Source organism: Oncorhynchus kisutch, linkage group LG9 (assembly GCF_002021735.2).
Source record: "Oncorhynchus kisutch isolate 150728-3 linkage group LG9, Okis_V2, whole genome shotgun sequence".
Taxonomy (NCBI): Eukaryota; Metazoa; Chordata; class Actinopteri; order Salmoniformes; family Salmonidae; genus Oncorhynchus; species Oncorhynchus kisutch.
Genome location: NC_034182.2, coordinates 18,484,155 through 18,772,512, shown reverse-complemented (window position 1 = coordinate 18,772,512; position 288,358 = coordinate 18,484,155). Strand labels below are relative to the sequence as shown.

Here is a 288,358-nt window from a genome sequence, read left to right as displayed (position 1 = left end):
AGACATATAGTTTCCAGTTTACATAGAGTCCAGTGAAGTTCCTTGAGGGCCGTCTTGGTGTTCGCTTGAGGGGGGGTGGGGGGGGGTGTACACAGCTGTGACTATAACTGAGGAGAATTCTCTTGGTAGGTAGAATGATTGTAAGGAATTCTAAGTCGGGTGAGCAGAAGGACTTGAGTTCCTGTATGCTGTTATGATTACACCATGAGTTGTTAATCATAAATCATACACCCCCGCCTCACTTCCTCTTCCCAGAGGGCTGTTTATCTCTGTCGGCGGATGCTTGGAGAACCCCGGTGGCTGAACCGATTCCAACAACATATCCCGAGAGAGCCATGTTTCCGTAAAACAGATCATGTAACAATCTCCGATGTCTTTCTGGAAGGCAACCCTTGCTCGAATTTCCTCTACCTTGTTGTCAAGAGACTGGTGGACATTGGCAAGTAGTGTACTCAGGAGCGGTGGGCATGTGCCCATTTATGAAGCCTGACCAGAAGACCACTCCGTCTGCCCCTTCTGCATCTGCGTTATTTTCGGTCAGCTGCTGGGATTAGATCCATTGTCTTGGGTGGTGGTCCGAAGAGAGGATCCACTTCAGGAAAGTCAAATTCCTGGTCATAATGTTGGTAAGTTTAAGTTGCTCTTATATCCAATAGTTCTTCCCGGCTGTATGTAATAAGACTTAAGATTTCCTGGGTTAACAATGTAAGAAATAAAACATTAAAAAAACAAAATATTACATAATTTCCTCAGAACGCGAAGCCAGGCGACCATCTCTGTCGGCGTCATCTTTGAACGTTTTTTTTATTTTTTTAATCTCTGCATGTCCAGCCCACTCATTATCTCTGCCAATCATGGCTAGAGGGAAGGTTTGCTCCCTTTTTCTGTGGCTATAGGCTCGTAATTTAACAATTGTATTCATATTTACAGATGGCATACAATTCTGTTATTCTTTCGTGCATAAAGGCTCTCCTAACTGGTTTATGATTCATATTTTTTTAATCTACCAATTGGTGCTGAAACAGTGATGAATGATGCATGTTCTTTCATTGATCCCAAATATTCTGAACCCATTCTCTAAATAAATTCTAACTAAAAAGGTACACTGTATTTAAAGGGATGGCTTAAGATAAAATGTAATGAAAACCTTATTGAATGAAAACTCCATGAGAAAATATGTTGGCCATATGTTGGCCAGCAAGGAGGAGCAGGAGGAGCACTGCCAGAGCCCTGCAAAATGACCTCCAGCAGGCCACAAATGTGCATGTGTCTGCTCAAACGGTCAGAAACAGACTCCATGAGGGTGGTATGAGGGCCCGACGTCCACAGGTGGGGGTTGTGCTTACAGCCCAACACTGTGCAGGACGTTTTTCATTTGCCAGAGAACACCCAGATTGGCAAATTCGCCACTAGCGCCCTGTGCTCTTCACAGATGAAAGCAGGTTCACACTGAGCACATGTGACAGACGTGATAGTCTAGAGACGCCTGCAACATCCTCCAGCATGACCGGTTTGGCTGTCGGTCAGTCATGGTGTGGGGCCGCACAGCCATCCATGTGCTCGCCAGATGTAGCCTGACTGCCATTAGGTACCGAGATGAGATCCTCAGACCCCTTGTGAGACCATATGCTGGTGCGGTTGGCCCTGGGTTCCTCCTAATGCAAGACAATGCTAGACCTCATGTGGCTGGAGTGTGTCAGCAGTTCCTGCAAGAGGAAGGCATTGATGCTATGGACTGGCCCGCCCGTTCCCCAGACCTGAATCCAATTGATTCTGGGACATCATGTCTCGCTCCATCCACCAACGCCACGTTGCACCACAGACTGTCCAGGAGTTGGCAGATGCTTTAGTCCAGGTCTGGGAGGAGATCCCCCAGGAGACCATCCGCCACCTCATCAGGAGCATGCCCAGGCGTTGTAGGGAGGTCATACAGGCACGTGGAGGCCACACACACTACTGAGCCTCATTTTGACTTGTTTTAAGGACATTACATCAAAGTTGGATCAGCCTGTAGTGTGGTTTTCCACTTTAATTTTGAGTGTGACTCCAAATCCAGACCTCCATGGGTTGATATATTTGATTTCCATTGATAATTTTTGTGTGATTTTGTTGTCAGCACATTCAACTATGTAAAGAAACAAGTATTTGAATGAATATTTCATTGATTCAGATCTAGGATGTGTTATTTTAGTGTTCCCTTTATTTTTTTGAGCAGTGTATTTAACTATGCTAATGAGGGCTGTTCTACAATACATTTCTCCATAAACCTTAGGAATAGTAACTTATAAACCTTCTCTCAATTATATTTGAGTAGGGTGTAGAAGGTCCATGTATCCAATGATGTGATAATGGCAGTGATGATGTAGAACAGAGCAGCCTCATATAAATCAATCTCACTGAAAGACGTTCAAGGAAACTTTCGCACTGTGTGCGAGCGTGTCTCAGATGAATGGGAAGGTAGAAGCAACTATTTTGGACCTTGGTCCTGGTTGAGATCTGCATACCTTTTTTTCCCCAATACCTATTTTCCCCACTCCCTTGTTTACCTACATCCTTTCCTTGAGATTAACTTATTTATTTTATCAAATCACTGATTTTAACAAGTTCACTTTTTATTTTTATTAAGACCACCAGACATACCTGCAGTTTCACATTTTTATTCATCTTTTTGTATTGAAATTCGTACTTTGGGTCAAAATCCATTATATTCATGTAAATCCAACTGGCAGACAATTCCTATTGGTTGACCCAGGGTGCACGTGGCCTGTGGTTAGTCAACCCTCGCTCAAGTCCCACCCATTCATTTTAAAACTCCCCTAGACACTAATCTATCGTTTCCCCCCCACCGTAACAGTTAAGATTAGTGTGATTCATAAATGGTACCCAACTGCCTATGTAGTGCACCACTTTTAACCAGGACCCTTTGAGAGCTCATAGGGAGTGCTATGGGCCCTAGTTAAATAAAGGTTCAAAAAAAAAAAAAAAAAGGGCATAGGGTGCTATTTGGGGGACACATCCATTCCCGTTTTGACCACAAGCTACGGCAACCCAAGAGACAAACACCTTGTTCCTCTAAAAACAAGAGATCGATTAACAGATAGACCTGTTAATGTATTGATCAACATTATTGATCCAACAAAGTTCAACATGATGCTTCCATTCCTTCAATACTGCGAGAGGCAATGGCACCCTATTCCCCATTGAGTGCACTACTTTTGACCAGAGCACAGGTCAAAAGTAGTGCACTATAAAGGGAATAGGGTGCCATTTGAGACGCATCACAGGGAATGGCCTAGTTACAAACCAAACACCAATTCCCCATCACGTGACACCTGAAATGATGCACTTCTTTAGATTAGGACTCCGGGTTCTGATTAAAAGTAGGACTATATTGCAGCGTTTGTACAGGCAGCCCAATTCTGATATTCTTTTCACTAATTGGTCTTCTGACCAATCAGAACAGCTCTGAAAAAGATTTGATTGGAAAAGATTTGATGTGATTGGTCAAAAGACCAATTACTGGGAAAAAAATACCTGAATTCAGGTGACTGTGCAGCCTATGGGGAATAAAACTTCAACCTTTTCACCCACAAGGAGGGAGTGAACAATGGTGTAGGGCAGGGGTATTCAACTCTTACCATACGAGGGTCAGAGCCTGCTGGTTTCCTGTTCTACCTGATAATTAATTGCACTCACCTGGTGTCCCAGTTCTAAAATCAGTCCCTGATTAGAGGGAAAGATAAATAAAAAAAATGCAGCGGAACTGGCTTCGAGGTCAAGAGTTGAGTTTAAAGGGTGTAGGGGATAGGAAATATGAATAATTGGTTTGGAACCAGGCCCATGAGAAATAAAAACAGCTCTACACAGAGTGAGTCTGTATGATGATGATGTCATAACGGGAAATGAGACAGAAGAGTAATGTCATATTGTGACCAGAGGTACGTAGTTACAGAAATCTAGAACGGCCAACCGTGTCGTCCACGTTGGCTCCAGTCGTCGTTCGTTAACAATAATTACATTCGTAGTTGGATTCCAATTAGAATGGTAACGTTGTGGAACATTCTGGCGCCAACAAGGCCGCCATGAAACGTATAAATGCAGATCTCAAAATGGCACCCTATTTTTACTAGGTAGTGCACTCTATAGTGGAACAGGGTATCATTTGCAATTCGCTTGTTGTATTCACATGGAACTTTTAGGTGCCAACATGGCAACCATGACAAGTAAAAATAAAGTTGGAAAATCTCAAGAGCTTGCAATTTCTCTGTATATGTACGCCTTTATATGCATCCGAAAAAGCACCCGTTTTCTTATGGAGTGCACTACTTTAGATCAGGGCCCACAATGGTAGGGCCCTGGGCCAACAATGGTAGGGCCCTGGGCCAACAATGGTAGGGCCCTGGGACCAGATTCATAAAACCTTAAATATAGATTTAATAAGAAAAGTCTTAAGGAACAAAATGGTAGTTAAGAAGAAAGTTAAGCAAAGTTGCTATTCCTCAAAAAGGTTATTGGAAATGTTATTGCACATTTTCTCCCTAAGTAAAAAGTTCAAAATAAATTTCATTGGAAATGTTCTTAATTCCAAGATAGTAAAAAAAAAAATGTAAAAAAGCTATTATTTCACACAAACGTCATCTAAAAGTTTCAGTATTGATCATTTTAAACCCAAGTTTTAGAACAGTAATAAATATGCTAACATGATTGCCATTGCTTGCTAAATCGGTTGCCTAGCAACAAGCATCTTAAGAAGATTGAGAAGTTCATAAGAAAATCATTAAATCTTAAGATAATACACTTAAGAATAAAAACAGGCTAGTTCGTACGTTTTTGCATTTAGAAATGTTTTGTGAATCTGGGACCTGGTCAAAAGTAGTGTACTACATAGGGAATAGGGTACTATTTGGGATACATTCTCGAATGTAAATGCAGCAGCAGCGCCCTCTGTAGGGCTCTGTTGATACTGATACCCCGCCCCTGTCCTTTAGATTACAAGTTGAAACAAATAAAAATCTTAACGAAAATAAGTTCCAGCTTACAGGTTTCTACCTACACACCCTGGACCTGTGTGTGTTTTGCGGTCAAGGCCGCCAGAGTCTCTGCAAGGTTATGTGAGCGTGAATGTTCATGCTCCCTGGGGTTGAGGGGGACTCCTAGTATTTCACTCCCGGAACGAACTCCTTCGCATCAGGGTTCAAGTTGCTTTTCCTCTGCAGAGATAGATGGAGGGGGGGAGGAGATTGAGGGACGGAGGAGTGGAGTGATTAAGGAGAGAGAGAGAAAGTGTGAGAACCCTCAAATTGTACAAACTAATTTACATTTTACAATGAGAAGACCATTGTTGTACAGAATATGGTGTGTATAAGTGAATGGGTTTTCTCCAATGTGTGTGTGTTCCATGCAGAAGCATCACCACAATGCATAATATAGTAAAGAATTTGGTAGTATGTCCAACAGGCCTCACAACCACAGAGCGGTATGCTGATGTCAACGTTGTGAACAGAGTGCCCCATGGTGGCGGTGGGGTTATGGTATGGGCAAGCATAAGCTACGGACAACAAACACAATTGCATTTTATTGATGGCAATTTGAATGCAGAGATACCATGACGAGTTCTTGAGGCCCATTGTCGTGCCATTTATCCGCCGCGATCTCCTCATGTTTCAGCATGATAATGCATTGCTCCATGTCGCAAGGATCTGTACACAATTCCTGGAAGCTGAAAATGTCCCAGTTTTTCCATGGCCTGCATACTCAGACATGTCACCTATTAAACATGTTTGGGATGCTCAGAATCAACATGTACTACAGCGTGTTCCTGAGAGAGGAGTGGGACAACATTCCACAATCAACAGCCTGATCAACTATGCAAATATGTTGCACTGCATGAGGCAAATGGTGGTCACGTCAGATAAGTTCTCTGATCCACGCCCCTACCCTTTTTTTTGTAAAAGTTATCTGTATTCCCGGTTATATGAAATTCATAGATTTGGGCCTAATGAATATATTTCAATGGACTGATTTCCATTTATAAACCGTTACTCTTTGAAAATGTTGCATATATTTTTGCAAAAGTATACATTTGTTCATATGAGTGGGAAGCTGTATGTATACATACATACATACTTGAAGTCGGAAGTTTACATACACCTTAGCCAAATACATTTAAACTCAGTTTTTCACAATTCCTGACATTTAATCCTAATAAAAATTCCCTGTCTTAGGTCAGTTAGGATCACCACTTTATTTTAAGAATGTGAAATGTCAGAATAATAGTACAGAGAATTATTTATTTCCGCTTTTATTTCTGTCATCACATTCCCAGTGGGTCAGAAGTCTACATACACTCAATTAGTATTTGGTAGCATTGCCTTTAAATTGGGTCAAATGTTTCAGGTAGCCTTCCACAAGCTTTTGGCTTGCAAGCCTCAAACATAACGATGTCATTATGGCCAAACCGTTCTATTTTTGTTTCATCTGACCAGAGAACATTTCTCGAAAAAGTATCATCTTTGTCCCCATGTGGAGTTGCACATTTTTATGGCGGTTTTGTAGCAGTGGCTTTTTCCTTGCTGAGCGGCCTTTCAGGTTCTGTCGATATAGGACTCGTTTTACTGTGGATATAGATACTTTTCTACCTGTTTCCTCCAGCAACTTCAAGGTCCTTTGCTGTTGTTTTGAGATTGATTAGCACTTTTCGCACCAAAGTACATTCAATAAAGCAACCATACTTGGAGGTTTACAATTTTTTTTCTGAGGTTTTGTCTGATTTCTTTTGATTTTCCCATGATGTCAAACAAAGAGGCACTGAGTTTGAAGTAGGCCTTGAAAATATATCCACAGGTACACCTCCAATAGGATAATTGACATAATTTGTGTCAATCAGAGGCTTCTAAAGCCATGACATAATTTCTGGAATTTTCCAAGCAGTTTAAAGGCACAGTCAACTTAGTGTATGTAAACTTCTGGCCCACTGGAATTGTGATAGTGAAATAATCTGTCTGTAAACAATTGTTGAAAAAAAGTACATGTCATGCACAAAATAGATGTCCTAACCAACTTGCCAAAACTATAGTTTAACAAGAAATGTGTGGAGTAGTTGAAAAACGAGTTTTAATGACTCCAACCTAAGTATATGTAAACTTCTGACTTCAACTATATGTGTGTGTGTGTATATCCATATATACACTTCGGTTGGAGTCATTAAAACTCTTTTCAACAACTTTACACATTTCTTGTTAACTAACTATAGTTTTGGCAGGTCGTTTAGGAAATCTACTTTGTGCATGACACAAGTAATTTTTCCAACAATTGTTTACCATCAGATTATGTCACTTGTAATTCACTGTATCACTCTTTGCTTGACATCATGAGACATTCAAAAGAAATCAGCTAAAACCTCAGAAAAAAATGGTAGACCTCCACAAGTCTGGTTCATCCTTGGGGCAATTTCCAAATGCCTGAAGGTACCACGTTCGTCTCTACAAACAATAGTACGCAAGTATAAACACCATGGGACCACGCATCCGTCATACCGCTCAGGAAGGAGACGCAATTCTGTCTTTAAGAGATGAACGTACTTTGGTGAGAAAAGTGCAAATCAATCCCAGAACAACAGCAAAGGAGCTTGTGAAGATGCTGGAGGAAATGGTTACAAAAGTATCTATAGCCAGAATAAAACGTGTCCTATGTCGACATAACCTGAAAGGCTGCTCAGCAAGGAAGAAAACACTGTTCCAAAACCGCCAGACTACAGTTTGCAACTGCAAATGGGGACAAAGATCGTACTTTTTGGAGAAATGTCCTCTGGTCTGATGAAACAAAAACAGAACTGTTTGGCCATAACAACCATCGTTATGTTTGGAGGAAAAAGGGGGAGGCTTGCAAGCCGAAGAACACCATCCCAACCGTGAAGCAAGGGGGTGGCAACATCATGTTGTGGGGGTGCTTTGCTGCAGGAGGGACTGGTGCACTTCACAAAATACATTTGTATCATGAGGGAGGAAAATTGTGGATATATTGAAGCAACGTCTCAAGACATCAGTCAAAGCACCGGGTGCTTTGTGGTGCTCACCAGTCCACTACTATTGAGTAATAGAACCTAGTCATTAATTCTTAATTCTGCAAGTTAAAACTTGGTCGCAAATGAGTCTTCCAAATGGCATACTTCCAAAGTTGTGGCAAAATGGCAAAGTCGAGGTATTGGAGTGGCCAACAAAGCCCTGACCTCAATCCTATAGAAAGTTTGTTGGCAGACCTGAAAAAGCATGTGCGAGCAAGGAGGCCTCATTTACACCAGCTCTGTCAGGAGGAATGGGCCAGAATTCACCCAACTTATTGTGGGGAGCTTGTGGAAGGCTAACTGAAACGTTTGACCCAAGTTAAACAATTTAAAGGCAATGCTACTAATTGAGTGTATGTAAACTTCTGACCCACTGGGAATGTTATGAATGAAATAAAAGCTTAAATAAAGCATTCTCTACTATTATTCTGACATTTCACATTCTTAAAATAAAGTGGTGATCCTAACTGCCCTAAAACAGGGAATTTTTAGTAGGATTAAATGTCAGGAATTGTACAAATGTATTTGGCTAAGGTGTATGTAAACTTCCAACTTCAACTGTACATACACATACAAAATATCGATATGCATGTACATCTTACAGAAATTGGTTCAAATATCGCCAAAGTCAGAATATTGTAGCCTAGGCCTATATAAATATTTGCTCATAAGGGCAGACTTTTGTATATAAATTCATTCAGATGTTTATATAAAGGCTGAAGGCTAAAAACAGACGATACTATATCTATACTAAAGGAGGGGGTTGTATTGAATATTCCATCTGTAAACCAGTACTTAGTCGCACAGGGACGCTAAATTGCAAGTGGCTGTAAATATCTGAATTTTGTCTTGCTGGAGTAACAGCTCTCCGCTGTAGCCCTTATAGCTGTCAGGGATGACGAGTTCAGAAAGGGATGTAGGTACAGGTTGCCATGCCGGTTAGTTCTTTTGTAGATGCATCAACTTCATGTTTTTCCAGAGAGAGCATTTCTCCCCAAATAGACACAGGCCATCCATGTGTACCACGGTCCACAACTTGATTGGTTTCTTCCTGGGTTTCCAGGCTTTTCTCCTTCAGGACATTCACCTTTCGGATTTGAAGCCGAGCATTCTCTAGATAACCATCAGTGAGGATTAGGCAACTTTGGCATAGGAAAGCATCATACTCGGTGCACTTCCAAAACGACATGCATGTATATACACAAAAGTATGTGGATACCCCTTCAAAGTGGATTCTGCAATTTCAGCAATACCAGTTGCTGACAAATGTATAAAATCGAGCACACAGCCATGCAATCTCCATAGGTAAACAATTGGCAGTACAATGACCTTACTGAAGCGCTCAGGGACTTCAAAACGTGGCACAGTCATAAGATGCCACCTTTCCAAAAAGTCAGTTCATGTCAAATTTCTGCCCTGCTAGAGCTGCTCCGGTCAACTGTAAGTTCTGTTATTGTGTAGTGGAAACGTCAAGGAGCAACAACAGCTCAGATGCAAAGTGGTAGACCACACAAGCTCACAGAGGGCTGAAGTGCGTAAAAATAGTCTGTCCTCAGTCGCAACACTCACTGCCGAGTTCCAAACTTCCTCTGGAAGCAACGTCAGAGCAATAACTGTTTGTCTGTAGATTCATGAAAAATGGGTTTCCATGACCAATTAGCTGCACACAAGCCAAAGACTAAAATGCACAATGTCAAGCGTCGGCTGGAGTGGTGTAAAGCTCACCCCAATTGGACCCTAGAGCAGTGGAAACTCGTTCTCTGGAGTGATGAATCACGCTTCACCATCTGGCAGTCCGATGGACTAATCTGGGTTTGGCGGATGACAGGAGAACGCTACCTTCCCCAATGTATAGTGCCGAAAATAAAGTTTGGTGGAGGAGGAATGATGTGTGGGGCTGTTTTTCATGGTTCGGACTAGGCCCCTTAGCTCCCAGTGAAGGGAAATCTTTACGCTACAGCATACAATGACATTCTAGATGATTCTGTGCTTCCAACTTTGTGGCAACAGTCTGTGAAGAGCTCTTTCAGCATGACCATTCCCCCGTGCACAAAGCAAGGTCCATACAGAAATGGTTTGTCGAGATCGGTGTGGAAGAACTTGACTGGCCTGCACAGAGCCCTGATCCCCATCGAATACCTTTGGAACGCCGACTGCGAGCCAGGCCTACAGCCCACAATCAGTGCCCGACCTCCTTAAAGCTCTAGTATCAGAATAGAAAGTCCCACAGCAATGTTCTACTGGCTTCCCAGAAGAGTAGAGGCTGTTATAGCAGCAAAAGGGGGACTAACACCATATTTAATGCCCAGGATTTTGAAATGGGAATTGACGAGCAGGTGTCCACATTCTTTTGGTCATGTTTGTCGGTGTTCACCTTCATGCACCATCCATGCACAGAGGACAAATTCAGATTCCATTGCTTGTTCTGACCTCTTCTAAGAATAATGAATGCTGAGGGTAGTAGTGCAAGTTCTTTTTAAGCACACTATTTGGATTATTAACATATGAACAACTATGCAATTCAATTGCTGGACTATTCAAAGCCATCTATCCAACCCTTCTACTCAGATCCGGCAGTTCAGAGGATAGTTGGTAATCAACTAGGCCTAATTATTGTTCATTAGCAGCATACTTTAGTTTGTGTGCCTATTATTTAACATTTAAGTATGACCTAAAGAGAAACGTATTTTGGGTGTCATGGGAATGTAACACATTATTCCCCCCCAAAAATGTACTTGTCCAAAATCGTGTGCATTAAAATAAGTGTTCTTTGTATTAATGGCAGTGTTTGCCTAAAGCATTTAAAGCATAAATAAAAATAAATAAAGCATTTATTTTGTGAAATTAGACAATGAACTTGAACCCTGTTTCAACAAATAAAAGCTTTATTTCCTTGTAATTGTGAATCTCTCATGCATACCTTTTGATTGAAAATGGGATCAATTGGAGAGATTGACAAATACTGATTTCAAAACAAATGGACTACATTCTCATTACCAAGACATGAGGTAAGTATCAAAACATTTTTAAAAGATGCCCTTGCCTTCAAAGTTGAACCTCGGATAGATCTTTAGTATAATAGCCATTAAGGTCAACTCAATAAGGGATTCTGTTCTTTTGAAATAGCCTAGATTTTCCGTATCATAATGAAACGACATAGGCCATTACAAAATTCATTTGACCTATGGGTCATTCTTGGGCTGCGGTAATATATTTTAGAAATATACTTTTATTTGAAGAGAAAATTCATTTTCTGAACACCCCACAACATTAAGTACATATTAAACCTTCAAGAAGACATATTCCCCAACTCCGGCATTAAAGCCCTTTTATTGTCAATTTGTGTCTGATATGGACACCATTTATCTTCAACCCCGTCACAGATAATATGGACGTTGTCAGAATATGATAATAAAAATACTTGTTATAAAAGCAACATTTACCTAATGCTCATGTGTCCCCCAAACCAAGTATTACAATATACAATTCATGTAAAACCTCAAATTTACTATATTAAACCCTGAAATACACATCATCAGCAGGCTCATCATATAAATAAAATGCTTTCAATTCAGAAAGAACTAATCTTCTTGACATTGTGCTTAACATTTCAGACTGAGCTCAGAAAACATTAAATTCATATTCTTCTTTGCCATTTTATTTACCAAATATTGTCATTTGACAGGGTTGAGACTAGGGTTGAAAACTGTGAAAGGGTTAGAGAGACATCGGTTTCCATATAAATTAGTTCACTATCAAAATCCCTCCAAGATTTACCCCAAAACATTGCATTTCATTGTATGCAACCACGTAATAAGGACATTAGATATATTTAGAATAATCTGGGTTTTATTAACCAAACTGCAGTAAATATCTAAACAAACAAAAACATCACGCATTAGGGTAATTAACATTCAACAGGTTATCAGAAAAGTTCAACGTGTCATCAAACTGTAGGAACATTTTCCAAGGGCGTTTAGAATGCTAGAACAGCTAACTACAGCACTAGTGTCATCATGACTATACTTCTCTGGAGCACCATATTCATTCATTCTTGGTTTTCTTCCTGAGAGTCTGGCCCACACATCTCTCTCTTAACGAGGCGAGATGTCACACGCTGTGGGGGTGGAATCGTCGACACCGGTGCCACCGCTCATTGACTCTGTACCGGCAACCCCGGTGTTGTATATATATCCCCGCTATTGTTATTTACTGCTGCTCTCTTTTTCTCACCTCTTTCTTTTTTAGGGGGGGGGGGGCATTTTCTTAAACTGAATTGTTGGTTAAGGGCTTGTAAGTAAGCATTTCACTGTAAGGTCTACACTTGTTGTATTCGGCACATGTGACAAATTTGATCAAGTCCTTCATCCAACTGACACCAGTGAATGACGACTTGAGAAGGCCAGAAAAATCTTTGGTCCTACACGATGCATACATTTCACTTATACACTCATTCCATCCGTGCCGAGGATGATGCCTGCCTGAATACAGGTTATCGTATTCCACACCACTACCCAAGAAGACTTGGATTTCCCCACTGGATTTCGTCTAGAGGTTGTGGATTTTCCTCATTGGCTGGCTGTTCTGGAGCAGCCAGGACCTTCTGCCTGAAATTGAAGTGATGTGTGTTAAAGCATGTACAGTTTAGGTCCTTCTTTGTTGAACAAAGGCAGCTGACATCACGAGACATCAGCTCACCAGGAGCAAGGATGATGACCTGATGTATTCTCAAGGTGGAGGGCAATGCTGTCAATGGGGCTTGGCATCATCTCCATCGCACATGCTCATTTCCTCTCCTTGCTTCTTGTGTATGCTGTTCCACTGTTTAGACTGGTCTCTCTCACTTAAATCACTGATCTTTATCTTGTTCCCTGCCTCAACCTTTCTTTTCCATCTCTGACGCGCTCTCTCAAGGTATTGTTCGCTTTTTTCTGGGTCAGCATTTTGACGTGCTTGACACTGCCTTTGTCTTTCTGCTGCTGATGTGGGCGCCGTCATTCCCTAGACATTTCAATGAATAATGTTAAAGCAAAGATTCTTAGAATATATACACTATAATCCTTGAGTAATTTAGGATCTAGAGCGACTTAAAAAGAACAACCGAAGTCTTGCCCAACTCTCCTACCACCAGGCTACATGCTTTAAAATAAAATGCACATGGAACATTACAGCATGTTTCATAAGTGAATATAAACAATATGTATAATATTGAATAATTAATTTGTTTAGATGCGATATTCATAAATAACTCAACCCTGTCACTGGTTAACAACCCTGTTACAATGAAATGTGACAGGTTGAGTTTTTTTGGCCTCAAATGGCCTCTGCTCCTCATGTGGAGAAAAACAGGATACCACGTGGATTTATACTTTAACCCATGAAAATACACATTGATAAGTACTCGTTTTCCATCTTTATTTCATCTAACAGGGTTGAGTTGGTCAGCTCGACGATCCCCATCGGACTTTAAAAAAACAGATAACATAATGTGATTACTTGCCTGTTTCTGTACCATTCAGTTGAAAAATGTCACTTCCTGTTAATGATGGCACATAAGGGTGAACTGACCATTATTGATGGAGTTTGGTTGGCGTGACGGGGTTGAGTGTAGACTGAGGGACAGTGCTAAAATTGTGTGATTTTAAATCAATAATCATGCATTTATTTGATTAAAAAAATACTTTACACAAAACAAATGTTTGCATTAATGGCAAAAAAAAGTTAATTATGTGCACATTTTAATATTCATTTCCCAAGTAAAAATTAAGTGAACCGCCTAGGGGACATGACAATTCTTCATGTCAGTTAAAAAATATGATTTTAAATAAAAGTTTCAATTAATGCTATTTAGTTCAACTCATTATACTGGATATTTCAATTTATATATAAAAACTCGTAACATTTCATTTTGGTGACCCAAAATAAAATAAAAAGTCAGAGGGACTGAAATATTACCCGAGCCCAAGAATGTCCACTATATTAAATTGATTCAGACTTTAAAATGTAGGGGAAAAGGCAGACATTTTATATAAACATTGGATTTCTGTGGTCTGAATTTCATAATTTTTGTTTTCAATGTTTTCCGTTGGTAGGCCTACCAATGTCTTTCACCTCACTCTGAATGCCTGCTCACTGATGTCAATACCAAAGCTGATAATTGTGACTGATTGAACTGGAATGACGATGTCAGTGAGAACCCAGTATAGCCTCACCCTATAATCATAAGCTATTGTTACTTAGTCTCTAAAAATCTATGTTTCCATTTCTAGTCATGAAACATCCAAAGGTCAGCCTTTTCCAAGAAATGTTTCCAGCATGACTTTTTTCTTCAAAACTGATCAAAATGCAGTGTTATACACAGAGTGTACAACACATTAAGAACACCTGCTCTTTCAATGACAGCATTCACCTGGTCAGTCTGATCCATTATTGATGTCAATTGTTAAATCCACTTCCAAGCCGTGTAGATCAGTGATTCCCAAACAGTCCTCAGGAGCCCAGTGTGATAATTAGTTGATTATTTGAGTCAGCTGTGTAGTGATAGGGCAAAAAACTAAAACCTACACCCCTTGTGGTCCTGAGGACTGAGTTTGATGTAGCTGTAGGGGAGGAAAATGATTTTAAAAACCACAGTGTGTGTGCCAGAGGGTGAATGGGCAAGACAAAATATTAAAGTGCCTTTGAACAGGGTATTGTACAAGGTGCCATATGCGCACCAGTTTGAGTGTTTCAAAAACTGCAACGCTGATGGGTTTTTCCACAGTTACCTGTGTGTATCAAGAATGGTACACCACCCAAAGTACATTGAGCCAACTTGAGAACTGTGGGAAGCACAGTCAAAATGGGCGACTATGCCTGTGGAACGCTTTCGACACCTTGTAGGGTCCATGCCCCTAAGAAATTGAGGCTGTGCTGGGGGCAGAAGGTAGTGCATTAGGTGGTCCGAATGTTTAGATGTTTAAGCGTAGATAATATTCTGCCCATATGAATACGTTTATTTTAAGCAATATAAACAGCTATGCATGATTTAACGAAAAGCAGCAAACAGAAACATTGTTTAACATACTTTAATAAAAGACTTCGATAGAGACAGGATATAAAGCTGAGGTAACATTTTATAACGCTACAATGAAACTCAACACATCTTGGCGAAGTTGATTGCGTGAGGAGGATCTGTGCGCTGCGTAGTACCTTCCACAGAAAACATAACATGCCGTGTGTGTTTGACGCTGTGCGTGTGTTCAGCACTTCCCTTTACCGCCATATTGTCTGCGTTTCCCCCATTACCAACTGACAGGCCTTTAAGCTGTTGCTGGATCTGGCTAACTGACATACACATATATATTTGTTCCACGCTGTGTGTGTGTGTTCCATGCTCACCGCCATCTCCTCTGCGTTTCCTCTGTCACTGACTGACAAGCCGTTGAGCTGTTGATGGAGCTGCCCCATCCCTGAGGGGAGGTCTCTGGCCGGGATAAACCAATCCTGGTCCTCCTCATCTAACATCTCCTGGAAACAACGCTCCAAGAACTCCTGCTCCAACAATTCCTCTTCAACCTAACAGTGACAGAGGAGAGAGGGTTTAGTATCTACACTGGACAAAAATAAAAAACATGCAACAATAAGATTTTACAGAGTTTACAGTTCATAGAAAGGAAATCTGTCAATAATTGTTTTTGTTTTAAGCCCAAATATTTAGATTTCTAATTACTGAGAATACAGATATGCATCTGTTGGAGACAACCCTGATGAAAACAGCTTGTCTGTCAAAATGTTGGTTATTAGGTTAAATTATTGCATCTGAGCTCCTAGTGTGAAGCTCGCCTTTTCTTTTTCAATTGGTCACAGATCCAGTACTTAAAAAAATTATGTAACAAGGTAGGGGCGTAGATCAGAAAACCAGTCAGTATCTTGTGTGACCACCATTTGACTCATGCAGAGTGACACATCTCCTTCACATAGAGTTGATCAGGCTGTTGATTGAGGCCTGTGGAATGTTGTCCCACACCTCTTCAATGTCTGTGCAAAGTTGCTGGATATTGGCGGGAACTGGAACACGCTGCTGTACACGTTGAACCAGAGCATCAAAACATTATTCATGCATGACATGTCTGGTGAATATGCAGGCCATGGAAGGACTAGGACATTTTCAGCTTCCAAGAATTGTGTACAGATCATTATGCTGAAACATAAAGCGATGGCAGCAAATTAATGGCATGTCAATGGGCCTCAGGAACTCATCACAGTATCTCTGCGCATTCAAATTTCCATCGATATGCAATAGTGTTCGTTGTCAATCGCTTACGCATGCCCATGCCATAACCCCACCACCACAAGGAACTCTGATTTGCTGATGTCAACACTCACCCACACGACGCCATGCGCGTCTACCATGTGCCCGGTACAGTTGAAATGGGATTTGTCTGTGAAGAGCACTTCTGGGTTCTTTTATTTCAGCTCATGAAACCAACACTTTATATGTTGCATTTCTCTTCAATATACAGTGGGGAGAACAAGTATTTGATAACCTGCAAAATCGGCAGTGTTTCCTACTTACAAAGTATGTAGAGGTCTGTAATTTTTATCATAGGTACACTTCAACTGTGAGAGACGGAATCTAAAACAAAAATCCAGAAAGTCACGTATGATTTTTAAGTAATTAATTTGCATTTTATTGCATGACATAAGTATTTGATACATCAGAAAGGCAGAACTTAATATTTGGTACAGAAGCCTTTGTTTGCAATTATTTTCTATTGGGTTCAGGTCTGGAGACTGGCTAGGCCACTCCAGGACCTTGAGATGCTTCTTACGGAGGCCACTCCTTAGTTGCCCTGGCTGTGTGTTTTGGGTCGTTGTCATGCTGGAAGACCCAGCCATGACCGATCTTCAATGCTCTTACTGAGGGAAGGAGGTTGTTGACCAAGATCTCGTGATATATGGCCCCATCCATCCTCCTCTCAATACGGTGCAGTTGTCCTGTCCCCTTTGCAGAAAAGCATCCCCAAAGAATGTTTCCACCTCCATGCTTCACGGTTGGGATGTTCTTGGGGTTCTTGTTCTTGGGGTTGTACTCATCCTTCTTCCGCCAAACACAGCGAGTGGAGTTTAGACCAAAAAGCTCTATTTGTGTCTCATCAGACCACATGACCTTCTCCCATTCCTCCTCTGGAACATCCAGATGGTCATTGGCAAACTTCAGACGGGCCTGGACATGCGCTGGCTTGAGCAGGGGGACCTTGCATGCGCCGCAGGATTTTAATCCATGATGGCGTAGTGTGTTACTAATGGTTTTCTTTGAGACTGTGGTCCCAGCTCATTGACCAGGTCTTGCTGTGTAGTTCTGGGCTGATCCTTCACCTTCCTCATGATCATTGATGCCCCACAACGTGAGATCTTGCATGGAGCCCCAGACAGGGGGTGATTGACCGTCATCTTTGTGGGTTTCTGTACAGCACTTTGAGATATCAGCTGATGTACGAAGGGCTATATAAATAAATTTGATTTGATTTTGATCTTGAACATCTTCCATTTTCTAATAATTGCGCCAACAGTTGTTGCCTTCTCACCAAGCTGCTTGCCTACTGTCCTGTAGGCCATCACAGCCTTGTGCAGGTCTACAATTATATCCCTGATGTCCTTACATGGCTCCCTGGTCTTGCCCATTGTGGAGAGGTTGGAGTCTGTTTGATTGAGTGTGTGGACAGGTGTCTTTTATACAGGTAACGAGTTCAAACAGGTGCAGTTAATACAGGTAATGAGTGGAGAACAGGAGGGCTTCTTAAAACCTCTTGCAGCCCCCCCCCCCCCCCCCCCTACTTTGTGCAATTTCCACCTGAAGACATACCCAAATCTAGCAGCCTGTAGCTCAGGCACAGAACCAAGGATATGCATATTCTTGGTACCATTTGAAAGAACACTGAAGTTTGTGTAAATGTGAATTGAATGTAGGAGAATATAACACAATAGATCTGGTTTGGATAATACAATGAAAGAAAATACATTTTTATTTATTGCATCATCTTTAAAATGAACAAGACAAAACAAACATTCAGATAGGATGATGGGGACAATTTCAGTGAAAAATATAAGAGGGCAACAGTACTTGTGCGAAGTTTCAGAATGATAACTTCCAAAATGAGTGTGCTACATGACATTTTTCATGAAGTCACCCAGGTGTCCCACACATTTTGAAACAAATAACTATATACAAAATGGTATTCTAACACACCCACCCAATTTTTTTTTAAAGAAATATATATATACACACATACACAAAATAACATGGGTAACTATTTACACACTTTCAACATTTGGAAGACCCTCAGTCCTCTATCAAATCAATTTATATAGCCACCGTGCTTCTATACCTGCATTGCTTGCTGTTTGGGGTTTTAGGCTGGGGAGATATATATATATATATATATATCTCCCCAGCCTAAAACCCCAAACAGCAAGCAATGCAGGTATAGAAGCACGGTGGCTAGGAAAAATTCCCTAGAAAGGCAAAAACCTAGGAAGAAACCAGGCTATGAGGGGTGGCCAGTCCTCTTCTGGCTGTGCCGGGTGGAGATCAGTGGTTGTAGAGGGTGCAACAGGACAGCACCTCAAGAGTAAAAATGAACAGTTTAGGGTTTCATAGCCGAAGGCAAAACAGTTGAAACTGGAACAGCGGCAAGGTCAGATGGACTGGGGACAGGAGTCATCATGCCAGGTAGTCCTGACGCATGGTCCTAGGGCTCAGGTCCTCCGAGAGAGAGAAAGAGAGAATACTTAAATTCACACAGGACACCGGATAAGACTCCCATTCGGCGTCAGTGTCACTGTGAAAGAAAATGTTCAGTGAGAATTGTTTTACATATGAGCCCTGTATCAACAGGTATAAACACACACACACACACACGAGAGTTTAAGGTTGAATATATTATTATAACCTGCTAGATCTACTGTCTTTTTTATATTATGACAGACCAGCTGTGTCTACCATCTCCATTTCACTTTGGCCTTTGATGTGGTCCTGCCCTTTCCTCAACAGCCTCAAATAGGCTATTTCATGTGGGTTGGGGTGGGGCGGCAGACACACGCATCTCACATTTCATGACATTACATGTTTATAATATATTGCTTCTAATTTTTTTATATTCCAAATAATACTTTATTATTAATTTCAAACAAGGGCATTAGCATGATAAGAACTTACCAGTCCAAAACGATGTCCTCTCCCGTTCAAAAAAATATTCCTCCACAATCGCTAAATGAAGCGTCCTACAACAATCTGTCTCACCTTCCCAATCAATTTATTCTAAAATTGTGTGTACATCTGTATATCTAGACTTAGATTTAGTTTTCCCTGACTTAGTCGCCATAATTATAGATATATAAACAGCTGAATCTGCTCGTTCAAACAATGCAGTGTGTTATGCGTAGCTTCTTCCGGTAAGAAACTTCAATAGTGAACGACTCACTTTACGCTGAAGCTTACATGGGTTGGTCTTGCAACACAAACATGGCATATTGCCGTTTAGCCCAGATCATTGGCTATTTAATTTTTTTATATCTATTTTATTTTACCTTTATTTAACCAGGCAAGTCAGTTAAAACCTGTTAGGGCAAGGTGAGACGTCTGCGTCTCACATAGCCTACAGGAAATGGAAATGCGCAACGACAAATGCTAATAGTACTCGCTAAAACTCAAACTTTCATTAAAACACACATGCAGGGTACTCAATTAAAGCTACACTCGTGAATCGAGCCAACATGTCAGATTTTTAAAATGCTTTTCGGCGAAAGCATGAGAAGCTATTATCTGATAGCATGCACCCCCCGCAATACCGGAAAAAGATGTAAACAAAGGAATTAGCATAGCCGGCGCTACACAAAACGCAGGAATAAAATATAAAATATTCATTACCTTTGACGAGATTCTTTGTTGGCACTCCTATATGTCCCATAAACATCACAATTGGGTCTTTTTTTCGATTAAATCCATCCATGTATGCCCAAAATGTCCATTTATGAAGCGAGTCCGATCCAGGAAAAAGCAGCTTTACAAAAACGCTACGTCATTTTTTTTTTATTAAAAAAAGTTGCCGATAAACTTTGACAAAACACTTCAAACTACTTTTGTAAGCCAACTTTAGGTATTAGTACACATTAATAATCTATCAAATTGATCACGGGGCGATCTGTATTCAATAGCAGCAGTTCTTGAAATGAAGCTCCGTTTTCTCTCTCTCAAAAGTCCAAGATGTGTACTTGATGACAGGAAGTGCCCATTTCTCATCTGACCAAGGATTAACTTCGAAGCAAATGACAGTACTGGCGACATCGTGTGGAAGCTGTATTGCAACCTCATCGCTATCTATTTTCCCTTCCCATTGACAATACAGGCAACTGGCGGAAGGATATCTTTTTTTTTTTTGTTAACAGTTTTCCTTGGGCTTTCGCTTGCCCCTCATGCTCTGTTATAGCCACAGACATGATTTAACTAGTTCTATAAACTTCAGACTGTTTTCTATCCACACATACTAATCATATGCATGTGCTATATTCCTGGCATGAGTAGCAGGACGTTGCTCTTAAGAGGATTTATTAACCTCTTAGGAGGTTAAGAACAAATTCTTATTTTCATTGACGGCCTAGGAACAGTGGGTTAACTGCCTGTTCAGGGGCAGAACGACAGATTTGTACCTTGTCAGCTCGGGGGTTTGAACTTGCAACCTTCCAGTTACTAGTCCAACGCTCTAACCACTAGGCTACCCTGCCGCCCCGGCTATCTACCCAGCTAGATTTCAAGACGATCAGTGGTCATTGGGTTAAAAGACAGTCAAGCAACAAAACAGCGGGCAAATCATTGGTGCACAATGATGTCATGACTTGTCGTCTTCAAATCGGTTTCTTTCAGTCAATACGTCCCGCAAAATGGCCCATCACGTTTGATTGTGTTACAAACAAACCAGTTGATTGCAGTGAAACCAAACATGACTGGAAAAGTCACGTTCTGTGTGGGTTATTTACCTGGAATGTGTCGTCGAAAATGGAACGAGACGGAATTCACGACACAAGCGGTTCACAAAATGTTTCGTTAGGCTAAAAACGGATTTTATCAAACAAAAGATAATTCATTGTGTAACAATGAGCATTGGAATTGCAAACAGGCGAAGATCGTCAAAGGTAAACAATTTATTTTAATGCAGTTTGTGATTGTTACACCTGTGCTGGTTAATAAATATATATATATATATTAAAATGGGGCTCTATGGTCAGATAAATCGCATCGCATTCTTTCGCAGTAAATCCTTTTTTAAATCTGACAACGCAGTTGGATTAGCAAGATTCTAGGCTTTCGATACATGTGAGACACTTGTATTTTCATGAATGTTTAATATGACTATCTATGTAGCGATCACCGTATGTCGTGGAATTTCGGCCCGCTAGCGGGTTCCGTGCGCAGAGAGGTTAAAGAATTCTTACTGGTTGGTAGGTGATCAAATACATATTAATTTGCATTTTAATTGCATGACATTACTTTAAAAAAAAAAATCATACAATGTGATTTTCTGGATTTTTGTTTTAGATTCCGTCTCTCACAGTTGAAGTGTACCTATGATAAAAACGACAGACGACATGCTTTGTAAGTAGGAAAACCTGGAAAATCGGCAGTGTATCAAATACTTGTTCTCCCCACTGTATATGGAGGGAGACTGAGAAGCAATGCTCTAGGAACCCCTGCTCTGAAAATTCCTCCAAGAGAGGAGGAAATAGTTAATATGCAGTCAGTGACCTGTTTATTGGGTAAGCCACCCTGTTCACGAAAATGGTTCGCTCCTACAGACAGTGAGTCACGTGGCCATGGATTGCTATATAAAGCAGGCATTCAGTTGCTGTTTGATTGAACGTCAGAATGGGCAAAACGAGTGACCAAAGAGACTGAGCGGTTGTCGATGCCAGGCGCGCTAGTTCCAGTATCTCAGAAAACGGGCGGCCTCCTGGGCTTTTCACACACACACGGTTTAGAGAATGGTGCGAAAAAAATACATATTTTAGAAGTTTGGTTGATTGACTTTATTTAACCAGGTAGGCCAGTTGAGAACAAGTTCTCATTTACAACTGCGACCTGGCCAAGATAAAGCAAAGCAGTGTGACAAAAACAGTTAAACAAACGTACAGTCATTAACACAATGGAAAAATCTGTATACAGTGTGTGCAAATGAAGTAAGGCAATAAATAGGCCATTGTGGCAAAGTAATTACAACTTAGCAATTAACACTGGAGTGATAGATGTGCAATTAAAAATACTGGTGTGCAAAAGAGCAGAAAAGGAAGACCCAGAGTCACCTCTGCTGCAGAGGATAAGTTCATTAGAGTTACCAGCCTCAGAAATTGCAGCCCAAATAAATGCTTCACAGAATTCAAGTAACAGACATCAATATCAACTGTTCAGAGGAGACTGTGTGAATCAGGCCTTCATGGTCAAATTACTGCAAAGAAACCACTACTACCAGGCTGTGTAAGGGCTATTTGACCAAGCAGGAGCTTGATAGAGTGCTGCATCAGATGACCTGGCCTCCACAATCACCCGACCTCTCCCCAACAGATGGTTTGGGATGAGTTGGACCGCAGAGGGAAGGAAAAGCAGCCAACAAGTGCTCAGCATATGTGGGAACTCTTTCAAGACGGTTGAAAAATAATTCCAGGTGAAGCTGTTTGAGAAAATGCCACGCATGTGCAAACCTGTCATCAAGGCAAAGGGTGGCTACTTTGAAGAAGCTCAAATATATTTTGATTTGTTTTACACTGTTAGTACATGATTGTGTTATTTCATAGTTTGACTTCACCATTATTCTACAATGTAGGAAATAGTAAAATATAAATGAGTAGGTGTCCAAACTTTTGACTAGTACTGTATGTAAATAAGGTATCAGTTTATTTAATACATTCAAACATTTCTAAAAATATATATTTTCGATTTGTCATTATGGGGTATTGTGTGAGGAATAATATTTATTTAAATACATTTTAGAAAAAGGCTGTAACTTAAATTGTGGAAAATGTCAGGGGGTCCGATTACTTTCCGAATGCACTGTGCGTATGTAATACACACACAAATATATGGGGGATTGGAAATGCAGACAATTACATTGATTGAAACCACAATATTGAAGCTGATCTAGCCACCCCCAAACAATGAGAAACAGTTTGTCTCATACCGCTGTCAGAAGCATTGGCCTAGCATTAATATTGTGTAATATTATAGTATTCACCTCCCCTTGGATTTCTTCACATTTTACAGTCCTAAACAGCTCAAGGTCCTAAACGATATCTTAACCGCCATCGATAAGAAACATTACTGTGCAGCCGTATTCATTGATCTGGCCAAGGCTTTCGACTGTCAATCACCACATCCTCATCGGCAGACTCGACAGCCTTGGTTTCTCAAATGATTGCCTCGCCTGGTTCACCAACTACTTCTCTGATAGAGTTCAGTGTGTCAAATCGGAGGGTCTGCTGTCCGGACCTCTGGCAGTCTCTATGGGGGTGCCACAGGGTTCAATTCTTGGACCGACTCTTCTCTGTATACATCAATGAGGTCGCTCTTGCTGCTGGTGAGTCCCTGATCCACCTCTACGCAGACGACACCATTCTGTATACTTCCGGCCCTTCTTTGGACACTGTGTTAACAACCCTCCAGGCAAGCTTCAATGCCATACAACTCTCCTTCCGTGGCCTCCAATTGCTCTTAAATACAAGTAAAACTAAATGCATGCTCTTCAACCGATCGCTACCTGCACCTACCCGCCTGTCCAACATCATTACTCTGGACGGCTCTGACTTAGAATACGTGGACAACTACAAATACTTAGGTGTCTGGTTAGACTGTAAACTCTCCTTCCAGACCCATATCAAACATCTCCAATCCAAAGTTAAATCTAGAATTGGCTTCCTATTTCGCAACAAAGCATCCTTCACTCATGCTGCCAAACATACCCTTGTAAAACTGACCATCCTACCAATCCTCGACTTTGGCGATGTCATTTACAAAATAGCCTCCAATACCCTACTCAACAAATTGGATGCAGTCTATCACAGTGCAATCCGTTTTATCACCAAAGCCCCATATACTACCCACCATTGCGACCTGTACGCTCTCGTTGGCTGGCCCTCGCTTCATACTCGTCGCCAAACCCACTGGCTCCGTGTCATCTACAAGACCCTGCTAGGTAAAGTCCCCCCTTATCTCAGCTCGCTGGTCACCATAGCATCTCCCACCTGTAGCACACGCTCCAGCAGGTATATCTCTCTAGTCACCCCCAAAACCAATTCTTTCTTTGGCCGCCTCTCCTTCCAGTTCTCTGCTGCCAATGACTGGAACGAACTACAAAAATCTGAAACTAGAAACACTTATCTCCCTCACTAGCTTTAAGCACCAACTGTCAGAGCAGCTCACAGATTACTGCACCTGTACATAGCCCACCTATAATTTAGCCCAAACTACCTCTTTCCCAACTGTATTTAATTTTTATTTATTTTGCTCCTTTGCACCCCATTATTTCTACTTTGCACATTCTTCCATTGCAAAACTACCATTCCAGTGTTTCACTTGCTATATTGTATTTACTTTGCCACCATGGCCTTTTTTGCCTTTACCTCCCTTCTCACTTCATTTGCTCACATTGTATATAGACTTGTTTATACTGTATTATTGACTGTATGTTTGTTTTACTCCATGTGTAACTCTGTGTCGTTGTATCTGTCGAACTGCTTTGCTTTATCTTGGCCAGGTCGCAATTGTAAATGAGAACTTGTTCTCAACTTGCCTACCTGGTTAAATAAAAGGTAAAATAAATTTAAAAAAAACAGTGTTACAAAGTGGGATTAAAATGCATTTGGCAAAAATCTACACAAAATACTAATGTCAAAGTATTGGGGGAAATCGACAATTTCTTTAAAAGTTATGAAAAATTAAAACACTAATACACCTGTATTAGAAAAATATTCACCCCCTAGTCAGGACATGTTAGAAACACCTTTGGCAGCAATATATTATATATATATATATATATATATAAAATATAGATTATCTATGGCTAGCCATAGATTCAAGCAATTTATGTCCAAACTAAACTTGGCCACTTAAAGCAGACTGAAGCAGGTTTTCCTCTAGGATTTTGCCTGTGCTTAGCTACATCCTGTTTATTCCGAAAAACTAATCTTTGACAATGTCAAGCATACCCAGACCATGATGCATGAGTCAGTTATGCGTCGTTTGCCCCAAACAGGCTTTGCATTTAGGCCAAAAAGTACATTCTTACAGTATAACAGTACCCTGTTGCATACATGCACGTTTTGGAATATTAGTATTATTCTTTACACTCATTATTATGGAGTAACTACAATGTTGATCCTTCCACAGCTCTCTCCCATCACAGCCATTTGACTGCGTAGCCGTTAAAAAAAATCCAATGGCCTCATGGTGACATTCCTGAGCAGTTTCCTTCCTGTCCTGCAGCTCAGTTCAGGAGGACGACAATAATCCACAGGATAATTATTAACTTGAGCATGCTTAACTTCTAAACCCTTGGTGTTAGGGGGCAGTAATTTTCATTTTTGAAAAAAAAAAACATTCCCGTTTTAAAACGGGATATTTTGCCAGGAAAAGATGCTAGAATATGCATATAATTGACAGATTTGGATAGAAAACACTAACGTTTCCAAAACTGTAAAGATATTGTCTGTGAGTATAACAGAACTGATGTTGCAGGCGAAAGCCCGAGAAAAATCCAATCCGGAAGTACCCCAGGTTTTGAAAGCGCTGCCTTCCAATGACTCCCTATATGGCTGTGAATGTACCATCAACGAGCTTGCGCTTTCTACGTATTCCCCAAGGTGTCTACAGCATTGTGACGTAGTTTTACGCATTTCGGTTGAAGAATAGCCGTATGGGGGCACATTGCGTAAGTGGTCACATGGTGGCTCCGAGAGAGAATCTCGCGTAAAGTGCAGAGGTACCCATTACTCCAATCGGTCCTAGAGAAAAAGGAATTGTCCCGACGGATATATTAATCGAATAGATATTAGAAAAACACCTTGAGGATGGATTCTAAACAACGTTTGCGATGTTTGTCGATATTTGAGCTAATTTGGAATATTATTCGGTGTTGTGGTCACCGCAATTTCCGGGCGATTTCTCAGCCAAACGTGAAGAACAAACGGAGCCATTTCACCTACAAAAATAATATTTTGGGGAAAAATTAACTTTGGCTGTCTACCTGGGAGTCTCGTGAGTGAAAACATCCGAAGTTCAAAGGTAAACGATTTAATTGGATTGCTTTTCTGATTGTGACAAGTTTGCCTGCTGCTAGCAAGGCATAATGCTATGCTATGATAAGCTTACACAAATGCTTGTCTAGCGTTGGCTGTAAAGCATATTTTGAAAATCTGAGATGACAGGGTGATTAACAAAAGGCTAAGCTGTGTTCCAATATATTTCACTTGTGATTTTCATGAATAGGAATATTTATGTCCGTAGCGCTATGCTAATTAGTGTCAGATGATGATAACGGTCCCGTTCACGGGCTGGGCGTCACTACAGGTTAAGGTATAGGGGGCAGCATTTTCACTTTTGGATAAATAGCGTGCCCAATTTCAACTTTCTGCTACTCATGCCAGGAATATAAGATATGCATATTAGTAGATTTGGATAGAAAACACTGAAGTTTCTAAAACTGTTTGAATCATGTCTGTGAGTATAACAGAACTTATGTAGCAGGCAAAACCCCGAGGACTAACAGTTCAGAATGTATTTATTTTTGGTCTCTCTGTTCACCGAGTTGTCATTGGCAAATTATATTTCTTAGGAACCTGTTTTCAGTTCCTACCGCTTCCACTGGATGTCACCAGTCTTTGGAATTTTGTTGAGGTTATTCATTTGTGCAATGAAGAAGTAAGTCATCTAGGAGCAACGTAACACTGTTGAGTGCGCAAGACGTGAAAAGTAGCATGGTTTGTTTTCTTCCTGTATTGAACACAGATAGACCCGTATACAATTTGATCGATTATTAACGTTTAAAAATACCTAAAGTTGTATTACAAAAAAAGTTTGAAATATTTTGGCAAAGTTTATAGGCAACTTTTAAATGTTTTGTAGTGACATTGCAGCTGTTTTTTTCTGGATCAAACAAATGGACATTTGGATATATATGGACGGAATTAAATCAAACAAAAAGGACCAATTGTGATGTTTATGGGACATATTGGAGTACCAACAAAAGAAGCTCGTCAAAGGTAATGCATGTTTTATATTTTATTTCTGTGTAGCGCCTGCAGGGTTGAAATATGCTACCTTCTTCGTTTACTATTGTGCTGTCATCAGATAATAGCTTCTTATGCTTTCGTCGAAAAGCCTTTTTAAAATCTGACACGTTGGCTGGATTCACAACGAGTGTAGCTTTAAATCGAGTATCTTACATGTGATTTCATGAAAGTTTGATTTTTATATCATTTTTTTTCTTCATTTGCCACGCTGCATTTTCCCAGTTTTTTGCCCAAGTGGGACGCAAGAGTCCCCTATACCTTAAGAAGTTAAAGGATATTACGTTACCCATCTACCAATCACTGCCCTTCTTTATGTGGCTTTCGAAAAGCTCCCTGGTCTTTGGAATTTTATCTGCCTTTCTGGCGCAGGGGTCCCGCTAGCGACCCACCTCGACAACATCCAGTGAAATTGCAGAGCGCCAAATTCAAAATACAGAAAACGTAATATTAAACCTTCATGATAATACAAGTGTCATACATGATTCTTTAGCTTAGAATCTTGGCAATCTAACCGCATAGTTGGATTTCAAAAAGGCTTTACGGCGAAAGCACAACATTCGATTATCTGAGGTCAGCGCCCCACAACAGCATATTATCCAAACAAGGGTCACAAAATCCCAAACAGCGATAGAATAAGTCACTTACCTTTGAAGATCTTCCTCTGATCGCAATCACAAGAATCCCAGGAACACAATGAATGGTCGTTTTGTTTGATAAATTCCTTCTTTATATCCCAAATAGTGCGTTTAGTGGGCGTCATTGAGTTCAGTAATCCACCCGTTCAGAATGCAGACATAGGCGTTCCAAAAGTTACCAGTAAAGTTTATCCAAACAACGTTTCTAATTCATTATTAGGTACTCCAATCTAAATAAACAATATTTCATACAGAGCAAACCATTTTCAATAGGAATGGAAAATAATGCAGTGCACGCCCTCGGTCACGTGCTCAATTAGACTAGTTTTGCCATAGGTCTTCCTGAGGATAAACAACTATTCCCCTTTGGTTTTTCAGAATACAAGCCTGAAACCATGTATAAAGACTGTGGACATATAGTGGAAGCCATAGGAACTGCAATTTGGGAGGCGGAAGTCTTTGGTTTCAATAACTTCAACTTGGTATTGGCTGGCAGGTCAACAGAAAAAAAAAATTTGTCCTTGGGTTTGCACCTGTCAAATCATTTCTCTTATACTCACAGACATAATTATAACAGTTTTAGAAACTTTAGTGTTTTCTACCCAATACTACCATGCATATGCAAATCCTAGCTTCTGGGCCTGAGTAACAGGTAGTTGACTTTGGACCTCAGTCATCCAAAATTCCAAATACTTCCCCCTCTCCCTAACAAGTTTCACACTCAATACTTGACAGAGGGAGATTACAGATGTCTATGGGGGACAGAGGAAGGGGAAGTCATTCATTTCAAACAGAGCGAGTCCATGTAACCTGTGATTTGTCACCACATTTTAATTTAGGATTGCCTAAAGGGGTGAATACTTATGCAACAATTATATTTTACTGTGTGTGTACCAACCTGTCTGTTGTACGCATCCTCGTTCTCCATCCACATGTACTCAGCGAAGGGATCGTCTCCTCCCTGTTCACCCTCTCCTGCATGGCCATTGGCTACAGCCTCCATGCCTTCCTTCCCCGGCGCCCTGCCCCCCGGCGTCTTCGCTACCTCGGGACCACTCATCTCCGACGGCTCTGATTGGGCGGGATAGATAGATTAATGTTTTTGTGTTTTTTTGCTGGCTACTCACTAGCATGTGGGCTTGTGCGTGAGAGATTGTTTATGACTTAACCTTTGCCTCCCCCATTGAAGAGTTGCAGCGGTGAGACAAGATCGTAATTTGGAGAAAGAAAAAAGGTCAAATACAAAAAAAATACATAAAAAATGATATACCCCTATGGGCTAGGCTACATGAGATGAAAAAGTTTTGCTTGCCAACAGTGGGCATCATTCACAAGTTAATATCGTCACCCATCCGACTACTCAAATTTAATATGGTCATTATATACTAAATAATATGTGTGAACCTAGTTTTGATTTAGAATGGACCGTTATCATGCACCTGTCTCGGAACAGGGGTGTAGGGGAAAACAATATGTAATCTATGCACTTAAATGGCGAACGGATGACGCTTTTCCCGTGGTTCATTTTCATGCAAGCCTGGTAGGCTATATTACTGTTGCAAATAACTTAATATTAGGAAGGTTAAGGAATAAGTAGGCCAAGCCTATAGAAAACTGATGGGATCTTCTTTTTAATAGGCGATCAAAACACTTCACACAAATCCATAGCCTATAGAAATGTTGCAGAACATGAGCTCATTAAGCGTTTGATTTGATTTTCAAAACATTGATGTCAGAGTGATTAGAGGGACAATAGTGCTGAGTACAAGGCAGTTAGCAAGTTTGGTAGTCCACTAATGACCATCGGCAGCATCAGAGCTCAGAGAAGCCTAATTACAGTGATTAAATGGTCGCATAGAATTCGACTGCGGCCATGACTCATTACCGCCACACAGGCGGTCACACGGTCACCGTAACAGCCCTGGGCATGACCTTTGCTTCGCTGCAGTTGATAACCACTGGAGTGGAGTCTTGTCAGTTTTTTCTTGTAGGCCTAGATGTTGGTTTGTGTGATAAAACAGCCAGGCCATCGGCGAAGCCAAGGTCTCGCCTGATCTTCTATTGTTCACCGGATGACCTAGTCTATTGCCAGGTTGAAGAGTAAGGCAGATAACACACAACCTTGACGAACTCCAGACTTCACAGCAAAGCTTGTGTTGTTTGTTCCCAGTGTGCATGAAAAGTTCATGTAGAACTGTTTTATGATTTTAACATGTCTGGATTCCATCTGCAACACAGATTTCATCAGCATTTTGAAAAGACTTAAGAAAGCTTACTCAACTCTCACACAATATTCTCCGACAGCAGCACTGTACTGTCTGATTTTGATATTACTACAAGTGTTGCATGTTGTGTGATCTCTCCCTCTGAAATTGTTGTTTGTGCTTCTTTCAGCCATGAGCTAGAAAAAAATCCAATTAAAATTGTTAAATGAAAATCGTGTGATGGAGATTCTCCCATTCACTGATTAAACATGGGTGCAAGGTGTGTGTAGCTTTGTTAATGTTGTTGTAAGAGTTCCATTAACCCCAATAATGACAAATTGAATACAATTCCATAAATGTATTTTGTTTAAGATCATTCCAATCATAAAGGGCTACACACAAGTCAAAAGAGGTGCACTAGCCTTTTAGCAGTTTACTAGTTTAGAGGGAGGTAACACCTGGCAAGGCCGGATTAAGACCCTAGAGCAGATGTCCGCGCCCCCGTGGAAATCTAACTACCATAATAAAACATCTCCATCAAACTGTCAGTTTAAAATACAGATCAGTTTTTTTTCTTTTTCACCTTTATTTAACCAGGTAGTCAAGTTGAGAACAAGTTCTCATTTACAATTGCGACCTGGCCAAGATAAAGCAAAGCAGTTCGACACATCCATTTTTCTCCACCACATCAGCTAATGTCGCACTTCTCCATCAAATCAAATTGTATTTGTCACATACACATGATTAGCAGATGTTATTTATTGCGGGTGTAGCGAAATGCTTGTGTTTCTAGCTCCAACAGTGCAGTAATAGCTAACAAATTGCACATATAGCCAATACACACAAATAAATCTAAGTAGGAATGAATTAAGACTATATACATATGGACGAGCGATGTTAGAGCAGAACGGACTAAGATACAGTAGAATAGTATAGAATACTGTATATACATATGAGATGAGTAATGCAAGATAACTATTAAGTGAATGAGAAACCGTTGCATAGTATAGAACAGTATATACAGATTAAATGCGGTGAAAGGTGACAGAGCAAGACGGAGATAGAGTGGTGTTTGTCATTGGTTGGACAATAAGACTTTGTACAGCTGTGTTGTCATCTAGTGGAGAAGTTTAGTACTGTAGCTTTACATTTTCTAACTCTTGGTGCAAAGCTATTTCCGTTCAGAACGACAGTCTCTTACTAGGCCTTGGTTAAAGATACGTCTAAGTACTTTGAGTTAATAGGACATGCGTTTGCTAATTCAAATTGTGTTTCTATAATTTATGTTATTTACATGTTTTCTATGTTCCGATTATGCTAAGCTAATTGCGCTAACTATCGTCCATTCACTTAACATTATGTGTTAGCATGCTAGCTAATGTTTTGTGACAGAATTGAGCTTCTTTGGGTTTTGGACGAAAATAATGTGTTCAGATTCCTCGTGACAGAGCTAAAGTATTAGTTATTCAGTTGTATGGACACTTAGTTTGTGTGTATATGTTGTGTATGTATATGTTTTGTGGCACCTTTCCTGTGACCTTTCCTGTGATGTAAATTGTTCTAATTTCTGTAGTCATGTTGGCTAACTAGGCTTATTTTCTTGTTGCTAGCTCATGATAGAAACGCTGTTCTTTATTTGTATGAATGTATATAGTGATTTTTCTAATACATTCTCCTTTCTGTATCTGTTAAAAACCAAATATATTTTACTAAAGATACTTAACGGTACCAGTGCCTCCCTGATTCTTTAATGGAAGAGTGTAAACTGTCTGCCAAGCTTTGTAGCCTACACATTGTGAGGGCAGAACAATGAGACATTAGGTCTTCCTTCTCACAAAATCGCCTGTAGAGTCCGAACAGTTTGGGCTACAAACTATTATGACCCCTCTGTGGAAAGGTGAGACTCTCATGAACCCCTGGGCCCAGGAGGCCAAGCATTCCAACCACAGGAACCCGCTCTCAATGTTCAAAATACACCAGAGAGCATAATGTAGCCACAGAGGATCAATAGTTTCCTTTGGCCTATTTTGCAAATGAGATGTGTTTTTCTCCCAGACAACTGGATGATGGGGAAAACTGTATTAATTAGGTTTAAAAATAATAATAAAAGGAAACTGCTAAAGGAAACTCTGGCGTTAATTAAGTGACATGGCCCAAGGAAAAACATCTGGTCTATGATGTTAACACAACACATGTAATGGTGCTTATGTAATTTTATTTGACCTTTATTTAACTAGGCAAGTCAGTTAAGAACACATTCTTATTTTCAATGACGGCCTAGGAACAGTGGATTAAGTGCCTTGTTCAGGGGCAGAACGACAGATTTTTACCGTGTCAGCTCGAGGGAGTCGGTCTTGCAACCTTCCAGTTACTAGTCCAATGTAGCTAGCTGGGACACACTTTTCACACCACCTCAATACAAAGTGATTTTCGTAGCAGGTTAGGAGAGAATTTCTCTAACCCTACCCTTAGTCTCCTAACCTGCTACAAAAAAAGTAACTTCGGTATCGAAGTGGCATGAAAAGGGTGTTCCCCATAGCTAGCCAGCTAGAGACTTGCATGGGAGTGTAGCAATCGCATAAGATTGCATTCAAATCAAAAGTATTGGTCACATACAGATGTTATTGCAGGTGTAGCGAAATGCCTGTGTTTCTAGCGACGACAGTGCAGTAATATCTATCAATTTCACAACATATACCCAATACACACAAATCTAAGTAAATGAAGCTGGTGTGATATATATATATATATATACTGCTCAAAAAAAATAAACACTTAAACACAATGTAAATCCAAGTCAATCACACTTCTGTGAAATCAAACTGTCCACTTAGGAAGCAACACTGATTGACAATAAATTTCACATGCTGTTGTGCAAATGGAATAGACAACAGGTGGAAATTATAGGCAATTAGCAAGACACCCCCAATAAAGGAGTGGTTCTGCAGGTGGTGACCACAGACCACTTCTCAGCTTCCTGGCTGATGTTTTGGTCACTTTTGAATGCTGGCGGTGCTTTCACTCTAGTGGCTCAGGTAGAGTAGCTCATCCAGGATGCCACATCAATGCGAGCTGTGGCAAGAAGGTTTCCTGTGTCTGTCAGCATAGTGTCCAGAGCATGGAGGCACTACCAGGAGACAGGCAGTACATCAGGAGACGTGGAGGAGGGGGCCGTAGGAGAGCAACAACCCAGCAGCAGGAGCGCTACCTCCACCTTTGTGCAAAGAGGAACACTGCCAGAGCCCTGCAAAATGACCCCCAGCAGGCCACAAATGTGCATGTGTCTGTATGTGGGTCCGACATCCACAGGTGGGGGTTGTGCTACAGCCCAACACCGTGCAGGACGTTTGGCTTTTGCCAGAGAACACCAAGATTGGCAAATTCGCCACTGGCGCCCTGTGCTCTTCACAGATGAAAGCAGGTTCACACTGAGCACATGTGACAGACGTGACAGAGACTGGAAACGCCGTGGAGAACGTTCTGCTGCCTGCAACATCCTCCAGCATGACCGGTTTGGCGGTGGGTCAGTCATGGTGTGGGGTGGCATTTCTTTGGGGGGCCGCACAGCCCTCCATGTGCTCGCCAGAGGTAGCCTGACTGCCATTAGGTACCGAGATGAGATCCTCAGACCCCTTGTGAGACCATATGCTGGTGCGGTTGGCCCTGGGTTCCTCCTAATGCAAGACCTCATGTGGCTGGAGTGTGTCAGCAGTTCCTGCAAGAGGAAGGCATTGATGCTATGGACTGGCCCGCCCGTTCCCCAGACCTAAATCCAATTGAGTACATCTGGGACATCATGTCTCGCTCCATCCACCACGTTGCACCACAGACTGTCCAGGAGTTGGCAGATGCTTTAGTCCAGGTCTGGGAGGAGATCCCTCAGGAGACCATCCGCCACCTCATCAGGAGCATGCCCAGGCGTTGTAGGGAGGTCATACAGGCACGTGGAGGCCACACACACTACTGAGCCTCATTTTGACTTGTTTTAAGGACATTACATCAAAGTTGGATCAGCCTTTAATTTTGAGTGTGACTCCAAATCCAGACCTCCATGGGTTGATATTTGATTTCCATTGATAATTTGTGTGTGATTTTGTTGTCAGCACATTCAACTATGTAAAGAAAAGTACTTAAGAATATTTCATTCATTCAGATCTAGGATGTGTTATTTTAGTGTTCCCTTTATTTTTGAGCAGTGTATATAAAAGAGGCAGTTGTAGCTATATAGAGATCTAGCGTGCTACAGTAGCTAGGCTACTCAGCTACAACACGGGCAAGTTTATATGCTAGTCATGACACCCACCCAACGTTTGCTTGGTCCTAACAAACGGTTACATTTTCTGTTCTCGTGACTTAGTAATATCATGCTAATGAAGTGTAGGACAATGAGCTAGAACTAGCTAACGTCACAAATGAAACCACGTGTTGTATTTATTTTACAATCCACAACGCCAGGATTACACCTGTAGGTTGCTACTGGCTTTCGATCTGATTATCCTTAATTTTTTTTTACTAGTCTGGTGTATTCATTAGGATAACAGTTTACGATTTAAGAACCAAAACTTCAGGTTTCTATTGGACAAATGTATTTAGACCCCTGCCCAATCGGCGGAATTAATACACCACGGGTTCTTCTCTGCCTTGTGAAATGCTTAATTCTCGACTAAGACTTTGGCTAAATCTTCTAAATTCGTGGTGGTGGATTAAATGCTAGTTTATAATAGACCAGTGTCACAGCTTGTCAAAAAGGCTAGTTAGCTAACATCAAGGTTGGTTACAACACACAGGACCTGCACATTAAGTTATAACATAACAATAGTTACATGACATTAGCGAACTGTTAGTTAAAATAGAGGATTTAGCTAGGTAATACTAACGGGCAACAAACACCATAACCATGCGACCACTACCACGGATGGGCCTACAAGGAAAACATAACGGAACGCTAGCTAAAGGAGTTAACTAGCTAGCTAAATTTCACAAAACATCGACAGTGAACATGTTTTGGAAAATGGAACAGCAATATTAAATTATATAACTGCACAAAGCAATGTAACAACGAGTCGGATTCCATTCACATGGCACAATGGATTGATGCGTCAGAGACGCAACTAATTAGGAAAACTAGCATGGCTAGTTAAGTGAATGGGATTTTAGAAAGGAATCCGTTCAAAACGCAAGACTCGGCGTTCAAGTGCGTGGCTGTGAAATCCATGTAATAACTGACCGTGGGTGTTCGAAAGTAGTACCTGGCATCTCGTGCTTTCGCGTTACTTCAAGCAGACAAATAACGTATTCCCAACCCAACAACACTTTCCTGGAGAGGCTAGCTAAACGACATTAGAAACAGTGGTCTGTATGCTTGAACAAACATCAAACACGCGCCCCCTCCAGTCTCTTTCACCAAAAACACACGCGCGTGTAGCGGAGTGTTAAGAAAAGGTAAGTCTATGGGCTTTATGTGTTGAATATTGGAATAGAAACAAAAGTATACCAGACTGTTACTAAACAGTTGTTGCTTGTGACACAGTGGATAGCTCTAGTTCAAAGCAATGCTAGTATTTAAAAAAAATGCACTGTTGGCTAGCAGAGTAAACAACGTTATGTTAGCTAGCTAACGGACAATGCAAAGTGTGTTTTCTGAAAATCACTAACGTTATATCCTTTATAGTTATCGACTTAGCTTTGTTTTTATATTCAACTGTCAAGCAATACGAGCATTCTGAATAAAAATAAACAGGCACAGCAATTAACTTAGCAATATAGCGACTTACCAATAACTACTCACCAACCAAATTGAGATGTGATAAACAAAACCCGTCCTAAAAACTAAACAACGGCGGCGTCTCCTATCTTCCCGGAAATGCGAAAGAACCACACCACAAAACAATAGAATACATCCGTTTAAGCCTCGTTAAATATGCGTCTTTGTCAGTTTTCTCCCATTATTGTCCATAGAGAGACTCGAAAATCACGATTTGTGCCACAAAGGCGAGCCAGGGAAACGGTCACGTGGTACCGATTGTCCAACTGTACACACAGAACCTTCGATAAGCCCCGCCTCCTTTGTGTTGCAACCTCAGACAAGTAGGGGGGAAGTGGGAAGTAGGGGTGCTGACAGTGTTGGGTTTGTTACTTTCTAAGTGTAATCCGTTACTCTTCTTCTAACCCAATTGCTTTCTACTACATATAATAATACGATTAAATTATATATGTACATTAGAAACCAAAGTCTATCAGAATTCCAGTCATTCCAATTCGTGTTATACCCCTTGATCTTCAAGAATAGGACTTGGAAATATGGAAGTCTAGATTAACCAAATTGTTTTACCTGAGCATGACCCAAAAACTAAGGATTTATTAGCCAGCCCTACTCTACTCAAATTGACTCATTGATTGAAGTTGAAAAATAAATGCTGCGCTCATTGAATGGCATGCTTTGAGCACTACTGAAAAGTGCTATTTACATGTGAAAAATGAATGCCATATGCTGCGTTTGCTACAGGCCTATTGTTTACCTTTTTGTTGGTGACACTTTGATGTCTTTCTAATATGCAGCTGTTTGAAGGGCAAATCCATGAAACAATAACAAAACGGTTGCCCAACAAGAAAGCAAAATCATTTTTTGATATGATGTTCTCTGTGATTCTTAATGTAAACATTTAGGGCAGTAGTGGATCTGTACAGGTACTCTGTACAGGCACTTTGGTAAAAAGCTGAGGGATGGGCCTGGAGAAATGTAACCACTCTCAGATTAATAGACAGCTATGGATGTAAGGACTGCCTCATAACATGGTTAACACAAAAAAAATTACATCCATGATATAAAAATTGTTGTGTTAACAATGTTATGAGGCTATACAGTGTTTGTTTACATTTACAATGTTTACAAACATTGGAGTAAAACAAGCTTATATTTTGGGTTCTCATGGAGTGTGACAGTTGAACTAAGTTCATGAGGCATTTCTAAGTTATATTCTTCAAGAATCAATCGATATATATATATATATATATATATATATGCTACCGTTCAAAAGATTGCGGTCAGATAGAAATGTCCTTGTTTTCAATGAAAACATACATGAACTGAGTTGCAAATTGAATAGGAAATATAGTCAAGACGTTGACAAGGTTATAAATATGGATTTTTAATTTAAATAATAATTTTGTCCTTCAAACTTTGCTTTCGTCAAAGAATCCTCCATTTGCAACAATTACAGCCTTGCAGACCTTTGGTATTCTAGTTGTCAATTTGTTAAAAGTAATCTTAAGAGATTTCACCCATGCTTCCGGAACCACCTCCCACAAATTGGATTGGCTTGATGGACACTTCTTACGTACCATACGGCCAAGCTGCCCCCACAAATCAAATAAATCAAATGTATTTATATAGCCCGTCTTACATCAGCTGATATCTCAAAGAAACCCAGCCTAAAACCCCAAACAGCAAGCAATGCAGGTGTAGAAGCATGGCTAGGAAAAACTCCCTAGAAAGGCCAAAACCTAGGAAGAAACCTAGAGAGGAACCAGGCTATGAGGGGTGGCCAGTCCTCTTCTGGCTGTGCCGGGTGGAGATTATAACAGAACATGCCAAGATGTTGAAATGTTCATAAATGACCAGCATGGTCAAATAATAATAATCACAGTAGTTGTCGAGGGTGCAGCAAGTCAGCAGCTTAGGAGTAAATGTCAGTTGGCTTTTCATAGCCGATTATTAAGAGTATCTCTACCGCTCCTGCTGTCTCTAGAGAGTTGAAAAAAGCAGGTCTGGGACAGGTAGCACATCCGGTGAACAGGTCGGGGTTCCATAGCCGCAGGCAGAACAGTTGAAACTGGAGCAGCAGCACGGCCAGGTGGACTGGGGACAGCAAGGAGTCATCAATGCCAGGGAGTCCTGAGGCATGGTCCTAGGGCTCAGGTCCACCGAGAGAGAGAATTAGAGAGAGTATACTTCAATTCATACAGGACACCGGATAAGACAGGAGAAGTACTCCAGATGTAACAAACTGACCCTAGCCCCCCGACACATACTGCAGCATAGATACTGGAGGCTGAGACAGGAGGGGTCAGGAGACACTGTGGTCCCATCCGAAGATGGGCCACAGCTCACAACAGCTCAATAGGCTTGAGATCCGGTGACTGTACTGGCCACTCCATTATAGACAGAATACCAGCTGATTAGTTCTTCCTTAAATAGTTATTGCATAGTTTGGTGCTGTGCTTTGGGTCATTGTCCTGTTTGTAGGAGGAAATTGGCTCCAATTAAGCGCTGTCCACAGGGTATGGTATGGTGTTGCAAAATGGAGTGATAGCTTTCCTTCTTCAAGATCCCTTTTACCATGTACAAATGTAGGAAAAAGGAAACCGCACACTACTCTTGGTAGTATCACTGATCTTTAATAAGCTTATGTATCGGCCTCACAGCCTTCATCAGAGCTTTTGATGAAGGCCGTGAGGCCGATACGTAAGCTTATTAAAGATCAGTGATACTACCAAGAGCAGTGTGCGGCTTCCGTTTTCCTTCATCGTGTTCAATTGTTGCCATGCACCTGCAAATAAGATGTGTGAGTGCCTTTTGGACCCTGTACAAATGTCCCACTTCACCACCACCAAAGCACCCCCAGACCATCACATTGCAACTACCATGCTTGACAGATGGTGTCAAGCACTCCTCCAGCATCTTTTCATTTTTTCTGCGTCTCACGAATGTTCTTCTTTGTGATCAGAACACCTCAAACTTAGATTTGTCTGTCCATAACACTTTTTTCTAATCTTCCTCTGTCCCATCTCGGTGTTCTTTTGCCCATCTTAATCTTTTCTTTTTATTGGCCAGTCTGAGATATGTCTTTTTCTTTGCAACTCTGCCTAGAAGGCCAGCATCCCGGAGTCGCCTCTTCACTGTTGACATTGAGACCTCTGTTTTGCAGGTACTATTTAATGAAGCTGCCAGTTGAGGACTTGTGGGGCATCTGTTTCTCAAACTAGACACTCTAATGTACTTGTACTCTTGCTCAGTTGTGCATCGGGGCCTCCCACTTCTCTTTCTATTCTGATTAGAGCCCGTTTGCGCTGCTCTGTGAAGGGAGTAGTACACAGCGGTGTACGAGATCTTAAGTTTCATGGCAATTTCTCGCACGGTTTCGCCTTCATTTAGAATAGACTGATGGGAGGCCGAGCAGTTGCCATACCAGGCAGGGATGCAACCTGTCAGGATGCTCTCAATGGTGCAGCTGTAAACCCTTTTGAGGATCTGAGGACCCGTGCCAAATCTTTTCAGTCTCCTGGGGGGGGGGGGGGGGGGTAGCTTTTGTCGTACCCTCTTCATGACTGTCTTGGTGTGCTTGGACCATGTTAGTTTGTTGGTGATGTGTACGCCAAGGAACTTGAAGCTCTCAACCAGCTTCACTACAGCCCCGTCGATGAGAATGGGGGCGTGCTCGGTTCTCCTTTTACTGTAGTTCACAATCATCTCCTTTGTCTTGATCACGTTGAGGGAGATGTTGTTGTCCTTGCACCACACGGTCAGGTCTCTGACCTCTCATTGTTGTTCGTGATCAGGCCTACCACTGTTGTGTCATCGGCAGACTTAATGATGGTGTTGGATTCGTGCCTGGCCGTGCAGTCATGAGTGAACAAGGAGTATAGGAGGGGACTGAGCACACACCCCTGAGGGGCCACAGTGTTGAGGATCAGCGTGGTGGATTGTTACCTACCCTTACCACCTGGGGGCGGCCCGTCAGGAAGACCAGGATCCAGTTGCAGAGGGAGGTGTTTAGTCCCAAGGTCTAAAGGTCAACCCAGAGGTTGAAAATGTCAGTGAAGACACTTGACAGTTGGTCAGCGCATGCTCGGAGTACAGGTCCTGGTAATCCGTCTGGCCCTGCGGCCCTGTAAATGTTGACTTGTTTAAAGGTCTTACTCGCATCGGCTGCGGAGAGCGTGATCACACAGTCGTCCGGAATAGTTGATGCTCTCATGCATGTTTCAGTGTTACTTGAATCGACGGCGAGCATAGAAGTTTTTTAGCTCGTCTGGTAGGCTCGTGTCACTGGGCAGCTCTCAGCTGTGCTTCCCTTTGTAGTCTTTGCCTGTTTTATGGTTCGTCGGATGGCATAGCGAGATTTCTTATAATCTTCCGCTCCTTGAAAGCGGCAGCTCTACCCTTCAGCTCAGTGTGAATGTTGCCTGTCATCCATGGCTTCTGGTTGGGGTATGTACGTACAGTCACTGTGGGGCCAACGTTATCGATGCACTTATTGATGAAGCCAGTGACTATTGTGGTGTACTCCTCAATGCCATCGTAAGATTCCCAAGAACAAACAGTCCTGTAGTTCAGCATCTGCTTCATATAACCACTTTTTTATAGACTGAGTCACTTGTGCTTCCTGCTTTAATTTTTGCCTGTAAGCAGGAATCAGGAGGATAGAATTATGGTCAGATTTGCCGAATGGAGGGCGAGGGAGAGCTTTGTACACGTCTCTGTGTGTGGAGTAAATGAAGAGTTTTTTCCCCCTTGTTGCACATTTAACACGCTGATAGAAATTAGGTAAAACGGATTTAAGTTTCCCTGTATTAAAGTCCCAGCCCACTTGGAGTGTTGCCTCTGGATGAGCATTTTCCTGTTTGCTTATGGTGGTATACAGCTCATTGAGTGCGGTTTTAGTTCCAGCATCAGTCTGTGGTGGTATGTAGACAGCTATGTAAAATACAGATGAAAACTCTCAAGATAGATAGTGTGGTCTACAGCGTATCATAAGATACTCTACCTCAGGCAAGCAAAACCTTGAGACTTCCTTAGGTATCATGCACCAGCTGTTGTTTACAAATATACATAGGCCCCCGCCCCATGTCTTACCAGAGGCTGCTGTTCTATCCTGCCGATAGAGTGTATAACCCACCAGCTGTATGTTATTAATGTCGTTGTTCAGCCACGACTCTGTGAAACATAAGATATTACAGTTTTTAATGTCCCGTTGGTAGTATATACGTGCTTTCAGTTCGTCCCATTTATTTTCCAGCTATTGAACGTTGGCTAACAGTACAGACGGCAAAGGCAGATTAGCCACTTGTCGTCTGAACCTCACGAAATCTCTGTTTCTTTCTCCAACGAATGACGGGGATGAGGGCCTGTTCGGGTGTTTGAAGTATATCCTTCCCGTCCAACTCATTAAAGAAAAATTATTCATCCAATTCGAGGTGAGTAATCGCTGTTCTGATGTCCAGAAGCTCTTTTCGGTCATAAGAGGTGGTAGCAGCAACATTATGTACAAAATAAGTTACAAACAATGCGAAGAAAAAAAAAAGAAAATAGCGCGGTTGGTTAAGAGCCAATAAAATGGCAGCCATCTTCTCCGGCGCCATCTTTCACATACTGTAGTTAAGAATGTAATACTAAGTGTATGGTGTGTAAAAAGCTTTTAGTAGCCCATGTGCCTCACCCTAATAATTTGGTCCTTTTCCCCCTCATAACTTAGTCTACCGTTCTAACTTGGTGGTGCACATGTAGCCTATAACTGATTTTAGATAAATGTCATCATCGAATATTGTAAGAGCCTTTATTGTCTGCTTATATGCCCCCTTTATTTATCCTAGTGTTCTGACGTGGTGTACAGGGAGAATACTGTAAGAACAGCCTATGTTCTGAATTCTGTTAATGTACATTTCAAAAGTGCTGAACAAATAGTTATATTAACTATGTCCGTCTTAGCTCGTTCATTAATGTCTTAATCAAAATTACTGGATTGCCTCTTATCTCTTATCCGCTAATCGTTCCCTTATTCCATAGTTTGTACATCTCAATTATCAGTAGAAACCATATTTACTTCTTATGGCTGGGGGGCAGTATAGAGTAGCTTGGATGAATAAGTTGCCCAAAGTAAACGGCCTGCACCTCAGTCTCAGTTGCTAATATATGCATATTATTATTGGTACTGGATAGAAAACACTCTAAAGTTTGAATGATGTATAGAGTATAACAGAACTCATATGGCAGGCAAATCCTGAGTTGAAATCAAAACAGGAAGTGAGGAATCTGAGCTTTGTATGTATTCACCAGAGTCCCCAATGCAATCCCCTTGAGATATTAATGATGTTGCACTGCCTAGGGGTTCTACTATATGTCAACCAATAATATACATTTGAATGAGACTTCTATGGTGTTGAATGAGAGCATGGGACTGTCATTTGTTTTTTCAACAGGACAATAACCCAACACACCTCCAGGCTGTGTAAGATATATTTTACCAAGAAGGAGAGTGATGAAGTGCTGCATCAGATGATCTGGCCTCCACAATCACCCGACCTTAACCCGATTGAGATGGTTTGGGATGAATTGGGCCGCAGAGTGAAGGAAAAGCATTCCAGGTTAAGCTGGTTGAGAGAGTGCCAACAGTGTGCAAAGCTGTCATCAAGGCAAAGGGTGGCTACTTTGAAGAATCTTAAATATGAAATATATTTTGATTTGTTAACACTTTTTTGATTACTACATGATTCCATATGTGTTATTTCATAGTTTTGATTTCTTCACTACAATGTAGAAAATAGTGAAAATAAAGAAAACCCCTGGAACGAGTAGGTGTGTCCAAACCTTTGACTGGTACTGTATATATATTTGCACATTCAGTAAGCTTAAAATTAAATGAGTCACTCAGAAAAACATCATGACTCTTGAGTCTGTAAAAAGAGTGATTTAAAAAGAACGAATCGTTCGCGAACTGCACATCACTACTGCATATTGAATGTTGAGATTACCGAAAGGCTAATCTTTTTGGCAAATGGAGTGGCAAGCAGTGGAATGTTATCTAAAACAACCAATCTGTACCGAGACTTTAGCAAAGGGTCACATTTTGCTGAAGACGCTTTCAGACAGTCGATATAATACAGTGGTTGATGCAGTGTGATAAGACAACTCCAACCGGAGAGACAGCTACCAAGCGTACATTGTAAAGAGCTTGTTGCTTGTTCACTGGGGCAGTTCTGTGTTGTTATGCAAATATATTTGAGACAAGTGTTTTGCAGTGAATTTTATTCATGACTTAAAACCCCCTAGAGTCGATTGACGCACCCATGCGTCACATGGTGATGTCATTTTGTATATTGAATATCTCCCTATGTGTTTATGCTAGAGACTTACCGTTGTGGCTGCAGCGTAATCTGCCAATATAAAGTTTGTGCCTTTTCCATAACATGGGGCTTGTGAAAGAGACCTTTTTGTACACATGAGAGGATCCGGACAACAAAGTCATCACGTAATCGTCTGTAAAACCGGAACTGTGTGAGCTACAAACTAATATCTCATCAATATTGAAAGGGGAGACTCTCACAATCCACACATGCTTTTTTTTTAATTTAAACTTTTATTTAACTAGGCGAGTCAGTTAAGAGTAAATTCTTATTTTCAATGATGGCCTAGGAACAGTGGGTTAACTGCCTGTTCAGGGGCAGAATGACAAATTTGTACCTTGTCAGCTCAGGGATTTGAACTTGCAACCTTTTGGTTACTAGTTCAACGCTCTAACCACTAGGCTACCCTGCTGCCCCTCTCCTGGTCCTGAAGGCCATCATTCTCCCCATTCTCCTGTACCTAAGCAGAGTGTTTCCCCCAGACTGAGCGACCAGCAAGAAGACAGAATGCATGATGTTTACGTTTGTCTGGGGGAGCCAGATGGAGCGACTCAAGCATAGCACCATGTAAAAAGCAGTTGAGAACAGGGGGAAGGGGGTCCCAGACATCCTTTTAACATCATTAGGGCAAAGGGACTATCCAACTTGGTCACCAACATCCACAAGACAGACAGGAAAGCCAGCTACTTCGAACGGTACTTTGCCACCCCCATCCTCAGAACCCTCAGACTCAGCACCATTGACCACACTGTGTCCTAACGGCTGGGCAGGTTGGGCAGGCATCCTGAAAGTACAAGGACATCATAGCCCACATCTGCTCCAAGAACACCATTGCCCACCTGAGAGCCAGATCAGCCGTACAACTAACAGCTATGGTTAAACGTCAAACACCACGGCATCACAAACAAACAGAAAGACGTCTCATGGATGGCTGTTCATGGTTGCCTCCCCACATAGCACGTACAGAAAGCTGCCCCCACGGATGCACTGACACTGAAAATATCTATCACCTGTTTTTTGAGTGCACCATGGCCAGGCGGGTCTGGGCCTTGTTTGTTCCCTCGTTTCCACCAAACAGGTTGCTAACCCTACCTTGCTTGACGGCAGAGAATATTCTCAACGGTCCTTCCGGCGGGTGTAGCACCACACAGCTCCGCCAGCAGTGGAGGATCATCGGCACTGTCAAGTAGGTCCTGTGGGAGACAAGGAACATCAGGGTCTTTCAACAACCAACCGTGGAACAAACCATGAGGAGGGATCACCCAGGGGGAACCAAACACCAGACCTGTGGGAGACAAGGAACATCAGGGTCTACCAACTCATGTTTGTTCGTTCCACGGTTGGTTGTTGGTAGACCCTGATGCGTACCACAGGGGAGTACCATCACTTGTGGACTAACTTGTGTGCCTGCTTGCTGCACAGGTTGTCCTTCTTCCCCTCTGCAGATGTGCCTTGTAAAAAGTTAGTGTGCAATTTCGTTCCTTATTAATGCATTTGATCCAAATCAGTTGTGTTGTGACAAGGTAGGGTTGGTGTACAGAAGATGGTCCTTTACCAAATAGGGCTAAGTTCATATTACGGTAAAAACAGCTCAAATAAGCAAAGAGAAACAAGAGTCCGTCGTCAGTCAATACGGACAATTTCAATAACTTTGAACATTTCACTGCAGTCGCAAAAATCTTCAAGCACTATAATGAAACTGGCTCTCATGAGGACCGCCACAGGAAAGAAAGACCCAGAGTTATCTCTGGTGCAGAGGATAAGTACATTAGAGTTACCAGCCTCAGAAATTGCAGCCCAAATAAATGATTCAGAGTTCAAGTAACAGACATCAACATCAACTGTTCAGAGGAGACTGCGTGAATCAGGCCTTCATGGTCGAATTGCTGCGAAGAAACCACTACTAAAGGACACTAATAATAAGAGTAGACTTGCTTGGGCCAAGAAACACGAGCAATGGACATTAGACCAGTCGAAACACGGAGGTTGGAACCATAAATCTCTATGCGAAGCCTTGGAAAACCTCCCTGGTCTTTGTAGTTGAATCTGTGTTTGAAATTCACTGCTCAACTGAGGGACCTTACAGATCATTGTATGTGTGGGGTACAGAGATGAGGTAGTCATAAAAATAATTATGTTAAACAAGACACACACAAACAGTATTTCAGCATCCTGAGAACGTGCGATGTCCACCAGGGTCTTGGCTGCAGGGTGAACCACATCCAGCATCTTCAGGATGGTCGCGCCATTGTTGGAGATGGTGGCTATGCCTAAGAGACACATTACATAAGAATTGTTTCAATTTTTGTTGTACAGAAACTTAAATTATTAATAATCCTCTGATCTTTGCCTTTTTACAAAGAAAAGGCCATCTGTTTTACTGCCGTGTCTTTTCTGGGTGGAGGGGGAGCAAGCACCCCTTGATCTATTCTGTTGACCACTGTCTGCCTTAAAAACTTGTTATGGCTGCAATCCCGATATCGGGATAAGTGTCATCAACAACCGCTGAATAGCATAGAGCTACATACAATACATATTACTATAAATATTTATATTCATGAAATCACAAGTGCAATACAAGAAAACACAGTTTAGCCTTTTGTTAATCCACCTGTCGTGTCAGATTTTGAAATTATGCTTTACAGCAAAAGCAATCCAAGCGTTTGTGTAAGTTTATCGATCACACGATAAAACATTAAGTACACTTAGCATCAGGTAGCGCAGTCACTAAAATCAGAAAAGCAATCAAATTAATCGTTTACCTTTGATGATCTTCGTATGTTTTCACTCACGAGACTCCCAGTTACACAACAAATGTTCCTTTTGTTCCATAAAGATTATTTTTAGATCCAAAATACGTTTGTTTGTCGCGTTATGTTCAGAAATCCACAGGAAAGAGCGGTCACGACTATGCAGACAAATTCCAAATAGTTTCCATAATGTCCACAGAAACATGTCAAACGTTTTTTATAATCAATCCTCAGGTTGTTTTTAAAATATATAATCAATAATATATCAACTGCAAATGTCTTTCACAGTAGGAGAGGGAAAAGCCATACCTATCCAAACTCTGTTGCGCAAGCAAAACTCATGTCCATGACCACTTGACGCGATTTTATCGTTCTTGTTCATTTTTCAAAATAAAAGCCTGAAACTATGTCTGAATACTGTTGACACCTTGAGGAAGCGATAGAAAAAGGAATCTGGTTCATATCCCTTTAAATCCAGCAAAGCGAGGCTATGGAACATGGAGTTTTCAAAATAGAAGCCACTTCCTGTTTTGATTTTCCTCAGGGTTTCGCCTGCAATATCAGTTCTGTTATACTCACAGACAATATTTTGACAGTTTTGGAAACTTTAGAGTGTTTTCTATCCAATACTAATAATAATATGAATATATTAGCAACTGAGACTGAGGAGCTGGCCGTTTACAATGGGCACCTTTTCATCCAAGCTACTCAATAGCGCCCCTGCAGCCATAAAAAGTTAATGTGCACTATAATGAATACAACCGCTCACTAAAAAACATCATCATAGGAGGATAGTATTAACCTCTGCCATCCACGCTGTTATTCTGCTCCTTTATCAGAATAACTGGTGTGGGCTGGAGGAAGAGATAGGGTGAGGGAGGGTAGAGAGACAGATTCATTAATGCAGGGTCAGCATTAAAAAATAAATAAAGATCTTCAGGGTTATTTTTATGCCATTTTATTCATTCAGGTAACCATATACATTTTGTCTGGAGAGACATTTACATGATATTTTTAACAGATGCTCTAATCCAGAGAAACTTGAAGTTAGTGCACAGGATGCACGGTCCACATGTGACAGCATTGGGTGCACCTGACTACACCACTGAACAGTAGTCCAGGTGCGTCAAAACTAGAACCTGTAAGACCTGCCTTGTTGATAGTGTTGTTAAGAAGGCAGAGCAGCACTTTATTATGGACAGACTTCTCCCCATGTTAGCTACTGTTTTATCAATATGTTTTGACCATGACAGTTTAAAATCCAGGGTTATTCCAAGCAGTTTAGTGTCCTCAACGTCCACATTATTCATTACAAGATTTAGTTGAGGTTTGCGGTTTAGTGAATGATGTCTCAAATACAATGCTTTTAGTTTTAGAAATAATTTTGGACTAACTTATTCTGCCACCCATTCTGAAACAAACTGCAGCTCTTTAAGTGTTGCAGTCATTTCAGTCGCTATAGTAGCTGACATGTATAGTGTTGAGTCATCTGCATACTTTACTCAAAGCCAGTGGCATGTTGTTAGTAAAGGTTGAATAAAGTAAGGAGCCTAGACAGCTGCCCTGGGGAATTCCTGATTCTACCTGGATTATGTTGGAGAGGCTTCCATTAAAGAACACCTTCTGATAACTCTTTATCCACAATATAGCAGGGGGTGTAAAGCCATAACGCAAGTTTTTCCATTTTCCATAATGCCAAACGCCGCACTGAAGTCTAACAGAACAGCTCCCACAATATTTTTATCAATTTCTCTCAGCCAATCATTAGTCATGTATTTGTGTAAGTGCTGTGCTTGTTGAATGCACGCTTCCTTCCCTAGAAGCGTGCTGAAAGTCTTCGCCATCCATCTGAGTGGTATTTGCGATTGTGTATATGTTTCGCCCAATGGCAATAAGTTGCCATTCATTTTTGTCCATTTCATGGGGGTCTTCGCTTACCTATAAGTGTGCAGAAAGTCTGTTGTCAGTTTGTTAATAGTAAAATACCATTGTATCTGGTTAAACAATTTTTCCCCAAAAAAGATTACTAAGGGTTGGTAACAGGCTGATTGGTCGGCTATATGAGCCAGTAAAGGGGCTTTACTATTCTTGGGTTGTGACTTCCCTCCAGGCGTGAGGGCACACGCTTTCTAGTAGGCAACAATACTTTTTTCACTTCTTCCACACTCACTTAACAGAATTCAGAATTACAATGCTTGTCTTTCATAATTTGATCCGTTATACTTGGATGTGTTGTGTCAGCGTTTGTTGTTGGCATGTCACGCCTAAGGTTTGTTAACCTTGCCAATTAAAAAATAATTAAAGTAATTGGCAATATCAGTGGGTTTTATGATGAATGAGCCATCTGATTCAATGAATGATTGAGCCGATATTACCTTTTTGTCCCACATTTTTATTTATGGTGCTCCAAAAGGTTTTTACTATCATTCATCTTTGTTTTATAGTATAGTTTCTTCTTTTTATTCAGTTTAGTCACATGATTTCTCAATTTGCAGTACGTTTGCCAATCGGTTGTGCAGCAAGACTTATTTAACATTCCTTTTGCATCATCCCTCTCAACCATTCAATTCCTCAATCCACAGGGATTTAACAGATTTTACAGTCATTTTATTAATGGGTGCATGCTTATTAGTAACTGGAATAAGCAATTTCATAAATGTGTCAAGTGCAGCGTCTGGTTGCTCCTCGTTACACACTAACAAATATTCTTTATATCAACATAGGAATCACTACAAAACGTATTGTATGACCTCTTATACACTATATTAGGCCTACACTATATTAGGCCAGCCTTTATAACATTGTTTGTCTAGATATGGCTACAATATTGTGATCACTACATCCAATGGATTTGGATACTGCTTTAAAGCAAATTTCTGCAGCATTAGTAATGTGATCAATACATGTTGATGATCTCATTCCTGTGGTGATGGTAACTACCCTGGTAGGTTGACTGATAACCTGAACCAGGTTGCAGGCAATAGTTACAGTTTAAAGCTTTCTCAAGTGGGCAGCCTGATGATAGCCAGTCACTATTTAAAAATCACCCAGAAAATATACCTCTGTTGATTTCACATACATTCACACATTATCTAGATACTGACTGTTCCTTAATTATTTTACCACAAGGAAAAGTTACAGCCATTCATGTTGCCTCTTCATTATTTCAGATAGTGTATGAGACAAAGAAAGGCTGATACTGGGCCCGTAGTAATCTTTACTATTGCACAGTGTTTACTATAAACAGTATATTACACTCTTGGATTAATTTTTTTCACACGGAAAAGGTACAGCCATTCATCTCTCTTCTCCTTCAGAAAGCATATGAGACTAAGGCTGATACTCTAGGTCCTATTCTATACTATCGTACAGTATTGTGCAGTGTATACTATAGCCACAGTAATATAACACTGTATGTGTCACGATCGCCATCGTCGTGGAAATTACCAGACCAAGGTGCAGCGTAGGGAGCGTACATTTCTCTTTATTATCAATGTTGCCAACAAAAAAAGAAACAACAAAAACTAACGTGAAGCTTACTAGGGCTATACAGGCAGCTAACAAAGACAACTACCCACAAAATACAAAAGGAAAAATGTAGAGAGAGACAACGATAGACAGCTGTCCCTGATTGAGAACCATACCCGGCCAAAACATAGAAACACAGAACATAGAGTTTCCCACCCGAGTCGCACCCTGATCAACCAACCATAGAGAATAAAAAGATCTCTACAGTCAGGGTGTGACCGTTGGCTTCATTTTCCAGTATTAGGCTGAGTTTATATTAGCCCAACAATAGTCAAATCAAATCCAATTTTATTTGTCACATACACATGGTTAGCAGATGTTAATGTGAGTGTAGCGAAATGCTTGTGCTTCTAGTTCCGACAATGCAGTAATAACCAACAATTAATCTAGCTAACAATTCCAAAACTACTACCTTATAGACACAAGTGTAAGGGGATAAAGAATATGTACATAAAGATATATGAGTGAGTGATGGTACAGAGCGGCATAGGCAAGATACAGTAGATGATATAGAGTACAGTATATACATATACATATGAGATGAATAATGTAGGGTATGTAAACATTATATTAGGTAGCATTGTTTAAAGTGGCTAGTGATATATTTTACATAATTTCCCATCAATTCCCATTATTAAAGTGGCTGGAGTTGAGTCAGTGTGTTGGCAGCAGCCACTCAATGTTAGTGGTGGCTGTTTAACTGTCTGATGGCCTTGAGATAGAAGCTGTTTTTCAGTCTCTCGGTCCCAGCTTTGATGCACCTGTACTGACCTCGCCTTCTGGATGATAGCGGGGTGAACAGGCAGTGGCTCAGGTGGTTGTTGTCCTTGATGATCTTTATGGCCTTCCTGTGACATCGGGTGGTGTAGGTGTGAGATTACACTGGTGTTTTTTCACAGGTGCTGGGTTGCGATAGTTTTTGTTACACTATTTTAGAGTACAGACAGTAACTATCATAGTTTCCCTTGGAAACTCACATCTCAGCTCTATTTCACTGATGGTTTCAGTGTATAGCTGTGTTTACTATAGTTCTGTTACACTACTTTACAGTACAGACAGTAACTATCCCTTAATTGGACACTGATTACAATGTAGTTTTTTTCACATAGTGTGCAGCTGGGTTTACTGTAGTTTTTCTGTTGCAGTACTTACAGTAGGCTACATACAGTAACTATGCTAGTGTCCAGTGACCATTCTAGTTTCCCTTTAAAACTCACTTTTCAGCTATTACGCTGTGGTCTTGCACATTGTGTAGCTGGGGTTACTAGTTTTCTGTTGTACTTACAGTTAAGACAGTAACTATCCTAGTTTCGCCTGGAAACTCACATCTCAGATCTATTACACTGAGGGTTTCAGTATATAGCTGGGTTTACTATAGTTTTGTTACATTAGTTTACAGTACAGACAGTAACTATCCTAGTTTCCTTAGAAACTCACATAACAGCTCGTCTTATGCATCGTGTAGCTGGAGTTGCAATCTTATTTTGTTATACGGCAGGGTATATACTACCCATCTCTTCTTCCCACGAAAATAAACAACCATTTCCAGTATGGCTTTTCACCTTGAGAAATGTGAGGTGTCTCTGCCCACAGGCAGCAGACTACGTCTAAGAAGGGTGGCAGTCTGCAGTCACCCTGAGGTGTTTGCCGTTGGCATTGGCAGGTTCTCACAGGCCCAAAGGCCAAACAGAGGGGCATGTGTAGTCCCCATGGGCACTGAATACAGTGAAGGCTACAAACAAAAAATTCCGATGCTGGCCACCGCTATAATTCTGGCGCCTCAAATGTCTCAGGGTCTTTTAGTGTTGAAACCCTGGTTGACTGAATGTTTCCGAATGAGTTCAGATGGAGTGTCAACCTATAGTAGTCGGCCTCATCCAGTGAACAGGCCACAACGGACATGAGGACCCTCTTTAACCACATTTGAGTTCTGGGCCTCACCGTTGTCTCTGATTGTGAATCATACTTAGGCAGCCTTTTTTCCTTTTGTATTTTGTGGGTAGTTGTCTTTGTTAGTGGCCTGTATAGCCCTAGTAAGCTTCACGTTCGTTTTTGTTGTTTCTTGTTTTGTTGGCGACATTGATAATAAAGAGAAATATACGCTCACTGTACCTTGGTCTGGTCATTTCTACGACGATGCGATCGTGACACCAACAGTGTTATATTACTGTGGCTATAGTATACACTGCACAATACTGTACGATAGTATAGAATAGGACCTACAGTATCAGCCTTAGTCTCATATACTATCTGAAGGAGAAGAGAGATGAATGGCTGCACCTTTTCCGTGTGAAAAAAAACAAGAAGAGTCATCTGACCCCCTCACGGAAGGTAATCTACCTCGGGATGTCCATAGACTCGACTCTCATGAGTGCAAGTCTCACTCAGGTGAAAGTAACAATATCCTATCCTACCTCAACTGTTTCCAGCTCGGACGAGCCATGTCGGTGTACCAACAGTTACTCGACCTACTGACGGTGGCTTCATTGTTGGTTCCGCTGGGCATTCTCCATCATCCAGCGATGGTTCAACTCCCCTGGCCAGCACCCAAAACACAGACACCTTCTAATGTTGGTGATGAGTGCATGTTTGAGGACCCTATCAAAGTGGCTATGACTTGCCAAACTGGAACATTGACGTGGTGCTGTCAGCACTCGCTAAGCTGCCCTCGAGCCCCTAGAGTCAATGACTTTGAAGCACTTATCCATGAAGGTGGCATTCCTGTTGGCTATTACTTCCACTAAAGAGGGTGAGTGAACTTCATGCCTTTTCGGTGAGCTCCTCATTCTTGCCATACATCCTGTTTTACAGATGTGAACCGGCCCTTTTGTCTGCATGTGCTCGTCCCGCAGCTGCTGGTGAGCTGGGTGTTTTTTCCCCCAAGTGTGCTCTGGCCAGGTCAGGGAAACTTACATTACAAAGACACAGACATTACGACAGTCTGATCGGCTAATCATTTGCTATGGCGAGAGTTCTGGGCCAGAGCCTATCGATACAAACACTCTCACATTGGATTATGGACACTATTCCTGCATCGTATCGGCTGGTCAGCCGGCATCTGCCATCTGCTGTAATGGTGCATTCTACTAGAGGAGTAGCTACATTGTGGGCACTGCCCCGAGGAGTTCCCCTCAATGACATTTGCGCCTCGGCCAGGTGGGCATCAACTATAACTTTTTTACTAGGTACTATCAAGCCATTGTTGTCCCCGCCAATGAGGTCAGAACTGCTGTGCTGGGTGTTGCCTCCGCTTCCCTGAGAGGGGACGGAGGGATATTGTAACTATGACTGCCCTGAGCTCAGTCCTACAGGACTTTGCTCTCTGTCTGGTCCTTATATAGTTCACCATTTAATCTGATATTGTGATACCATATTGAAGTGATCCAATATAGTGCAACATAATGAAGGTTATGTACAGTGGTTCTTCCTTTAAAAGTTAATATAATGGTCTTTCTATTAGAGGATGAACAAAAAAATTATATATCTGATAGACAGCGCTTGATTCAGTAACACTAAACAAGAATTGGATGGAGGCGGTGTCACGCCCTGGTCGAAGTATTTTGTGTTTATCTTTATTTATTTGGTCAGGCCAGGGTGTGGCATGGGTTTTTGTATGTGGTGTGTATGTATGGGGATTGTAGCTAGTGGGGTGTTCTAGTTAAGTCTATGGCTGTCTGAAGTGGTTCTCAATCAGAGGCAGGTGTTTATCGTTGTCTCTGATTGGGAACCATATTTAGGCAGCCATATTCTTTGAGTTTGTCGTGGGTGATTGTCCTTAGTGTCCTTGTTCCTGTCTTAGTTTACACTAGTATAGGCTGTTTCGGTTTTCGTTACGTTCTTTGTTTTGTAGTGTTTAATATTGATTAGTGCGTTACGTTTGTTCATTAAAACATGGATCGCAATCTACACGCTGCATTTTGGTCCGACTCTCCTTCACCACAAGAGAACCGTTACAGAATCACCCACCACAAAAGGACCAAGCAGCGTGTCAACAGGCAGGAGCCGCAGGAGAGGCAACAGAGGCAGCAGCAGCAGGAGCAGCAGCAGCTGCAGTGGGAGAGGCTACACTACTTGGAGAAATGGACATGGGAGGACGAACTGGATGGTAAAGGACCCTGGGCTCAGCCTGGAGAATATCGCCGCCCCAAGGATGAACTGGAGGCGGCGAAAGCTGAGAGGTGCAGGTATGAGGAAGCAGCACGGCGAAGCGGATGGAAGCCTGAGAGTCAGCCCCAAAAATGTATTGGGGGGGGGCTCACAGGGAGCTTGGCGACGCTAGGTAGGAGACCTACGCCAACTTCCTGTGGTTACCGGGGGGCTAGAGAGACCGGGCAGGCACCGTGTTATGCAGTGGTGCGCACGGTGTCCCCAGTGCGGGTGCATAGCCCGGTGCGGTATATTCCAGCTCCATGTATCGGCCGGGCTAGAGTGGGCATCGAGCCAGGTAAGGTTGGGCAGGCTCGGTGCTCAAGAGCTCCAGTGCGCCTGCACGGTCCGGTCAATCCAGTACCACTTCCACACACCAGCCCTCCGGTGGCAGCTCCCCGCACCAGGCTTCCTGTGCGTGTTCTCGGTCCAGTACTACCAGTGCCAGCACCACGCATCAGGCCTACAGTGCGCCTCGCCTCTCCAACGCTGTCGGAGTCTCCTGTCTATCTAGCGCTGTCAGAGCCTTCCTCATCTCCAGCGCTGCCGGAGTCTCCCGCTTGTTCAGCGCAGCCAGAGCCTTCCTCCTCTACAGCGCTGCTGGAGTCTCCTGCTTGTTCAGCGCAGCCAGAGCTACCAGCCTGCATGGAGCAGCCAGACCTGTCGGTCTGCATGGAGCAGCCAGAGCTGCCAGTCTACATGGAGCAGCCAGAGCTGTCAGTCTGTATGGAGCAGCCAGAGATGTCAGTCTGCATGGAGCAGCCAGAGATGTCAGTCTGCATGGAGCAGCCAGAGATGTCAGTCTGCATGGAGCAGCCAGAGATGTCAGTCTGCATGGAGCAGCCAGAGATGTCAGTCTGCATGGAGCAGACAGAGATGTCAGTCTGCATGGAGCAGCCAGAGCTGCCAGTCTGCAAGGAGCTGCCAGTCTGCAAGGAGCTGCCAGTCTGCAAGGAGCTGCCAGTCTGCAAGGAGCAGCCAGATCTTTCAGTCTGCCAGGATCCGCCAGTCAGCCAGACTCTTCCAGATCTGCCAGTCAACCAGACTCTTCCAGATCCGCCAGTCAACCAGACTCTTCCAGATCCGCCAGTCAACCAGACTCTTCCAGATCCGCCAGTCAGCCAGACTCTTCCAGATCCGCCAGTCAGCCAGACTCTTCCAGATCCGCCAGTCAGCCAGACTCTTCCAGATCCGCCAGTCAGCCAGACTCTTCCAGATCCGCCAGTCAGCCAGACTCTTCCAGATCCGCCAGTCAGCCAGACTCTTCCAGATCCGCCAGTCAGCCAGACTCTTCCAGATCCGCCAGTCAGCCAGACTCTTCCAGATCCGCCAGTCAGCCAGACTCTTCCAGATCTGCCAGTCAGCCAGACTCTTCCAGATCTGCCAGTCAGCCAGACTCTTCCAGATCTGCCAGTCAGCCAGACTCTTCCAGATCCGCCAGTCAGCCGGGATCTGCCAGATCCGCCAGTCAGCCGGGATCTGCCAGTCAGCCAGGATCTGCCAGTCAGCCAGGATCTGCCGAAACCACCTGCCTGAGCTTCCTCTCACTCCCGAGCTTCCTCTCACTCCCGAGCTTCCTCTCACTCCCGAGCTTCCTCTCACTCCCGAGCTTCCTCTCACTCCCGAGCTTCCTCTCACTCCCGAGCTTCCTCTCACTCCCGAGCTTCCTCTCACTCCCGAGCTTCCCCTCACTCCCGAGCTTCCCCTCACTCCCGAGCTTCCCCTCAGTCCAGTGGGGTTCTGGGTGAGGACTACTAGGCCATGGTCGGCGGCGAGGGTGGACTATCCAAGGACGCGAGTGGGGTCCACGTCCCGCGCCGGAGCCGCCACCATGGACAGACGCCCACCCGGTCCCTCCCTATTGTTTTGAGGTGCGTTCGGGAGTCCGCACCTTAGGGGGGGGGGGGTTCTGTCACGCCCTGGTCGAAGTATTTTGTGTTTATCTTTATTTATTTGGTCAGGCCAGGGTGTGGCGCATGGGTTTTTGTATGTGGTGTGTATGTATGGGGATTGTAGCTAGTGGGGTGTTCTAGTTAAGTCTATGGCTGTCTGAAGTGGTTCTCAATCAGAGGCAGGTGTTTATCGTTGTCTCTGATTGGGAACCATATTTAGGCAGCCATATTCTTTGAGTTTGTCGTGGGTGATTGTCCTTAGTGTCCTTGTTCCTGTCTTAGTTTACACTAGTATAGGCTGTTTCGGTTTTCGTTACGTTCTTTGTTTTGTAGTGTTTAATATTGATTTGTGTGTTACGTTTGTTCATTAAAACATGGATCGCAATCTACACGCTGCATTTTGGTCCGACTCTCCTTCACCACAAGAGAACCGTTACAGGTGGATGTTATAGGAAAATCCATAGCTGTATAGCTGAGAGAAAGGTGGGAAGTATCTGGCTAACTACAGTACATTTTTTATGTAGCGAGAAAATAGGAGAATAAGAAAGAACTTTTGTTAACATGGGGCTGTACAACGTGACCAGTAGCCTACTAAGTGACTGCGAGTGAAGAGCAAAATAATCCTAAATAATCCTAACAGCATGAAACAGTGCTGAAATAGTTTACCACAATTTGGGTGTTCCAGTAAGCAACAATTTGTTGCCTTCATTAGCCTACATTATTCTTAAAAGAACTCCAGCACAGAGGAGAGAAAGGAGCCTGAAATAATGAAACAATAAATTGATTGAATTCACAAATGCATTTGACTGTTTTTAATATTGGCCATCAACCAAAACACAGCATCTACTGTGGTAAAAAAATGTTTTTATCCAAATGTATATTTTAGGCGACTGTGCAGTCTGACAAGTGAACATAGCCTACAGTATATAGTAAACATGGTAAAGCCACACAAATGCACAAACGCACAAAATCTGCAGAAATACAATACACGCCTCACAAGTCCTCAACTGGCAGCTTCATTAAATAGTACCCGCAAAACACCAGTCTCCGCGTCAAAAGTGAAGAGGCGACTCCGGGATGCTGGCCTTCTAGGCAGAGTTCCTCTGTCCAGTGTCTGTGTTCTTTTGCCCATCTTAATCTTTTCTTTTTATTGGCCAGTCTGAGATATGGCTTTTTCTTTGCAACTCTGCCTAGAAGGTCAGCATCCCGGAGTCGCCTCTTCACTGTTGACGTTGAGACTGGTGTTTGCAGGTACTATTTAATAAAGCTGCCAGTTGAGGACTTGACACTAGACACTCTAATGTACTTGGAGCCTCCCATTCCTCGTTCTATTCTGGACAGAGCCAGTTTGCACTGTTCTGTGAAGGGAGTAGTACACAGCGTTGTACGAGATCTTCAGTTTCTTGGCAATTTCTCACATGGAATAGCCTTAATTTCTCAGAAAAAGAATAGACTGAAGAGTTTCAGAAGAAAGTACTTTGTTTCTGGCTATTTTGAACCTGTAGTCGAATGCTGATGATCCAGATACTCAACTAGTCTAATGAAGGCCAGTTTTATTGCTTCTTTAAAAGCATAACTGTTTTCAGCTGTGCTAACATACTTGCACAAGGGTTTTTCTAACGATCAATATGCCTTTTAAAATTATAAACTTGGATTAGCTAACAGAACGTCCCATTGGAACACATGAATGGTGGTTGCTGATAATGGGGCTCTGTATGCCTATGTAGATATTCCTTTAAAAAATCAGCCATTTCCAGCTACAATAGTCATTTACAACATTAACAATATCTACACTGCATTTCTGATCAATTTGTTGTTATTTTAATGGACAAAACAATTGCTTTTCTTTCAAAAACTAGTTCATTTCTAAGTGACCACAAACTTTTGAACAGTAGTGTACATACAGTGGCAAGAAAAAGTATGTGAACCCTTTGGAATTACCTGGATTTCGGTATAAATTGGCATAAAATTTGATCTGATCTTCATCTACGTCACAACAACAGACAAACATGGTGTGCTTAAACTAATAACACTCAAATTATTGTATTTTTCTTGTCTATATTGAATACATAATTTAAACATTCACAGTGTATGTTGTATGTGAACCCCGAGGCTAATAACTTCTCCAAAAGCTAACTGGAGACAGGAGTCAGCTAACCTGGAGTCCAATCAATGAGACAAGATTGGAGATGTCGGTTAGAGCTGCCTTGCCTTATAAAAAAACACTGAGTTTGCTATTCACGAGGCATTGCCTGACATGAACCATGCCTCAAACAAAGATCTCAGAAGACCAGCAAATAGCTGGAAAGGGTTACAAAAGTATCTCTAATAGCCTTGATGTTCATCAGTCCATGGTAAGACAAAATGTCTATAAATAGAGAAAGTTTAGCATTGTTGCTCCTCTCCCAAGGAGTGGCCGTCCTGCAAAGATGACTGCAAGAGCACAGTGCAGAATGCTGAATGGGGGTAAGAAGAATCATTGAGAGTCAGCTAAAGACTTGCAGAAATCTCTGGAACATGCTATCTCTGTTGACGAGTCTACGATACGTAAAACACTAAACTAGAACGGTGTTCATGGGAGGACACCACGGAAGAAGCCACTGCTGTCCAAAAAAACATTGCTGCACATCTGAAGTTTGCAAAGTGCACCTGGATGTTCTACTGGCAAAATATTATTTGGACAGATGAAACTACAGTTCAGTTGTTTGGAAGGAACACACAACACTGTGTGGAGAAAAAAAGCACAGCACAAAAGTAAAGTATGATGGAGGGAGCATCATGGTTTGGGGCTGCTTTGCTGCCTCAGTACCTGGACAGCTTGCTATCATCGACAGAAAAATGAATTCCCCAGTTTAGCCTAACATTCTCCTGCAAATGTCTTTATCTGTCCGCCAATTTGAAGCTCAACAGAAGTTGGGTGATGCAAAAGGATGACAACCCAAAACACAGAAGTAAATCAACAACAGAATGGCTTCAGCAGAAGAAAACATGCCTTTTGGAGTCCTGACCTCAACCCGATGTGTTCTTGGGCACCTTCAATTCTACAGACATTGTTTCGTACCCTTCCCCAGATCTGTGCCTCGAACAATCCTGTCTTGGAACTCTACGGACAATTCCTTTGACCTCATGGCTTGGTTTTTGCTCTGACCTACACTTGTCAACTGTGGGACCTTATAGACAGGTGTGTGCCTTTCCAAATCATGTCCAATCAATTGAATTTATCACAGGTGGACTCCAATCAAGTTGTAGATACATCTCAAGGATGATAAATGGAAACAGGATGCACTTGATCTCAATTTCGAGTCTCATAGCAAAGGGTCTGAATACTTATGTAAATAAGGTAGTTCTGTTTTTGTATTTTTATACATTTGCAAACATTTCTAAAAACCTGTTTTCGCTTTGTCATTATGGGGTATTGGGCTCGGATTTCAGAGATTTTTTATTATTTTATCCATTTTAGAATAACGCTGTAACGTAACGAAATGTGGAAAGAGTCAAGGGGTCTGAATACTTTCTGAAGGCACTATATACATTTATATTTTAGTAATTTAGCAGACACTCTTATCCAGAGTGACTTGCTCAACTAAGGTAGATGTCACACCCTGACCATAGTTTGCTTTGTATGTTTCTATGTTTTGGTTGGTCAGGGTGTGAGCTGAGTGGGCATTCTATGTTACATGTCTAGTTTGTCTAGTTCTATGTTTGGCCTGATATGGTTCTCAATCAGAGGCAGGTGTTCGTCATTGTCTCTGATTGGGAACCATATTTAGGTAGCCTGTTTGGTGTTGGGTTTTGTGGGTGATTGTCCTTGTTCCTGTCTCTGTGTTACTTTGCACCAGTATTAGGCTGTTTCGGTTTTCGTGTTACGTTTATTGTTTTTGTATTTGATTCGTGTTTACTTTGTTTCATTAAACATGGATCGCAATAGCCACGCCGCATTTTGGTCTGACTCTCCTTCACCTAAAGAAAACCGTGACGGTAGATAAACAATAACATGTCACAGTCATTTTTGTAACCGTTACTGAGAATGTTGTTGCTGTTTGGGCTGGCTACTTGCAAATGTATTTTGTAATGTATTTAATTAAAGTACTGTATATGTATATTATATTTTAACATGCAAAACACAATATTTTCAAGTTTATTTTGATACATTGATATTGATGGTATTTTGTATCTGTATTTGGTAATTGTATTTTGTGATTTTTGCCTATCCCTGCACCCATTGAAATCAGGCCAAGGGTCCACAACTGCAGTCGGAACAACAGCATGACCATGGGCTCAGGTCCTCCAGGAGGGAGACACAGACAGAGAAAGAGGGGAGGATTAGTGGGCTCTCTCTTAACAATGTAGCTAGCTATCTGGTAATATAACATAAAATGCTGTGTAAAATAGCTAAAAGTAACATTAACTGTAACGCTATCAGTCACTAGCTGAAACATTTACAACTGCAATTATGCTACGTTATCTTTTTAATGTATTTTACCTCAGAATATCTGGTAGTAAGGTTGCTAGCTAGCACTCCTAGCAGCTTATGCTAACTAGCTAGCTGGCTAGCATTTACTGCTAGTTGCTAGCTAGCAAGTTAGCATAAACTAGCGCTAACTGGACTCGTCATTGTCTAAATGACAGAAAGAAACAGAATTGCCCCAACCCACTCCAACATATTGCAGGAATGTCCACTAGAGCTGTTACCAGATAATTTTATGTTCATTTCTCTACCATAAACTGCCTCCAATGTCGTTTTAGAGAATTTGGCAGTATGTCCAACCAAACTCACGACCACAGATAACATGTAACCATGCCAGCCCAGGACCTCCACATCTGGCTTCTTCACCTGTAGGATCGTCTGAGACCAGCCACCTGGACAGCTGATGAAACTGTGGGTTTGCACAATTTAAGAATGTCTGCACAAACTGTCAGAGACCATCTCAGGGAATCTCATCTGCATGCTCTTCGTCCTCACTAAGGTCTTGACCTGACTGCAGTTCGGTGTCGTAACCGACTTCAGTGGGCAAATGCTCACCTTCGATGGCCACTGGCACACTGGAGAAGGGTGCTCTTCACAGATGAATCCCTGTTTCAACTGTACTGGGCAGATGGCACAGGATGTGTATGGCATTGTGTGGGAGAGTGGTTCGCTGATGTCAAACTTTGTGAACAGAGTGCCCCATGGTGTCGGTGAGGTTATGGTATGGGCAGGCATAAGCTACAAACGTGAAAAAAATAGAATTTTATCAATGGCAATTTGAATGCACAGAGATACCGTGACGAGAGCCTGAGGCCCATTGACGTGCCATTCATCTGCCGCCATCACCTTATGTTTCAGCATGATAATGCATGGCCCCATGTTGCAAGGATCTGTATACAATTCCTGGAAGCTGAAAATGTCCCAGTTCTTCCAAGGTCTGCATAGTCACCAGACATGCCACCCATTGAGCATGTTTGGGATTTTCTGGCTCGACGTGTACAACAGCGTGTTCCAGTTCCCGCCATTATCCAGCAACTTTGCACAGACATTGAAGAGGAGTGGGGTAACATTCCACAGGCCACAATCAACAGCCTGATCAACTCTATACAAATGAGATGTGTCGCGCTGCATGTAGCAAATGGTGGTCACACCAGATACTGACTGATTTTCTGATCCACGCCCCTACATTTTTTAAGGTATCTGTGATCAACAGATACAAATTTAGCTTTTTAAAGCAGAAATTTGCATCCTGTAGCACAAACTCAAAAAAGTTCTGGGACACTGTAAATTCCATGGAGAATAAGAGTACCTCCTCCCAGCTGCCCACTGCACGAAGCTAGGAAACACTGTCACCACCGATAAATCCACTATAATTGAGAATTTCAATGACATTTTTTTCTATGGCTGGCCATGCTTTCCACCTGGCTAATCCTACCCAAATCAACAGCCCTCCACCCCCCACAGCAACTCGTGCCTCCCCCATTTCTCCTTCACCCAAATCCAGATAGCTGATGTTCTGAAAGAGCTGCAAAATTATCTGCCAAAATTGTTGCAACCCCTATTACTAGCCTGTTCAACCTCTCTTTTGTATCGTCTGAGATTCCCAAAGATTGGAAAGTTACCACGGTCATCCCCCTGTTCAAAGGGGGAGACAGTCTAGACCCAAACTGCTACAGACCTATATCTATCCTACCCTGCCTTTCTATAATCCTCGAAAGCCAAGTTAACAAACAGAATACTAATAATTCCACCGTCCCTCCTCTGCTATGCAATCTGGTTTCAGAGCTGGTCATGGGTGCACCACAGCCACGCTCAAGGTCCTAAACAATATCATAACCGCCATCGGTAAGAGACATTACTACTGTGCAGCCGTATTCATTGACCTGGCCAAGGCTTTCGACTCTGTCAATCACTACATTCTTATCGGCAGACTCAACAGCCTTGGTTTCTCAAATGATTCCCTTGCCTGGTTCACCAACTACTTCTCTGATAGAGTTCAGTGTGTCAAATCGGAGGGCCTGTTGTCCAGACCTCTGGCAGTCTCTATGGGGGTGTCACAGGGTTCAAATCTCGGGCCGACTCTCTTCTCTGTATACATCAATGATGTCGCTCTTGCTGCTGGTGATTCTCTGATCCACCTCTACGCAGACGACACCATTCTGTATACCTCTGGCCCTTCTTTGGACACTGTGTTAACTAACCTCCAGACGAGCTTCAATGCCAAACAACTCTCCTTCCGTGGCCTCCAACTGCTCTTAAATGCAAGTAAAACTAAAAGCATGCTCCTCAACCGATCGCTGCCCACACCTGCCTGCCCGTCCAGCATCACTACTCTGAACAGTTCTGACTTAGAATATGTGGACAACTACAAATACCTAGGTGTCTGGTTAGACTGTAAACTCTCCTTCCAGACTCACATCTCCAATCCAAAATTAAATCAAGAATCAGCTTCCTATTTCGCAACAAAGCATCCTTCACTCATGCTGCCAAACATACTCTCGTAAAACTGACCATCCTACCGATCCTCGTCTTCGGCGATGTCATTTACAAAATAGCCTCCAACACTCTATTCAACAAATTGGATGCAGCCTATCACAGTGCCATCCGTTTTGTCGCCAAGGCCCCATATATTACCCAACACTGCGACCTGTATGCTCTTGTTGGCTGGCCCTTGCTTCATACTCGTCGCCAAACCCACTGGCTCCAGTTCATTTACAAGTCTCTGCTAGGTAAAGCTCTGCCGTATCTCAGCTCACTGGTCACCATAGCAGCACCCACCCGTAGCATGCGCTCCAGCAGGTGTATTTCACTGGTCACCCCCAAAGCCATTTCCTCCTTTGGCCGCCTTTCCTTCCAGTTCTCTGCTGCCAATGACTGGAACGAACTGCGAAAATCACTGAAGCTGGGGACTCATATCTCCCTCACTAGCTTTAAGCACCAGCTGTCAGAGCAGCTCACAGATCACTGCAACTGTACATAGCCCATCCAACTGCCTCATCCCCTACTGTATATATTTATTTATGTTGCTCCTTTGTGTAACAGTATAACTTTAGACCGTCCCCTCGCCCATACCCGAGCGCGAACCAGGGACCCTCTGCACACATCAACAACAGTCACCCACGAAGCATCGTTACCCATCGCTTCACAAAAGCCGAGGCCCTTGCAGAGCAAGGGGAACTACTACTTCAAGGTCTCAGAGCAAGTGACGTCACCGATTGAAACACTATTTAGCGCGCACCACTGCTAACTAAGCTAGCGTTTCACATCCGTTACATGTGCACCCCAGTATCTCTACTTGCACTTTCATCTTTTGCACATCTACCATTCCAGTGTTTAATTGCTATATTGCAATTACTTCCCTTATCCTACCTCATTTGCACATATTGTATATAGACTTTTTTTCTACTGTATTATTGACTGTATGTTTGTTTATTCCATGTGTAACTATGTGTTGTTGTATGTGTCGAACTGCTTTGCTCTATCTTGGCCAGGTCGCAGTTGCAAATGAGAACTTGTTCTCAATTAGCCTACCTGGTTAAATAAAGGTGAAATAAAATTAAAATATTTAAAAAATCTGTATTCCCAGTCATGTGAAATCCATAGATTAGGGCTTAATTAATTTATTTCAAATGACTGATTTTCTTATATGAACAATCTCAGTAAAATCTTTGAAATTGTTGCACGTTGCATTTATATTTGTGATCAATGTAGTATTGACATTATGCTGTGGCAGAGCCAGGGTGATGTAAGGGGTGCGTACTGGCGGCAGGGAAGTCAGGCGCAGACTGCCAAGATGGCTGCTTGAACAGACGCTTTTTTACCGAGCTCCGTACCAAACTTCAGAAAGATTGTGAAAATTGTTTTTTTTTCTTTAAAGTTTAGTCATTATTATTTTTATTTGTTCAAGATATAAGACCTTTCCTGTGACTGGAATGATAATTGAATAATTTATTTCAGCATGTCCATGCAAAGTCGTGACAAAAAAAGAAAGGAAAAAGTTAGCCGTTCTATTGCTAATCAACAAGAGAGAAACGTGCTTATAGACAACTGCCATAACTACACTTGGCCTATGGATAATATCATGCTTTCGAATGCTGAAGATGACGAATTCCCCTCTTTACCGGTTACTCCGTGCAAACCTCCACCCTCCAAAAAACCCAACATGAACTCTGACATCGTGGCTACCCTCTCCTTACTCATCAACTCCAGGTGTGACGCCATTGAGAAAATGGTAGGCGCGAACACCATGGTTATCGAAGGCTTGAAAAAGACTGTGGAGTTTGCATGTGGTGAAATTAATGATGTGAAAACGAGAGTGGCAAAAGTTGAAAAAAATGTGGAAAGGGTGGAAAAGAATAACAATGTCTACCATAGACGTCTCACTGATCTGGAACAATACACAAGAAAACGGAACCTGAGACTCTACGGCTTGCCAGAGGTGGAGAATGAAGATGTGCGAGGAGAGGCTATCCGTATCTGCCAAGAAGTTTTGCCTGCAGAGAAGAACAAAGTTGGTGATACCATCGACGTTGTACATCGCCTCGGCAAGAAGCAACAGCAAAGCGATTCAAGACCCAGGGGTATCATCATCCTATTCACTACCAGATTCTACAGGGATGCTGTCTGGAAAGCTGCTAGGAAGAACGCCTTCCTTCAGAGCCATGGTATGCGTTTCGCCGAGCATCTCAGCCCGGAAGACATAGAAAGAAGGAACAAGTTGTGGCCAACGATCAAGATAGCACGAAGTGAGGGGAAGGCTGCTTACTTCGTCGGAGGACGAGGTTTCATCAACGGTTCAGAAATCCATATTCCTCCCTAAAATCTCACCAGAAGGAACAGGTTGATGGTTTCAGCCATGGTATTCTCATTTTCCTTATGTGGTTTACCTAACAAGCATCAGGTGACTATTTTAAAGGAATACTCAGGTATTTCAATTCATTAATTTGTTCTTGTATGACCAGAAGTCCTATTTTGTTTATAAACTTACGAAGAAGATTGAAAGCTGAATTTATGTTTTATGTATACAGTAACTAAGATACTGTCCTAAATGGCATACAGGTCTGCTCTGACTTTACACGGTTATTGTTCTATTTAGTTATTAATACTTATTTCCAAAAAAGGTCTTAGGAACGTTTATATGTAAAACATTTTGTTATACAATTATTTTATGATCAGTTTTCATATGTACTTAAAATAGTAGGTACCCTTTTATTTAAATTATTATTTATTTTATTTCTCAAAATAGTTCCTGATTACACTAAAGAGGATTTTTAGTCTCTCTTACTACAAGAACCCTTGGTTTGGTCTTGAACATAATTTCCAGTTGAGTTGAATTTCAAAGGTTATGGAATAAGCTATTTTCACTTTAAATTGACTTAAATGGTGCAGATCTCGGTTCCTTATCGTTTACGTTCACTGCTCCTACGTCTTTGACTCATCCTACTACAGTTTATACTTTTATATAATCTTTGTTGTTTTGTCTTTGTCTATATTATCTCTTAATGCTAGGGGGTTACGAAACAGTGTGAAGCGCAAGGCCTTATTTCTATTTGCTAAACAATTTCGAACAGATTTTTGCTTTTTTCAAGAGTCTCACTCAATTTCTGCTGATGCCAACTTCTGGAGGTCACAGTGGGGCAACGATATTTGGCTTTCCCATGGATCTGAACGCTCTGCTGGTGTCACTACAATGAAAAATACCTTTGGTGGTAATATTCTACACTCGGAATGTGACCCCTTTGGTCACTTTATTTGTCTTGTGATCAGTTACAATGACATTACACTCATTACTGTAAACTTCTACGGGTACAACACCAAACATGAGAATGATGAGTTGCTTGAATCTATAGAGAAACATATACTTCATTGGTTATCTAAATTTCCCAATTCGTTATTATTGATAGGAGGGGACTTTAACATTACAATAGATAATTCAACTGATAGATGGCCCCCAGGTAGGCCAACCAATCAGAATTTGGGTTTAATACTTTTTATGGAAAAGTTTGATCTTACTGATATATGGAGAGAGAGGTTTCCGGCCAAAAGATCTTTCACTTGGAGTAACAAAACAGGCTCCAGACAATCCAGAATAGATTTTTGGCTTATATCCAAATGTATTGATAGTGAGTGTGTTACTACAAATATTTGTACTACTCCCCTCACAGACCATAAGGCTATTTACATTGATATCAAAATATTTACCCCTGATACGAACCTTGGTAGAACATCCTACTGGAAGCTAAATGGCTCATTATTAAATAATGATATCGTTACATTTGAGGTTAAAGATCTGCTCTCACACTTTTGGAAAAGGGCTTGTGAAGAAAAATCTTATTGCAAGAACTGGGAGCTCTTTAAATTTGAGGTGTCCAAATATCTTAGAAAATATGGTAGTAATCTTGCTAAGACCAGAAGAGCTGAGGAGGAAAAGGTGATCATTAAGATAACTTCCCTTTCTCAGAGGTCCCCAGCTGACCTCTTGGGGGAGGAGAAGATGGAACTAATTGAGTTACAAAATAAACTGGATAATATATATAAATTAAAAGCAGAAGGAGCCTTTATTAGATCTAGGAAAAAATTGATTGAGGAGGGAGAACAGAATTCATCCTATTTCTTTAGACTTGAGAAATTTCACTCTAAAAATAACACTATCCATAAGTTAAACATTGATGGTGTTATTACAGATGACCAAAAATTAATCGCTAAATACTGCAGCAATTTTTACAGAAAATTGTATAGCTCTACGTACTGTCAGGAATCCACAGATATGTTTTTTAACTCACTGAATAATGTTCACTCTATCAGTGATATAGAATCTAAACAGTGTGATGAACCCATCAAAGTTGAAGAGATTATAGAGTCTATCAAACATCTAAAGAACAATAAATCACCAGGTGTTGATGGAATTACATCAGAATTTTACAAATTATTTTCTGAACAAGTAGCTCCCTTCCTATTTGAAGTCTTTTTAGAGAGTATTAAAAACAATGTTCTCCCTCCTACAATGAGTCAGGGGTTAATAACACTGATACCTAAACCTAAAAAAGAAGTGCTGCTCATCGATAACTGGCGTCCAATTTGTCTTCTTAATAATGACTATAAGATATTAGCCTCACTACTTGCAAAAAGAATTAAAGAAGTTCTGGATGCAATTATTGATGAAACACAGTCTGGCTTCATGAGGAACAGACATATTTCTAACAATGTCAGACTAGTATTAGACGTATTTGACTACTCAGACCTAATAACTGAGGATAGCTTCATATTTAGATTTTTATAAAGCATTTGACACAGTAGAGCATCAGTTTCTCTTCCACTCCCTTGAGAGACTTGGCTTTGGGGATTTTTTCTGTAAGGCTATTAAGACTCTCTATGCAAATGGTAACAGCTCTATCAAATTGAAATATGGCACCTCACCTAGATTTGAGTTAAAGAGAGGAATTAGGCAAGGTTGTCCTATCTCTCCATACCTGTTTTTATTAATCACCCAACTTCTTGCAAATTCTTTAAATAATAGTCCTGTACAAGGTATTTCCATAGCTGGTAAAGAAATTATTATAAGCCAGCTGGCTGACGATACTACACTTTTTCTGAAAGACGCTAACCAAATTCCCATATCGATCAATGTGATACAATCCTTTTCCAAAGCGTCTGGTCTATATCTTAACATTAAGAAATGTGAACTCATGGCTGTCAAAGATTGTGTGACACCTTCATATTATGGTATTCCAGTAAAAGAAGAACTTACATATTTAGGCATAACCATTACAAAGGATCAGAAGTCTAGAGGCTTACTAAATTTTAACCCTCTTATTAAAAAAACCCAGAAGAAACTAAATCAATGGCTACAGAGGGACTTATCTTTAAAAGGTAGAGTCCTGATAACCAAGGCTGAAGGTATCTCTAGACTAACATATGGTGCTCTATCTTTATATCTTGACCGTAAAATAAGCAAGGAGATAGACCAGATGCTTTTCAACTTTCTTTGGAGAAACCGTACCCATTACATTAGGAAAACTGTTGTAATGAACACTTATGAGAATGGTGGACTGAATTTTCTGGATTTTACTACTTTAAATAATACTTTCAAGATCATTTGGATAAAACAATTCCTAAGAAGACCCACTTCTATCTGGAATTTTATTCCTCATCATGTCTTCTCTACTTTTGGTGGCCTTAACTTCATGTTGTTTTGCAATTATAATATTGACAAAGTTCCAGTGAAACTTTCTGCTTTTCATCGGCAGGTTTTCTTGTCATGGTCCTTAATTTATAAACACAATTTTTCTCCACACAGATATTATATATGGAATAATCGGGATATATTGTATAAAAATACCTCTCTGTTTTTAGAATATTGGTTCAGAAATAATATCCTATTGGTGAGCCAACTGGTAAATGCAGAGGGTTTTTTACTCAGTTATAAAGAATTCTTATCACTTTACAAGGTCCCTGTAACACCTAAAGATTTTGCAATTGTTTTAGATGCCATTCCCTCAGGTGTTGCTATGTTATTCAGGAACATGTCAAGACCTGACCCTCAGAGCCTACCTTCTATTGACCCTGTTGACTCATCAGTAGGAAAGATTTGTTTCTCTTTTGGTCCATTCAACAACAGAGCGATACGATCCTTGTTTCAGCAGGATGTTGTATCTATACCTTATGTCATGCCTTATTGGAATGGATTTATTGATAATATCTGTTGGAAAAAAGTTTGGATGTTGCCACAAACATACCTACTTGTTAACAAAATTAAGGAAATTTCCTTTAAAATTATTCATAAATATTATCCTGCCAACCACTATATGAAGAAGTTTAAGGAAAACATCAACTCAAATTGCTCCTTTTGTAATGACCACCCAGAAACAGTTGTGCATCTTTTTTGGCATTGTATGCATGTAAGAAAACTGTGGCAAGACATCAGTAGGTTTATAATTGAACACATTTATGAAGATTTTACACTATTGTGGAGAGATGTACTGTTTGGATTCTTTACATACAATAGAAATAAGCGGAATCATTTTTATGTAATTAATTTCATTATTCTTTTGGCCAAATTTCATATACACAAATGTAAATTTACAAACAGAAAACCACATTTTCGTACCCTACAAAAAGAAATTGAACTGTATTTTAAGACGGTTAAATGCTCTACTAACAAAAAAGCTGTTAGAATTGTAAGTATATGCATGTCCCTTAAGGTCCTTGTGTAATTGTAATGTGATATTGTACCCCCTAGCTCGATTGTCTATTATTTGTAATCTATGTATGCTTGTGTTCCCTCATGTGCTTTATGTATTGATTTGTTGTTAATAAAAATATATAAAAAATATTTAAAAAATAAAATAAAATAAAAAGTCAGGCGCAGGGAGCAAAACTGTTTTACAACGGCACAGTTTAATAAATAAAATCACCGTAAACAGAACAATTAATACAATGGGTGCGAAAGCCGTCGCACACCAGAAATACGTGCACACGCACTTACAATAAACAGTTCCGGACAAGGACATTGGGGGAACGGAGCGTGAAATACACAAGATGTCATTATGGAGTTGAAACCAGGTGTGTGGGAAGACAAGACAGATGGAAAATGAAAAGTGGATCGATGATGGCTTGAAGACCGGCGACGCCGACCGCCGCCGGAACAAGGACAGGAACCAACTTCGGCGGAAGTCGTGACAGGTGAAATGTCCCTTTAAGGGGAAACTCAGCAGCAAAACAAATCAACATGATGATGTGGCCAGTGACAATATCCAATAAGGTCCAATATCTGGAAGACCTGACTGCTGAAATGCAAAACATTTTTGGGACTGTATCAGATCGTACAAATGCCAACACACATTACAAGTCAAACTGTAACCCTTTACAACTAAAGCAAACAGGATAATTTAACAAAGGAAGTCATGCACGTCTTTTATCTCGATTAAAAGGTATTCTGATTTTCTTTTGCTGTTTGACTGAAAGTGTGTGAGGTTTCAGAAGCGCGCAAACACACACACACTTCTCTGTTCTGTATAGACTGAACCTAGAAGACATGCTACAGCACATAGCTAACGTTCTTTAATTAAAGGTGTTGTAGGAGGCTGCATGCATGAGAAAATAACTTTGCCCAACAACAAAAATGTGGGTTAGCTGGCAGTTTGAGAGCGTTACAAACTCCAACGTTCTTGTCACACTTCTACATTAAGTCCCCAATGCACAGAACATGCCCCTAGAAATACCAAATGGAATGACCGCGTCGAATGTCTGACTGAAAAGGAGAGAAGATAGAGAAGGAGAGAAGATAGAGAAGGATAGAAGAGAGAGAAGGATAGAAGAGAGAGAGAACACTCCCCGTCCGTTTTTCCCTATCTTCCTCCTCTCGCTCTGTCTGTCCTCTGCTCTCTCCCTTTCTAGAAAACATGAAGGAAGAAAGAGAAGATAAGAATCCGGGGGGGACGAGTGTGAACAAGAGAAAGTTCGAGGAAAGCAAGAGAGGGGGACATTAATAGGCGGATGGAGGAAGGAAGAAATTAAGTAAGGGATCTATCCAGCCATACAACGCGATTAAACGAGACATGAACAAACTATATATTGACCTATATTAAACGTAGCTACTCGACTCTTCTCAACTTGTGACGTTTACAACTATTTTAGGATAGTTGGATGCGCACACTTAGGCTATTAGGAACCAAGTTATCGTATTTTCTAATTCATACAGCAACTTCCAGCGTTGCAAGTCACAGCTCACCCCGGAAAAGGATTTAGCCCCAAGGACCAAGGGGCACCGACGAGGGCAGGTCACCGCAGCCGGAGTTTAGGCGTTGCCACACGGCTTTGACCCGGAGCCATGGCCGGGGCGAAGCCAGGAGTCCACGCTCTGCAGCTCAAACCGGTGTCGGTTCACGACATACTAAAACGGGGGAGCAAGTTTATCAAATGGGATGAGGTTAGTAATATAGCCTAGTGGCTCTAAACGTGTTTGTTTGTGAGTGAGTGAGTGCGAGAGAGTTATAGCCTACATTTAGTTTTCTCGTTTTCCCCCCACCACAAGTGTTCAAGTTGCATTCATTATAAAATAATAGTAGCATAGTTGATTTTATTGATAAATCCTTACTTTGTGGACTTTAGAGTTTACTATTATAGACACTGTAGGCCAGAGGCTGTAGGTAGGTATGTCCCTACAGGACTGGTATAGGCTACATGTCAACCCTATTCCCTGTACCAGGGATCAACTAGATTCAGCTGCAGGACTATTTTGTTGTTGTTGGGGGGGGGGGGGGGGGGGGGGGGGGGGGGGGTCAGGGTCAGGAGAATGGAACATAATTACAAGCAATTTGTAGACCGTCCAAACATAATATTTAATATTTGCCTAAAACAATCATTTCAAACCTTGCTTACATTTATATATGGTCACATATCTCTTGATGGGCCAAATAAAATCACCCGCAGACCGCAAGTTGGGGACCCCTGCCCTATACTTTTGACCTATCCCTATTGGCTCTGGTCAAAAGTAGTGCAGTATATAGGGAATGGGTTGCCATTTGGGATGTACCCATTGGACTGTCCTGCATACCTATACCTATCCTGCAATAGATCGGCCTAGCTCTGCTCTCCTTTGAATTCTTGTCAAGCAAGTTTTTCCACCACTCAGGTTTTTTAGACAACCCGACTGACTATCCACCAAAGCCATTTTTCTTTCACACTTTTGGCCTACTCTCTCTTTCTGTTCTAGCACCATTTTGTCACTGCTTTCCCAAGGGATTTCGATAGACAGTGGGAGTCAATGGAATGACACATGGCAAATTATAATTTTTATCTCAACATAGGAGAGACAGACTTTGTGAATTGAGTTTCTGAATGAACATTCCATAGGCCTACTCTTCCAAACCATGTCGACATGTAGCCTAGGCTGAAACACCCAGATTTGTATGTCCCTAACTCTAAGACATTTTAGGACTATTTTAGTACTTCCTGTTTCAGGTAGACGGTTGTTAATCTGGAAACAATATTTTTTAGTATTTTAATAAAGCAAGACAACCCAAATATGTTTTACGGGAAATTCAAAGATCTCCCCACTGGATTGGCCCTACTCTCTCTTCCATGTATTTTCACCCCTCCTTGCCTGGCAACCGTGGACTGTGTGTGAGAGAGAGATATATTACGTTTCATTGTCAGTATTTTAGAGGAGGGCGCCTGAAGCATTTTACTGCTTTAATGGTGTCAATAGGAAAACATATTTTTGCAAACAGACAGAAAGAATGAATAGACTACAAATGAAATAAAAATATATTTGTCACATGCACCGAAGGTGTAGACCTTACCGTGAAATGCTTACAAGCACTTAACCAACAATGTTCAAGAAATAGAGTTAAGAAAATATTTACTAAATAAACTAAAGTAAAAAGTAATACAATAAAATAACGAGGCTATATACAGGGGGTACCGGTACAGGTTAGTCGAGTTAATTTGTACATGTAGGTAGGGGTAAAATGATTATGCCTAGATAATAAACAGTGAGTAACATCAGTGTAAAAACAAAGGGGGGAGTTCAATGTAAATAGTCCATGAGGCCATTTGATTGTATGTTCATCCGTCTTATGGTTTGGGGGTAGAAGCTGTTAAGAAGCCTTTTGGACCTAGACTTGGCACACTGGTACCGCTTGCTGGAGAGAACATTCTATGACTAGGGTGGCTGGAGTCTTTGGCAATTCTTAGGGACTTCCTCTGACACCGCTTGGTATAGAGGTCCTGGATGGCATTTACATTCCTTCTCTCACTCTCCCACTCTCTTTCTTCTCTCTCTGTTTCTTTCTTCCTCCTCAGTCTCACTTCATCGATCTTTCTTACTTTCTCTCCTTTCTCTCTCATTAATTTAGATATTTCACTCTCTTCCTCTCTCTCTCTCTCTCTCTCTCTCTCTCTCTCTCTCTCTCTCTCTCTCTCTCTCTCTCTCTCTCTCTCTCTCTCTCTCTCCCCTCCCTCTTTCTCTCTTCCTCCTTTCTCTGAGGGAATTCCCAGGAAGTTGTTAGGTCTGTGATTAACTTTGCGAACTGCAAGGGACAATGTTCACATCTCTCTTTCTCCACTCCCTCTTTTGCCTCCTATATCCCTTCCTCATTTGCTTTCCCTCTGCAGAGAGAAACAGTACTGATATGAGGAGACTAACTTGTAGGAGAAGGAAAAAGAGAAAAAAAGTGTCAGAGAAAGAGGAGGAGTGTGGGAGAGGAAAGAGAGGGAATGCGAGAGAGCAACATTTCACGTTGTTCAGAACCCAAATAAGGACATCTGATTTGAGAAAATGGGAAAGAGCCGAGAATCTAGTCTCAAGTTAATACCAGGCACACACACACACACACACACACACACACACACACACTGTAGAAAGACATGCAGCATATTTCTCCACCTACAGTGAGTCAATGTGTGTGTGGTGTGTGTTTCACTCTGAATTACTTCCTGTCTCAGCTTGTTGTGCTCTCTGGAGCCAAAACTACTTTCCCAGCCCTCCCTACCTTCTCCCTCCATCCCACTTCCTCCCTCCCTCTTTCCCCCATCCCTCCCACCCTTCCTACACCCCCTTCCCTCTCTTTCCCTCCTCTCTCTCCCTCCTTCCCTCCCACCCTTCTTCCATCTCTCGCTCCTTCCCCTCTTCCTCAACCCTATCCATTCTGCTCCTCAATTTAGATAAATCACAGTTGAATTCAGTAAAAATGATTCTGTGTAACAGAGAGAGAGAGAGAACCTCTACATACTATTGCACCAAATACCTCTGTGAGTTCAACCCTGAACCCTTGTCTCTCGTCTCTCTCTGTCACACACACACACAGATCCTGGACAGTACAGTTTAGTGTACTCCGGACTCAAGAACCTCACTAGAATGCGAATCTGGTGGTACCATATACCATATTCTAGTGTTACGATACCAGAATTTTTACTTCGAAACCAAACCTTACCGTCATGATACTCGATACCATCACGATACTCGATACCAAAACGATACCATAGCAAAAAAAATAAGGCATATTAGCCAAGTCACAAAATGGCAATCGTTGGTCATCTTTTGAGTTCAATATCATTACATTTGAAATGTTTTATGTCTACATTTTTCAGAGACAGCTATGTGTGCATTCATTAATCAATTATGCAATCATACAATCAATTTGACTTTGTTTTTACCAATCTAACTACATTGAACAAAAAATATAAATGCAGCTACTTCAAAGATTTTACTGAATTACAGTTCTTATAAGGAAACCAGCCAATTAAAATGAATTAATTAGTCCATAATCTATGGATTTCACATGACTGGGAATATAGATATGCATATGTTGGTCACAGATACCTTAAAAAAATTGTGACATGAATCAGTCAGTGTCGGGTGTGACCACCATTTGCCTCATGCAGCCCGACACATCGCCTTCGCATAGAGTTGATCAGGCCGTTGATTGTGGCCTGTGGAATGTTGTCTCACTCCTCTTCAATGACTGTGTGAAGTTGCTGGATATTGGCAGGAACTGGAACGCGCTGTTGTACACGGTCAATCCAGAGCATCCCAAACATGCTGAATGGGTGACATGTCTAGTGAGTATGCAGGCCATGTAAAAACTGGGACATTTTCAAATTCCTGGAATTGTATACAGATCATTGCAACATGGGGCCGTGCATTATCATGCTGAAACATGAGGTGATGGCGTCAGATTAATGGCACAACAATGGGCCTCAGGATCTCGTCACGGTATCTCTGTGCATTCGAATTGACATCGGAAAAATTTAATTGTGTCTGCTTTCCGTAGCTTATGCCTGCCCATACCATAACCCCACTGCCACCAATGTTGTCATCAGCAAACCGCTCACCCACACAATGCCACACTCTGCCATCTGGCCGGTACAGTTGAATCCGGGATTCATCTGTGAAGAAGACACTTCCCCAGCATACCAGTGGCCATCGGAGGTGAGCATTAGCCCAATGAAGTTGCTCACGACGCCGAACCACAGTCAGGTCAAGATCCTGGTGAGGCTATACACAGCCAAAACAGAAAGATAAATGCGATCAAAGCAGCACCACCCCCTCAAGAGTCTGAGCCTGCCTGGCAGGGTTGGTCCAACAAAGTCAAAGCCCCCAAATGTTTGAGCATAATATACATGGAATTTCTCAATGCTGCTAATGAGAACCTTGAAGACCTTGTATGTATAGACGGTTGGAATTCCAATTCCACCTAGGTAGTGGCAGTGCTGGCAACACTAGCTGCAGTAACCCATGGGGAATCGGTCACACTCTGACAATCAATAATCAAAGTTATTGTGGCCCTGGTGGTACAAAATGATCAGATGGTCTGACTGCACAGAGATCTTTGGGAAAATGGTCACAGCGGGAGACCAGCATGTGTGTGTTTCAGGGGAAGGGTTTGTATCTGAGTTCCATCAGCTAGGACTTGACATTGGTTAATCAAATCTCCCCATTCTTGCTCAATTTTGCATGCCTTCTCAAACAGCTACAACTGTATATGCATTCGCACATCAAGTCTTCTCTTGAGTTGGGCTCGGAACAACTGTTGAACATCTGAGCTTGTGGTTGTTTGTGGGGGAAGGGTGGGGAGTGTGTATGAGTGTGTGTATGTATCCCACATCTGTTGCTATGGGTTAATGATGTTAGGGACAATATAGGATGAATCACAAGAATTGCTTGCCAAAATAATAATTGCTTGCCAAAAATGTAATTGTTGTAATGCCAATCCAGGTTATGCTGACATTGTTACACATATTCGTTAATTGTGGAAATAAATTAAGATATGCAAGATTTTTTAATTTACAGTACCAGTCAAAAGTTTGGACACCTTCTCATTTCCAGGATTTGTCTTTCTTTTGACTATTTTCTACATTGTAAAATATTAGTGAAGACAATCAAAACTACGAAATACCACATATGGAATCATGTAGTAACCAATTTTTTTTATACTTTAGATTCTTCAAATTAGCCACCCTTTGCCTTGATGACGGCTTTGCACACTTTTGGCATTCTCTCAACCAGCTTCATGAGGTATGCATTTCAATTAACAGGTGTGCCTAGTTAAAAGTTCAATTGTGGAATTTCTTTCCTTAATGCATTTGAGCCAATCAGCCCTATCTTGTCACAATACATCTATCTTCCGTATACAACCCCTATTTGGTAAAATACCATATTAGTCCATATTATGGGAAGAACAGCTCAAAATAAGCAAAGCGAAATGTCAGTCCATCATTACTTTAAGACATGGTCAGTCATCTGGAAAATTTCAAGAACTTTGAAAGTGTCTTAAAGTGCAGTCGCAAAAATCATCAAGCGCTATGATGAAACTGGCTCTCATGAGGACCGCCACAGGAAAGGTCAACCCAGAGTTACCTTTGCTGCAGAGGGCAAGTTCATTAGAGTTAATTGCACCTCAAATTTCAGCCCAAATAAATGCTTCACAGAGTTCAAGTAACAGACACATCTCAACATCAACTGTTCAGAGGAGACTGTGAATCTGGTATTCATCGTAAAATTGCTGCAAAGAAACCACTACTAAAGGACACCAATAAGAAAAAGACACTTGCTTGGGCCAAGAAACACGAGCAAATTTTAAGAAGTTTGGTTCCAACCACTGTGTCTTTGTGAGACCCAGAGCAGGTGAACAGATGATCTCTGTATGTGTGGTTCCCACATGGAGGAGGTGTGATGGTGTGGGGGTGCTTTGCTCATGACACTGTCAGTGATTTATTTAGAATTCAAGGCACACTTAACCAGCATTGCTACCACAGCATTCTGCAGTGATACGCCATCCCATCTGGTTTGTGCTTAGTGGGACTATCATTTGTTTTTCAACAGAACAATGACCCAAAACACACCTCCAGGCTGTGTAAGTGCTTTTTGACCAAGAAGGAGAGTGATGGACCTGGCCTCCACAATCACCCAACCTCAACCCAATTGAGAAGGATTGGGATGAGTTGGACTGCAGAGTGAAGGAAAAGCAGCCAACAAGTGCTCAGCATATGTGGGAACTCCTTCAAGTTCCCACATGGAAAAGCATTCCTCATGAAGCTGGTTTAGAGAATGCCAAGTGTGTGCAAAGCTGTCATCAAGGACCTGGTTGGCTACTTTGAAGAATCTAAAATCTAAAATCGATGTCTTCACTATTATTCTAAAATGTAGAAAATAGTACAAATAAAGAAAAACCTTGAATGAGTAGGTGTGTCCAAACTTTTAACTGGTACTGTAGTTTTATCAAAAAATGACAACTTTTTAAAAATGTTTCACTATTTTTATGAAATTCCCTGAGGAGGATGGTCCTCCCCATCCTCTGAGGAGCCTCCACTGCTCTAGAGACATTGCGCAATGTGGGCATTGAGTACGAACAAAATGGAATTCAAATAATTTAACGGATGTCTGACATTTAAAACCCCACGAAAAATAACCAACATTTTGGTTAATCTCTCAGCACTATTAACCAGTAATGACATTCATGAGACAAGGGTGGTGGAGCCCTATTCTCACACACAATCAGTTCGCTGAGGTAATAGATTATCTTTTGGAGAGACGTGAGTGAGTGACCGATTTTTAAGTGAAGTAATAATGTTTGGTGGCAATCAGCTTTAAAATCAGCTTATTTTGCGTTATGGTTTGCATATTATAACAAACAAAGTACTTGTGCAGTGAATTGATGTTAGATTCAGCTGTAAGCTGGCACGAAAAGTTAGCCTAAAGCTGAGAGAGGGGAGTAGAATAGCATAGGCCTGTCAGCCATCGAGGAAGCAGTCAGAACCGTGCACTAGGCATATCTATCGGCAATCAAAAGCTGTACCTCGCAATTCCTTGGCTTGCATTGTCTTGCAACTTCAGTAAATCAGGGCCTGTTATCAATGAATAGGCTAGGATATTGAGATGAGCGAGATGCAACACTTCGCACTCACACAGTATCTGCACAGGTTCGCTTTCAGTGATCACATCGTGGTAGCCAGGGCACCAAAACAGCAGAAAAGTTGAGCCTTGCTCTTCGATGCTCTTAGATGTTGCGGAAATTAACCCACTATGCTGTTTACTTCCTGCATCTGCGTCATCCATTTTTGGGTGGGACGTTAACAATCCAATTTTTGTTTAAACATTTAGACCCCTACTGTGCAATACTACCATATTCCCTCAATGGGCCTTGTTCAAATGTAGTCCACTGTAATGGGAATATTGTAGAATTTGGGATGCAGCTCTAATGGATTATCTGAAAGTGAAATGTCTATCATAGATAGATAGGCTTCTGAATGTTCTTTATGATTAAAGAGCTGAAGGGAGAGACAGAGGGACTGAAGGGAGGGAGAAAAGAGTTTGTTAAAGAGTTACACCACACAGTGAATCAAGCCATTAGTCTCACAGAGGGGTGAGAAATGTAGAGGAAGGGAGGGAGGAAATGGGAGAAACCTGCCACTGTTTGTCTAAGCGAGTCACACCACTTAGTGAAACACGGAGTTAACATGAGAGATGAATGGAGAAGGAAGAGTGGTTGAGCCAGAGGGGAAAAGAAAGAGAGAGAAAGGTTGTATGTCAAACTCAGATGTGAAGTGAAGCATTTTGGGATTGACATAAGTATTCTGCTTCTCACCACCCCTCTGTTCCCCCTCCTCCTCATCCCTCTCTTTCTCACACTCTTTCTTTAGTTTATTTAGTAAATATTTTCTTAACTCTATTTTCTTAACTCCATTGTTGGTAATGGGATTGTAAAGTAAGCATTTCACGGTAAGAATACCTGTTGTATTCAGCACGTGAAAAATAACATTTGATTTCCTGTACCCACTCTCTTTGTCCTTATTTGTGCTCTATATCTGTCTCTCCCTCCCTGTCTTTTTCTCTTTTCATTCTCTCTGTCTGTCATTTTCTCTCCTTCTCTGTGTCATTTCTTTCCCTACCCTTGTTGTTGTTATTCTCACGGTCTCTGTCTTCCTCTCCTCATTCCCTCTTGCTCTTTTTCTTTACCACTTTGACTCCTTTCCCTCTTCATCTCTCTTTCCCTCTCCTTATATTTCACTTAATTATTTTCCTGTCGTCCCTTCCCCTCTAACCCCTTTCCTCTCCTCTCCTCACCAGAGTCCAAAGGTTATTGACTGTCATCAACCTTTGTTGCCAAAGCAGCCACACACACACACACACAGTCTGGTTGTCCCTGTATAATGACTAGTTTATTAGAGGTGCTGAAAACCCAGACTTCACCTTTTATAGTGAACATAATGAAAACATTCTGCCCCTCTCTCCCCCGTCCCCTCCCCTCTTTTCCTCTCTCTACCGCTCTTCTCTCACCCTCTTTTTCTTTGGTAGTATTCTCACTGAATAGAGTTATCTATTCAATTTACATACACGTTTTAATTCCCATTAGCGACTAGAATATCACGAGCCGAAAGAGGGTTAGCTAGCTAGCTATTAGTTAAAGTTAAGCAAGAACTCTTCATGCAACTCTTCATGCATCTAACATATTATACACTTAATTATTGCAACAAAACCATATTACACTCTTGAATAATGCAACAATTCACAAGCATGTGCAGGGTTTATTTTCTCATCTGTACACTCATTACATTTTAGCTTCGCTGATTAAAGCACTGCGTTACTGCTAGTTAAAGCTAACGACAGGTCTTCATCAAGTAACGTTAGCCTATCAAAAATGAACGATTATCCTGCTAATATGAATATATAAATACAATAGGCCTACCTTACCACATGCTTAATTTTGATCAATATCATGGAAATCAGGCTACATGTGGTAAAAGCAAAAACGTGGGTATAATTCACTGAGGAGTTGAGCTATGGAAGCCCATTCCCGGCAAAAATAAAATACATATAAGTTATGTTTTTTCATTTCTCTTCATGTTGCAGAGATCAGCACAGCAGGGCTGCCTGCAAACGTGTGTGTGATCTGCCATTTGCCCAAGCACTTTTGGTTTGGTTTAATAAAATATATTGCATATTTATTCATTTTGACCTTTTATTTAACTAGCCAAGTCAGTTAAGAACAAATTCTTATTTTCAATGACGGCCTAGGAACAGTGGGTTAACTGCCTTGTTCAGGGGCAGAACGACAGATTTTTACCTTGTTAGCTCGGGGATTCAATCTTGCAACCTTTCGGTTACTAGTCCAACACTATAACCACTAGGCTACCTACCACCCCATGAAAAAAACAGTTGTTTCTACCGATTCGTCTCTTGATTTGTTTGACAGAATTTTATCCTCCTTAGGGCCAGGAGTTTTTCCAGGAGTTTATTATTTTGTTTTATCATATAACCTGATTTAGAAAAAATCTGGTCCCATCATAGCCCATATAAAACTTTTTTTTACAGCTGATTTATTACTATGTTATGCCCAGAGTTTTTCCTGGTTAGGTTAGTCTACCAGATCAGGAACTCTGGGCCCCTGGAAAACAATTTCCCCTCCACCACTCTGGGACCTGTGAAATCACCGCACAATGTTACAAATGAAAAAACGTATAGTAGATCATTCAAATACAATCTCAAAATGTTGACTGATGTTGTTTGACTTGCGTATGTCAATTTGTTTTAATAGTAATTGACATTAAAAAAAGATGACACAAGATGCTTCAAATGAAAAAATATTACTTATATGTATGATCTATATGTATTTTATTTTCGGTGGGAATGTGCTTCCATAGCCAGATGACAGTTACTGCTACAATTTCAGAATGTAACAGGCTGTTACTTCAATTTCAGGTAAAACCTCAATAAAACAATCTCAAATAAAAGGGATTTCAGGAGAATGTTTATACATTTCAGCTGTTTCAAAAACATTTCTCTGTTATTACCATTTACAGTGCCTTCAGAACGTATTCACACCTCTTGACTTTCTCCACATTTTATTGATACAGCCTATTAAAATGTATTAAATTGAGATTTTGTGTCACTGACCTACACACAGGGGCGGCAGGGTAGCCTAGTGGTTAGAGCATTGGACTAGTAACTGTAAGGTTGCAATTTCAAATCCCCGAGCTGACAAGGTACAAATCTGTCGTTCTGCCCCTGAACAGGCTGTTCCTAGGCCGTCATTGAAAATAAGAATTTGTTCTTAACTAACTTGCCTAGTTAAATAAAGGTAAAAAAAAAAAAAACTATGTCAGTGGAATTATGTTTTTGGACATTTTTACAAATTAATTAAAAATGAAAAGCTGAAATGTCTTGTGTCAATTAATATTCAGCCCCTTTGCTATGGCAAGCCTAAATAAGTTCACGTGTAAAAATGTGCTAAACTCACATAAATTGCATGCACTGTGTTTCAACATGGTGAATTTATCAATTACACTTTGGATGGTGTATCAATACACCAAGTCACGACAAAGATACAGGCGTCCTTCCTAGAGGTCGACCGATTAATCGGAATGACCTATTAATTAGGGCTGATTTAAAAAATATATTATAATAATTTCATAACAATCGGTAATCGGCATTTTTGGACGCCGATTACATTGCAATCCATGAGGAGACTGCATGGCAGGCTGACTACCTGTTATGCTAGTGCAGCAAGGAGCCAAGGTAAGGTGCTAGCTAGCATTAAATGTATCTTATAAAAAACAATCTATCTTAACATAATCACAAGTTAACTACACATGGTTGATGATATTTACTAGTTTATCTAGCTTGTCCTGCGTTGCATATAATCGATGTGGTGCCTGTTAATTTATCATTGAATCATACCCTACTTCACCAACCGGGTGATTTAACAAGCACATTTGCGAAAAAGCACTGTCGTTGCACCAATGTGTACCTAACCATAAACATCAACGCCTTTCTTAAAATCAATATGCAAGTATATATTTTTAAACCTGCATATTTAGTTAATATTGCCTGCTAACATGAATTTCTTTTAACTAGGAAAATTGTGTCACTTGTCTTGCGTATTGTGCAACAGAGTCAGGGTATATGCAGCAGTTTGGGCCGCCTGGTTCGTTGCGAACTGTGTGAAGACTATTTCTTCCTAACATAGACAGCCAACGTCGCCAAACGGGGGATGATTTAACAAAAGCGCATTTGCGAAAAAAGCACAATCGTTGCACGAATGTACCTAACCATAAACATCAATGCCTTTCTTAAAATCAATACTCAGAAGTATATTTTTTTTAAACCTGCATATTTAGCTAAAAGAAATCCAGGTTAGCAGGCAATATTAAACTAGGGAAATTGTGTCACTTCTCTTGCGTTCATTGTACGCAGAGTCAGGGTATATGCAACAGTTTGGGCCGCCTGGCTCGTTGCGAACTAATTTGCCAGAATTTTACGTAATTATGACATAACATTGAAGGTTGTGCAATGTAACAGGAATATTTAGACTTATGGATACCACCCGTTAGATAAAATACTGAACGGTTCCGTATTTCACTGAAAGAATAAACGTTTGTTTTCAAAATGATAGTTTCCAGATTTTACCATATTATTGACATAAGGCTCGTATTTCTGTGTGTTATTATGTTATAATTAAGTCTATGATTTCATAGAGTTGTCAGACTGAGCGGTAGTAGGCAGCAGCAGCCTCGTAAGCATTCATTCAAACAGCACTTTTGTGCATTTGCCAGCAGCTCTTCACTGTGCTTCAAGCGTTGAGCTGTTTATGACTTCCCGAGAAACACAGTTTCTACTGTGTTATTGACTTGTTAATTGTTTACTCCATGTGTAACTCTTTGTTGTATGCTCACACTGCTATGCTTTATCTTGGCCAGGTCGCAGTTGCAAATGAGAACTTGTTCTCAACTAGCCTACCTGGTTAAATAAAGGTGAAATTAGGCTGGTGTAACCGATGTGAAATGGCTAGCTAGTTAGCGGGGTGCACGCTAATAGCATTTCAATCAGTGACGTCACTCGCTCTGAGACCTTGGAAGTAGTTGCCGCGGCTTTTGTGGAGCGATTGGTAACAATGCTTCGAGGGTGGCTATTGTCGATGTGTTCCTGGTTCGAGCCCAGGTAGGGGCGAGGAGAGGGACGGAAGCTATACTGTTACACTGGCAATACTATAGTGCCTATAAGAACATCCAATAGTCAAAGGTATATGAAATGGTATAGAGAGAAATAGTCCTATAATTCCTATAATAACTACAACCTAAAACTTCTTACCGGGGAATATTGACGACTCATGTTAAAAGGAACCCCCAGCTTTCATGTGTTCTCATGTTCTGAGCAAGAAACTTAAACGTTAGCTTTTTTACATATATTACACATATTGCACTTTTACTTTCTTCTCCAAAACTTAGTTTTTGCATTATTTAAACCAAATTGAACATGTTTCATTATTTGAGGCTAAATTGATTATATTGATGTATTATATTAAGTTAAAATAAAAGTGTTCATTCAGTAATGTTGTAATTGTCATTGTTACAAAAAAATAGATACATAAATACAAAAAATGGCCGATTTAATCGGCATCGACTTTTTTTGTTGGTCCTCCTATTATCGGCGTTTGAAAAATCATAATCGGTCGATCTCTAGTTCTTCCGAACACAATTGGCAGAGAGGAAGGAAAACCACTCAGGGGTTTCATCATGAGGCCAATGGTGACTTTAAAACTTTGATAGGAGAAAACTGAGGATGGATCTACAGCATTGTAGTTATTATAAAGTACTAACCTAATTAACAGAGTGAAAAGAAGGAAGCCTGGACATAATAAAAATGTTCAAAAAATGCATTCTGTTTGCAGCAAGGCACTTTTTGTCCTCAATACAAAGCGTTATGTTGGGGCAAATCCCACACACATCACTGAGTACCACTTTTCATATTTTCAAGCATGGTGGTGGATGCATGTTATGAGTATGCTTGTCATCGGCAAGGACAAAGGAGTTTTTGGGGGGAGATAAAAATGAATGGAATAGAGTTAAGCACAGTCAAAATCCTAGAGGAAAACCTGGTTCAGTCTGCTTTCCAACAGACACTTGGAGCCAAATTCACCTTTCAGCAGGACAATAACCTAAAACACATGGCCAAATATACATACACTGGAGTTGCTTACCAAGACAAAATTTGAATGTTCTGGAGTGGCCTAGTTACAGTTTTTACTTAAATCAGCAAAATAATTTATCACCACCCATTTGACAGAGCTTAAATAATTTCTTTAAAGAATAATGTGCAAATATTGTACAATCCAGGTGTGCAAAGCTCTTAGAGAACGACTCACAGCTGTAATCGCTGCCAAAGGTGATTCTAACATGTATTGACTCAGGGCGTTGAATACTTAAGTTATCAAGATATATTAGTATTTTATGTTTCATAATCTTTTTGACAAATGTTAGAATTAGTTTTCCATTTTGACATTACAGAGAATTTTGTTTAGAACGTTGACAAAAAAATGACGATTAAACACATTTTTATCCCACAACAAAATGTGGAAAAAGTCAATGGGTGTGAATACTTTCTGAAGGCACTCAACGAGACAATTCTGTTCACAGTGCCCTGCTTGGAGGGGGCAATTGTGGTTAGACAGATGATCACCAACGAAGCGTTTAGGCAAAACACAACAGGCTGTTCTACATGCAAATTGTGTGTGTGTTTGTAAGATAGTGGAAAGTAAAACCTCCATTTACGGTAAATGGATACGGATGAGACAGAACGATAGAGAAAAAGAGATGGCTGAAGAGAGCGTGCTAGAGAGAAATGTGGTGGAGGGGAGGAGAAAGCACATCAAAATCACTTCAAAAAACGAAGGGAGAAATGAAAGCAAGGGATGGAAGAGAAAGATTAGGGTGGAGATTACTGATTTTTATTTGATGTTGTTTTTCCACAGTAGAGTATTCCTTAAATGTATAACAGAGTAGTTATCTCTAGACCTAAGGTCAGTTTTATGTTTGCCCCTAATCGTTACAGTTTTGTTTATGATAATGTTGAGCTGATCCTAGATCTGTGCCTATAGGTAACTCTGATTTAAGAATTATAAATTACTGGGAGCTCATATTTGATTACTTATCAAAAGCTTTTGATCGAGTTATAGCCCCAGATCCACTGATCTGTCTTTTTATGGAAATAACCTGGATGGGACGGCTGTCTCTCTCTGTACTCTGTTAGCCAAACGGCTCATATTGCAAATTTGGAAATTGGAAACTGCACATACCTTTTGAGATGTGGTTACAATGAAATGCCTATGGAAAAGTTTTGATACAATACTTTCAGTAGAAGTGTCCAAAATGTTACAAATATGTCAGCCGATACTTGATAAGTGGTTCAATAAGGACTAGTCCCCCTTCACGTTTGTGACAATGATATGTTGCTGTGCTGTGCTGTACTCTTATAATATGTACCACATAGTAGACATTTTTCTTAGCTTTTTTTGTGTACAGTGGGGAGAACAAGTATTTGATACACTGCCGATTTTGCAGGTTTTCCTACTTACAAAGCATGTAGAGGTCTGTAATTTTTATCATAGGTACACTTCAACTGTGAGAGACGGAATCTAAAACAAAAATCCAGAAAATCACATTGTATGATTTTTAAGTAATTAATTTGCATTTTATTGCATGACATATGTATTTGATCACCTACCAACCAGTAAGAATTCCGGCTCTCACAGACCTGTTCGTTTTTCTTTAAGAAGCCTTCCTGTTCTCCACTCATTACTTTTACTTTGCAGACAGAGTTCAGTGTGTCAAATCGGAGGGCATGCTGTCCGGTCCTCTGGCAGTCTCTATGGGGGTGCCACAGGGTTCAATTCTCGGGCCGACTCTTTTCTCTGTGTATATCAATGATGTTGCTCTTGCTGCGGGCGATTCCCTGATCCACCTCTACGCAGACGACACCATTCTATAGGTACCTAGGTGTCTGGCTAGACTGCAAACTCTCCTTCCAGACTCATATCAAACATCTCCAATCGAAAATCAAATCAAGAGTCGGCTTTCTATTCCGCAACAAAGCCTCCTTCACTCAAGCCGCCAAGCTTACCCTAGTAAAACTGACTATCCTACCGATCCTCGACTTCGGCGATGTCATCTACAAAATGGCTTCCAACACTCTACTCAGCAAACTGGATGCAGTCTATCACAGTGCCATCCGTTTTGTCACTAAAGCACCTTATACCACCCACCACTGCGACTTGTATGCTCTAGTCGGCTGGCCCTCGCTACATATTCGTCGCCAGACCCACTGGCTCCAGGTCATCTACAAGTCTATGCTAGGTAAAGCTCCGCCTTATCTCAGCTCACTGGTCACGATGGCAACACCCATCCGTAGCACGCGCTCCAGCAGGTGTATCTCACTGATCATCCCTAAAGCCAACACCTCATTTGGCCGCCTTTCGTTCCAGTACTCTGCTGCCTGTGACTGGAACGAATTGCAAAAATCGCTGAAGTTGGAGACTTTTATCTCCCTCACCAACTTCAAACATCAGCTATCTGAGCAGCTAACCGATCGCTGCAGCTGTACATAGTCTATTGGTAAATAGCCCACCCTTTTCACCTACCTCATCCCCATACTGTTTTTATTTATTTACTTTTCTGCTCTTCTGCACACCAATATCTCTACCTGTACATGACCATCTGATCTTTTATCACTCCAGTGTTAATCTGCAAAATTGTAATTATTTGCCTACCTCCTCATGCCTTTTGCACACATTGTATATAGACCCCCCCTTTGTTTTCTACTGTGTTATTGACTTGTTAATTGTTTACTCCATGTGTAACTCTTTGTTGTATGCTCATACTGCTATGCTTTATCTTGGCCAGGTCGCAGTTGCAAATGAGAACTTGTTCTCAACTAGCCTACCTGGTTAAATAAAGGTGAAATAAAAAAAAATATTAAGTATTAACTGCACCTGTTTGAACTCGTTACCTGTATAACAGACACCTGTCCACACACTCAATCAAACAGACTCCAACCTCTCCACTATGGCCAAGACCAGAGAGCTGTGTAAGGACATCAGGGATAAAATTGTAGACCTGCACAAGGCTGGAATGGGCTACAGGACAATAGGCAAGCAGCTTGGTGAGAAGGCAACAAGTGTTGGAGCAATTATTAGAAAATGGAAGAAGTTCAAGATGGCGGTCAATCACCCTCGATCTGGGGCTCCATGCAAGATCTCACCCAGTGGGGCATCACTGATCATGAGGAAGGTGAGGGATCAGCCCAGAACTACACGGCAGGACCTGGTCAATGACCTGAAGAGAGCTGGAGACCACAGTCTCAAAGAAAACCATTAGTAACACACTACTCAGTCATGGATTAAAATCCTGCAGCTCACGCAATGTCCCCCTGCTCAAGCCAGCGCATGTCCAGGCCCGTCTGAAATTTGCCAATGACCATCTGGATGATCCAGAGGAGGAATGGGGGAAGTTCATGTGGTCTGATGAGACAAAAATAGAGCTTTTTGGTCTAAACTCCACTCGCCGTGTTTGGAGGAAGATGAAGGATGAGTACAACCCCAAGAACACCATCCCAACTGTAAAGCATGGAGGTGGAAACATCATTCTTTGGGGATGCTTTTCTGCAAAGGGGACAGGACGGATGACTGCACCGTATTGAGGGGAGGATGGATGGGGCCATGTATCGCGAGATCTTGGCCAACAACCTCCTTCCCTCAGTAAGAGCATTGAAGATGGGTCGTGGCTGGGTCTTCCAGCATGACAACGACCCAAAACACACAGCCAGGGCAACTAAGGAGTGGCTCCGTAAGAAGCATCTCAAGGTCCTAGAGTGACCTAGCCAGTCTCTAGACCTGAACCCAATAGAAAATCTTTGGAGGGAGCTGAAAGTCCGTCTTGCCCAGCGACAGCCCCGAAACCTGAAGGATCTGGAGAAGGTCTGTATGGAGGAGTGGGCCAAAATCCCTGCTGCAGTGTGTGCAAACCTGGTCAAGAACTACAGGAAACGTATGATCTCTGTAACTGAAAACAAAGGTTTCTGTACCAAATATTAAGTTCTGCTTTTCTGATGTATCAAATACTTATGTCATGCAATAAAATGCAAATTAATTACTTAATCATACAATGTGATTTTCTGGATTTTTGTTTTAGATTCCGTCTCTCACAGTTGAAGTGTACCTATGATAAAAATTACAGACCACTACATGCTTTGTAAGTAGGAAACACTGCCAATTTTGCAGGTTATCAGATACTTGTTTTCCCCACTGTATGTGAGTAAAAGCTGGAATCCATACAGTGCCTTGCGAAAGTATTCGGCCCCCTTGAACTTTGCGACCTTATGCCACATTTCAGGCTTCAAACATAAAGATATAAAACTGTATTTTTTTGTGAAGAATCAACAACAAGTGGGACACAATCATGAAGTGGAACAACATTTATTGGATATTTCAAACTTTTTTAATATATCAAAAACAGAAAAATTGGGCGTGCAAAATTATTCAGCCCCTTTACTTTCAGTGAGGATCTCTGAATGATCCAATGTTGACCTAAATGACTAATGATGATAAATACAATCCACCTGTGTGTAATCAAGTCTCCGTATAAATGCACCTGCACTGTGATAGTCTCAGAGGTCCGTTAAAAGCGCAGAGAGCATCATGAAGAACAAGGAACACACCAGGCAGGTCCGAGATACTGTTTTGAAGAAGTTTAAAGCCGGATTTGGATACAAAAATATTTCCCAAGCTTTAAACATCCCAAGGAGCACTGTGCAAGCGATAATATTGAAATGGAAGGAATATCAGACCACTGCAAATCTACCAACACCTGGCCGTCCCTCTAAACTTTCAGCTCATACAAGGAGAAGACTGATCAGAGATGCAGCCAAGAGGCCCATGATCACTCTGGATGAACTGCAGAGATCTACAGCTGAGGTGGGAGACTCTGTCCATAGGACAACAATCAGTCGTATATTGCACAAATCTGGCCTTTATGGAAGAGTGGCAAGAAGAAAGCCATTTCTTAAAGATATCCATAAAAAGTGTCGTTTAAAGTTTGCCACAAGCCACCTGGGAGACACACCAAACATGTGGAAGAAGGTGCTCTGGTCAGATGAAACCAAAATTGAACTTTTTGGCAACAATGCAAAACGTTATGTTTGGCGTAAAAGCAACACAGCTCATCACGCTGAACACACCATCCCCACTGTCAAACATGGTGGTGGCAGCATCATGGTTTGGGCCTGCTTTTCTTCAGCAGGCACAGGGAAGATGGTTAAAATTGATGGTAAGATGGATGGAGCCAAATACAGGACCATTCTGGAAGAAAACCTGATGGAGTCTGCAAAAGACCTGAGACTGGGACGGAGATTTGTCTTCCAACAAGACAATGATCCAAAACATAAAGCAAAATCTACAATGGAATGGTTCAAAAATAAACATATCCAGGTGTTAGAATGGCCAAGTCAAAGTCCAGACCTGAATCCAATCGAGAATCTGTGGAAAGAACTGAAAACTGCTGTTCACAAATGCTCTCCATTTATTTTATTTATTTTAATTTTATTTCACCTTTATTTAACCAGGTAGGCTAGTTGAGAACAAGTTCTCATTTGCAACTGCGACCTGGCCAAGATAAAGCATAGCAGTGTGAGCAGACAACAAAGAGTTACACATGGAGTAAACAATTAACAAGTCAATAACACAGTAGAAAACAAAGGGGGAGTCTATATACAATGTGTGCAAAAGGCATGAGGAGGTAGGCAAATAATTACAATTTTGCAGATTAACACTGGAGTGATGAATGATCAGATGGTCATGTACAGGTAGGGATATTGGTGTGCAAAAGAGCAGAAAAGTAAATAAATAAAAACAGTATGGGGATGAGGTAGGTGAAAAAGGGTGGGCTATTTACCAATAGACTATGTACAGCTGCAGCGATCGGTTAGCTGCTCAGATAGCTGATGTTTGAAGTTGGTGAGGGAGATAAAAGTCTCCAACTTCAGCGTTTTTTTTTTTGCAAGGCAGCAGAGTACTGGAACGAAAGGCGGCCAAATGAGGTGTTGGCTTTAGGGATGATCAGTGAGATACACCTGCTGGAGCGCGTGCTACGGATGGGTGTTGCCATCGTGACCAGTGAGCTGAGATAAGGCGGAGCTTTACCTAGCATGGACTTGTAGATGACCTGGAGCCAGTGGGTCTGGCGACGAATATGTAGCGAGGGCCAGCCGACTAGAGCATACAAGTCGCAGTGGTGGGTGGTATAAGGTGCTTTAGTGACAAAACGGATGGCACTGTGATAGACTGCATCCAGTTTGCTGAGTAGAGTGTTGGAAGCCATTTTGTAGATTACATCGCCGAAGTCGAGGATCGGTAGGATAGTCAGTTTTACTAGGGTAAGCTTGGCGGCGTGAGTGAAGGAGGCTTTGTTGCGGAATAGAAAGCCGACTCTTGATTTGATTTTCGATTGGAGATGTTTGATATGAGTCTGGAAGGAGAGTTTGCAGTCTAGCCAGACACCTAGGTACTTATAGACGTCCACATATTCTAGATCGGAACCATCCAGGGTGGTGATGCTAGTCGGGCATGCGGGTGCAGGCAGCGACCGGTTGAAAAGCATGCATTTGGTTTTACTAGCGTTTAAGAGCAGTTGGAGGCCACGGAAGGAGTGTTGTATGGCATTGAAGCTTGTTTGGAGGTTAGATAGCACAGTGTCCAAAGACGGGCCGAAAGTATATAGAATGGTGTCGTCTGCGTAGAGGTGGATCAGGGAATCGCCCGCAGCAAGAGCAACATCATTGATATACACAGAGAAAAGAGTCGGCCCGAGAATTGAACCCTGTGGCACCCCCATAGAGACTGCCAGAGGACCAGACAGCATGCCCTCCGATTTGACGCACTGAACTCTGTCTGCAAAGTAATTGGTGAACCAGGCAAGGCAGTCATCCGAAAAACCGAGGCTCCTGAGTCTGCCGATAAGAATATGGTGATTGACAGAGTCGAAAGCCTTGGCAAGGTCGATGAAGACGGCTGCACAGTACTGTCTTTTATCGATGGCGGTTATGATATCGTTGAGTACCTTGAGTGTGGCTGAGGTGCACCCATGACCGGCTCGGAAACCAGATTGCACAGCGGAGAAGGTATGGTGGGATTCGAGATGGTCAGTGACCTGTTTGTTGACTTGGCTTTCGAAGACCTTAGATAGGCAGGGCAGGATGGATATAGGTCTGTAACAGTTTGGGTCCAGGGTGTCTCCCCCTTTGAAGAGGGGGATGACTGCGGCAGCTTTCCAATCCTTGGGGATCTCAGACGATATGAAAGAGAGGTTGAACAGGCTGGTAATAGGGGTTGCGACAATGGTGGCAGATAGTTTCAGAAATAGAGGGTCCAGATTGTCAAGCCCAGCTGATTTGTACGGGTCCAGGTTTTGCAGCTCTTTCAGAACATCTGCTATCTGGATTTGGTTAAAGGAGAACCTGGAGAGGCTTGGGCGAGGAGCTGCGGGGGGGGCGGAGCTGTTGGCCGAGGTTGAAGTAGCCAGGCGGAAGGCATGGCCAGCCGTTGAGAAATGCTTATTGAAGTTTTCGATAATCATGGATTTATCAGTGGTGACCGTGTTACCTAGCCTCAGTGCAGTGGGCAGCTGGGAGGAGGTGCTCTTGTTCTCCATGGACTTCACGGTGTCCCAGAACTTTTTGGAGTTGGAGCTACAGGATGCAAACTTCTGCCTGAAGAAGCTGGCCTTAGCTTTCCTGACTGACTGCGTGTATTGGTTCCGGACTTCCCTGAACAGTTGCATATCACGGGGACTATTCGATGCTATTGCAGTCCGCCACAGGATGTTTTTGTGCTGGTCGAGGGCAGTCAGGTCTGGGGTGAACCAAGGGCTGTATCTGTTCTTAGTTCTGCATTTTTTGAACGGAGCATGCTTATCTAAAATGGTGAGGAAGTTACTTTTAAAGAATGACCAGGCATCCTCAACTGACGGGATGAGGTCAATGTCCTTCCAGGATACCCGGGCCAGGTCGATTAGAAAGGCCTGCTCACAGAAGTGTTTTAGGGAGCGTTTGACAGTGATGAGGGGTGGTCGTTTGACTGCGGCTCCGTAGCGGATACAGGCAATGAGGCATTGATCGCTGAGATCCTGGTTGAAGACAGCGGAGGTGTATTTGGAGGGCCAGTTGGTCAGGATGACGTCTATGAGGGTGCCCTTGTTTACAGAGTTAGGGTTGTACCTGGTGGGTTCCTTGATGATTTGTGTGAGATTGAGGGCATCTAGCTTAGATTGTAGGACTGGCGGGGTGTTAAGCATATCCCAGTTTAGGTCACCTAACAGAACAAACTCTGAAGCTAGATGGGGGGCGATCAATTCACAAATGGTATCCAGGGCACAGCTGGGAGCTGAGGGGGTCGGTAGCAGGTGGCAACCGTGAGAGACTTATTTCTGGAGAGTAATTTTCAAAATTAGTAGTTCGTACTGTTTGGGTATGGACCTGGAAAGTATGACATTACTTTGCAGGCTATCTCTGCAGTAAACTGCAACTCCTCCCCCTTTGGCAGTTCTATCTTGACGGAAGATGTTATAGTTGGGTATGGAAATCTCTGAATTTTTGGTGGCCTTCCTGAGCCAGGATTCAGACACAGCAAGGACATCAGGGTTAGCAGAGTGTGCTAAAGCAGTGAGTAAAACAAACTTAGGGAGGAGGCTTCTGATGTTGACATGCATGAAACCAAGGCTTTTTCACAGAAGTCAACAAATGAGGGTGCCTGGGGACATGCAGGGCCTGGGTTTACCTCCACGTCACCCGCGGAACAGAGAAGGAGTAGTATGAGGGTGCGGCTAAAGGCTATCAAAACTGGTCGCCTAGAGCGTTGGGGACAGAGAATAAGAGGAGCAGGTTTCTGGGCATGGTAGAATATATTCAGGGCATAATGCGCAGACAGGGGTATGGTGGGGTGCGGGTACAGCGGAGGTAAGCCCAGGCACTGGGTGATGATGAGAGAGGTTGTATCTCTGGACATGCTGGTAGTAATGGGTGAGGTCACCGCATGTGTGGGAGGTGGGACAAAGGAGTTATCAGGGGCATGAAGAGTGGAACTAGGGGCTCCATTGTGAACTAAAACAATGATAACTAACCTGAACAACAGTATACAAGGCATATTGACATTTGAGAGAGACATACAGCGAGGCATACAGTAATCACAGGTGTTGAATTGGGAAAGCTAGCTAAAACAGTAGGTGAGACAACAGCTAATCAGCTAGCACAACAACAGCAGGTAAAATGGCGTAGACTAGGCAACGGGGCCAACAGATAAAACAAACAAGCAGAATGGAGTACCGTGATTAATGGACAGTCCAGCGTGCATCAGCTATGTAGCCAAGAGATCAGTGTCCAGGGGGCAGCGGTGGATGGGGCAGGGAAGCTGGACTGGCGAGTGTTATCCAGGTTAAAAAAACTAACAATGACTAAATAGCTTGTAGCTAGTTAGCTGGTTAGCTTCTGGAGGTTCTTGAGTGTGTTCTAAAAATACAAAAATAATAGCGATTTCGTATCACATTGGGTGAGGCAGGTTTCCGGAAGGTATAAACAAATTAAAAGTCAAAAGAGATAGAAAATAAATATGGGTCCGGTGAGTGTTTGGGACGCGGCGATTCAGGCGTTTAGCAGGCCTGTGCTAACAAGCTAACAGTTTGTAGGCCCGGGCTAGACAAGGTAGCAGTTAGCGGACCGGAGCTGGACAAGCTAGCAGTTAGCAGGCCGAATTAGCAAGCAGGGAGATAGCGAGGGCTAGAGAGTTAGCCTTTGGGGGACGTCGCGATGGGGTGAGTCTGTTTATTCCTCTTCATGCGATGACATCGATAGACCGGTCGTGGGCCCGGGTATTGTAGCTCAGGAGTATGCTACGGTGGTAGCACAGGTGCTACGGCCGGGCTAGCTTCAAGCTAAGTGGGTGGAAACGCTAGCCAGGAGTAATCCGGGGTTGCGGTTTAGCTAGATAGCTAGTTGCTGAAAAATCCAGCTGAAAGATGTTCCGTTTGCGGTGGGAATCCGGGGATGAATCCGGGGATGAAAAATAAATAGGTCCGTTATGCTCTGGTTAGAGTCGCGTTGTACGAACAAGCGAGAGCTTTCCGAACTACAGGTTAGCTGATGACTGGTTAGCTGAAGACCGCTAGCATACCCGCTGGTTAGCTGGCTAGCTTCAGTTGAGGGGTTCCGAAGTAAATATAAATACTTTAGGAAAAATAGCTACATTGGGTGAGTCGGGTTGCAGGAGAGTATTTGGAAGCTTAGGGTTTAGCAAAATGTTTTCAAAGAGATATGTGGAGAAAATATGTAAAAAACGAAAAAGAAACGATATATACAGGGATATATACAGGGACACGACAGGACAGGACGACTTACTGCTACGCCATCTTGGAATTACCACTGAGCTCGAGCTGTTTTGCAAGGAGGAATGGGAATAAATTTCAGTCTCTCGATGTGCAAAACTGATAGAGACATACCCCAAGCGACTTACAGCTGTAATCGCAGCAAAAGGTGGCGCTACAAAGTATGAACTTAAGGGGGCTGAATAATTTTGCACGCCCAATTTTTCAGTTTTTGATTTGTTCAAAAAGTTTGAAATATCCAATAAATGTCATTCCACTTCATGATTGTGTCCCACTTGTTGTTGATTCTTCACAAAAAAATACAGTTTTATTATTTTATTGTTATTATTATTATATTATTATTATATATTTTAAAGTTCTGATGGACATTCCTGCAGTCAGCATGCCAATTGCATGCTTCCTCAAAACTTGAGACATCTGTGGCACTGTGTTGTATGACAAAACTGCACAAAAACGGCATAAAAGTGGCTGGATTTCGATGGATTTTCTTGCCAAAAGAGATACTCACTAACAGGGATGTAAACAAATTTGTGCACAAAATTTGAGAGAAATAAGCTTTATCGGCATATGGAACATTTCTGGGATCTCTTACTTCAGGTAATGAAACATTGGATCAACACTTTACATGTTGCGTTTATGTTTTTGTTCAGTATATAACGAGAAACCTGCGCCAAATTGACAAAGCACAACGTTGTTGTGCATGCAGTCTTTTCAGTAATAGTTTAAAATGTATGCAGTGTTTATAAATATAACCGTATACCCTGGTATGGTACAGGAATGGTATGAATGTATGAAATCCTAAATACCGCCCAACCCTAATGTGGTTTAGGGCGAAGTTGCCCCTAGATGCTGGCTGATGTTGGGTCAGTCTTTCATTTCCCCACTAATGGTTAAGTTTAGGATTGGGGGAGGGAAACTGATCCTAGATCTGAACCTAGGGGAAACTTCACCCTGGAGTGTTCAATGCAACAAACAATAGAAAATGTCTGACAATACAGCATTTTGATGTTTTTTTCTCTCTCTTTACCCCTCTCATAGCCAGCATTGGACATAAGACTGAAGGTATGAGACTTGTGTCTGAGACCTGAAGACTTGCATTAGCTCCCCAGCTAATGCCTATGCTTTAGCTCATCAGGCTAACAAAGTCTTGTGGCATGCAGGAAACCCAGAGTCGATCCTCGGTTGGTCACATGTTGGTCAAACGTGCATTGCACAGTGTGTATATCTCGGTGTATTAACCTGTGTGTGTGTGTGTGTGTGTGTGTGTGTGTGTGTGTGTGTGTGTAGGAGCCCAACAGCAGCCACCCCACCCTGATTACTCTGAAGGTAGACCCAGATGGATTCTTCCTTTACTGGACTGGTGGGGCCAACATGGTAAGTCTATTCTTTTCTCTCTTTCTTACACAGTAGTTACTCACTCTCTACATTTACATTTTAGTAATTTATAGCAGACACTCTTATCCAGAGTGACTTGCATACATTTTTCATACTTTTTTGCCCTGGTCCCCATGGCTATGTAATTGAGATTTGGCACTTTGAAATGTTACTGAGAAGCCCAGCTGGGCACTTTCCTACATTTTACATTTGCGAGAAGTAGGCTAGGTAGGCCTACTTCTATGCGTGCCCAGACCCCCGTGCTCCATCAACATTAACAGAACAGAGAAACCAGACACGCTTATTGCTCACATGCAGTGAGTAAATTATGGTATGAAATAAACCAAAACTATGTTTCCACTCTGAGAATGAGAACGGTAAATATCTTTAATATATCTATTAACAGACATGTAACCAAGTGATAGGGATTAATGGTAAATTGCATGTTTTACAAACTGTAGGCTACCACATGGGCATTCATAAAAGTGCATTGTGGCTGACACTGTAGGCTACAGTGTAGGCTTCCATTATACTTTGCGGGGATAAGAGGTCAGCATTTTTTTTTTTACTCACCTAGGGCAGCATATCGGCCAGGACTGGGCTTGATCAGCATGGATTAGTCTATAAATTAAGAAAAGATTCCATATCAAATTACACAATGCCAGGTTGGAGAGGATTGGTGCATTGTCCATTTGACACAACATTAGCGCATTATAGGCCTCAGAGCCTGTATAAAAGAAAGTCCACACACCTTTTCAGTTCGCTGCAGCTAGCGACTGGAACGAGCTGCAAAAAACACTCCAACTGGACAATTATATCTCCATCTCTACATTCAGACTCAATCATGGACACTCTTACTGACACTTGTGGCTGCTTCGTGTGATGTATTGTAGAACTCTTCCTATTTGCCTTTTGTGCTGTTGTCTGTACCCAACAATGTTTGTACCATGTTTGTGCAACTACCATGTTGTGTTGCTACCATGTTGCTGCCATGCTGTGTTGTCTTAGGTCTCTCTTTATGTAGTGTTGTAGTGTCTCTCTTGTAATGATGTGTTTTGTCCTACCTTTTTTTAATCCCCCATCCCTGCAAGAGGCCATTTTCCTCTTGGTTGGCCGTCATTGTAAATAAGAATTTGTTCTTAACTGACTTGTCTAGTTAAATAAAGGTGAAATAAAAATAAAATAAAAAAACTCCCGCTGTTAGGTAAAGTTTATTTACATGAAAATAAAGTTAATGTTTTTACATTTTCAATCCTTAAATAAATGTAGGCGTTTTTAAAATGGCTTTGATGGTTGTTTTATTTTCATGACGGTCTTCATCCATAACCGTTAAGTTACATGATTACTCAGTTACCGTCACAGCCCTACCGACCGTATGGTTTGCAATACCATTTTTCCGGGGTTGGGGGTGCTAGGCCACTGCTTATAACTAACTATAGGTTCATTATAACTATAAGAAATCTAAGATGTAAATTCAAAAATATCAACTGGGTGGTTTGAGCCCTGAATGGTGATTGGCTGAAAGCCGTGGTATATCAGACCATGTACCATGGGTACACTTTTTTTTTTAAAGTGCCCCTTGTGTGCACATTCGCAAATACCATATACCCCGGTATGGTACAGAACCGGTATGATGGTATGAAAATCTGTTTTACCGCCCAGCCCTAGTGGGTCCTCTCTCTCTGTCTAACATGAGTCCTCTTGCTCGCTCTCTCTTTTACACACAGACAGTCGTGTACAACTAACCTTGCAGGGACACAAAATTAAGTCCCATTCAAAATCCTATTTGCCCTAACCCTAAACCTAAACCTATCTCCTAACCCTAAAACTAACCATGGCTCCTAACCCTAAACCTAATTCTAACACTAATTTGAACCTTAACCCTAAACCCCCTAGAAATAGCATTTGACCTTGTGGGGACTAACACAATGTTCCCAGTTGGTCAGATTTTTGTTTGTTTGCTATTCGTCCACACACACACCCACCCACTCGGTCAATTCCTGATGTTGTTGTCCTCCTCTCCTCACCTCATTAGTACAGCATCCCAAATTGCACCATATTCCCAATGTGGTGCACTACGTTTCACCAGAACAGTGCAGTAAAGTAGTGCACTATAAAGGGGACCATTTGGAACTGAGCCTTAGTCAGTTGGTCATTTGAATGAGGGCATGGATCGAATCAAATTTCAGGCCCCAAATTAAACACTTCCCTCTATCAATATCAATATCAATATCAATATCTCTGTCTCTTTCTCCCCCTCTCTCCCCCTTTATCTCTGTCTCCCTGCCACCCGTCTTTCTCTCTCTCTCCTTGTTCTCACTTTCTTTGCCTTTTTCACTCTTTTTCATCACACATTTTGTTGCGCTCCATCTCACAATTTCTGCCTCTACCCTTCCTCTCTGTCTGTCTCTCTCTCTCTCTGTCTGTCTTTTTCCGCTGTGTATTTCCTCTAAAGGCATTTATGGAATGGCGTGTTAATACTGTGCAGTTAGGGGTGTGTGCGTGTGTGTATTTGCGCATGTGAGCCCTATCTGTGTTTACTGTGTCTGTGTGTCTGTTCTCTAGTAGGACACTAGGCCAGCCCTAGCCCAAGGGCTGTCGTTGACACTGTTTAGTGACAGGGTTAGAATGCCCCAGGGAAGGAGAAATGGAGGCTGCATCCCAAATGGCACCTTATTCCATAGTTAGTGTACTACTTTTGACCAGGTCCCATAGGGAAATGAAGGCTCTGAGTACCAAATGGCACACTAATCCCTATATAGTGCATTACTTTTGAAACTATTGCACTTTATAGCGAATAGAGTGCCGTTTGGGATGAAGTCAGTCTAAAAGGACTTATGAGGATAGAACTGTGAAGCTATGAGTGGAATATGCTATTATTAAAATTCATTATTTTTTTTATTAATGAATTAATCTGCTATTATATCTAGATGACATGGCTATAATTGCTACATCCAATAATAATCTGAGTTTTACATATGTCTCTACAAAGCCATGACCAGAAGTACAGGAAGGTCAAATTACACGTCCATGAATTCTTTACTTCTCCCAACTATTGTTTAACCTCTCACCCTCTCTTCCCTCTCTCCTTTCTTCTTTTTACTCCTCAATATCGTCCCAGTAAGTCACCTTTCCTTTGTCTTCTCTCCATCTCTCCTCCCTCCCTTTCTCTTTTCTTGTTATTGAAAAACTCCCCCACCCTCTATTCTTCTTCTATCCCTCTATCAATCTCTTTCTTATTTTAGGGTATATTCTCATTGACAAGAATTAAGGAGAATTTTGAGATATTCTCGTGAGGTATTGATTTGAGAGACATTACTGTAATGTAAACTTGCGTTTTTCGCACATCTCTAACGCTACCTCTGGAGGTCTTCCATGACACTCACCTGACAGTTGCCTCCCTCTTAGCAGGGCAGTGAAAAATTGTTTAGTTGAGCCCAACATTGATACAGTAAAAATACTAAAACAGAGCAATGTTTTTGAAACAGCTGAAATGTATAGACATTTTCAATATATTTGAGACTTGTTTTATTGAGTATTCACCTGAAATTGCAGGACCAGCCTGTTACATTCTGAAATTGTCAGGGGGATTATAAACATTTCAATCGCAATTTTGCGCTTACCTCATATAATGACTTTCCAGATTTTGATCAAATGAAGCTAGGTTTGTTCTAAGGTAAACTTTAATACGCTAAAACTGTACTTTTATATTCCTATGAGAGGGGGAAAACGTTCATGTTTGATATGCTAACGTAAGCTGTGTTATTGTTTTGCAAGCTACATTTAGCTAGCTTGTGCATCTACGAACGATAAAATAAACAATTTAGTTGTCTGCACATGTGAATTAGAGGTCGACCGATTATGATTTTTCGATACCGATTTATTGGAGGACCAAAAAAGCCGATAGCGATTAATCGGCCGATTTTATTTTATTTTTTTACATTATTTTTTTGTTTGTAATAATGACAATTACAACAATGCTGAATGAACACTTAATTTAACTTAATATAATACATCAATGAAATCAATTTAGCCTCAAGTAAATAATGAAACATGTTCAATTTGGTTTAAATAATGCAAAAACAAAGTGTTGGAGAAGAAAGTAAAAGTGCAATATGTGCTATGTAAGAAAGCTAACGTATTACGTTCCTTGCTCAGAACATGAGAACATATGAAAGCTGGTGGTTCCTTTTAACATGAGTCTTCAATAATCCCAGGTAAGAAGTTTTAGGTTGTAGTTATTTTAGGAATTATAGGACTATTTCCCTCTATACCATTTGTATTTCACTAACCTTGGATGTTCTTATAGGCACTTTAGAATTGCCAGTATAACAGTATAGCTTCCGTCCCTCTCCTCGCTCCTCCCTGGGTTAACCCACCGTTCCTAGGCCATCATTGAAAATAAGAATGTGTTCTTAACTGACTTGCCTAGTTAAATAAAGGTATATAAAAATATATATATTTTTAAAAATCGGCAAATTGGCGCCCCAAAATACACAACTTGAAATCGGCCCTAATTAATCGGCCATTCCGATTAATCGGTCGACCTCTAATGTGAATTGTTGCATTATTCAAGAGTGTAATATGGTTTGGTTGCATTATTCAAGATTGTTGCTAGCTAATATGTTTTAGAGGGAAAGATGCTCACATTGCTGAATAGTTTGCAAGCTTACTGGCTAGTCAGGGGCTACTGTGATATGGTACATTTGGAGCTGCAGAGCAAGAATGTCACATTGCCAGCAACAATTAATGGTAAGGCAAGGATGTAATGTAAATTGAAAAGTTTATATACATATTCTGTAAATTGTTATCTCATCACGCTGTCTCTCCTTAAATGTTTGTCAGTGAGAATAGCCTCTTCGAGGTATAGGTTGAGTTAGGTGTTTCTATAGAAGAGAAAATTAGCAGGACTCTTTTTTATTATTTTCTTCCTCCATCTATCCATTCACCATTTTTCCTCCTCTCAATCTCCCTTTTTCCTCAGTCTTAGAGGTTGGCGTGGGGTGTTTCTGTCTCTTTATTCCCCCTCGGTCTCTCTTGTGCACACCTGTTCTCTCGCTCTCTCTCTTGCTCTCTCTCTTGCTCTCTCTTTCTCTTGATCCCTAAATCTCTCTCTCTTTTACTAATTTCCGACAGAAGATATGGTATATTACCTGTAAAAAAGAATAATGCAATGTTTGAGTCCCTTTAAAACAGCCCCTTATTTACCACTTTCTTGCAGGTATATCCCTTTTATATTCATGGGTAACTGGCACATTTGTGGGGGGTGTTAAACCATAGGAGCTGTTTGCATTACAAATTAAGATGTTAAATGATGGAAGTGTTCATGAATATACCTGCAAAAAAGCAGAGACCAATGTACTATATTTTCATTACAGGGTCTGAAAATGCAAGTATCATGACTAAGTCTTCAGGTGGCTTTAATTTTGGCATGTTCTTTACTCCGGGTAAATGGAAGTAGGCATGGCAAATTAGTGGGATCTTTGTCTGCATATGAAAGGTTGGATGTTACCACGGTTTACACAGGCATTGTGGGTAGGACACATGTAACAGATGTGATCGTACTTCGTAACTCTCTTGCATTGTGTTTTTAAAGAAAGGACTGTCCAGCCAGCGATCCCAGTTGATTGGTGTTTGTTCTGATGATAGACACAAAGAAGCATATTAGATATGCAGGACAACAGTATGTTGATGGCTGTAGATTCGTGATTAGCCTGTTTGTATTGAAATTACGGTGAAATAGCAGCGAGCTAATGCAACAATTACATGGGAGGTGCAACTCAATATTATAAAGTGTTCCTAATGTTTTGTATACGTGTGTGTGTGTGTATATATACTGAACAAAAATATCAATGTAAAGTGTTGGTCCCATGTTTCAAAAGTTGAAATAAAAGATCCCAGAAATGTTCCATATGCACAAAAAGCTTATTTCTCTCAAGTTTTGTGCACACATTTGTTTACATTCCTGTTAATGAGCATTTCTCCTTTGCCAATATAATCCATCCACCTGACGGGTGTGCCATATCAAGAAGCTGTTTAATAACTTCTTAGGGCTAGGCCCCTTTTTTCTCAATTTCCGCCTGACTGACGTGCCAAAAGTGAACTGAAGCCTGGATAAGCATATAATTGGTACCATTGGAAAGAAAACACTTTGAAGTTTGTAGAAATATTAAAATAATGCAGTAGACTATAACACAATAGAAAATCCAAATAGAAACTAACCAGATTTTTCTTTGTTGAGATACCATGGTCTTACAATGGAAAGTATAAGGGCATGCTGAATACTAGCACCCAGGATGTAATTCCTTTATTTTTATTTTTTATATAAAATCAAATCAAATGTTATTTGTCACATACACATGGTTAGCAGATGTTAATGCGTGTGTAGCAAAATGCTTGTGCTTCTAGTTCCGACAATGCAGTAGTAACCAACGAGTAATCTAACCTAACAATTTCACAACAGCTACCTTATACACACAAGTGTAAAGGGATGAAGAATATGTACATAAAGATATATGAATGAGTGATGGTACAGAATGGCATAGGCAAGATGCAGTAGATGGTATCGAGTACAGTATATACATATGAGATGAGATGAGTAATGTAGAGTATGTAAACATTATATTAACCAGTTGGATTTAGGGGGCGCTATTTACATTTTTGGATGAAAAACGTTCCCGTTTTAAACAAGATATTTTGGCACGACAAGATGCTCGACTATGCATATCATTGACAGCTTTGGAAAGAAGACACTCTGACGTTTCCAAAACTGCTAAGATATTGTCTGTGGGTGCCACAGAACGGATGTTACAGGCGAAACCCAGATAAAAATCCAACCAGGAAGTGCCGCATTTTTTTAAACCGCCTCATGCCAATGACTCCTCATATGGCTGTGAATGAGCTACGAATGAGCTTACGTTTTCCCCAAGGTGTCTACAGCATTGTGACGTCTTTTTATTTCCCTTGAAGAATGGCTGTAAGGGACCATATATGGCATGTGGTCACATGGTGTCTCCCATAGAAAACCTTGCGTAAAATACTGAGGTAGACATTTTTCCAATCGCTTCTTATGAGAAACCAACTGCCTCGACGGATATATTATCGAATATATTTGTTAAAAACACCTTGAGGATGGATCCTAAACAACGTTTGCCGTGTTTCTGTCAGTTCGAGTGGATTATTCAGTTTGGCGTTATAGTTTTAGCATTTTTCCGTCGATTTCTCAACCAAGCATGGTGAAGAAACGGGAGCTTTTTCGCCTACAAAAATAATCTTTTTGGAAAAAAGGAACATTTGCTATCTAACTTCACTCTCCTGAGTGAAAGCATCCGAAGTTCTTCAAAGGTAAATGATTTAATTTGGTTGCTTTTCTTATTTTGGTGAAAATGTTGCCTGCTGCCAGCAGAGCCTAGCATAGCATTATGCCATGATAAACTTAATGCTTGTCTAGCGTTGGCTGTAACGCATATTTTGAAAATCTGAGATGACAGTGTTGTTAACAAAAGGCTAAGCTTGTGTTTGAATATATTTATTTCATTTCATTTGCGATTTTCATAAATAGGAAACGTTTCTAGGGGATATTTATGTCCGTTGCGTTATGCTAATGCATTTGAGGCTATGATTACGCTCCCGGATACGGGTTTGCTCGTCGCAACTGGTTAAGTGGCATTGACATAGTTATCTAGGAACGCGAAGCGAGGCGGCCATCTCTGTCAGCGCTGGAAGTTCCATTCTATTCCTATGGATTCCACAGGGTGTCAGCAGTCTATGTTCAAGGTTTCAGGCTTGTAACTTCCAAAATTAATAAGAAATATCCGTTTTAGTACAGGGACAGTCTTGGAAATTCATGTTTGGGCGCACGATGAAGACAAGACTCACCTGCTCAAATGGGTTTCCTACATACTTCTTTCTGTAAGAAATATTATAGTTTGATTACATTTTAGGGTATCTGAGGAGTAAATAGGAACTTATTTTGACTTGTTGAAACAAAGTTTAGGATTAGATGTTTGTATTCTTTTCTCTGCATGTTGAACGAGTGGATTACTCAAATCGATGGTGCCAACTGAAGACTTTTTGGGATATAAAGAAGGATTTTATCTAACAAAACAACACTTCATGTTATAGTTGGGATGCTTTCGATGACCAATCAGAGGAAGATTTTCAAAAAGTAAATGAATATTTAATCGCTAGTTGTGAATTTAAGAAACCTGTGCCGGTGGAAAAATATTTTGATGTGGGGCGCCGTCCTCAAACAATCGCATGGCATGCTTTCGCTCTATTAGATACTGTAAGAAAGTGCAGTTAGATTAACAAGAAGTTAAGCTTTCAACCGATATAAGACACTTGTATGTACCAAAATGTTTAATATCCATAATTTATATGGTTATTTATTTGAATTGCGCGCCCTCCAGTTTCACCGGTAGTTGTCCCGCTAGCGGGACGCCTATCAATGTTAAACAGCATGATCATTACACATGTGCAGCTTGTGCTGTTGACAATAAAAGGCCACTTTAAATTTGCACACGACATAATGCCACATATGCCTCCAGTTTTGAGGGAGTGTGCTAGAATGCAAGAATGTCCAACAGAGCTGTTGCCTGATCATTTTATTTTATTTTAACTACCATAAGCCGCCTCCAACTTAATTTTTATCGAATTTGGCAGTACATCCAACCGGCCTCACAACCACAGATCATGTGTAAAACCATGCCAGCCCAGGACCTCCACATCTGGCTTCTTCACCTGCGGGATCAGTATTTTCTGTCTGTAATGAAGCCCTTTTGTAGGGAAAAACTAATTCTGATTTTCTGGGCCTAATGAATTTATTTCAATTAACTGATTTCCTTCTATGAACTGTAACTCAGTAAAATATTTGAAATTGTTGGGTGTTGCATTAATATTTTTGTTCTGTGTATGTATGTATGTATGTATACTGTATGTATATATTTTTATATCACTACCAGTCAAAGGTTTTAGAACACCTACTCAAGGGTTTTTATTTTTTACTATTTTCTACATTGTAGAATAATAGTGAAGACATCAACACTATGAAATAACTGTCACATTCTGACCATAGTTCTGTTATTTTATTCATCATGAATACTTACCACGCTGCGCTTTGGTCCCATCCTCCTTCCACCTCTGAATGCCGTTACAGAAACACCCACCACAAAAGGACCAAGCAGCGTGGTAATGGGCAGCAGCAGCAGCGATGTCAGGACTCCTGGACATTGGAGGACGTTTTGGACGGCAAGGGTTGCTACACATGGGAGGAGATCCTGGCTGGAAGGGATCGCCTCCCATAGGAACAGGTGGAGGCAGCTAGGAGAGCAAGGCAGCCGGAGAGAGGAGCAAGCGATACGAGGGAACACGGCTGGCAAGGAAGCCCGAGAGGCAGCCCCAAAAAAAGGCACACTGGGAGTGTGGCTAAGGCAGGTAGGAGACCTGCGCCAACTCCCCGTGCTTACCGGAGAGCGAGAGGGACCGGGCAGACACCGTGTTATGCGGTGGAGCGCACAGTGTCCCCGGTGCGTATGCATAGCCCGGTGAGGTACATTCCAGCTCCTCGTATCGGCCGGGCTAGAGTGGGCATCGAGCCAGGTGCTATGAAGCCGGCTCTACTCATCTGGTCTCCAGTGCGTCTCCTCGGGCCGGCGTTCATGGCACCAGCCTTACGCATGGTGTCCCCGCCAGCACAGCCCAGTGCGGGCTATTCCACCTTGCCGCACTGGCCTGGATACGGGGAGCATTCAACCAGGTAAGGTTGGGCAGGCTCGGTGTTCAAGAGCTCCAGTGCGCCTCCACGGTCCGGTCTATCCGGTGCCACTTCCACGCACCAGCCCTCCGGTGGAAGCACCCCGCACCAGGCTGTCTCTCTGTCTTCTCCCTACTTGTGCTCCCGCCTGTCCAGCGCCGCCAGAGCCTCCCTCCTACCCAGCGCCGCCAGAGCCTCCCGTCTGTCCTGAGCCGCCGGAGTCTCCCGTCTGTCCTGAGCCGCCAGAGTCTCCCGTCTGTCCGGCGCCGCCGGAGTCTCCCGTCCATTCGGGACCCATGGCTAGGGTCCCCAGTCAGAGGTCGGCGGCGAGGGTCGCCGCTCGTAAGAGTCCACGGGGGCGGTTGAGGAGGCGGACAAAAACTGTGGTGAAGTGTGGGGTCCACGTCCCGCTCCGGAGCCGCCACCGCGGACAGACGCCCACCCAGACCCTCCCCTATAGGTTCAGGTTTAGCAGCCGGAGTCCGCACCTTTGGGGGGTGGGGGGGGGTACTGTCACGTTCTGACCATAGTTCTGTTATTTTATTCTTTGTTTTAGTATATTCAGGGCGTGAGTTGGGGTGGGCAGTCTGTTTGTTTTTCTATGTTGGTTTTTGTGTGCCTAGTATGGTTCTCAATCAGAGGCAGGTGTCGTTAGTTGTCTTTGATTGAGAATCATACTTAGGGAGCCTGGGTTTCACTTTTGGTTTGTGGGTGTTTGTTTCCGTGTGAGTGTTTGGGCCACATGGTACTGTTTCGGTTTTCATTTTGTTCACATCGTTTATTGTTTTGTATTTCAGTGTTCAGTTCATTTCAATTAAATATCATCACAAACACTTACCACGCTGGGCTTTGGTCCGATCCTTCTTCCACCTCTAAATGCCTTTACAATAACACTTATGGAATCATGTAGTAACCAAAAAAGTGTTATAATTTTATAATAAAATATATTTCATTTGAGAGATTCTTCAAATAGCCACTCTTTGCCTTGATGACAGCTTTGCACACTCTTGGCATTCCCTCAACCAGCTTCACCTGAAATGCTTTCCCAACAGTCTTGAAGGAGCTCCCACATATGATGAGCACTTGTTGGCTGCTTTTCCTTCACTCTGCGTTCCGACTCATTCCAAAACATCTCAATTGGGTTGAGGTCTGGTGATTGTGGAGGCCAGGTCATCTGATGCAGCATTCCATCACTCACCTTCTTGGTAAAATATCCCTTACACAGCCTGGAGGTGTGTTAGGTCATTGTCCTGTTGAAAAACAAATGATAGTCCCACTAAGCACAAACCAGATGGGATGGCGTCTCACTGCAGAATGCTGTGGTAGCCATGCTGGTTAAGTGTGCCTTGAATTCAAAATAAATCAGTGTCACCAGCAAAGCACCCCCACACCATATCACCACCACCTCCAAGCTTTACGATGGGAAATACACATGCAGTGATCATCCGTTCACCCACACCACGTCTCTCAAAGACACAACGTTTAGAACCAAAAATGTCCAATTTGGACTCCAGACCGAAGGACACATTTCCACCGGTCTAATGTCCATTGCTCATGTTTCTTAGTCCAAACAAGTCTCTTCTTCTTATTGGTGTCATTTTAGTAGTGGTTTATTTGCCACGAAGGCCTGATTTACAGTCTCCTCTGCAAAGTTGATGTTGAGATGTGTCTGTTACTTGAACTCTGAAGCCGCAATTTCTGAGGCTGGTAACTCTAATAACTTATCCTCTGCAGCAGAGCTAACTCTGGGTCTTCCATTTCTGTGGCGGTCCTCATGAGAGCCAGTTTCATCAGATCGCTTGATGTTTTTTGCGACTGCACACACAGTTCTTTTTTTCCGTATTGACTGACCTTCATGTCTTAAAGTAATGATGGACTGTCGTTGCTGTTTGCTTAATTGAGCTGTTCTTTTCCATACTAGATCTATTTGGTAAAAGACCAAATCTATATATTCTGTTATACCCCCCACCTTGTCACAGCACAACTCATTGGATCAAAAGCATTAAGAAGGAAAGAAATTGTCACACCCTGATCTGTTTCACCTGTCTTTGTGCTTGTCTCCACCCCCCTCCAGGTGTCACCAGTCTTCCCCATTATCCCCAGTGTATTTATACCTGTGTTCTCTTGTTTGTGTGATGCCAGTTCGTTTTGTTTCGTAAAACCTACCAGCGGTTTTCCCTTTGCTCCTGTCTGTTCTACTTCCTGGTTTTTCCCGGTTTTGACCTTTCTGCCTGTTCTGACCCTGAGCCTGCCTGCCATTCTGTACCCTTGCCACACCACACTGGATTATTGACCCCTGCCTGCTCTGATCCTGAGACTGCCTGCTGTTCTGTACCTTTTGAACCCTATCTGGATTACTGAGCTCTGCCTGCCCTTGATCTGTCGTTTTGCCCTCCCCTGTATTAGTAATACACTTTGGTTACTCTGACACTGTCTGCATCTGGGTTTTGCCTGAAATGTGATAGAAACAAGGCACACTGTCACGCCCTGACCATAGTTTGCTTTGTATGTTTATGTTTTGTTTGGTCAGGGTATGATCTGAGTGGGCATTCTATGTTGGATGTCTAGTTTGTCTGTTTCTGTGTTTGGCCTGATATGGTTCTAAATCAGAGGCAGGTGTTAGTCATTGTCTCTGATTGGGAACCATATTTAGGTAGCCTATTTTGTGGGTTGTGGGTGATTGTCTATGTCTATGTTAGTTGCTTGTGTCAGCACAGTTATTATAGCTTCACGGTCGTTATTCGTTTATTGTTTTTGTATTCAGTGTTCAGTGCTTTCTTTAATTAAAATATCATCATGAACACATATCACGCTGCATTTTGGTCCCCTTCATACAATTAACAGGTGTGTGTCACACACACCTGTTAATTGAAATGCATTCCAGGTAACTACCTCATGAAGCTGGTTGAGAGATTGCTAAGATTGTGCAAAGCTGTCAAGGCAAAGTGGCTATTTGAAGAATCTCGAATCTAAAATATATTTAGTTTTGTTTAACACTTTTTTGGTTACTACATGATTCCATATGTGTTATTGTCATAGTTCTGATGTCTTCACTATTATTCTACCATGTAGAAAATAGTAAAAAATAAAAACCGTAGGTAGGTTTTCTAAAACTTTTGACCGGTAGTGTGTGTGTGTGTGTGTGTGTGTGTGTGTGTGTGTGTGTGTGTGTGTGTGTGTGTGTGTGTAGTGCATTCGGTAAGTATTCAGACCCAACGATTGGAGTCCACCGGTGGTAATTGCAATTGATTGGACATGATTTTGAAAGGCACACACCTGTCTATATAAGGTCCCACAGTTGACAGTGTATGTCAGAGCAAACACCAAGCCATGAGGTCAAAGGAATTGTCTGTAGAGCGCTGAGACAGGATTGTGTCGAGGCACAGATCTGGGGAAAGGTACCAACAATTTCTGCAGCATAGAAGGTCCCAAGAACACACTGGTCTCCTTCATTCCGTGCTTCTACACCTGCATTGCTTGCTGTTTGGGGTTTTAGGGTGGGTTTCTGTACAGCACTTTGTGACTTCAGCTGATGTAAGAAGGGCTTTATAAATACATTTAATTGAAATTTGATTGATTCTTAAATTGAAGAAGTTTGGAACTACTAAGACTCTTCCTAGATCTGGCCACCCGGCCAAACTGAGCAATCAAGGGAACAGGGTCTTGGTCAGGGAGGTGACCAAGAACCCGATGGTGACTCTGTCAGAGCTCTAGAGTTCCTTTGTATAAATGGGAGAACCTTTCAGAAAGACAACCATCTCTGCAGCACTCTACCAATCAGGCCTTTATGGTAGAGTGGCCAGACGGATGCCACTCCTTAGTAAAAAGCACATCACAGCCCTATTGGAGTTTGCCAAAAGGCACCTAAAGGACACTCACACCATGATAAACATTCTCTGGTCTGATAAAACCAAGATTGAACTCTTTGGCCTAAATGCCAAGTGTCTGGAGGAAACCTGGTACCATCCCTACGGTGAAACATGGTGGTGGCAGCATCATGGTGGTGGCAGCATCATGCTGTGGGATGTTTTTTAGCTGCAGGGACTGGTACACTAGTCAGGATCAGGGGAAAGATGAATGGAGCAAAGTACAGAGAGATCCTTGATAAAAACCTGCTTCATAGTGCTCAGGACCTCAGACTGGGACAAAGGTTCACTTATCATCAGGACAACGACCCTAAGCCCACAGCCAAGACAACACATGAGTGGCTTCGGGATAAGTCTCTGAATGTCCTTGAGTGTCCCAGCCAGAACCCGGAATTGAACCCGATCGAACATCTCTGGAGAGACTTCAAAATAGCTTTGAAGCAAAGCTCCCCATCCAACCTGACAGAGCTTGAAAGGATCTGCAGAGAAGAATGGGAGAAAGTCCCCAAATACAGGTATGCCAAGCTTGTAGCGTTATACCCAAGAAGACTTGAGGCTGTAATTGCTGGTTTTGCTTTGTCATTATAGGGTATTGTGTGTAGATGTTTTTTCCTTCCCATCTCATTTTTGATTTTTTTTATTTCACCTTTATTTAACCAGTTAGGCAAGTTGAGAACAAGTTCTCATTTACAATTGCGACCTGGAAAGATAAAGCAAAGCAGTTTGACACATACAACAACACAGAGTTACACATGGAGTAAAACAAACATACAGTCAATAATACAGTAGAGACAAGTCTATATACGATGTGAGCAAATGAGGTGAGATAAGGGAGGTAAAGGCAAAAAAAGGCCATGGTGACAAAGTAAATACAATATAGCAAGTAAAACACTGGAATGGTAGATTTTCAGTGGAAGAATGTGCAAAGTAGAAATAAAAATAATGGGGTGCAAAGGAGCAAAATAAATAAATAAAATAAATACAGTAGGGAAAGAGGTAGTTGTTTGGGCTTAATTATAGATGTGCTATGTACAGGTGCAGTAATCTGTGAGCTGCTCTGACAGCTGGTGCTTAAAGCTAAAGCTAGAGATTTTTGTAGTTCGTTCCAGTCATTGGCAGCAGAGAACTGGAAGGAGAGGCAGCCAAAGAAAGAATTGGTTTTGGGGGTGACCAGAGAGATATACCTGCTGGAGCGCGTGCTACAGGTGGGTGACGCTATGGTGGCCAGCGAGCTGAGATAAGGGGGGACTTTACCTAGCAGGGTCTTGTAGATGACCTGGTGCCAGTGGGTTTGGCGACGAGTATGAAGTGAGGGCCAGCCAACGAGAGCGTACAGGTCGCAATGGTGGGTAGTATATGGGGCTTTGGTGACAAAACGGATGGCACTGTGATAGACTGCATCCAATTTGTTGAGTAGGGTATTGGAGGCTATTTTGTAAATGACATCGCCGAAGTCGAGGATTGGTAGGATGGTCAGTTTTAGAAGGGTATGTTTGGCAGCATGAGTGAAGGATGCTTTGTTGCGAAATAGGAAGCCATTTCTAGATTTTACTTTGGATTGGAGATGTTTGGAAGGAGAGTTTACAGTCTATAATCAGACATCTAGGTATTTGTTGTTGTCCATGTATTCTAAGTCCTAGCCGTCCAAGTCTGAGTAGTGATGTTGGGCAGGTGCAGGCAGTGATTGGTTGAAGAGCATGCATTTAGTTTGACTTGTATTTAAGAGCAATTGGAGGCCACTGAAGGAGAGTTGTATGGCATTGAAGCTTGCCTGGAGGGTTGTTAACACAGTGTTCAAAGAATGGCCAGAGGTATACAGAATGGTGTCATCTGCGTAGAGGTGGATCAGAGACTCACCAGCAGCAAGAGCGACATCATTGATGTATACAGAGAAGAGAGTCGGTCCAACAATTGAACCCTGTGGCACCCCCATAGAGACTGCCAGAGGTCCGGACAACAGACCCTCCGATTTGACACACTGAACTCTATCAGAGAAGTAGTTGGTGAACCAGGCAAGGCAATCATTTGAGAAACCAAGGCTGTCGAGTCTGCCGATGAGGATGTGGTGATTGACAGAGTCGAAAGCCTTGGCCAGATCAATGAATGCGGCTGCACAGTAATGTTTCTTATCGATGGCGGTTAAGATATCGTTTAGGACCTTGAGCGTGGCTGAGGTGCACCCATGACCAGCTCTGAAACCAGATTGCATAGCAGAGAGGGTATGGTGAGATTTGAAAATGGTCGGTAATCTGTTTGTTGACTTGGCTTTCGAAGACCTTTAGAAAGGCACGGTAGGATAGATAATAGGGGTGGCAACCAATTTCAGCAGATCATTTTTAGAAAGAAAGGGTCCAGATTGTCCAGCCCGGCTGATTTCTAGGGGTCCAGATTTTGCAGCTCTTTCAGAACATCGGCTGACTGGATTTGGGAGAAGGAGAAATGGAGAAGGCTTGGGCGAGTTGCTGTGGGGGGTGCAGTGCTGCTGACGGGTAGGGGTAGCCAGGTGGAAAGCATGGCCAGCCGTAGAAAAATTCTCAATTATAGTGGATTTGTCAGTGGTGACAGTGTTTCCTATCTTCAGTGCAGTGGGCAGTTCGGAGGAGGTGTTCTTATTCTCAATGGACTTTACAGTGTCCCAGAACTTTTTTGAGTTAGTGTTGCAGGAAGCAAATTTCTGCTTGAAAATGCTAGCCTTGGCTTTTCTAACTGCCGGTGTATCATGGTTTCTAGCTTCCCTGAAAAGCTGCATATCACGGGGGCTGTTCGATGCTAATGCAGAACGCCGTAGGATGTTTTTGTGTTGGTTAAGGGCAGTCAGGTCTGGGGAGAACCAAGGGCTATATCTGTTCCTGGTTCTACATTTCTTGAATTGGGCATGCTTATTTAAGATGGTTAGGAAGGCATTAAAAAAATAACCAGGCATCCTCTACTGACGGGATGAGATCAATATTCTTCCAGGATACCTCGGCCAGGTCGATTAGAAAGGCCTGCTCGCTGAAGTGTTTCAGGGAGCGTTTGACAGTGATGAGTGGAGGTCGTTTTACCACTGACCCATTACGGATGCAGGCAATGAGGCAGTGATCGCTGAGATCTTGGTTGAAGACAGCAGAGGTGTATTTAGAGGGCAAGTTGGTTAGGATGATATCAATGAGGGTGCCAGTTTTTATGGCTTTGGGGAGGTTCCTGGTAGGTTCATTGATAATTTGTGTGAGATTGAGGGCATCAAGCTTAGATTGTAGGATGGCTGGGGTGTTAAGCATGTTCCAGTTTAGGTCGCCTAGCAGCACGAGATCTGAAGATAGATGGGGGGCAATCAGTTCACATATGGTGTCCAGAGCACAGCTGGGGGCAGAGTGTGGTCTATAGCAGGCGGCAACGGTGAGAGACTTGTTTTTAGAGAGGTGGATTTTTAAAAGTAGAAATTCAGACCTGGATAGTAGCCTGCAGAGTTCTGTCCTATCTTTGCAGTAGATTGCAAGAGGTTGCTAAAGCAGTGAATAAAACAAACTTAGGGAGGAGTCTTCTAATGTTAACATGCATGAAACCAAGGCTATTACAGTTACAGAAGTCATCAAAAGAGAGTGCCTGGGGAATAAGAGTGGAGCTAGGCACTGCAGGGCCTGGATTCACCTCTACATCACCAGAGGAAAAGAGGAGGAGTAGGATAAGGGTACGGCTAAAAGCAATGAGAATTGGTCGTCTAGAATGTCTGGAACAGAGAGTAAAAGGAGGTTTCTGGGGGCGATGAAATAGCTTCAAGGTATAATGTACAGACAAAGGTATGGTAGGATGTAAATACAGTGGAGGTAAACCTAGGTATTGAGTGATGATGAGAGAGATATTGTCTCTAGAAACATGAAACCAGGAGATGTCATCGCATGTGAGGGTGGTGGAACTAATAGGTTGGATATCAATTTAAGTGATTTTAGAATAAGGGTGTCATTAACAAAATGGAGAAAAAGTCAAGGGGTCTGAATACTTTCCGAATGCACTGTATTTCCAAAACATTTCTGCCATCAACAGCACACTTCACCATAGGGATGGTGTCAGATTTCCTCACACCCCTTGACTTTTTCCACATTTTCACACCGCCTTGACTTTTTTTCCAATGTGGAATTAAAATGGATTGAATTCTCATTTGTTTTCTAAGATCTACACAACATACTATAATTTCTAAGTGGAATAAAAATTCTAACTTTTGTAAATAATTATTTTAAAATAAAACGCATAACTTGATAAGTATTCAACGCCCTGAGTCAATACATGTTAGAATCACCTTTGGCAGCGATTACAGCTGTGAGTCTTTCTGGGTAAGTCTCTAAGAGCTTTGCACACCTGGATTGTACAATATTTGCACATTATTTTTATTTTTTATTATTCAAGCTCTGTCAAGTTGGTTGTTGATCAGTGTTAGACAGCCATTTTCAAGTCTTGCCATCAATTTTTTTTTTAATACAAATTCACAGTTTTCTTGGTAAGCTTCTCCAGTGTAGATTTGGGCTTAAGTTAGTAGGTGATTGTCCTGCTGAAAGATGAATTTGTCTCAGTGTCCGTTGGAAAGCAGATTCAACCAAGTTTTCCTGTAGGATTTTTCCTGTGCTTAGCTTTATTCCATTTATTTTTATGTAAAAAAAAAAAATAACTCCCTTGTCCTTGCCGATAACAAGCATACCCATAACATGATGAAGCTATTTTCTTTGCCACATTTTTTGCAGTATTACTTTTGTGCCTTGTTGCAAACAGGATGCATGTTTTGGAATATTTTTATTCTGTACAGGCTTCCTTCTTTTTACTCTGTCATTTAGGTTAGTATTGTGGAGTAACTGCAATGTTGTTGATCCATCCTCAGTTTTCTATCACAGCCATTAAACTCTGTAACCGTTTTAAAGTCAACTTTGGCCTCATGATGAAATCTCTGAGCGGTTTCCTTCCTCTCCGGCAACTGATTCAGCAAAACCGACTGTATCTTTGTAGTGACTGGGTGTAAATAATCCACCATCCAAAGTGTAATTAATAACTTCACCATGCTCAAATGGATAATCAATGTCTGCATTTTTTTTTTTTTACCCATCTACCAATAGGTGCTCTTCTTTGTGAGGCATTGGAAAACCTTCCTGGTCTTTGTGGTTGAATCTGAGTTTGAAATTCACTGCTCGACTGAGGGACCTTATATATGTGTGGAGTACAGAGATGAGGTAGTCATTCAAAAATCCTGTTAAACACTATTATTGCACACAGAATGATTCCATGCAACTTATTGTGTGATTTATTAAGCACTTTTACTGCTGAGCTTATTTGGGCTTGCCATAACAAAGGGATTGAATACTTATTGACTGATGACATTTCAGCTTTGCAGTTATAATTCATTTGTACAAATGTCTTAACATAATTCCACTTTGACATTATGGGATATTGTGTGTAGGCCAGTGTAACAACATTTCAATTGAATCATTTTTTAATTCAAGCTGTACTGAAGAACAAAAGTTTTGCTGTTACCGCCTGAACTTAAAATGGATTAAATGAAATTCCATAATGTCAAAGTGGAATAATGCTTTTCAAAATGTGTGCATATTCATTTGAAATGAAAAGCTGATATGTCTTGAGTCAGTAACTAATACATGTACTTTAATACAAAGTGTTATGTTTGGGTCAAATCCAACTCAACATCACTTAGTACCTAACCACTCATATTTTCAAGCATGGTGGTGGCTGCATCATGTTAGCAAATCAAATGTTATTGGTCACATGCAGATGTTATTGTGGGTTTAGCTAATTTCTTCTGTTCCTAGCTCCAAACAGTGCAGTGGTATCTAACAGGTATCTATCTAAAAATGATTCACAACAATACACACAAATCTAAAAGTAAAATAATGAATTAAGAAATATAAAATATTAGATTGAGCAATGTCAGTGGCATTGACTAAAATACAGTATATTATAATACAGTATAAACATATAAGATGAGTAAAGCAGTATGTAAACATTATTAAAGTGACTTGTGTTCCATTAGTGCAGTGGCCAGTGCAGGGTTGCGTAAACGGGTGGAAGCTGGAAAGGATAAAATCACAGGCAAAATTCTAGAGGAAAACTTGGTTCAGTCTGCTTTCCAATGGACACTGGGAGATAAATGCACCTTTCAGCAGGACAATAACCTAAAACAGCAAATACTCTTGAGTAATATTGAATGTTCCTGACTGGCCGAGTTAAAGTTTTGACTTCAATCGGCTTGAAAATCTATGACAATACTTAAAAATGGCTGTCTAGCAATGACGAACAACCAACTTGACAGGGCTTGAATGAATGTGAATGTTCTAGGTTGACTGTTGAAGAAGATTTTCCTGATTAGTTTATTCCAAAGTGGACTATCCCTTTTGACTGTAGTGAGCTTCATGCGGCCTAAGCTTAGTGGCTGCATGGCCTCATCCAGGTGGATGGTACATGTTTTTCAGAGGTCTTTGCCAAGGAGTCTACGACTGGGGATGGCGACTGGAGTTGACCTGACTTATGACTTGTTTCCCCACTGAATCATATGACCATCGTTTTCCCCCCTGCTCAACCCTTCATCTGGACCTCAGTCGAAAGAGGTGTGGAAGGTGCAGGTGAGAAAGGTGCACATGGAGTGTGGATCGGACACAGGATGTGATCTGTTGTACTTGCTCCTGTCTCTGTGGATGACGTTGGAAGATCTTCCACCCAGAACTGTTAAAAGGCTAACTGAAATGTAATTGTTTTCTATTATGAGAGCGTCTTTGAGATTCTTTCTTTTTAGTGGTTAGAGGTGCCTAGTTAAATAAAGGTGGAAAAGTGCTATACAAATTAAATCTATTATATATTATATATTATTACTTCCAAATTCCACGTCCAAATTATTAGTGCTGAGTGATTTGAACAAATTTTTTGTTTGTATTTTCTTGGTTATTAAACAACTAATTGACCGTAAGTCTGTTCGATTTACTTTAATTCCATTTCTTTCATTGTGAGCCCAACGAGCCATTTCTCTAGAGAGAAATCAAATAATTTAAGAGCAAAATGATGTCGAGAACTATATGGGACGATGGGCTGAAGAGAGTTAAATATTCAACCTAGTTCAGTGCCAAAACAGTTTTTTTCCGGCTCGGACACAGATGGATACACTTTTACTCCTGCAACAGTATATGCTGCTGAATGAGAGCGGAATGTAGACAACAGTGGCGGTTGGTGGCGTTTAAGATTAGGGAGGACAATTTTTTTATAAGCATGGCCTTATTTCTATTAAAGCATATTGGATGACTGTCATTCATATTCCAGCTCAATGTAACATTGATAGGTTTAGGCTACTATATGATATCTGAATTTTTGCTATACCCACCATGAGGTTGCTACAACCTAGCCTATGAATAAAAGATTACAACGTAGGTGCACAGGTCGAGAAACATTTTTGAGTAATTAAGGTGACAGACAGTGACCCATTCGATACCGCCTTGCACACTCTTGCCTGCATATAACTGATCTAGGGTGTAATCATTAGTCCAGCAGTTGCAAACAAGAGCTTATATTGGACAAATAAAGGTATGTTTTTCCAATTTAGTATTGTTTGCTTCCATTTAAGATTTTCTTTTCAACAGAATTGGAGGAATGAATACACCCCTGCAATAAAAGTTCACTTTCATAGCCACTACATACAAACAGCATGATCATTTTGCTCATTGTATAATTCCTTCTTGCATCTACCTGCTCTACTCCTCTCACATTTTCCCTTGCATGTGGACTTCAGTGCACAACATATCAGCTGTCTGTGACCAGGCTAAAAAATATTTCCAAGCCAAACATTCATATCATAACCGCTAACCGCTACATACAGCCTACATCGTTGTGACCATATTAGCTAACGGCATTGTCAACATAGCTACAATAACTAACGCATTAGTAAACCTGCTACAATCATGCAGTACAGTGTACAGCCAGCAAGCAGTTTATCAGTTACACCAATGGTCCCCGATGGCAATAAATTAGTAAAACCAAAAGCTTACCTCCTTAATTAAGGCAAGGTTTAAAAAAAGTATGTCGTTCTAACCCTGAACAAGGCAGTTAACCCACTGTTCCTAGACTATCATTGAACATAAGAATTTGTTCTTAACTGACTTGCCTAGTTAAATAAAGGTAAAATAAAAAATTATAAAAACATTTACTTGGAAGAGTTCCAGTGTTGTGTTGGATAGTCATAGCCAGCTAGCTAACATAGCATCCCTCTGTTTGAGCAGGTTGTTTTAGTAGGCTAAACTAGCTAGCTACATTTGCCTTCGAGGCAGAGTTGCAAAGAAAAAGCCATATCTCTGACTGGCCAATAAAAAGAAAAGATTAAGATGGGCAAAAGAGCAGAGATACTGGACAGAGGAACTCCTGGAGTCGCCTCTTCACTGTTGACGTTGAGACTGGTGTTTTGCGGGTATTATTTAACGAAGCTACCAGTTGAGGACTTGGGAGCCGTCTGTTTCTCAAACTCGACACTCTAATGTACTTGTCCTCTTGCTCAGTTGTGCATCGGGGCCTCCCACTCCTCTTTCTATTGTGGTTAGGGCCAGTTTGTGCTGTTCTGTGAAGGGAGTAGTACAAAGCGTTGTAAGAGGTCTTCAGTTTCTTGGCAGTTTCTCACATGGAATAGCCTTCATTTCTCAGTATAAGAATAGACTGACGATTTTCAGAAGAAGGGTGTTTGTTTCTGGCCATTTTGAGCCTGTAATCGAACCCACAAAATCAAATCAAATGTATTTGTCATATACACATGGTTAGCAGATGTTAATGCGAGTGTAGCGAAATGCTTGTGCTTCTAGTTCCGACAATGCAGTAATAACCCACGAGTAATCTAACCTAACAATTCTAAAACTACCACCTTATACACACAAGTGTAAAGGGATAAAGAATATGTACATAAAGATATATGAATGAGTGATGGTACAGAACGGCATAGGCAAGATGCAGTAGATGGTATCGAGTACAGTATATACATATGAGATGAGTAATGTAGGTTATGTAAACAAAGTGGCATAGTTTAAAGTGGCTAGTGATACATGTATTACATAAAGATGCAGTAGATGATATAGAGTACAGTATATACATAGACATATGAGATGAGTAATGTAGGGTATGTAAACATTATATTAAGTAGCATTGTTTAAAGTGGCTAGTGATATATTTTACATCAATTTCCATCCATTTCCATTATTCAAGTGGTTGGAGTTGAGTCAGTGTGTTGGCAGCAGCCACTCAATGTTAGTGGTGGCTGTTTAACAGTCTGATGGCCTTGAGATAGAAGCTGTTTTTCAGACTCTCGGCCCCAGCTTTGATGCACCTGTACTGACCTCGCCTTCTGGATGATAGCGGGTTGAACAGGCAGTGGCTTGGGTGGTTGTTGTCCTTGATGATCTTTATGGCCTTCCTGTGACATCGGGTGGTGTAGGTGTCCTGGAGGGCAGGTAGTTTGCCCCCGGTGATGCGTTGTGCAGACCTCACTACCCTCTGGAGAGCCTTACGGTTGTGGGCAGAGCAGTTGCCGTGCCAGGCAGTGATACAGCCCGACAGGATGCTCTCGATTGTATATCTGTAGAAGTTTGAGTGCTTTTGGTGACAAGCCGAATTTCTTCAGCCTCCTGAGGTTGAAGAGGCGCTGCTGCGCCTTCTTCACGACGCTGTCTGTGTGGGTGGACCAATTCAGTTTGTCCGTGATGTGTATGCCGAGGAACTTAAAACTTTCTACCCTCTCCACTACTGTCCCATCGATGTGGATAGGGGGGTGCTCCCTCTGCTGTTTCCTGAAGTCCACAATCATCTCCTATGTTTTGTTGACGTTGAGTGTGAGGTTATTTTCCTGACACCACACTCCGAGGGCCCTCACCTCCACCCTGTAGGCCGTCTCGTCATTGTTGGTAATCAAGCCTACCACTGTAGTGTTGTCCGCAAACTTGATGATTGAGTTGGAGGCGTGCATGGCCACGCAGTCGTGGGTGAACAGGGAGTACAGGAGAGGGCTCAGAACTCACCCTTGTGGGGCCCCAGTGTTGAGGATCAACGGGGTGGAGATGTTGTTACCTACTCTCACCACCTGGGGGAGGCCCGTCAGGAAGTCCAGTACCCAGTTGCACAGGGCGGGGTCGAGACCCAGGGTCTCGAGCTTGATGACGAGTTTGGAGGGGTACTATGGTGTTAAATGCTAAGCTGTATTCGATGAACAGCATTCTCACATAGGTATTCCTCTTGTTCAGATGGGTTAGGGCAGTGTGCAGTGTGGTTGAGATTGCATCGTCTGTGGACCTATTTGGGCGGTAAGCAAATTGGAGTGGGTCTAGGGTGTCGGGTAGGGTGGAGGTGATATGGTCCTTGACTAGTCTCTCAAAGCACTTCATGATGACGGAAGTGAGTGCTACGGTAGTCGTTTAGCTCAGTTACCTTAGCTTTCTTGGGAACAGGGACAATGGTGGCCCTCTTGAAGCATGTGGGAACATAAGGATTGATTGAATATGTCCGTAAACACATCAGCCAGGTGGTCTGCGCATGCTCTGAGGACGCGGCTAGGAATGCCGTCTGGGCCTGCAGCCTTGCGAGGGTTAACACGTTTAAATGTTTTACTCACGTCGGCTGCAGTGAAGGAGAGTCCGCAGGTTTTGGTTGTGGGCCGTGTCAGTGGCACTATATTGTCCTCAAAGCGGGCAAAAATGTTATTTAGTCTGCCTGGGAGCAAGACATCCTGGTTCGAGACGGGGCTGGTTTTCTTTTTGTAATCCGTGATTGACTGTAGACCCTGCCACATACCTCTTGTGTCTGAGCCGTTGAATTGTGACTCTACTTTGTCTCTATACTGACGCTTAGCTTGTTTGATTGCCTTGCGGAGGGAATAGCTACACTGTTTGTATTTGGTCATGTTTCCGGTCACCTTTCCCTGGTTAAAAGCAGTGGTTCGCGCTTTCAGTTTCACGCGAATGCTGCCATCAATCCACGGTTTCTGGTTTGGGAATGTTTTAATCGTTGCTATGGGAATGACATCTTCAATGCACTTTCTAATGAACTCGCTCACCGAATCAGCGTATTCATCAATGTTGTTGTTGGAAGCAATGCAGAACATATCCCAATCCACGTGATCGAAGCAGTCTTGAAGCGTGGAATCAGATTGGTCGGACCAGCGTTGAACAGACCTGAGCGCGGGAGCCTCTTGTTTTCGGTTCTGTCTGTAGGCAGGGAGCAACAAAATGGAGTCGTGGTCAGCTTTTCCGAAAGCAGGGCGGGGGAGGGCCTTATATGCGTCACGGAAGTTAGAATAGCAATGATCCAAGATTTTACCAGCCCTGGTTGCGCAATCGATATTCTGATACAATTTAGGGAGTCTTGTTTTCAGATTAGCCTTGTTAAAATCCCCAGCTACAATGTTTACAGTTTGCAAAGAGCCAAATAAAGTTTGTTCAGAGCCATCGATGTGTCTGCTTGGGGGGGAATATATACGGCTTGGGGGGAATATACATGGCAGACCAATCCAAACTCATTTCCCGACATGTCCAGCCCATTCATTATCTCAGCCAATCATGGCTAGTGGGAAGGTTCCTGTTGTTTTCTGTGGATAAACCATCTGGGCTCGTAATTTAAATGTTTTCTTCGTATTTACAGATGGCATACACATTTGTTTTTAAGGCACATAAAAGTTCACCCTCCAGAAGGCTTTCAGCAAAAAAATGCATTTTGATAGAAAATAAAATACACTAAAATACCTCTCCTGTGAAGTAGTAATGTGCGACATACGCCTTACTTCCTGAAATGTGTCACATATTCACAACTGAAATATTTTATAATTTACTAGTAATTTACTATTTTTCTATGTACATCTTTTCAATGGAATATCTTCAATATTTTAGGCTTCGGTGTTTCCATTCAAAATATCTAATCATTTGAATGTTATTATTTCATAATGCATTTCATGTTTAAATTTTTTATCAAAACCATGAAATGTTTTTATTAATCGAACCAAAACCAAACCAACCTCAAATTGCTAATCGCTTAGCACTAACAATTCTCTCTCTCTCTCTCTCTCCCTTCCTGTCTGCCTCTCTCCCTTCTTTTACTTCCCATTCCTCTCTCCCTCCCTCTCCCTCAGGGCCATCTGGTTGTCATTAGTAGAGGGGAGCAGGCAACAAACTTCTTCCTTTTCTATAAACTGACGGATGACTCTTCCCTCCCTCCCTCCCTCCCTCCCTCCCTCCCTCCCTCCCTCCCTCCCTCCCTCCCTCCCTCCCTCCCTCCCTCCCAGGGCTCATATGCAGAAGAGACCGTGGTCTCAGCATTACTCCCTGGCTAAATAAAGGTTAAACTAAATTTCCCCACTTTCTCTTTCCCTCATTCTGTTCCATTAACTGCTGCAGTTCAGCCTCCATTTCTCTCTCTTCCTCTATAACTCTCTTTCTGTATCTCTCTCTTCTTTCTCTCCCGTCTCTCCCCTCTTTCTCTCTCTCTTTCTAGCGTGGGAAACAGGGCAGGATGTTGTTCAGACAGAGAAGAGAGGAGGTTTGGGGATCTGGTGTGCCCAAATTCCTCCAACTCCCCTTTTCACTCTCAGCATATCCCCTTTTCATCTCTCTCTCTCTCTGCCTCCTTTCCCTGCTCCCCCTCTTTCCTCCCTCTCTCTCTCCTCTCATGTCCTCTTCCAGTGTTCTATCTCTGGCTGTCATGTTATCTCCAGGGTATTACTAAGTGTTAGTAGTAATATTTATGGAGAGGCTGATATTTGTGTGTCACTATAACCCGGAGGTGGGACCAAGTCATTGTTTTACAAGTCACAAGTAAGTCTCGAGTCTTAGCACTCAAGTCCCAAGTCATGTCCCAAGTCAAGACAGGCAAGTCCAAGTCAAGTCTCAAGTCCTAAACCAGTCGTAATGTGCTCTTCACCAAATTGAATACCATTTCATATTTTAACAAGAGTAATAGTTAGTATATTACATTTATGCAAATCATGAATGCTTTTACCCATGTATTTCCATGGAAATACATGGGTAGCCATGAGAAGCCATGAGAAAGACCCCCCCCCCCACCCCCCCAATAGTGATCGACTATCGAGGATGGCTATGGGGCGCAATCGGGTGATGTAAGCTTGTACACAATCGCCCAACCTTAACACACACACACACACAGTCTTTCTGTGTGGTTACAGTAGGCTAACGTATGTCAATGGTTTTAGGAACAGTAGTAACATCCATTAGGCAGGATTTAGGCTACCAACTCTCTAGCCAGTTGTAGCTCAATCTTGGGTGCAATGATCACATTCCCGCACTGACTGACTGTGTGGAGGCAGTATCATCTTTCCAAGGGCTCCATCTGAATTCACCCGCCGACGTTCCTCTGCAACTTTTTCTCAGCTTGCACAATTTGATTGGCTTCTGTCCAATTCAAACTGTAATCCGTTAAATGAAGAGTTGATGCGCTGCATACTTTTTTTAATAGCATAATTTTTTATATTTGGGCTTGGAGAGGGTATCAAGTCAGGTCGAGTCATAAGGTCCAAGTCAAGTCACAAGTCATTGGTGTTAAAGTCAAAGTCGAGTTGCAAGTCATCATATTTATGACTCGAGTCTGACTCGAGTCCAAGTCATGTGACTCTAGTCCACACCTCTGCTATAACCATATTGGCAGTGTCAGCAGTAATTAAGCCAGTTGAAGACTGAGGCTGCATCCCAGATGGCAACATTTTCACATGTTCCTTTGATGAGCCTTTGTGTCTGAAATTATAATCCATTGAGGATTTTGTAATCCATTGAGGATTCACACACACACACACACACACAAACACAAACAGATCTTTGCATGGTCACTCTGTGGGATACACACCCAGGAAGGAAGTGAGTGTGTTGGATGATAATGTGACAGTTTCCCCTTATTTTCTCTCTCTCCCTCTCTCAATTCCTTTCCTCATATGCTCTGTGTTCTCACACACTCTCTCTCTCTCTCACACACACACACACACACACACACACACACACACACACACACACACACACACACACACACACACACACACACACATTGTATATGTTGGCTGATACACCCACTGTGTGTGTGTATATATATACACACACACACAGTGGGGCAAAAACATATTTAGTCAGCCACCAATTGTGCAAGTTCTCCCACTTAAGATGAGGCCTGTAATTTTCATCATAGGTACACTTAAACTATGACAGACAAAATGAGGGGAAAAAATCCAGAAAATCACATTGTAGGATTTTTTATGAATTGCAAATTATGGTGGAAAATAAGTATTTGGTCAATAACAAAAGTTTATATCGATACTTTGTTATATACCCTTTGTTGGCAATGACAGAGGTCAAACGTTTTCTGTAAGTCTTCACAAGGTATTCACACACTGTTGCTGGTATTTTGGCCCATTCCTCCATGCAGATCTCCTCTAGAGCAGTGATGTTTTGGGGCTGTTGCTGGGCAACATGGACTTTCAACTCCCTCCAAAGATTTTCTATGGGGTTGAGATCTGGAGACGGGCTACTCCAGGACCTTGAAATGCTTCTTACGAAGCCACTCCTTCGTTGCCCGGGCGGTGTGTTTGGGATCATTGTTATGCTGAAAGACCCAGCCACGTTTCATATTCAATGCCCTTGCTGATGGAAGGAGGTTTTCACTCAAAATCTCACGATACATGGCCCCATTCATTCTTTCCTTTACACGGATCAGTCGTCCTGGTCCCTTTGCAGAAAAACAGCCCCAAAGCATGATGTTTCCACCCCCATGCTTCACAGTAGGTATGGTGTTCTTTGGATGCAACTCAGCATTCTTTGTCCTCCAAACACGACGAGTTGAGTTTTCACCAAAAAGTTATATTTTGGTTTCATCTGACCATATGACATTCTCCTAATCTTCTTCTGGATCATCCAAATGCTCTCTAGCAAACTTCAGACGGGCCTGGACATGTACTGGCTTAAGCAGGGGAACACGTCTGGCACTGCAGGATTTGAGTCCCTGGCGGCGTAGTGTGTTACTGATGGTGTTACATTCACTATGCCCCCCCCCCCCCCCCCCCCCCGTGTGGTTCTGGGATTTTTGCTGGTAGCACTCAATCATCTGAATCTCTACATTTAATTTTAGGTCAAAAAAATATTCAAAAGCAACAGCAGTGGTTTTATACAGTGATCATTTTGACCCCACGGGGTGAGATCCTGTGTGGAGCCCCAGATCGAGGGAGATTATCAGTGGTCTTGTACGTCTTCCATTTCCTAATAATTGCTCCCACAGTTGATTTCTTCAAACCAAGCTGCTTACCTATTGCAGATTCAGACTTCCCAGCCTGGTGCAGGTCTACAATTTTGTTTCTGGTGTCCTTTGACAGCTGTTTTGTCTTGGCCATAGTGTAGTTTGGAGTGTGACTGTTTGAGGTTGTGGACAGGTGTCTTTTATACTGATAACAAGTTCAAACAGGTGCCATTAATACAGGTAACGAGTGGAGGACAGAGGAGCCTCTTAATGAAGAAGTTACAGGTCTGTGAGAGCCAGAAATCTTGCTTGTTTGTATCAAATCAAATGTTATTTGTCACATACACATGGTTAGCAGATGTTAATGCGAGTGTAGTGAAATGCTTGTGTTTCTAGTTCCCGACAATGCAGTAATAACCAACAAGTAATCTAGCTAACAATTCCAAAACTACTACCTTATAGACACAAGTGTAAGGGGATAAAGAATATGTACATAAAGATATATGAATGAGTGATGGTACAGAGCGGCATAGGCAGATACAGTAGATGGTATTGAGTGCAGTAAGGTGACCAAATACTTATTTTCCACCATAATTTGCAAATAAATTCATAAAGAATCCTACAATGTGATTTTTCTGGAATTGTTTTTCTCATTTTGTCTGTCATAGTTGAAGTGTACCTATGATGTAAATTACAGGCCTCTCTCATCTTTTTAAGTGGGAGAACTTGCACAATTGGTGGCTGACTAAATACTTTTTTGCCCCACTGTGTATATATATCTTTTTAAAGACTTGAACATTTCAAAAGGCATGGATATCTGGACACTTTTGGATACAGAAAGCACCTTCTTCTCCACACAGCAAGGCTGCCCATGACCGCTGACATGGAGCAGTACCTCACTAGCTGATTTTCCTTTGTCTTATGCAGGCCTGCAATCTGAAGGTCACGTACTGTCAGTACCATAAGCTTGGACTGATAACTGAGGCTGTTCAGGCATGACACGAGGGGCTGGTATTTCAGTAACTTGTCAGCAAAAGTCTGGACCATGTAAGAGTCGAAACCCACTTCCAAAATGAGCACCTCCCTCTTGCCTCCCCCACAACAACAATATGTGTCTTATTTGGCATACAAGAAAACACATCATCAACATCAAACCAGACTCCTCTGATGAGAATGTTTGTGAATGTGTACTGTTGGTGAGACAAGGCGATCATGTCTAGGTGCTCATGTCTAGCTATGTACACAGTTGTGGCCAAAGGTTTTGAGAATGACACAAATATTAATTTCCACAAAATGTGCTGCCTCAGTGTCTTTAGATATTTTTTTCAGATGTTACTATGAGATACTGAAGTATAACTACAAGCGTCAAAGGCTTTTATTGACAATTACATGAATTACATTGACCCTTCTTTTTCAAGACCTCTGCAGTCCGCCCTGGCGTGCTGTCAATTAACTTCTGGGCCACATCCTGACTGATGGCAGCCCATTCTTGCATAATCAATGCTTGGATTTTGTCAGCATTTGTGGGTTTTTGTTTGTCTACCAGCCTCTTGAGGATTGACCACACGTTCTCAATGGGATTAATGTCTGGGGATTTTCCTGGCCATGGACCCAAAATATCAATGTTTTTTTCCTCAAGCCACTTAGTTATCACTTTTGCCTTATGGCAAGGTGCACCATCATGCTGGAAAAGGCATTGTTCGTCACCAAACTGTTCCTGAGTGGTTGGGAGAAGTTGCCTCTCGGAGCATGTGTTGGTACCATTATTTTATAATTTTTTTTATTTAGGCACAATTGTGAGTGAGCCCAGTCCCTTGGCTGAGAAGCAACCCCTCACATGAATGGTCTCAGGATGCTTTACTGTTGGCATGACACAGGACTGATGGTAGCGCTCACCTTTTCTTCTCCGGACAAGCTTTTTTCCGGATGCTTCAAACAATCGGAAAGGGGATTCATCAGAGAAAATGACCTAGTCCTCAGCAGTCCAATCCCTGTACCTTTTGAGGAATACCAGTCTGTCCCTGATGTTTTTCCTGGAGAGACGTGGCTTCTTTGCTCTCCTTCTTGACACCAGGCCATCCTCCAAAAGACTTCGCCTGACTGTGCGTGCAGGTGCACTCACACCTGCCTGCTGCCATTCCTGAGCAAGCTCTGTACTGCTGGTGCCACAATCCCACAGCTGAATCAACTTTAGGAGACGGTCCTGGCGCCTTCTTCACAACAATTGAACCGCTCTCCCTGAAGTTCTTGATGATCCGATAAATGGTTGATATAGGTGCAATCTTACTGGCAACAGTATCTGTCACGCCCTGGTCTTAGTATTTTGTGATTATATATTTATTTGGTCAGGCCAGGGTGTGACATGGGGTTATTTTGTGTTGTGTTGTGGTATTGGGGGTTTTAGTAGGTATTGGGATTGTGGCTAAGTAGGGGTGTCTAGCATAGTCTATGGCTGCCTGAGGCAGTTCTCAATCAGAGTCAGGTGATTCTCGTTGTCTCTGATTGGGAACCATATTTAGGTAGCCTGGGTTTCACTGTGTGTTTTGTGGGTGATTGTTCCTGTCTTTGTGTTTGCACCAGATAGGGCTGTTTCGGTTTTCATTATTTCATTTCGTTAGTTTTGTAGTTTCTGTATGTATAGGTTTTCCTTCATTAAAATATATCATGAATCATCATCATGCTGCATTTTGGTCCGACTCTCCTTCAACGGAAGAAAGCCGTAACAGTATCCTTGCATGTGAAGCCCTTTTTGTGCAAAGAAATGATGACAGCACGTGTTTCCTTGCAGGTAACCATGGATTACAGAGGAAAAACAATGATTCCAAGCACCACCCTCCTTTTGAAGCTTCCAGTCTGTTATTCGAACTCAATCAGCATGACAGCGTGATCTCCAGCCTTGTCCTCGTCAACACTCACACCTGTGTTAATGAGATAATCACTGACATGATGTCAGTTGGTCCTTTTGTAGCAGGCTGAAATGCAGTGAAAATGTTTTTGGGGATTCAGTTCATTTGCATGGCAAAGAGGGAGTTTGCAATTAATTGATTCATCTTCATAACATTCTGAAGTATATGCAAATTTCCATCATACAAACTGAGGCAGCAGACTTTGTGAAAATTCATATTTGTGTAATTCTCAACTTTTGGCCACGATTGTACAGGTCCTTGTATGAGTGGCAACCATTAACATGTGTAACAGACTCCATTACATTTGACTCGTGCGAGATACATAACGGATCATGTTTTGCAGGGTACCAAAGTGCTGTCGTCACAGACAGACACATGCGCACACAGGCACGCACACACATACAGCTTTCTCTTCCTCGGTTTAGTGAAACTATTGCGTCATGCAGATCAGGGAAAGTGCACATTATCAAATCCATTGTTTGAACGCTTCCCCCGAAGTGTGTGTGCGTGCATGTGTGTGTGGTATCCCACTGTCGAAATCTATGGTAAGACTTGAAAATTGCTGTCTAGCCATGACCCCCAACACATTGACAGAGCTTGAAGGATTATGAAAAGATTAATGGGCAAATATTGCACAATCCAGGTGTGCAAAGCTCTTAGAGAAGTACTCAAGAAGACTCACAGCTATAAATCTGTTACTACTAACCTTATCCATTAGTTACTTTAGTGGGAAAAGCATCAAAACAGCTTTGTTTAAATACAACTTGACCCACCTCCTCTATTCTTACAAGGAGGAAGTGATAGTTGCCACTGATTATTAGAGGAAGTTCTGTGTGTGTATGGTTATAGGTGAATAGTTTGTGTCTAGGGGAGGAGAAATAACTAGCTCCTACTTACCCTATCACTTTTCTTAGTGACGCCATGTGACATTTAGTAGCTGCACTGATTGGGGTATATTTGTCTTAGACAGAGAGACCTCAAATCCCAAGACACACACACACACACAGTGGTGTGAGAGGAAAGGTGTGGTCCCTCCATCATTGTTTTATTAGAAGGAGAAAGAACAAGGGAGGTATGGTTGGAGGAGAAAGAGATCAAGGGAGGAGGAAGAAGGTGAGGGCTGAACTTTCTGGACTTTTCTGTTTCCAATCTGTGCTTTGGATGTCCTCGAGACATTAAAAAACGTTTCCACACATGTCCCACATGTTGGCCACTCTGATTCTTCTTTCAGATATAAGGATATATGAATATCCCAGAAAATTAGACAGACACATGAGAGCAGGTCCTGTTTCAATGGTTCCACAGGAACCTCACAAATAGCAGACCTAAACACATGGAACTCCCACATGAGAAGCCACATTATAAAATTGATGGTTGCTGATTGGCTGATATTAAACCGTATACCACGGGTATGACAAAATATGTATTTTTACTGCTCTAATTACATTGGTAACCAGTTTATAATAGTAATAAGGCACCTCAGGAGTTGGTGGTATATAGCCAATATACCATGGCTAAGGGCTGTATTCAGAGACTCCGCATTGCGTCGTGCATAAGAACAGCCCTTAGCCATGGTATATTGGCCATATACCACACCCCCTCGTGCCTTATTGCTTAATTAGAATACAGCGATAACAATCCATTCAATTTGGAAAAGTTTAAAAATTCAACTATGTTATCTTTCTACCATCTGAAATATGTCTGTATCTTACAGGCCTACACATAGGCCTATTATTCCAGTGTGTGAACTATAGTAGAATGCTGTCACAAGGTAAAAATGCATTGAAAAATACAGTCTAGCTGCAATGACTTTCTCTCTGTCCCCCTCTCTATGTCGTTTTCTCCTTCTCTTTCCCTAAAATATAGTAGTAGTAATGATGGAAAAGGCTTACTATTACACACTGAGCCAACAACATGTACAGGCCAATATATACCTGGAATGTGTGCCTGGAACAAACAAACAGAGAGAGAGACCCTCTGTTACACAACAAGTCAGGACATTTGGAGGATATGTCAGCTTGCTGCATCACCGTGGAGTGTTTGTGGGCGGGTGTGTGTGTGACCTTGTGTGTGTGTGACCCAAGGGCCCTGGTATTTACATGGCCATTTAGATCTGTGATTAGTGGTCTCTCTAACACACATACTCCACATGTGGGATGGACTCTTGGCGGTTGGTTAGCTAGCAAGTCAGATTCCGTGGTCTCCAGGGAGTCGTCATGCCGATGTTGTAATGAAACCAAGGCCTCTGGGAGAGGTGTGTGTGTGTGTTTGCCTCAGGGAGAGAATATAAATGTCCTAACGACCCAGAAGCATTGTCCCCAGGAAGTAACATTTACGCACAGGCCAATCAGGAACGACCGGCTGCACCAGAAACAAATCCCATTGGTCTGCTTGTCCTGACCTCCAACCTTTCATGACCGCTTTCCATCCAGAAAGATGTCTGGATGGAAAGAGAGAGGGAGAGTGAGGGAGTCAGAGAAATACAGTCAGGACGACAGCTTAACAGCACAAATATTTAGTGTGGCCTCGACTCTGTTTATGGTGCCATTTACGAGGATGTTGCCCCCCTCTCTCTCCCTCCCTCTCCTTCTTTCTCTCCCTCCTTCCTCCTCTCCCTCCCCTTTTCTTCTTTCTTTTTCTCCTTTCTTCCGTCCATCCTTCTCTCCTTCTCCTTTCTCTCTCCCTCTCTTTCAATTCTTCCTTCCCTATTTCCTTCTCTGTCTCCTTCTATCCCTCTTTCCGCCTGGTGTCCAGTCTTTCTCAGACCTACAACCTAGCCCCCAGTCTTGTACACTGTTATGTTCAGTATCTGTCAGTGTGACTTTGAACAGCCATAGAAGGTGCCCGGAAACCTCAAAGCTTATAGCTGCTCCACTTCACATACTGTTTATGTCTGAGAGAGGGATGAAAGAAAGATGAGAGGTGGGAGGTGGATGAGAGGATAGAAAGAAAGGATCTGGGGTTGGAAGAAAGGGGAGGGGGAGAGAGGCTATACAAAAAGGTTGAGGGGATAGAGGAGGGATTGCATGAGGGACAGGAGGGGTTAGAAATAATGGATGAAGGGTCGGAGTAGTGATTGAGAAGTAATGGGGTGAAAAAGAAGGCTTAAGTTCTGTAGTAAAAAGTATTAAAAGCTTAATTTCTATTTCACTCCTCTTCCTTTTCTTGTTCTATTGCTCTATCATTCTCTGTCCTGCTTCTTCTTACTTGTCTCACTGTCTGTCTCTCTCACCATCTCTCTCTGTCTCTGTCTTGTCTGAAAAACTTTTTCAAGCAATATATGTGGGACTGACCACAATGACAAGTATTAACATGCTTTATCTGTATCCCTTTCTGTCTTTATTTCTCTCTCTCTCTCATTCTATAACTCCATATATCTCTCTTTTTCAGGAAGTGGAAATTCTTGACATTAGCCAGATAAGAGACACCAGAACGGGGAAGTTAGCCAAACTACCAAAGGTGGGTAACGTGTATGTGTGCTTTCATTTTCCGTTGCAAAATGTTTTGCTACATTTTGATATGGTTCTACTGTGTGCACTTTATGAATAAGGCCACAACGATGATCCTATTACAGCTGTGGATAGAGAATACGTCATGGGATACATTTGATTTACATTACATTTGACATTTTGGAGAGTTCGATGTGACCAATGATTATACATACACTCGATGACTGATAGGTGGCGCTGTGTTGAAACCACCGTGCCTCCATCTTGGCACTCCCCCACCATTGTAAACTATATTTTGGAAACTATAGAAATGCATTTATTAATGTCTGCATATATTTTTGCCACATTTATTCTATTACAGACACCTTAATACAGTGCCTTGCGAAAGTATTCGGCCCCACCTTTTGCCACATTTCAGGCTTCAAACATAAAGATATAAAACTGTATTTTTTGGTGAAGAATCAAAAGCAAGTGGGACACAATCAATCATCTTCCCATCAATTTTAACCATCTTCCCCTTCCCTGCTGAAGAAAAGCAGGCCCAAACCATGATGCTGCCACCACCATGTTTGACAGTGGGGATGGTGTGTTCAGGGTGATGAGCTGTGTTGCTTTTACGCCAAACATAACGTTTTGCATTGTTGCCAAAAAGTTCAATTTTGGTTTCATCTGACCAGAGCACCTTCTTCCACATGTTTGGTGTGTCTCCCAGGTGGCTTGTGGCAAACTTTAAACGACACTTTTTATGGATATCTTTAAGAAATGGCTTTCTTCTTGCCACTCTTCCATAAAGGCCAGATTTGTGCAATATACGACTGATTGATTGTCCTCCTCCATCCCAAGGAGCACTCTGTGAGACGCAGAGTAGGTGAATGGATGATCCCCGCATGTGTGGTTAGCACCGTGAAGCATGGAGGAGGAGGTGTGATGGTGCTTTGCTGGTGACACTGTCAGTTATTTATTTAGAATTCAAGGCACACTTAACCCACATGGCTACCACAGCATTCTGCAGTGATACACCATCCAATCTGGTTTGCGCTTAGTGGGACAATCTTTTTTTTTACAAACAGGACAATGACCCAAAACACACCTCCAGTATGTGTAAGGGCTATTTGACCAAGCAGGAGATTGATGGAGTGCTGCATCAGATGACCTGGCCTCCACAATCACCTGAATTCAACCAAATTGAGATGGTTTGGGATGAGTTGGACTGCAGAGTGAAGGAAAAGCAGCCAACAAGTGCTCAGAATATGTGGGAACTCCTTCAAGACTGTTGGAAAACCTGGTTGAGAGAATGTCAAGAGTTTGCAAAGCTGTCATCAAGGCAAAGGGTAGCTACTTTGAATAATCTAAAATATATTTTGATTTGTTTAGCATCTTTTTGGTTACATATGATTCCATATGTGTTATTTCATAGTTTTGATGTCTTCACTATTATTCTACAATGTAGAAAATATTCAAAAGATAGAAAAACCCTTGAATGAGTAGGTGTGCCCAAACTTTTAACTGGTATTGTATACTTTTAAATTATATTATGTGAGCTAAAAAATACATGAAAACATTTCCTTAAAGTATACTTTTTTGAGATTACTAATGTTACTTTCCCCACTGCAACAAAAAAATACTTAAATAAGAAAACAAATGTCCTCTCACTGTCAATTGCGTTTATTTTCAAACTTAACGTGTAAATATTTGTATGAACATAACAAGATTCAACAACTGAGACATAAACTGAACAAGTTCCTGAACAACATGTGACTAACAGAAATGGAATAATGTGTCCCTGAACAAAGGGGAGGTCAAAAGTAACAGTCAGTTTCTGGTGTGGCCACCAGCTGCATTGAGTACTGCAGTGCATCTCCTCATGGACTGCACCAGATTTGCCAGTTCTTGCTGTGAGATGTTATCCCACTCTTCCACCAAGGCACCTGCAAGTTCCCGGACATTTCTGGGGGGAATGGCCCTAGCCTTCACCCTCCGATCCAAAAGGTTCCAGACGTGCTCAATGGGATTGAGATCCAGGCTCTTCGCTTGCCATGGCAGAACACTGACATTCCTGAAATCACGCACAGAACTAGCAGCATGGCTGGTGGCATTGTCATGCTTGAGGGTCATGTCAGGATGAGCCTGCAGGAAAGGTACCTCATGAGGTATGAGGATGTCTTCCCTGTAACTCACAGCGTTGAGATTGCCTGCAATGACAATAAGCTCAGTCCGATGATGCTGTGACACACCGTCCCAGACCATGACGGACCCTCCACCTCCAAATCAATCCCGCTCCAGAGTACATGCCTTCGTGTAACGCTCATTCCTTCGATGATAAACGTGAATCCGACCATCACCCCTGGTGAGACAAAACCGCGACTCGTCAGTGAAGAGCACTTTTTGCCTGTCCTGTCTGGTCCAGCGATGGTGGGTTTGTGCCCATAGGCGACTTTGTTGCCGGTGATGTCTGGTGAGGACCTGCCTTTCAACAGGCCTACAATCCCTCAGTCCAGCCTCTCTCAGCCTATTGCGGACAATCTGAGCACTGATGGAGGGATTGTGTGTTCCTGTTGTAACTCGGGCAGTTGTTGTTGCCATCCTGTACCTTTCCTGCAGGTGTGACGTTCGGATATACCGATTCTGTGCAGGTGTTATTATACGTGGTCTGCCACTGCGAGTACGATCAGCTGTCAGCGCTGTCTTAGGTGTCTCACAGTACGGACATTGCAATTTACTGCCCTGGTCACATCTGCAGTCCTCAAGGCACGTTCACGCAGATGAACCCTGGGCATCTATATTTTGGTGTTTTTCAGAGTCGAAATGCCTCTTTACTGTCCTAAGTTTTCATAAGTGTGACCTTAATGGGGCGGCAGCGTAGCCTAGTGGTTAGAGCGTTGGACTAGTAACCGGAAGGTTGCAAGTTCAAACCCCCGAGCTGACAAGGTACAAATCTGTCGTTCTGCCCCTGAACAGGCAGTTAACCCACTGTTCCTAGGCTGTCATTGTAAATAAGAATTTGTTCTTAACTGACTTGCCTAGTAAAATAAAGGTTAAAAAAAAAAATTGCCTACCGAGTAAAGTTTCTATTAAACCTGGCGGTCAGACAGGGAAATGGTTTTACCATTCATGATGGCATGATGTTTTGATAACCGTGTAAATCTCTCAAGGACAAGGTGACTTTAATCAATATATTTGTCTGTATTTACCCTCCAAAAATTAAGCACTAATTAAGCTGCTAATTTGGCTATCATAAAGATCTACAAATGCCATGATGATCTGAACTAGACTGCCGAATCGAGAAAATGGTAAGACTATCTGGATTAACTATCTAATTTCAGCTAAGAAATAAAAATAAATACAAAATAAAATTGTAGTAATGTATAAATTGGCCACATTTCTTTGAATTGACAATTCCGTGAACTGTCTTGTGCAAGATTTTATTTGACACAATACCTATTAGCAAAGGTGTCAGCTAAAGATGATGTGCAGGAGCTTGCAGGGATTTGTAGTTTTGCATGTCTTCTTTTGATGATAATTAGCATTTTCTAATCTGAGTGTAATTAGAGCCAAATTTATTGATAAAAGTCACCTGTCCGAGAGAGATTTACATTGTTATCAAAACGCCATGCCAGGGTAAGCCTACACAAAACACAGCCATTAAGTGTTTCTAAAATCCCCAACGGGGAATATTAATGGTGGAAAAACGATTGGAACCATTTCCCTGTTTGACTGCTAGGTTTTATGGGTATTATGACACCTCCACTGTGGGGCTCTATGCAGGAGTGCCAATATGGCCGACCGGTGGCTTAAAAGCCTCTCAATGGCCAATACATAGCATCAGCAATCCAGGGTTTATATACATCATTGGATATGACACATCCTTGCTTCATACTGGTCCTCAGTGGCTTTATCAGTGACTGTACGTACATACCCCACCCAGAAGCCATGGATTACAGGCAACATTCACACTGAGCTAAAGGGTAGAGCTGCCGCTTTCAAGGGGTGGGACTCTAACCCAGAAGCTTATAAGAAATCCCGCTATGCCCTCCGACGAACCGTCAAATAGGAAAAGAGTCAATACAGGACTAAGAACTAATCGTACTATACCGGCTCCGATGCTTGTCTGATGTGGCAGGGCCTGCAAACTATTACAGACCACAAAGAGAAGCAGAGCCGAGAGCTGCCCAGTGACACGAGTCTACCAGATGAGCTAAATAACTTCTATGCTTGCTTCGAGGCAAGTAACCCTGAAACATACATGAGAGCATCAGCTGTTCTGGATGACTTTGTGATCACACTCTCCGCAGCCGATGTGAGTAAGAACTTTAAACAGGTCAACATTCAGATGGCCGCTGGGCCAGATGGATTCCCAGGACGTGTACTCCGGGCATGAGCTTACCAACTGGCATGAACTTACCAACTGGCAAGTGTCTTCACTGACATTTTCAACCTCTCCCTGTCTGAGTCTGTAATACCAACATGTTTCAAGCAGACCACCATATTCCATGTGCCCAAGAACGCCATGGTAACCTGCCTGAATGACTACCAACCCGTAGCACTCACGTCTGTAGCCATGAAATGCTTTGAAAGACTGGTCATGGCTCACATCAACACCATTATCCCAGAAACCCTAGACCCACTCCAATTTGCATACCGCACCAACAGATCCACAGATGATACCATCTCTATTGCACTCCACACTGCCCTTTCCCACCTGGACAAAAGGAACACCTACAGTTGAAGTTGGAGGTTTACATACACTTATGTTGGAGTCATTAAACTCATTTTTCAACCACTCCACACATTTCTTGTTAACAAACTATAGTTTTGGGAAGTCGGTTAGGACATCTACTTTTTCCAGCAATTGTTTACAGACAGATTATTTCACTTATAATTCACTGTATCACAATTCCAGTAGGTCAGACTGGAATTGTGCCTTTAAACAGCTTGGAAAATTCCAGAAAATTCCAGAAAATTGTCATGGCTTTAGAAGCTTATGATAGTCTGACATCATTTGAGTCAATTGGAGGTGTATCTGTGGATGTATTTCAAGGCCTACCTTCAAACTCAGTGCCTCTTTGCTTGACATAATGGGAAAATCAAAAGAAATCAGCCAAGACCTCAGAAAAAAATGTAGACCTCCACAAGTCTGGTTCATCCTCGGGAGCAATTTCCAAACGCCTGTAGGTGCCACGTTCATCTGTACAAACAATTGTACGCAAGTATAAACACCATAGGAACATGCTGCCGTCATACCGCTCAGGAAGGAGACGTGTTCTGTCTCCTAGAAATGAACGTACTTTGATGCGAAAAGTGCAAATCAATCCCAGAACAACAGCAAAGGACCTTGTGAAGATGGTGGAGGATACAGGTACAAAAGTATCTATATCCACAGTAAAACAAGTCTTATTTCGACATCCTGAACGGCCGCTCAGCAAGGAAGAAGCCACTGCTCCAAAACTACCATAAAAAAGACAGAATACGGTTTGCAACTGCACATGGGGACAAAGATCATACCTTTAGGAGAAATGTCCTCTGGTCTGATGAAACAGAAAATAGAACTGTTTGGCCATAATGACCATCGTTGTGTTTGGATGAAAAAGGGGGGTGCTTGCAAGCTGAGGAACACCATCCCAACCGTGAAGCACATGGGTGGCAACATCATGTTGTGGGGGTGCTTTGCTGCAGGAGGGATTGGTGCACTTCACAAAATGGATGGCATCAAGAGGAGGAAAATTATGTGGATATATTGAAGCAACATCTCAAGACATCAGTCAGGAAGTTAAAGCTTGGTCGCAAATGTGTCTTCCAAATGGACAATGACCCCAAGCATACTTCCAAAGTTGTGGCAAAATGGCTTATGGACAACAAGTCAAGGTATTGGAGTGGCCATCACAAAGCCCTGACCTCAATCCCATAGAGAATTTATAGGCAGAACTGAAAAAGCGTGTGCTAGCAGGGAGGCCTACAATCCTGAGTCAGTTGCACCAGCTCTGTCAGGAGGAATGGGCCAAAATTCACCCAACTTATTGTGGGAAGCTTTTGGAAGGCTATCTGAAATGTTTGACCCAAGTTAAACAATTTAGAGTCAATGCTACCAAATACTAATTGAGTTTATGTAAACTTCTGACCCACTGGGAATGTGATGAAAGAAATAAAAGCTATATTAAATGTATTAAATTTAAATAATTTATATTCTCTGTACTATTATTCTTACATTTCACATTCTTAAAATAAAGTGGTGATCCTAACTGACCTGAGACAGGGAATTTTTACTAGGATTATCTTTCATTAATTGTGAAATACTGAGTTTAAATGTATTTGGCTAAGGTGTGTGTAAACTTCTGACTTTGATTGTATATTATCTCCCCCCCACTTCTATAACCAAAGTTGCATCCCTGCATATGCATACAGTATAACGTTTATATTATAAACAGAAGTACAGAATGACAAGATCTTATAGAGCAGGACTACCCAACTGGTGGTCCGCGGGCCAAATATTTGGCCCCCCAAGTTTTCTAGAAACGAGATACACGTGATCTTATACAAATGTAAGCATGGTTTGAAATGACTATGTTTTAGTCAAATATTATACACTGCTCAAGAAAATAAAGGGAACACTAAAATAACACATCCTAGATCTGAATGAATGAAATATTCTTATTAAATACTTTTTTCTTTACATAGTTGAATGTGCTGACGACAAAATCACACAAAAATTATCAATGGAAATTAAATTTATCAACCCATGGAGGTCTGGATTTGGAGTCACACTCAAAATTAAAGTGGAAACCACACTACAGGCTGATCCAACTTTGATGTAATGTCCTTAAAACAAGTCAAAATGAGGCTCAGTAGTGTGTGTGGCCTCCAAGTGCCTGTATGACCTCCCTACAACGCCTGGGCATGCTCCTGATGAGGTGGCGGATGGTCTCCTGAGGGATCTCCTCCCAGACCTGGACTAAAGCATCCGCCAACTCCTGGACAGTCTGTGGTGCAACGTGGCGTTGGTGGATGGAGCGAGACATGATGTCCCAGATGTCCTCAATTGGATTCAGGTCTGGGGAACGGGCGGGCCAGTCCATAGCATCAATGCCTTCCTATTGCAGGAACTGCTGCCACATGAGGTCTAGCATTGTCTTGCATTAGGAGGAACCCAGGGCCAACCGCACCAGCATATGGTCTCACAAGGGGTCTGAGGATCTCATCTCGGTACCGGATGGCAGTCAGGCTACCTCTGGCGAGCACATGGAGGGCTGTGCGGCCCCCCAAAGAAATGCCACCCCACACTATGACTGACCCACCGCCAAACCGGTCATGCTGGAGGATGTTGCAGGCAGCAGAACGTTCTCCACAGCGTCTCCAGACTCTGTCACGTCTGTCACGTGCTCAGTGTGAATCTGCTTTCGTCTGTGAAGAGCACAGGGCGCCAGTGGCTAATTTGCTATCTTGGTGTTCTCTGGCAAATGCCAAACGTCCTGTACGGTGTTGGGCTGTAAGCACAACCCCCACCTGTGGACGTTGGGCCCTCATACCACCCTCGTGGAGTCTGTTTCTGACCGTGTGAGCAGACACTTGCATATTTGTGACTTGCTGGAGGTCATTTTGCAGGGCTCTGTTAGTGTTCCTCCTGCTCCTCCTTGCACAAATGCGGAGGTAGCGGTCCTGCTGCTGGGTTGTTGCCCTCCTACGGCCTCCTCCACGTCTCCTGATGTACTGGCCTGTCTCCTGGTAGCGCCTCCATGCTCTGGACACTACGCTGACAGACACAGCAAACCTTCTTGCCACAGCTCCCATTGATGTGCCATCCTGGATGAGCTGCACTACCTGAGCCACTTGTGTGGGTTGTAGACTCCGTCTCATGCTACCACTGGAGTGAAAGCACCACCAGCATTCAAAAGTGACCAAAACATCAGCCAGGAAGCATAGGAACTGAGAAGTCGTCTGTGGTCACCACCTGCAGAACCACTCATTTATTGGGGGTGTCTTGCTAATTGCCTATAATTTCCACCTGTTTGTCTATTCCATTTGCACAACAGCATGTGAAATGTATTGTCAATCAGTGTTGCTTCCTAAGTGGACAGTTTGATTTCACAGAAGTGTGAGTGACTTGGAGTTACATTGTGTTGTTTAAGTGTTAAGTGCAGTGTATATGTTTGGGCTTCTTGCGCAATCTACAAATGATTTGTTATTATGTTCCGCCCCCCTGACCATCCGCTCAATAAAGACTTTACTGAGTTAGAGCTCATCTAAGGAAATCAGTCAATTTAAATACATTCATTAGACCATAATCTATGGATGTCACATGACTACACAGGGGTGCCTCCATGGGTGGGCCTTGGAAGGCATAGGCTCACCAACTTGGCATTCAGGCCCAGCCAATCAGAATGTGTTTTTCCTGACTAAAGGGCTTTATTACAGTCAGAAATACTCCTCAGCACATCCTCCCACCCCGCCAGACGATCCCACAGTTGAAGAAGCCAGATGTGGAGGTCCTGGGCTGGCGTGGTTACTGTCAAATTCTCTATAATTTAAGTTGGAGGCACCTTATGGTAGAGAAATGAACATGCAATTCTCTGGCAGCAGCTCTGGTGTACATTCCTTCAGTCAGCATACAATTGCACGCTCCCTCAAAACATGAGACATCTCTGGCATTGTGTTGTGTGACAAAACTGCACATTTGGTTATTCTTTAAAAGTGCCATCCTCACCATCTTAAATAAGCATGCTTCAGTCAAAAAATGTAGAACCAGGAACAGATATAGCCCTTGGTTCACTCCAGACCTGTCTGCCCTTGACCAGCACAAAAACATCCTGTGGCGTACTGCATTAGCATCGAATAGCCCCCACGATATGCAACTTTTCGGGGAAGTTAGGAACCAATCAATATACACAGGCAGTTAGGAAAGCTAAGGCTAGCTTTTTCTAACAGAAATTTGGATCCTGTAGCACAAACTCAGAAAAGTTCTGGGATACTGTAAAGTCCATGGAGAATAAGAGCACCTCCTCCCAGCTGCCCACTGCACTGAGGCTAGGAAACACTGTCACCACTGATAAATCCGCTTTAATTGAGAATTTCAATAAGCTTTTTCTACAGCTGGCCATGCTTTCCACCTGGCTACTCCTACCCCGGTCAACTGACCGGCACCATCCACAGCAACTCGCTCAAGCCTCCACCATTTCTCCTTCACCCAAATCCAGATAGCTAATTTTCTGAAAGAGCTGCAAAATCTGGACCTCTACAAATCATCCGGGCTAGACAATCTGAACCCTCTCTTTCAATCTGAACCCTCTCTTTCTACTGAAATTGTTGCAACCCCTATTACTAGCCTGTTCAACCTCTCTTTCGTATCGTTTGAGATTCCCAAAGATTGGAGAGCTGCTGCGATCATCCCCCTTTTCAAAGGGGGAGACACTCTAGACCCAAACTACTACAGACCGATATCTATCCTACCATGCCTTTCTAAGGTCTTCGAAAGCCAAGTTAATAAACAGATCACCAACCATTTTTGAATCCCACCGTACCTTCTCAGCTATGCAATCTGGTTTCAGAGCTGGTCATGGATGCACCTCAGCCACGCTCAAGGTCCTAAACGATATCATAACCACCATCGATAAGAGACATTACTGTGCAGCTGTATTCAACAACCTGGCCAAGGCTTTCGACTCTGTCAATGACCACATTCTTATCGGCAGACTCTTCAGCCTTGGTTTCTAAAATGACTGCCCTGCCTGGTTCACCATCTACTTCTCTGATAGAGTTCAGTGTGTCAAATCGGAGGCCCTGTTGTCCGGACCTCTGGCAGTCTCTATGGGGTTGCCACAGGGTTCAATTCTCGGGCTGACTCTCTTCTCTACATCAATGATGTCGCTCTTGCTGCTGGTGATTCTCTGATCCACCTCTACGCAGACGACACCATTCTGTATACTTCTGACCCTTCTTTGGACACTGTGTTAACTAACCTCCAGATGAGCTTCAATGCCATACAACTCTCCTTCCGTGGCCTCCAACTGCTCTTAAATGCAAGTAAAACTAAATGCATGCTCTTAAACCGGTCGCTGCCCGCACCTGCCCGCCCGTCCAGCATCACTACTCTGGACGGACAACTACAAATACCTAAGTGTCTGGTTAGACTGTAAACTCTCCTTCCAGACTCACATTAAGCATCTCCAATCCAAAATTAAATCTAGAATCATCTTCCTATTTCGCAACAATGCATCCTTCACTCATGCTGACAAACATACCCTCGTAAAACTGACCATCCTACCTATCCTTGACTTCGGCGATGTCATTTACAAAATAGCCTCCAACACTCTACTCAACTAATTGGATGCAGTCTATCACAGTGCCATCCGTTTTGTCACCAAAGCCCCATATACTACTCACCACTGCGAGCTGTACGCTCTCGTTGGCTGGCCCTCGCTTCATACTCGTCGCCAAACCCACTTGCTCCAGGTCATCTACAAGTCTCTGCTAGGTAAAGCCCCGCCTTAGCTCAGCTCGCTGGTCACCATAGCAGCACCCACCCGTAGCACGCGCTCCAGCAGGTATATCTCACTAGTCACCCCCAAAGCCAATTCCTCCTTTGGCCACCTTTTCCTTACAGTTCTCTGCTGCCAAAGACTGGAACGAACTGCAAAAATCACTGAAGCTGGAGACTCGTATCTCCCTCACTAGCTTTAAGCACCAGCTATCAGAGCAGCTCACAGATCACTGCACCTTTACATAGCCATCTGCAAATAGCTCGTCCAACTACCTCATCCCCATCCTGTATTTTTTTTGTTGTCTTGCTCCTTTGCACCCCAGTATCTCTACTTGCACATTCGTCCTCTGCACAGCAATCACTCCAGTGTCTAATTGGTATATTGTAATTACTTCGCCACCATTGCCTATTTATTGCCTTACCTCTCTTATCTTACCTCATTTGCTCACACTGTATATAGATTTTCTTCAACTGTTTCGAACTGCTTTGCTTTATTCTTGGCCAGGTCGCAGTTGTAAATTAGAACTTGTTCTCACCTAGCCTACCTGGTAAAATAAAGGTGAAATTATTATTATCTTTTTTTTAAAGTGGCCTTTTATTGTCCTCAGCACAAGATGCACCTGTTATGATCATGCTGTTTAGTCAGCTTCTGGATATTCCACACCTGTCAGGTCTTGGCAAAGTGCTCACTAACAGGGATGTAAACAGATTTGTTAACAAAATTTGAGACAAATATGCTTTTTGTGCATATGGAACATTTCTGGGATATTTTATTTCAGCTCATTAAACATGGGACCAACACATTTTTGTTCAGTGTAGTTGATGATCCCTCTTATAGAGAATGAACAGTAAAGTATAGAAAAATGACCAAAGCTGGGAAGGACGATGGTAGTTGGTATGTTGTTAGTTTCTGTATATACTGTATGTTGAAGGACCGTGTGTTAGTGATGCGTTACTGATGTGTATTGTAGTTATGATGTAGTTAGTATGTTCTTAGCGTGTATTTAGCATATTGTATTTTACTAACGTGTTGTATGTTCTCTCCCTTAGGACCCAGTGTTAAGAGGTGCACTGGGTTCAGTAACAGAAGTGCTGCGGTTAACATGTTTATAATGTGTTGTTACATGTTTTTAGCGTGTAGTTATAGTGTTGTGTATTGTCTCTGGTAGGACCCACGTGTCAGAGAGGTTTTGGGGTTCGGTAAACCAGGCGAGGGGGGTGTTGCCGTGGAGGGGAAGCTGGTAACGGTTGTCCACGGCAATGACCTGGTCAACGTATCCTTCCTCAACTTCCAGGCCATGCAGGAAGACACTGCCAAGGTTACCATGGAAATAGCTTTCTCTCTCCTCCCCTCTTATCCATCACTACTCTCATCCCTCTATCACTCCTTCTTCATTCCCTCTGCCCCTTTCCTCTCTCTTCCCTCCTTCCTTTTATTACCATAGAAAGACCTCTCGTCTCATCCCTCTCACTCCTCCCTCTCATTCCCTCCTCTCCTCTCATCTCCTCTTACCCCTTTATCACTTTATTTTATCCTCTCCTATCATCCATCCCTCCTCTCACCCCTTTATCACTCTCTTCTCTCCTCTCACCTATTCTCTCCTCTCACCTCAGTCCCCTTCACTCTCTCTCCCTTCCTTCCTTGACTTACAATGGAAACACCTCTACTCAACTCTCAAATCCCTCTCACTTGCCTCTCTATATCGTTACCTTTGTCTCTTCATTCCATCTTTCCTCCTTCCTTGACTTGTAAATAAACAAATATAATCTCCATCTATCACTCTCTTCTCTCTGCTTATGTTTTTTTCTGTTTCTCTCTCTCTCTCTCTCCTCTCCACATCTAACACTGAGCTGCTCACCTGTTCCTGTTGTTTGTTCCCTCCTCCTTTCTCTCTTTTATGTTTGCATTCATCTCTCTCTTCCCTCCCTCCTTCCTTCCCCCTCCACTCTCTCTGTTATCCCCTTCTGTGTGTCCCCCAAATGACACCCTATTCCCTACAAAGTGCACTACTTTTCACCAGAGCCATATGGGCCTTAGTCAAAAGCAGTGCACTATATAGTGAATAGGGTGCCATTTTGGGACATGACCTGTGTCTCTCAGTCCCTGCACTGATTGTGTTCTTTGTGATATTGAGTCTGTGGTTTGTGTTTATGTAACTGTGGGTAGTATTACAGTTATGATTTTAAGTGCTGATCGTGTGTGTGTTTGTGTGTTTATCACTGTTCTTGATAATAATTGTTCGCTGTGTGTGTGTATGTTCAGGTGTGGACAGAGGAGCTGTTTAAACTGGCCACAAACATTCTGTCTCAGAATGCATCTCGCAACACTTTCCTCCTCAAAGCGTAAGTTGTGTGTGTGTGGTGTGCATCAAACTCATACTGAAATAGCATGTTTTTTGATGCTCTCTCGCTCTCTCTCTCTCTCTCTCTCTCTCTCTGTCTCTCTGTCTCTGTCTCTCTCTCTCTCTCTCTCTCTCTCTCTCTCTCTCTCTCTCTCTCTCTCTCTCTCTCTCTCTCTCTCTCTCTGTCTCTCTCTCTCTCTCTGTCTCTCTCTGTCACTCTCTGTCTCTCTCTCTCTCAGGTACACCAAGTTAAAGTTGCAGGTGAATCAGGATGGAAAGATTTCAGTGAAGAAGTGAGACGCACACATACACACTTCTGCCATTCCTGGCGTAGTTCTCAGACATGACTTTCCACTTCTCCTTTCTACCTCTTTTCTCAGTTTCACTTTCTCCCTCTGTTGTTCTCTACCTACTCTCTCTCTTTCTCTCCTTCTCGCTCGCTATCCCTCTCAACTAATTTTAATGAAACTGAAATCCAGCCATGTAACAGTTTGTTTTCAAACTAAATGCAAAGTTCTTAGGTGAACTTAATTATTACGTCCAATTTAGTAAGATGGATTCTAACAATAACACATGCTCTCCCCCTCCATCTCTCTCCATTTCAATTCAGTTGAAATGCTTTATTGGCGTGCCATTTCTTTTTTGTGTTGCCAAATCAGCAATGCTGAACAATTCTCTCGCTCTCTCTCCCCTCCCCTCCTCGTCTTCCTCCCTCTGTCTCCCTGCCTCGCTACGTCTCCCTCTCTCCCTCCCTACCCCTCTCCCTCTTTCTCTTCCTCCCTCTTTCTCGCTCAGTATTCTTAAGATGTTTTCTGATAAGAAGCGAGTGGAGACAGCGCTGGAGCAGTGTGGTTTGGTCACCAACAGGGTAATCTATCAATCACTCAATCAATTAATTAACTATCAATCTATAATCAATCACCTCTCTGTCATAGTTATCAGTAAAATTATTATTGATCCACAATCCTTCATTTATTCATGTGGTTGGAATAGTGTGGTCTGATCAGGGTAAATTCATGTGGTTGGAATAGTGTGGTCTGATCAGGGTAATCAATATCTTGATCTATAACCAATAACCTCATCTCTAACCTGTCTGGCACAGTTATCAGTTATCAGATTCATCCATAATCCTCCATTTTTTGTCTATCAGTAAATACGGTGTAGGATGAAGTTGCCCCTAGAGCTGATCAGCATATGTGAACTGCTGAAAGCATTGCAAAGTCAGGTTCAAAGGTCAAAGTTCAAACCCATTTCCTCCGTAATATCGTGGTGTCCCTTAAGGCGTCCGCATGCTTCCCATCTGAAATAGTTCAGAACAGTTTGTGCATATACTGTATTATAACAACATTTTGTGATGTTTTGGTTTTCAGCAAGGGTTTTATCGGCTATTCATGCACACAAATTCAAGTCTTTGCACCTTTGTCGGTCATTGGTCAACAGTAGGGATTCTTCAATGAAGTGTTTGTTGTCATTCAACTATAGATGACTCGTTTTCATGCACATTTTTTCACTTGATAAATACTGCACCAAACATCGTAGTTGGGTGTAAAATTGCATGCGGGAGGCTTTAGTCGAAGACTAAATGAATACACACATCCCTATGAATACACACACACACACACACACACACACACACACACACACACACACACACACACACACACACACACACACACACACACACACACACACACACACACACACACACACACACACACACACACACACACACACACACACACACACACACACACAACAGTGCCATGGCAACATACTGTGCTGCCCTGGTAACTGTTGTATGTAGCTGGTCATACCAGGCCTGTGTGTGTTATTATTGTCCCATTCTGCCCCCTGCTGATTCAATAACAGAAGGGCTGGTAAAACTGACTGTCAAGGCTTTTACACATCTATTAAACTAAAGCCAACCCAACCATCTACGGGACAGTTGTTGAGAGAATCTTGATGATGTGTAGCTGTAGCTGGACATAGTGGTTCATAGTTCCACCAGTTGGTGTTGCGGGGAAAACTACCCAACAGATCAATAGTTATCAAAAAGAAAGGAGGACCAAGGCACTCTTCACATAATTAATAAAAAATGCCTTTATTAGTATGGCATGTTCAATAGAAGGCAATGCAGCGTTTCAGGCTACATGGCCTTCGTCAGGGAGTACGGGAAAAAAATTATACAATATCCCCTCTTGAACAGCTTTTCCAATTAGCCCTAATTGGAAGAGGGAGTTGTGACAAAATTGATTAGACACACCTAGTAAACAATACTATACACATTAAAATGTGAAATACTGTAGCTAGGTTATCATAAAAATACAACTCCAAGCTAGAAGTATCAGAACACTTAGAAAGGTAGTTCTAACCATGGCAATCCTGCCTCCCTACAAGCTAGGGGTATTGATCATATTCCGGCCTCTATTAGAAAAGGGGACCGTCTTAAACAGTTAAACCAAAGGGAAAGTTTTTGGATTTACAAACTACAGGCCACAAAATACCCTGGTTTAAATGAAGATATGGATTTCTCACCCTTCCTGTAGGGTTGTGATAGGTCCATTTGCTGTCATCTAGTGGACATTTTGCTCAATTGCCCTCAGCTATTGTTGTTCATGTTTTGTTGTGTTCTAGTGTACTATGGAATATATTGATTTCTTATTCTTGATACTTCTCCCAGTCATTTTTAAGGTTAGAACTACCTTTCTAAGTGTTCTGATACTTCTAGCTTGGAGTTGTATTTTTATGATAACCTAGCTCCTTTCTTTTTGATGACCAATTTACCCCTTTTACCAAAGAGCACCTTCTATCAAAGAGCACCTTCTATCTATTTGATAGATGTGTAGAAGCCTTTCAACTGACACTTTTTTTTAAACCTTTATTTAACTAGGCAAATCAGTTAAGAACAAATTCTTATTTTCAATGATGGCCTAGGAACAGTGGGTTAACTGCCTCTTTCTCCCTGCCTCCCTCTCTCCACCTCCCTTCATCCCTCGCAACCTCTGTAGGTGGAGGGCATTAAGCCAGATGATTTTACATGGGAAATGTTCCAGAGCTTTCTACACAGTCTCTGTCTACGACCAGAGATAGAACGCATCTTTGTCGAGCTGTGAGTCACTCACACACGAATGCATGAACATGCGCACATACACACACACACACAAACAAGCAAGCTCACACATACATAAAAATAACATGTTATGATGCCAGATTCAAATCTCAACACTATTTTCTCTCGACCCCCCCCCCCCCCCCAGTGGTTCTCGGGGAAAGCCGTTCCTCTCATTGGATCAGCTGACAGACTTTATAAACCGTCGTCAGAGAGACTCTCGTCTCAACGAGGTCCTCTATCCTCCTCTGAAGAGAGAGCAGATCAGACAACTGATGGAGAAATACGAGAGCAACGCTAGCCAGCTGGAGAGAGGTAATGGGGGCAGAGAGAGACTGTGTTTGTGGTTGTTGTGTGTGTATATGTGTTTGCACAGACACCTGTATGTGTTTATTTTTGATCACTCACTTCTCTTCCCACTTTCACTCTCTCCTTCCCTTTCTCTCTCTCCCTCTCTCCAGACCAGATCAGTCTGATGGGGTTCAGTAAATATCTTGGAGGAGAGGAGAATACCATCGTCCCACCAGAGAGACTAGACATCATAGATGATATGAACCAGCCCCTGTCCCACTACTTTATCAACTCTTCACACAACACATACCTCACAGGTAGGTACACATACAGACACACACCCAGACACACACACAAATGCACACGCTCAAATGCATGCAAACACGTCATAAGTTCACACACACTGAGATATGCACACAGACAAGCCTCACAGCTACACACACACAGGTAGCCTAGCGGTTAAGTAACTGAAAGGTCGCTGGTTTGAATCCCTGAGCCGGGAAGATGGAAAAATCAACCGTTCTGCCCTTGAGCAAGGCAGTTAATCCACAAGAACAACTGCTCCCCAGGCGCCAATGACATGGACGTCGATTCAGATAGCCCCCCGCACCGCTCTGATTCAGAGGGGTTAAATGTGGAAGACACATTTCAGTTGAACGCATTCAGTTGTGCAACTGACTAGGTATCCTCTCACCCACCCACACACGCATACACACCGCACATGGATACACATGCCACACGCCCACACACAATGATACACTTGCTGCTCGCACACTCATCTCACTCATTCTTACCTCAACCCCCCCCACCACCACCACCACACAGTTGGTCAGTTGACAGGTCTGTCATCGGTGGAGATGTATCGCCAGGTGTTGCTGACCGGCTGTCGCTGTATAGAGCTGGACTGTTGGAAAGGACGGCCCCAGGATGAAGAACCTTACATCACGCACGGCTTTACCATGACCACTGAGATACCCTTCAAGGTGTGTGTGTGTGTGGTGGGGGGGTTCAGAATGTGTGTTTACTTCTTCACTGAACAAAAATATAAACGCAACATGTAAAGTATTTGTAAAGTGTTTCGTAAGTTGAAATGTTCCATATGCACAAAAAAGGTTATTTCTCTAAAATTTTGTGCACAAATTTGTTTACATCCCTCTTAGTGAGCATTTCTCCTTTGCCAAGATAATCCACCAATCTGGCAGGTGTGGCATATCAAGAATCTGATTTAACAGCATGATCATTACACAAATGCATCTTCTGCTGGGGACAATAAAAGGCCACTCTAAAATGTGCAGTTTTTGTCACACAACACAATGCCACAGATGTCTCAAGTTTTGAAGGAGCTTGCAATTGACATGCTGACTGCAGGAATGTCCAACGGAGCTGTTGCCAGAGAATTGGATGTTAATTTCTCTACCATAAGCTGCCTCCAGAGAATTTGGCAGTACGTCCAACCGGCCTCACAACTGCAGACCACGTGTATGGTGTTGTGTGGGCAAAGTGGTTTGCTGATGTCAATGTTGTGAACAGAGTGTCAGATGATGGCGGTGGGGTTATGGTATAGGCAGGCATAAGCTACAGACCACGTACACAATTGCATTTTATCAATGAATTTGAATGCACAGAGATACCGTGGCGAGATCCTGAGGCCCAATCTTCTGCCGCCATCACCTCATGTTTCAGGATGATATGGCACGGCCCCACGTTGCAAGGATTTGTACACAAGTCCTGGAAGCTGAAAATGTCTCAGTTCTTCCATGGTCTGGAAACTCAACAGACATGTCACCTATTGAGCATGTTTGGGATCCTCTGGACCGACCTGTACGACTGTGTTTCAGTTCCCTCCAGGTTTGGCCGGGGTAGGCCGTCATTGTAAATAAGAATTTGTTCTTAACTGACTTGCCTAGTTAAATAAAGGTTACATATCCAGCAACTTCACACAGCCATTGAAGAGGAGTGGGACAGCATTCCACAGGCCACAATCATCAGCCTGATCAACTCTATGCGAAGGAAATGTGTAGCGCATCATGAAGCAAATGGTCACACGCCCCTACTTTAAAAAAAAAAGGTATCTGTGACCAACAGATGCATAACTGTGTTCCCAGTCATGTGAAATCCATAGATTAGGGCCTGATTAATTTATTTCAATTGACTGGTTTCCTTATATGAACTGAAATTCAGTAAAATCTTTGAAAGTGTTTTATATTTCTGTTCAGTATGCATCACACAAGGCTTCACCATGTCCACGGAGATACCCTTTAAGGTTCTTAACCACACATATTATTGGATGTGTCTGAAATGGAATTCTATTTTTGACCTCTCTCTCTCACACTCTCTCTGTCTCTTCTCTGTCTCTCTCCTATAGGAGGTGATTGAGGCAATAGCAGAAAGTGCGTTTAAGACCTCTCCCTATCCCGTAATCCTCTCCTTTGAAAACCATGTTGACTCGTGAGTGATCATTCTGGGTAGTGATAAGGAGAATGGCTCATTGAAAGAAAAACTAAAAATCTAAAAAGTATCTCTCTCTTATTCCATTCATTTTTTTCTCTTTCTCTTTCTCTTTCTCTCGTCCCCCCCGTACCATCCCTCTCTCAGGGCGAAGCAGCAGGCCAAGATGGCGGAATATTGTAGGACTATTTTTGGCGACGCCCTCCTCATCGACCCTCTAGAGAAATACCCGGTAGGCCTGGCTAAGGGTTAGAGGTCAAGGGTTAGGGTGATTCTTAAGGGCGGGACACACCATAACAGACCTTGTGCGGTAGAGCACCTGCTGCACATGACCAACATTCATTTTGGTGTAAATAAAAGTGTACCCAAATGCGCTTCAGCCCAGCTTAAACACAAAAAGGGGAATCAGGTGCTCGACTGAGGTACTTGAAAAAAAAAAAAAAACAGTCCTTACCCCAGAATACTTTAAAGAAAAAGGAAGAAAAAATAGCACTCTGCACTCATGGAACTGCTACGTTGATTCACGGGACTTACAAAAAGGCTTATGTTTCATAATGGAGCCTCTACGTAATAAACATAATTATGTGAGGCTCTGATGAAGTGTCCTGGGGTAAGGAATGTTTTTTTGCTTCTTTTTAAAAAAACATTTTTTTACCTTTATTTAACTAGGCAAGTCAGTTAAGAACACATTCTTATTTTCAATGACGGCCTAGGAACAGTGGGTTAACTGCCTGTTCAGGGGCAGAACGAGATTTGTACCTTGTCAGCTCGGGGGTTTGAACTTGCAACCTTCCGGTTACTAGTCCAACGCTCTAACCACTAGGCTACCCTGCCTCCCCATTATGCTGTGTCCAATCCTTTAGGACAGTTTCAAATTATACTTAAAAAAAAATCTATTCCCACCCAAAGTAGAAAGACGTGACTGTATACAAATGTAAGCAAGGTTTGAAATGATAATTTTTTTGTCAAATATTATATATTATTTTTGTGGGTAATTTGCAGTCAACTAATTATTTGGAATTATTCTTAAGAAAATAAGAAACGAAAAAAAGAAAAACATTTTTTATTTGGAACTATGTTCTGGGCCCCACGACCAGCCACTCAAGATAAAATTGGCCCGCGGCTGAATCTAGTTGATGATCCCTGCTTTAGGAGCTGGTTCTAGATAAGAAGTTAAACTTTTTTACTAATGTATTATATTATCTCTCCATTCCTATAGCTGATCCCTGTTCAGCCCTTACCCTCGCCCCAGGAGCTGCTGGGTAAGATTCTGATAAAGAACAAGAAGAAGCACCACCACAGAGCGTCCAGCGGGGGCAACATGAGGAGGAGGACAGGAGAAATAGACGCTCTGGAGCAGGCTTCACCTGTTAACGGTATATACAATATAGTATTCAGACCCCTTGACTTTTTCCAACATTTTGTTACGTTACAGCCTTATTCTAAAATGTATTACTTAATTTTTCTTTCTCATCAAATCTACACAAAAGACCCCATAATGACAAGGCAAAAACATGTTTTTAGACATATTTGCAAATGTATATAAAAAGATAATGGAAATACCACATTTACACAAGTATTCAGAGCCTTTACATTGTTGAAGCACGTTCGACAGCGATTACAGCCTCAAGTCTTCTTGTATGAAGCTACACGTTTGGCACACCTGTATTTGGGGAGTTTCTCCCATTTTTCTCTGCAGATCCACTCAAGCTCTTTCAGGTTGAATGGGGCGCGTCGCTGCACAGCTATTATCAGGTATCTCCAGAGATGTTCGACCGGGTTCAAGTCCGGCTGGGCCACTCAAGGACATTCAGAGACTTGTCCAGAAGCCACTCTTGCGTTATCTTGGCTGTGTGCTTAGGGTTGTTGTCCCGTTGAAAGGGGAAACTTCGCCCCAGTCTGAGGTCCTGAGCGCTCTGAAGCAGGTTTTCATCAAGGATCTCTCTGTACTTTGCTCTGTTCATCTTTCCCTCGATCCTGACTAGTCTCCCAGTCCCTGCCGCTGACAAACATCCCCACAGCATGATGCTGCCACCGCCATGCTTACCCGTAGGGATGGTGCAAGGTTTCCTCCAGAAGTGACGCTTGGCATCAGTCCAAAGAGTTCAATCTTGTTTCTCATGTTCTGAGAGTCTTTAGGTGCCTTTTGGCGGTCTCCAAGCGGGCTGTCATGTGCCTTTTACTGAGGAGTGGCTTCCGTCTGGCCACTCTACCATAAAGGCCTGATTGGTGGTGTGCTGCAGAGATGGTTGTCCTTCTGGAAGGTTCTCCCATCTCCACAGAGGAACTCTAGAGCTCTGTCAGAGTGACCATCAGGTTCTTGATCACCTCCCCTACCAAGGCCCTTCTCCCCCGATTGCTCAGTTTGTCCAGGCGGCCAGCTCTAGGACGAGTCTTGGTGGTTCCAAACTTCTTCCATTTAAGAATGATGGAGGCCACTGTGTTCTTGTGGACCTTCAATACTGCAGAAATGTTTTGGTACCCTTCCCCAGATCTGTGCCTCGACACAATCCAGTCTATGAGCTTTACAGACATGTCCTTTGGCCTCATGGCTTGGTTTATGCTCTGACATGCACTGTCAACCTTATATAGACAGGTGTGTGCCTTTCCAAATCATGTCCAATCAATTGAATTTACCACAGGTGGACTACAATCAAGTTTTAAAAACATGTCAAGCATGATCAATGGAAACAGAATGCACCTGAGCTCAATTTTGAGTCTCAAAGCAAAGGCTCTGAATAAATAAGGTATTAATGTTGTTGTTTTTTCTCACACAATACCCACACACATTCACATACACATAACACAAATGCATACCGACACAGTACAAACACACACACACACACACACACACTACATTGTAGAATAATAGTGATGACATAAAAACTATGGAATAACACATATGGAATCATGTAGTAACCAAAAAAGTGTTAAACAAATCAAAATATATTTGAGATATTTTGGAGAATGAGTAGCCACCCATTGCCTTGATGAGAGCTTGGACACTCTTGGCATTCTCTCAACCAGCTTCACCTGGAATGCTTTTCCAACATATGCTGAGCACTTGTTGGCTGCTTTTCCTTCACTCTGCACTTCAGCTCATCCCAATCCTTCTCAATTGGCTTGAAATTGGGTGGTTGTGGAGGTCAGGTCATCTGATGCTGCACTCCATCACTCTCCATATTGGTCAAATACAGTGGGGAGAAGAAGTATTAGATACACTGCCGATTTTGCAGGTTTTCCTACTTACAAAGCATGTAGAGGTCTGTAATTTTTATCATAGGTACTCTTCAACTGTGAGAGACGGAAAAAAAAAAATCCAGAAAATCACATTGTATGATTTTTAAGTAATTCATTTGCAATTTATTGCATGACAAGTATTTGATCACCTACCAACCAGTAAGAATTCCGGCTCTCACAGACCTGTTAGTTTTTCTTTAAGAAGCCCTCCTGTTCTCCACTCATTACCTGTATTAACTGCACCTGTTTGAACTCGTTACCTGTATAAAAGACACCTGTCCACACACTCAATCAAACAGACTCCAACCTCTCCATAATGGCCAAGATCAGAGAGCTGTGTAAGGACATCAGGGATAAAATTGTAGACCTGCACAAGGCTGGGATGGGCTACAGGACAATAGGCAAGCAGCTTGGTGAGAAGGCAACAACCTTATGGCGCAATTATTAGAAAATGGAAGAAGTTCAAGATGATGGTCAATCTCCCTCGGTCTGGGGATCCATGCAAGATCTCACCTCGTGGGGCATCAATGATCATGAGGAAGGTGAGGGACCAGCCCAGAACTACACGGCAGGACCTGGACAATGACCTGAAGAGAGCTGGGACCACAGTCTCAAAGAAAACCATTAGTAACACACTACGCCGTCATGGATTAAAATCCTGCAGCGCACGCAAGGTCCCCCCGCTCAAGCCAGCGCATGTCCAGGCCCGTCTGAAGTTGGCCAATGAGCATCTGGATGATCCAGAGGAGGAATGGGAGAAGGTCATGTGGTCTGATGAGACAAAAATTGAGCTTTTTGGTCTAAACTCCACTCGCTGTGTTTGGAGGAAGAAGAAGGATGAGTACAACCCCAAGAACACCATCCCAACCGTGAAGCATGGAGGTGGAAACATCATTCTTTTGGGATGCTTTTCTGCAAAGGGGACAGGACGACTGCACCATATTGAGGGGAGGATGGATGGGGCCATGTATCGCGAGATCTTGGCCAACAACCTCCTTCCCTCAGTAAGAGCATTGAAGATGGGTTGTGGCAACGACCCGAAACACACAGTCAGGGCAACTAAGGAGTGGCTCTGTAAGAAGCATAGTGGTTAGAGCGTTGGAGTAGTAACCGGAAGGTTGCAAGTTCAAATCCCCGAGCTGACAAGGTACAAATCTGTCGTTCTGCCCCTGAACAGGCAGTTAACCCACTTCCTAGGCCGTCATTGAAAATAAGATTTTTTTCTTAACTGACTTGCCTAGTTAAATAAAGGTAAAAAAAAAAAGCATCTCAAGGTCCTGGAGTGGCCTAGCCAGTCTCCAGAGCTGAACCCAATAGAAAATCATTGGAGGGAGCTGAAAGTCCGTCTTGCCCAGCGACAGCCCCGAAACCTAAAGGATCTGGAAATGGTCTGTATGGAGGAGTCGGCCAAAATCCCTGCTGCAGTGTGTGCAAACCTGGTCAAGAACTACAGGAAATGTATGATCTCTGTAATTGCAAACAAAGGTTTCTGTACCAAATATTAAGGTCTGCTTTTCTGATGTATCAAATACTTACAGTGGGGCAAAAAAGTATTTAGTCAGCCACCAATTGTGCAAGTTCTCCCACTTAAAAAGATGAGAGAGGCCTGTAATTTTCATCATAGGTACACTTCAATTATGACAGACAAAATGAGACAAAAAAATCCTGCGGACGACTTTGTCAACCACTGAAAAAAAAGGTTGAAGACATCCACTACTCATTCACTCAGCCTATTGAGTCCACTAGTGTCACTCACACAGAACTACCCTATGCCTTGACCTCTTTCTCCCCACTCTCTCCAGATGAAATCCTGTGACTAGTGAGGTATGGCCGCCCGATAACCTGCCCGCTCGGCCCCATCCCTGCCTGCCTCCTCCAGACCATCTCTGGAGACCTTCTCCCATTCCTCACCTCCTTCATCAACTCAGTGGTCAGGGATGAGTCTGACATCAAAATGGCCCGAGTCGCTCCCCTCCTCAAGAAACCGACACTCATCTGACGTCAAAAACTATACACCTATATCCCTTCTCTGATGAACATTTTCGTTATCTCTCTCAGAATGATCTTCTTGACCCTAACCAGAGACTGCTCATCTCTGTGTCATGAAGGCTCTCCGCACTCCCAAAGCTGACTCTCTCTCCTCTGTTCTTATCTTCCTAGATCTATCCGCTCCCTCGACACCGTGAACCATCAGATCCTCTCCTCTATCCTCTTAGGGCTGTTCCTGTCAGGCACTGCACACTCTTGGATTGCATCCCACCTGGCAGGCCGCTCCTACCAGGTGACGTGGAGAGGATCTGTGTCTGCACCACGTACTCTCACTACTGGTGTCCCCCAGGGCTTAGTTCTAGGCCCTCTCCTCTTCTCTCTATACACCAAGTCACTCAGCTCTGTCATATCCTCACATGGTCTCTCCTATCATTGCTATGCGGATGGCACTCAACTAATTTTCTCCTTCCCCGCTTCTGACACCCACGTGGTGACATGGATCTCTGTGTGCCTGGCAGATATCTCAACTTGGATGTCAGCCCACCACCTCAAGCTCAACCTCGACAAGCGTTGCTCTTTCTCCCAGGAAAGGCCAGTTGACAACTTCACAGTGTCGCTCTCCTGGAGTGCAAAGAACCTTGGCGTGTCCCTGGAGACCACCCTGTTATTCTCTGTAAACATCAAAGCAGTGACTTGCTCCTGCAGGTTCATACTCTACAACATCCGTAAAGTACGACTCTACCTCACACAGGAAGCGGTGCGGGTCCTAATCCAGGCACTTGTCCTCTCCCATCTAGAGTACTGCTACTCGCCGTTGGCTGGACACCCCGCTTGTGTGATCAAACCCCTGCAACCTATTCAGAACGCTGCAGCCCCGCCTGGTTTTCAACCTTCCCAAGTTTGCGCTCCCGCTCAGCCCAGTTCAAGCTCTTCCCTGTCCTGGAACCAGCTTCCCCCTAAAGCTAGGACAGAGTCCCTGTCCTTTTTCTGAAAAAAGTATCTTAAATAATCCGCCTCACCTCACTTGTACTTGACCCCCCCCCCCCCCCCCCCCCCCTTCTAGCTCAGACTATAATGATAGCTACTTTATTGAGGAAATGTTTTACTTTCTATGCCTGTGATATGTGGTTGTCCCACGTAGCTATCTTAAGATGAATGCACTAAATGTCTGCTGATGTGTGTGTGTGTGTGTGTGTGTGTGTGTGTGTGTGTGTGTGTGTGTGTGTGTGTGTGTGTGTGTGTGTGTGTGTGTGTGTGTGTGTGTGTGTGTATAGACTTCCCATTCAGTGACAGCGAGGGGGGCCAGCTGCTGTCCAATGGGGAAGAGAAGCTGGCAGAGAGTCTGGTCAAGGACGGTGATCCTCGGAAGTCAATTGGTCAGTTCACATCTTGAATGAACATGCTGGGGAGGGAGGAAGGGGAGAGAAGGATGGATTGATGAATGGGTGGCTAGATAGATGGAGGATATTGGTAACAGTTGTTTGTGTATGTTTTCTAGGAGGGGAGGGAGAGAGTGATGAGGAGGAGGAAGATGAACCTGTGGCTGAACTGAAGAAACCAAACTCTGATGAGGTGAAACCTCTATTTATTGATTGACCTTCATTGATCCCCGAAGTCTTCTATCGATATGGGTCAGCCCAGTGATAATATGAACACATAACAATTCTCTCTCTGTCTCAGGGTACTGCCAGTAGTGAGGTAAATGCGACAGAGGAGATGTCTACTCTTGTCAACTACATAGAACCTGTCAAGTTCAAGAGCTTTGAGGTTGCAAACAGTGAGTGTGTGCGTCTGATGATAGCAAGCAAGTTGTGTATGTATGTGTGTGTGTGTCAATGATGTGCATCATTGGTGTGCGTGTGTATGTGTGATTGAGTGGATAGGTGTCATTACGCCTAATCACTCCTCTCATGTAGTGCATAAGGCTAGCTAAATTACTAATTCATAGTTCATTATTAGCCAAGAGACACACACTGACATATTGATTGATTTGAACTGATTTGTATATATTCTCTCTCTCTCACAGAGAGGAATAAGTATTTTGAGATGTCATCATTTGTGGAGACCAAGGGTATGGACACACTGAAGAGTGCACCCATCGAGTTTGTTGAGTACAATAAGAAGCAGCTGAGTCGTATCTATCCTAAAGGGACGAGAGTTGATAGTTCAAATTACATGCCCCAACTCTTCTGGAACGTAGGCTGTCAGATGGTGGCGCTAAACTTCCAGACACTCGGTATGTCGATCTTTCTTCCTTATACCTGAACTCTTCTTATCTTCTCATACCTTTCTTTATTATTTTCTCATCTCGCTCTCATCCCTCTCTCTTTCCCTCTGTTATGTCTTCTGTCCCCCTGCTTCACTTATTTCCATGACTGACAATCCCCCTCTCTCCCCCTCTCTCTCAGACCTGCCCATGCAGTTGAACATGGGTGTGTTTGAGTATAATGGACACAGTGGTTACCTGCTCAAACCAGAATTCATGAGAAGGACAGACAAACACTTTGACCCCTTCACTGAAAACATAGTGGACGGCATCGTAGCCAACACCGTCAAGATCAGGGTAAGTGGGTATGTGTGTCTCAGGACGGGTGGGGGTGGGGCGGTGGGGTTACGTGTGTGTGTGTATGTATGTATATGTCTGTAACTATCTCCTTCTCTCCATCCCTCCGTCTCCAGGTGATCTCGGGCCAGTTCCTGACCGATAAGAAAGTGGGTGTGTACGTGGAAGTGGACATATTTGGACTTCCTGCTGACACAAAGAGGAAGTACCGTACCAGAACTTCCAATGGTAACAGCCTGGACCCAGTCTGGGACGATGAGACTTTTGTCTTCAACAAGGTAACGTTATTACAGGCTGAAGAGACACACACACCATATTGATACACACACTCACACAGTGTGCAAAACATTAGGAACACCTGCTCTTTCCATGATACATGAGCAGGTGAATCCAACCTACATGTACTGTATATATTACCTCAGTCAGTCACTCCAACTACCTCATACCCCAGTACACTGACTCGGTACCAGTACTCCTTGTAAATAGGCCTCGTTATTTTATTGTGATACTATTTTCTTTTTAACCTTTTGTTAATTTTCTTACTTTTAAACTGTATTGTTGGGAAAGGGCTCGTAAGTAAGCATTTCACGGTAAAGTCTACACCTGTTTTTGGCGCATGTGAAAAATAACATTTGATTTAAATTGAGATATGGATTGGGTATGTGTGCCATTCAGAGGGTGAATGGGTAAGACAAAAGTTTAAGTTGCTTTGAACGGGGTATGGTAGTAGGTGCCAGGCACACCGGCTTGAGTGTGTCAAGAACTGCAACGCCGCTGGGTTTTTCACGCTCAAAAGTTTCCCAGTTATATCAAGAATGGTCCACCACCCTAAGGACATCCAGCTAACTTGACACAACTGTGGGAAGCATTGGATTCAACATTGGCCAGCATCCCTGTGGAATGCTTTCAACACCTTGTAGAGTCCATGCCCTAACGAATTGAGGCTGTTCTGAGGGCAAAAGGGGGTGCAACTCAATATTAGGAAGGTGTTCCTAATGTTTCATACACTCAATGTTTAACAATATACACACACAATGATGCAAACACAAGGTAACAGCATTCTGTGTGTAGGTGGTCCTGCCCACTCTGGCCTCTCTGAGGATAGCTGTGTTTGAGGAGAACGGGAAGTTCCTCGGACATCGGATCTGCCCTGTGTCAACTATCCGACCGGGTTAGTACTGTGTTTGTCTGCCTGGCTGCGTGCGTGCAGATCTTTTTGATCTTGTATCGTACAGTCTGTTCTTTCAATGCTGTCATCTTGTGTGTGTGTGTGTGTAGGTTACCACTATATCAGTCTGAAGAATGAGATGAACCAGCCTCTGTTGCTTCCCTCTCTATTGGTCTACACCGAGGCTCAAGACTACATTCCTAATGAACACCAGGGTAAGAAACTACACTATCCATAACCCCCTAGGACTATATTACCCATAACCCCCAATGACTACACTGCACATGTCCCCTTAGGACTATATTATCCATAACCTCTAGGACTACAGAACTGAGTTATCTGAAATTCCGACCAAGAAAACCTGTTAATTTCCACTTCGTTATCTTCTATGTCGTAATAACAAATCAGAAACTGGGGTATCATCCGTCTATCCTGAGTTTACAGACATGCTGAACTCTGACGTCGCCTACTAAGAAAATTACTTTGATGACAGCATTTTCTGCAGTTAAATTCCAAGAGCAACAAACATTACTAAGTGTGTGTATGTGTACTAGGTCTAGGCACATTGCTCACTTTTGTGTTGTGTGTTTATGTTAGAGTATGCTGAGGCTTTGACCAACCCCATCAAACATGTGAGTCTTTTGGACCAGAGAGAGAGACAGCTAGCTGCTCTGATGGAGGACAACGGCGAGGTGAGGAGACCACACATACACACACACACACACACGCATGTTATGTTCTTCTATCCTCATGGTGACCTAAAATGATTTTACCTAACCCCTAACCGTAAACCTTACCATAACCCTAAACCTAACTCCTAAATCTATCCACCAACCCCTTACCCTAATTTGAACCCAAACCTTAATTGTAACCCTAACCCTAAACCTAACCCCTTAGCTTAAAATAACCTCCCACGAGGGACAATTTTCCTTGTGTTACTATCCTTGTACTATCCTTTGGGGGATTTTAGATCCTCACAAGGATAGAAGAACAAGAACCCACCTACACACACACACACACACACACACACACACACACACACACACACACACACACATCACATGATATACTGAGGCGTGGTGAAAACCAATAGGGTTTCATCTGCATCGAATTCTTGAAAATAGAACCAAAGTTTAATTTCCTTGCGGAGCCATGCTGCTTACTACGCCCAGGGTTCATTGAAATGAGTGGGATGCCTCGCAATCTGCTGAAGTTACACATCCAATGTAGCAGGCCTTTAAGACTGATGTCAAAATTGTGAATTAAAGATTTACACAAGTTACAAGTTAAGAATCATCAACCTTCTCTCCACTGTGTGTAGCGTGTATTGGAGCAGCCGAAGGAGGGAGAGAGGGATCGGAAGGGCGACGCCACCCTGGGGAAGATCCCCTCCCCCCTCCACCCCGTCCCCGACCCCATTGATGACATCAGCGACCTCATCAGCTCACCTGGACCAGGTAGACCACACTGTAACACACACACACACACCTATCATTGTTTGGTGTATTATAGAGGAGGCTGGTGAGTGGAGCTATTGGAGGATGGAAAGGTATCAAACACATGACTTGCATAAGCGGAGGACACCGATCCATTTATTCCATTCCAGACATTATACTAAGCCCATCCTCCGATATCTCCGCCCACCAGCCACCCCTGGTGTGTTTTGTATTGTATTATATATCAGGCCTTATGGAGTTGGTGATGTGTGTGAGTATTGTGAGTGTTGTATTGTTAGTATTGTATATATATTTTTAACTAGGCAAGTCAGTTAAGAATAAATTATTCTTTACAATTACGGCATACCCGAGCCAAACCCTAACCCGAACGACGCTGGGCCTATTGTGGGCCGCCCTATGGGACTCCCAATCACGGCCGGTTGTCATACAGCCCAAGATTGAACCAAGTTCTGTAGTGACGCCTCTAGCACTGAGATGCAGTGCCTTAGACGGCTGCGCCACTCGGGAGCACGTATTTGTTGTTAGTTATCGTGTGTAGGCTTAACCAGATGCTCTATTCAATAACCTGGGAGAGCTATTGGTCGCGTTCCAGGCTGACTACATTTCAGATGCAGATCTCAGCATGTCTGCAATGTCGTCAGCCTGGAGCACAACCATTATGTGAGTATCATTGCTGAGTTCTGAAGTGAAAACATCACATCTACATTTCAACCTGTCCTGTCCTGTTCCTGTCTCCATGTGTCAGGCCAGAAAGAGGATCTTATTGCTACAGTCCTGGCAAGTAAGTCATCTCCTATCCACCCATCCAAATTACATTACACCACAGAACTCATTATCACCCTCATGTGGTGGGAGGCCAAACCAGTTAGATAATTTCTCCCTTTCTCTCTCAATCTCTCAGATCTCCAGGCTCAATCTACAGAAGAGTTGAAACAGCAGAAGTCGTATCTGAAGCTGTTGAAGAAACAATGTAAAGAACTCAAGGAGCTCCGCAAGAAACACCTCAAGAAGGTTAGACTGACACACACACAGCTTGTCCGTCTTTCTGCAAAATTTGAAATACTAACTTGTAAAGATGTTGTCAATAAACCACAGTGATATTTTTTATAGACAGCTTAAATCCATTACGAATACTGCTGTTTGTGTTTGCATCAGCACACTGTCTATTTGACATGTGTTGTGTGTGTGTGTGTCTGTGCACGGTTGTGCGTGTATACGTGCGTGTGTGTATTAAAAGGTGTGGGCCTTGAGTAAAGAGCAGAGGAGTCGCTGTAACCAGCTCCGCTCTGACACACAGAGACGACGCAGTCAGATGGAGAAACATCTCAAAAGCAGCATGAAGAAAAAGTAAGAGAGCGAGGGAGGGATGGATGGGGGGGTGATGAAGAGTTGGTAGGGGGTGATGAAAAGGAGAAAGAGATTCCAAATCAACCACTTGGTGGGGGAGACACAGTGGGGAATATTTGTGTATATTAATGTGTTTGTATGTATATAATAATATATTTGTAAGAAATATATATATATTTGTTTGTTTATGTGTGTGTGTGTGTCAGTGAGCCAGCAGAGCCGGTGCAGAGGCAGTTGACAGCATTGGAGATGGAGTTACAGAAACAGACGGTGCAGCTGAGAGAGTGGCAGATGCAAGAGCTCCTAAAACTACGGCAACAACAACACACACTGGAGAGAGAGAAGAAACACACACACCTACGAGAGGTATGCACGCACGCACCCAAGCACATACGCATGCGCACACGCACACACATGCACACACACCTACGAGAGGTACACGCACACACACACCTACGAGAAGTACACACACACACATACGAATCACATACAGATTCTCACCCCTCCTGCTGTGTGTTCCAGGCATTTCAGAAAATAAAGGAGACATCCCAGGAATGTCAGACGGCTCAGCTCAAAAAACTTAAGGAGATCTGTGAGAGGTAAGATACTGTTTCATGCTTTATAACGACAGTTTTACACCATTCCACAGGCCACAATCAACAGCCCGATCAAAACTATGCGAAGGTGATGTGTCGCGCTGCATGAGGCAAATGGTGGTCACACCAGATAATGATTGGTTTTCTGATCCATGCCCCTACCTTTTTTTAGGTTATCTGTGACCAACAGATGCATATCTGCATTCCCAGTCACGTGAAATCCATACTTTAGGGCCTAATGAATTTATTTCAATTGACTGATTTCCTTATATGAACTGTAACTCAGTAAAATCTTTGAAATTGTTGCATGTTGCATTTATATTTTTGTTCAGTGTAGATGGATTTATATAAAAACACCTTTTATAAGTAGAGTTAAGTGTTGGGGGTAAAGTGTAACAAAAGTAACACGTTACGTAATCAGCTTACTTTTATGAGTAGCGGACTAAAGTAACACGTTACTTTTTCAAATTGGGTAATATTTTTACAGTTACTTTCAGAACCATATCTCTACTGGGTGCGTGTTTCCATGATCGAACGGAGAAAGGCTGTTTGGAGAAATGTCATTAAAGCTGCTGTCCATAGAGATGTAGGGCTCTGATCTTTGACATTGATCGCTTCTGTGATATGATAGCCCATAGAGGGCTTTCCTGTCTAGCTGCAAGTGTGCCCTATATACATCTCTATGGGTCCATCATGTATGTGCGGTCTATAACCAGAACTTGCAGCTCGATTTTGAACAAAAAGATCTGTACAGATGTTTGGCTTCCAGTATATATGGCTAATTAAGCAGCCCATATGATAGTGAAGTATTTGTAGACTAGCACAGGAAAGAACGCCACTGATGAAAAGAGAAACTCCAAACCAGAGTTAGTAAGTAGCCTATACTTAGTAGAGCGCGCAGCTTGCTGTGATTTTTTTTCATGAAAATAAGTCTAAGTAATATAACTAGTAACACAAGTCATTCCTTTCCACACAAAGTACTTTTGTAAAGTAACGCGTTACTTTTGTTCTTTGTATTGATTTAAATGCAATGTATTACTTTTTCAAGTAACTAATCCAAACACTGGTAAGAGGTAAGATCATATTTTATGATCATTTATAATAATAATTGATTGGATTCATATAGTGCTTTCCCAGATGTTCAAAGCGCTGTAAATACTAAGGGGAACTCACTTCGTCCACCACCAACGTGAAGCTCATCACTTAGGTGGTGCACTGCAACCATTTGTGCCAGAACGGTCACCACGCATCAGCTATTATAGCTACTGTATTACTCCGAATGCAGATGGATTCATATCAAAACACCATTACCAGAAAGATAAGTTACAAGTTATTGTTTATTTGTTTTTGTTATTGTTTACAGAGAGAAGAAGGAGCTTCAAAAGATTCTAGACAGGAAGAGACAGCACAGCATTATCGAGGCCAAGAGCAGAGACAGAGACAAGGCTGAGTCGTATGTCACTCTGTGTGTGTGCGTGCGTGTGCGTGTTAGTGTTGCACGCTGTACCGAAACTTCTGAACTTTTTCGATACTAGAACATGAAAAATGTGTCGGTAGAAGAATTGTTTTTACTTTTGGTACTTCTGTCAAATGTGTCACACGTCATATACGGATTGAGAGGATTGAATCTGTCTAGTCACCCCTGAGCACTCACATCTATAGGCATGAAATTATTTGAAAGGCTGGTCATGGCTCACATCCACACCATCATCTCAGAAACACTGGCTCCACTCCAATTCGCATTCCGCTCCTACAGATCCAGTGATGATGCAATCTCTATTGCAGTCCGCACTGGACTAAAGGAATACCTATGTAAGAATCCTGTTCATTGATTACAGCTCAGCGTTCAACACCATAGTCCCGTCCAAGCTCATCACCAGGCTCAGGACCCTGGTACTGAACACCTCCCTCTGCAACTGGATCCTGGACTTCCTGATGGGCCGGCCCCAGGAGGTGAGGGTAGACAACAACACATCTGCCACGCTGACCATCAACACTGGGCTTAGTCCAGTCCTGTACTCCCTGTTCACCCATGATTGCATGGCCACGCAGGACTCCAACACCATCATCAAGTTTGCTAAAGACACAACGGTGGTAGGACTGATCAACGACGACGATAAGGCAGTCTAAAGGGAGGAGGTCAGAGACATCGCAGTGTGGTGCCAGGACAACAATCTCTCCCTCAATGTCAGCAAGACAAAGGAGCTGATTGTGAACTACAGGACACGGAAGGGCGAGCACGCCATCCACATCGTTGGGGCTGTAGTGGAGCGGGTCGAGAGCTTCAAGTTCCTCGGTGAGCACATCACTCACTAAGGACTTAACATGGTCCACACACACCCGCACAGTTGCGAAGGGGGCACGATACCACCTCTTCCTCCTTACTAGTCTGAAAAGATTTGGCATGGGCCTCTCAGATCCTCAAAAAGTTATACAGCTGCAACATTGAGAGCATCTTGACTGGCTGCATCACTGCTTGGTACGGCAGCTGCAAGGCACCCGACCACAAGGCGCTGCAGAGGGTGGTGAGAATGGCCCGGTACATCACTGGGGCCGAGCTTCCTGCCATCCAGGACCTCTATACAAGGCAGTGTCAGAAGAAGGGGCAAAAAATTGTCAGACTCCAGCCACCCAAGCCATAGACTATTCTCTCTACTACCGCATGGCAAGCGGTACCAGTGAATCAAGTGTGGAACCAACAGGACCCTGAACAGCTTCTACCCCCAAGCCATAAGACTGCTAAACAAGATTGCTAAATAGCTAATTTAATGTATACCATTTTTTGCACTAACTTTCCTGCACTGAGTCTATGCACACACGTTGGACTCACACATACGCACATACATCACACATACGCTGGACTCACACTCACACATACTTACACTGACACCCCAACATACCCACACACACACACACACACACCCACATACACACACTACATATGCCCCCCCACACACATAACATGCGCACACATGCAAACTGACGCCACACACACACATACATACTGACGCCACATACGCTGCTGCTACTCTCTATTATCTATCCTGTTGCTTAGTCACTTGATCCCTACCTATATATACATAGCTACCCCTGCACATTGACTCGGTACTGGTATTCCCTGTATATAGCCATTTTATTTTTACTCGAAGCATGTGACTATAATACAATTTGATTTTAATCATTTGTCTGAATCTTCTCAAAGGGGATGTAGTAAACTGGCCAGGTTACCTGACAGCGCAAGACACTTTTGAGAAGCAAGCGAGAGGAAAGAGAAATTGCAGACATGGCTTTTCTAACAAAAACATCATGGGAATACTTTGCTTACAGAGCAGTTATGACGGCCATCCCACGGAAACAACTAAGCAAAAGGTGTTACAAAGCGGTGCAGTGCAAGGGAGGTTTAGTTCCGAAACAACATAAAAAACTATTTTACACATGACATTTGCATTGTAACATTCTGCTAGCAACTTAATTTGATTTTTTTGGGGGGGACAATGACATGAACATATATTCAGCATGACATTCATGTGAACATTATAACATGATTTACAACCCAAAAGTAATGTGAAATGCACTCATAACTTAGCTATGAAAGCAATATATTTAGACTAACGTTACTTCGTGTTTGTCTGGGCTTGCTAGCAGTAGCCACCCTGGGAGTTGCAATGCACTCTGGGAATCGTAGTATGCGATGTAAAATCCATAGGATTTCTATGGTGTGTAAACTATTGCAATACAGAAACTTCAGAATGAAATGATTTCTATGGTGTGTAGACTATTGTAATATAGAAGCTTCAGAAATGAGCTTCAGTGTTTTTTTTAATGTCGTTTGGAACTCAACTATTGATTTAATATATTAAATGATTTAGGTACAATGAATAATGAATCATAGGTCTAATTAATGTAATGTGACCTGATATTATGGCCATAGATGAGCAAATGAACCCAGATATGTATCAAATTACATTTTAAAACAGTTAATGTAATGTAATTGTAATTTTATCTCAGCTATGGTTTTTCATTAGGAAAATCTAATAAATTATCATGGTATTTAATATGGTGGTATATCTTGGAAAGAAATTGAATATAGAATCAAATATATTATATTTGTTATTTTACCAGTTATCAACATATTGTTCAATGTAAAAACAATATACATGACCAACAAACAGTATGTGGACACCTGCTCATTGAACATCTCATTCCAAAACCATGGCCATTAATACGGAGTTGGTCCCCCCTTTGCTGCTATGACAGCCTCCACTCTACTGGGAAGGTTCTCCACAAGATGTTGGAACATTGCTGCGGGGACTTGCTTCCATTCAGCCACAAGAGTATTAGTGAGGTTGGGTACTGATGTTGGGAGATTAGGCCTGGCTCGCAGTTGACATTCCAATTCATCCCAAAGGTGTTCGATGGGGTTGAGGTCAGTTCTTCCACACCGATCTCAACAAACCAATTCTGTATGGACCTCGCTGTGTGCACGGGGGCATTGTCATGCTGAAACAGGAAAGGGCCTTACCCAAACTTTTGCCACAAAGTTGGAAGCACAGAATCGTCTAAAATGCCGTTGTATGCCGTAGCGTTAAGATTTCCCTTCACTGGAACGAAGGGGCCTAGCCCGAACCATGAAAAACAACCCCAGACCTTTATTCATCCTCCACCAAACTTTACATTTGGCAATATGCATTGGGGCAGGAAGCTTTCTCCTGGCGTTCGCCAAACCCAGAATCGTCCGTCGGACTGCCAGATGGTGAAGCGTGATTCATCCAGAGAATGTGTTTCCACTGCTCCAGAGTCCAATGGCGGCGAGCTTTACACCACTCTTGCCGACGCTTGGCATTACGCATGGTGATCTTAGGCTTGTGTGAGGCTGCTCGGCCATAGAAACCCATTTCATGAACCTCCCGATGAACAGTTATTGTGCTGATGTTGCTTCCAGAGGCTGATTGGAACTTGGTAGGAAGTGTTACAACTGAGAACAGATGATGTTTACACGCTATGTGCTTCAGCACTCGGTGGTCCCGTTCTGTGAGCTTCGTGGCTGAGCCTCTATGGAGATTGCATGGCTGTGTGCTCGGATTTTTACCCACCTGTCAATAACGTGGCTAAAATAGCTGAATCCACTAATTTGAAGGGGTGTCCACATACTTTTCTATATACAGTGCACTCGGAAAGTATTCAGACCCCTTGACTCTTTCCTCATTTTGTTACATTACAACCTTATTCTAAAATTGATTAAATTGGGTTTTTTCACCCTCATCAATCTACACTCAATACCCCATAATGACAAAGCAAAAACAAGTTTTTAGAAATGTTTGCAAATGTATTACAAATAAAAACCAGAAATATCACATTTACAGTATTCAGACCCTTTACAGCCTCGAGTCTTCTTGGGTATGACACTACAAGCTTGGCACACCTGTATTTGTTTTTTTCCCCCCATTCTTCTATGCTGATCCTCTCAAGCTCAGGTTGGATGGGGAGCGTCGCAGCTATTTTCACGTCTCTCCAGAGATGTTCAATCGGGTTCAAGTCCAGGCTCTGGCTGGGTCACTCAAGGACATTGAGAGACTTCTCCCGAAGCCACTACTGCATTGTCTTGGCTGTGTGCTTAGTGTCATTGTCCTGTTGGAAGGTGAATCTTTAGCCCCAGTCTGAGGTCCTGAATGCTCTGGAGCAGGTTTTTATTAAGGATCTCACTGTACTCTGTCCCGTTCATCTTTCCCTTGATCCTGACTAGTCTCCCAGTCCCTGCCGCTGAATAACATCCTGACAGCATGCTAAGCTATAAGAAGTTTGTTGATGGATATCTATACTTTGGATTTCTTTTTTATCATTTCCGTTTTACTTGATGTTATCACTGTTACAAACAATACACTGTTTAACACAATATGGATGGTGCTAGGTTTCCTCCAGATGTGACGCTTGTCATTCATCAGACCAAAGTCTTTAGGTGCCTTTTGGCAAACTCCAAGCAGGCTGTCATGTGCCGTTTACTGAGGAGTGGCTTCCGTCTGGCCACTCTACCATAAAGGTCTGATTGGTAGAGTTTTACAGAGATGGTTGTCTTTCTGGAAGGTTTCCCAACTCCACAGAGGAACTCTGGATCACTGTCAGAGTGACCATCGGATTCTTGGTTGAATCCCTGACCAAGGCCCTTCTCTTCTTCCATTTAGGAATGATGGAGGCCACTGTGGTCTTGGGGACCTTCAATGCTACAGACATTTTTTAGTACCCTTCCCCAGATCTGTGCCACAGAGCTCTACGGACAATTCCTTCGACCTCATAGCTTGGTTTTTCTATGACATGCACTGACAATGACCTTATAAAGACAAGTGTGCCTTTCCAAATCATGTCCAATCAATTGAATTATACCACAGTTGGACTTCAATCAAGACAATGAAGACATCAAAACTATGAAATAACACATATGGAATCATGCAGGAACCAAAAAAAAGTGTTAAACAAATCGAAATAGATTTTAGATTCTTCAAAGTGATGACGTCTTTGCACACACTTGGTATTCTCTCAACCAGCTTCACCTAGAATGCTTTTCAGGCAGTCTTGAAGGAGTTCCCACATACGCTTAGCACTTGTTGGATGCTTTTCCTTCACTCTGCGGTCCAGCTCATGCCAAACCATCTCAAATGGATTGAGATCGGGTCATCTGATGCAGCACTCCATCACTCTCCTTCTTGGTCAAAAAGCCCTTACACGGCCTGGAGTTGTGTTGGGTCATTGTTCTGTTTGTAAAAATAAAAAAGATAGTCTCACTAAGCGCAAACCAGATGGGATGGCCTATCGCTGCAGAATGCTATGGTAGCCATACTGGTTAAGTGTGCCTTGAATTCTAAATAAATCACTGACAGTGTCATCAGCAAATCATCATCACACCACCACCTCTTTGCGGAACCACACATGCAGAGATCATCCGTCCACCTACTCAGCATCTCACAGAGTCATGGCGGTTGGAACCAAAAATCTCATATTTGGAGTCATCAGACCAAAGGACAGATTTCCACTGGTCTAATGTCCATTGCTCGTGTTTCTTGGCCCAAGCATGTCTCTTCTTATTATTGGTGTCCTTTAGTAGCATTTTATTTTGACCATGAAGACCTGATTCACACGGTCTCCTCTGAACAGTTGATGTTGATGTGTCTGTTACTTGTACTCTGTGAAGCATGTATTTGGGCTGCAATTTCTGAGGCTGGTAACCCTAATGAACTTATCCTCTGCACCACAGGTAACTCTGGATCTTCCTTTCCTGTGGCGGTCCTCATGAGAGCCAGTTTCCTATAGCGCTTGATGTTTTTTTTGCGACTGCACTTGAAGAAACTTTCAAAGTTCTTGACATTTTCGATATTGACAGACCTTCATGTCTTATTAATGATGGAATGTCGTTTCTCATGGCTTATTTGAGCTGTTCTTGCCATAATATGGACTTGGTCTTTTACCAAATAGGCCTATCTTCTGTATACCACCCCTCAAAACACAACTGATTGTCTCAAACGAATTAAGAAGGAAAGAAATTCCACAAATTAACTTTTAACAAGGCACACCTGTTAATTGAAATGAATTCCAGGTGACTACCTCATGTTGAGAAAATGCCAAGAGTGTGCAAAGCTGTTGTCAAGGAAAAGAGTTGCTACTTTGAAGAATCTCAAATGTAAAATATATTTTGATTTGTTTAACATGATTACTACATGATTCCATATGTGTTATTTCATAGTTTCGATGTTGTCACTATTATTCTACAAAGAAAAACCCTGAAATTAGTAGGTGTATCCAAACTTTTGACTGGTACTGAATGTAAATAAGGTATTTCTGTTTTTATTTGTAGTACATTTGCAACAATTCGTTCATCTGTTTTCGCATTATGGGGTTATGTGTGTAGATTGATGAGGGGAAAAAAATATTTAATCAATTATAGAATAAGGCTGTAACGTAACAAAATGTGGGAAAAGTCAAGGGTTCTGAATACTTTCCGAATGCACTGAATAGTGTAAATTCAGCCCAGCTTTTATTCTTTGACTTTACTAATACGCTTGATCTTTTTTGCAGTGGTATCGAATACCGTGATACTGAACCTGGTATTGGTATCAAATTCAAAATTCTGGTATCAGGACAACACTAGTCTGTGTGTGTGTGTGTGTGTGTGTGTCTGTTTCTCATGGTCTCTCTTCACCTCTCTCTCTTTCTACCTCTCTCTGTAGGGAACTGAATGAGATCAACAGGAAGCATATCACAGACTCTGTCACGTTAATCCGCCGGGTAAGTGTGTGCAGGCCTCACACACACATACTTATCGCCTTACTCTTGAGTACATCTCTTTCATGCTTATGGCGGAATACATCTCTGTCAGCCATTGTGATGTCAATAACTCCCTCTTGCTCTTTGTTTTCTCCCTCCTCTCTTTCCCTCTTCTCTCTTTTCTTTCTCTCTCTCTCTCTTTCTCTCTCTCTCGCTCTCTCTCTCTCTCACCCTCCCCCTTCCTCCTGCTTTCTTTCCATTCCATGCCTTTCCTTTCCATTATCTCTGTCTCCTCACCTTGCCTAGTTGGATGAGGCCCAGTCAAGGCGTCAGGAGAAGTTGGTAATTGGTCAGAGAGAAGCCCAACGACACATAGAGGAGGAGCAACCATTGGTGAGACGCACACACACAGACACTGGTGAGACAGACACACATACTGTACCTTCAAATATGCTTTATTGGCATGGCTGTTAAAGTTGAATTAATCCTTCATCTAATCAATTAAAGTATATTTTTTCTCTCTCTCTCTCTTCCTCTGTCTCTATCTCTCCTTATCCCTCTCGCAATTCAACTTCAATTTAAGGAGCTTTATTGGCATGGGAAACATATGTTTACATTGCCAAAGCAAGTGAAATAGATAATAAACAAAAGTTAAATAAACCATTTAAAATGAACATTAAACATTACACTCACAAAAATTCCAAAATAATAAGGACATTTCAAAAGTCATATTATGGATGTGTTGTAATTATGTGCAAATAAAGTACAAAAGGTCAAATAAATATACAGTTGAAGTTGGAAGTTTACATACACTTAGGTTGGAGTCATTAAAACTCGTTTTTCAACCACTCCACATATTTCTTGTTAACAAACTATAGTTTTGACCAAGTCGGTTAGGACATCTACTTTGTGCATGACACAAGTAATTTTTCCAACAATTGTTTACAGACATTATTTCACTTATATTTCACTGCGTCACAATTCCAGTGGGTCAAAAGTTTACATACACTAAGTTGACTGTGCCTTTAAACAGCTTGGAAAATTCCAGAAAACGATGTCATGGCTTTAGAAGCTTCTGATTGGTGAATTGACATCATTTGAGTCAATTGGAGGTGTACCTGTGTATGTATTTCAAGGCCTACCTTCAAACTCAGTGCCTCTTTGCTTGACATCATCCAAAGAAATCAGCCAAAATTTGTAGACCTCCAAAAGTCTGGTTCATCCTTGGGAGCTATTTCCAAATGCCTGAAGGTACCACGTTCATCTGTACAAACACTAGTACGCAAGTATAAACACCATGGGACCACGCAGCCGTCATACCACTCAGGAAGGAGACGCGTTCTGTCTCCTAGAGATGAACATTCTTTGGTGCGAAAAGTGCAAATCAATCCCAGAACAACGGCAAAGGACCTTGTGAAGATGCTGGACGAAACAGGTACAAAAGTATCTATATCCACTGTAAAAATGAGTCCTATATCCACATAACCTAAATGGCCACTCAGCAAGGAAGAAGCCACTGCTCCAAAACTGCCATAAAAAAAGTCAGACTACGATTTGCAACTGCACATGGGGACAAAGATCGTACTTTTTGGAGAAATGTCCTCTGGTCTGATGAAACAGAAATAGAACTGTTTGACCATAATGACCATCGTTATGTTTGGATAAAAAAGAGGGAGGCTTACAAGCCGAAGAACACCATCCCAATTGTGAAGCACGGGGGTGGCAGCATCATGTTGTGGGGGTGCTTTGCTGCAGGAGGGACGGCATCATGAGGAGGAAAATTAGGTGGATATATTGAAGCAACATCTCAAGACACCAGTTAGGAAGTTGAAGCTTGGTCCCAAATGGATCTTCCAAATGGACAATGACCCCAAGCATACTTCCAAATTTGTGGCAAAATGGCTTAAGGACAACAAGTCAAGGTATTGGAGTGGCCATCACAAAGCCCTGACCTCAATCCCATAGAAAATGTGTGGGCAGAACTGAAAAAGCGTGTGCGAGCAAGGAGGCCTAGAAACCTGACTCAGTTACACCAGCTCTGTCAGGAGGAATGGGCCAAAATTCACGCAACTTATTGTGGGAAGCTTGTGGAAGGCTTCCTGAAACGTTTGACCCAAGTTAAACAATTTAAAGGCAATGCTACAAATACTAATTGAGTGTATGTAAACTTCTGACCCACTGGGAATGTGATGTAAGAAATAAAAGCTGAAATAAATCATACTATTATTCTGACATTTGACATTCTTCAAATAAAGTGACCTTAAAACAGGAGATTTCTACTAGGATTAAATGTCAGGAAATGTGAAAACATTAGTTTAAATGTATTTGGCAAAGGTGTGTGTAAAGCTCCGACTTCAACTGTATGTTGTTTTTACAATGGTGTTTGTTCGACACTGGTTGGCCTTTTCTTGTGGCAGCAGGTCACAAATCTTGTTGCTGTGAGTGAACACAGTGGTATTTCACCCAGTAAGATGGCGCCGACAGAGATGGTCGCCTCGCTTCGTGTTCTTAGGAAACTATGCAGTATTTTTATTTTTTTATGTATTATTTCTTACGTTGTTACCCCAGGAAGTCATAAATCTTACTACATTCAGCCAAGGAATACTGCTTTCCCGAAGCGGATCCTCTGTTCGGACCACCAACCAGGACAATGGGTCTGATCCCAGTAGGCGACCGAAAACAACGGCGCCGCAGACGGAGCGGTCTTCTGGTCAGGCTCCGTAGACGGGAACATTGCTCACCACTCCCGAGTATACTACTCGCCAATGTCCAGTCTCTTGACAACAAGGTAGATGAAATTCGAGCAAGGGTTGCCTTCCAGAGAGACATTAGTTTCACGGAAACATGGCTCACTCAGGATATGTTATCAGAGTCGGCATAGCCACCCGGTTTCTTCACGCATCGCGCCGACAGAAACAAACTTCTGTCTGGTAAGAATGGCTGGGGTGTATGCCTTATGACCAACGACTTGTGGTGTAATCATAACAACATACATGAGCTTAAATCCTTTTGTTCACCTGACCTAGAATTGCTTACAATCAAATGCCGACCAAAAGAAGTCTTTGATTATAGCCGTGTATTTCACCCCCCAAGCAGACACCCCGACGGCCCTGAAAGATCTTCACTGGACTCTATGTAAACTTGAAATCATATATCCTGAGGCTGCATTCATTGTAGCTGGGGATTTTAACAAAACTAATCTGAAAACAAGGCTCCCTAAATTTTATCAGCATATGGAATGCGCGACTCGAGCTGGCAGCATTCTGGATCATTGCTACTCTAACTTCTGTGACGCATACAAAACCCTGCCCCACCCTACTTTCAGCAAATCTGACCAGGACTCCATTTTGTTGCTCCAAGCCTATAGACATCAACTAAAACAGGAAAAGCCCGTACTCAGGTATGTTCAACGCTGGTCCGACCAATCAGATTCCACGCTTCAAGATTGCTTCGATCACGTGGACTGGGATATGTTCCGGATAGCCTCAGATAACAACATTGATGTATACGCTGACATGGTGAGCGAGTTTATTAGCAAGTGCATCGGTGATGTTGTACCCACGGTGAAAGCCCCGAACCACTGCTTTTAATCATGGCAAGGCGACCGGAAACATGACCGAATACAAACAGTGTAGCTATTCCCAAGGTAATCAAACAAGCTAAGCGTTAGTATGGAGACAAAGTAGGGTCGCAATTCAACGGCTCAAACCCGAGACATATATGACAGGGTCTACAGTCAATCACGGATTACAAAAAAAAAACAGCCCCTTCGCGGACATCGGCATCTTTCTCCCAGACAAATTAAACAACCTTTTTTGCTCGCCTTGAGGACAATACAGTGCCACTGACATGGCCCGCTACCAAAACCTGTGGGCTCTCCTTCACCGTGGCCAATGTGAGTAAAACATTTAAATGTGTTAACCCTCGCAAGGCTGCCAGCCCAGACGGCATCCCTAGCCCCGTCCTCCGAGCATGCGCAGACCAGCTGGCTGGTGTGTTTAGAGACATATTCAATCAATCCCTATCCCATTCTGCTGTGCGCACATGCGTAAATAGGGGCACCATTGCTCCTGTTCCCAAGAAAGCTAAGGTAACTGAGCTAAAAGACTATCACCCCGTAGCACTCACTTCTGTCATCATGAAATGCTTTGAGAGACTAGTCAAGGATCATATCACCTCCACCCTACCTGATACCCTAGACCTACTTCAATTTGCTTACCGCCCCAAAAGGTCTACAGACGCCACAATCGCAATCATACTGCACACTGCCCTAACCCATCTGGACAAGAGGAATACCTACAGTGGGGAGAACAAGTATTTGATACACTGGCGATTTTCAGGTTTTCCTACTTACAAAGCATGTAGAGATCTGTAATTTGTTATCATAGCTACACTTCAAATGTGAGAGACAGAATCTAAAACAAAAATCCAGAAAATCACATTGTATGATTTTTAAGTAATTAATTAGCATTTTATTGCATGACATAAGTATTTGATACATCAGAAAAGCAGACCTTAATATTTGGTACAGAAACCTTTGTTTGCAATTACAGAGATCATATGTTTCCTGTAGTTCTTGACCAGGTTTGCACACACTGCAGCAGGGATTTTGGCCCTCCTCCATACAGACCTTCTCCAGATCCTTCAGGTTACAGGGCTGTCGCTAGGCAATACGGACTTTCAGCTCCCTCCAAGGATTTTCTATTGGGTTCAGGTCTGGAGACTGGCTAGGCCACTCCAGGACCTTGAGATGCTTCTTACGGAGCCACTCCTTAGTTGCCCTGGCTGTGTGTTTCGGGTCGTTGTCATGCTGGAAGACCCAGCCACAACCCATCTTCAATGCTCTTACTGAGGGAAGGAGGTTGTTGGCCAAGATCTCGCGATACATGGCCCCATCCATCCTCCCCTCAATACGGTGCAGTCATCCTGTCCCCTTTGCAGAAAAGTATCCCCAAAGAATGATGTTTCCACCTCCATGCTTCACAGTTGGGATGGTGTTCTTGGGGTTGTACTCATCCTTCTTCTTCCTCCAAACACGGCGAGTGGAGTTTAGACCACAAAGCTCTATTTTTGTCTCATCAGACCACATGACCTTCACCCATTCCTCCTATGGATCATCCAGATGGTCATTGGCAAACTTCAAAAGGGCCTGGACATGCGCTGGCTTGAGCAGGGGGACCTTGCGTGCGCTGCAGGATTTTAATTCATGACGGCGTAGGATGTTACTAATGGTTTTCTTTGAGACTGTGGTCCCAGCTCTCTTCAGGTCATTGACCAGGTCCTGCTGTGTAGTTCTGGGCTGATCCCTCATCTTCCTCATGATCATTGAGGCCCCACGAGATCTTGCATGGAGCCCCAACCGAGGGTGATTGACCGTCATCTTGAACTTCTTCCATTTTCTAATAATTGCGCCAACAGTTGTTGCCTTCTCACCAAGCTGCTTGCCTATTGCCCTGTAGCCCATCCCAGCCTTGTGCAGGTCTACAATTTAACCCTGATGTCCTTCCACAGCTGTCTGGTCTTGGCCATTGTGGAGAGGTTGGAGTCTGTTTGATTGAGTGTGTGGACAGGTGTCTTTTATACTGTTAATGAGTTCAAACAGGGGCAGTTAATACGGGTAATGAGTGGAGAACAGGAGGGCTTCTTAAAGAAAAACTAACAGGTCTGTGAGAGCTGGAATTCTTACTGGTTGGTAGGTGATCAAATACTTATGTCATGCAATGAAATGCTAATTAATTACTTGAAAATCCTACAATGTGATTTTCTGGATTTTTGTTTTAGATTCCGTCTCTCACAGTTGAAGTGTACCTATGATAAATTTGACAAACCTCTACATGCTTTGTAAGTAGGAAAACCTGCAAAATCGACAGTGTATCAAATACTTGTTCTCCCCACTGTATGTAAGAATGCTGTTCATCGACTACAGCTCAGCATTTAACCCCATAGTACCCTCCAAACTCGTCATTAAGCTCGTGACCCTGGGTCTCGACCCCGCCCTCTGCAACTGGGTCCTGGACTTTCTGACGGCCGCCCTTAGGCGGTGAGGGTTAGAAACATCTCCACCCCGCTGATCCTCAACATGGGGGCCCCACAAGGGTGCATTCTCAGCGCTCTCCTCCCTGTTCACCCATGGCTGCGTGGTCATGCACGCCTCCAACTCAATCATCAAGTTTGCAGACGACACTAGAGTGGTACCCCCCTATCCACATCGACGGGACAGTAGTGGAGAAGTGGAGAAGGTGGAAAGTTTTAAGTTCCTCGGCGTACACATCACGGACAAACTGAAATGGTCCACCCACACAGACGGCATGGTGAAGAACCTGAAGAAATTTTGCTTGTCACCGAAAACACTCACAAACTTTTACAGGTGCACAATCGAGAGCATCCTGTCAGGCTGTATCACTGCCTGGTACGGCAACTGCTCCGCCCACAACCGTAAGGCTCTCCAGAGGGTAGTGCTCTCTGCACAACACATCACCGGGGGAAAACTACCTGCCCTCCAGGACATCTACATCACCCGATGTCACAGGAAGGCCAAAAAGATCATCAAGGACAACAACCACCCGAGCCACTGCCTGTTCACCCCACTATCATCCAGAAGGCAAGGTCAGTACAGATGCATCAAAGCTGGGACCGAGAGGCTGAAAAACAGCTTCTATCTCAAGGCCATCAGACTGTTAAACAGCCATTATTAACTTTGAGTGTCTGCTGCCAACATACAGACTCAAATCTCTAGCCACTTTAATAAGTAATAATTAGATGTAATAAATGTATCACTAGTCACTTTAAACAATGCCACTTTATATAGTGTTTACATACCCTACATTACTAATCTCATATGTATATACTGTACTCTATACCATCTATTGCATCTTGCCTATGCTGCACGGCCATCGCTCATCCATATATTTATATGTACATATTCTTATTCATCCCTTTACACTTGTGTGTGTATAATGTAGTTATTGTGAAATTGTTAGATTACTTGTTAGATATTACTGCACTGTCGGAACTAGAAGCACAAGCATTTTGCTACACTCGCATTAACATCTGCTAACCATGTGTATGTGACCAATAAAAATGTATTTGATTTGAATAGATGTGGTGGTTTATCAAAGTTGGATTTGTTTTCAAATTCTTTGTGGGTCTGTGTAATCTGAGGGAAATATGTGTCTCTAATATGGTCATACATTTGGCAGGAGTTTAGGAAGTGCAGCTCAGTTTCCACCTCATTTTGTGGCCAGTGTGCACATAGCCTGTCTTCTTTTGAGAGCCAGGTCTTCCTTCGGCGGCCTTTCTCAATAGCAAGGCTGTGCTCACTGAGCCTGTACATAGTCAAATATTTATTTCGTTTTGGGTCAGTCACAGTGGTCAGGTATTCTGCCACTGTGTACTCTCTGTTTAGGGCCAAATAGCACTGTAAATTATTTTATTTAAGTAATTGTCTTTTTGTTTTCTCATGATTTGGTTGGTTCTAATTGTGTTGCTGTCCTAGGGCACTGTGGGGTCTGTTTGTGTTTGTGAACAGCGCCCCAGGACCAGCTTGCTTAGGGGGCTCTTCTCCAGGTTAATGTCTCTGTAGGTGTTGGCTTTGTTATGGAAGATTTGGGAATCACTTCCTTTTAGGTGGTTGTAGAATTTACAGTTTTTTTCTGGATTTTGATAATTAGTAGGTATCGGCCAAATTCTGCTCTACATGCATTATTTGGTATTTTACGTTATACACGGGGGATATTTTTGTAGTATTCTGAATGCCGTCTCAATTTGGTGTATGTTCCATTTTGTGATTTCCAGCTACAGGCCCGATTGGAGCGAGACTTGGAGGCGGAGTTACAACGTCTACCAGAGGAGATCTGCCAATACCTGCAGGCGGAACTCGAGTCCAAAGGTCTCCGTAGCGACGCTCTCTTCTCCTTATCCAATCACAGCCCTAGCTCCAGCTCGGGTCCGCCCTCCAACTGTTCAACACCCACTTTTCCCTTAACACCCAATAGGAGCACTTGGAACAGGAGTCTGGACAATAGCATTGCCTCATTGGTGGACTCATCCTCTTCCTCTACCCCTGTCCTATCAGAAGCAGATATGTAAGCCATATGTACATTTATGTAAACCTAATGGCCCTGAGCTTCAGTTAGTTTTTTGTTAATGTTTTCATTAAAAAAAATTTTTTTTTTTCGTCTCACCAGGGTTAGATGAGAGATAGATGAGGTTACCAAAAGTTTTTGGTTGATTTTGACCTTCCCAGGAAAATGCCCTATGCGTGTTTTCACATGTTGGCCTGCGTCCCAAATGGCACCCTTTCCCCTATTTAGTACATTAGTTTTGACCAGAGCCCTATTGAGAATAGGGTACATTGGGACGCAGACATATTCTGTATGTGGACAGTGGACAAGAATATTCTGTGGATATATTATTATTATTAATCTGTGTAATGTAATATTGTTGTTTTACATGACCTGTACTACTGACTAAAGGTGTCTTTGGGGAGAAAGGAGGGATGAATGGAGAAGGGGAGGAGAAGTGATCGTGGTAGCGAACTATTTAGATTTTTGGGGGAGCGATGCTGATTTGCTCTGGAATAGAAAGACCTTTCTCTCCTCTGGAATAGAAAACCTTCCTCTCCTCACCAATCCTCCCCCACTGGTACTTGCTGCCTGTCTGTCTTGGTATATAATATTATAATATGCCTCTGTGTATATTCATAAAAATTATTTTACCACTTTTTTAATCTTTAATTTGTTTTTATATTTTTTTGTGATGGATGATCTATTTAATTTAGTCAGCTGAGCAAATGCAGAGATTCTTTTTTGGGTGGGGGGGTTAATGGTCGGGTTGCTATGGTAACCAGGGGAGACGACTTTGCTGTGTTATTTTAGCAATCATCGTACCCCTTCCCCCTCCCTTTTGGTTGTGAGGGTCTATTTAAAAGTTTGAACATTTTCATACACATTGTTGATTGAATGGTTCACACCATTGCTAGCAGGGAGAAGACCTCACACACGTCCAAAAAAATGTAAGTTCCAAGTACCGTGGTGTCAGGGTACTTCTAGTGGTTAAGACCATTGGGCCAGTAACTGAAAGGTTACTGGTTAGAATCCCTGAGCTAATTAGGTGAAAAATGTGTTGATGTACCCTTGAGCAAGGCACTTAACCCTAATTGCTCCAGTAAGTCGCTCTGGATAAAAGAGCGTCTGATAAATTACTAAAATGTATATGTACATTTAGGACCCCAAAAGTTGTTTTATTTTTACACTGATGTGGTTTCGGATCAGGGAACATGATTTGACAAAATCCCAATTTATATGTATTTATGTGCATTAGTTTGGGCTTACATTTATTTATTTTTTTGATCAGCACATGTACTTAGTGCTAAAGATGGTCTTTATGATTTTAGGAAACCCACCCTAGTATGTGTTTAACACACAGAACAACAGCTTTAACCAGTGTCTCTGTGTCTCGCTTTCCCTTACGAGAGTTTTTAAAAGCTGAATTTAAAGTTTTGAAACTTTTTTTGTTATTGCTCTTTTATCACACGGTTTTATTTGTTTTAAAACCTTTTATTCAAAGAAGTCATGACAACCATTTCTTAAATAGTTTATAGTGTCACCTTAGCTATTTGGTAGCCAGAGGCAGAGCCATATACAGTTGAAGTCGGAAGTTTACATACACCTTAGCCAAATACATTTAAACTCAGTTTTTCACAATTCCTGACATTTAATCCAAGTAAACATTCCCTGTTTTAGGTCAGTGATAATCACCACTTTGTTTTTAGAATGTGAAATGTCAGAATATGTTTCTTACATCACATTCCCAGTGGGTTAGAAGTTTACATACACTCAATTCGTATTTGGTAGCATTGCCTTTAAATTGTTTAACTTGGGTTTAACATTTCAGGTAGCCTTCCACAAGCTTCCCACAATAAGTTGGGTGAATTTTGGCCCATTCCCCCTAACAGAGTTGGTGTAACCGAGTCAGCTTTTTTCGCCTCCTTGCTCGCACATGCTTTTTCAGTTCTGCCCACAAATTTTCTATAGGATTGAGGTCAGGGCTTTGTGATGGCCACTCCAATACCTTGACTTTGGTGTCCTTAAGCCATTTTGCTACAACTTTGAAAGAATGCTTTAGGTCATTGTCCATTTGGAAGACCCATTTGCGACCTATTGAAGATGTTGCTTCAATATATCCACCTAATTTTCCTCCTCATGATGCCATCTATTTTGTGAAGTGCACCAGTCCCTCCTGCAGCAAATCACCCTCACATCGTGATGCTGCCACCCCCGTGCTTCACGGTTGGGATGTTGTTCTTTGGCTTGCAAGCCTCCCCCTTTTTCTTCCAAACACAACGATGGTCATTATGGCCAAACAGTTCTATTTTTGTTTCATCAGACCAGAGGACATTTCTCCAAAAAGTACCATCTTTGTCCCCCTTTTTTATGGCGGTTTTGGAGCAGTTGCTTCTCCTTGCTGAGCGGCCTATCAGGTTATGTCGATATATGACTCGTTTTACTATTGACAGATACTTCTGTACCTGTTTCATCCCAGCATCTTCACAAGGTCCTTTGCTGTTTTTCTGGATTTGATTTTCACTTGTCGCACCAAAGTACGTTAATCTCTAGGAGACAGAACGTGTCGCCTTCCTGAGCGGTATGAAGGCTGCTTGGTGCCATTGTGTTTATACTTGCGTACTATTGTTTGTACAGATGAACGTGGTATCTTCAAGTGTTGGTAAATTGCTCCCAAGGATGAACCAGACTTGTGGAGGTCTACAATTTCTTTTCTGAGGTCTTGGCTGATTTCTTTGGATGATGTCAAGCAAAGAGGCACTGAGTTTGAAGGTAGGCCTTGAAATACATCCATAGGTACACCTCCAATTGACTCAAATTGTCAATTCACCTATCAGAAGCTTCTAAAGGCATGACATAATTTTCTGGAATTTTCCAAGCTGTTTAAAGGCACAGTCAACTTAGTGTATGTAAACTTTTGACCCACTGGAATTTTGATACAGTAAATTATAAGTGAAATAATTTGTCTGTAAACAATTGTTTGAAAATTACTTGTGTCATGCACAAAGTCATGCACAAAGTAGATTGCCAAAACTATAATTTGTTAACAAGAAATTTGTGGAGTGGTTGAAAAACGAGTTTTTATGACTCCAACCTAAGTGTATGTAAACTTCCGACTTCCAACTGTATATAGAGAGAGTTCGGCCAATTTTTAGAATGGACACCATGTTGCTGCCATTGAGCATACCATTTATCCATTCATGACAAGTATTTGGATTTTAAATAAATTCAAGATGTTCAGTTACTTAGCATGTTTAAATTAAGAAAATTCTATAAACTGCTATTTGTCAATATTGCACATGGCTACCATATGGAATTATTTGATTGTCTGTGTCATGTAAATGCATCAATGCAGAAAACTCAATGTCTTAACTCTCTAAATGGCTCTAGATAGTATAGTCTTCTATGTTCTAGAATAAGGCAAGAGAATTTTACTGCAGAACACTAAGTTTTAGAATGCAGTGGTTCTATGTTACAAAGTTAGAGGCTCTTCATAGGCCTTCACGTTCACATGCTGAAGAGTTCCATTGAAGGTGTGTGTAATGCGTGCATGTGTGCATGCGGGTATCAAATAAGATCTAGATGAAACAGAAAGAGCCAGAAGATTGTGCTCCGTTCACTATTGTGGTTAGCCAGTTTCCTACCCTAGAGACTCAGCCTGGGGATTAATTCAGTTTAGCCTTGTGGGCTAGTTTCAACTCTATCTCCACACATATATACACACACACACACTTTTCAGCCCCACACTGTAAACCAGGGTCCATCAACTAGATTCAGCCGTGGGCCGGAGCATAATTACAAATCATTTGTAGACCGCAAATTGAACCGCAAAAAGCCCAAACAGATATATTTGACAAAAACCTAATAATTTCAAACAATGCTTACATTTGTATACGATTATGTGTCACTAGTGCGATTATGTGTGGGAATACTTTGGAACAGATTTTCTGAAGTAAAATAACTTGGAGCTGCTTTCCTGGTGTTTTTACAGATTATTATGTCCAACAATGAAAATGTTTTAAAAAATACAGTACCAGTCAAAAGTTACACACCTGCTCATTACTGTTTTAATTTGTTTGTTTAAAAATATATATTTTTTACATTGTAGAATAATAGTGAAGGCATCAAAACTATGAAATAACAGCTATGGAATCATGTAGTAAACCAAAAAGTGTAAAACAAATCTAAATATTTTTTATATATTTGACATTCTTCAAAGTAGCCACCCTTTGCCTTGATGACAGCTTTACACTCTCTCAACCAGCTTCATGAATTAGTCACCTGGAATGCATTTCAATTAACAGCTGTGCCCTGTTAAAAGTTCATTTGAGGAATTTCTTTCCTTCTTAATGCATTTGAGCCAATAAGTTTTGTTGTGACAAGGTAGGGGTGGTATACAGATGAAGCCCTATTTGGTACAAGACCAAGTCCATATTATGTGAAGAACAGATCAAATAAGCAAAGAGAAACAACAATCCATCATTACTTTAAGACATCAAGGTCAGTCAATCCGTAAAATTTCAAGAACTTGAAAGTTTCTTCAAGTGCAGTCGCAAAAACCATCAAGCACTATGATGAAACTGTCTCTCATGATGACCACCACAGGAAAGGTAGACCCAGAGTTACCTGCAGAGGATAATTTCATTAGAGTTACCAGCCTCAAACCTGTATAAATAAAGGTTTAAAAAATAAAAGGCATGTGGGTGACTCCCCAAAGAAGGTACTCTGGTCAGATGAGACTAAAATTGAGCTTTTTGGCCTTCAAGGATAATGCTATCTCTGGTGGAAACCCAACACCTCTCATCACCCCGAGAACAACATCCCCACAGTGAAGCATGGTGGTGGCAGCATCATGCTGTGGGAATGATTTGTATCGGCAGGGACTGGGAAACTGGTCAGAATGATGGAATGGCACTAAAAACAGGGAAATTCTTGATGGAAACCGGTTTCTGTATTCAAGAGATTTGAGACGGAGGTTCACCTTCCAGCAGGACAATGACCCTAAGCATACTGCTAAACCAACACTTGAGTGGTTTAAGGGGAAACATTTAAATGTCTTGGAATGGCCTAGTCAAAGCCCAGACCTCAATCGAATTGAGAATCTGTGGTATGACTTAAGAATTGCTGTACTCCAGCGGAACCCATCCAACTTGAAGGAACTGGAGCAGTTTTGCCTTGAAGAATGGGCAAAAATCCCAGTGGCTAGATGTGCGAAGCTTATAGAGACATACCCCAAAAGACATGCAGCTGTAATTGCTGCAAAAGGTGTCTCTTCAATGTATTGACTTTGGAATAGTTATGCACGCTCAAGTTTAGTTTTTTTGTCTTATGTCTTTATTTTTCACAATACTAAATATTTTGCATCTTCAAAGTGGTAGGCATGTTGTGTTAATCAAATGATACAACTTGGAATTAAAATAGATTTTTGTAAGGCAACAAAATAGGAAAAATGCCAAGGCGGGTGAATACTTTCGCACGCCATTGTAAATCCTTCACAGAGTTCAAGTAACAGACACATCTCAATATCAACTTTTCAGAGGAGACTGTGTGAATCAGGCCTTGAATCGTGAATCGGGCCAAGAAACACGAGCAATGGACATTAAACCGGTGAACATCTGTCCTTTGGTCTAATGAGTCCAAATTTGAGATTTTTGGTTTCAACTGCTGTGTCTTTGTGACATGCAGAGTAAGGTGAACGGATGGTCCTCCACATGTGTGGTTCCTACTGTGAAGCATAGAGGAGAAGGTGTGATGGTGTGGGAGTCCTTTGCTGGTGACACTGTTGGTGATTTTATTTAGAATTCAAGGTACACTTAACCAGCATGTCTACCATGGCATTTGGCAGTAATACATCATCCCATCTGGTTTGCGTTTAGTGGGAGTATCATTTGTTTTTCAACAGGACAATGACCCAACACACCTCCAGGCCTTGTAAGGGCTATTTGACCAAGAAGGAGAGTGATGGAGTACTACATCAGATGACCTGGCCTCCACAATCACCCGACCTCAACCCAATTGAGATGGTTTGGGATGAGTTGGACCGCAGTGTAAAGGAAAAGTAGCCAACAAGTACTCAGCATATGTGGGAACTCCTTCAAGACTTTTGGAAGCATTCCAGGTGAAGCTGGTTGAGAGAATGCCAAGAGTGTGCAAAGCTGTCCTCGAGGCAAAGGGTGGATATTTCGAAGATTTGTTTAACACTTTTTGGGGTACTACATGATTCCATATGTGTTATTTCATTAGTTTTGATGTCTTCACTATTATTTTACAATATAGAAAATAGTCTAAATAAAGAAAACCCCTTTAGTGAGTAGGTGTGTCCAAATTTTGCACTGGTTCTGTATATAAAAAATACATCGTTTTTTTGCTCAGAAAACTTGGTGGGGCAAATACAAATTCCCCAGTTGGGGAACCCTGCTGTAGACCATGTGTAAGGGCGTCAACTGTCATCCCTTCTTACATTCATCCTTCCCCTTACAAGACTTTCTCTTCCATCCCCAGGTCACTTATAGGTCCCGAAAAGTCATTCTGATTCCCATTTTAAAAAGCCCTTTGAGTGATGAAAATATCACTCATAATATTTGTTTTGGATAAAAATACGTTGTTTTTTTTTAAGTACTTTTTCTCTCATGGCTAACTACCAGGAAGTTTGAAAAGGCAGGCTGAGTGGGCGGGAAGCTTATATTCATGAGCTCGCCAAGACTGACAGCTCTTTGAAAAACTTATGTCAAGCAACTTGGATGCAGTGAGCAGCGGTGCAGTAAAACCATCCCAAGCTAATTTTCTGAAATTTTATCAATGATGTAAAAAATGTTTTAAAAAAATGTTTTTTACATCTCTTGTTTGTCATGTCTCTTGTGATGTGGTTCACAGCTGCACTGGCGGATGTGTTGACTTGACAGCTGCGTCTGAGTTTTGAACGACCCTTCCCCCTTGTTTGTTCCATGCTGGCTGAACACCTAGCTAGCCATTAACTAGCTAACACCAGACACGGATAAAGGGGAAACACAATAACCTTTGCCTTAGATGAAGAGGGTAAACCTTTAATAATATTTTCTGAAACCTTTCAGTAAAATTTTGGCCACCAGCGGAGTAGCTATCTATTTATGTAAACCGCGCCCTTCTGCAAACCCGCCTTCTCCATTGTTGGTTACAAGGCGGTACTTATTTAAATTAGGTTAGAGAATATCATGTTACCATTTATGTATTAAAATGCTAGAGTTAAGGAGCTATCCCCCTAATAATCCTGCCACCTGTATCCAAGTGTTTAACAGTGGTGAGAGGACCAAGTACTTTATTTTCAAACTTTATCAATGTAGATGCAACAGTTATTTTTCGTACTTTGGACATCATACTGGGTTCTGGTTTCATCCAAATATCATCCAATTTCATGAAAGACATCATTTTGACTGTTCATGATCTTTAGAACAGACTGAGAGATGGAGGAGAGGTATAGTTGGTTGACACTGTATGACTGCAATGCCTTCTTACATTCACCCTGTCTACCCCTCCATCCATCGTTCTCTCCCTCCTTCCCCTTACAAGAGTTTCTCTCCGAGCCCCCAGGTCACTTAATAGAGAGAGATAGAGAGGTATAGGTTTTGTCCCAAATTACACCCTATTCCCCATATAGTGCACTATGGGCCCTGGTCTATATCGGGAATAGGGTACCATTTGGGGCGCAGACAGAGTTTGTTGACGCTGTATGTAGAAATTATGAGTTTTTCTCTCTGCCCCAAGCCACTTAATATATATAGAGAGAGAAACATTTTTAAAAAGCAGGATGAAGAAGGAGAGTGAGAGATAGTTTGAAGACACTGTATATAGAAAGGACTGGTCCGCCATGTCAAAGGGAATAATACTATGATGCATCAAGATGTAATATGTTTTATTGTTTATCTGGAGATATAATATAAACTGTATAACTGTAAATTCAATAAATACTGAATTTTTGTCTAAAATCTCTGCTTTGTCTTGGTTGGTTGGTTGCACTGCTCCAGTCGGAGAGAACAGTACATAAGAATAAAACACAATAAAGACTGAAGGTTTGTTTTCATTGTGATCCTCGTCTCTTGTTTTTTTTGTTCTATTTATTTTCCTGAAAACTATATTTTCAAGAAGCAGTGCCAGCAGATTGCAATACTGTGTAATATTTCCTACAAACAATTTGTGAAAGAAGTTTAGCTATTATTGTGTTATATTGGCCAGGACTCAATCTGAAACATGCTTGACATTTAAAATTAATTTCCAATTGAGGAAACATCTACAGTGCTTACCTTGAATGCAATCTCTGCAAACACGGTAGCATTGCCTTTAAAAGGCGTGTTGAATCCTGGCCATTGGGTAAGTAAGCTAACCATTTTATTATGTGTGTGTAAAATATTACATTGTCTGGTGCAGCAAAAATTATTCCCGCACTTCAAACTTCTATATTGGTCCGCTAATACAGGACTAGTAAAGGTCCAGTGCACTACTTTTGTGAAAAAATGTAATGTATTTGAGCATTTCTTGAGTCTGATAATTATCTGTACAAAACAGTTAATCTGATCATATTTGTGGAATGTAAAAATGCTTGATATGTTTCCAGTTTCTTGAAAACTTTGCAAATGCAACTTATTTATATGTGAAAACAAAGTCTATTAATTAATTTTCCATTTTAGTAGACGCTCTTATCCAGAGCAACTTACAGTAGTGAGTGAATACATTTTAATTATTTTTCGTACTGGTCCCCCATGGGAATCGATCCCACAAGCCTTGCATTGCAAACTACCAACAGTGCCACATCATATCATCACAAACCTCTTGATGTCTCAATGTACTCAATTACTGTATTGTGTATAGTTTCTTTCATGGTGATGGAAATTCTATGGGTACAAACCAGGATGACCAGCCTACAGTATGTACAATACAGTAATGCAGATTTACATTAAGTGGTTTGTAAGGATGGTAAATTAATATTTAATACTGCACAGAAAGTGGTTGTTTTCCATGTTATTTGATCAATACAAATATTTAATTTGATGTGGATGTCTTTGCCCATAACTTTGCACCTTTTGATGTAAATGTTTGAGGAGAGGTCTTTCTGGATACCATTTAGAATGACAATCGCAGAGAAAGGGAAAGGGCAACAACTTTTACAATTTTACAATTGCAAGATACTGGTCTTATTTATACTACCTTTTTTGCCAAAGTGGAGATGCTGAAAAGGTTTTTTGCTCAGGCTACAGATGTCTATGTCGGTCTGCTAATAATAGTAAAGGCCCAGTGCACTACTTCTGTGAAAACCATATTGACATTCACCCAACTTGTACATCTAAGTCAGTGGAGGGGAGAAGAAGAAGGGTAGAATCATCCTCAGTGAATTTCATATATATATATATATATTTTACATTAAAGAAATGATCCTCTTTAGATAAAATGATACTACAGTGGTAAATCAAATCTCCCCATTTCTGCCCATTTTTTTGCTCAGTTTTGCAGGCCTTCTCATACAGCTGCCACTGTATACGCACTCGTAAATCAAGACCTTTCTTGATTTGGGCTCTGGAATGGTGCAACTGTTGAGAATCTGAGTCTATGGTTGTTGTGGGGGAAAGGGGTTGAGTGTGTATGAGTGTTTCTCTGTATGTGTGTGTGTCCCACAACTGTTGCGAGGGAGTAAAAGACGTTAGGGACATTATATCGGATGAATCACAATAATTGTTTGCCAAAATAATAGTTGCTTGCCGTAATGGCAATACTGGTAAGAGGAAACAATCCTTTGCATAAACTGCCTACATTACTACAAAAATGAATGGCTAATTATGGAAATTAAGAACCTGTATTTTCTAAATATATATATATTTTTTGATAGCTATATATAATACAATTCGAGGTGAGGGCGATGGAAATACTTTTGCCGGTTGACCTGCTTCTGTTTTGTGGGTGGCACTGTGTGCTCTTTTCGAAGGATGGGTCCCAGTCTCTCCAGGCCATGGGATCCAGGGGGTCGGTGGGGGTCTGCCGGGCATTGGGATGACAACCCAACTCGGGATGAGGAGGGGTTTTAGTGGTTGGAATAGTGGGGACCAATTGGAGGTTTACTTAGTAGTAATGCAAATATCATGGTATCGCTATTCATCATGTTACCTTTGTAATGGTATGTTTACAAACATATATTATGATAAATAGAATTGAAACTTGTGTCTCATTATGGTAATTGGTGAAATAAGTATAGCCAGTTATAATTGTGATTGCTTAGCAGATAATAAGAAAAGACTATATCAGTATTTACCTGGCTAAAAGAGAGGAATATAACATCTATTGTTTACAGGAAACTCATTCAACAATTTTTGATGAAGTTTTGTGGAAAAAGGACTGCGGGGGTGAAATATATTTCTCCCGTGGGTAAAGAAATTTAAAAGGGGTGATGATATTGTCCAAACAGATCCTCAAGGTAGATGGATGATTTTAAACATGTTATTTGACCATAAACCGATATGCCTATACCGTCTAAATAATGATGATCCAAGCTTCTTTGAAAATATATATTACGAATTGATCAACTCTACAAGCAACACTAGACTCTATTATTATGGGAGATTATAATATGGTTTGAAATACCTCTATGGACTGGAAAGGAAACTACAAACTATCACCCTCAGGCACTTAATGAAATCATGAATGTCATGGATACAGTGCCTTGCGAAAGTATTCGGCCCCCTTGAACTTTGCGACCTTTTGCCACATTTCAGGCTTCAAACATAAAGATATAAAACTGTATTTTTTTGTGAAGAATCAACAACAAGTGGGACACAATCATGAAGTGGAATGACATTTATTGGATATTTCAAACTTTTTTAACAAATCAAAAACTGAAAAATTGGGCGTGCAAAATTATTCAACCCCCTTAAGTTAATACTTTGTAGCGCCACCTTTTGCTGCGATTACAGCTGTAAGTCGCTTGGGGTATGTCTCTATCAGTTTTGCACATCGAGAGACTGGAATTTTTTCCCATTCCTCCTTGCAAAACAGCTCGAGCTCAGTGAGGTTGGATGGAGAGCATTTGTGAACAAAGCAGGTGCAAACCATGATGCTGCCACCACCATGTTTGACAGTGGGGATGGTGTGTTCAGGGTGATGAGCTGTGTTGCTTTTACGCCAAACATAACGTTTTGCATTGTTGCCAAAAAGTTCCATTTTGGTTTCAACTGACCAGAGCACCTTCTTCCACATGTTTGGTGTGTCTCCCAGGTGGCTTTGTGGCAAACTTTAAACAACACTTTTTATGGATATCTTTAAGAAATGGCTTTCTTCTTGCCACTCTTCCATAAAGGCCAGATTTGTGCAATATACGACTGATTGTTGTCCTATGGACAGAGTCTCCCACCTCAGCTGTAGATCTCTGCAGTTCATCCAGAGTGATCATGGGCCTCTTGGCTGCATCTCTGATCAGTCTTCTCCTTGTATGAGCTGAAAGTTTAGAGGGACGGCCAGGTCTTGGTAGATTTGCAGTGGTCTGATACTCCTTCCATTTCAATATTATCGCTTGCACAGTGCTCCTTGGGATGTTTAAAGCTTGGGAAATCTTTTGTATCCAAATCCGGCTTTAAACTTCTTCACAACAGTATCTCGGACCTGCCTGGTGTGTTCCTTGTTCTTCATGATGCTCTCTGCGCTTTTAACGGACCTCTGAGACTATCACAGTGCAGGTGCATTTATACGGAGACTTGATTACACACAGGTTGATTGTATTTATCATCATTAGTCATTTAGGTCAACATTGGATCATTCAGAGATCCTCACTGAACTTCTGGAGAGAGTTTGCTGCACTGAAAGTAAAGGGGCTGAATAATTTTGCACGCCCAATTTTTCAGTTTTTGATTTGTTAAAAAAGTTTGAAATATCCAATAAATGTTGTTCCACTTCATGATTGTGTCCCACTTGTTGTTGATTCTTCACAAAAAAATACAGTTTTATATCTTTATGTTTGAAGCCTGAAATGTGGCAAAAGGTCGCAAAGTTCAAGGGGGTCGAATACTTTCGCAAGGCACTGTATGTATCTAGTCCCCCCATTTGAAGGTGTCATAAGTATTTGAACAAATTCACTTATCAAATCAAATCACATTTATTTTACATAGCCCTTCGTACATCAGCTGATATCTCAAAGTGCTGTACAGAAACCCAGCCTAAAACCCCAAACAGCAAGCAATGCAGGTGTAGAAGCACGGTGGCTAGGAAAAACTCCCTAGAAAGGCCAAAACCTAGGAAGAAACCTAGAGAGGAATCAGGCTATGTGGGGTGGCCAGTCCTCTTCTGGCTGTGCCGGGTGGAGATTATAACAGAACATGGCCAAGATGTTCAAATGTTCATAAATGACCAGCATGGTCCAATAATAATAAGGCAGAACAGTTGAAACTGGAGCAGCAGCACGGCCAAGTGGACTGGGGACAGCAAGGACTCATCATTTACTTTACTTGGCTCATCGCACTCTCGCAACTCCTTGTGACGAGCCGGGCTCCTGCAGGTGGACCTTGTCGTCAGTTGAACGGTGTTTCCTCCGACACATTAGTGCGGCTTGCTTCCGGGTTAAGCGGGTGGGTGTTAAGGAGCACGGTTAGGCGGGGCATGTTTCGGAGGACGCATGACTTGACCTTCGCCACCCAAGCCCGTTGGAGAAATAAAACTTTGAAATGATGGGCAGAAACACCATTTCAGCTCGAATCAGATGGCTTATTCATCACAAAACCATTTTATGTTGCCAACTGTTTTAATAATTACTTCATTGGCAAAGTGGGCAAATTTAGGCAGGAAATGCCAACTACGAACATCGGAATCCTGGATGAAAAACAAATATTCAGAGAAAAGCATTGTAAAGTTAGAATTTTGTAAAGTTAGTGTGGAAGAGGTGGATTTTTTTGTTTGTTATCGATCAATAATGGCAAATCTTTTGGCATTGACAACTTAGATGGAAAGCTACTGAGGATGGTTCTGACTCTATAGCCACTTCTATCTCTCATATCTTTAATCTGAGCATAGAGGAAAGTGTTGTCCTCAACCAAAGTTATTCCACTACACAAGAATGGTAAAGCGGCCTTTACTGATTCTATCAACCAGCCTATCAGCTTGCTGCCAGCTCTCAGCAAACTGTTGAGAAAAATGGTGTTTAACCAAATAGCGAAGGACAATCAACATGTACTGCACTGACACAAATGACAGATAATTGGTTGAAAGACATTGATAATAAGAATATATTGGGAGCTGTAAAGTTAGATTTCAGTGAAGCCTTTGATGTTATTGACTATCATCTGTTGTTGAAAAAATGTATGTGTTATGGCTTTTCAACCTCTGCCATATCATGGAGCTATCTAATCTAATAGAAGACAAAGAGGTTTCTTTAATTGAAGCATCTCCAATGTTAACAGGTAAAGGCTGTTGTACTGCAGGGCAGCTTTCTTGGCCCTTTACTCTTTTTTGCCAATGACCTGTGTCGTACTTTACTTTTATTAATCTGATGAATGTATTTATTAGTTAACTAACTATGTTTAATTGTTACCCGATTAAATGAATCATGTAACAATTAACTCATTAGGATTTGGGGCACCACGGAAGAGGTTGTTTACTCATGATTTAGTACTATACCAATTGGTTTAATTATTTATTTACAAGCGAACTAACATACACACATACATGAGACAAAGGTCCTTAGCGGACTGACACAATATGGCTTTTTACACAACAACATGGAGAGGGAGAGAGAGAAAGACGGACAATTATCGTGGATACATTTTAGAAATATTCTCACATGAATCATATACATTGCACTTGAACCGACATCCATTTGGACTAAGAAATCATTCATGTATTTATGTTTGAGTGCCATTGTTCGGTGGGACCCAGCCCTCCTTAGGAAGGTTGTTGGCCTCTCAGCGGCAAGCTGTATGGCTTTGATTGTCCGAAAGGGGTCTCCCCTTTCCCGTCTTCTACTGTTGTTCACGCTGGAAGATAGCTAGCCAGCCATGTCGACGGTTCCCATTGGTGATGAGTGTAGTAGGATAGTCTAACTTAGATTCAGTTTTCTAGATATTTGACTCAAGACAGCTAATGAGCTGTCTCAGTAATTTTCTGGGAAGGGAGTTTGTTTCCCCCTTCATGTTGGTATTCAGGATTCGGACCACGAAGGACATGAGCTGCAGCTCACCGTCTCTCTGGTCTAAAGGAAGGTGAGTTTATTTCTACTCTGCGTCTCACAAAGACATGGCGGTTAGAACCAGACATCTCAAATTTGGACTCATCAGATCAAAGGACAAATTTCCAATGGTCTAATGTACATTGCTGGTGTTTCTTGGCCCAAGAAGGTCTCTTCTTCTAATTGGTGTCCTATAGTAATCATTTCTTTGCAGCAATTTGACCATGAAGGACTGACTCCTCCCCCTTTGGCAGTTCTATCTTGACGGAAAATTTTGAAGTTGGGTATGGAAATCTCAGAAATTTTGGTGGCCTTCCTAAACCAGGATTCAGACACGGCAAGGACATCAGGGTTGGCGGAGTGTGCTAAAGCAGTGAGTAAAACAAACTTAGGGAGGAGACTTCTGATGTTAACATGCATGAAACCAAGGCTTTTTCAATCACAGAAGTCAACAAATGAGGGTGCCTGGGGACACGCAGGGCCTGGGATTACCTCCACATCACCTGAGGAACAGAGGAGGAGTAGAATGAGGGTACGGCTAAAGGCTATCAAAACTGGTCGCCTAGAGCGTTGGGAACAAAGAATAGAAGGAGCAGATTTCTGGGCGTGGTAGAATAGATTCAGGGCATAATGTGCAGACAGGGGCATGGTGAGGTGTGGGTACAGAGGAGATAAGCCCAGGCACTGAGTGATGATAAGAGAGGTTGTATCTCTGGACATGCTGGTTATAAGTGGTGAGGTCACCATATGTGTGGGAGGTGGGACAAATGAGGTATCAGAGGTATGATGAGTGGAGCTAGGGGCTCCATTGTAAACTATTACCATGATAACTAACCTAAACAACAGTATACAAGGCATAATGACATTTGAGAGAGACATACAGTGAGGCATAAAGTAATCACAGGTGTTGATTGGGAGAGCTAGCTAAGACAACAACGGGTAAGACAACAACAGCTAACCAGCTAAAACAACAACAACAGGTAAAATGGCGATGAATGGGCAGAGAGGGTCGGTTAACTACACACAGAGCCTGAGTTCGCGGCTGGGGCCGACATAAACAAAAAATTAACAGATTGGAGTACCGTGATTAATGGACACTTCAGCAGGCATCAGCTATGTAGACAAGTGATCATAGGGTCCAGGGGGCAGCAATAGATGGAACAGGGAAGCCGCGGAGTAGTCGCTACTACGCTAGCACGCGGGCGAAACAGCGTTTAAAGTTAGTAGGGCTAGTAGAAGTGTCTGCTCCAACGTCCGACGGAGGCCGGTTGAAGGCACAGTGGATGGAGTATTCGTCGGCAGACCAGTCGTGGTGGTGCGGTGGGGTGCCGTGTCGACAAAGGATCCAAGTCAGATGGCAAAAGAGGTATTGTAGTTGTAGTAATTTAGTTTGCTAGCTGGGAGATGCGCCTGGCTCACGGCTAACTGGTGCTAGCTTCGGGGCAGGGGAGTTAGCCACTATAGCCACTCGGTAGCAGCAGTGATCTGGTGCCAAGGTCCAGAGCTTACGGAAAGGATCCGGTGGAGTAGTGGGTTCTAGCCGTGTTTGGATGGAGTCCGGGTGAACAACTGAGTAGGCCGGGAGGTGGGCCTCAGGGATAGCTTCGGTACTGGGTAACTCAGTGGAAATCGAAGTTGTGAAGTTCCTGGAAATTGAAATTGCTTCAGTTTTAAGTCTTTTGTAAGGAACATTTGTATGAACAATATTTTCCAGTTCTAGCTGTGAAGTTCAGGAGTAATGGTCCAGGGATTGCGGCAGGAATCCGGCATTGTAGTGGAGATACTGGTAGGCTGGCGAGTATTATCCAGGCAATTTTTCTTTTTAAAGGGCTGGTATCTGTGCAGAAGGTAAAGGCCGCTAGCAGTGGCTAACAATGACTAAATAGCTTGTAGCTAATTAGCTGGTTAGCTTCTGATGGCTAACTGATTCTTGCTATAAGGTCAGAGAGAGAATAAAGTAGACGGCACGGGTCAAAGTAATTGATTTATGACCCTGTGTCATGATGACGTACACATGTTCAAATATGGGCCTCCGGCCCGGCCATCCTGTTCCTGTGGTCACGTGTTAGAGGGTGTGTGTTATTTTATATCTATATTGCATCCTTTGAAGTAGTCATGGTGATTGATGTCTAGGGGCCTGGTTGAACTGGGGGGGTTGAGTGTTTGAACTTTTGGAACGTGTATGTCCCCCACCCCAGTTTTATTGCCCTTATGGTTGTTATCTGATGAAGCAGGAATGTCCTGGGTTATTGGCTGTGGCATATGCATTATAAATGTCCAGAACAAGCGATTTTTAAAATAAAAGCCCGAATATTAAACATAAAAAATATGTCTCCTAGGCCAATTCTCGGGGTGCTCTGCAGCTCATGTCATGAATCCAATGACAAAATCCTGGAGGATGTTTTGCGTAAGGCTCAAGAATGTTTTAAAGGATTTTTGTGTACAAGTGAGGGACATATGTCTTACATATTCCAACCTCTTTTCCCCCTTGAATGTCGTGGTAGAGATTTTGAAAATTGTCTAATAAATCTGGAGGGAGATGGTATTGATAGACGTGTCCGGGTTGTGTACCGGAATAAATTCAACAATACAGAGATTCGACAGTTTTTCAATTTCCTATGGGTGAATCAGAATCTTGACTATGCTGTGTTTTACGTAATGATAGTGGACACTGAACGATCTGTTAGAGACGGCAAGAGATTATGGCGAACCATGTGATGTCTTACAGTTGGAAATTTGTCGAGATAGCCTGCATAACACAGTATCTCTTATTTTACCCAATGGCGAAGCAGATCTTGAACAATTTATCGCGCTGCTAGAACGACTTGTTCAGTCAAATTTAGCTGTCATAGCAGATCGGACCCTCGAGCTTGTAGTGCAAATAATACGTCAACCCCAGGGTGGTGGTGGGCAGAGAAGGAAGCTTGATAGCCTAATGCAGTCAGAAATCATAAACAATAAAAGGGCCTACCTCATAAACGTTCACAATCCCGAGAAGTTCCAAAACACCCCCCAACCGCATCCTCAGATTCTGTACTTTTATGTGCAAAACAAACATTACTACGCCGTTACCAACATCACGGCGTTCATAGGGGGCCCATATGTGTGTCCATCCTGCCATACCGGCTACACCCGAAAGGGGGGGCACTCGTGCCGTTATAACTGTTCAGTATGTCAGGATGCAGAGTGCCCAATGCAACCCTTAAACTTGACACCCTGTGAGGATTGCCACCGCACATGTCGTTCGACCTACTGTTACGATAAACACAAAATTGAAACATGGCACCCTAAGGCATGTAAATCTGTAAGCATTTGTGCCATTAACAAGAAATGCCCAAAATGTCATTGCAATTACAACCTTAAAATAGATAGCCCTAAACCGCATGTGTGTGGAATCATACCTTGTCCAATCTGTAAAGGGCTTTTGAAAAGCAGAGACGCTGAAGTGGTTCAAGAAGTGCCACACGAGTGTTATATTCAGCCCTTGGCTGAAGATGAACATTCAGAGAAATATGTGTTCTATGATTTTGAGACAAATCAGCAATCGAGGGATCATTTGCCTATTTTTGTATCTACCACGACATTCAAGGGGGAAAAGTGGTCTGCAGAAGGATCCAATTGTGCACTACTCTTTCTAAAACATTTTAGAAAGCCACAGTACAGAAACTTCACGTTTATAGCCCACAATGCTAGAGCCTACGATTCTTACCTGCTTCTGAATCCATTGCAAGGCGTGGCACCCAGGGTCATAGCTCAAGATAGTAAAATCCTGTGTTTTGTAGACCCAGCCTTCAACCAGAGATACATTGACAGTTTAAGCTTCTTACCCATGCGATTGGCTCAAATGCCAGAGGCCTTGGGTTTTGAAAACTCTGTGAAAGGCTGGTTCCCCCACTTCTTCACATCTGAGGAGAATCTACATTATGTCGGATCATATCCCAGCCCAGAAATGTACGGTTGTGATCAAATGTCTCCCAAAGAGCGTGAGAGATTCATGACGTGGTACGAGACAGTAAGACATGGCACCTTTGATTTCCATAAAGAGATGGAATCATACTGTGACAATGATGTGGTTATACTTTGTGAAGGATGCCTCAGATTCAGAGAAGAGGTAATCAAAGATGCAGGCATTGACCCCTGGAGTTGTACAACTATTGCATCGGCATGCATGAAAACCTACCGTACACACTATCTGCCTACAGCCTCTATAGCTATCCCCTCGCCTAACAACTACCGACGCCAATTCAAGTCATACTCTAGTGGGTCCATTCAATGGTTAGAGTATATGGCCCAGGATAAAGACATTTTTATTCAACATGCTTTGAATCGAGGGGAGAAGGCATTTGGCTCTTACAATGTAGATGGCTACACCCAGATTGACGGGGTTGAGACCGTGTATGAGTACAACGGTTGTTTCTTCCACGGTTGCAAATCTTGCTTTGTGCCCCAGACCATGTGTGTCCTAACCCAAAATACTTTTGGGGAAATGTACCAAGAGTTTCAAGACAAATTGGATTCTTTACAGGCTACTTACGGTCTAAAAGTGGTGGTTTTGTGGGAGCACGAATGGACCGCCCTCAAAAAGTCTGATCCTCATGTTCAAGCCTTCCTTTCCAGCTATGACACCCCAGAACCCCTGGAACCCCGACAGGCCTTGTATGGCGGCCGTACCAATGCTTTGACATTGCGGTATGTGGCGCAACCCGACGAGACAATAGGCTATGTAGATTTTACATCCCTTTATCCTCATGTAATGAGTTCCTCATGCTATCCTATGAGGCATCCGGAAATTATTCATCGTGATTTTGACTTACCTCAAAACTATTTTGGTCTGATCAAAGCAACAGTCTACCCTCCTAGGGGTTTGTTTATACCAGTGTTGCCTTACAGGGGCCCTCAAGGAAAACTTTTCTTTCCCCTTTGTCGCACCTGCAGTGAAAACAAACAACAAACCCCATGTGATCACTCAGATCAAGAAAGAGCCCTGACCGGGGTGTGGGTCACAGTTGAATTCTCTTAGGCTTTAGAGATGGGGTATCGTGTGGCCAAAATCTTTGAAGTATGGAACTTTTCCAAGAAATCAGACACTCTTTTTAAAGAGTACATCAAGACCTTCTTGAGATGCAAGCAAATGGCTTCAGGCTATCCTGCATCGGTCACAGACCAAGAGAGCAAAGACAGGTACATTCAAGACTATCACGACAGAGAAGGCATACTTCTTGACCCTGACAGAATAGAGGTCAACAAAACCAAACGAAATGTGTCGAAATTGTACTTAAATTCGCTTTGGGGCAAATTATCGCAGAGATGTAATATGCTAACAACGTCGATTATTAAAGACCCCGAAGAATTTTTGGAATTTGTTTTTTCGGACTAATACGAAATTTCAAATTTTTCATTGCCCTGGTGCAATGGCGACGTAACAAGAAGTGGGTTCTACCCCCGGGTAATGTAAATGTGTTTCTTGCAGCATTTACCACGGCCTATGGCCGACTTGAACTGTACAAGCTCATGGAGCAGCTTCAGAGGCGGGTTCTTTACCACGACACAGACTCTGTGGTCTATGTAAGCAAACCGGGGGATTGGAGCCCCCCACTCAGCAACTATCTGGGTGGCTTAACGAGTGAACTCGCAGAGGGTGACCATATCACAGAATGGTCCTCCTGTGGTCCCAAAAGCTATGCTTTTAGGACTCAAAAGAATCACGTGGTGTTGAAAGCCAAAGGCGTGACTCAAAACTATGAAACTGCCCAGCGTGTAAACTTGGAATCAATCACACGCTTGGTCGAGGGGTTCCTAAATGACAGGAATAGTGACTTGGAGATTTTGAGCTCCTACAAAAAGATTGTTAGGTATAAAAAAGGGCTTCCATCTGAGGAAGGCCCCACTTACTAAAATATTCAGGGTTGTCTATGACAAGAGACTGCTTTTGCCTGACTGGACCACATTGTCCCTTTGGCTACTGACTTATGCTACAAGCTACAGTGTGTCTTAAAGCTTAAGATATAATGACTTCTGTAGAAGGTTTTGACCCCCGGTTGCAACTACCATTTTCGGCCTTAATCACAGGGCCTTCGAATAGTGGTAAAACTTGTTTTGTAAAAAGTATTTTAGAGAATTCTGAACATGTGTTATCTCAAAAGCCTGATAATGTTGTGTGGTGTTATTCTTGTTATCAACCTCTGTATGAAGAATTGTTGAAGACAATAAAATTCATGTTTGTTGAAGGAATACCTGAATCCCTGTCTGATGATTAACTTTTACCTCCTCATAAAAACAATCTGTTGGTTTTGGACGATATGCTATTTGCAGGTAGCGAACATCCGAAATTGCCCGAGCGTTTACCCATTATACTCATCATAGAAATCTGTCCGTGCTTTACTTGGTGCAGAATGTGTTTCACCAAGGTAAAAATAGCCGCACCATCAGTTTGAACGCCAATTACATGGTTTTCTTCAAAAATCCTAGAGACAAACTACAAATGAACACTCTAGCTCAGCAGATGTACCCGGGAAGGAAATCCTACTTCATGGAAAGCTACGAGGACGCTACCAAAGCGCCATTTTCTTATTTAATCGTGGATTTAAAAGCAAATACTCCAGAACACCTGAGGCTACGAACAGGTCTGTTCCCGTGGGAGTGGCCGGCTGCGTACATTCCTAAAGAGTTACCGCTATGTCTCTGCGTTTAAAAAGAAACCTGCCCCTCTTGAGAAGCCTAGTTGGGGCTACATCTAATGAATGGAAGGCAATCAGGGGTCACTGTTCTTCAGATCTCATATTATCCCTATGTGAGATTGGAATCTTCTCAAAGGACGCATTCCACTCACCCTGACACAATCGAAAAAATTGAAGAGACAAAAGACCGCGATCAAACTCTTTGCCAATAAAGGGGTCAGTCTTCAAAAGAAACGACATAGCATACAACAGTCTGGCGGTTTTATTCTACCTTTACTAAGTATAGCCGTGCCCTTCATCACCAGCCTTATTGCGGCCAGACGTGGTGGTTGAACACATAGGGTGATGGCCAATAAAATGTATCTGGTGCCACAACAAAAGTTGGATAGACTTAAAAAACAAGTGCAGGGTCCTGAAAATATCAGACAAACAGCGGAAAATGATTTGGATACGGCCATGATAAGGTCCAAAAATACACAAACCTCTTGCAAAGGTATTTGTCCTTGGTGAAACAAGGGGAGAGAGAGACAGGCCATTTAACTATTTCCCTACAGGACCCTTTAAAAGATGACGAGCCTAGCGAGAGCCAAGCCCCTGTAATGCCTGTACCTGTGAGCTTACCGTCTGAAGATCAAATGCCTGTTGAAGATAAAGTTATGCATGACTTGTTAACCCATGTTCCGGCACGTAACAGGAAAAATGTTAGCTACATTATGAACAAGATAAAAGACTCAAATGGGGCAGCTACTTAGAACGATAAAGGAGAGTTTATCCTTCAGGGTTCTGTTGTCAATGGTTCACATATGCTTGACTTGCTTAAAAGTACCACATCTGCCCACAAGGTTGCTGATGACAGAAGACCTCCAGGGTGGCTTCAGTTTCTTAAGGCCCTGGCCATCCTCAACATTCACCTCTAGGGTGTACCCAACTATAAGATTCGTCAACAGATTCACTCTTTAAAACACAAACCTTCAACGAGATACAGCACCCCTAAAGATGCCCCAAAACCATTGCATCCTTATGAAATGAATGACGATAACCCATTTACCCCCATGAACGCCTCCGGACCTTTCCCTAATCCCGATCTCTCTGGGTGGTTAGACTTTTGAATGACTTTTGAATGACTATGATTAAATTCAATACATTTTATTTGAAAAAAATAAGCAATTTAACATTTGTGGCATTCTTGAAACATTTGGCGTGAGCATACGCCTTGATTACACGTTCTTAAAGGATACACATTTGAACACTTTTGATATTTTCTAACAAAACAAGCTACAACGTTATCATTACTTCTTAAATCATCCTTATAAAGAGACATAACATCTTGAAAAGAAACTCCCCGGGCTCTTTGGCATAGGTAGAATACACAGTGTTGACCGCATGTAGTGGAAAGGTTATCTTGCACTTGTTTGATGTTGTAGTATATCTTTGAGCAGTTTTTGGTCAGAAATTCTTTAATAGATTTGGGGAAATGTGAAAAACATGGGGGAAAGCCATAGGAATCAAAAAAAGTTGAGATTTTTCTTCCTCCTTCCTCTTCTAATGTCACAGCTAGCCAATGTTCACCCGGCATGTGTTTAGGATGGGTATTGACAATAAACATGGCAGGCTGCACCATCCATTTCTCCATAGGTAATTCATCACAAGCCAACACTCCGCAAAATTGTTTTCCAATCAGTCATGAGCCCTTCCAACTCTTGGGTATTCATGTCTTTGCTCAACGATCCTTAATAACAATCTACTAAAACCTGTCTTCGGCTATTCACCTCCAAGATTGAATCAGAGCAGGCATAAACAATCATGCTAACGGTACAGGCTAAAGGTGTACGGAAACGCATTTCCAGCCTGAGGTTACCTTGGGACACAACCGAAAGATTTCCTGAGGTGTCATCATCAGGGGATAAATTGAAAGCATACATTGTGTAACCCTCTGCAAAAATCATTTCTGTCAATAGGTAAAGAGAGATATTTTAGATGCCTCCCGGTAGCCAGGAATAGATTGTAAAATTCTCGCACAGATATGTTGTTATTAAATTGCGGTTGGAAAGCCTTAGCAGGGACCTGACGTCCGTCCTGACACAGAGCTACATACTCTGCATTGAAGTGTTGAAAATTAAATGTTTTTTTATTCAAGCTGCCCGTATTGGAGGCGTGATCAACCAAACCTATAACCACGTATCGCGGGAAGGGCCTAGAAATAGGTTTTCTTGACTGCAGATTCTGCTGCCCACAGGTATGCTAAAGGTTTTCATGGTAATTCTTTGGAGAGGGTAAAGGGCATTTCCTTTCATCAGAGCCTGTGAGTGACCCAGACGAACTGCCGGAGATACAGACACTTTTTAATAAAAAGCGTGGCCCCCAACACTTTTAAACTAAAGTCCCCGTCCTGTGCAGACATTAGGCAAAACTCATCCTTGGCCCTGGTTAATTTTTGTCTTAAATCAACCGCATTTAAGAGTAAACGTTCTTGAAAGAAAATGTCAGAGTGTATAGGGCCTAGCATATTACGTATACAGACAATTCAGAATTCGTTGCAGGATACATGTCCCCGCTTTCTCAATGATCGCATCATGCAAAACCCTGTATATTTGGTTTAGATTAACAGGTTTGTTTCGCTGAATTTTTACAACACACACATCCGCTATAAAAGTATATAAACAACAAATATGATACATGTTACAATTAAATGGTGTTTCAAACAAATAAAGTCAAATCTTAGACAAGGTTGTTTCTAGTTCTTCAGAATCACCACCAAGCCGGGTTACCATTTGGGTCCATTGTAGACACTCGCCCGCATGTCGTACATTATTCATGATTTGTTCCATTTTCAACACACGCTCTACATTAGTCCCGGAATTGTGGGTTGTGTAGAACGATACATTGTTCACTTTATTTTCAATAATTTGATGCATAACACTTGTAAGTTCTCTCAAAATATTTTTTTTATTTATTCTCTCTAAGATCGTATACACATAGTTACCCATTGCTCTACATCTAAATAACAAAAATGTCACTCGGTCTCTTGGGGTTTATTGAGCCAGAAAGTCATCACATCAGCCACCACAGCCTCCCGGTATTTGTTATCGTCCACCAGGGTGTGTCGGATTTCTTTGAGTTTCTCGTGGATGTGGATCATCTCCTTCAGTTCATGTAGGAATGCCTCGGTTACCCCGTAAACTCTGGGGATAGACGGCACAAGACCCATAGACTCCAGGGCTCTGACCAGCGATGGTATAAACCTGCAGGACCAAAGTCTCTTCCCCAGCGCCTCAAAATTGTTGAAGAAGCAGTATCTTGGGGGGTCGTATAGGCATTGGATGCCTGCGCTGGCTGGGGTAATTAATCTCACAACCGATGCATTTTTCTCGTATATATTCTCCAATCACCACGTCTAAAAGCGTGGCTACAGAGGCCTTGATGGTGTCCACAAAAATAGTACTGACCACCCCATCAAACACGTCCTCAGGCTGTGTACATGTAGGGGGTGTCGCGCGTCTTGCCAGGGGGGAGTAGAATGTTGGGCTGCGCGGCATACAGTCCTTAGTGTCGGGCCCCCATGACGTTTCGGGGGGTTCTGGTATGCGGTAGGAATATCCATGGTTAATGCGTAAGTGAAGAACTGTAGGTTTTAAGGACCCTCCTTTTATTGTTGAACCAGCCCTCGGGGTATCTGGGCGTGGTTAACGCAGCCGGTTACTTAGTTTTCTTCGGGGGGTGACCCTTCTGACGATGTACCTTCTTGGGGGTCCTTTGAATCGTAATCCTCTGGATTCGTATATATTATGCACTTCTTTAGCCGAACAATGCTCTGGCGCTGTTGGCTCTGTACAAACAGAGCGTCCAACAACTCCAACATTTTCAACTCCATTAAATCCCAACTTTTAAAGGGGATAAGCATGCATACTTTGCATCAACGTGGAAAACGGATTTCATTGGCATAATCTCGTCGCTGTAGGGCATTTTTGTAAAAAAATAATAATTAAATTTAGAGATTTTTTTTATTTTTTATTTTTTTACAAAAATGCCCTACAGTGACGAGATTATGCCAATGAAATCCGTAATTTAATTTAGCCTAAAATCACCGACCAAACCGCCATCCCGGATGTTTTGGTTGCGGATTTCCTCGGTGCTGATATAGAACTCCACGCAGCCACAGGGAAGTCCATTCTTTCTCTGTATTTTCACCCGGTGAAATACTCTTCCTGAGGAGTCAGGGGTACCTTCCCAACGGGTCTCGTAGCCTGTGAACAAGCTGTACCCCTTGGTGATACGTCTCAGTTCGGGACACAAAACCTGGCGAAAAACCGTCCAGTCTTCAACCCCATAGGCCACTCCTAATGTCTGGTCGGTATATTCTTCTCCTTCGGCTACCGTATAGAGTTTCACTCTACAGGCCAAGTAATCAAACAGATACCCCCATTGCTGTCCATTAGACAGCACTTCATCTTTCAGCGCAGTTGCGGGCGGTATCTGGGTTCTATACACTCTTAGAAACCGCTTTTTTGGAGCATCGTATATTGCGGCAGTATACTTTGCCCTTTCTCTATGTTTCAGCCGCGGTCCTGCTTCAGTTGTTACAGTCATCACAGCTTTGCCACTGATCGCAAAATCCATGTTTAAAACCCGTGTTTACTGTTCTGGGTTTGCACGCATTTTTCTGGACATTTATAATGCATATGCCACAGCCAATACCCCAGGACATTCCTGCTTCATCAGATAACAACCATTAGGGCAATAAAACTGGGGGTGGGGGACTTACACGTTCCAAAAGTTCAAACACTCAACCTCCCCAGTTCAACCAGGCCCCTAGACATCAATCACCATGACTACTTCAAAGGATGCAATATATAACTCTAACACGTGACCACAGGAACAGGATGGCCATATTTAGACATGTGTACGTCATCATGACACAGGGTCATAAATCAATTACTTTGACCTGTGCCGTCTACTTTATTCTCTCTAAGGTCTAAAAATTTAAAATAATAGCGGCTCTGTATCACATTGGGTGAGGCAGGTTACCTGAAGGTATAATTGAATTAAAATGGAAAAGAGATTGAAAATCAAATTTTAAAAAAGACAAAAAAGACAAAAGCACATGAGATGATGAACAAAACACGCCTGCACTGCTACGCCATCTTGGACAGATGAGGGGGCTCCAGATTGTAGGTGATGGCTTTGTTATGGAAGGTTTGGGAATTGCTTCCTTTTAGGTTGCAGAATTTTGATAATTAGCAGATATCGGCCTAATTCTGCTCTTCATGCATTATTTGTTTTTTTTACGTTGTACATGGAAGATATTTTTGCAGAATTCTGCATGCAGTCTCAATTTGGTGTTTGTCCCATTTTGTAAATTCTTGGATGGTGAGCGGACCCCAGACCTCACATCCATAAAGAGCAATGGGTTCTATAACTGATTCAAGTATTTTTTGCCAGATCCTAATTGGTATGTCAAATGTTATGTTCCTTTTGATGGCATAGAAGGCCCTTCTTGCCTTTGTCTCTCCAGATCCTTTACAGCTTTGTGGAAGTTACCTGTGGTCCTGATGTTTAGGCCGAGGTATTTATATGTTTTTGTGTGCTCTAGCGCAACAGTGTCTAGATTAAACCTTTTTTGGAACACCATTATTTTTGTCTTACTGAGATTTACTGTCAGGGCCCACGTCTGACAGAATCTGTGCAGAAGATCTACTGTAGGTGCTGCTGTCGGCCTTTCTTTGTTGGGGACAAAAGTACCAGATCATCAGCAAACAGTAAACATTTGACTTCAGATTCTAGTAGGGTGAGGTTGAGTGCTGCACACTGTTCTAGTGCCCTCGCCAATTCTCTCTCGCTCTCGCTCTCTCTCGCTCTCTCTCTCGCTCTCTCGCCAGGTGTTTCCATTCTCCATGTTCTTCAGAGAGTGAAAATGGCTGTCATTACTCTGGACGACCAAACAACCAACCGACAGAGCTTCTGGGACCCTCTAGAACTTCTCTAAATCTGTATTCACTAAGCATCTCAGAGTAGCTGATCTAGGATCAGTTCTGCCTTTCAGATCATAATGGATATGATTATATGGTAAGATCCTAGATCAGCACTCCTTCTCTGAGATGCGTGGTGGATACGGGTCCTGATCTGAATCTAAAGTTCTGTTTTAGTTTCAGAATGTGGTTACTGTGTGTGAAACGTGAATGGTGAACGTGTAAAGAGAGAAAAAAAATGGAGTAAAATATACTCTCGTCTATTAAAACCTCTTTGTTCGGTGTGGTTATTTTTAACCAATAAGGGAGTATTAACTTTTGTCTTTCCTTTTTTTCTTTTGGGGTCAAATTATATATATTTAATCTTGGAAGGTTTTGGAGTTGGGTTTTGATACCTGTTGTAATAAATTATATGATCATAACTAATAGTTGAATGTGTTAATGTATGGGTGCTTTTGCATTCCTAGGTTTTATCCAAAGATTTGAGGACAGCCCTAATCTTAAACTGCATCTAATATCTTTACAGCAGACAATAGCTGACACCAGAGCCATATATTTAGAGATTTAGGCCAACTTTTAGAATTTTGAATATTGATCTTATTCTAGACATTCAAGTTTTAAAGTATTTAAAAAAATATTTCCATGTAATGTCAATGGGATCTTACATGGCTGCCATAGAATGCTGAAGTGTCATGAAAATGCATCATAATGTAGAAACCACATTGGCCCAACTCTCTAAATACATGGCTCTGCCTGACACTAGTAAACCTTTCCATTCTACCTGACACTCCAGTCTGAAATACTTAGAGTGTGTGTGTGTGTGTGTGTGTGTGGGGGGGGGGGGTCTGTGTGTGTGGTGGTGTGTGCGTATTTTCTGCTTTTGTCAAACTCGGGGAGGGGGGTATCTGTGTGTGTGTGTGGTGGTGGTGGTGTGTATGTTCAACTTCTGTCAAAAGCATGTCGAGGAAACTCCACTTTTCTCCTGTCAATCTCAGTTAGCCTGTAAGCTGTGTGTGTGTGTGTGTCCATAGTTGATGGATCACTTGTAGCTGAAGTGATCTCAATGCTTTAAGTGAATTGAGGGCTGTGACACACACACACACACACACACACACACACACACACACACACACACACACACACACACACACACACACTCACACGCACTGTCATTATTTGTCTTTGACTCTCAATGTCTCTCTACAGCCACTTACCATCTCTATCTCTCTCTCTCTCCCTTTCATTCTCTCTCCCTCTCACCCTCCTTCTCTTTCCCTATATCTTTCGCTCTCGCTCTCTCGCTCTCTCTCTCACACACACACATACACACACACAGACTATCTGACAATCACCACTCCATCTTGCCATTACAGACTTAACGACCGTGAGCCTCTCACACACCATGCCATGTCACAAAAGCTAATTCTGTGAGCATGAGTCAGCTCAGTGATTTGCGTTATTTGTACCCGGCATCCTGTGTCTTTGTTTGTATCTCCCTGTGTGTGTGTTTGTCTGGTGTTTCTACCCGCCAGTCTCAGTAACCCGGGAGATAGCGACGTCTTGAATAACGTTAATATCATTAATGTGTCCGCTTCCACTTGTTATTTTAGTGTGTGAGTGTGTGTTGTGTTCATTCAGTGCCATGACGGTAAGGAAAGGATTAGACTGTTTATTCCTTCCAACTAAACACGGTTTTAGTTGAGTTCACCTTGAACTAGAATCTGGGTTTACAGGAGACGTTGAATATGGTGGTTCTCCTTTAAGCCCAGGAAGCAGCCATTCAATTTACCATTCGACAGCTTGTTTAATAATAAGTTTAATAATGTCAAAATACATTTGGTACTTACCAAAGAATGGAGTTTCACTAAGCAACTATGTTCATTACTATCGTTACAGCTGGTAAATACTTCCAAAAAAGTTCTAAATAAAAAGTAACATCCCACTGGGCGAAAACTTCTAAAATTCTAGATCACCTGTACTCCACACACAGAGACACGTACAAAGCTCTCCCACACCCTCCATTTGGTAAATACGACCTGCTTACAAGCAAAAATTAAAGCAGGAAGCACCAGTGACTCGGTCTATAAAAACGTGGTCAGATGTTCCGGGATTCTTCCGATGACATTGAGGAGTACACATCAGTCACTGACTTTATCCCACAGTGACTGTGCGTACATACCCCAACCAGAAGCAATGGATTACAGGCAACATTCGCACTGAGCTAAAGGGTAGAACTGCCGCTTTCAAGGTGCGGGATTCTAACCCGGAAGCTTACAAGAAATCCTGCTATGCCCTGCGACGAACCATCAAACAGGCAAAGCGTCAATACAGGGCTAAGATTGAATCATACTACACCGGCTCCGACACTCGTCTTATGTGGCAGGGCTTGCAAACTATTACAGACTACAAAGGGAAGCACAGCCGCGAGCTGCCCACTGACACAAGCTTACCAGATGAGCTAAATCACTTCTATGCTCGCTTCGAGGCAAGCAACACTGAGGCATGCATGAGAGCATCAGCTGTTCTGGACGATTGTGTGATCACGCTCTCCGTAGCCAACGTGAGTAAGACATTTAAACAGGTCAACATACATACATACAAGGCTGCGGGTCATGGTGTCCACATCAACAACAAACTAGAATGGTCCAAACACACCAAGACAGTTGTGAAGAGGGCACGACAAAGCCTATTACCCTTCAGTACACTAAAAAGATTTGGCATGGGTCCTGAGATCCTCAGAAGTTTCTACAGCTGCAACATCGAGAGCATCTGGTTGCATCACTGCCTGGTACGGCAATTGCTCAGCCACTGACCGCAAGGCACTACAGAGGGTAGTGCGTACGGCCTAATACATCACTGGGGCTAAGCTGCCTGCCATCCAGGACCTCTACACCAGGCGGTGTCAGAGGAAGGCCCAAAAAATGGTCAAAGACCCCAGAACAGTCAGAGATTGTTCTCTCTACTACTGCATGGCAAGCGGTACCGCAGTGCCAAGTCTAGGACAAAAATGCTCTCAACAGTTTTTACCCCCAAGCCATAAGACTCCCGAACAGGTAATCAAAGGGCTACCCGTACTATTTGCATTGTGTGCCCCCCCAACCCCTCTTTATACGCTGCTGCTACTCTCTGTTTATCATATATGCATAGCCACTTTAACTATACATTCATGTACATACTACCTCAATTGGAATGACCAACCAGTGCTCCCGCACATTGGCTAACCGGGCTATCTGCATTGTGTCCCACCCACCACCCGCCAACCCCTCTTTTAAGCTACTGCTACTCTCTGTTCATCATATATGCATAGTCACTTTAACCATATCTACATGTCCATACTACCTCAATCAACCTGACTAACCGGTGGCTGTATGTAGCCTCGCTACTTTCATAGCCTGTGTATATAGCCTGTCTTTTTACTGTTGTTTTATTTCTTTATTTACCTATCTACCTATTGCTCACCAGTACTTTTTTTGCACTATTGGTTAGAGTAAGCTTAGAGTAAGTAAGCATTTCACTGTAAGGTCTACAGCTGTTGTATTCGGCGCACGTGACAAATACACTTTGATTCGATTTGATTTGAACTGGTTGAATCAACGTTGTTTCAACCAAAAACATGGAAAATTGATTGTCATCAATGTAAAGGAATTTTGTATTTTTTTTCACCTAACTTTTCACCTAAATCCAATGAAAGGGTGAAATATTTTGTTGATTTCACATTGAACTCAAGTTAGTTGACAACTCAACAAAATATAAATCAAAACTAGACACACGCTGAACTGACATCTATACCCAGTGCGATACATCTGAAAAAAATGCCTTGTTTGGAAAGAACCTAAGTATTTTGATTGTAACTTTTATTTTAGACCTTTTTTGGAAGTACATAGCAGCCATAACGGAAGTAGTTGCTCAGCAAAACTCCATTCTTTGGTAAGTACCGAACGTATTATGACATTATTAAGCTTGATAAGCTGGTGAAAGGCAAGTTGAATGGCTGCTTTCTGCATTCTTAAATGTAATTCTATTAGATTTTTTTTTTAAATTCAGTCTGGTATGAGAACAGTAGCCCCTATCTGCAAAATCTGGGTGTCCGTGGAAAGCTGAGCATCTTGGATATTGATTGGTGCCTTTTAAATCTTTCGTGTGATTTACTACCATATATGGGCATATAAATGTATAAGGGCAGGCCGAGCCGATGACCTCATTTCAAGATGGCTAATACCTACATTCCGGTTAGCGTTATGATGCATAAACAAAATAAACACGGAGTACGTTGATACACACCGAATGCTGGGACTCCACAGATATCTTATTTGTCTGCCTGTGACCAACCGTTTTTGATCACCAGCCCCTAGACTATATCTTTGCGCATCAAAAATATGATGTTGCCTGTTTACGCGCTGTAGGCATCCATTACACAGGGGATGGGCTACTATGGCACCTTGGCAGTCTTGTAGCCAATGAGATAAGCTTTCCAGGGATATGCAGTTGACCTGGGTGGGACAAAGAAAGGCCTAGAACCTTTTAATGGCTACTGCAAATTTTTGCTAACTGGTGCAGAGGCAAGGAAACACCTGACACCACTTACTAAGACGTCTGCGCATTTCGAGTTTTTTCTGATATTGTTCACATGTTGTGGAAGCCATCTGATATGTTTCCAGCTCTGGGAATCAATAATTCACTTATAGCTTGTCAATGAAAGATGGCTTAAAAATGTATAAAAATATGTTTTTTTGTGTGTGTGCTTGATCTTGTGTATTCTGACCTATGTAACTCCTATCTATCTCCAGATCATTTCCTCATAGTCTCACAGATGTCTTCATTCCAAATATACCAAGTTTAGGCAATTACACATGAATAGCAGTTACTTTTGGGTATGTCTATTTAGGTGGAAATCTACATTTTCCAATTATATTTAAGAGGTTTTAAAGGAGAATAGCCATATTCAACATCTCCTAGAAGCCCAGATTCTGGTTCAAGTTCACCCATGACCTCTTACCCCTGACCTCTGACCCCGTACCCCTCTCTACCACCGAAGATTATCTAGACAAGATAGTTGAGTGACTGCTCTAATAATGGAAATACATGTCTTCAAAGATGGGAGGCAAGGGGAGAAGGCGCGATCAGATGGGACCATTCTAACCATTGAGAATGCAGATACGCGTGTGAACAACTGGCACAACTCCGATATAAGTTGCTGAAATACCACGAGTCCACTTATTTCATTGCAATCATTACAACCTAACTATAAGACAACTTCTATTAGATTAAATAAGCCTCAAATAAGCAATTACATTTTTTGTTGACCAAATTTGATAGTCTGATTGACCAACTTCCTAATTTCTTATTTTCATGGACAGATTTCATTTTAAACCCTCTCCCAAGATCAACCATCTCAATAAGCAAAAGCTTGTTGAAAATACATATTTTCCAGATGTTGAAGAAAGGTCTATTTCAGGTTCTGAATGAAAGGTGAAAATACAAATTTTACGGACGTTTAAAATAGGTATTTTACGGACGTTGAAAATACGTAATTCCCGGGCATTGAAAATTCTGATTTTTGGGACGTTGAAAATTTGTATTTTCGGACGTGGAAATCAGATTAATTTTCGGTTCCGAATTAAATTTGAAAACATGTATTTTCTGGCTGTTGAATAGAAACATCAGGTTGATTTGAAGTTCTGAATGAAAGTTGGAATGATGTAATATACAGACACTGAAAATACTTGGTTTTTTTTCATAATTAATTCTATGGCCAAAGTTTAACTGCACATACATTCTCTATGAAGTAAGCATTATAATGTTTCTATTAATTTAATGTAGGAAAGAGGAGTCAACTGAACATTGCAACATAGAATATTTATTATTATAATTGAATATTTCTAGGATGGAGATCAGTTTTAATATTGCAGATGTAATTGTCTGCATCATTTCCAATACCCCATATATTTTTGTGTAAATATTGATATATATACAAATACATACAAACATTCAGAGACTTGTCTCGAAGTTACTCCTGAATTGTCTTGGCTTTGTCCCATTCTTAGGTCCTGAGTGCTCTGGAGCAGGTTTTCATCAAGGATCTCTCTGTACTTTGTTCTGTTCATTTTTCATTCAAACCTGACTAGTCTCCAAGTCCCTGCCACTGAAAAACATCCCCACAGCACAATGCTACCACCCCCATGCTTCACCGTAGGGATGGTGCAGGTTTCCTCCATATGTGAACTTGGCATTCAGCCCAAAGAGGTAAATGCTGGTTTCATCAGACCAGGGAATCTTGTTTCTTTGGGTGCCTTTGGGTGCCTTTTGGCAAACTCCAAGTGGGCTGTCATGAGCCGTTTACTGAGGAGTGGCTTCCGTCTGGCCACTCCACCATAAAGGCCTGATTGGTGGAGCTGCAGAGATGGTTGCTCTTCCGAAATGTTCTCCAGCCTCAACAAAGGAAATCTGGAGCTCTGTCAGAGTGACCATTGGGTTCTTGTTCACTTCTCTGACCAAGGCCCTTCTTCCCTGATTGCTCAGTTTGGCTGAGCGGCCAGCTCTAGGAAGAACCTTGGTGGTTCCAAAATTCTTCAATTTAAGAATGATGGCCACTGTGTTCTTGGGGACCTTCAATGCTGCAGACATTTTTGGTACCCATCCGCAGATCTGTGCCTTTCTGCTCTGACATGCACTGTCAACTGTGAGACCTTATATAGACAGGTGTGTGCCTTTCCAAATCATGCCCAATCAATTGAATTTACCAGAGGTGGACTCCAATGAAGTTTTAGAAACATCTCAATGATAATCAATGTAAACCGGATGCCCCTGAGCTCAATTTCGAGTCTCATAGCAAAGGGTCTGAATACTTATGTAAATAAAGTATTTCTGTTTTTGTTGTTTTATAAATTTACAAAAAAATCTAAAACCTGTTTTTGCTTAGTCATCATGCGTTGTAGTGTGTAGATTGTTAAAGAAATGTTTGGGGCTGTAACATAAGAAAATGTGGAAAAGTGAAGGGATCTGAATACTTTCCAAATGACTCTACATACACATTTGTATATATACACATACATTTTTACTATAGAACAGTAGTGAAGACATCAAAACTATAAAATAACACATACGGAATCATGTAGTATCCCAATTTTTTTTAAACAAATCAAAATCTATTTTATATTTCAGATTCTTCAAAGTAGCTAGCCTTTGACTTGATGACAGCTTTGCACACTCTTGGCATTCTCTCACCCAGCTTCATGAGGTAGTCACCTGGAATGCATTTCAATTAACAGGTGTGCCTTGTTTAAAGATAATTTGTGGAATGACCAAGTCCATATTATGTCAAGAACAGCTCAAATAAGCAAAGAGAAAAGACAGTCCATCATTACTTTAAGACATGAAGGTCAGTCAATCCGCAAAATTTCAAGAACTTTGAGGGGTTCTTCAAGTGCAGTCGCAAAAAAACAGAAATTGCTATGCTGAAATTAGCTCTCATGAGGACCGCCACAGGAAAGGAAGACCCAGATTTACCTCTCCTGCAGAGGATACGTTTATTAGAGTTAACTGCTCCTCAGATTGCACCCCAAATAAATGCTTCACAGAGTTCAAGTAACAGACACATCTCAACATCAACTGTTCAAAGGAGACTGCATGAATCAGGCCTTCATGGTTGAATTGCTGCAAAGAAACCACTACTAAAGGACACCAATAAGAAAAAGAGACTTGCTTGGGCCAAGAAATGGACATTAACCGGTGGAAATCTTTTTGGTGAACGGATGATCTCCACATGTGCATTTCCCACCGTAAAGCATGTAAGAGGAGGTGTTATGGTGTGGGGTTGCTTAGCTGGTTACACTGTCTGTGATTTGTTTAGAATTCAAGGATCACTTAATTAAAAACTTCTTAGGGCTAGGCCCTTTTTTTCTCCATTAGAAATGCAAGAGAAAGGTCATATTGTAAAATAGATGTACAATAGATGCCTGGATGGGTACCAAAAGGTTGTCAGCAGTCTACGTTCAAGGCTTGTAACTTCAAAAATGAATAAGAAATCATTTGTAAGAGGACACAGTCTTGGAAATCTGTGTTTTTGCACGCCATGACGAAGTTGGGTCCTGCTAAAATCGGTTTCCTATTGAACAATCTTCTTTCCGAAATAAATATTATAGTTTGATTATATTTTAGGGTGTCTGAGGAGTAAATAGAAACATATTTTGACTTGTTGAAACAAAGTTTAGGGGTAGATTTTGGGGTTCCTTTCTCTGCAAGTTGAACGAGTGGATTACTCAAATCGATGGCGTCAACTAAACAGACTTTTTGGGAAATGAAAAATGATTTTATCTAACAAAATGACATTACATGTTATAGCAGGGACCCTTTCGATGACAAATCAGAGGAAGATTTTCAATAAGTAAGTGAATATTTAATCTTTATATGTGAATGTATTAAACCTGTGGCAGTGGAAAACTATTCTGATGTGGGGCGCCGTCCTCAAACAATAGAATTGTCCCGCTAGCGAGACACCGATCCTTAAGAAGTTGCATGGCTACCACAGCATTCTGCAGCGATACGCCATCCCATCAGGTTTGCTCTTAGTGGGACTATCATTTGTTTTTCAACAGTACAATGACCCAACACAACTCCAGGCTATGTAAGAGCTATTTGACCAAGAAGGAGAGTGATGGAGTGCTGCATCACCTGGCCTCTACAATCACCCCACCTCAACCCAAATGAAATGGTTTGGGATGATTTGGACCGCAGGGTGAAGGAAAAGTAATCAACAAGTGCTCAGCATATGACCCTTTCTGGACCCTTTCTTTCTAAAATTATCTGCCGAAATTGTTGCCACCCCTATTACTAGCCTGTTCAACCTCTCTTTCGTGTCGTCTGAGATTCCCAAAGATTGGAAAGCAGCTGCGGTTATCCCCCTCTTCAAAGGGGGGGACACTCTTGACCCAAACTGCTACAGACCTATATCTATCCTACCCTGCCTTAGAAGGTCTTCGAAAGCCAAGTTAACAATCAGATCATCGACCATTTCGAATCCCACCGTACCTTCTTCGCTATGCAGTCTGGTTTCAGAGCTGGTCATGGGTGCAACTCAGCCACGCTCAAGGTCCTAAACGATATCTTAACCGCCATCGATAAGAAACAATACTGTGCAGCCGTATTCATTGACCTGGCCAAGGCTTTCAACTCTGTATATATCAATGATGTCGCTCTTGCTGCTGGTGAGTCTCTGATCCACCTCTATGCAGACGACACCATTCTGCTCTTGCTGCTGGTGAGTCTCCGATCCACCTCTATGCAGATGACACCATTCTGTATACTTCTGGCCCTTCTTTGTGTTAACAACCCTCCAGACGAGCTTCAATTCGATACAACTCTCCTTCCGTGGCCTCCAACTGCTCTTAAATACAAGTAAAACCAAATGCATGCTCTTCAACCGATTGCTGCCTGCACCTGCCAGCCTGTCCAGCATCACCACTCTGGACGGTTCTGACTTAGAATATGTGGACAACTAAAAATACCTAAGTGTCTGGTTAGACTGTAAACTCTCCTTCCAGACTCACATAAAACATCTCCAATCCAAAGTTATATCTAGAATTGGCTTCCTATTTCGCAACAAAGCATCCTTCACTCATGCTGACAAACATACCCTCGTAAAACTGACCATCTTACCGATCCTCAACTTTGGCGATGTCATTTACAAAATAGCATCCAATACCCTACTCAACAAGTTGGATGCAGTCTATCACAGTGCCATCCATTTTGTCACCAAAGCCCCATATTACTACCCACCACTGCGACCTGTATGCTCTTGTTGGCTCGTCGCCAGACCCACTGGCTCCAGGTCATCTACAAGACCCTGCTAGGTAAAGTCCCGCCTTATCTCTGCTCGCTGGTCACCATAGCAGCACCCACCTGTAGCAGGTGTTCCAGCAGGTATGTACCACTTGCCACCCCCAAAGCCAATTTCTCCTTTGGCCTCCTCTCCTTCCAGTTCTCTGCTGCCAATGACTGGAATGAACTAAAAAAATATCTGAAACTGGAAACACTTATCTCCCTCACTAGCTTTAAGCACCAGCTGTCAGAGCAGCTCACAGATTACTGCACCTGTACATAGCCCCTCTATAAATAGCCCAAACAGATAACTCTTCCCCTACTGTATTTATTTATTTATTTGCTCCTTTTCAACCCAGTATTTCTACTTTGCACAATCATCTACTGTCAAATCTACCATTCCAGTGTTTTAATTGCTATATTGTATTTACTTTGCCACCATGGCCTTTTTTTTGCATTTACCTCCCTTATCTCACCTCATTTTTTCACATTGTATATAGAATTATTTTTCTACTGTATTATTGACTGTATGTTTGTTTTACTCCATGTGTAACTCTGTGTTGTTATATGTGTTGTACTGCTTTGCTTTATCTTGGCCAGGTTGCAGTTGTAAATGAGAACGTGTTCTCAACTTGCCTACGTGGTTAAATAAAGGTGAAATAAAAAATAAAAAATGAAAGATAAAATCCTTTTTCATATCCTAAAAAGGTCCATATAGCATGCACGATCAATTTTGTATTTCCACTCGTTCAATTTGCAAAGAAAGTTATCTATGAAAATCTAATCTTAAACGTTGTTTCCAACCAGTCAAATCACGATTGTACGATTGTATTCCTCAGAGATCCTAGAACGTAACCAGACTTCACTATATCATTAGGGGTGTAGTATATCCCATAGGACACCAAATTTGGTCAGATAGCGACGCCTTCATGGCACACCGATGACGCGGACGGTCCTCAATTGATTGACTGTAACTTTGTCAAAAAAGCACCAATCGGGGTCAAACAAAGCTAGCTAGATAACCAATGACCTGGGCTTTACGAGAATTTCCGGAAACCCCGTATCTGTCACAACATGTAGCTGCTAACCTTGTGCGACAGCCAGCCTTTTACTTTGGGACAAAAATTACAAGAATATGGAGATTTATGAAGTTATGACATCTGGTTGTTTTGCAAATGTTGAACTTATAATATGGCTACTAATACTGGTAAAGCTAAATCAATGTCTAAGTATACAGATTTGATGATATTCTTGCAGAAAAAATGTAATATGAATGCAAATGCCTCCTTCACGATTTGCCCAAATGTACCTGGGTTACTTCACACTAAATGTCATGCAGTTTTCTCATACTTAGTTATCCATCTGAAAGTTTGCACATACACTGCTTCCATCTTGTAGACACCATCGGAATTGCAACCAGTGATGGCTAGAACTGGGACCGTTCTGTTGCATTTCAAAGATGGTGGTAGAAAAAAAAACTGTTTTTTTTTCTTTGTATTTTCTTTTACCAGATCTATTGTGTTATATTCTCCTACATTCAATTCACATTTCCACAAGCTTCAAAGTGTTTCCTTTCAAATGGTACCAAGAATATGCATATCCTTGCTTCAGTTCCTGAGCTACAGGCAGTACCAATGGATGTAGGGGTGCTCCAGGAGCAGCTTCTGTAGGGTGACAGGAACAACATAACAACCCTATTAACCCTGCAAATGATACAACATTGTTGTTGTATAAGGTGAGATATGGTTAGAACATGGTCAAAAGTATGTGGACACCCCTTCAAATTAGTGGATTTGGCTATTTCAGCCAGACCCGTTTCTGACAAGTGTCCATACAACAATGGTTTGATGAGATCGGTGTGGAAGAACTTGACTGACCCGTGCAGAGGTCTAATTGCCCAACATCCTTGACCGACCTCACTAATACTCTTGTGACTGAATGGAAGTAAATCCCTGCAGCAATGTTCCAACATCTAGTCGAAAGCCACCCCAGAAGAGTGGAGGCTGTTATAGCAGCAAAGGGGGGGGACCAACTCCATTTTAAAGCCCATGATTTTGGAATGAGATTGGAATCGAGCAGGTGTCTACATACTTTGGTCATGTAGTGTATGATGAGATGGCTAGACGTGGGAGGACCAATAGAGCACTATTGGACCAAGAAAAAATAAACACACACACACTTCTAGATGGGGAAGGCAAGGAGGAGTACTACAGCGGCTCAAGAAAGCTTGTTTCATGACAAGGAATTGTCCAGGTGTGTGTTGTCATGGTTAAAGAGAAAAAGAGAGAAAAAGAGAGAAAAAGAGAGAAAAAGAGAGAAAACGAGAGAGAGAAAAAGAGAGAGAAAAAGAGAGAGAGAGAGGCTAACAGTGAAGGTTAAGAAAAGGAGGGAAGGAGGGGTCCAGACACACTCGCACACACTCAAACACATTCTCACATTCACACACACACACTTCGAGAGAGAAAAAGAGGTTGCTCTGGGTGTGACTTCTGCCGTTTACCTGAGGGGCTACATATAGCCATGTGTGAGGTAGAAAACACACACTCACACACACCTGTCGACGCTGCTGCCCTGCCGATTCACCTTGACTCCCCTGGGTTGAAGAAAACATATACCACAACTTAACAGGTAACACCAGCACCTCACACACACACACTTGCGCACACACACACACCTTGATCATTGTTGTTCTCACTGTTAATTGTCTCAATTTTGTATTTTGTATTTTCTTTACATATTCAGGCTTTTGGATAAATTCTTGTGTTGGCGAGATTTTGTGTATAAATTCTTGAGTGTTTGTGTGTGTCAGTGGATGTTTGTCTGTCTCTGCCAATATAAGTTGCATGAAAGTTTTAATGAGCCACATCTCACTAAGAAAAATGCAATAACTTAAGTTCTGCAATTATTGTATACAGTATGCAATAAATACTGTTTGTTTTGGCCACAAAATAGTGGATTGGTGTGTTTCAGATAAATCTGATCTTGTAGGGATTTACTTAGTCTACACATTAATCTTACATTTATACTAAGGGTTTTGCCAAGTGATTCAGTAACATATTTAGTTTTGTCATACGTATAAGTGTATTTAGGCCTGCAGAATATGATGGATAAACTTGAGTTCCACGTTGGGCACTTGGGGCTGAATCCTGACGTTATATCTGTCCTCATAACATAACTTAAGACTTTTTGCATTTTGCTTTCATATCAAATGAGTAATGATTAACACACACACACACACACACACACACACACACACACACACACACACACACACACACACACACACACACACACACACACACACACACACACACACACACACACACACACACACACACCTCCCATCTCCTCAATCGCTAACAATCACCTAAACACACTGACTGAGACTAAACAGTGCAAATGACCACACACAGACACACACTTAGAGACATGGAAACTCCAACTTATATTAATCCTTCTCTCTGTTTGTTCTGTTTGTCCCATGCAGGCCACTGTCCTGGTCATCATGTCTCAGTGTATGCCCTCTAACCTATGTGTGCTAATGCTGCTGCTGACCCTGCTGCTGCTGTCACCATTCAACTTCAGCTACGAGGGGCTCAGCACAGGACCTGGCTGCCATCTATACCGTCAGTCTAACACACACAGACATATACAGATACACACACATAATGTGCAAATATATACTCTGACACACACACACACACACACGCACGCACACACACACACACACACGCACGCACGCACGCACGCACACACACACACACACACACACACACACACACACACACAGACACACACACACACACACACACACACACACACACACACACACACACACACACACACACACACACACACACACACACACACACACACACACACAAACACACACACGATGTTCAGATACACGCAAACACACACAATGTACTGTTACACACACACTCTTTACAGATAAATACACTCGTGCTGAGTGATTATTGCTTTTTGAGGTGGTTTTGGTTCATTTAATAAAAATAAATCAGAGTTGAATGCTGTAACAACACAGAAAAAACACTATTAATTAAAGTCCCATGATGGTAGTGGCTGCCCATTACTGCTTGTAAACCATAATTTATTCACGTAACTTTACTTTAATAAAATATTTACATTTGTTTTATTTGATGACTTTAATTATTTCATTCCAAGACATCATTTCATCTCTATCGAGCTGTTGCTTGTGCTGTCTGACAAAATCACTATTTCGCAGTTCTTCATAGTAAATAAGGCATTATTTTATTACTGCTGAATACAGCTATCAATCATGTAGACCACGTACAGTTGAAGTCGGATTTTAACATACACTTAGGTTGGAGTCATTAAAACTGGTTTTTCAACCACTGTACAACTTTCTTGTGAACAAATAGTTTTGGCAAGTCGTTTAGGACATCTACTTTGTGCATGACACAAGGAATTTTTCCAACAATTGTTTACAGACAGATTAGTTCACTTATAATTCAAGGTATCACAATTCCAGTGGGTCAGAAGTTTACATACACTAAGTTGACTGTGCCTTTAAATAGCTTGGAAAATTCCAGAAAATGATGTCATGGCTTTAGAAGCTTCCGATAGGCCAATTGACATCATTTAAGTCAATTGGGGGTGTACCTGTGGATGTATTTCAAGGCCTACCTTCAAACTCAGTGCCTCTTTGCTTGACATCATGGGAAAATCAAAAGAAATCAACCAAGACCTCAGAAAAAAAATTGTGCCTCCATAAGTCTGGTTCCTCCTTGGGAGCAATTTCCAAACGCCTGAAGGTATCACATTCATCTGTACAAACAATAGTACGCAAGAATCAACACCATGGGACCACGCAGCCGTCATACTGCTCAGGAAGGAGATGCGCTCTGTCTCCTAGAGATGAACGTACTTTGGTGTGAAAAGTACAAATCAATCCCAGAACAACAGCAAAGAATCTTGTGAAAATGCTGGAGGAAAAGTATCCATATCCACAGTAAAACGAGTCCTATATTGACATAACCTGAAAGGCCGCTCAACAAGGAAGAAGCCACTGCTCCAAAACCGCCATAAAAAAAGTCAGACTACGGTTTGCAACTGCATATGGGGACAAAGAGCGTACTTTTTGGAGAAATGTCCTCTGGTCTGATGAAACAAAAATAGGACTGTTTGGTCATAATGACCATCGTTATGTTTGGAGGAAAAAGGGGGAGGCTTGCAAGCCGAAGAACGCCATCCCAACCGTGAAGCACGGGGGTGGCAGCATCATGTTGTGGGGGTGCTTTGCTGCAAGAGGGACTGGTGCACTTCACAAAATAGATGGCATCATGAGGCAGGATAATTATGTGGATATATTGAAGCAACATCTCAAGACATCTGTCAGGACGGTAAAGCTTGGTCGCAAATGGGTCTTCCAAATGAACATTGACCCCAAGCATACTTCCAAAGTTGTGGCAAAATGGCTTCAGGACAACAAAGTCAAGGTATTGGTGTGGCCATCACAAATCCCTGACCTCAATCCTATAGAACATTTGTGGGCAGAACTTAAAAGGTGTGTGCGAGCAAGGAGGCCTACAAACTTGACTGTCAGGAGGAATGGGCCAAAATTCACCCAACTTATTGTGGGAAGCCTGTGGAAGGCTACCTGAAACGTTTGACCCAAGTTAAACAATTTAAATGCAATGCTATCAAATACTTGTTGAGTATATTTTAAATTCTGACCCACTGGAAATGTGATTAAAGAAATAAAGCTGAAATAAATAATTCTCTCTACTATTATTCTGACATTTCACATTCTAGGATTAAATGTCAGGAATTGTGGAAAAACTAAGTTTAAAGGTATTTGGCTAAGGTGTATGTAAACTTCTGACTTCAACTGTAGTTTCAGGTAGGGACACCTCACCAAGCAACAGCTGATGTCTTTATCCCCTCACTATTGTGCATTCTTCTGTCTCTTCCCATTAAAAGAAACACAGACTGGACAAGAAGATGCGCAATGGATTATGGTCATTGTAGTTAGTTTCGCACATAAACTGTGATAATTATGTTGAATATTGGCCTGTTGGAAACAACAACTCCCTACTACATTGTCACAGTTCTGGCTGGATCTAATTTATCTCTAGAGAATCTGCAATGTGTGCATTGAGCTCACAGAAAAAAATTGAATTCAAATAATTTATAATTATGTCGGTCAATTACTTGTTTAAATTAATTGTTCTCCTCTTTCCTCTCCACTCCTGCAGCATTTAACGTGACCATCCGTAGTGACCGGCGTGGGACATGTAAGGGAACCCATGTTGTGTATGCCTGTGTTGGATACTGTGAGTCCAGTGCCTTTCCCTCACGCTACTCTGTCCTGGTGGCATCTAACTTCACTCACAACATCACCTCAGCGTCAAGATGTTGTACCATCAGCAAGGATGCAAAGGTAAAGTATGGAGACAGAGACAGAGACACACACAACATTATCTCAGCCTTGAAATACTGCACTATCAGCAAAGACACAAAGGTAGAGTATACACACACACACACACGTAGGGTAAGGGTATGTCATCCTGATTACCTGTTTGGTTGGAACATTGTCACTTGACATGTCTGAAAATGTAAAACGTGATATAAAATATTTAAATTGTATTAATTTTCCTAAGATCAAAGTTCGTCTGAACTGCCCTCGTGCTCGTCATCACAACGACATTGAGATCCTGACGGCGCGGGCCTGTCACTGCGACATGTGTCGCAAGTCACACTACTGAGATGCCACTGTCGCCGCGGGAACATGCACAAACTGTATCATGAGGACTGGGATAAGAAGGAGTCCCAAGGAGAGCAATCTGTCAATCAAATGTACTGTATATGAGAGAGAGAGAGGTTTGTGCATGCCTAGAATGGAATGGTGGAGCAGGGAAAAAAGACTTGAGAAACACTTTTTATAACGTTGCTTTATTTAAGAATTGTTGGTTTAAACATTGGTTTAAGACAGAAGAAGACCGTTTGTGACCCTGTATGAGTTAACACCCTATTTTCTTTGTAGTGCACTACTTTTGACCAGGGTTCATAGCGCTCTGGTCAGAAGTACTGCACTATAATAGGGAATAGGGTGCCATTTGGGATGCATTCGTAGGCACTGGCAGCCAGTCAAACCACTATAGATAATACAATAATTAACTCTACATAGATCTGCTATACAGCCCCTACCATAGAACTAGAATGAGTAGAACTAGAATCCAACTTTCAAATCAATGGGTGGACTGGCAGCCAATTTGAGTGTTTACCAATCAAGTTGCCATGGTCAGAAGTTCCAATTCTGGTCTATTAATTCTATGGCCACTACACAGCCAGACATTAAGAGACAAAAGAATGTACATGAAACTGTATTTATTTTAATGAGCTTGAACAACTGATGTTTTGTAAATAAGTGACAAGAAAGAATGTTGGAAGTGTTGAGGAAATAAACATTTAAAAGATTACAACATATCTTTAAATAAGTTTTCTGTGTGACAACACTACAGTGGTATACATACAGCAATATGAAACCCTCTTGGTCTTACACACACACACACACACACACACACACACACACACACACACACACACACACACACACACACACACACACACACACACACACACACACACACACACACACACACACACACACACACCTCCCATCTCCTCAATCGCTCTCTCTCTCACAAACACACACATTTGTTCAAGGAAGTGTCCAGGTGTGTGCATGTGTTTGTTGTCCTGTTTACCTATCTCCCAGGTGTTGCAGCAGACAAAATGCCAATTAGCAAAGAAAAAACAGAATTGGTCTGCCTGTGTAAATGTAGCCAGAGAGAGTTAGCGGGGCAACAAAATCCTGAGACAGAGACAGAGAGAGATGAATAGAGAGAGAAGTGATGAGAATGGTTTGATGGCTCAATACATTTGAACTCATACATCAAATTTACATCTGGTTTACATCTGGTCCACAACATTTTTGTAATAATTTATGTTAACTTTCACATAAGTTACTATCAGTTTAACTTTGCTTCATATAAGACAGGTAAGTCAAACTATTGAAGGCTCTTCTGTTCTTACACTACAAACATATAGAATCTCCCCAAGCGTACGTCATGATTCCTGCACGGCCGATCAAGAGATCTCTGTGCAGAGCCTGAGCAACTAGACAAGTACAGTGATACGTTCTTGTCATGATAAAGGAAATAAAATGTCCATACATACAATATACAACGTTTTTATTTTTATTGAAATTGTAAACTGATTTCTAAACATTTACATCAATGATGTAGATGTGTTATTAGAGCTATGCTGCATTCTACAATCTACTGGTTCCTATCATTGTCCTATCAACAGAATCAAAGGTCTGTTTTGTTCACGTACAGAAATGTACCTGAAAACATTTCTAATGGCAACAGCAAGGCTGATGGTCCTCATGCGCTCAAATTACCTGGAGTGACGCACGCAGTGCCAATAAACATCATTGTCATGAGCCATGCCCGTTAACTACAAAAAAAGAAAAGGATTTAACTATTTTAAAGGAGCAACAAATAATTTAACATTTCACAAATATTGTCAAAATAAAGAACCACCAACAACGAAAGTAGACGATACAAATCTGTTTGGTAGGCTACGTAAAGACTAGTTTAATTATAAAAACAACGGTTGGGCAACTTCTCCACTGTCTGAATATGGCCTATCTCAGAACAAATGTTTGGAATTTGCTTTTAGTCCAGTTAAATTGTACTGACACTCTGACATCATAGCAATTATAACGAAATGCCCTTAAAACTTGGCGACTCCTCTGGGGGGGGGGGTAGGTAAAAACATCTCCACCCCGCTGATCCTCAACACTGGGGCCCCACAAGGGTACATACTGAGCCCTCTCCTGTACTCCCTGTTCACCCACGACTGCGTGGGCATGCACGCCTCCAACTCAATCATCAAGTTTGCGGACGACACTACAGTGATAGGCTTGATTACCAACAACGACGAGACGGCCTACAGGGAGGAGGTGAGGGCCCTCGGAGTGTGGTGTCAGGAAAATAACCTCACACTCACACTCAACGTCAACAAAACAAAAGAGATGATCGTGGACTTCAGGAAAGAGCAGAGGGAGCACCCCCCTATCCACATCGATGGGACAGTAGTGGACCCACACAGACAGCGTTGTGAATAAGGCTTCGGCAGCGCCTCTTCAACCTCAGGAGGTTGAAGAAATTCGGCTTGTCACCAAAAGCACTCACAAACATCTACAGATGCACAATCGAGAGCATCCTGCCGGGCTGTATCACCGCATCACCGGCAAACTACCTGCCCTTCAGGACACCTACACCACCCGATGTCACAGGAAGGCCATAAAGATCATCAAGGTCAACAACCACCCGAGTCACTGCCTGTTCAACCCGCTATCATCCAGAAGGCGAGGTCAGTACAGGTGCATCAAAGCAGGGACCGAGAGATGGAAAAACAGCTTCTATCTCAAGGTCATCAGACTGTTAAACAGCCACCACTAACATTGAGTGGCTGCTGCCAACATACTGACTCAACTCCAGCAACTATAATAATGGAAATGTATGGAAATGTATGCAAAAAATGTATCACTAGTGTCACGCCCTGGTCAAAGTATTTTGTGTTTATCTTTATGTATTTGGTCAGGCCAGGGTGTGGCATGGGGTTTTTGTATTGGGGTGTGTTTTGTCTTGGGGTTTTGGTGTTAGTATTGGGATTGTAGCGTAGGTGGTTATCTAGCTAAGTCTATGGCTGTCTGGAGTGGTTCTCAATTAGAGGCAGGTGTTTATCGTTGTCTCTGATTGGGAACCATATTTAGGCAGCCATATTCTTTGAGTTTGTGGTGGGTGATTGTCCTATCTGTCCTATGTGTACTCTCTGTTAGTTTGCACAAGTATAGGCTGTTTTCGGTTTTCGTTTATTGTTTTGTAGTGTTCGTGTTTAGTCGTGTTTACGTTTTGTTTAAATAAATATGGATCGCAATCGACACGCTGCAGTTTGGTCCGACTCTCCTTCATCACAACTAGAAAGCCGTAACAGAATCACCCACCAACGGACCAAGCGGCGTGTCAACAGGCAGGAGCAGCCAAAAAAGGAGATGCTCAACAAGGATTTCTGGTCATGGGAGGAAATCCTCGACGGGAGAGGACCCTGGGCTAAACCAGGGGAGTGTAGCCGCCCAAAGGAGCAGCAGGAACAGAGGCAACAGAGGCAGCAGCAGCAGGAGCAGCAGCTGCAGTTGGAGAGGCTGCACTACCTGGAGAAATGGACATGGGAGGACGAACTGGACGGTAAAGGACCCTGGGATCAGCCTGGAGATTATTGTCGCCCCAAAGCCGAGCTGGAGGCAGCAAAAGAAGAGGCGGCATTATGAGGAGCTAGCACGGCAGAGCGGATGGAAGCCCGAGAGTCAGCCCCAAAAATTTCTTGGGGGGGGGGGGCTCACAGGGAGTATGGCTATGCCAGGTAGGAGACCTGCGCAAGCTCCCTGTGCTTACCGGGGGGCTGGAGAGACCGGGCAGGCACCGTGTTATGCTGTGGAGCGCAAGGTGTCTCCAGTGTGGGTGCACAGCCCGGTTCGGTATATTCCAGCTCCGCGTATCGGCCGGGCTAGATTGAGCGTCGAGCCAAATGCCATGAAGCCAGCTCTACGCGTCTGGTCCCCAGTGCGTCTCCTTGGACCGGCTTACATGGCACCAGCCTTGCGCTCGGTGTATCCGGTTCGCCTGCATAGCCCAGTGCGGGCTATTCCACCTCGCCGCACTGGCAGGGCAACCGAGAGCATTCAACCAGGTAAGGTTGGGCAGGCTCAAGAGCTCCAGTGTGCCTGCACGGCCCGGTCTATCCGTCACCACCTCCACGCACCAGTCCTCCGGTGGCAGCTCCCCGCACCAGGCTGTCTCTCCGGCCCATCCTTACGGGGGCTCCCTCTTCTCCAGCGCAGCCAGAGCCTTCCTCCTCTCCTGCGCTGCCGGAGTCTCCCTCCTCTCCAGCGCTGTCAGAGTCTTTCTCCTCTACAGCACTGCTGGAGTCTCCTGCCTGTTCAGCGCAGCCAGAGCTGTCAGTCTACATGAAGCAGCCCGAGCTGTCAGTCTGCATGAAGCAGCCAGTCTACATGGAGCAGCCAGAGCTGTCAGTCTGCATGGAGCAGCCAGAGCTGTCAGTCTACATGAAGCAGCCCGAGCTGCCAGTCTGCATGAAGCAGCCAGTCTACATGGAGCAGCCAGAGCTGTCAGTCTGCATGAAGCAGCCAGAGCTGTCAGTCTGCATAGAGCAGCCAGAGCTGCCAGTCTGCAAGGAGCTGCCAGTCTGCAAGGAGCTGCCAGTCTGCAAGGAGCTGCCAGTCTGCAAGGAGCTGCCAGTCTGCAAGGAGCTGTCAGTCTGTAAGGAGCTGCCAGTCTGCAAGGAGCTGCCAGTCAGCACGGAGCCGCCAGAGATGTCAGTCTGTAAGAAGCCGCCAGAGCTGTCAGCCTATATGGAGCAGCTAGTGCCGCCAGTCTGCCCAGCGTCGCCAGTCTGCCCAGCGTCGCCAGTCTGCCCAGCGTCATCAGTCTGCCCAGCATCGCCAGTCTGCCCAGCACCGCCAGTCTGCCCAGCGTCGCCAGTCAACCAGACTCTTCCAGATCTGCCAGTCAACCAGACTCTTCCAGATCTGCCAGTCAACCAGACTCTTCCAGATCTGCCAGTCAACCAGACTCTTCCAGATCTGCCAGTCAACCAGACTCTTCCAGATCTGCCAGTCAACCAGACTCTTCCAGATCTGCCAGTCAACCAGACTCTTCCAGATCTGCCAGTCAACCAGACTCTTCCAGATCTGCCAGTCAACCAGATCTGCCAGTCAACCAGACTCTTCCAGATCTGCCAGTCAACCAGACTCTTCCAGATCTGCCAGTCAACCAGACTCTTCCAGATCTGCCAGTCAACCAGACTCTTCCAGATCTGCCAGTCAACCAGACTCTTCCAGATCTGCCAGTCAGCCAGGATCTGCTGAAACCACCAGCCAGCCAGGATCTGGTGGATCTATCTACCTGCCTGAGCTTCCTCTCACTCCTGAGCTTCCTCTCACTCCTGAGCTTCCTCTCACTCCCGAGCTTCCCCTCACTCCCGAGCTTCCCCTCAGTCCCGAGCTTCCCCTCAGTCCCGAGCTTCCCCTCAGTCCCGAGCTTCCCCTCAGTCCCGAGCTGTCCTTCAGTCCCGATCTGCTCCTCAGTCCAGTGGGGTTCTGGGTGAGGACTACTAGGCCATGGTCGGCGGCGAGGGTGGACTATCCAGGGACGAAAGGAGAGGGGACTAAGACATTAATTGAGTGGGGTCCACGTCCCGCACCGGAGCCGCCACCATGGACAGACGCCCACCCGGACCCTCCCTATTGTTTTGAGGTGCGTTCGGGAGTCCGGCACCTTAGGGAGGGGGTTCTGTCACGCCCTGGTCAAAGTATTTTGTGTTTATCTTTATGTATTTGGTCAGGCCAGGGTGTGGCATGGGGTTTTTGTATTGGGGTCTGTTTTGTCTTGGGGTTTTGGTGTTAGTATTGGGATTGTAGTGTAGGTGGTTATCTAGCTAAGTCTATGGCTGTCTGGAGTGGTTCTCAATTAGAGGCAGGTGTTTATCGTTGTCTCTGATTGGGAACCATATTTAGGCAGCCATATTCTTTGAGTTTGTGGTGGGTGATTGTCCTATGTGTACTCTCTGTTAGTTTGCACAAGTATAGGCTGTTTTCATTTATTGTTTTGTAGTGTTCGTGTTTAGTCGTGTTTACGTTTTGTTTAAATAAATATGGATCGCAATCGACACGCTGCAGTTTGGTCCGACTCTCCTTCATCACAACTAGAAAGCCGTAACAACTAGCCACTTTAAACAATGCCACTTAATATAATGTTTACATACCATACAATACTCATCTCATATGTATATGTATATACTGTACTCTATATCATCTACTGCATCTTGTCATCTTTATGTAATACATGTATCACTAAGCCACTTTAAACTATGCCACTTTTATGTTTACGTACCCTACATTACTCATCTCATATGTATATACTGTACTCAATACCATCTACTGCATCTTGCCTATGCCTTTCTGTACCATCACTCATTCATATGTCTTTATGTACATATTCTTTATCCCTTTACACTTGTGTGTGTATAAGGTAGTAGTTGTGGAATTGTTAGCTAGATTACTCGTTGGTTATTACTGCATTGTCGGAACTAGAAGCACAAGCATTTCGCTACACTCGCATTAACATCTGCTAACCATGTGTATGTGACAAATCAAATTTGATTTGAGAGATGGAGAAATTAGTGAAGGATGAGAGGGAGCGAGTGAGAGGCAGAGAAAGGTAGTGTGTGTGTGTGTGTTTAATCATGAATTGTATTGCAAAATGTAGATTTCCGCCTAAATAGAAGTCATGAGATGGCACTAAATAATAACTAGTAATGAGTTCACCTTTTTATTAAACATAGTTATAACTTGCTGAGGTGTACTCACTTTTGAGAACACAAGCTTAAATACATAGTACAAATATGATTAAAATGTTGACAGCTATAAATTAGTCTGAGAATATTACAGCGAGATGAAACGATGATTACCGGATTCTCTTTGTCTGGATAGAACAGAAAATGTTACACTCATTCCCTATGCAAATGTATGGTGTGAAACCTGACACTTCAAGTCAGCACCACTGACAAGAGTGGTAACAGAAAGCAGACAGATGGGGCTTTCTGGCACTATAAAGCACTAAAACCCTGTGAAATTCACAGAGTGCTCTGTACAGCAATATATCAGTTGGAACCGGTCCAGAACCCTGAATAGGGGACTTAACATCTATGCCCCATTAGATGGATGGAGTGATAGGGACAAAAGAGAGAGAGAGAATACACAAGAGACCATTAAAAAAACGACACAAACACACTCCATTGTTTTCTCAAAGTGAAGTTAATTTAACACATCTTTTCCTTTCTACAATCCCGGTTTAACTTGACTGTACATTCATCTACCCAGCTGTTGGTCCCCGGAAAAAAAAATACATGGTCATCCTCAATCATTTCTATGTTTCTGAGCGCGGATAGCCTACAAACCAGACCAGGAGGACACTGCAATTGTAGTTTAGCAATGCTACTTATGCGTACATATTCAATTCCATTATTATTGCTGTTCTATAATTCTACTGACGGGAACCTCTCCTTTCAGTTGATAAATTGCGTTCCAATTTCAGCATTCCCGATTTCCGGAAGGATTCTTCTTGTTCTAGAACAGAATAGTGGAAGGGAAGATTATTTTCCCAGCGAACTGACTGACTGACAAATGGGGGAATTATGGGTAACGTGCAAAATTCAGGAAGTGTTTAAACGATAGTGAGGTTTGTTTGTTTATTTCCTTTTTTGTTTTGTTGAAACTAAAAACTGTTAAAGGTGTTGAAGGCTGCTGGTCTGGTTGTCTTGGTAACAAGACGCAAGAAAAACCTCCAGATTCACAATCAATCAAAAGTGTTACATTCTGATTCAAATCCCGTTCCTACGAAAGGAGAGAAAGGGAGAGAAGAGAGAAAGAGGGATCAATGCCACCTCTCTCCCTCTATCACTCTGTCTATACACATCTCCTGTCACTGTTACACTCATACTGAATTCTCTCAAACACACACTTCCATCACCTCTGCATCTTACACACATGAACACACACGCATACACGCATACACACACACACTTCCATGACCTCTCCATCTCTCTCTCACACACACACACACACAAACACGTCTCATCTTTGCCAACTTCCTGCAATAAGGTCACAATTCCAGAGATCAAATGAAAAAATATCATAAATATCAGATATCGCCAAAATGAACACACAAAAACATAAAAATATTAAAACAAATTCAAAATAATTTCATCAAACGAATGAATCATAATAAGATGCACAGAAGAACAGTAAGACAGTGTGATATCAAGGACTAGTAGACTGAGCCCACAGATGGTAGACTGAGGTCACATCCCAAATGGCACCCTATTCCCTATATAGTGTACTACTGTTGACCAGAGCTCTATGGGCCCTGGTCAAAAGTAGTGCACTTCATAGGGAAAATGGTGCCATTTAGGACACGACCCCAATACACACATTATCCAAAACAAATTAGAATATTACTAGAAAAACGTGGTTTTCTGACTCTTCCTTCTCTCTATGCCCAATTATGAATGGACAAGAATAATGACATATCAGAACATTGTTTTAGTTTAGGAGATTAGGGGTCGCCCAAAAGCATACACTTTGTACGTCCCAAATGGCACCCTATTCCCTAAATAGTGCACTACTTTTGACCAGGGTCCATAGGGCGCTTGTCAAAAGTAGTGCACTATGTAGGGAATAGGGTGCCATTTGGGAAGTAGCCCCTTTCCCCATTATAGTGCACTGCTTTTGGTCAGTAGTATTGCACTACAATATGGGGATTAGGCCCCATATAGTGTACTACATTTGGCCAATAGTGCACTCGCTCTGTAGCGAATAGGGTGTGATTTGGACCATGCACAAGTTATGCTAAAGCTTTAGGAGTTCTACACTAAAGATTCTCCCACCAACACTATAATAATCATAATATTCAGACATATATATATATATATATATATATATAAAAACATCAGTAGTAGTAGTAGTAGTAGTAGTACAGTAGAGAAGAATAGAAGAAGAAGCAACAATATTATGTAGCATTCACGTCATCATTCCTCTGTATCTTTTGGGACGGTATAAAGTCCTTTGTCGGAGAACCGGGAAAACGGTTCCACGTCAAAACCTAGACAACTAGAACCAGTACCTGGGTGTGTGAGTGTGAGTATGTGTGTGTGTGTGTGTGTGTGTGTGTGTGAGTGTGAGAGAGAGAAATATGTCTTGTTTAAGATGGGCAGTTTGTGTGGGTAGTCTTCCAGTGAGTATGTAGAGGGCTGTGTTTGCACTTCAATGTAGTCTATGTGTTTGAGTTGATCCATCTTCTGTTTACATTCTGCACGAGTGTGTGTGTGTGTAAACAGTATATGCCTGTGTGCGACTCTGTATGTGTTTATGTGTACGTTGTCAGTGTGTGTGTGTGTGTGTGTGTGTGTGTGTGTGTGTGTGTGTGTGTGTGTGTGTGTGTGTGTGTGTGTGTGTGTGTGTGTGTGTGTGTGTGTGTGTGTGTGTGTGTGTGTGTGTGTTTGAGCGTGTGCGTCTGCTCCTTTGTGTGTACATGTGTGTGTTTGGCTATGTGCATACTGTCTCTGCATGTCCTCTAAGTATCCTGGTACTGATCCTCCGCTGTCTGGTTCTAGGTGTTAGAAGAGGCTCCACTGAGCTCGGGGTTTGGCTGCTCAGGGAATGCCGTCTGTGTGGAGGTGGGCTGAGGAGGCTCCCCTCTCTCCTGGAGGTTCTTCTGATTGCGACTGGCCTCCCCCAGGATCTGCAGTCTCCTCTCCTGCTGCTCATCCAGCCCCCGCCACAGCTCTGCACGCTCACACTCCCTCTTCAACTCCCTTGAGGGGAAAGGTGAGGAAGGGTGGAGGGAGAGAGAGAGAGGAGGAAGAGATGGATGGAGGGAGGAAGGGAGAGCAGAAGGGGAAGAGGAAGGAAGAGAGAGACAGCTTAGGTTATATACACACTGTACACTGTACAGTGTACAAAACATTAGGAACAACTTCCTACTATTGAGTTGCACCCCCCATTTTGCCCTCAGAACAGCTTCAATTCTTCGGGGCATGGTGTCGAAAGCGTTCCACAGGAATACTCGCCCATGTTGACTTCAATTGTCAAGTTGTGAGGGGGGAGGTGAAATTGAGTCAGAGAAATGTAAGATCATCTGTACAGCACTTCGTTATAACTGCTGATGGATTATATAAAATACATTTGATTGATTGATTGATTGATTGAAGATAATGACGTGTGGTGTCAATCAATGCAACTTCCAAATGAGAAAATGCATCCCATAACATTTTTACATGGAAATATCTGTTCTAACAGTAGAAGCCAATGTGTGGTGTTCAATGTACATAGGCCTACATTCCATGAGATTTTTAAAAAAACATGCAGGGCTTGACATTAACCTATTTATCCACTTATCCTTCAGACAAGGAGGTGACTGAAAATGTTGTCTTGTTGTTTGATGCAAGAAACCACTTTACAAAATAAAATGTATTATTATTTCCATATTATTATTACAGAGAATCAGACAAATTATTCTACCCTTTGCCTATTGGCAATTTAGCTAATTCAAGACTGTCTCAATTTACAAAATGAAGACAAAAAATGCTCTTTACCCAACTCGTTTTTCAAAGATACATGTTTTGTGCTCTTGTAGGAAGTAATCACTCCACCATTGCTGACTACAAATTATCAATAACTGGGCTAATAATTCACAAATTATTAAAGGATATGAACAAATGTGCACATGTGGCTCTCGCTTTGATCTTAAAACAAGCATATCTGCACATGACCACTCATGCTGTAAACACAGTCCAGTTCAAAGTGAATGGCGCAGATCCATATACAGCAACAACCTATTTGCATATAGGCCTACTGCAGCTCTGATTGGTTATGACGCACCAGTCTGTGTAGAGTACGGGCTAAGTCGTGCGTGTCAATGCAATAGAATCTTACTCTGAAACGTTCTGCCTACAACAAAATCTCTTGCATAGTTAGTTTTGCATACTAAGTTAGTTTTGCATACTAACTTAGCATAGTTCATTTTGTTTCAGTATGTTGCATTGAAAGTGGCTAATGTTGCGTTGATTCGATCACAATTCCCACAGGAAAGGGAAATGTTAATAGTGTTAACTAATGAGGCACACTGTAGGAAGTTGAGTGAAGTTCAATCTCATGCTTCTCTGCGCGGGCTGATATTTCTTCTGCGGGGCAGTCCCGGGGAGCTGCGCACCTGCGCATGCATGTAGCTTAGAGGGAACATTGGTGTCAATAAAGATCCTTGAATTGAATGCAAGTGAACGCAAAGAGAAAAGGAGAAAGAAAGACGGGAGGATGAGAAACAGGGGTGTTGTACACACGCTCACTTCTGTTTTTCCACTTTGTAAGAGGCAGTGAGGTCATCAAACAGCTTGCTGTTCATCTCCATAAAGGTCTTCAGAACGTTGTAGATCAGAGAGACTATAGTCCTGCAGAGAGAGAGAGAGATAGAGAGAGGGAGAGGGGGATGGAGGGAGAGAGAAATGGAGGGAGAGTCAAATGGAGGGAGAGAGAAAGAGAGAGAGATGGAGAGGTGAGAAAGAGAGAAGGACAGAAAACGAGTGAAGGTGGGGTTAGAGAGGTATATCTGCAGAGATTCACAGTTCATACAGACTTAAAGAGCAAAGGTTATAGGTTAGGGGTTAGAGGTTAAGGGGTAGAGGTCACTCACTGGTTCCAGTGCTCCTTGGACACTCTGTAGAGTGTGGCGAAGACCAGCGGTAGAATCACCTGACAGTTCTCCTCTATCAGAGACAGGATGTACTCGTTGTTCCAGAAGTACAAGGCCCTCTCTGCTACCTACAGCAGGGAGGGAGAGAGAGATGGAGGGAGAAGGAGAGGGAGAGAAAGGGATGGAGGGAGATAGAGAGATAAAGGGATGGAGAGAGAGAGAGAAGTAGTGAGGGAGAAGGAAGGAAGAGGGAGGAAGGGATGGATGGAGGGAAAGCAGAAGGGGAATAGAGGGAGGAAGAACGAGAAAGCTTAGGTTATATACACTGATTGTACAAAACATTAGGAATATCTTCCGACTATTGAGTTGCACCCCCCTTTTGCCCTTAGAACAGCCTCAATTCGTCAGGGTATGGACTCTTCAAGGTGTTGGAAGTGTTCCACAGGGATGCTGGCCCATGTTGACTCTAATGCTTCCCATAGTTGTGTCATGTTGGCTGGATGTCCTTTGGGTGGTGGGCCATTCTTGATACACACGGGAAACTGTTGAGCGTGAAAAACCCAGCAGTGTTGCAGTTCTTGATACAAAATGGCACCTACTACCATACCCCGTTCAAAGGCAGTTAAATATTTTCTCTCCCCATTTACCCTCTGAATGGCACACATACACAATCCATGTCTTAATTGTCTCAAGGCTTAAAAATCCTTCTATAACCGGTCTCCTCCCCCTTTTCTACGCTGATTGAAGTGGGTTTAACAAGTGACATAAATAAGGGATAATAGCTTTCACCTGGATTCACCTGGTAAGTCAGTAATGGAAAGAGCAGGTGTTCTTAATGTTTTGTACACTTAGTGTATAACAGTAGAACAAATCTTTATTGTCCAGAGAACTTGTCCTTTGCAGTTTGTTAGATCACTGTGAGAGGACAGGGGATTGGCTGTCCAGATGTGGTGGGCATGGCCTAACCTGGGAGTGTGGGCTGGAGATGCAGGCAGAGATCTGTGTGTGTGTATGTGCGTGTGTGCATGTGTGAGCTTTAATTTTAATGTGTGTGTGTGCGTGTACCTGGAAGTGTGGGCTGGAGATGCAGGCAGCAATCTGTTTGAAGAGAGGCTCCTGAACACGGATAAACTGAGATGGCTCGATCACATCCAGTATCTCCTCTATCTCCCCTAGGAACATCACCTACAGATGCGCGCGCACACACACACACACACACACACACACACACACACACACACACACACACACACACACACACACACACACACACACACACACACACACACACACACACACAGAGACACAGACACAGACACACACACACACACACACACACACACACACACACACACACACACACACACACACAGATGAAGAGACAGATGCACACAAATATACACACAACACGCACGGGCGGACACACACACACACACAGATGCACACACACAGGCTCACACACATATGAGAGAAGCACACCATGGGTTTATAAAAAAACATGTCTCACCTCTTTCTGGGTGCAGGTTTTGGGCCAGTATTTGAGGAGCCCTCGTATGATCTGAACAGAAAACAAACAGAGGCAAAGTCCAGCATGGTGTTACAGTGTTTTATGTATACTGGAAGTTCCAGTGTGAGCAGTAACTAACAACAGTAAGGTTGAAAAATTCCAGTAAACAATAACCCAAAATTCCCAGGTTTTCCCAAAATCCCAGTTGGAGTATTCCTGGAATCAGTAGGGAATATGCAGGAAATCCTGCAATCAGGATTTCTGGAAGGCCTGGGATTTTTAGGAAAGTTACTGTAATTTTACAACCCTAAATGACAGAAAAGGTGTTCCTTACGTATTCTGTGACAGTAGAATCTTTCTCCATAAACTGGACCACACAGTACGCCAGCTGTAGAGTGGTAGATACATACAGCAGGTTAACACACACACACAGCCCAGCTAGCACATAATGTTCTGAGAACCATATGTTTCTTAGAATTTGGTGAGAGCATGGTTGTCCAATGGTTATTTTGCATTCAACCTTCCCATAACTTTCTGGGAATGGCGCCGTATAGTTGCTCAGCACATTTAAGGAACTTAACAAAAAAATGTTTTTATTACATTAAGAGAATGTTTCCTAAAAGTTCAAACATGGTTATATTTAATTTCAGTTTGATAATGTTCTAGGAATATTCTCCAACTGGTTTGACATTGGGAATTGTTCTCAAATAGTTAAGAAATAACGTTAAGAAAAAACGTTCTTCTGTGGGAAGTACTTCCGCATAATGTTTTCTGAGAACATTTTACTATAGTTCCCTGAAAGTTTTCCTGTGAGGTCTTATTAACATTCTGAGAATGGAAATTCTAGGTTATTTGAAAGTAATTAAATAATGTTCTGAGAAAATGTTTCAATAAGACTTTTAAAAACACTGCTAGCTTAACTGTGTTGAACTCCAAGCACAGATATAACACATGGAATTTCATCTCTTTAGGCATTAATCATGCAAAAACATATAATTTTCTTGTGGCACGGCATCAGTGAGATTTTAACCAATGGTCTTCTGTTCTCTATCCATGGAATTTGTCCACTGCGCCACCAGGATGGAGCTAGGATGCCATGTTTTTTACTCATACAAAGCTGTTCATTTTAGTATATTCAATCAGACACCATTTCAAAGGAAACAAGCATTCATTAAGATCAGGTGTTGGCAATTAGTGGGCGCAGCTAACACACCTGAACACACTTAACAAGATAGAGGATAGACAGAGTTTTGCAGACACTGAAAATAATGTTTATTTTTTAAAATAACATTCTTAATGTTTTATTGTGTTTTTTATGGAAAGTTTTCTTAATGTTCTGAGAACATGACTTGAGGAAACCTGCAAAATATGATGAACTACTGAAATTCCCACAGAAGATCGTGGTATCTTACCATTCTCTGAACATTCAGAGAACATGACTTTAAATAAGAATATGAGGAAAAAAATTGTAAAAAATGTATGATGAAGTACTGGTTCTTAGAAAGTTATGTGCTAGCTGGGTATCCTGCACCATTCCCAGAATGTTGTGGGAAGGTTGTATGCAAAATAACCATTGGAAAACCATGCTCTCACCAAGCTCTGAGAAACATATGGTTTTCAGAACATTATGTGCTAGCTGGGCTAGCAGTGCTATTAAAAGTCTTATTGGAACATTCAGTGAAAGTTTAAAGGAAATTATTAAAAAACCTCAAAATAACCTATAATTTCGGTTCTCAGAACGTTAATAAAAACTATCAGGAGAACTTTCAAGGAACCATAGTAAAATGCTCTCAGAACCTCCCTGCAACCTAAAAATGTAAGTTCCCAGAACATTTAAAAACATTCAGGAGACTTTTATTATTATTATTTTTTAATTTAACCTTTATTTAACCAGGAAGGGCTCATTGAGATTAAAATATATTTTTCAAGAGCGCCCTGGCCACGATAGGCAGCACCAAGTCATTACAAAAAAATTACGGACAGACAACATGAAAAACTACAAGTAATCTAGTAATAACCATTGAATTCACAAGAGTATAAAACAGAAAATTAAAAACATTGACAGGTCAGAGAATCAGCCTCAAAATCCTTCATCAGTGATTTAAAAACACCAATTGGGACAAGTTCTTCCAGTTTAAAAGTATTTTGAAAGGTGTTCCAAGACGATAAAATAGACATAAAAAAGACATAAAAGCCCTTTTACCAAATTCAGTTCGGACATTTGGAACAGTTAGCAGGATAAAGTCCAACGAACGAAGAGTACCCACCACATTTCTGAACAATAAAAATGCACAAATAAAAAGGTAGTACACCCAAAATGGCTTTGGAAATAAAAGTATACCAGTGACTGAGCCTACAAGTGACTAGAGAAGGCCAGCCAACCCTGGTATACAAAGTGCAGTGGTGCATAAGGGTTTTGCAGTTTAAAATCAATCTCAAAGTGCCATGGTAAAGAGTGTCAATTGATCTCAAACACTGACCGGAAGCATTCATATATAAAATATACCCATAGTCTAGTAAAGGCATAAATGTAGCTGATACTACTAGCCTCCTTCTGGCTTCAAAAGAAAAACAGGCCTTATTCCTCAAATAAAATCCCAATTTCAGCTTCAATTTTTTTGTAAATTGTTGCATTTTAAAAGAGAAGCCGTCATCAATTAAAATTCCAAAATATTTATATGAGGTTACAACCTCCTCCTGACAGGTAGTAATAGGTGAAAGGTTCAGAGGTCTATTTCTTGCATAAGAAACCACCATTAGTTTAGTTTTGTCAGTATTGGGGATAAGCTTCAATTGACACAAGGTATGTTGAACAGTATAAAAAGCAGTTTGCATGTTCTGGAAAGCTTTTGTAAGAGATGAGGCACAACAGTAAATAACAGTATCATCAGCATAAATATGAAGTTGTGCATTTTGGACATTTTTGTCTAAATCATTTATATAAATAGTGAATAAGAGAGGACCAAGTACAGAGCCTTGGGGCACACCATTCAAGACAGACAATTTAACAGACATAAGCCCATCAAATTGAGTGCACGGAGTTCTATCAGACAGATAGTTAGCAAACCATGCAACTGCATGCTCCGTAAGACCTACACTCGACAATCTCTGCCTTAGTATAGCATGAGCAACTGTATCAAAAGCCTTAGAGAGATCAATAAAAAGTGAGACACAGTGCTGTTTTTTTGTCAATGGCTTCAGTGATATCATTTAAAACCTTCATGGCTGCTGTAATTGTGCTATGCTTCTTCCTGAAGCCCGATTGGTACACTGGTAAAATAGAGTTAGTAAATAAAAACTCTTTTAGCTGTTCACTTACAAGGGTTTCAAGTATTTTCATAATTATAGGCCAATCGCAAAGCTGTCACCCCAGCTTTGCGATTGGCCTATAATTATTTAAAAGAGTTGGATCTCCCGCTTTTAAAAGTGGTAGGAGAAATACTGATTTCCAGATCTTTGGAATTTCCTTACATTCCAGGGTTAGATTGAACAGAGATGTAAGTGGTTCAGCTATGAAATCAGCTGCCAGATTTAAAAAGCAGGGATCCAAGAGAGCAGGACCTGCAGGCTTTCTCTGATCTAAGGATTTCAGGGCTTATGTACCACCTGCACTGAGAATGGCAAAAAGCAAAAAGTTTGACAGTTCCCAGAACCAATGGGAAACCAAAAACGTACGTTCCAACAACTTCCATGGAATCAAATGGGCTAGCTGGGAGTACTGTATACTGTGTACGCACTAAAATATTGTATTTTACACATGCACGCACACACATTCAAATACTGTGTGTGTGTGTATACACACACACACACAAACACTGCACACACTCATGTGTCGTGTTATGGGCAGTGGTATTGCAGTAATCTGTAGTTTTTTCTTGTTGCAGCATTCCCTAGAGTCAGAATACACACCCACACACACCCACCCACATGTTCCCTAGAGTAGGGTTTCCCAAACTCGGTCCTGGGGCCCACCCCCTGGGTGGAAGTTTAGTTTTTTTGCCCTAGCACTACACAGCTGATTCAAATAATCTAAGCTTGATGATTAGTTGGTTATTTGAATCAGTTGTGTAGTGCTAGGGCAAAAAAACAAAACGTGCACCTAGGGGGGCCAGGACCGAGTTTGGGAAACCCTTCCCTAGAGTGGGAATACAATGGGATGTAAAACCCTGATCCCACCGGATTACTGCTCTAAGGATCGGAAAGATACGTTTTCCAAGTTGGTGCCTGCATGTGTGTGTGTTTCGCGATTGCCCCTCCGCCTAGGTGCGTTGCCATGGCGAGTGGGCACCGTGGCGACGGAATGTGTGTGTTTACTTCGGAAGGAGTGATGTCACAGCCTGCCCTGAGGGGATATGACATAGAGCTCTCCTTTCTCTCTCTCTCTCTCTCTCTCTCTCTGTATATTTCTCTCGATCTTTCTCTCTCTCTTCCTAACTATCTGTATCACTTTCTTTTTCTCTATAATTCATTCACTTTCTACCTCTGCCTGCCATTCACCTTTTCCCCTCTCGCTCATCTTTTTCACTTTTCTTTTTTTTCCCACTTTTCTTTTTTTTCACTCTTCATCCCTGACTTTCTCCATCCCTTTCTCCCTATGCACATTATATGGAAAGATCAACAGAGGGTTGGAGCGGAGGTAGAGGGTGAATGGAGGGAGGGATGAATGAGAAAAGCAGGAAAGAACCAGTGATTAAAATAAGACAGGAGTTGAAGCGTTTAAAGGATTAAAGTCAGATTAGTGACAAGCCTAGGGTAAATACAGAGTTGTTTTCTGTTGTTAGGTAAGGGATTATCGGTATTGTAGTCTGTTAGGATAGAGTTTATGGTGTTTGTAGTTCCAGGCTAATAAGAGGTGACAACTGGTGACTTTAAAAATGTAAATACAGCAGCCTAAACCAGTGTTTGCTAACTCCAGTCCTCGAGTACCCCGAACCACACACACACACACACACACACACACACACACACACACACACACACACACACACACACACACACACACACACACACACACACACACACACACACACACACACACACACACACACACACACACACACACACACACACACACACACGTTTTGGAGCCCCAGACAAACTCACCTGATTCAACTCATGGAGGGCTTGACGGTTAGTTGACAAGTTGAATCAAGTCTGCTTGTCAGGGAGTAATAGAAAAATGTATGCTGTAGTTGGGAAACACTGGCCTAAACCATGGGCTACTTTTGACCACGTCCCAAAGGCTTTGGTCAAAAGTGGTGCAATATAGAGGGAATAGGGTACCATTTGAGAAACAGGCCATTGTTCCCTCCCACCTTGCTGAAAAAAAACAGCATAGACCAGCTGTATGGTAACCAGCCTTCATTGTGTTTTTGCTCATGACCAGCCTTCGCTGTATTTTTGCATAACTAGCTAGACCATGCTAGTCAGACCAGCTAAACCCCTTAAACTCAACTCTGAGTTCCACTGCTTTTTTTCATTGTTCACCTCTAATCAGGGACTGATTTAGACCTGGGACACCAGGTGGATGCAATGCATTATCAGGTAGAACAGACAACTAGCAGGCTCCGGCCCTCGTGGGGTAAGAGTTGAATACCCCTGAGCTGGACCACGCTGGTCTGCCAACAGAACCAGCTAGACTATGCTGGTCAGCCAGTAGAACCATCTAGATCATGGGTTCCAAACTTTTTTGGCCCACGACCCCATTTTGATATCAAAATATTATTGATATTGGGGCTATGACAGTCAATTACAAATCAGTCTGGCAGTAATTGTGATCGTTTTTCAATCTGAAGGAAGTAATGATTTGAAGTGACTGAAATTAGAATGGTATTGGGAAGTTAAGAAGATCATCAAGCAATCATTTTGTATGATCTTCTGTGTTAAAAAAAGTACATCATTAATGATGTTCTTTTTCCCTCAGTCTGATTTAGTGCCTAGTCTTGTCCACTCTTTTCTCATTAGTCCTGTGTGGATAGTGGGTATTGTAGAGGGAAACATCTTATCTTTCAGTGATGAGGTCATAATAATAATAATAATAATAATGTAGTATACTTCAGGATTATAAAAATGAAGCCTTTTTATCTACTTTGCCAGAGGATGGATACCATTTATGTCTCTGCGTGCAGATTGAAGGAATTTGCTCACAACAGTTAGCTCAATTGCTAACTAGCGTTAGCGCAATGCCTGGAAGACTATGGTAACTGCTAGCATACTAGTAGATACCATAGACTTCCAGTAATTGTGCTAAAGCTAGTTAGCATTGGCTCACAAAACTTACCTCAAACTTCCTTCATACTGGATGCAGAGACACAAAAATAGTATCCATGAGTTCATCTGACTCTGGGGAAGTAGATAAAGGGCTTCATTGCAAAAATCCAGAAGTATCCCTTTAAAAAGATAGAGGCACATTTGTCGTAAGAAAACAGAAACCGTTCTGTTTATTACGACTGCTTCTCGCAACCACATTTTTTAAATCAGGACCCCACATGGGGTTGCTACCCCTACTTAGGGAAACAATGAGCTAGACCATGCTGGTCAGACCAGCTAGACCCCTCAAACTCAACTCTGGAAGTCAAAGTCAGTTCCACTGCGTTTTTCATTGTTCCCCTCTGCTCAGGGACGGATTTACACCTGGGACACCAGGTGGATGCAGTTAATTACCAGGTAGAACAGAAAAGCAGCATGCTCTGGACCCCTTATGGTAAGAGTTGAATACCCTTGAGATAAACCAAACCGACCTGCACTGCTAATGGTTTTTATTTGGGCAGTTTGACCTGATCCTAGCTGGAGTGAATGGGGTTTGCTAACCATGCTCTTTCCCTGAGGGAACTGTGTGTTTGTGTGGTTGGCAGGCCATGCTGTGTGTGTTAATAAATAATACATGGAGTCAGAAGAGAGAAATGCAAGGCAAGCCAATGTTTAGACTCAGAATACATGCACACTAACACACACACACATATATGCACACACAACAAGGCGGAGATGCACACATACAAGTACATACAGATTTAATAGAGCACACATACACATATAGAAACCTACACGTAGACACACATTCACAGATACTGGTTGTGTGTGTGTATAAGAGGATGGTGTGAGTTGTGATCACAGCTGGATGTGCAGTCAGTCAGTCTGTAGTGTGACTCGACGCCGGTCTCTAGTGGTCATGGGTGCACATTGCAGTCTCATATAATATTTAAAGCGGCAATATTTAACTTTTTGGGCAACCTAACAAATTTCACATAGAAATGTGAGTTATAGATCTGTCCTTCTGAAAGCAAGTCAAAGAAGCGGTAGATCTGTTCTGTGTGCGCTATTTCTATGCTTCCTGTTCTTAAGCTTCATTTTTGCTTCAAACTATATTTTTGGTTATTGAAAATTTATTTCACAGCAGTTTAGATTGTACAATGATTCTCTACACTATACTTGCTTGTTTTGTCACATAACCTGAAATTAGGCGAAGTAGTAGAGTTTTAGCAACCAGGAAATGATTTCACCATAATGCACCTTTAACTCTTAGTACTGGGAAACAGAGCGAGTGAGCGAGAGAGCATGTGTGTTTGGCAGGCCGTGCTGTGTGTGTTAATAAATAATACATGGAGTCTGAAGAGGGAAATGTAGGGCAAGCTGACATTTATACTCGGAATACACACACAAACACTGACACATTCACAAACACATATATATGCACACACACACCAAGGCTGAGATGCAAAGATACAAGTACATACAGATTGAATAGAGCACACAAACATATATAGAAACCTACACATTGACACAGACACACACATTCACAGATACTGGTTGTGTGTGTCTATAAGAGGATAGCGTGAGTTGTGATCACAGCTGGATGTGCAATCAGTCTGTAGTGTGACTCCAGGCCGGTCTCTAGTGGTCATGGGTGCACAATGCAATCTCTTTTAATATTTAAAGCTGCAATGTGTAACCTTTTTGGCAACCCAACCAAATGCACATAGAAATGTGACTTATTTTGGTTATGGAAAATATATTTCACAGCGGTTTAGATTATAGAATAATTTTATACACTATAATTCCTTGTTTTGTCACATAACCTGAAGTATTTGAATTTTAGCATCCAGAAAATTATTTATCCATAGCGCACCTTTAACTCTTAGCACTGGGGAACACACACAGAGACAGACAGACAGACAGACAGAGACAGAGAGACACAGAGAGACGGAGACAGACAGAGAGAGTCAGAGAGAGACAGAGAGAATGACTGACCTGTGCATGGAAAATGGACAGAGACTTGGCTGTGTGTAGAGGTATCAGGACTCGAACCAGGAACTGCTTGTGTTCCGACTTCAAGGGCAGAGCAAACCCGTTTATAATGCTGTAGACAGAGAGAGAAGCTTACCTATGAAATCCCAAAAATGTAAGCAGACAGCCGAAGGAAATGTACAACAATGACAAATTGTTTGATAAAATATGCAAAAACAGGTTTGTAGACATTTGTGCAAATGTAGGAAAGGCGTCCGGTCAACGGGACAGTTGTAAATCATGCAGAGCCTTGTCACGATTGCAGATTTTAGAGAAACAACAAATGTCGAAACATATAAGTGTCTTATATCGGCTGAAAGCTTAAATTCTTGTTAATATAACTGCACTGTACAATTTACAGTACCTATTACTGCGAAAAAATGCCATGCTATTGCTTGAGGAGAGCTCCTAACAACAAAACACTTTTTTCACCACGATAGGTTTGATAAATTCACCTCTGAAGGTGAAATGTGTACTTAAATTCTGCTAGATACAATCCTTTTTCATATCCTAAAAAGGTCCATATAGCATGCATGATCGATTTTGTATTTCCACTTGTTCAATTTGCAAAGAAAGGAATCTGAAAATCTAACCCTAAACGTTGTTTCAACCAGTCAAATCACGTTTGTTTGTATTCCTCAGAGATCCTAGAACGTAACCAGACTTCACTATATAATTAGGGGTGTAGTATATCATATAGGACACCATATTTGGTGAGATAGCGACACCTTCATGGCACGCCGATGACGCAGGCAGTTTTCACTTGAACAACTCTAACTTGGTCAAATAAGCACCAATCGGGATCAAACAAAGCTAGCTAGATAGTCAATGAGCTGGGCTTTACGGGAGAATGTAGCTAATAATCTTGTTCGATAGCATGCCTTTTACTTTTGGACAAAAATTATAAGAATAGTTGTGAAGTTATGAAAACTGGTTGTTTTGCAAATGTTGAACTTATAATATGGCTACTAATACTGGAAAAGCTAATTCAAAGTCCAAGTATACAGATTTGACAATATTCTTTCAGAAAAATGTAATATGAATGCAAATGCCTCCTTCACGATTTGCCCAAATGTACCTAGGTGACTTCACACTGAATGTCATGAAGTTTGCTCATACTTCAAGTTATCCATCTGAAACTTTGCACATACACTGCTGCCATCTTGTAGACACCATCGGAATTACAACCAGAGTGATGGCTAGAACTGGGACCGTTCTGTTGCATTTCAAAGATAGTGGTAGAAAAAAAACAGTTGTTTTTTTCTAAGTATTTTCTTTTACCAGATCTATTGTGTTATATTCCCCTACAATCAATTCACATTTCCACAAACTTCAAAGTGTTTCCTTTCAAATGGTGCCAAGAATATACATATCCTTGCTTCAGGGACTGAGATACAGGCAGTTAGATTTGGGTATGTCATTTAGGCGAAAATTGAAAAAAAGGGGGCAATCTAAGAAGTTTAAAAAATATATAATATCACATTTACATAAGTATTCAGACCCGTTACTCAGTACTTTGTTGAAGCAACTTTGGCAGCGATTATAGCCTTGAGTCTTCTTGGGTATGATGCTACAAGCTTGGCACGGCTGTATTTGGGGAGTTTCTCCCATTCTTCTATGCAGATCCTTTCAAGCTCTGTGATGGGGAACATTGTTGCAAAGCTATTTTCAGGTCTTTCCAGAGATATTCAAATGGTTTCAAGTCCAGGCTCTGGCTGGGCCACTCAAGGATATTCAGACTTGTCCCGAAGCCAGTCCTGCATTGTTTCGGCTGTGTGCTTAGGGTCATTGGGGTGGCAGGGTAGCCTAGTGGTTAGAGCGTTGGACTAATAACTGAAAGGTTGCAAGTTCAAATCCCCTAGATGACAAGGTACAAATCTGTCGTTCTTCCCCTGAACATGCAGTTAACCCACTGATCCTAGGCTGTCATTGAAAAAAAGAATTTGTTCTTAACTGACTTGCCTAGTTAAATATAGGTAAATAAAATAATTTTTGAGTGGAAAGTGAACCTTCCCCCCAGTCTGAGGTCCTGAGAGCTCTGGAGCAGGTTTTAATCAAGGATCTCTCTGTACGTTCATTCATCTCTGTGATCCGTTCATTTTTCCCTCGATCCTGACTAGTCTCCCAGTACTTGCCACTGAAAAACATCCCCACAGCATGATGCTGCCAAACCGCCATGCTTCACCATAGGGATGGTGACAGGTTTCCTCCTGACGTGACGCTTGGCATAGGCCAAAGAGTTCAATCTTGGTTTCATCAGACCAGAGAATCTTGTTTCTCATGGTCTGAGAGTCCTTTAGGTGCCTTTTGGACAAACTCCATGCGGGCTCTCATGTGCCTTTTACTGAGGAGTGGCTTCCGTCTAGCCATTCTACCATAAAGGCCTGATTGGTGGAGTGCTGAAGAGATGGTTGTCCATCTGCAAGGTTTTTTGCCCTGACATGTACTGTCAACTGCTGGACCTTATATAGATAGGATTGTGCCTTTCTAAATCACATCCAATCAATTGAATTTACCACAGGTGGACTCCAATCAAGTTGTGGAAACATCTCAAAGGAAACACCTGAGCTCAATATCGAGACTCATACATAGCAAAGGTTCTGAATACTTAAGTAAATAAGGTATTACATTTTTTTAATGTTCAAATGACTACAAAACCTGTTTTCACTTTGTCATTATGGGGTATTGTGTGTAGATTGATGAGGACATTTTTTTATTTGATACATTTTAGAATAAGGCTGTAATGTAACAACATGTGGAAAAGTGAAGGGGTCAGAATACTTTCCGAATGCACTCTACATGATCAAATACAAATCTTAGAATCAACTATTAAAGACTACCAGAACCCACTGGATTCTCCAGTTACATTGAATGAACTACAGGACAAAATACAAACCCTCCAACCCAAAAAGGCCTGTGGTGTTGTCGGTATCCTAATTGAAATGATAAAATACACAGACCACCAATTCCAATTGGCTATACTTAAACTCTTTAACATCACCTTCAGCTCTGGCATATTCCCCAAAATGTGGAACCAAAAAGTGGAGACAAATTGGACACCGATAACTACCATGGGAAATGCGTCAACAGCAACCTTGGGGAAATCCACTGCATTATCATTAACAGCAGATTCCTACATTTCCTCAGTGAAAACGATGTAGTGAGCAAATATCGAATTGGCTTTTCACCAAATTCCCATATGTCAGACCACAAACTCACCCTGCACACCCAAACAAACCAAAACAAAGGCAAAGTCTTCTCATGCTTTGTTGATTTCAAAAAAAGATGTTGACTCAATTTGGCATGAGGGTCTGCTATATTGATGGAAGCAGTGTTGAGGGAAAAACATACAACATTATAAAATCCATGTACACAAGTGTGAGGTTAAAATTGGCTAACAACACACACATCTCTTTCCACATTGACCTGCAGTGAGACAGCGATGCAGTTTGAGCTCCACCCTCTTCAACATCTATATCAACGAATTGGCGAGGGCACAAGAACAGTCTGCAGCACCCGACCTCGCCCTACTAGAATATGAAGTCAAATGTCTACTGTTTGCTGATGATCTGGTGCTTCTTTCCAAGGAGGGCCTACAGCAGCACCCAGATCTTCTGCACTGATTCTGTCAGACCTGGCCCTGACAGTAAATCTTAGTAAGACAAAATAGTGGTGTTCCAAAAAAGGTCCAGTTTGCTAGGACCACAAATATAAATTCCATCTAGACACCGTTGCCCTAGAGCACACAAAAAGCTATACATATCTCGGCCTAAACATCAGTGCCACAGGTAACTTCCACAAAGCAGTGAATGATCTGAGAGACAAGGCAAGAAGGGCGTTCTACACCATCAAAAGGAACTTAAAATTCAACATACAATTAGAATCTGGCTAAAAATACCCATTGTCCTTTATGGTTGTGAGGTCTGGGGTGTGAGGGAGTTCTGAGGGAAATATGTGTCTCTAATATGGTCATACATTTGGCAGGAGGTTAGGAAGTGCAGCTTAGTTTCCACCTCATTTTGTGGGCAGTGTGCACATAGCCTGTCTTCTCTTGAGAGCCAGGTCTGCCTACGGCGGCCTTTCTCAATAGCAAGGCTATGCTCACTGAGTCTGTACATATCCAAAGCTTTCCTTCATTTTGGGTCAGTCACAGTGGTCAGGTATTCTGCCACTGTGTACTTTCTGTTTAGGGCCAAATAGCATTCTAGTTTGCTCTGTTTTTTTGTTAATTCTTTCCAATGTGTCAAGTACTTATCTTTTTGTTTTCTCATGATTTGTTTGGGTTTAATTGTGTTGCTCTCCTGGGGCTCTGTGGGGTCTGTTTGTGTTTGTGAACAGAGCCCCAGGACCAGCTTGCTTAGGGGACTCTTCTCCAAGTTCATCTCTCTGTAGGTGATGGCTTTGTTATGGAAGGTTTGGGAATCGCCTCCTTTTAGGTGGTTGTAGAATTTAACGGGTCTTTTGGGGATTTTGATAATTAGTCTAATTTTGCTCTGTGGAGTCTTGGTGTTTGTCCCATTTTGGGCAACTGATTCAAGTATTTTTTGCCAGATCCTTGCGGACGCCTCCGAGCGGCTAGGTAGGCTGTTTGGAGAGTTTATCTGATTAAAAAATATATACTATTATGTCCTCTCCCCACACTTCTAAAACCAAAGTTGCACCCCTGCCTGTGGCACTGATGTTTAGGCAGAGGTATGTATAGTTCTCTCTCTCTCTCTCTCTCTCTCTCTCTCTCTCTCTCATAGTTGTTATTTGTGTCTGTCTTCTGTTTATTGTTTTTTTTATCCTTTAATCATCCTTTTTCTTCCCTCGTTTTCTCTCTTCCTATTTGAGGAATGAAAGAGAGAGAAATAGCTATGGAGGATAAAATAGAACAAATGTTTTTCTCTTCCATTCCTTTTCTATATCTGCCTCTCTCTATTGCCTCTTTCTCTATCGCATCCCTCTCTAATCCTCCGTTTCTCATCCTCTCTCTTCTGTCTACGGCACCCCTATATACCCCTCTATTTCATTCTCCCTCCCCTCCCGTCTCTTTCTCTCCACCCTCTCTCTCCCTTTCTTCTATCTATCAGTGAGTTTGTGGGTGGGTCTATAAATACTCAGTCAGCATCAACCTGAAGCCCACACCCCCTCCTTCCCCCAAAACATTGACTCACTCCCTCACCCTCCCTCCCTCCATTTCTCTATCTCTCAATCTTCTCAGTCCCAGCATGAAGAAACCTAAAATCAAAGGTATGTTTTGTTGACTTGGGAGAAAGATAAACAGTGTGTGTCACTTGTTGTAAGGGAGAAAGAGAAACTGTGTAGAGCAGGGAGGGGCAACTGGCAGCCTGCGGAACAATTTCCGAAAACAATCTGACCTACATGTTTTTTTCTACTCATTCGGGGTCTCAACTTACTGTTGAGATTTGCAATAGTACACAAGGTGCAATTTCGAAATATGGCTGTGCATCGAAATGTGGTTATGTCAGTCACTGACAGTCACTCAATTAGCCATGTCAGCTAACAATTTTTAGATTGGTAAGTTAGTGTAGCCAGCTATCTAAACTTGTAGTAATCATGGCCAAATACCGACCAGGGCCCTGACCTCCAGTAGGCCCCCAATGATTTTATTAGTCACTCTCACCCAGATATCATATTAACATGGCTAAGTCATGGCAAAATGTGTAGAATTGTAGGAAATTAATTTTAAAACTGCAAGAATGTATCTCCACCCCACGTCAAAATGGATAGAATTGTAGGAAACGTGCTATTTTCTTCTCTCTGCCCTATGGGAAAAATTAGGAGAATTGCATGAAGTTTGTTATAAAATTGCAAAATTTTCTCTCCACGCCATGGCAAAATGGGCAAAATGAGTAGAATTGCAGAAAATGAACTTTAAAAGTCCAATGCAGCTGCTTTTATCTCAATATCAAATCATTTCTGGGTTACAATTAAGTACTTTACAGTGATTGTTTTAAAATAAAATGGTAAAAATAAACAAAAAGTATAGCAAATAGCAAAAAGTAATTTCTCAAGTAAAGATTTTGCTAGGACTGTCTGGGAGTGGTCTGAGTGTGAAGGGAAAACTGAAAACTAGCTGTTATTGGTCTATTAACTAATTACACCATACAGTCCAAAACTCCAAACCACCCAAGCAAGCTGAAATTTCGGGCAGTCTTTTCAAAAAGCTAAACACTAAAAGGGCATCATCATGTAAAAAATGTCACAGTATTGTTCCAACCTCATAATGTGTAAATATATATAAAACACAGGGAAATCACCTTTTTGACTGCACTTTAGCTTGAAAGGGATAGTTCACCCAAATTACAAATCATCCGAAAGTATTTACAATTGATTGGGAAGCTCATAGAGGTCACTTATAGAGGTTTTGAACATGATGTTTGAAAAATGCTAATATCTGTCCCATGACGAATGGCATTTGTGCCATGACGAATGGCATCACATGCTAAAACTCTGACAAGGTAAGGAAACCAATGTGTCATTTTGTAATTTGGGCGAACTATCCCTTTAAAACAAAAAAATGTCTCTCCATCATTCAAGACATTGGCCAGTAGGGGGGCCAAATCTTGCCTATGGCCCCCAAAAGGCTAGGAGGGTATAATGCATTTAGTTAACAGAGTTAAGAATAGTTTAATTGCACAAATGGATTGATTGCACAAATCATTTGACTGCATGTGTGAGTATGGATGTGGGTGCACAGACCCACAAGTTCAGATTTTTTGTGGCCCCCAACCCCATCAAAGTTGCACATTCTTGGTGTAGAGTGTAGAGGAGATGCACCGCTTTAGTCCTCAAGGACAGCAATGTTGGCTGGTTTTCATAATTTTTTATTTGAAAATTGGCCTTTCAGTGACATGTATTGATCTAACAGAACTTGAGCACCTTTACTAGAGGGTAAAGAGTGTGTGATACAAGAAGATACACACCTGCCCAGGATCTCCAGTAGCTCTGCCACACCGTTGAAGTGCTCGGTCTCATAGATAAACCTGGAAGAACAGAGACAGGTCACACACACACTGTCACACAAACGCATAATTTGCCATGTTAATGTGTGAGTGTACATGAGTGTCTGTGTGTGTTTGCATGTTAGTGAGTAAGTATGTGAGTGTGTACATGTACATGCATGTGTGTATACCTGAGCGTGTGTGTGTGCGTGGTACCTGAGGAAGATATTGTTGATCTGTTTGCGTATGTATGCCCGCAGGCCGAGCAGTTTGCCGTAGACACGATGCAGGATGGTCTTTAGGTACTCTCTCTCCCTCGGATCCTCACTGTCAAACAATTCCAACAGCTACACGCACGCACACACATACACGCACACAGAGAAAGAGAGATAAATGATCAAAATGCAGAACCCAGAGAGTCTGAGTAATACACAAATAGAGACAGACATATTGAAATACATATTGTAAGAGGCAGACATGTAAGAAATTGATTTCTACCTGAAGAACAAACTTCTGGTCAACGTAGCGTTTGGCCATGGAGGGCTGGAAGTCTGGGCTCTCCAGGAAACGCAGAAAGAATTCATACACCAGCTGAGAAAACATACACACAGAGTACACACACACAGTTGAGAGTTAAATTAAAGGTGATAGATGGAATCATCTTCACAAACATAGATTTCAAATCTGTTTCTAATCGTGTGACTGCCCATATATATATATGTGTGTGTGTGTGTGTGTGTGTGTGTGTGCGTGTGTGTGCGTGTGTGTGTGTGTGTGTGTGTGTGTGTGTGTGTGTGTGTGTGTGTGTGTGTGTGTGTGTGTGTGTGTGTGTGTGTGTGTGTGTGTGTGTGTGTGTGTGTGTGTGTGTGTACCTGCAGGTGTGGCCAGGAGGCCTCTAGAGTGGGTTCATCCTCCTCCGGGTCAAACTCTGGGTTCTCACTGGGAGGTAATGTCCTGAAGATATTCACTGAGATCTAAAAGAGGATGGAGGGTTGGGGGAGAGGAGAGGAGAGGAGAGGAGAGGAGAGGAGAGGAGAGGAGAGGAGAGGAGAGGAGAGGAGAGGAGAGGAGAGGAGAGGAGAGGAGAGGAGAGGAGAGGAGAGGAGAGGAGAGGAGAGGAGAGGAGAGGAGAGGAGAGGAGAGGAGAGGAGAGGAGAGGAGAGGTGGAGGGAGGAGGCAGGAGGCAGGAGGAAAGGAAAATGATGAAAATGAGAGAATAGAAAATAAATGAACCTAGGCTTCTCTGAACTTCACAACCCTTTTTCTTTTCTCCAATGCTATCTATATCTTGTTCCTCTCTTCCTCTCCTCCCTCTTTCTCTCTCCTTCAACCAATCCTTTATTTTCTTCTACACTCCGGTTGAAGAGTTCTTTACATCTCTCCACCTCCTCTCGTCCCTCCCTCTCTCCCTTTCTCCACTCTTCTACTCTTCTCTATCCACTCTCCACCCCCTTTCCGCTACTATTATCCCCCTCTCCCTCCCTCTCTCCTCTCACGTTTTCGTCTTCCTCCTGCCTCCTCCTCCCTCACTCCTCCTCTCTCACCATCTTAATAGCCTCTGGGTAGAGTGGCTCTATCAGAACTCCTCTGCTTGTAGCAACAGACTCCACCAGTTCATTGAGCGCAGCTCGTTTGATCTCTTTCCCCTTCAGGTCAGCCACACAGTCCAGGAAGTCAAAGAGGACGCAGCACTGCTGCAGCTTCTTACAGAACAGGTCATGGAGCTCTGCCACAGGGGCATCTGGGGAGGTATGGAGAGAGGGAGAGTGAGAGGGATGGAGAGACGGAGAAGTTAAACACAACACTCCCGCAAACAGTCAAAACTGTTAAACCAACAGGCTGCACTTTTTGATCACATCAAGGTAACACCAAACAGTAATTTGTGAGAACTAAATGTTCAAAGTCTCTGTTAACAATGTACATCCATCCCTCCCCTCTTCTCACCACTCCAACCCTTTCCCCCATCCCTCCTTCCCTCTCACAGGGCTCTATGCTGACCTTTTTTATAAGGAGCACATGTGCACTTAAGTTGAAAAATGTAGGCGCACACACACAAAAAAATTGTAGCACAATGAAAAATATTTTTGATATTATTAATGTTAGAATCACCAAAAATGTTAGGCTCACGGTGCTCCTAAATAAAACTTCCAGGTAGCACAGCAAAACATTTAGGTGCATATGTGAGTAAAATGGTCGAACTGTAGAGCTCTGTCTCACCCCTCCATTCTTTCTCCTCCCTCCATCCATTACTCTCTCTCTCCCTCCATAGTCCGACTATGAAGGAGAAATCGAATCAGTTTTTAATAGAGAGTAATTGTATGAAGAAGAGCCGAACTAGGAACCAGAAAGAACAGATCGAGAAAGGGAGGGAAAATAGAGAGAAAGAGAGAGCAAAGGAGTATTCCTATAAGTAGGGATGGGCAACAGACGGCTCACGGAGAGCCGCGGATCGATTTCCAAAAACGGGGGGGGGGGGGGGGGGCGTGGATCGATTTCCAAAAACGGGGGGGAGGGCCGCGGATCGATTTCCAAAAACGGGGGGGCCCTCCCGCAAAACGTTCACATTTTTGGGGTGTCAACGTACTGTTGAGAATTAGAATAGTAGAATACACAAGATGCAATTAAAAAATGTGGTTGTGCAATCAGCAGTGTTTATTTTGTTACAGTATGTAAGTCACTGACAGTTACTCAAATAGCCATGTCAGTAAATGTTTTTTTCATTTAACCAGACAAGTCAATTAAGAACAAATTCTTATTTTCAATGACAGACTACACTGGCCAAACCCAGACAACACTAGGCCACTGCCCTATGGGACTCCCAATCACAGCTGGTTGTGATACAACCTGGATTTGAACCAGGGTGTCTGTAGTGACACCTCTATTACTGAGATGCAGTGCCCTAGACTGCTGCGCCACTCGGGAGCTTGGTAATTTACTCTAGCCAGTTATCTAAACTAGTTATCATGGCCAACGAGTAATCATGGCCAAATATCGACAGGGCACACAAGGCACATGCCCAGGGGCCCTGACCTCCAATGGGGCCCCATTGATTTTGTAAGTCACTCGCAATCAGATATCATATTAACATGGCATAAGTCATGGCAAAATTAGTAGAATTGTATGAAATTTGTTGTAAAATTTCAACATTTCCTCTCTGCCCAATGGTAAAATATGTAGAATTGAAGAAAACTTGCTTTATAATGCAAGTTATAACATTATCTCTGCGACCCATGGCAAAATGTGTAGAATTGTATGAAATATTTCTCTGTGCCATCATGACGTGGTAAATGTTAAAAAGGTTAAGGCCGGTCCTGCATTTCAATCAAATCAAATGTTATTTGTCACACATGCCGTTTACAACAGGTGTAGTAGACCTTACAGTGAAATGCTTACTTTACAAGCCCTTAACCAACAATACAGTTTTAAATTTAAAAAAATAGGTAAGTAAAAATATAATAATAATTAAAATTTAAAATAATTAAAATAACATATATACAGGGGGCTATATACAGGGGGTTTAGTTAAGACTCATGATGAGTTCCAATTTTTTGTGGCCCCAATCCCCATCAAAGTTGCCCATCCCTGGGCTACAGTATCAAGGAAAGGAATTGTGCTGGGAATAGAGTGTGTGTCCCAAATAGACCCATGGGGCTCTGTTCAAAAGTAGTAAACTATATAGGGAATAGGGTATCATTTAAAGATACCTTTTTGCTTGGTAGGGAAGATTAGCGATACAGGAGGGGGGGGTGGTAGGGAAAGGGATGGAGAGAGGGGGAGCGAACTTGAATAAGAGAGACAGAGAGAGAGATAGAGAGAGAGAGAGACAGCTACAATCTTAGAAAAAAAGGTGCTATCTAGAACCTAAAAGGGTTCGTCGGCTGTCCCCATAGGAGAACCCATTAAAGAACCCTTTTTGGTTCCAGGTAGAACCCTTTTAAGTTCATTGTAAAACCCTTTACACAGATAGAACCGAAAAGAGTTCTACCTGGAACTAAAAATTATTTTACATGGAACCAAAAAGGGTTATCCTACTGGGACAGTTGAAGAACCCTTTCGGTACCCTTTTTTCTAAGTGTACATATTGTAGCTTCCAGAGCACAGTGGCAGAAAAATACAAATTAAATTGGAGACAGTGAGTTTGTGGAAACAGGGATGGTGAGAGAGGAAAAGAGAGAAAGAGAGAAAGAGAGCTAGAGAGCGAAAGGGTAGGAGAGAGAAAGACTGTGAAATAAACAGGGAGTTTAAAGGTGTGCAAACATCTTTAAGGGGCAGACATGAAGAAGCATCACTGATTCAGACACCCGGCAACACACACACACAGCCAGAGCTAAATATAGTACTACCACAGAGAGAGGGAGAAGAGAGAGAGAGACAGGAAAGAGATGGGGGAAAGGGAGAGACAGAGGGAGAGATACAGGGAAACGGAAAGAGAAAGAGAGAGAGGGAGGAGGGAGAGGAGAGGAGAGAGATGGGGAAAGGTCGAAAGAGAGAGAGAGAGAGGGAGAGAGAAAGGATTAAAGGATGACATCATCTATGTTGCTCTTCTGTCTTACTCTCTTCCCCTTCCTCCCTCCATATCCCTGGGTACCTTTCCTCCCGCCCTCCCTGTCTCTGTGGCTTTCTAAATGAGATGAGCAACATAGAACAACAATTTCTTTATTATGTCCCTTTCAGGAAGTGTGTCTTACATCTCAGAAAACACAACACAGCATCACCACATAAGGGACAGTCCAAAATGTACTGGGCTGGGGTGGGTACAGAATAAGGCAGGGTTGTCTAACTTTTTTTTTTGCTTTGGGGAGCGTTGTGTGTTTTTTTATTGGGCACAGAAGAGGGTTAACATTACCCTTTTGCAGGTTTTGCTGCATAATTTATTCCATCCTAGTCAAATGTCCTCACCTGCTTGCATGCACCTCACCTACAGTACCAAGTTTTGACAAACCTACTCGTTCAAGGGGTTTTCTTTATTTCTCAAATGTTCTACATTGTGGAATAATAATGAAGACATGAAAGCTATGAAATAACATATATGGAATCATGTAGTAACCAAATATTTTAGATTTTTCAAAGTAGCCAGCCTTTGCCTTGATGACAGATTTGCACACTCTTGGCATTCTCTTTACAAGCTTCACCTGGAATGATTTTCCATCAGTCTTGAAGGAGTTCCCAGATATGCTGAACACTTGTTGGCTGCTTTTCCTTCACTCTGCGATCCAACTCATCCCAAACCATCTCAATTGGGTTGAGGTTGGGTGATTGTGGAGGCCAGGTCACCTGATGCAGCACTCCATCACTCTCCTTCTTGGTCAAATAGCCCTTACACAGCCTGGAGATGTGTTGGGTCATTGTCCTGTTGAAAAACAAATGATAGTCCCACTAAGCGCAAACCAGATGGGATGGCGTATCGCTGCAGAGCAGAATGCTGTGGTAGCCATGCTGGTTAAATGTGCCTTAAATTCTGAATAAATCATGCAGAGATCATTAATTCACCTACTCTGCATCTCACAAAGAAACGGTGGTTGGAACCAAAAATCTCAAATTTGCACTCATCAGACCAAAGGACAGATTTCCACCATTCTAATGTCCATTGCTTGTGTTTCTTGGCCAAAGCAAGTCTCTTCTTAGGGGGCATCATGGTTTGGGACTGCTTTGCTACCTCAAGGCTGGACAGCTTGCTATCATCGATGGAAAAATGAATTCTCAAGTTTATCAAGACATTTTGTAGGAGAATGTATCTGTCCGCCAATTGAAGCTCAACAGAAGTTAAGTGAAGCAACAGGACAACAACCAAAAAGACAGAAGTAAATCAATAACAGAATGGCTTGAACAGAAGAAATACACCTTCTGGAGTGGCCCAGTCAGTCCTGACCTCAACCCGATTGAAATTTTATGGCATGACCTCAACAGAGCGGTTCACACCAGACAGCCCAAGAATATTGTGGAACTGAAACAGTTTTGTAAAGAGGAATGGTCCAAAATTCCTCCTGACCATCGTGCAGGTCTGATCCATAACTACAGAAAATGTTTGGTTGATGTTATTGCTGCCAATAATGGACTACGCTTTTCCGTGCGCTAACTATTACTATACCACCAGGTCAATATGGTCTACCAGTCTAACTGTATATCCTGCCCTCACCCACCATTCATAGTGATAATGGTAGTAGGTGGATCGTATATGTCCAGATCTGCAATAGGCTGACTAGCATTCATACAACACAAAAAATCATTCAAAGCTGCACCAATTTTCAACATTCTACTCTAGGCTGCAGTGAAAATGTAAAATGGTGCAAAAGCCCTGTGATTTCAATGTTTCATTAAATTTGAATCAGTTCTACACTCGATAATCTACAAGGTCTGGAAAGGGACAGTAACAGGCCAGTCTGGCTGAATTTTCAATTCTCATACTGAGATATGCTGTCTGTTGCAGATCATCATTCTCCCAAGTCGTCCTATGTGACCACATAAGCTGCGTTTACACAGGCAGCCCAATTCTGATCTTTTTTCCACTAATTGGTCTTTTGACCAATCACATCATAAATGTTCACATCAGATCTTTTTCAGAGCTGATCTGAATGGTCAAAAGACCAATTAGGGAGAAGAATACCATAATTGGGCTGCCTGTGTAAACAAAGTCATATCCTCCCAGCAGGCCCAGTTATTAAGGAAAGCTTAATGGTGCTCTACCTCCTCTCCAATCCGTATGACTACTCCTCGCGCACCTAGAACCTAACTCTTTAATATAGCCTTTGAGATTTGTGTTTAATGTAGGAGTTATTTAACACAAAGATTTATAATATAATTTATATTTTACAATGTATTACATTTTATATTTGGCATAAACACAACCAGTCACAATGTTTTAATCTGATTACGCTACTTCAAAAGTCTCCTGTAGGCTATGTAGGCTAAATAGCAAATGTGCCTACTCTGGTCATGGCACATGCGCTCCAGCCAACAGCTCGCAGATACAGTGCGGGTAGGCTGTGCTGGTAGGCTAGTCTACATGATGACATTATTATGGCATCCAAGCAGTCAAGCATCTACCATCACGTCACCAAAATCAGACACTCAATATTTATTGGAAATGAGCATTAAAAGATCACCGTGCACTTTCACCACCCTGTGAAGTTCATCATACGTTATTTAAGACTGACATTAACTGCATGATTTCCCGAGGCGTAGTGGGAGAATCACACACCATATCATTATGTGACTACAAGTTTACGATGATGATGGTTATTATATCAATATTCAGGCAGGTCACCCGATACAAGTCAGTATTCAACATCTATCCATGTCTGAAGATGAAGGAAGATGGTGTGGAAACCGGCCACTAGGGGCAACAGTGAGCACTGTTACCTTCAAGTAGGTTTTGGTTTTGCTAGTGTGTTGTGGACGGGAATGGCAGATGGGTGCCATCATCTGCCTCTGGTTTGAAAGGTTGCATGTTCCAGAATGACAACCATCTCTGCAGCACTCCACCAATCAGGTCTTTATTATAAAGCGGCCAGACGGAAGCCACTCCTCAGTAAAAGTCACATGACAGCCCGCTTGGAGTTTGCCAAAAGGCACCTAAAGAACAAGATTCTCTGGTCTGATGAAAACCAAGATTGAACTCTTTGGGCTGAATGCCAAGCGTCACATCTGGAGGAAACGTAGCACCATCCCTACGTGAAGCATGGTGGTGACAGCATCATGCTGTTGGGATGTTTTTCAGCGGCAGGGACTGGAAGACTAGTTAGGATCGAAGGAAAGATGAACGGAGAAAAGTACTGAGAGATCTTGATGAAAACCTGCTCCAGAGCGCTCAGGACCTCCGCCTGTGGCGAAATGTCATCTTACAACAGGACAACGACCATAAGCACACAGCCAAGAAAAGGCAGGAGTGGCTTCGGGACAAGTCTCTGAATATCCTTGAGTGGCCCAACCAGTGCTCGGACTTGAACCCGATCGATCATACATATCTGGAGAGACCTGAAAATAGCTGTGCAGCGACGCTCCCCGTCCAACCTGACAGAGCTTGAAAGGATCTGCAGAGAAGAATGGGAGAAACTCCCCAAATACATGTGTGTTGCGTCATACCCAAGAAGACTCAAGGTTGTAATCACTGCCAAAGGTGCTTCGACAAAGTACTGAGTTCATTTAAGGACCTTTATTTCAATTTTAGCCTAAAATGACATACCCAAATCTAACTGCCTGTAGCTCAGCACCTGAAACAAGGATATGCATATTCTTCATACAATTGAAAGGAAATACTGAGAAGTTTGTGGAAATGTGAAATTAATGTAGGAGAATATAACACATTAGATCTGGTAAAAGATCATTTCATTTCTTTGAAATTAAAGAGAAAGGCCATAATATAATATTGCAGTTTAGGCACTAGTTTGATTTTGGCCACTAGATAGCAGCAGTGTGTGTGCAAAGTTCCAGATTGATCCAGTGAAGCATTGAAATACTGCACAGTATTTTGTATCAAGTCTCCCCAAATGTGCTGAATTGGTCAATTGATACATTTTCAAGTACCTAACTACAGAAAACATAGAAAAAAATGTATGGTAATGCAAAACTTAAGTTTTACACACTCCCAGGAATGTCATACATGATGGATCATTAGCTTATACACTAACTTTCACACATCAAGATGGCCAGGCAGGGTGGACGTGGAGCCAGAGACAGCAGGGGTTCAAACTGTAGAACCCAGTTCCTACATGTTAATATAACATGTATTTTATCAAACAAAACTATGCTACATTGTATCTCTGGGACCCCCAGGATGTCAAATCAGAGCAATATTACTGAATGTAAGTACATTATTTACCTTAAACTGAAGGTATCAAACCAATTGACGTGATAAACGTTTTTTGTTGTTGTGTACTCTCCTCAAACAATAGCATGGCATTTTTTCATTGTAATAGCTACTGTAAATTGGACAGTGCAGTTAGATTAACAAGAATATAAGCTTTCTGCCCATATAAGACATGTCTATGTCCTGGAAGGTTTGCTGTTACTTACAACGTCCTTCTTGTCACATTAGCGCACGTTAGCGTACGTTACTATCAACCGTCCCGGTATAGGGACACCGATCCCATATAGCAGGGGTGGGCAATTCCAGTCGTCGAGGGCCTGATTGGTGTCACAGTTATTCCCCAGGCCCAGCTAACACAAATTAATCCAATAATAACCTACTCATGGTCTTCAGTTTAGAATGCAATTTGATTAATCAGCTGGTGTTTGCTATTGATGGCCCTCGAGGACTGGTGTTGCCCACCCCTGCCATAGATGTTAAGGGTCTGAATACTTATGTAAATGTGATATCAAATTTTTATTTCTAATACATTTGCAAACATTTCTAAAAACCCTGTATTTGCTTTGTCATTATGGGGTACTGTGTGTAGATTGATGAGGTGGAAAAAACAATTTTATTTACAGATAGCCAGGGGCACACTGCAACACTCAAGACATAATTTGCAAACAAAGCATTTGTGTTTTGATGAAAATAATCATGGACTCTAAACCTTCAAGCTGCAAACTGGACCCTATTCCAACTAAACTCCTGAAAGAACTGCTTCCTGTGCTTGGCCCTCCTATGTTGAACATAATAAACGGCTCTCTATCCACCGGATGTGTACCAAACTCACGAAAAGTGGCAGTAATAAAGCCTCTCTTGAAAAAACCAAACCTTGACCCAGAAAATATAAAAACAATTGGCCTATATCGAATCTTCTATTCCTCTCAAAAATTTTAGAAAAGGCTGTTGCGCAGCAACTCACTGCCTTCCTGAAGAAAAACAATGTATGCGAAATGCTTCGGTCTGGTTTTAGACCCCATCATAGCACTGAGACTGCACTTGTGAAGGTGGTAAATGACCTTTTAATGGCATCAGACTGAGGCTCTGCATCTGTCCTCTTGCTCTTAGACCTTAGTGCTGCTTTTGATACCATCGATCACCACATTCTTTTGGAGAAATTGGAAATCCAAATTGGTCTACACCGACAAGTTCTGGCCTGGTTTAGATCTTATCTGTCAGAAAGATATCAGTTTGTCTCTGTGAATGGTTTGTCCTCTGACAAATCAACTGTAAATGTCGGTGTTCCTCAAGGTTCTGTTTTAGGACCACTATTGTTTTCACTATATATTTTACCTCTTGGGGATGTCATTCGAAAACATAATGTTAACTTTCACTGCTATGCGGATGACACACAGCTGTACATTTCAATGAAACATGGTGAAGCCCCAAAATTGCCCTCGCTAGAAGCCTGTGTTTCAGACATAAGGAAGTGGATGGCTGCAAACTTTCTACTTTTAAACTCAGACAAAACAGAGATGCTTGTTCTAGGTCCCAAGATACAAAGAGATCTTCTGTTGAATCTGACAATTAATCTTAATGGTTGTACAGTCGTCTCAAATAAAACTGTGAAGGACCTCGGCGTTACTCTGGACCCTGATCTCACTTTTGACGAACATATCAAGACTGTTTCAAGGACAGCTTTTTTCCATCTACGTAACATTGCAAAAATCAGAAACGTTCTGTTCAAAAATGATGCAGAAAAATTAATCCATGCTTTTGTTACTTCTAGGTTAGACTACTGCAATGCTCTACTTTCCGGCTACCCGGATAAGGCACTAAATAAACTTCAGTTAGTGTTAAATACGGCTGCTAGAATCCTGACTAGAACCAAAAAATGTGATCATATTACTCCCGTGCTAGCCTCGCTACACTGGCTTCCTGTCAAGGCAAGGGCTGATTTCAAGGTTTTACTGCTACCTACAAAGCATTACATGGGCTTGCTCCTACCTATCTCTCTGATTTGGTCCTGCCTTACACACCTACACTTATGCTACGGTCACAAGACGCAGGCCTCCTAATTGTCCCTAGAATTTCTAAGCAAACAGCTGGAGGAGGAGCTTTCTCCTATAGAGCTCCATTTTTATGGAATGGTCTGCCTACCCATGTGAGAGACGCAGACTCGGTCTCAACCTTTAAGTCTTTACTGAAGACTCATCTCTTCAGTCAGTCAAATGATTGAGTATAGTCTTGCCCAGGAGTGTGAAGGTGAATGGAAAGGCTCTGGAGCAATGAACCGCCCTTGCTGTCTCTGCCTGGCCTGTTCCCCTCTTTCCACTGGGATTCTCTGTCTCTAACCCTATTACAGGGGCTGAGTCATTGGCTTACTGGTGCTCTTTCATGCCGTCCCTAGGAGGGGTGCGTCACTTGAGTGGGTTGAGTCACTGATGTGATCTTCCTGTCTGGGTTGTGCCGTGGCGGAGATCTTTGTGGGCAATACTCAGCCTTGTCTCAGGATGGTAAGTTGGTGGTTGAAGATATCCCTCTAGTGGTGTGGGGGCTGTGCTTTGGTAAAGTGGGTGGGGTTATATCCTTCCTGTTCGGCCCAGTCCGGGGGTATCATCGGATGGGGCCACAGTGTTTCCTGACCCCTCCTGTCTCAGCCTCCAGTATTTATGCTGCAGTAGTTTTTGTCGGGGGGCTAGGGTCAGTTTGTTATATCTGGAGTACTTCTCCTGTCTTATCCAGTGTCCTGTGTGAATTTAAGTATGCTCTCTCTAATTCTCTCTTTTTTTCTCTCTCTCGAAGGACCGGAGCCCTAGGACCATGCTTCAGGACTACCTGGCACTATGACTCCTTGCTGTCCCCAGTCCACCTGGCTGTGCTGCTGCTCCAGTTTCAACTGTTCTGCCTGCGGCTATGGAATCCTGACCTGTTCACCGGACGTGCTACCTGTCCCAGACCTATTATTTGACCATGCTGGTCATTTATGAACATTTGAACATCTTGGCCATGTTCTGTTATAATCTCCACCCAGCACAGCCAGAAGAGGACTGGCCACCCCTCATAGCCTGGTTCCTCTCTAGGTTTCTTCCTAGGTTTTGGCCTTTCTAGGGAGTTTTCCGAGCCAACGTGCTTCAACACCTGCATTGCTTGCTGTTTGGGGTTTTAGGCTGGGTTTCTGTTCAGCACTTTGAGATATCAGCTGATGTACGAAGGGCTATATAAATTAATTTGATTTGTTTAGTGAGTCCACCAGATTAAAGGCAGTAGGGATGACCAGGGATGTTCCCTTGATAAGTGAGGGAATTGAAGAAATTCCTGTCCTGCTAAGTATAAAAAATTTAACGAGCATGTTTGGGTGTCAGAGAAAATGTATGGAGTAAAAAGCACATTATTTTCTTTAGGAATGTAGTGAAGTAAAGGTTGTCAAAAATATACCCCCAAAAATTACTCAATGAGTACTTTATAGTAGTTTTACTTAAGTACTTCACACCAATGAGTTAGAGTAAAATCCTCTCCAGCAAATTTGCTGACACACAAAGCTCAAATTACATTGACATTTCATCAATGACTGTGCCTTTAAACAGCTTGGAAAATTCCAGAAACTTCTGTCATGGCTTTAGAAGCTCCTGATAGGCTAATTGACATAATTTGAGTCAATTGGAGGTGTATTTCAAGGCCTACCTTCAAACTCAGTGCCTCTTTGCTTGACATCATGGGACAATCAAAATAAATAAGCCAAAATTGTAGACCTCCACAAGTCAGGTTCATCCTTGGGAGCAATTTCCAAATGCCTGCAGGTACCACGTTCATCTGTACAAACAATAGTTCGCAAGTATAAACACCATGGGACCACGCAGCCGTCATACAGCTCAGGAAGGAGACGCATTCTGTCTCCAAGAGATGAACGTACTTTGGTGTGAAAAGTGCAAATCAACCCCAGAACAACAGCAAAGGACCTTGTGAAGATGCTGGAGGAAACAGGTACAAAAATATCTATATCCACAGTAAAATGAGTCCTATATGGAGGAAGAAGGAAGAAGCCACTGCTCCAAAACCACCATAAAAAAGACTACGGTTTGCAACTGCACATGGGGACAAAGATCGTACTTTTTGGAGAAATGTCCTCTGGTCTGATGAAAGAAAAATATAACTGTTTGGCCATAATGACCATCGTTATGTTTGGAGGAAAAAGGGGAGGCTTTTTTATGGCGAGGGTCAAAGAACACCATCCCAACCGTGAAGCACGGGGGGAGGCAGCATCATCTTGTGGGGGTGCTTTGCTGCAGGAAGGACTGGTGCACTTCACAAAATAGATGTCAGGAAAATTACGTGGATATATTGAAGCAACATCTCAAGACATCAGTCAGGAAGTTGAAGCTTGGTTGCAAATGGGTCTTCCAAATGGACAATGACCCCAAGCATACTTCCAAAGGTGTGGCAAAATGGCTTAAGGACAACAAAGTCAATGTATTGGAGTGGCCATCACAAAGCCCTGATCTCAATCCCATAGAAAAAGTGTACGCAAGCAAGGAGGCCTACAAACCTGACTCAGTTACACCAGCTCTGTCAGGAGGAATGGGCCAAAATTCACCCAACTTATTGTGGGAAGCTTGTGAAAGGCTACCTGTAACATTTGACCCAAGTTAAACAATTTAAAGGCAATGCTACCAAATACTAATTTAGTGCATGCAAACTTCTGACCCACTGGGCATGTGATGAGAGCTGAAATAAATCATTCTCTCTACTATTATTCTGACATTTCACATTCTTAAAATAAAGTGGTGATCCTAACTGACCTAAAACAGGGCATTTTTACTAGGATTAAATGTCAGGAATTGTGAAAAACTGAGTTTAAATTTATTTGGCTGAGGTATATGTAAACTTCCGACTTCAACTCTATTTTACACATCTCCGATTTGGCATGTCTCTTGTGATGCGGTTCACAGCAGCACAGACGGATGTGACAACTGCGTCATAGTTTTGAACAACCCTTCCCCCCCTTTTGTTCCATGCTGGCTGAAGTAACCAGCTAACACCAGACACAGATGAAAATGAATCATATAAATATCTTTGCCATAGATGAATAGTGTACACTTTTAATTATATTTCCTGACACCCTACAGTCAAATATTGGCACCAGTAGAGTAGCTATCTGGCTATAAACCACGCAACTCTGCAAACATGCCTTCTCCGATGTTGGTTACAAGGCACAGTTTTTTTTATTAGGTAAGAGAATATAATGTTACCATTGGTGTATTAAAAAGTGAATTAGGGTGATATCGGCCATTCCCTTTAATAATCCCGCCTCCTGAATCCATGAGTTTGACATGGGGGAGGGGACCAGTAACTTTATGATCAAACTTGATTTATGCAGAAGCAACAATAGTTGTTCATACTTTGGTCATCATACTTTGTTCTGGTTTCATATATCATCCATTTTCATGAGAAACATGATTTTGACTGTTCATGACCTTTAGTGAAAGACACGTGGTTGTTGAATTAATTCATTTTCAGTCCTGTGGCCTTCATCAAATGAGTTCTTAGGTGAATGTTATTATTATAATTAAAGTCTTTATCACAATACATTACATATCTCATAAGGCCTTATTTTGAGACCTAGCTTTATCCTAATACAGTGGCCTGAAACTCATGGTTTTACAGGCCACATCGGGCCTGCAAGTAAGTTTGCAAAAGTTTAAAACCTGTTTGAAGGATTTCCAGGAATCATCACACCGGCATTTCTTGAAAACAAGGGAAATTTACCAGCATTTTGCAACCCTACCTGCAAGTCACATTATGCTGGCTTGCAAAGTGTTTAGTAATTCCTAAAGGAATCCAGCCAGTGTTAGTCCATCCAACAGTTGAAATGTGTATTCACCTGCAACTTGCATGTATAATGGCTGCCAGCATTAGAAACAGTGTGAGGAGCCCACCTAAGTATTTTAAACTGGAACAACCATTTCAGTAACAGGTACAAAAAATTATTGGATTTGTTAGCATTTTTTGTATTTATCAAACAATAAATCACTCAATGTACAGTACATGCAAAAACACATATTAAAAACAATTCTTGTTGGCACTAATCTGTACCTTTGCTTAGTAGAAAAGCTACAAATTGACAATGTATTGAAGAAAGGTACATATTTGTACCCAAAATAAGGCACAATGATGAATACACCTGTGCCAGGCTTATATTGAAGGCGTGGCTTAGTGGGTGTGTGGCTTTCAGTTAGTTATTTTTCGCCACCCATGAGTAGAAGTGTTGTGCCAGTTTAAAAAGTCTATAGTTAAGTTAGTTAAAGTTTGAGTATGTCTGCTGCCACTTCTGAAGTCTTCATATAGGCATTTCATAAGAGCATTTCACACTAAAGGGCTGTAATGGATAACATAGTGACCTTAACACAACACTGCCATGAGGCATGGTCTTTGTGGCATAATGTTTAAGGTGTTGACTTTACAGTTGCTGGATCCAGGTTCAAGTCCCAGTCAGGGATACCCTTGAACTTGCTACATTGGTGTCAGAAGTTGAATGATGGAGGGGTGTGTACATTTGAGGACTTGGTATAGAGAAGAGGTATGTTTTTGTCACTTAAAAGGAAAAAACGGTTTTGTCACTATGGTGATACCCTGAAAAGGCACACCTTTTCTAAAGTTACACTTTTGTACCTGTAGACTATATGTAAGAAAGATACTATTTTGTCCCCTAAAAGTACACTATTGGCTCTTTTAAGGTACGATTGGCAAGGGTATAAGAACCCCCTTATGCCTCTGGATTCTAACTGTGTGCCCTTCATCGTCTGCATATTCTATCACTTATCCAACTGTATTTTAATTGATTGTTGTATTCCAGTGTTTCCTAATCCTGGTTTTGGGGACCCGAAGGGGTGTCCATTTTTTGGTTTTGCCCAAGCACTAACACACCTGATTCCACTTTGTATGAGTAATGTTATAATGTTCTAGAAACACGACCAGGCCTCTGTTATAGGTTCACTGGCTGTGTTTCAAATGGCACAGTATTTTCTATGTAGTGCACTACTATTGACCATAGGGCTCTGGTCAAAAGTAATGCACTACAAAGGGAATATATTGCCATTTGGGTCGCAATAACTCTTGGGTCTAATTAACTCTTGATTCTCTGCCTCAACTTCCTAGTCAAATAAAGGTAAAATAATACATAATAAAACTAAAAAGGGGAGAGAAGGAGTGAAGAGGGGAGGAGAGGGGAGGAGAGGAGAGGAGAGGAGAGGAGAGGAGAGGAGAGGAGAGGAGAGGAGAGGAGAGGAGAGGAGAGGAGAGGAGAGGAGAGGAGAGGAGAGGGGGAAAGTCTACCCTGTGGGTGAAAATGTGACCTTAGCATCGTTAGCGTGTTAGCTAAAGCGTGGAGACCCATGACCAGGGAGGCAAGCTGATGCTGTAGCCTGAGGGGAGGACATCAAAGCTGGGGATGAGTGCCAAGCTAACAGCCTGTTTGAGGGAGATGTGGAGGTCTGGAGGACAAATACTTATTTATTTTATTGTATTGTTGCATGTGTACTCACAAAGCTTCTCGGAGCAGAAGTGGTTATGTAGAATCAGGTCCCCTGTAATCTTATTAATTATGATCTAAAAGACAAAACTGTGCACTCCTACTCTGAGATACTTTATGAATACAATGATGACGTTCTTTTCCACACAGAAGACGATACAAAATTATTGCCTGATGATCTTCTTAACTTAATACCTTTCTGATTCTGATTTCAATCACTACAAATCATCCTTCCTTCAGATTGAAATACTGTCAAAAGTACTGTCAGACTGATCTGTAATAGACTGTCATATCCCCAATTTAAAAAGTAAACATTGGCCGTTTATTAAATTACTTCCTTTTACATGGTGGGGTTACAAATAAATGTTGTTAACAAAGTCATGGGCCAAAAAGGTTTGGGAACTCCTGCATTATGGGATGCTCTGTTCTAGATTCATCCACTTTGATAATGATTAGAAATGACTTGATTAGCCTACATCAAACATACACTACATGGCCCAAAGTATGTGGACACCTGCTCGTCGAACATCTCATTCCAAAAATATGGGAATTAATATGGAGTTGGTCCCACCCTTTGCTGCTACAACAGCCTGTGCTTTTCTGGGAAGGCTTTCCACTAGATGTTGGAACATTTCTGCAGGGACTTGCTTCCATACAGTCACGAGCATTAGTGAGCGCTGGCACTGATGTTGGGCGATTAGGCCTGGCTCGCAGTCAGCATTCCAATTCATCCCAAATGTGTTCGATGGGGTTGAGGTCAGGGCTATATGCAGGCCAGTCAAGTTCTTCCACACTGATCTCAACAAACCATTTCTGTATAGACTTCGCTTTGTGCACGGGGGCATTGTCATGCTGAAACAGGAAAGGGCCTTCCCCAAACTGTTGCCACAAAGTTGGAAGCATAGTGTCGTCTAGAATGGCATTGTATGCTGTAGTATTAAGATTTTCCTTCATTGGAACTAAGGGGCCTGACCTGAACCATGAAAAACAGCCCCAGATTATTATTCCTCCTCCACCAAACTTTACAGTTGGCACTATGCATTCGGGCAAGTAATGTTCTCCTGGCATACGCCAAACACAGATTTGTCCATCGGACTGCCCGATGTTGAAGTGTGATTCATCATTCCAAAGAACGCATTTCTACTGTTCCAGAGTCCAATGGCAGCGAGCTTACACTACTCCAGCCGACGCTTGGCATTGTGCATGGTGACCTTAGGATTGTGTGCAAGAAGCTCCCGACTAACATTTCTTGTGCTGATGTTGCTTCCAGAGGCAATTTGGAACTCAGTAGTGAATGTTGCAACCGAGGACAGACAAATTTTAAGCACTACGCACTTCAGCGGTCCCATTTGTGAGCTTGTGTGGCCTACCACTTCACGGCTAGACGTTTCCACTTCACAATAACAGCAATTACAGTTGACTAGGGCAGCTCTAGCAGGGCAGAAATTTGACAAACTGACTTGTAGGAAAGGTGGCATCCTATGACAGTGCCATGTTGAAAGTCACTGAGCTCTTCAGTACGGGCCATTCTACTACCAATGTTTGGAGATTGCATGGCTGTAACTCGATTTTATATATCTGTCAGCAACGAGTGTAGCTGAAATAGCCAAATCCACTCATTTGAAGGGGTGTCCACATACTTTTGGACATGTAGTGTAATTGTATATATGGTCTATTAGCCTACATACAGTACGTTCTAATGGACTATACCATGCACGTTGATAGGCTTATGATTTTAAATGACTAAATCAAATCAATAAATGTTGTTGATGTACTGTAGTGCACTACTTATTCCATATGTAATGCACTACTTTGACATCATATTCCCTATGTAGTGCACTACATTTCATCAATAGTCATATTACATAGAATACAGCCTAGGCTGTAGGCCTATTCCTGAAAAAAAAAGATAGAATCGAAGTTGATGGAGATGTAGGACACGCCTTTGGGCCCTGGTCAAAAGTACACTATTGAGGAAATAGGCTGTAACCTAAATCATATTACAGGCCATACTACATAGAATAGACCTTGATAAGCAGGTATTGGACCCATCTTTGAGCAAAGGCAGACCTACTATAAACATAGAATACACATTGATAGGACATAAAGTAGTAGCGTACTACAATAGGTCTACTACATAGAATAGATATTGAGGAGAAAGCAGAGGACCCACCTTTGAGCAGCGGCAGTGGCGTTAGCTCGACCTGGGAGCTCTGGTAGCGGAACTGGGACGAGGAGTGGGAGCGCCTCTGCCGGGCTCTACGCATCGAGCGCCGGGGAAACCCATCCACCTTCTCCGCTGACGGTACCGAGAACCCGGTGGTCGGGGAGGACGGGCTGGTCGGGGGCAGTTTAGTTGTCTCCATCGCTGCTGTGTTGAATTGGCGAGCTGTCCAGTGTGTATGTCAAGTTTGTGTGTCTGTGTCTGGATGCGCCGATGAGATGCTAGTGAAGGAGAGGCGTATAGGATTGAGATAGGGTGAGCAGTTTTTAATCCTTAAAAGAGCTAATACGTTAACAAATTAATAAAAATGGATAATCTGGGAATGGAACAGAGGGATGGGGAGGATTAGAGGAGGGGGGATAGAGGAGGGAGGAAGGAGGGAGGGATATAGATGGAGAGGTGCAGTCCACAGAGGGACGGATGGTGTGTGTGTTGCTTGTGACTGCCTGCCTGCTGCCTAACGTCTCAATACAGCAGAGGGAGGAAAAACGGTTGCTTCACTCGTTTTTAAATTAACCGAAACATATTTTTATGCAAAGACAAACGCATAGATCTAACGGGTAGGCCTAATTGTCCATGTATCTATCGATGGAGATCGGAAGAAACGCATGGGTTGTTAAGACTACTACTAAGTCATCAGCCTAAATGTGGTATTTATGTATATATTTCTGTCATGAATAGAGCCCATAGCCTATAGATCCTTAGATAAGCACATCACACCGATCAAGCAGGTTATAGGGATCATTCCGAAAATGTCAACATGAATCCATGAAATCAGTTGTTTGATTGGTCCTTTCTCATCGATGATAAGTAATTCATTAATTGATTCGTTTATAAAGGCTCATATCATAAAACCATTGATCCGAGTCCTTCTCATCACTGTTCCCCGGTTCCGTTAACGGTTCCGTTATTCGGTAACCTGCCTGGCGTTGCCGTTAGACGGATCTGCGATCCGCGCAGGGCGGGGATGGAGATGTGGAGCTTGAACGTGTTGACATGTGCGGTTCTTCAGCGCGGCCGCTGCAACACCGAATCCCCGGTCTCCTTTATAGCTAACCGCTAAAAACACCACAAAAACCTCCGCTGTGCTGGTTGCTCACAGATGGTTTAGGTATATATAGACCTATATTCCCATTGTTGTCTGCCTGTCGCGTTTCCTCTCTCCTTGGTTCGGCTAGGAAAGGGATGGCTTGTTCTCTCTCTCCGTCCTCCCTGTCCTCGTCTCTGTTTCGGCTGCGCTTACGTGGTGCAAGGAGGGCACACTGCGGCTGACGCTCTTCTCGCCACAGCGAATTATTTAATTATTTCAGATATATTTATGTACCCCAGTCTTTACGCCATGGACGGGCGGTGGAGCGTTTGGTTTGGGCTAATATATGGATGCGTTATGACGCCGAGGGCGAACACTCCCTCTTTCATTCCCCATCTTTAAATAAAAAAGAACATAGTTTATCCCTTTTATCCGACCTCCTGTCCTCTCCTTCTGTTTCTTTAGCTAGGCTTCGTCCACCGATTGTTCACCACTGTCTCTATGTGACTGTGCCATTCTCTCCTCCCTCTCTCTTCCTCCTTCACCCCTTTCTTTCCTCCCCTCTGTGCGTGTCTACATTAGTTTGAGGCTGATAGTGTCTACAGACGAGGTAAACCATTGTTCATCCCTTCCTTCTTCAGCTCCTCCGTTTGTTCTAACCCAGTTTCTCACTCTCAATTGCGCAACCGGTCACTGCATGCGTTCTAGTGCCTGGTGACTGCACGCGCAATGTTTATGATGTAATCATCTGTATTAACCCAGTTAGTAAGCCTAGCCGTTATCGTTTATTATCACTGTTCCACGTCTCTCCAGTGGTGTCGTAATGCTGTCTCTCTCTCCAACCTGGTCTCAGAGCATTTCATATTATTCTGGGTTTGCATCAGTGTCTCACTCCATTTATGTTACATTTGGTATTGTAGGCCTATGTATTCATCATTTGTGGATTGCCATCACCCATTTCGCATTAAATGTTACGATTTACAGTTCTTATATGTTAAGAATTTTCAAAACATACAATATATAACGAATTGCAAAATGTACAATGTAATAACAATTTGAAAAAGTAGGTGGCTAACGTTAGCTTGGTTAGGGGTTGAGGGTAAGGGTTAAGATTAGGGTTAAGTTTAGGAGTTAGGTTAAAGGGTTAAGGTTAGGGTTAGGGTTAGGCGAAGTGTTAGTTAAAAGGGTTAAGGTTAGGGTTAGGGGAAGGGTTAGCTAACATGCTAATTAGTTGAAAATTTGCTAAAAATAAGTAAGTAGTTGAAAAGTTGCTAATTAGCTACAATGCTAAAGTTGTCGATGATGAGATTCAAAGTCGCAACATTTGAGTATTTGCCTTATTTAATGAACTATTTATCTCATGTAACAATACCAAACATAACATGCAAAATTGAGTCTCTCGGATTGAGGTACAGAATAATACGAAATACTCTGAGACCAGGTTGCTCTCTCTCTCTCTTTCACTGGCCCCTCCTCCTTTCCTCTCCTCCTCTCTCTTGTTGTCACCTCTCCTTGCACACGTGAGCAGGTAGCAGTTTGGTAAACAGAAGATGGTGCTGATGTCGAGCACAGTGGTCACGAGATGGGTATGTTCACGGGATTGTAATCAAATGGTTACAGTGCCTTCGGAAAGTATTCACAACTTGACTTTTTCCACATTTTGTTGTTACAGCCTCATTCTAAAATGGATTAAATAAATAAAAATCCTCAGCAATCTACACACAATACCCCATATTAGCCAACTGAAAACAGGGTTTAGACATTTTTGCAAATGTATTAAAAATAAACAGAAATACCTTATTTACAAAAGTAATCAGACCCATTGCTATGAGACTCGAAATTGAGCTCAGGTGCATCCTGTTTCCATTGATCATCCTTGAGATGTTTCTACAACTTGGAGTCCACCTGTGGTAAATTCAATTGATTGGACATGATTTGAAAAGGCACACGCCTGTCTATATAAGGTTCCACAGTTGACAGTGCATGTCAGAGCAAAAATGAAGCCATGAGGTCGAAGGAATTGTCCATAGAACTCCGAGGCAGGATTGTGTCGAGGCACAGATCTGGGGAAGGGTACCAAAAAATGTCTGCAGCATTGAAAGTCACCAAGAACACAGTGGCCTCCATCATTCTTAAATGGAAGAAGTTTGGAACAACCAAGACTCTTCCTAGAGCTGGACGCCCGGCCAAACTGAGCAATCGGGGGAGAAGGGCCTTCGTCAAGGAGATGACCAAAAACCCGATGGTCACTCTGACAGAGCTCCAGAGTTCCTCTGTGGAGATGGGAGAACCTTCCAGAAGGTCAACCATCTCTGCAGCACTCCACCAAACAGGCTTTTATGGCAGTGGCCAGACAAAAGCCACTCCTCAGTAAAAGCCAGATGACAGCCAGCTTGGATTTTTCTAAGAGGCACCTAAAGGACTCTCAGACCATGAGAAACAAGATTCCCTGGTCTGATGAAACCAAGATTGAACTCTTTGGCCTGAATGCCAAGCGTCAGGTCTGGAGGACACCTGGCACCATCCCTACGGTGAAGCATGGTTGTGGCAGCATCATGTGGTGAAGTTTTTACTGGGGCGAAGGAATCACATTCAAACAGGACAATGACCCTAAGCACACAGCCAAGACAACGCAGGAGTGGCTTCGGGACAAGTCTCTGAATGTCCTTGAGTGGCCCAACCAGAGCCCGGACTTGAACCCAATCAAACATCTCTGGAGAGACCAGAAAATAACTGTGCAGCAACGCTCCCCATCCAACCTGACCGAGCTTGAGAGGATCTTCAGAGAGAAATGGGAGAAACTCCCAAATACAGGCGTGCCAAGCTTGCAGCGCCATACCCAAGAAGCCTCGAGGCTGTAATCCCTGCTAAAGGTGCTCCAACAAAGTACTAAGGGTCTGAATACTTAATCTTAGTGATAAAGTATTTTATTTTTAGTAAATTAGCAATTTAAAAAAAACTGTTTTTGTGTTGTCATTATGGGGTATTGTGTGCAGATTGATGGGTATTTATTTTTATGCATTTTAGGATAAGGCTGAAACAAAACAAAATGTGGAAAAAGTCAAGGGGTCTGAATCCTTTCCAAATGCACTGTACCCATTGTTCCTCCTTTACTCTCCTCCCCCTGCCCTACTCCAATTCCCGAGTAAACCACTCCTACATCTCCCAAACGTATTTCTATATGAAAACATTTTATATGAAAAGTTTTATTTTAAGTTTTAAAATCAGATTAGTTAATACCTTTTTGTTTTAAATTATCATTGAGCCCAAAAGGCTCCCCCCAAAAGGGATTTTAAATGGACATCTGGGAAAGGAAATAATAAATAGATGAAATTAAATCAAAATAACTATAATCGCTGTCAATGATATAGGAACAAAAAGACCCCAGAAAATTGAAAAATTGGCATGTATGCCTATACTGTAAAACTTTTCCCTTTATATTTACAGCATTATACTGTAACATATTACTGTAACATATTACAGCATCCAGTAAGGAAAATCATACTGTGAACTATATTACAGCATGACTGCTGTAAAAGCACAATTACAGTTGCCAGTTAAATACTGTACATTTACAGGGAAATACCTACAGTAATAGACAATTATTTTACAGTACTAAGCAGCCTTGCAGGTTGTCTTTAGAAGACAGCTCCCTGAAATGTAATATTGCAAGAAAAACAATACGTGTACAAATATATGTGTTCAAGTTCATAACATGAATTGCACTTTAACCACAAAGAACAACATTTGAAAAGAGCAACATTACAACTCCAGAATGTAGGGGTGAGAAAGAGAGAGAGAAACAGAGACACAGTGATAAGAACATTGACAAATACTTGCCAATAATGTACTTCACCATACACAAACCAAGACATCAGAATAGGTCATTCTTGAAAATACAGGATTTATGTAAGAACAAAATAAAATCTAAACAGATCAATGAAAAATAGGAAAACAGTTGAACAGGGAGAAATGTTTACAAAAAAACTAACAAGAACTGCTTGCCTGCCTGTCTTTGAGAGAGAAACGATAAAGAGATTGAGAGAGAAAGTGGCTGAGAGAAGGATGGATTGAGAGGAGTGAGCAGGGCTTGACTGGACACCAGAGAAGCATGCCAACACAGGCTCCGGGATGGTGCAAGCACTCCTTAATTATGACAATTTCCGGAGGACGTCCTCCAACTTATGCTTTCAGTACTAGATTCATTCTCTGATCCTTTGATTGGTGGATTGCTGCAAGAGCTCTGATAAGGTACAGCTAGCTAGCACTGCAGTGCATAAAATATGGTGAGTAGTTGTTTCAGAGAGAGAAAGACAATAGTTGAACAGTTTTGAACAAATTAATTTCTTCCAAAATGAAGGAGAAGCAAGAGAGAGAGAGAGATTATCATTTTTTAACAGTTTCACTTACTTAGCTAGCAAATGCAGCTAGATAGTTTAGCCTACTCAAAAACCCTGCTCAAACAGTGGAATGCTATGTTAGCTAGCTTGCTATGACTATCCAACACAACACTGGAACAACACAACCCAAGTCAAGGTAAGCTTTGGTTTACAATTTCTTTGCCATCGGGGCCCGCTGGAGTAAGTGCTAAACTTCCCTCGACCTGTGCGCACCTACGTTGTAAACTTTCATTCATTGGCTAGGTTGTAACAACCTCATGATAGGTATAGGGAAATTAGAGTATCATGTAATAGCCAAAATCCATTGCTGTTACAATGAACTGGCTGAATGGAATATGAATGGCATCTGATATGCTCTAATCGAAATAAGGCCATGCTCATGAGAAAAGAAATGGTCCTCCCTCATCTTAAAACGGCACTGACCGCCACTGCTATATATACAAAAGTATGTGGATGCCTCTTCAAATTAGCCACACCCGTTGCTGACAAGTTTATGAAATCGAGCACACAGCCTACATAGACAAACATTGGCAATAGAATGATCTTACTGAAGAGCTCAGTGACTTTCAACTTGGCACCGTCATAGGATGCCACTTTTCCAGTTCGTCAAATTGCTGCCCTGCTAAAGATGCTCTGGTCAACTGTAAGTGCTGTTATTGTGAAGTGGAAAAGTCTAAGAACAACAACAGCTAAGCCGCGAAGTGGTAGGCCACACAAGCTCACAGAACGGGACTGACGAGTGCTGAAGCGAGTAGCTCGTAAAAATCGTCTGTCCTCGGTTGCAACACTCACTACCGAGTTCCAAACTGCCTCTGGAAGCAACATCAACTCAAGAACTGTTCGTTCGTCGGGAGCTACATGAAATGGGTTTCCATGGCCGAGCAGCTGCACACAAGCCTAATATCACCATGCACAATGTCAAGCATCGGCTGGAGTAGTGTAAAGCTCGCCGCCATTGGACTCTGGAGCAGTGGAAACATGTTCTCTGGAGTGATGAATCACGTGATGAATCATGTTTCACCATCTGGCACTTCGACGGACGAATCTGGGTTTGGCGGATGCCAGGAGAAAGCTACCTGCCCGAATGCATAGTGCCTTCTGTAAAGTTTGGTGGAGAAGGAATAATGGTCTGGGGCTGTTTTTCATGGTTTGGGCTGGGCCCTTAGACCCAGTGAAAGGAAAAATCTTAACACGACAGCATTCACATCCTAAAGATTGATTCTATACATCGTTTGACATGTTTCTACGGACTGTATCGGAACTTTTTGACATTTCGTCTGCTCCTAGTGAACGCGCTTCGTGAGGTTGGATTTGTTTACAAAACGCGCTAACAAAAGTAGATATTTGGACATAAATGATGGACATTATCAAACAAAACCATTTTTTTTTGTGGAACTGGGATTCCTGGGAGTGCATTCTGATGAAGATCATCAAAGGTAAGTGAATATTTATAATGTTATTTCTGACTTCTGTTGACTGCACAACATGGCTGTTACGGTTTTCTAGGTGTGAAGGAGAGTCGGACCAAACTGCTGCGTGTAGATTGCGATCCATGTTTAATGAACAACGTACAACACGAATAAACACAAACACTACAAAACAAAGAACGTAACGAAAACCGAAACAGCCTATACTGGTGCTAACTAACATAGAGGACACTAAGGACAATCACCCACGACAAACTCAAAGAATATGGCTGCCTAAATATGGTTCCCAATCAGAGACAACGGTAAACACCTGCCTCTGATTGAGAACCACTCCAGACAGCCATAGACTTTGCTAGATAACCCCACTAGCTACAATCCCAATACATACACAACAAAACCCCAAGACAAAACACACCACAATACAAAAACCCCATGCCACACCCTGGCCTGACCCAATACATGAAGAAAAACACAAAATACTTAGACCAGGGCGTGACAGAACCCCCCCCCCCCTAAGGTGCGGACTCCCGAACACACCTCAAAACAATAGGGAGGGTCCGGGTGGGCGTCTGTCCATGGTGGCGGCTCCAGTGCGGGACGTGGAACCCACTCAGTCAATGTCTTAGTCCCCTCTCCTCGCGTCCCTGGATAGTCCACCCTCACCGCCGACCATGGCCTAGTAGTCCTCACCCAGAACCCCACTGGACTGAGGAGCAGATCGGGACTGATGGACAGCTCGGGACTGAGGCAGCTCGGGACTGAGGGGAAGCTCGGGAGTGAGGGGAAGCTCGGGAGTGAGAGAAAGCTCGGGAGTGAGAGAAAGCTCGGGAGTGAGAGAAAGCTCGGGAGTGAGAGAAAGCTCGGGAGTGAGAGAAAGCTCGGGAGTGAGAGGGAGCTCAGGAGTGAGAGGGAGCTCAGGAGTGAGAGGAAGCTCAGGAGTGAGAGGAAGCTCAGGCAGGTAGGTAGATCTACCAGATCCTGGCTGGCTGGTGGTTTCAGCAGATCCTAGCTGACTGGCAGATCCTGGCTGACTGGCAGATCCTGGCTGACTGGCGGATCCTGGCCGACTGGCGGATCCTGGCCGACTGGAGGATCCTGGCCGACTGGCAGATCCTGGCTGACTGGCAGTTCTGGCAGATCCCGGCTGACTGGCGGATCTGGAAGAGTCTGGTTGACTGGCAGATCTGGAAGAGTCTGGTTGACTGGCAGATCTGGAAGAGTCTGGTTGACTGGCAGATCTATAAGAGTCTGGTTGACTGGCAGATCTGGAAGAGTCTGGTTGACTGGCAGATCTGAAAGAGTCTGGTTGACTGGCAGATCTGGAAGAGTCTGGTTGACTGGCAGATCTGGAAGAGTCTGGCTGACTGGCGGATCCTGGCAGACTGAAAGATCTGGCTGCTCCATGCTGACTGGCGGCTCTGGCTGCTCCATGCTGACTGGCGGCTCTGGCTCCTCCATGTAGGCTGACAGCTCTGGTGGCTTCTTACAGACTGGCAGCTCTGGCGGCTCCGTGCAGACTGGCAGCTCCTTGCAGACTGACAGCTCCTTGCAGACTGACAGCTCCTTGCAGACTGGCAGCTCCGTGCAGACTGGCAGCTCCGTGCAGACTGGCAGCTCCTTGCAGACTGGCAGCTCCTTGCAGACTGGCATCTCAGGCTGCTTCATGCAGACTGACAGCTCTGGCTGCTCCATGCAGACTGACAGCTCTGGCTGCTCCATGCAGACTGGCATCTCTGGCTGCTCCATGCAGACTGACAGCTCTGGCTGCTCTATGCAGACTGACAGCTCTGGCTGCTCCATGCAGGCTGGCAGCTCTGGCTGCGCTGAACAGGCGGGAGACTCCGGCAGTGCAGTAGAGGAGAAAGGCTCCTCCTGCGCTGAACAGGCGTGAGACTCCGGCAGCGCAGGAGAGGAGAGAGGCTCTGGCTGCGCTGAACAGGCGGGAGACTCCGGCAGCGCTGTAGAGGAGAAAGGCTCTGGCTGCGCTGAACAGGCGGGAGACTCCGGCAGCGCAGGAGAGGAGAACGGCTCCGGCAGCGCTGGAGAGGCGAGGCGCACTGTAGGCCTGATGCGTGGTGCTGGTACTGGTGGTACTGAACCGAGAACACGCACAGGAAGCCTGGTACGGAGAGCTGCTACCGGAGGGCTGGAGTGTGGAGGTGGCACAGGATGGGCTAGACCGTGAAGGCGTACTGGAGATCTTGAGAGCAGTGCTGGCACAGGACGTGCAAGGCTAGGGATGTGCCCAGGAGGCCTGGTGCGTGAGGCTGGCACCAACTTCACCAGCCGACTAACACGCACCTCAGGACGAGTATGGAGCGCTATAACCCAGGTGCCATCAAATCCCCGACACGTTCCGTCGGGCGAATTCCATGCAAAAAGCACCAACACAGCAACTCCCTCATTTCTCTCTCCTCCAATTTCCCCATTAACTCCTTCACAGTCTCTGCTTCGCTCGCCTCCAACACCGGCTCTGGTTCTGGTCTCCTCCTTTGCTCCTCACGATAAACAGGGAGAGTTGGCTCAGGTCTGACTCCTGACTCTGCCACACTCCCTGAGCCCCCCCCTAAGAAATTTTTGGGGCTGATTCTCAGGCTTCCTTCCGAGTCGCCGTGCTGCCTCCTCATACCGGCGCCTCTCCGCTTTCGCCGCCTCAAGTTCTTCTTTGGGGCGGCGATATTCTCCAGGCTGAGCCCAGGGTCCTTCTCCGTTTAGGATTTCCTCCCATGTCCAGAAATCCTTATAGCGCATCTCCTCTTTGGGCTGCTCCTGCCTGTTGACACGCTGCTTGGTCCGTTGGTGGTGGGTGATTCTGTTACGGTTTTCTAGGTGTGAAGGAGAGTCGGACCAAACTGCAGCGTGTAGATTGCAATCCATGTTTAATGAACAACGTACAACACGAATAAACACAAACACTACAAAACAAAGAACGTAACGAAAACCGAAACAGCCTATACTGGTGCTAACTAACATAGAGGACACTAAGGACAATCACCCACGACAAACTCAAAGAATATGGCTGCCTAAATATGGTTCCCAATCAGAGACAACGATAAACACCTGCCTCTGATTGAGAACCACTCCAGACAGCCATAGACTTTGCTAGATAACCCCACTAGCTACAATCCCAATACATACACAACAAAACCCCAAGACAAAACACACCACAATACAAAAACCCCATGCCACACCCTGGCCTGACCCAATACATGAAGAAAAACACAAAATACTTAGACCAGGGCGTGACAATGGTGGATATTTCTTTGGCTGGTTTGGTCTCTGAGCGCCGTACTCAGATTATTGCATGGTTTGCTTTTTCCGTAAAGCTTTTTTGAAATCTGATACACTTTTCCTTAATGCAACCGCTGTATCTGAAGTTCCGTGCATAACACTTGTATTTTCATCAACATTTATTATGAGAATTGATGTGGCTCTCTGCAAAATCACCAGATATTTTTGGAACTACTGAACATAACGCGCCAATGTATACTGAGATTTTCTTATATAAATATGAACTTTATCAAACAAAACATACATGTATTGTGTAACATGAAGTCCTATGAGTGTCATCTGATGAAGATCATCAAAGGTTAGTGATTCATCCTATCTCTATTTCTGATTTTTCTGACTCCTCTCTTTGGCTGGAAAAATGGCTGTGTTTTTCTGTGACTTGGCTCTGACGTATCATAATCGCAGTAAAGCCTTTTTGAAATCGGACACTGTGGTGGGATTAACAAGAAGCGTATCATTAAAATGGTGTGAATTACTTCTATGTTTGAGGAATTTTAATTATGGGATTTCTGTTGTTTTGAATTTGTCGTCCTGCACTTTCATTTGCTGTTGTCATATCGATCCCGTTAGCGGGATCTCAGGCCTAAGAAGTTTTAAGCATGACACTGCATGACACAAAGCAAGGTCCATACAGAAATGATTTTTCGAGATCGGTGTGAAAGAACTTGACTGACCTGCACAGAGCCCTGACCTCAACCCCATCGAACACCTTTGAGATTAATTGGAACCCTGACTGCGAACCAGGTCTAATTGCCCAACATCAATGCCTGGCCTCACTAATGCCCTTGTGGCTGAATGGAAGCATTGGGTAGGGGTTGGTCACATGGGAAGCTGAAGCAACAGTGGTGAGTGGAGAGGGGGAGAGCCTGGACACAGAGGGTCCAGGGGTAGTCATGGGGGAAATAGATGACGTGGAGACGGGCAGGAGCAGGCAGACGTGGGTGGTAAGGGGTATAGAGCACGGCCGGAGGGGACAGAGAGGTTGGTGTTGCTCGAAGGTAGCTGTGTAGTGCTGAATGCTCCAGGGTCTGTAGCGCCTAGAGAGAGCGAGAAAGAAACATATAGAGTGTGGGAGAGGGTGGGAGAGAGAGAAATTTGAGAAATCATTGCTATTATTATCAATACTAATACTTTCTCTCTAACACATACACCAAGTTGAGAAACTCGTTTTCAGAGTAATTGTAAAAAGAAAGAAGACAAAAAAAAAGAAAGTGGTTTGAAGAGAGAGAAAGTGAAAGTTGGTGAGTGCATGAACTAACAGGTCCTATAAATGTGTGTGTCATAACTAAAGTTGGTTCCCTATGTTGTGTAATACTTTTGACCAGAGCCCTTTGGTGAATAAAGTGCCATTTGGGAAGCAGCCCAAGAGAAACGGTTGTTTCAAACTGTACAGTTATTTTTTGTCTGAGTCAGAGATTCCTGTCCAAGCTCCTTGGAATTTGACCTCTGGGGAGGGAGAGAGGGGAAGGGAGAGAGGAAAGGAGGAGAGGAAGGAGATTGGAAGGGAGGGAGAGACAGAGGAGAGGGGCAGGAGGAGGAGAGTTTCTCTTCAGAGTAGGTCTTTCCCAGAAAGCAGGTTGACGTTTATTGTCATGAGTCTTGTCCTGGAGGCATAACTGGGCAATTTGCCATTAGATAGGCCAGCTGCAAAGTCTAAATTTAAATAAGATTTTTTGACTTTGTGGCTGTGCCAGCTGGTGAATACTCTGCAGAGCTGCCTCCAAAATAAGATTCATGACGAAAAACGCTAACCAGCTCTTTGCACAGATTGCACAGGCAAGTTCATTCTATATTGTGTTTTTATTATTATTACCACATACACCGGATAGGTGCAGTAAAGTGTGTTGTTTTAAGTTGCATCACACAAAAAAATTGTGGTGGACCAAGTATTGTTAGCATTGTTAAATATCTTGCTAGCTAGTTCGAATTATCTGTTAGCTAGCCAGAAAATGATGAGCATTAGCCAATTGATTAAATAATTGAGTTTATGGGGTGAAAATTGTCTGGCTAATAAATTCAGACAGCTAATGTTACAACGTCAGATGATCTAACGTTAGTAATCTAACCAATTCGCTACGACTCCTTGCTGTTCCTCAAGTTATAATGCGTTAGATGCTTACTGGACCCTGGCAATCTGTGTGAAATGTTAACTAATTATATTTAGCTAACGAACAAACTACTATCTGTGAACTAATGTTTTCCCTCTACAGTATGTGGTTAATTTTCAGAATGAGAAAATGAGGCATTGCTTGATATTAAACAAGTGTAGCTGGAGCTGGGCCTGGCTTAAGCTGGCCCACTTTCCCTCTTTCACACTTTTTCAATACAGTGGATAAAAAGGGCTATGCCAGGTGTACTCTGCCTGAAAGAGATCAATTATGCCAACAAAGGGTATCATGCTCTGTTGGCTCATTGCAGAACAGATGTCCACAGGAATCCAAGATGGCGTAGCAGTCAGACGTCTTTGTCCTTCGTCTTCTTGTGTCCCATGTATATATATATTTTTATATATTTTTCTTCCCATATCTTTTTATCTTTTTCTAAACCTCAAAATACTCTCCTGCAACCCGTCTCACCCAATGTTATGTGGATCTGTTTTTTTCTAAAATATTTTTATTTACCTTGGAACCGGAATCCCCCAACAGAAGCTAGCCAGCTCACTAGCTACTAGCTAGTAGTCAGCTAACCACTGCTAGCGGTCATCAGCTAACCTTTAGCTCGGAAAGCTCTTGCCAGTTTGCACAATGCGACTCAAACCAGAGCATACCGGACCTATTTTCTCTCCAGATCCCCAGATTCCAACTGCAAGCTCTGAACCTTTTCACCTGGATCATCGCAGCTAGCTAGCTGCAATCCGAGTGACTACTCCTGGCTAACGTCTGTCCTGAAGCAAGCACCAATTAGCCTGGAGCTAGCTCATGCTAGGCCCATTCTCCCGGATAGCTGAAGAGGCCCATCAGCCACTCCTGGGCTACAATACTCAGACCCCTTCTGCTGCCGGTACGGGGCACGGAAACCCGCCAATCCTTCACGGCTGGACTATCGACATAATCTGCTCGAGGGGGTACTCAACTGGCCCCTACGTCGCGACGTCCCCTGAATGCCCATCTGCTAGCCCGTTAGCTGTCTAGAGCATATTGGACTGTTAGATTAATAGATCTATCGGCCAATTTCTTGGGCCACTATACCTATTTTGACAATTGGACATGGACACCTCTGCTACTCGGAACCCTAATCCATCACGACTGGTCTATCGACGTCACCGCATGCGGAAGCTAAAACAGACTAAACTCTGTCGCAACGCCCCTCTAAGGCCCTTCTACTAGCTTGCTAGTCCCGGCCTCCTAGCTGTGAAAATGATCTACTTAAATCTACAATAGCTAGGTTTCCATCCAATGGCGAAGGTGCATTTTAAAAATGTACAAAATTATTACACTTCAAAATGTACAAAAATATACGGCAGTTGTATTATACATTTTAAATGCATATTTAGCAGAATACATAACCAACCGCACAGATTTAAGAAAAATGTATAAAGAAAGAAAATGATTAAAAATGTAAAAGTTTACAAACTTCACAGAGGTTTATATACATTCAATTATACAAATCATATCAGGTTGTATGTTTCAAAGGAAGCAATGAGTTTCAGGGGATGTTTGTTTTTAACAAATCTTAATCAGGGCTCTAAGTGTGACCAATTTGGTCGCATATGCACCAAAACATTTTGCTGTATTTTGGTAGCACTGTGCGACTAAGAAGAAAATATACGCGTTAATAATTGTTGTAATGATAAGGCTTCACTGTACCGTTGTTTCCAAGTGCCCAGAGAAAAAAGTGAGTGCAGATCCGCTAGCGTCATGGTTACACCATTACTACTTCGAAAACTGTTTGCTTCTAGCCCAGGGTAGGGAACCCTGTTCCTGGAGTGCCGCAGGTAGGCCTACTGCGGGATTTTGTTCCAACTAGGCACCACACCTGACCAACTGAGCTAATTGATCAGTTGAGTGATCGGTTCAATTCAACACATCTGGTCTTCCAGGTCGGTTAAATCAAAAACACTCCAGGACCAGGGTTGCCTACCCCTGTTCTAGCCAAACCAGGTCTTCCCATAGCGGATCACCGAGACACCATTTTACATTCATAAACCAAGTCGTGGGCCGTTCTAAAACAACTCACTTTGTTCAGTCATGTTACCTCACTGGGTAGCTAGCTAACAACCTCCTGGGGCTGTTGGCCAGTTTTATGATGATCGTCAATACCATCCCTTGCCAAGCAGTATGGTGGTAGAGACCTTACAAGAACAAAGGACCTTCTCCCGCCAAAACTCCTACCTCCTCCAAATTGGAGATATTATACAATTAAACAATATATTTTTGAGAATGTGGAAATATCCAGTGGAGACTAAAAGAACCCTCATGTTGAATTAGTTTTGATGTTGTGACACCATGAAAGATGATAGAACCACATAACTGTACCTCTATTTGTCTACAACTCTCAATTATAAGGTTTGCATCTGAATTTGTATAAAATTTATGATTAAGTATCAGAATACTTTTGAAAAGATATACAGTGGCAAGAAAAAGTATGTGAACCCTTTGGAATTACCTGGATTTCTGCATATATTTGACATCCAATTTGATCTGATCTTCATCTAAGTCACAACAATAGACAAACACAGTGTGCTTAAACTAATAACACACAAATAGTTGTATTTTTCTTGTCTATATTGAATTTAAACATTCACAGTGTTGGTTGGGAAAAGTATGTGAACCCCTAGGCTAATGACTTCTCCAAAAGCTAATTGGAGTCAGGAGTCAACTAACCTGGAGTCGAATCAATGAGACGAGATTGGAGATTTTGGTTTGAGCTGCCCTGCCCCATAAAAAACACACACACAATTTGAGTTTGCTATTTACAAGAAGCATTGCCTGATGTGAACCAGGCCTCAAACGAAAGAGATCGCAGAAGGCCTAAGATTAAGAATTGCTGCCTTGCATAAAGCTGGAAAGGGTTACAAAAGTATCTCTAAACACCACACCTGACCAGGGTAAGACAAATTGGGTAAGACAAATTGTCTATAAATGGAGAAATATCAGCACTGTTGCTACTCTCCCTAGGAGTGGCCGTCCTGCAAAGATGACTGCAAGAGAACAGCACAGAATGCTCAATGAGGTTAAGAAGAATTGTCACGTTCTGACCATAGTTCTGTTATTTTATTCTTTGTTTTAGTATGGTCAGGGCGTGAGTTGGGGTGGGCAGTCTATGTTTGTTTTTCTATGTTGGTTTTTGTGTTCAGCCTAGTATGGTTCTCAATCAGAGGCAGGTGTCGTTAGTTGTCTCTGATTGAGGATCATACTTAGGTAGCCTGGGTTTCACTGTTGGTTTGTTATATCCTTCCTGTTTGGCCCTGTCCGGGGGTGTCCTCGGATGGGTCCACAGTGTCTCCTGACCCCTCCTGTCTCAGCCTCCAGTATTTATGCTGCAGTAGTTTGTGTCGGGGGGCTGGGGTCAGTTTGTTATATCTGGAGTACTTCTCCTGTCCTATTCGGTGTCCTGTGTGAATCTAAGTGTGTGTTCTCTAATTCTCTCCTTCTCTCTCTCGGAGGACCTGAGCCCTAGGACCATGCCCCAGGATTACCTGACATGATGACTCCTTGCTGTCCCCAGACCACCTGGCCGTGCTGCTGCTCCAGTTTCAACTGTTCTGCCTTCTTATTATTCGAACATGCTGATCATTTATGAACATTTGAACATCTTGGCCATGTTCTGTTATAATCTCCACCCGGCACAGCCAGAAAAGGACTGGCCACCCCACATAGCCTGGTTCCTCTCTAGGTTTCTTCCTAGGTTTTGGCCTTTCTAGGGAGTTTTTCCTAGCCACTGTGCTTCTACACCTGCATTGCTTGCTGTTTGGGGTTTTAGGCTGGGTTTCTGTACAGCACTTTGAGATATCAGCTGATGTACGAAGGGCTATATAAATACATTTGATTTGATTTGTGGGTGTTTGTTTCCGTGTGAGTGTTTGGGCCACATGGTACTGTTTCGGTTTTGTAAATTCACGTTGTCATTTATTGTTTAGTGTTCTGAGCTTTATTAAACATAATCATGAACACTTACCACGCTGCGCTTTGGTCCGATCCTTATTCCTCCTCAGACGAAGAGGAGGAAATCCGTTACAAGAATCCTTGAGTGTCAGCTAAAGACTGTCAGCTAAAGAAATCTCTGGAAGATGCTAACATCTCTGTTGACGAATCTACAATCCCCAAAAATATAAACAAGTAAGGTGTTCATGGGATGACAACATGGAAGAAGCCACCGCTGTCCAGAAAAAAAACATTGCTGCACGTCTGAAGTTTGCAAAAGAGCGCCTGGATGTTCCACAGTGCTACTGGCAACATTTTCTGTGGACAAATGAAACTAAAGTTATGTTGTTTGGAAGGAACACAGAACATTGTGTTGAGAAAAAAGGCACAGCACACCGACATCAAAACCTCTTCCCAAACTGTAAACTATGGTGGAGGGAGCATCATGGTTTGGGACTGCTTTGTTGCCTCCGGGCCTGGACAGCTTGCTATCATTGACGGAAAAATGAATTCCCAAGTTTATCAATACATTTTTCAGGAGAATGTAAGGCTGAACCTTCCAGAATGACAACCATCTTTGTAGCACTCCACCAATCATGCCTTTATGGTAGAGTGGCCAGACAGAAGCCACTCCTCAGTAAAACGCTTATGACAGCCCGCTTGGAGTTTGCTAAAAAGGCACCTAAATACTCCCAGACCATGAGAAACAAGATTCTCTGGCCTGATGAAACCAAGATTGAAGGCTTTGGCCTGAATGCCAAGCGTCACGTCTGGAGGAAACCTGGCACCATCCCTACGATGAAGCATGGTGGTGGCAGCATCATGCTGTGGGAGTGTTTTTCAGAGGCAGGGACTGGGAGACTAGTCAGAATCAAGGGAAAGATGAACGGAGTAAAGTACAGAAAGATCCTTAATGAAAACCTGCTACAGAGCGCTCAGGACCTTTTCAAATCAAATGTTATCGGTCACATACACATATTTAGAAATGCTTGTGTTCCTAGCTCCAACAGTGTAGTAGTATCTAACAATACAAATAATAAAATACGGTATATACTGTGGTATCCCAGGAGGTCTACTGAGGCGACGTTGGCTCCCTCTGCTGGGAATACGGGAGCTGGGCACCCCGACACTGACAGCTCTAAGTGGAGGTAATTAGAGGAAAGTGTCAACCAGCCGTGGAGGCCAAATAAAAGGAGCACGGTGGCACACCGCCAGAGAGAACCGGGAGAGACCAACACCAAGCCACCGTAGAGAAGTAGGACCGAGCAAAACCTTTGTTATCTTTGACTTAAATCTACTTGTCTCTGTGTCAATCTCTGCGCGCTCAACCCAACACCCCACGGTTTACCACAATACATATGAAATGAGTAAAGCAGTATATAAACATTATTAAAGTGACTAGTGTTCCATTATTACAGTGACCTGTGATTCCATGTTTATGTATATAGGGCAGCAGCATCTAAGGTGCAGGGTAAATGAGTAACTGGGTGGTAGCCGGCTAGTGATGGCTATTTAACAGTCTGATGGCTTTGAGATAGAAGCTGTTTTTCAATATCTGGTCCTAGCTTTGATGCACCAGTACTGACCTCGCCTTCTGGATGGTAAGCGGGGTGAACAGGCCGTGGCATGGGTGGTTGCTGTCCTTGATGATCTTTTTGGCCTTCCTGTGACATCGGGTGCTGTAGGTGTCCTGGAGGGTATGGGTGTTTTCTGCTAAGAGAATGTGTTTCTTGTTAAAAGGCTGAAAAAGCACTAAAGACAGTAAGCAAAGACACTATGTGTAATCCTGGGATTGAGTGTATTTATTGGTATAATCTTGTAATTGCCTATAGTGCTTAATACTATAATGGCCCATAGTAATTTTACAGTCCAATAATGGCATGTACAGTGGGGCAAAAAAGTATTTAGTCAGCCAAGTTCTCCCACTTAAAAATATGAGAGAGGCCTGTAATTTTCATCATAGGTACACTTCAACTATGACAGGCAAAATGAGAAAAAAAATCCAGAAAATCACATTGATATAATTATCAATATTTGCACATAAAGGTGTTTCCACTGCCATTCTCACCTGAAGAAAAATCCCACCTTGTCTAGTGTATTTAGTTTTGTCGACATTTGGAAAGTTTACAGACAAATTTGCTGTTTCTATCAGGCCTGTCATGTCAGATAAAAAATATTTTATGTATTTTACCCACATGCAAAGGTTGGATGGAAACCTCATTATTGTTGTATAATATGTAGTGATTGAAGTGTTTCCATTACCCATTTAGGCAAATTGGGCATTGATAAATTTGTTGACATCCTGTGCCCTCTCATCCATCTGTTTCATGTCTCAGGTAGCCTTCGAAAGCCAGCATGGATCAATTAAATAATTGACAAATATTTGCCACAATTCTAATAATTCTCATTTGCCATGCTCTGCCATGGTGAAACTTGCCCTCCTGTAGATCTGAAACCATTGGATGGTGAAACTTTCAGCCAGCCAGAAAAGCAAGGCGAAGCCATTCAGGCATTCTTGAAAGTCAGGATAATCCTTGTCCTGCAAAGAAACATAATTATTTATTTATTTATTTTGCAAGCAGTAGGCATTCAGAATGAAACGTGGAGTGAAGCTTTATAGTTATATATAGTTATAGCCACAGGAAGTAGCGGTGTTGAGGGTGCTGCAACACCCCCTGACAAATTGAAATAAATACAAAATAATAATTTTTAAAATGAAAATAAAGGGCCTCCCAAATGGTGCAGCGGTCTAAGATACTGCATCGCAGTGCTGGAGGCGTCACTACAGATCCAGGACTGTATCACATGATCGGGAGTCCCATAGGGTGGTGCACAATTGGCCCAGCGCCGTCCGGGTTAAGGGAGGGTTTGGCCTAGGGGGGGCTTTACTTGTCTCAACGTGCTCTAGCGACTCCTTGTGGCAGGCAAGGCACCTGCAGGCTGACCGTAGTCAGAAATTGATGCGGCTGGTTTCCGGGTTAAGCAGGTGTTAAGAAGTGCAGTTTGACGGGTCATGTTTCAGAGGACGCATAACTCGACCTTCACCTCCCAAGCCCGTTGGGAAGTTGCAGCAATGAGACAAGATTGAAATTGGGAAGAAAAACAAGCTCTGATGCTGCTGATGGTCATAGTAGCCTACCAAACTCTAATCACTCTGACGTCAATGCAAATGTAATCGAAAATCTAATCAAACACTTAATGAGAGCCCATGAGCTCATTTTGTGCAACATTTCTATAGGCCATTCAATTGCATGAGGAAACAGAGTGATTTATTTATTTATTTAATTTTTTTATTTCACCTTTATTTAACCAGGTAGGCTAGTTGAGAATAAGTTCTCATTTGCAACTGCGACCTGGCCAAGATAAAGCATAGCAGTGTGAACAGAGAACAACACAGAGTTACACATGGAGTAAACAATAAATAATAAACAAGTCAATAACATAGTAGAAAAAAAAGAATCTGACTGTTCTTGATTTAATCCCGTCTTTACATATACTAAATAATGTGTAAAATGGCCTGATGGCCTTTACTCTATTAAAAAGAGGAGGATCCCATCAGCTTTCTACAGGCTAGGCCTATATTAAGCATATTGCTTCTATTTACAACAGGAGTATAGCCTACCTGGC

General features: G+C 42.4%; 4 protein-coding genes across 10 annotated transcripts; 2 read left to right on the top strand and 2 right to left on the bottom strand.

The window, feature by feature from the left end:
• Positions 1 to 2,637: 2,637 nt before the first annotated feature.
• LOC109896843 (polyadenylate-binding protein-interacting protein 2B-like) lies at positions 2,638 to 36,232 on the bottom strand. Of its 5 annotated transcripts, none has more exons than XM_020491236.2 (4): positions 36,004 to 36,232; positions 28,910 to 29,082; positions 15,443 to 15,619; positions 2,638 to 5,210 (listed from the first exon to the last, which is right to left on the bottom strand). In XM_020491236.2, the coding sequence occupies exons 2-4, from the start codon at positions 29,069 to 29,071 to the stop codon at positions 5,154 to 5,156; spliced, it is 396 nt and encodes a 131-aa protein (XP_020346825.1). In that variant the 5' UTR covers positions 29,072 to 29,082; positions 36,004 to 36,232; the 3' UTR covers positions 2,638 to 5,153. The 5 variants fall into 5 exon arrangements, with proteins under 5 accessions (XP_020346825.1, XP_020346824.1, XP_020346821.1 ...); XM_020491235.2 differs by having other exon boundaries at positions 35,990 to 36,230; XM_020491232.2 differs by lacking the exon at positions 36,004 to 36,232 and adding an exon at positions 35,465 to 35,615.
• Positions 36,233 to 69,998: 33,766 nt separating this feature from the next.
• Positions 69,999 to 178,320, top strand: plcb3 (phospholipase C, beta 3 (phosphatidylinositol-specific)). Of its 2 annotated transcripts, none has more exons than XM_020491231.2 (33): positions 69,999 to 71,048; positions 95,609 to 95,695; positions 130,825 to 130,893; positions 142,521 to 142,670; positions 143,615 to 143,694; positions 143,933 to 143,986; positions 144,489 to 144,561; positions 146,702 to 146,802; positions 146,951 to 147,117; positions 147,264 to 147,410; positions 147,919 to 148,076; positions 149,459 to 149,541; positions 149,689 to 149,773; positions 150,761 to 150,917; positions 156,045 to 156,146; positions 156,269 to 156,342; positions 156,451 to 156,547; positions 156,797 to 157,006; positions 157,179 to 157,333; positions 157,450 to 157,611; positions 158,405 to 158,504; positions 158,612 to 158,716; positions 159,099 to 159,193; positions 159,823 to 159,958; positions 160,704 to 160,739; positions 160,860 to 160,969; positions 161,196 to 161,305; positions 161,512 to 161,671; positions 161,828 to 161,904; positions 163,265 to 163,354; positions 170,118 to 170,175; positions 170,461 to 170,572; positions 177,949 to 178,178. In XM_020491231.2, exons 1-33 carry the CDS (start codon positions 70,950 to 70,952, stop codon positions 178,050 to 178,052), a joined length of 3,603 nt encoding a protein of 1,200 aa, XP_020346820.1. In that variant the 5' UTR covers positions 69,999 to 70,949; the 3' UTR covers positions 178,053 to 178,178. The 2 variants fall into 2 exon arrangements, with proteins under 2 accessions (XP_020346820.1, XP_020346818.1); XM_020491229.2 differs by having other exon boundaries at positions 70,000 to 71,048; positions 170,461 to 170,547; positions 177,949 to 178,320.
• Positions 178,321 to 218,348: 40,028 nt separating this feature from the next.
• LOC109896338 (glycoprotein hormone subunit alpha 2) lies at positions 218,349 to 221,592 on the top strand. The gene is made up of 3 exons (XM_031831367.1): positions 218,349 to 218,469; positions 221,083 to 221,267; positions 221,488 to 221,592. Exons 1-3 carry the CDS (start codon positions 218,349 to 218,351, stop codon positions 221,590 to 221,592), a joined length of 411 nt encoding a protein of 136 aa, XP_031687227.1.
• A 6,700-nt stretch (positions 221,593 to 228,292) lies between these two features.
• On the bottom strand, positions 228,293 to 270,314 carry LOC109896413 (serine/threonine-protein phosphatase 2A 56 kDa regulatory subunit beta isoform). 2 transcript variants are annotated; one of them, XM_020490666.2, is made up of 13 exons: positions 268,450 to 270,314; positions 251,505 to 251,701; positions 250,833 to 250,934; positions 250,459 to 250,551; positions 250,177 to 250,307; positions 249,943 to 250,002; positions 242,978 to 243,086; positions 235,065 to 235,118; positions 234,731 to 234,781; positions 234,289 to 234,408; positions 233,224 to 233,351; positions 232,880 to 232,981; positions 228,293 to 231,349 (listed from the first exon to the last, which is right to left on the bottom strand). In XM_020490666.2, exons 1-13 carry the CDS (start codon positions 268,640 to 268,642, stop codon positions 231,145 to 231,147), a joined length of 1,545 nt encoding a protein of 514 aa, XP_020346255.2. In that variant the 5' UTR covers positions 268,643 to 270,314; the 3' UTR covers positions 228,293 to 231,144. The 2 variants fall into 2 exon arrangements, with proteins under 2 accessions (XP_020346255.2, XP_031687911.1); XM_031832051.1 differs by having other exon boundaries at positions 231,242 to 231,349; positions 232,874 to 232,981.
• Positions 270,315 to 288,358: the final 18,044 nt, after the last annotated feature.

Excerpts from the sequence above, each read along its gene's own strand:
- LOC109896413 (XM_020490666.2), bottom strand. The coding sequence starts at position 268,642 with ATGGAGACAACTAAACTGCCCCCGACCAGCCCGTCCTCCCCGACCACC. Across the intron at positions 243,087-249,942 it reads CTACTGGAGATCCTGGGCAG|CATTATAAACGGGTTTGCTC; the intron begins GTGTGTATCTTC and ends CTCTGTCTACAG. Across the intron at positions 234,409-234,730 it reads AAACCTGCACCCAGAAAGAG|GTGATGTTCCTAGGGGAGAT; the intron begins GTGAGACATGTT and ends GCGCATCTGTAG.
- plcb3 (XM_020491229.2), top strand. The coding sequence starts at position 70,950 with ATGGCCGGGGCGAAGCCAGGAGTCCACGCTCTGCAGCTCAAACCGGTG. Across the intron at positions 130,894-142,520 it reads AGTTAGCCAAACTACCAAAG|GACCCACGTGTCAGAGAGGT; the intron begins GTGGGTAACGTG and ends TGTCTCTGGTAG. Across the intron at positions 156,343-156,450 it reads AGAAACCAAACTCTGATGAG|GGTACTGCCAGTAGTGAGGT; the intron begins GTGAAACCTCTA and ends TCTCTGTCTCAG.
- LOC109896843 (XM_020491232.2), bottom strand. Across the intron at positions 15,620-28,909 it reads AGGATGCGTACAACAGACAG|GTTGAAGAGGAATTGTTGGA; the intron begins GTTGGTACACAC and ends TGTCACTGTTAG. Across the intron at positions 5,211-15,442 it reads GAAACGCAGAGGAGATGGCG|AGGAAAAGCAACTTGAACCC; the intron begins GTGAGCATGGAA and ends CTATCTCTGCAG.
- LOC109896338 (XM_031831367.1), top strand. The coding sequence starts at position 218,349 with ATGTCTCAGTGTATGCCCTCTAACCTATGTGTGCTAATGCTGCTGCTG. Across the intron at positions 218,470-221,082 it reads ACCTGGCTGCCATCTATACC|CATTTAACGTGACCATCCGT; the intron begins GTCAGTCTAACA and ends CCACTCCTGCAG. Across the intron at positions 221,268-221,487 it reads CCATCAGCAAGGATGCAAAG|ATCAAAGTTCGTCTGAACTG; the intron begins GTAAAGTATGGA and ends AATTTTCCTAAG.